The sequence below is a fragment of the Pararge aegeria genome, chromosome 16 (assembly GCF_905163445.1).
Source record: "Pararge aegeria chromosome 16, ilParAegt1.1, whole genome shotgun sequence".
NCBI lineage: Eukaryota > Metazoa > Arthropoda > Insecta > Lepidoptera > Nymphalidae > Pararge > Pararge aegeria.
In genome coordinates, this window is record NC_053195.1 from 10,070,191 (window position 1) to 10,302,187 (window position 231,997).

Sequence of the window (231,997 nt, forward strand, 5' to 3'; positions counted from 1 at the left end):
TTAGTCTACATAATGCACGTCTGACATAAAAATTGTGGTAATCTTGTGGTAGCTTTGTCAGGTTTTGGTGATACAATGCCGGGGTAAAATCTACCATAGTTCTTTTTCCAATTATTAAAACCCACCAGTGTAGGATGCGTTCAAAAATTAAATAAATAATCGTTTGTAATCACGTCCTCGATGCTATGCGTTTTACCGTAACATAATATATTATTATTAAGAAATCTAATAATAGGCTAGTGATAAATTTGACTTCATTGCTATTGGTTAAATATTAACTCACCGTCGATCAACCACGTTTTTCTATGCAGATGATAATAAAATAAAGTTAATCAGATAAAAATTAACAGGTGGGTACTTGATCGGATTAGTTTTCAAGAGTTAATCTTTTTTTAAAAAACCAATGAATACTTTATAATTAAAACTCTTCAGCAAGTAGTTATTGGAAATATTTGCGGATCACTGATACGAAGGACATCGAACCCTTTTAGATAAAAAAGGTGGAAACACTCTGAACTTGGCAAAACAAATAAAACTTAATTTAACAAAGCACGGTATCGAATATTTTTTAATTAACTATATAAACATGAAATAAGTGATTTTCTATAGATATGTTGATCTACAGAAACCCCAAACCCCTGCAGCTGCTGGACATAAATCTATTTCTTTCCAAACTCTAAAAACTTTTGCATAGCGACTATAAAGAACAAGGTCTACAGACGCTAAGTTTCCAATACGTATTGTTAAAAGCATGATTAGGTTGGTTTATTTCTCATATTTAGTAACTTATAATTCGTTGCATTTGCGCAAAAACTGGCTCATTAACAAAGAACCATGCAAGAAACCATGGAAAGAAGCATGCTAGGAGTAAAAGTCCTTAAAATAAGAGGCAATGATGAAAAAACGAACGAAAATTAAAGATGTACTTATGCTTGTAAGAGAAATTAAATGGATATACCCATCTCCTCATGCGTATGGCAGGCAACAGGTGGGCCAAGATCGCCACTTGATGGAGAGGGCCTCACTTTGGATAGCACAGAGTAGGCCGCCCCCTCAAACGCTGGACAGATGACATTATGACAGTTGCGGGTCTGGAATGGGAATGCAAAGCCACAAACAGAGAGTAACTATGGGCTAGCTTGGATGAGGCCAATACCCGAAAAGCGGGAACTCTATTATGTATGTAGTTAGAAATTTAATTTAATTTTTTTTCCTTTTTTTTCATTATAATTCTTTTTTATTAGAGTAATGAAATCTTGATTGTTATTATAATATATTAGCATAGAGCAGGAATATAACGAAACAAAAAGGCTCACGAATCCTAGATTTCATTTGATTCATATTCATCATTGTCATTCATCGTTGTTGTTGTGAGCTTCTTAGTGGAATACAGTAGCAAAGCAAGTATTCAAAATAACTTTCACTAATAAAGACATTTGATTTTAATATAATCTGCTGCAACAAGTTGAAAAAACTCCATTGACAATGCTGAGAGCTGCAATCGGGCTGCAGCGGGCCGAGTGTCGAGTGGAGAGAGCGGCGGCTGACGCGTTTAATTACCTGCTGAATATCGCGCTGTCGAGGAAATATAGCTAAACCTGCTTTATACGTCTGCCATAGAAATAGTGTGCATTAATTTCTTACATTTATGTAATTTTATAAAGTTAAGTTATTGCCGTAATATTAATACAAACGGGAATAACAATTCACACTTTCAGACTAATATTACAAATGCGAAAGTGCGTCTCTTTGTTTATTTGTTTGTTAGTTGTCTAAGTTCGGTTTACCCGCTTCACCGAACTTGATGAAATTTAGCACGAAGCACACTTTGAACCTGTCTGTTCCATCTATAACGCATCAGAATCGCATGCTACTTTTTATATTTTAGCAATTGTAGAATATTTTAGTACCTACCTATATATCGTGGTTTCAAAAATAATGGCTGGCAGGTCTTCCTGCATTAGAGGGAAAGATAAAAGTACTACTTTATAATCTTGCAACTTTCATCAAACACTCAAAATTTAAAACGTAACTATGTTTATGTAATATTATAAACATAGTTACGGATGTTACCATGCGGATGAAACGAAAATGTCTCAATAGATTCCAACATCGACATGAACAAAGTCGAAGGTAAACAACTAGCCGAGTATTATAAAGTATTTGAGGTGTCACGTCACAATGTAAGCGAACCGCGTCTAGACAGACTGCAGACGAATTTTTAAACCGAAGCGACCACCGTGGCTAGGCGTTGCGTGATACATACATATGTTTAATGTCTAGTCATCGCATATAAGGATGACTTTTTGCGTCGCAAATTTTAATATCGCAAAAACAATTGCGCTTCAACGACATGATACCGAATGTGAAATCCATACTAATATTATTAATGCGAATAGAATAAATGGATATATAAAATTTTAATTCCGCAAAAGACAGTGGAATACAAAAAAAAGTCATTTATATTACATAGCTTCGCAGCTAAGCTGATCTAGAAGAAATGTTGAATAAAGATAGCTTGAAGACATATACAAACATGGGGTACGTACTACTTGTTCAGTCAGCGAGAACAAACTGTTCTCGACAACAAAGATCGAAACAAGTTAACAAAATCGCAATTTTCCTTTCGTTTGTTTTTAATGCTCTTTAACAAAATGAAAACAATTTATAAGTCTTTAGATACCAATAAACTAACGTTTAATAATAATTGAAATTAAAAAAAAACAATAAAATAATAATCACAAAAACAGACGAAGATGTAAAGTAATTTCGTCCATCAAAAAACATCATGATCACAAAACTCTTATATGACCCAAAGATGGATTGATAACACAACCCGAATATTCAGTTTTAAATGGATTTAGTTACTCGGGATTCGTTAGGTTACACCCAGCAATGAAGCATCCCAAATGGATCATTTGCAAAAAATAACCATCCCAACTGGTTTATCCTTAACAAGTCGCGGAGGTCAGATGGCAATAAACACTTATAAAAACAGGTAGCTTGTGAAATCTGGTTTAGAATAATACCATACCCAGCAAAATTTCTCATTATGTGTAGTTACTTGTGTATAAATTTACGTAGGAACTGCCTCCAAAATCCATCAATACTAATATTTTGTGTCAAGAATTCAAGTTTTCACAGCGTAACGAGTCGTCAATAAATGTAACATTAAAGCACACATAAATAATATATACACGGCACAATAAGTTTTGTAAGATAAGTTATTGCGGTTTTTATATTTTGCATCAAATATTATTATAAATTTCGCAGTGTCTGCGAATTCTAATAATAATATACGTTTAATAAACCCGTCTCAATATACACTTTTTAAAAAACCAACTACTTAACAACATGTTGGAATAAAATATAATACAATCTAACGTAGATTAAAATGAAAGGGGTCAATAAAAAATTGACAATGATGACGCAATTACAATAATAGAGGCCCTTACGGAAAAGGGCGCTTGCGTGTGGTTCTGTACAGCCGCAACACGCAGTATGTGTGGAACCTGAATAGCATCAAGAATTAAAAATAAAAATTGATTGTTCGCAAATTACCACACGGAAACCTTCTTATTAGAATGAGGCTGATACCAAGAAGAACTCCCTTTTAAAGGGAATGTGATACACCTTGATAGTTATTTAACATAGAAAAGCATTTACAAGGAGGATTGACGCCAAACGGCCTGGTCGTAAAATGTGGATAATTCGACAAGTCTGTCTTAAAGTTTGAATAAGACACGTTTAACGTGGGATAAGGGCAACAAGAAGAAGATACATCCAATCACAAAATGAAAACTTTTGTCTTTATAATATTATATTAATTCATTCCTATACACGGTTCAACGACGACACCAAACTTGATGAATGTTCTTGCAGGCGTTAACCTTGCATCCTAAAGCCGGACATAAGATACTTGGTATTCCGAAAAAGCACCTGTGTTCCCGTGGGATTTAATCCAATGACCTTTGTGGCTAAACCAAGCTTGACGCAATCGAATTAACCGGCTACTAAATTTCACATAGAAGTTCTGGAAATGGTTATAAGATAATTTTTAGACTGGATCCGTAATTCCCGCAGGAAATTTCGAATACAATGCCACCACTATTTTCACAATAAACATACAAAAGCAAGTTTAGCTTTAAGTCATATATAGCAAAGTGGCAAACAAATTACTCAATTATTGGGATGGATTCAACTTTTAACAAGGCATTTGCTAATGGAGGTCTTAACGTTGCCTACAAAGCCATTTCAGTTGACCTTGATGCATGATTCGTGGATTATATGGTTTTAAATTACGTAAATGTCTGTCAGCTGTAATGTAATGGTGATTGGTTCGTAGCACGCCTGTAAAACGTGGCGATAATTCACTAATCTATTAATATGTATCAGTGGATCACACAAAAGCACGCGCAATTGACGTGTCGTCTGAACTTCAACCGTGCACATTTCATTAGCGTATCTCTCTAATAGCTAGTTGACTAACATATATTCTGATTCTATTATTAAATCTAAACTATCGTTATATACTAGCGATTACCTAAGGCTGGACTTTTTGTACGAAGTAAAAATTATCACCGATCTTACGGTTGCTAACTTACCAAAACTTGTTATCCCTATACCAAGGAGTTGCAATTAGTTGGATAAATTGTTGGGAAAATTCTAAATAAGGCAGCTGTTATCACCAAAAAACAAGCAACAACAATAAAATTAAATAACGACTATTACAAGCCCTAACCTTTCCCATCTTTCTTCGTTTCTTCGTGCTACAGAAAGAAAGCGAATTGAAGCGTTTAAAATTTGGTTCTGCAGGCAAATGATGGGCATGCGCATACCTACCGTGAATTGCAAAGTGCACAAATGAATCAATTATTTAACAGCTTGAAATTAAAACACGTCTTTTCCCCCCTTTGCCTTGAGCGCGTCCTAGTTATTTCGGACATATTACACAAAGCACAAACAGTTGATACTTGTTGGAAATTTAGAAGCCAAGTGGTTAGATCAAGTAAGAGAAACCGGTACCCATACTGAAGTTAGAAATTAAGCCGATTGAATTATTTAATGAAACAGTTTTAATTCAAAGCTTTTCCCTGAGATTTTAAAGAACTTTTAAAGAAATAAGTTTTACATAAACAATACGAAATGATAACCATGAATAACATCAGCTGTGTTTGAATTTAAGGTCGGAAGGGGTCACATAGTACCTAATATGGCAACAGCAAAATTAGTAATGATTTTATAGAATTCATTAAAATTTGTTAGTTTTGTAAATATTTATTTTGTAAGTCAAGAAGTAAGTAAGAGAGGACTGCGAAGTATTGTTTTTATATCCAATTAATGCTCCTAGTCCACCAATCGCACTGGGCCAGCGTGGTGGACTACGGCCTTAACCTTCTCATTATGGGAGGAGACGCCCTGTAGTGGGCCGGTAAAGGGTCGAATGATGAATCGCTCCTTTGCATTGGTTTTTTCGCAAAGACTCGATTTATCCGAAAATCCTACGATACATATATTTTTTGTCAGTATCTGCTCTTTGGCCACAAATCAAAGTCAGATTAACATTATTCATGTAATAACTACGTTTTTTTAAAAAACAAGGATAGGTACACAGAATTAAAAACATACTGAAACCGTATACACGACTAATGTTGAAGCATCAAAAACCACTCCACTTTAGTAGTGTTTCTCGAACAGGTGCTTAGTCACTCACTCCATTTAGCAGTTGACAGTAATTATTTTACCTAACATGTTCTAAACATTACCATAAAATTATAAAATTGGAAAGTTTGTGAGCTAGCAACATTCTGCGAGAGTGACACAAGTGCGTGCGCTTTTAGACACAATGCACTGCATGCAAATATGGCTGAGTGAAGGTTCTGTATGTTCTTAATTCTGTGGATAGATACTAAGAGTATATTATGCTTCAGATTTTTAAATTGTTTTTTGTATGCAAATTCTTTGTATGAAATTTCATGTTGAAAAGATGTTTTATTGTTACTACTAAAGTATATTAAAAATAAAAAAATTAACTTTATCCTGAACTCTACTTTAAATTATAATTATTATGAGATAGATATAAAGCTACAGCAAACAACAACCATATTGCTTTGGTACTTTATTTTATTTGGCAAGGATCACATCGGTTTATTAACGTCCGAATTTTTTTATTCTTTATGAATTGTTTTAAACATTTTTGATAAGCTCGATCGACTTCGAGCGGTATTCTCACATATCGCTAATTCCAACTTATTATTGTTTTAATAGTACTCCACTTGGAGTCTAACTCAGCATTTATTATTTAAAATATTTCGAAACTAGCTTGCGACTTCGTCCGCCATTATTTTGGCTTTTAAAAATATTTTAGAATGAAAAATCGTCAAAATCAGAAAAGCCGTTTCGAAGGAGTTCGAAAACCAATACTGTGACACAAGGTTTTTTTAATAGACATTGACTTAAATAATATAAAATGATGCAAAAATAAGTTTATTGACCACAACAATTCTTAAAATTATAAAAAAGGAATTAAATATAACAAAACATTAAAAAGAGTAAAAACGTACTTTCATTATTTTGGTCAATTACTCGTACCTCCTCAGTTCTATGTTGCAGTACAATGGCAGTAGGTACCTGCTAAGAAATTCTGCAATGCTGATTTTCAGTACGGAACCAGGCCTTATACAAAAGACGGGCAGCGACACGGTTTGAGGTAGTGCTGAGTGCTTGTGTACTCTTTGGTAAGCTATCGGTTCATAACATAGAATATACAAACACCACGTCCTTTTAACCTTATAATTACAAATATAATCGAATGCCCATAAGAATATAAACACGCAGCATTAAGTAAATAGGTTTACAATATTTTTGAATTATTTTTAAAAATATTTTAATAATATTTAAAAAATTAGATTATTTCTTATTTAAATGACTATTATTGAAATAGGTAATTAATTTAACTTCATACTGTTTTTTTCAAGGTAATTAGTTTTGTTTGTGGTTATTTTTCATAAATTCGCGTGCATTGAACATTTTATGGAAGAATAAAGGTATTTTAGGTTTAGATTTGGCTATAGCTTAAACTAACAATTTCACCGAATGAAATAAACGTCTCTTTAATTCTACCTTTTCACAAGACTACATTGTCTTTAACAATCTGTATATGTACGTAAACTTATTTTTTTCTTATGTGTCTTTTAATGTTAACTATTTTTTTAAATAAAACTTTTTAGTAGAAAGTGTGTTTTAAAAATACAAAAAAAAGTGTAATAGAATGAATAAAAATCACCTTTTCGTTTAGTAGCTGTGTTATTATTATTTTCTTTACCATTCAAAATAAACTTTACATTAAAAAGTAACAATAAGATTGTTTACATTATATTATATAAGATAAGTAACAAAAAAATACTTTATAGCTGTTCCAACTTTGTAAAGCAATTAGAAAACCTATTCGGCGGATTTTAATAATCCTTCATTAACTGAAAACAATAAGTTTTACACAGATCATAGATATATCTACCTTCCTACCTACTGTAAATATAAATCCACGTTAGTCACTCGTACGCAATTTGTCTGTCTAGATATACTTAATGCAGTTGTTTTTTTTTAATATAAATAATAAAGACTAGGCTACAGTAACACAAATGATGTTATTCGATTTTAGGGCATATGTGCTAAACCAATCATGATGAAATATGACGCTGGAAATAGGCATATTTAAACTACTACCTGTCAAAGCAAAATAACTCAAACCAAGTAGAAAAAGTCTAGAGTATACGCGCATGAAATGGGTATATGGGTAAATGATAATATACTGCTATCAATTATCAGGTGGATTAAAATAATGCAGCAGGTAATATATACCGGTTGCCTAAAAAGTAGGTGTCTGGTGCATTGACATGCCAACAGGGCAACCATAGTTTTGATAAAAAGTCTGATACAAATTTAAAAAAAAAACCTCATGTTGCGTCCAAAAAAGTTAGGTATCTACTTTACTTTAATTATTTTTATGTTCACGGTATTTTCGGAACGAAACAAATAAGTATTACAATTATAATTACCACAAACGTATACCTATTGTATACCTATTTTTTTTGTTTCTTTTATGTAATTAGGAATCGTCGCTGTTTAGGTAGCTTACTTCAAAGCAAATTTCTAATACTTAAATCTTATTTTATGTCATAGAATGTTATACTATCTTTTTATATCATAAGGTGAATATATAACGATTAATAATTATCGGTGTGTGTCTATATATAAGTGTAAAGTAATATATTGCCACGCCTTAAAATAAAATAGCTCATTAGTCTTTATACTTAATAACATTGAGAAAATCTATAAATAGCAATCAAAAAATATTTTAAATTTTATACGTGCAGAACTTTTGTATCGACCACAATAAGTTATTGTTTTTGCCACAATAAGCGCTTAAATTCATATTGTTAACAGCTGCGTTCAATTAGGATGATACCATAAACATTTGGAAACTAAAAATATACCCAGGTGACAGATCCCGAAGTTTGGTAACCCTACATCACCCAGATGCCAAACAGCTCGGTCCCCAACAGCATTATTGATTGACAATCGCGCAGCAACATTCGGTCAGTTGCCAGTCGTCGAAATTAGTATGACTGTACGCTACATACGAACGTCAGGTTTTATGGGCGGGGGAAAGCCCGCCTATTTGCCAGCCGCGTTTCTAGACTATGACTATGTGTCTAGACGTCTGTTCCGGGAGGTCATGAGCCAGCTTTCACGTGTATTCGGATAAAACAAATTACGACCTAAATTGTCATGACGCAATTGCATATATAACATGATGTGTTTCGCCTATTGTCTAATGATATAGATTGAAAGCAATTTTGTTTTATTCATTTGTCGAGCGAAGCGGTGATAGTCTAGTGGTTAGGACTTCGGTTTCACATTCGGGGTGCCGAGTTTGAATCTCAGCACACACCTCTAACTTCTCTAAGTGCTTTTTTGAGCAGTTATAATATAATTTGCTTCTACTGTGAAAATGCCTCAGGGTTCTCCATAATGTTTTCAAAGGCGTGTGGAGTCCACCAATCCGCATTTGGCCAGCGTAGCGGCCTAAGCCCTTCTCATTGTGGGAGGAGAACCGTGCCGTGTAATGGGTTGATATGTTAGTGACGATGAAACTACTCGGTACGTTTAAAACGACCTAAAATAATTAGGTAGGAAATGATGTAAATTTATGCACATAGATGTTTGTAGCTTCTATTGAATGATGCAATTAAGAAACCACAGGCGTTCTTAATTGGTTGACTTAGCCTCGTCATGCCCAGAATAATGTAGGGTAAAATCCGGATAGTTGCTGCAATGGGATAGATGCCCAAGTTTTGAGTATGAGATGTAATATATCTATGTTACAGATGCACCTGACGTCTGGTATTTTCTGTAATAGTTATAGCTCTCATTCCGGTCTTAGTGTCATAAAAGCCATAAATGCCATAAATTACGGTTCTCGCTTTTCTTCCCTGGGAGTAGAAATCTTCCGAGGCGATGCCTCTATAAGCGTTCAAATTATATTGGTGAGTATTATCTTTTTTGACACAATTACAGATAATGCAATATTCACGGATTTTAATTATTAACAAACCTAAAAATTAATATATACTCAATACGAATTACGACATAGCGACAGTTGAAAGACTTTCTTAATCAGCGAATGATACGCGGTACCTAATTCACGAACATTTATATGTGTGTTCACGAATTATTCAATTTTGGAATAAATCTGATTTAAAGATTTTGTTAATCACTTGTGCTGAGAAGAGGCCAATAATTATTGAAAAACTGTATTTTAATGAATAACTATTATAAATGTTTAAAATAATAGATACAAATTTGAATAATTTGCATCACAGAGTAGTTGAAAACCAAATTATTTACAAAAGATACCAAGAAAAGTAAACAACTTTAGAATAAACTGCAATTTCTTACAAGTGGACAGTATTGCTCAACTGTTAAATTTTTTTATCACTCATTGAATTATATTAATATAGAAGCGCGATTCCAAACAAAGTGTAGTGCACCGCGCGGAGGCTGAAACGCCGAAGCGAAGCACAAAGTTTGTATTGCTTGTGTTGTTAGTAGGTACAATATCTTATTAACCCTAAACGGCATATAAAATTTTTTTTACAATAGGTACACCCACACGCTACTTTGGAAACTATGTAATCCTTGCTAATATTATAAATCTGAATGTAGGGATGTTTGTCACGTTTTCACGCAAAAAGTACCTACTCAATCGAGCGTCATGAAATTTTGTACTCATATTCTTGGAAGTATTAGAAGTACCTAACATAGGATACTTTTTATGAAAAAAACGAAAAATGTTTACAAAAAAGAAAATTGACAAAAATATCACATGTTGCTATTCAGTGCCATCTAACGTTCAGTGCTGAATCTCATAATTTATCATAAACACTTGCAGAAGTCGCGGGCAACAGCTAGTAATAAATAAAAGATACATTATTAAATCATTTTGTTCCTCATTTAATTTATTTGCAATTACAATAATGAAACAACGTATAATCTAAATACTAAAGTAATATGGATCCTCCGAATCGCGAATTCTGTGTTTTTGAAGTAGCCGTTCCCGCCTTTTACCATGAACGGGAGCAATTTTATTTGAGCAATCAAACTGTTAGAACTAAGTTGCAACACAAGAGCTGCAACTGGGTTGAACAAAATAGTGGTGAGTGGCGTCTTCTCCATTAATATTACTCTGTGATATCACACAACAGAAAATAATCATTACTTGAGATAGACTAAACAAACACTTAAAATGTGATAAATGAATAAAATTAATCGAATAATGAATTGTTTGGCAAGACGAAGGTACCTGCTGACTTACAATCGAATTGAGCGACATTTGAACACAGCGTTAACATTGTAAAAAAAAAAGATTGAGAATATAAATGCCATTTCGTTTTATTATTATTTAATATACCTACCTACACGGTCAACTCACGTAACACTTTATTGTTTTTTAATGCCTAAACTTATTCGAACTTAATAAATAAGTATTCTTAAAAAAAAACGTTGTTGATAAAAAAAATTCCTTATTTTGAGGTAGACCGTACAAAGTGTTCGTAATTAGCATAATAAACAACAAAAAATATCGTCTCAAACATACATTATTTTGACGACCGACTGGCGCAGTGGGCAGCGACCCTGCTTTCTGAGTCCAAGGCCGTGGGTTCGATTCCCACAAAATGGAAAATGGAAAATGTTTGTGTGATGAACATAAATGTTTTTCAGTGTCTGGGTGTTTATCTGTATTATAAGTATTTATGTATATTATTTATAAAAAAAAAAATATTCATCAGTCATCTTAGTACCCATAACACAAGCTACGCTTACTTTGGGGCTAGGTGGCGATGTGTGTATTGTCGTAGTATATTTCTTTTTTTTTTTTTTTTGACTAAGTAATTAGATAAGACTCAACTGCATTTCGTTTGAGCAAAATAATATTAATTACATAGGAACGAGTACCTACTACATATTATTTGGTTGAGTTCCTAAAAAATGTTGCCTATAAACACAGTTTATTATAATATGTACCAACTACTAATGTTGTTTGTAATTATTAATCATTATATATTAATTGACAGGATTGAATCAAGCAATGGATATGTTACGGCACCGAGATTCGCTTTTTTCATAGTTACCTATTTGAACTTCAACTTCTTCCGCTCCAACTAAGCCACCAGTGCTCTGGCTCCTTCTAGAAGTGTTCATTGGTGAAAATTTTGAGATTGCTTAGACAGTCAACTAAAGTTTTCTCTCTATGTTTAACCGACTTCTTACAAAAAATTAGGTTATGATGTTGATGATGTTGATGTTTTTCTTTAAGGCATATAGACGGATTTGCAAATTTAATCTGGATTCAAGGATCTGATAAAGAGTTTCGGAGACAGACAGAGACAGAGAATTCTTCAAAAATGAAAGGAATTGAACCGCGATTTCTGTTATCATGTAAATACGAAGTATTAAGGAAACCCCACAACATAAATAACATCACGCATGAACATTCGTAAGTGTTCTGAAAAAAATCAAAAGGTTTTATTCGAGTAGATCTTATCACAGGTACTTATGCATTTATTTTTAGTATATAAGGTACACCTACATTTTCTAATAAAATACGCAAGTAGTAGTTGCTTTTCCGTTTCTAAACGCTATAAGCATATAGATGTTGAAGCTTTATTTTTGATGATTTTTACAACAGAATTTTTACGACAACATTTCAGAGGTCTGTTTTTGGTTACAAAAATTGTATCTTGTAGTAAATAAATAAGCTACACTCACTGTCAGCGGCTCCCCGCAACTTATTTCATGATTTCCGTCCACCTACCGACGCTGCGATTACCGGTGCGGGTCGCCATTTCAGCACCTTAGGGCCCCAATATTTATGCATTTTCCCCATCCATTGACAATTCCGCTTGACTATTTTGTTATCAATCATTAATGATAGTCTCGTTTATTCTATTACCTGCCTGAAAGTCGTATGGAATGTGATCCTGGTTTTATACTCTGAATATGAAACACAGGAAATTTTGCTGTTGCCAGGTATCACGGTTGCCTGGTTGCAGCCACTGGGTGCCTTCGGCAGGTGGCTGGTTCAACTCTTATACGTATGTAGCATTTATTTATAACCTCACCACTAGTGTTCCCAGCTCTCCCAAATTACGTGGGACGCTCCGTTTGCGATTTGTTTTCAGTGAGGGTAGATCCGCACTAGATAAAAAAATCTCACACTGTGCACTATAGCTGGATTGCGCGATACTGCACCTACTACCAATGATTCTTTATATGAAATCTCAAGGGGCTGCATTCCTGTCGGACAAACGTCGCGCAATTCTATTGCAGTGCAGTTCCGTCGTAAAAAAATCCGCCTTTAAATCTGGGGTAAAGGCACATTTAACATGAAATATTTGTCTAACCTTGACATGTCTAAAAATAGATTAAAATATAATGTAGTTCTGAAAGGAAAGTTTTAACAATCAACGTACAAGAAAACTAGGGAGACCAGGATTATTTTTGAAGGCAAATTACATATTTTTGGAAGCTACAAAATACCAAATTCGATACATTTGTTTGATTATTGCTGTTTATTCTTTCATTGTACCTTATACCTATGTCTATTTAATCCGCCTCAAATGGTTATAGTTACGGATCAGACTATATCATAGACATATCTGTTTATTATAATTTGTGTCCTGAAAGCAGTACTAGAACTGGCAACACTACTCACCACATAATATGTTGCGGTGCAGGCTTGCTTTATTTATTGCGCTACTTGTACCGGCGCGGTGTGGTCGTACAACTCTCAAAGCCGTCCAGTAACTTACGATTCCTGAATTCCACATCCTTTTTGTACGTCTGCGCAGCTCTACTACCGACGACTCGCCTAGAACTTTAATGCATCTACCGTTCGTTTATTACGTTACAAGCTAAGTCTCGACTTCGTTGGGATGCTTTTATTAAATTAAGGAGAGATAAATGATTTGGGTACCTGTTGAGATACATTTTTTGAAATTGATATTAAGGCCATTGCCAATTTTCTGCAATATAACATTATATTAATACATAAAGCAGAAAAATGTAAATGACTAGCCACGGTATCTTTGCAAGCCACTGTATACGGGGGATATAATTAACGTGTCTACATGCTATAGCACGGGAACATGAAATAGGGGAAATTAATCTCCGTTTATTATTACACATATATTATTTGGATATTATTTCCACTAGTGCGCTAATGCTCAGAGAGTTGATAAAGCTGTGGGAGAAGATACATTTTTAACCTTTTCTAGGGCAGATACTTGTCTCCTGTTCCCGTGGTTCCGCCTTCAGGCGGTTAGAAGGAACAGCGTGGGGTTTTCGTCAGTAAGAGTCTGACATAACCTCCTTGCTTCACCGTGGCGCGGAGGTATCCATGAGGATTTCCCCGCGTATTAAAAAAAAAAGAAAAGATACTTGTCTCCTACCCATGCTAGCCGTGCAGTGCTGTAGCTCGTGAACCATGATAGTTAGACACTTGTAATATTCACAGATAATAGTATATATCTGTGGTAGCTAAAACAACAAATACTAAAAAACCGAATAAAATAAATATTTAAGGGGCTCCCATACATGTGGACGTGATTTCACGGCCGAGTGGTGCAGTTGGCAGCGACCCTGCTTACTGAGTCCAAGATCGTGGGTTCGATTCCCACAGCTGGAAAATGTTTGTGTGATGAACATGAATGTTTTTCAGTGTCTGGGTGTTTATCTGTATATTGTAAGTATTTATGTGTATTATATTCATAAAAAAAAAAATATTCATCAGCTATCTTAGTACCCATAACACAAGCTACGCTTACTTTGGGGCTAGATGGCGATGTGTGTATTGTCGTAGTATATTTATTTATATTTATTTCTTCGTCGTTTTATTTATAGGGGAAGTCTAGGCATAGCGAATAGTCTAGGCATAGCCCTATTTGTATTGCAAAATGACGCGTCTGAGCACGCCTGTCGCATACCACCAGGTCCTTCCCCTGTCCCTCAGTCGTAGACTAACAGAGCTAGCGCAAGATCACGCGTTGTTCGAAAAAACTGTTACGATATTTCAAGGTATCTATTTTCATGATTATTAAAATACTTGTCATCATCATCATACCAACCGATAGACGTCCACTGCTGGACATAGGTCTTTTGTAGGGAGTTCCAAATTCCACGGTTCTGTGCCGCTTGGATCCAGCGGCTACCTGTGACGCGTTTAATGTCGTCCGTCCACCTCGTTGGGTGTCCACCAACGCTGCGCTTACCAGTTCGGGGCCGTTCCAGCACCTTGGGACCCCAACGTCCATCCTTTCTCCGAACTATGTGCCCGGCCCATTGTCACTTCAGCTTCGCCACTCGTTGAGCTATATCGGTAACTCTGGTTCTTCTACGAATCTCCACATTTCTGATTTGATCGCGTAGAGATGCTCCGAGCATAGCCCTCTCCATCGCCCGCTGAGTGACTCGGAACCTTCTTATGAGGCCCAAATACTTGTGTTAATACTTTTTTTGGTTTGGTTATGTATTTATCTCTAGATTTGACTTTAGATATGAGATAAGGTTACGTACAATAAGTAGGTACTTATGGGGCATAGTGAATACGAAGTTATGGAAAAACAAAAAAGCTAATTTTTTTAAAGCAAATACCAAAGTCTAAGACAGATACACAACAAATGTATTGTGGCTAACCAAAGAATATAAAAAAAGATGGAGACTCAAAAAATGAGGAAAATTTCATTTGCTATTTTTTTTCCGTGCCGTACAGTAGACTACTTATTTAATTAAATTTATTAATTTATTTACTTTATCTGTAATTAATACACTGTATAATTTCTTATTGTTACTATACCAGAGGTCGCCCGTTGCTCAAAAAGCGAATGACTATAGGGCGAACGAACCAAGGCTCGTCCATTACGTAGTTCTACGAACCAAAAGTAAAAAATAATAGAAAATGTTACCTAACTATTTATCTTTGTAACACATTGATTAATTTCAAAACATGCGGGTTTCACTATTTGATACGATAACCCATGCATCGAATGAGTGTCGGTGACATATCTTATTTCTTACTTACTCTACTCAGGTACTTAGTATAACTTACTTGATATAATAAGAAGGAGTTGATAATACTAATTAAAATAAAATAAATGAAAATGTATAATATTGCGGCTCAAGCAATCCAATAAGCGGCAATCGCTTGGTGACGTGTTATTGAAGACCTTGAGCTACAGTGCAGTGATATATTTTGACAGCGCATCAAACGATTCGAGTCCCCGTTTCATTTTTTTAGTAGATCGGCAATGTTAAAGTGACGACACTCTTTAATTTTTACAGAGCATTAAATGTTCAAATCTCTTGCGTACAAATCGCGGGCACTTTTCAACTAGGTACTCAAGAGTGTATGGTTGAGTCGTCACATGGACATTTAGCTATAATTGAATCGCTTAGGTTTTAGCTTATGATATTTTTTTATAATCATCATCATCATATCCTCCCATGAAAAGGGATTATGGCTGTAGTCCACCACGCTGGCTCAGTGCAGATTGGTGGACTCCACACACCTTTGAGAACATTATGGAGAACTCTCGGGCATGCAGATTTCCTCACGTTTTGGGTTCTTGAAAATCATTGATACTCCCTGAGTTACTTTAAAGTCATGTTCATTTCTATTAGAAAAAAACAGCAGAACTCGCTACACACAACTGGCAGTATAGAATAATAAGCAGCAGTGCAAATTCTTAGAAACTGGTATATGAGTTGGCAGAACTTGAGTCATTTTGTACTGCCCGTCCCGCTGTTCGTTCGTTTATCAAAGCGTTAATGCCGGCCCTGATCTAAACACGTCGCCTATACTGCTTATTGCATAAAAGTGTTAAAACGCATTTTATGTAGGGCCGACTATAGGTGTAAGCAATAATAAAAACCCTATCTACATTGATCTAACTAAAATAGGCTATTAAATTTATTGTTTTCCGTAAAAAAAATAGACAGGCGAGCGAGAACCTCCCTTTTCGTTTTGAAAAGTAAGTAGAATCTTTTTTGGTCATAGTTGATTCGAAGACCACAAATTTCCCCGAATTTTACAGTGGAAACCCGACGATCAAACCTCTAGTTTGAAGAATAGCCGAGCGATGCTTTCCATACTTATTGTATGATTCCAATAATCGGATGCTAGACATTTGCATATGCTACTCAGGAATTGAAGGTGGCACCAGAAACACCAGGTGGCCAGTGCAGTGAAAGGAGCGACCACTGGGAAGTGCAGTGGACGGTCGGGGGAGGGAGGTAATTAGGCACCACTCACATCTGAGCGAAGAGCTAAAGCGAGAAACATGCAGCCTGATCTTTTTATAAACATAAATTCAAATCTCAATTTTTTATCGCTGATAGATAAACACTTTCGAAAATAACCTAGGTACACCGTACTTACAATAATTACAATACTTATATCGTCTAAAATTTACTGATTTATGAAAAAAAAATCGATTTTCGACGATTTTCGAAATTTAAAAAAATTTGGAGTGACCTCTTAAAAATTTTTTTTTGAGCTGTCCTTTGGAGTGGGCTCTTAAAACATCAAAAACTAACATTTTTTCATCCGAGACTCAAAAAAAAAAAATAGTCGTTTTTTTTGCGCCACCCTAGTGTTTATATATATTGTGTATTTCTAGACCTAACTGTAAAAATAAGCGCTATATCTTAGGTTTCGTATTCGATGACCACTGACGAAATCCCAAGTGTAAGCGGCTAAAAACGAACCAATAAATGCTTTAACATCCCAATACAAAACGAATACTTAAACATCCCAAATAAATATTTCCAATTTAATCTTAGATGTATCTATAAAGGAGTTCTGACATTCATAAATTAATAAGCAGCTACAAAATCACGTCACGGGTATTTTGGACGTTTAAATAGTAGATTTTCGAAGATCTTGTCCTACGAAATTCCTTCTTTCTGGTATTGATTTAAAATTTAGGTACTCAAATACATTATTACTTCTTCAAATTGCTTGATGTTACGGATGGAGGTTTATTCATAGTTCATAGACTTAATATTTTCCTAATGCGTTACTAGCACAACTGAATCCTTTTTCTGAGCACATAGTTGACTATAAATTAATATTTGCTTTAAATAGTTTATTGCATCTGGTAATGTCACGCGAATAAATCCGAGGACGTCAGATGGATTCTGGTATATCAACAACCGAGAATCTTTGAGTCCAAACAGTATCAACCGGACCACCAAGCATATATACTTAACAGGTGGTCTGGTACCTACTTAACAGACATTGATGTTTTTAGAATTACCCCAACTGCAGTCCTAATGGCTGCTTAAAACATACCTAACTGAAAACCTGCTCTTATGTTACGAATATGTAACAAAAAACCCCGTCAATATCGGTCCAGTAGTTCTCCAAGTAAATGGTAAAAAAGCATACACGCATACACAGAACCTCTTGTTGAAAACACATAATATATACCAACACGGATAATATAAACGACGATGGCTACCATATAAGTACAATCCATAGGGATATTAACAAGCTGATTCTTGTACAGTCGTAGACAACTAGTTTTTGCGCTAGCTGCTGTGTAGCTTCAATCACGCAGGTGTTGTTGGTGCCTTATGCGGGGTGCGGTACGTGGTGCGGTGTCGGCGGCGCGGAGGGGGGTCGTCTAGACAGGCCGCAGACGCACGGAGGCTGCGCCGCGCCCGGCTCACTCACACACACACACGATGCATCGGCCGCCTGCATGCACACGCCGCACACAGACACAACGCAATGACCTCTAATGCCCAAGGTACGATGCATCTAGAATCGATTTAACATACCAAAGGTTTTTCTTGTAAACAATGAATTGCCAATATAAAACCATTTAGAGAGGTTATTTTTCAATGCCTTGCCGTATTAAAAAATCTATTAAAAAATCTATAAATATCCAATACTTAAACAAATATACGATATGCGAACACAGATCGACATATTTTTTGCATGAATTTAAACTTTTGGTGAAAAGAGAAAGTTTGAAAGAGGCATCTGGTAATCTAACGCGGATTATGCAGAGATTATTAGATCTTAACAACATTTTGCACGGCTAAAGCTTGCATCCTTTTTTTTAAATAGTAATCATAGACGGACCAAGCAGATACCTGATGTATAAGTGAAAACGCCAACAAACAGAGCAACACTTCACAGGGCATGCCCTTGCATGCAAATCATTGCAATGCTGCCTTACTGCAGACTGCCTAGTGGTCTTATCAATTTTTTTTATAAAGATAGTTCACGCCCTGGAGATGAGATAGACTTTCAACTCGGGATTATAAAACTAATGACAATAAACGTTTTTCCATTTATAATGTATTTTTCATTAGTAGGTACCTACTATAATGGCATTGATCAACCGCTAAGACACAATTATCAAAACAGTAGACTTTGGCCCCGAATATTTCAAGCACTGGTACACCAAAGCTCGACAAAAAAACTAAATTAGAAAAAAAAACCACAGCGGCGGAGTTGGCGATGATCGTGGTTAACACTTGCTGATTGATAACAACAATTGATTGTGCCTACCAAAATGTCACAAATTTATCTATATAATAAACTGAAAAAGTGAGTGAAAAGAGAAGTAATAGTATATTATGTACCAAGTCTCTTCTAACAAACTGTTATAATAATAATCAACATGAGAACAATAATTTGAATACAATCTGACGTCTATTGACAGGTAATCGTTTTTTTTCACTATCCTACACAATATACCCCGACCCAACGAATTAACTCGCCCGCCTGCCTTCCTTAAGCATTTGGCTAGCGAATGCAAAAAATAATTGCGCGTTCTGACAATTAAACTTTCATCGTCTAATTAACACCTTTGGTTGTAGAACTGTATCTATAAATCTTTATACTCTTATTTTACTAGTTTATTTTTCATCGGTGTAGTAGCGGTGTTCAAAAGATTACGGACTGTCATATAAACTTGCATTCCCTATTTAAATTTGGGGGTGAAAATTTAACCTTTCTCAAAAGCGGGTAATTTAATGTAAAAATGATTTTTCAAAATCGACTAGTTGTCCCATGCTTTACCTTTTCTCTTTTAATAAGAAAATGTATCAACCCATGTACTGCTAATTGCAATGAGGCACATTTCATTTGTATCCTCATTTCAGAACCTTCGGAATAAAATTTAAAACGCTTATTACGCGCGTAATGTTCAACATCTTTTACCTACTTTCCAATTAAAGTTGGCCGACTTATTTTAGCGTTCTGGTAGGATGCCATATAGGCACTGCTGCCAACTGGAAGGTACAGCAACGCCGGTCGGTCGGTCTCGTTTATTATCATTTATTATACATCTACTATTTACCATCTCGACCCATTACCGGCCCACTACAGGGCACAGGTCTCACAATGAAGTTGGGGGTAGAATTTTTATAAATCCTGAAACATGAAGTTGAGCATCTTAAATCATAACCAAAATACCAATCTTTATATATATAACTTGAAAAATAATGGACTTTTAGACAAACTTTCCTTGACAAATGACGCTTTTTAATTTATGTGATGAAATTAAAACAAACAAAACAAAACTATATTGTGCTTAATAAAGCACAATATAGTCTTCATTGGGCTATAAAATACGTAATCCTTTCGAATGCAACTGATACGAGTACTTCAGTAGTCAATCCTACAATCAAACTATTCAGTTTTATTAGTAGTGTATAGCTTAGAGGGCGCGGTAATAGCCAAGTGGTTAGGACTTGGGCTTGACTTTCAGTGGGCCGAGTTCGACTTCCCAGCTCTTCCACAACTTTTTTAAGTTATGTGCGTTTTAAGCAATTCAAATATCACTTGCCTTAACGGTAAAGGAAATATATCGTGAGGAAACCTGCATGCCTGACAGTTCTCAATAAGTGGTTTGAAGTCCACCAATCCGCACTAGACCAGCTTGGTGGACTACGGCCTCAACCCTTTTCACTGTGGGAGAAGACCCGTGCCCTGTAACCGGCCGGTAATACGTTGATATGATGATGATGATGAATATAGATGTATTCCATAAAGGTAAGCCGGAGCGTTTCGTTTATTTTAGTAGATCTCTTTTTAACTTGTTCTGAAATTCATTTAACTAAATTCACTAAACTATTTTTACTTATATTGAATGTAGTAGGTAACTTCAAAAGTTAGTGCAAATCTAAAAAAGAATTTTGAAGATGGCCGAATGCCATAACAGAGTGCAAAAGCAATCAATAATCGAGTAAATACTTAGTGTATTTCATTATTGCTAAAAAAAATTAAATCGTTGTTGTTTTTCATAATACAAATATGTATTGATTGTTTTATAATAGACCTCAAAAAAAAAATTATAATATTCTTCCAACGATGACAGCACTAACATTGACGAAAATGGCGAGATGGCATATCCCAGACATGCATCGTTATTCGGGCTTTAAATTTTTAAATTGAGAACAATGCTTATTTAGTTGAATTGTAATTTCAAAAGCTAAGCATAGCGGAAAGCGCTTGATAGCCGATAACAGCAGCCGTCAGCCGTGGCCTGGCCCGCTGTCTGCGGGTCAGGTCATCGCACGCTTAAAGATAACACCGAGTGATATAATTAATTTACACTACTATAAACACCACATGTTTATAACGTACGAGAATCAATCTGCCTTTTTAATATTGTCACAGTCAAGCAAAGACCGCTGAAAAACAACCTCTTATTCCAAGTTAAAATCTGATCTGTTGTTTACGTTTTGGCATATTTTTTACGAGCAATCGCCTGTCTGTCGTCAACCTTCCTTGGGAAATTTTTGGTTGACTGACCGCCTCCTTTCGGTTCAAAGTCTTATGGTTTCAATCCTTGTTTAATCGCAGAGTCAGTCTTGAGTATACACATGATATAGTTCCAAAGCCTTTCGGAGAGGTTTCATCAGACTTATTTTAATTAGGTCTAGGCCTTATCCACTTTGGTAATTAGTAAACAAATTAATTTTTATCTTAATTTCTTCATTCTTGGTGCTGTTCCAAAAACATTACAAGTATAAGAATTTATAGTTTCGTTATATTAAATGTCCGGCTGCCACCTTTCGTCTCAGTCTCGTTAAACAAAACGTAAAAGCGAAAAAAAACTTATATCTACTAATTGCGAGCTGCATAAGAATTAATAGTTTAGTATTTTACTAATTGCGAGCTGTATAAAAAAACTATGCTAGTACAAACTTATGTTAAGAAAGCCGATTGGCGCAGTGTTCAGGGTCCCTGCATTCTGAGTCCAAGGTCCGAAAGGTCCGAAGGTGTGGGTCCGAAACCCAAAACTGGAAAAATGTTTGTGTCATAAACATGAAGGTTTTTATAGTGTCTGGGTGTTAATCTGTATTATAAGTATTTATTCGTAAAAATATTCATCGAGGCGATAGCGATGTGTGTATTGTTGTAGTAGGTATATTTTTTTATTTGTATATTGTAGTCCATTATAGACATTGAAAATTTAACTATGTATTTAACTCAGTGACCAAAAAGTATCAAGACCTTCAACACCAGAAGAACGAAGGAACAAAAAAAGCCTTTTTCTAATATCTGTAGAAAAATGTTTCGTAAAATAATAATAACTATACTGATATCATAACTGCGAAAGTGCGTCTTTTTGTTTGTTAACTTTTATTTACGCCCTAAATAAACTACCAATCAACTTTACTTTTGGCAAGGAGTTAGTTTAAAGAACGGAGGGCAAAATAGGCTATCTTCTTCATAGGCATTAATAAATTTATCACAAGTCCTATTGTCTACGTTCATGTTTTTATCCACTCGTCCGGACGAACACTTTAGAAACAGTTAGCTTAATTGTGTAATCACAAGGGTGAAATGTGTTCACCATTTATGTTTAAAACACAACCAAGACACGTCTTTAATGGCGCAAAAATATATCTTGGAGTAATATTAATGTATTTTCTTTTGTCTGAAGTATAACTTACGAACATACCTTACGGCTTAGACTTATTATGCTACAAGCTCTTGCCCATGCGGCAGATTATGCAGTAACCTACGAATATTATTAATTTTTACATTAATCCATATATTTCTCTCATTTAAAATCTACGACCTCCCTGGCGCAGTGGTAAGCGCTGTGGTTTTAAGTGTGAGATCCCGGGTTCGATCCCCGGCAGAAGATTTGGGAATTTATTATTTCTGAATGTTCTCTGGTCTGGTCAAATGGCTATTACGGCCATGAGGCCGTAGCTAGTTACCACCCTAACGACAAAGACGTGCCGCTAAACGATTAGGGTTTATTACAACTGCCATACCCCTAACAGTCCGTTAACACCTTAGACTACATCATCACTAACCAGCAAGTGAGATTGTAGTCAATGGCTAACTTGTAGTGGAAAAAAATCTAAAAAAAAAGAAATCGGTTGGTCGGTCCTCAAAGCGGTGCAAAGCGCTCAACATAACTTTGTAACAGTGTAACTATATGCCACAAGAAAATACACTAAGTAAAACAAATAATAAAATCGCGCACAAGTGTATTCGACTTGGCATCGCTGCAGTGAATTCATAACAACCCATGTCAAATGTCCGTAGCCTTTTTCATAATCCACAAACGCTAGGCAAATTTGTAGTTTATATTCGTAGGTTACTGCATAATCTGCCGCATGGCATAAGCTTGTAGCATAATAAGTCTAAGCCGTAAGGTATGTTCGTAAGTTATACTTCAGACAAAATAAAATACATTTCATATCAGAATCGATGCATTTATTTGATATTAACTATTGCCCGCGACTTCGTCTGCGTTTTTTGATGTGGCGTTCAATTTAATTGTAGTTCTAAAAAAAATTAAAGTATTCAGTAGCACTAAGCCTTAAATGAGGGGTTCGCTGCTGTCCGCTGAGGAGTTCTGTCCTCTATCTCCAACCACATTCATCAGATCTACACAAAAAATAGGCAAAATGAAACACATACCTATTATAACCTCTATAGTACAAAAATAATAAATAGGAGTTATGGTGTAAAATCGTCAAACACTTTCATCCTCTCTCCCAAAGGAACCGAGCTTAATGTCGGGATAAAAAATATTCTATATTACTTCTAACACTTCCAAGAATATGTGTACAAAGTTTCATGAGGATCGGTTAAGTAGTTTTTGCGTTAGAGCGTAACAAACAAACTTACATTTACATTTATAATATTAGTGGGGAAGTAGGGATAGGGATTAGGGAAGTTCTACCGCCAGGCTTATATCTACCACCAATAAGTATTACTAGGTTCCGGTCTTCGCCGCTGTTCTACGCCTCGGATTGACAGACGAAAGGCGGCACTATGCAGGACGTTTCCCTTGCATAGCCTGCGAAGTATTGCTCTGTTTGTAACCATTTATCATCATGTGGGCCATCTTGTTGGTCCGTGGATTTATTATTACTATAAAAAAACAAATGAAATGGCTGTTAAGTTTGGAATTGGAATCCATTTAAAATATATAATTAAAAAAAACAACCAACAAGTAGGATTTTTTTTTTCTTTGTCTTGTTATTCATACTACTGGGTTTTGGCCCACATACTCGTAACTTACTAGAATAATATTAGAGTTTATTTAAATGTATGCATCAACATCAAAGCTTCTTCAGTTGGGCCGTAAGTTGTTGCTTTAATCAATAAACCTCTCAGTTACTATTAATAACTTTGCGATAATTATTGGAATTTCCAGAACTAGCTGGTCTTTTATCTCTGTTACTTCTATTTTTAATCAGTTTTTTCGTTTACCACCTTATCAGAACTTTGTAATTAAATATGTCATTAATTCATATGAATTCAAGCAAAAATGGTCTACGACATAAATTATATAGTTCAATGTCTCAAATATGAATAAAGTACTATTCAAAGTTGAATAATTCATTAAACCATTATTAACTCAATTAATAATTTATGAACGCCGTTATTATTATGCATTGTGTAACTCCTAACATTTTAACTCACATAAATTATGCTATTGCAAAAATTAAGCATGTTGACCATGTTATCTTTTTAGAACAAAACTGGAATAACAAAAATACTCATTTTTACAAAACGGTACAACAATAATGGAACAAAAAAATTATAAACAGTAACTATATCGGACGCAAATCGATATTTTGTAATTTAAGTGTACGTTTGTTAACTTAACTTCCAAAGTTCAAAATCGTATTAACTTGAAAAGAAAGAAAGAAAAACAAAGAAAACTTTCACCGGTACTTTCAACTTTCGGTAATCACCAAAATTAATAAATAAATAAAAAATATAACTTAAAGTCGACAGAAAAATTAAAAGTACGATGCGTTCCAAAATGGTCTTCACTCAAGTTTGCTGTGTCTGTTAAGACCCAGCGCTAATCTTCAGTGAAGCTAAACGTGTCGTGTGGACCGTAAGTCACTGACTGGGCACCGCTTAATAATGTCTACAATTTTTTTACTTCAATACTAAAATTGATTTAATAAAATCTGTTCTTTAGAACCAAAGATAAAGCTGGTCCTGATTTTCAAAAGGGCAAAGCCTGTTGTATTGTCATCTCAAGAGAAATCTATGCATCCATCATGAATAAGCGTTCTGAGTATAAGTTTGGGAATATTTAATCATTTAGGTAATATTCGATTGCTTAAAACTAAATAGTCTGGAATAAATCCAAATTCGGAGTGCGGACTTTTTTTAATGAAATTCTTTTTTTATTATAAAATTAATTAATATTAAAATATATCAAATAAGTATGGTCTATTTTATCTTACTTCTTAATATTATTGCATCAACCAAATACAAATGATTTTAGTCAAAACGCTTCATTTTGATGTCGGGATGCTGTCGCAGGCAGGACCTATAGCACTCCATTTTTAGAACGAAAAAGAAATAATCGTATTCCTTTCCGATTGGCTGACACTCTTTTATTATTGGTTGAAACACAACTTAAGTGATTTTACCAGATATCTTGCAAAAATGAAACTCTTAACTTAAGATGTGTACAGAAGTTAGAAGGTACAGAAGTTAGGTAGTTAGGTAAGAAGTTAGTTACAGTTCCCTTGGCGATTATAACAAATAGATTTTTACACATTTTCCCGATAGACGTTGTGGTTCTAAGGTAAACCGGTAAACGCAGCGTACGTCGGCCCCTGTGGTGGACAGACGATATTAAGCGAGTCGCTGGAAGCCGCTGGAAACAAGCGGCCCAGGACCGTGTTTTGTCTTACTCTTACAAAGAGACGTTAAATTGACCCTCGCGACTTCGTCCGCGTATGAGTCAATGGAGAAGCTAGAATAGCTGATGGCATCGATATTCACGTCGATTCATGGTGTAGGCCTACTGGGGATACCGCCATGTAAAATTTGATAGTGATAGTAATAGTGATAAAGACAGCGACGGCGACAGCGACGGCGACAGCGACGGCGACGGCGACAACGACAGCGACGGCGACGGCGACGGCGACGGCGACGGCGACGGCGACGGCGACGGCGACGGCGACGGCGACGGCGACGGCGACGGCGACAGCGACAGCGAACAGCATTTGCTAAGATTAGCGCGTTCAACCAATCAAAATTTAAAATCTTAATAACATTTCAATTAGGCCTATCCAAAAACCACGTCAATCTATAACTCCGTTGCTAGGATTTTGAAAGACAAATGCGGAAAATATAGCGTTGCTATCCTGTAGAAGCTGTTTGATTTTCCGGGATAAAAAGTAGCCTATGAGCTATTCCAGACTAAATTGTGCCGAATTTTAGCCAAATCGGTCCATTCGTTGTGGCGTTAAAGCGTAACAAACATTCATTCATTTATTCATCCATACATACATCCATCCATCCATACATCTATTCTCACAAACTTTCTCATTTATAATATTAGTAGGATGGTAAGCATACATTCGATCGTTGTCCCATATGTCTTGCAACTTGCTGTTATCTTTGAAGAATTATGTCCTTGATCTCCGACAATATTCATTAGATCTTCATTAAAATTAGACTTACTGTCAAATAAAAAAAAAAATTAAAATTAAAATTGGTGCAAATTCAACGGAGTTATGAAGTAAAATTGATAAAAAATTTCATCCCATTTCCCGAAGGAAACTTATTGTTTATCGGGATAAAAAGTATTCTATATGTTGACTCGGGATACCAGCTACCGCTATACTAAATTTTATTTAAATCCGTTTAGTAGTTTTCACGTGATGCCCGGACAGACAGACAGACAGACAAAAATGAAATAAAAATATGTTTTGGACTCAGTATCGAATATAAAGCATCCCCGATCTAAATTTTCAAAATATATTAAGTGTACAGAAATCTTCCAGTTACATTTTCATTATATAAAATTAATACAAAAAAAAATTATGAGTTGAAAACAAATCATTAAGACTATTGCTGCCATTGCCTTTCTCCGTATCCAGGTCTGGGTCGCCAGGATAGATGTCAGTGATTAGCCGCAGTCAAAGATTCTCGAAATCTTAGAAAAGCGCGATGTAAACGTTAACTTTTAGCCTAAGCCAGTGTCATAATAGCTAAGTGAAATGACCACAAGCGTCTCTTATTAAGAATAAAGGAAAGTTTCCAACATCAAATGCGGTCTGCACATACGAGATAACTGACAGTGAGGGCAAAAAGGTCATTGGCACATACGGTACCGTATGGACATATTGCAGACATACTCGTACATGTTTTAATTGTGCTCAGCACATTTTATGTCGGTACTCAATATTAATGCTTCAAATTACTGAAAAAACACTTTATTTTATATACAGATCGGAATGAAACATTTGAAACATAATTAAAAAACATGTCTTAGTTACACACCGCTATGACTACCTTCGCTGATAAATATAATAATCCGAAGAATTGTAGATTAATATCTATATGTTTGACGGCCGATTGGCGCAGTGGGCAGCGTCCCTGCTTTCTGAGTCCAAGGCGGTGGGTTCGATTCCCACAACTGGAAAATGTTTGTGTGATGAACATGAATGTTTTTCAGTGTATGGGTGTTTATATGTATATTATAAGTATTTATGTATACTATTCATAAAAATATTCATCAGTTATCTTAGTACCCATAACACAAGCTACGCTTACTTTGGGACTAGATGGCGCTGTGTGTATTGTCATATTATATTTATTATTATTGTTTATTACATGTACGATACGTATAATATTATTTCTCAAAGAATTAGAGAGTTCGGAACATTTCAAGATTATGAAAATCTAAAATAGTAAAATTGTACTAAAAGACAGAATATGAAAGGCCACTAATAGGCAAAAAAAGGAATGGTGTTAAAATGATCATGTCTTACTTACCCTATTAAAATTGCTACAAAATTGTTTAGCATCAACTCCCTAAAATTCTTTTTAAAAACATGACATTAAAATATGTTAAGTAATTATTATCTGTGAAACTAGCCGTATCCTGCTGTTTTACCCGTGTCAACTACGGGCTAAAGTGTAATCCTAAATAGTCACCAACCTTCGTCAGTAAATGGACTCAGGCTCATATTTTTCAATCGGACCCAGACATATAAAAAAAATTTTTGGCATACAAATATTATAATTACTGGGGGCTTACCGACCAGAACTGAGAGTGCAAAAATTAAGTACATTTATAGGTATATACATTTCAAAAAGACATTTTAACTTAGCATCCTTTTAATAATGATCATACACCCATACTACTACATACTTCGGAAACAAGACCGCCTAAACATTAAAAGATTTTTTTACAATAAATGATTACTTACTTCAATGGTTAAGAAAAGATTGTAAGGAAACCTGTATGCCCGAGAGTTCTCCAATCCCCACTGGGCCAGCGTGGTGGGCAACGGCCCCAGCCCTTCTCATTCAACATTCAAAATTGCACCACACTATCAACTTAAACTCAAGACAGTAAATATTCGGGTGATCAAGTTTGATGGTTTGAATGATATTCGTTAAAACCGTTGCGGCTGTATGATGGGTCTTTGCTCTTAATAGAGCATGTGCCCAATGTGAACGGTAATAATCAAATAGTGAAAGGAATAGTAGTCACTAAAACGGATAAGCAAATGTATACGTATAATTAAAATTATAAATGCCATAAATGTTTTCTTACTTTATACTCCAAGATTTAAATTAATTAATATGCACAAACACTGCGGTCCGCAACCTACTGCGATTTCCCCTTTTAATTAAATATAAAGAATGAATTTTATCTTATCTTGCAGTTGTCAAGCGAAGTCACTGTTTATGCATTTATTCTCAACATTTCTTAGACAGCTTTTCTTTTGTGTTAAATAAATATTCTCATTATTTGATTTAATCTAACTTTTTAAGTTATTCGTAAAATTTAGAAAAACATTTCGAAAATCTTGGCCCTAGTATAAAAGACATCAACGAGTTGTCATTTCCATTTTGAGATCAACAATACAATTCTTTTATCTTTTATTACATTAAGTTAGTTTTTTCTAGTCTCTTATGAATTTACGATGGTTTTGTAAAGCCGCTATTGTAGATATTCCACAGTAAGTAAATATAAAACATTATGTCCAGCAGATATCAAATTAAATTGCATTGCACTCTGTAAAAACAAAGTGAAGTATTTCATGTTATGTAATAAAATCTTTCCAGCTGCATTTTTTTAATACAACCGTAAGAAAAAATCGCCCTGTTATGTAAAACCAAAAATTAATGGTATATATTTTGGATACAGTAAGTGTTACAGTCGTTGATAAAGAAGTGTCGATAAAAGCGTCGTAAATAAAAAGACAATTCGTGAATTGCAAAATGTAATTGCAGGCGCTAGCGGCGAGCGGCAAGCGCAGTGCTAATGAAAATTTAAAGTAACTGGTGCGGGTACATGACTCAGTCCAAGATAGAAGAGAGAAGCTTTTTTATATCACTGTTAAACGGTGATAACCAAATGGTCCATTCAATCGCCGGCGCCTTTAACGCACCTCTGACTTTTCGGATTCGTGTGCGTGTGCGTTTTTAATATTCGAATAAAATATGTAACTGCTTTAACGGTAAAAAAAACATCAAAATTCAAAAATATTAAATTCATTTATTTCAAGTAGTTTATAAGCACTTTTGAAACTTCCAGTCAGTCTGTTTGTAGTGACTCTACCACCGGTTCGGAAGGCAGATTCCACCGAGAAGAGTCGGCAGGACATTCAGCACTTTGCTCATTTTCAAAATCATTTTACAGTTTACAATCTTTTAAATTCACTATCGTGTGAGAGATGAGAGCTGAGCTTGCTTCCAAGCAGCCTTGTCGTTGAGAAATTCATCAATCGTATAGTAACCACGATTTATTAAATACGAATTAGCACAGTGTTAGAACTTATGCATTGGCAGGTCCAAAATTACTTTATAAAAGGCAAAGGTGACTGACTGACTGACTGATCTATCAACGCACAACTCTAACCACTTGACGGATACAGCTGAAATTTTGCACACAGATAGTTATTACAACGTAGGCATTCTATAAAAAAGGATTTTTGAAAATTCCAACCCTAAGAGGGTTAAATGGCGGGTGAATGTTTGTATAAAATCTTTCATGTATCAATTTATATTTCAATTTACATACATGAAACTTGGGTTTTCGATAAAAAAATAAAGAAATACGTGTATCACAAATTTTAAATATTCCAACTTCTTAGGCATCAAATAGGGGATTAAAAATGTATATGAAAGATATTAAATTAAGAAAGACTTATTGTTTTACCTTTTTAGTTAAAATTTACCAAATCAAAAATTTAACTTAACGTGAGCGAAGCTGCGGGCAAAATCTAGTAAAAGCATATACTCAATCCCACAAATGACCACATCGTTAGGAAACCTGCATTCTCAAAGATGCATAAAGTCCAATCTACACTTGGCCAGCGTGGTGGACTATGCGTAAACCCTTCTCATTCTGAGAGGTAGCTTGCCATGCCTTGCCATAAGTGGGCCGGTAATGGATGGATAATGAAGATGATGACGATTAATTATAATTGTTGAAGTATTGAAAGTTTTTGTCGATTGTACAATGTAACTGCATGAAATCTAAAACGATTTTAATAAAAGCTTTATCTTTAAAAACGTTCTATCATTAGTTTAGTTTATTATTTAGTAAGGAACCGGTGAATATTATCCGAGATAAGGACAAGACTCCTCAGCCAACAATAGCAAATCCCGCCCTTAAGACCTAATGATCTAATTTCAATACAAGCATGTCACATCACATATTAAACTTGGCTTGGGCTTGGTTGCTTTCTTGGTTAACTTACTGCTTACTATAAGTTGTAATAGGAGCGGAAACCGAATGACAAATAGAGTTTGCCACCACTGCTCAGACGGATTGGTGATCGTCGTGGATGGCAGCAGTAGACAAAAGGGTGTTTTTTTATCTCACTACAAGTTAGCCCTTGACTGCAATCTCACAAAAGATGATGTACTCTAAGATTTAGCGGGCTAACCTGTTAGTGAGTATGGCAGCGTATATTAAACCCGTACTCCTTATCGGTTTCTACGGACATCATACAAGAACGCTAAATCGCTAAGCGGCACGTCTTTGTCGGTAGAGTGGTAACCAGCCACGGCTGAAGCCTCCAACCCGAACAAACCAGAGAAAATAAAGAAATGAAAAGTTCCCAAATTGCCACAGCGACAGGAAGGTCGCTACTGTCGCTCTCCGTTACATTCCATTTACGCAACGTACGACACTCTCGGGAAGAGAAGGGTTGATGACAACTGTAGTCTGATCCTTTTCGTTTAACTACTTTCAATTACTTAACGCAGCAGCTTATGAATTGCGTCGTTTACCGTAAAAGGGTGTACGATGTTAGGGGGCGGGTGGGGAGCAGTGGCCACATACTGCGGTGCATCGCGACCTCAGTGCGCTGACCTGCACCTATTGCAGCTTGCAGTCTATGTCACTTCAAAGCGCGCTTTCGGCATTTCCATCATATCTATATCTATGCTTACTAATAAAAAAGCTGATAAGTTTTTTTTATATACTTTTTTATTAAATCCCGTGGGAACCGTTGGTTCTTGTTGGCACAGTTTATGTCATTAAAGGTTCCATAGCACACATGAGTCGATTATAAGAAGCATCGCTATCTTTACTATGAACAACTACTTAGTTTCTTGGCTTGAGTCTGATTGATTTTTTTTTCCTGCAGACCAGTAGCGTGCACAGTGTGGTGACCAGGGTATGCATAAAGAAGGAAGGTGCCATAAAATGGAAAAATCCTTCGAAGTTAAGGGTTATAAGTTTTTTTTACCTACTAAAAGTAAGTAAGCGTAGTAGGTAAGCAATTTATGCTGATGGTAAAGTGCCGGGAGAACTCCTCAACCACTAACGGGGGCTTCGGGAAAAGCAATATTCTTTGGAAGGTTATGAGCTAACTAGCTAACATATATGTTTTTTCTTGTATTCAATTAAAAAATTACTTGAAATTTTGCAGGTTTACTTTTGCCGGCAGTCACGCGACGGTCTCCTTTTTTATTGTGAAACTCTATCTATGGTTACATAATTTGTACATTTGATTGTGGTAAACTTATCATATCAGATATTGAAATGCTACGATGTTTTAAAACATAGGATTTGGTATCAAAAATCAATATTCTTAGTTACTACTGAGATTATAGCTTTTTCTTCAGGTCCTTACTGCCATACAGAAGCATTTGATACTATCGCAGTGTTTGTTCCTGCTCATACAGATCCAAGCTGAAAAATAATAGAGCTTAGGCCGGGCACGGGTCTTCTCCTACAATGAGAAGGGGTTAAGGCCGTAGTCCACCACGCTGGCCGAGTGCGGATTGATAGACTCCACACACCTTTGAGAACATTTTGAGGACTCTCAGGAATGCAGGTTTCCTCACGATGTTTTCCTTCACCGTTGAAGCAGCATGCAGCATGTGATATTTTCATTACTTAAAACTTAAATTTCATCATCTTCATTATCAACCTATTACCATAACATAATAGGGCATGGAATCTCAGAATGATTTAGGTTTGGGCGACACGCTCACCAAGTTTCCATTTGTAGACCACTCGTCCGTTAGAACATTATGGAGAACTCTCAGGTTTCTTCATTTCATGTTTTATCGTTAAAGCTAGTGATATTTAATAGTTCAAATAAAATTATGCACATAACTTCGAAAAGTTAGAGCTGAGTGCCGGGATTCGAATTCGGTCTTCTCGAAAGGGAGGCCGAAGTCTTAACCATTAGGCTATCACCACTTAACAAAGACGCAAAAAAAACATATTATGAAGTCTAATTTGGATATCTTTATCAGGATATCAAGACCTAAACATGTATAGTTTGGTTTAGCTAAGTCTCTGTCAAGCACTTCTTGTGGGTACATGACTCCTGAACATTTGCCGTGAGGTGACGGCAGATCAGAATACAACTGTCACCCCGCGGGTGTCGTACGAGGTGAGTAAGGGTTTAATAATAATAATAATAATAATAATAATAAGCCCCCTAAACAACCACACGTCCTGATTGACCATCTAATCTCGTGGGGGGCGGACACACGATGAGTAATTACTGGCGTGGCTAACGTGGCTCTGGAAACCCATTTAACATGGAGACGCGATCAAAAAGAAAACGTATTGGACCGCTACCCGGGGGCAATCGCCGGGGCGCACCTGGGGCTGACGCTGGGTGTCTCAGCATGCGAACCGTCAGCGGTGAGGAGCTGAACAGGCGGGCTCCTACCGACAAAAATACTACAGCCGAAGTCATTGACGATGATGACAGACTGACAGACAGGACAAACACCCCTATAGAACCATACAGCCCAAGCACTATATCATACACACCATCTTCACGCACATCGTCACCATCACTACCATCGTCCCCTCCTATAGCTATTTTAAATGCAAATCCATCCATACAGACCTTGAATGTTGCGCGGGAGGCAAGTACCTTCTTACCCGCGTCCACCAAGGCTGGGAAAGCAAGAGTTCGCATGAAATGGAGCAGAGAAGTAAACATATTCATCATGCGAAACTACCTATATATAACGAAATTAGAAACAGATTTGACCACCTACAGACAACGTTTACATGAACTCTTTAAAGAACAATACCCATCGATTATCGTTTCCGAACAAAGAATTTCAGATCAAAGAAGAGCCATAGTAAGAAATAAACTCCTACCTCAAGACATAATAGACCAACTTAAGATAGAGATACGTAGACAACTAGAAGAAGAATCGAAAAGTAATACAGACACTAACACTGCTGCACTAACACAAACCAGATCCCAGAATATTCAACAAATACAACCCTTACAACCTAATACACAACAGCAAACATACAATCAACTGCAACCATACTCACAAACATCACACACAGCTACACAAACTGAAACTATAATCTTGACGATAGAAAATGACGTTGAGCACTTAGATAACACAGATAGGAATACGATTTCAGAAAAATATGTACAAGAAATACTTAACAAATTCAAAACAGCGATCACACAATATTCTGGGATGGATCCAGCAGCTAGGCCAAAACTCCCTAAGCTGAAACACAGTCCTAACCTTTTTCGATTAGTAAATATCTTCAACGAAAGTATACTTTACCAGTTTATGTCCATCGATACACAATTAATAGATATACACACCGTTATATACTGCACAGCGTTAGTCATATCTGAAGAGCTCAATTTTAAAATCACAGAATACACTGAAAATTCTAGATCAAGACACAATAATAAACCACCATGGCAACAAAGATTAGAAAAAGACATTGAAAAATTAAGAGCAGACTGCGGTAGACTTACACAATACATTAACAATAACAGATCAAACAAAGTAGTTAAAAGAGTTGAAGCGATTTTTAAAAGCAATTTTATTCACACAAGACACGAAAATAGTAATACAAAACCTGAAGAATTCTTAGATACATTCAAACAAAAACTTGCCCTCAAGGTTCATAGGCTCAGAAGATACAAAAAAGCCCAACAACGCAAAAAAGATAACGCCATATTTGCTACAAATGAAAAAATGTTTTATAGGAACCTAAATAAACCACACACCGACAGAATATCAGATGAAAAAATTGAAACACCTACTATAGAACATTTAGAAAATTTTTGGTCTGGCATATGGGAACAACAAGTGGAACATAACAATGAAGCAGCTTGGATAACAGAAGAAGATTTTAAATGGAGAGGAATAGATGAAATGGAGTTTAAGGAGTTTACGGAATCTGATATCACAATTATTACAGCTAGATTACACAATTGGAAATCACCTGGAATAGATAAAATACACAATTTTTGGTACAAAAAGTTAACCTCACTACACAAAATTATAGCAAAAGTTTTTACTGATATTGTATTAGGACGTCAAAATATACCTGAATTTATTGCAACAGGAATAACATACATGCTACCTAAAACAAAGTACACAACACAACCTTCCCAATACAGACCAATTACATGCCTACCCACTATTTACAAAATTTTAACATCAGCAATCACAACTAAAATCAACTTGCACGTCGAACGCCACAATATAATAGCAGAAGAACAGATAGGATGTAGGAGAGGCCACATGGGATGTAAGGAACAGTTAGTTATAGATTCAACTATTCATAAACATGCAACAGCAAAAAATAGAAATCTTCATTGTACCTATATAGATTACCAAAAAGCATTCGATAGTATCCCACATTCTTGGTTAATAAAAGTTTTAGAAATTTATAAAGTTAATCCAAAAATAATCATTTTTTTGCGTAGTATCATGTCACATTGGAAAACTACATTACAGCTAAGTAACCGCCTCAATACACTTGTATCTCGACAAATATATATTAGGAAGGGTATCTACCAGGGTGACTCACTGAGCCCCTTGTGGTTTTGTCTTGCTCTAAATCCCTTGTCAGACCTGCTGCATAAGTGCCGGGCTGGATATAGCTTTAAACACAACTCCAAGGAAACCATTATTTCACATCTTATATACATGGATGACATCAAATTATATGCAAAATCCGAAAACGAAATGAAAAACCTAATAAATATAACTACAGAATTTAGTCAGGATATAAATATGAAATTTGGAATAGATAAGTGTAAGGCAGTACATATTATAAAAGGTAAAATAAAATCCGGTGATTATATAATTAACGAAAATGATACAATTTCCTCTATGGAAACAACAGATTTATATAAATATTTAGGTTACAAGCAACTGAAAGGAATCGACTATACAGCAGTCAAGCAAACACTTAATACAGAATATCGAAGGAGAATAAACGCTATTTGTAAAACACAACTATCAGGTAAGCATCTGATAAAAGCACTTAATACATTTGCCATACCAATTCTTACTTACTCATTCGGAGTAATCAAATGGTCTAAAACAGACACCGAACAAATAGAAAGGATTACACGCACTACACTAACAAAACACAACAACCATCATCCTAAATCGGCAGTTGAAAGACTCACGATCAAAAGGCAGAATGGAGGGAGAGGCCTCATTGACATTTATCACCTTTGGCAGAAACAAATATCTAGACTAAGAACATTCTTTCATTCAAAATCTCTCACTAGTGACATACATAAAGCTATTACTATAATGGATCTCAATTACACACCGCTAAACTTAAACGAAAAAATAGATACCCAGAACACAAGTATCACTGACCCGCAAAAACAAAAACTAGAAAACTGGAAAAAGAAAGTTGTTCATGGAAGGCATCGCCATGACTTAGAGCAACCCCATATAAACACAGTAGCCTCAAATAAGTGGTTAAAAATAGGAAACCTGTTTCCAGAAACCGAAGGATTCATTATAGCCATACAAGATCAAATCATCAATACCAAAAACTACAGGAAATATATCATCAAGGACTCTAACATTACAAGCGATAAATGCCGAAGATGCCACATTCAATCAGAAACCATTCAACACATTACAGGAGCATGCACAACACTCACTCAGACCGACTACACTCACAGACATAACCAAGTCGCCAACATCATTCATCAAAAACTGGCATTCAAGCACATGCTTACACAAAACACTAACACACCTTACTATAAATATACCCCTCAAACAATACTAGAAAATACCACATACAAACTTTATTATGATCGCGCTATTCTTACAGATAAGACCATACACTATAATAGACCAGATATAATTCTACAGGATAAATTAAGAAAAACCACTTACCTCATAGATATTGCAGTTCCTAATACCCATAATATACAGAAAACAGTAAGTGAAAAAATTTGCAAATACACTGAACTTAAAGAAGAAATTACGAGAATCTGGAAACAAGCCAAAGTGTATGTGGTACCTATTGTTATCTCTACTACAGGGGTTATTCCCAAGAGTCTTCTACATAGCTTAAAAATAATAGGTCTGGAAGAATCTCTCTACATCGGTTTGCAAAAAGCTGCCATTTTAAATACGTGTAGAATAGTAAGAAAGTTTTTGCAGGTTGACGAAAGCATTGGTTTAACATAAAAACACACCACTGCATTTACTTGGTTAAGGCCCGTAAATGCAGTTAAAACCAGCCAAGAGCTGAGAAATACAAACACTTCCAAATAATAATAATAATAATAATAATATGCTTACGCTTGGTTGTTGGATCAAGGGTCGGATACAGAAGGCAGTAATCCTTGAAACGGCGCGTATTATGAGGAGGTTCCTCACTCTGGAGCCCTGACCGCCGGTGGCTTGGGCATTCAAAAGCCCCGCAAGCGGAGGGTGGATGTTTTTTCTTTGAAATTTTTAGTGTTTTATATTTTGTTTAAGCAATGTTAAGAATTTGAAAAAAAAAATTAAAATTAATGATGATAAATATAACAATAATAATCATTTATTCAGGCTAAATAAAAATAATGGATACAATAATTACATGAGTGCCCTAACCTTTGCGGAAGGAAAGCCTGTGGTACAGAGAGTAGGCCCAGTTGTTACAAAGGGTGCTTATTTATTTTAAGCCTCTGATTTATGAAATCTACGTCTTATAACAATTTAAAAGATAAAAAAATAAGATAGTAAAATAATAATTAAACAATAACTGTAGAATAAATTGTGTAGGTCTGTATGGGGCATTCAGGGTGCATGTGTGTGTGTGAGTGTGCGAGTGTGTGTGTGTGTGTGACCCTAAGTGCGTAACCGAATAATATGTCGGCGAGCAAGCACTACCACTACCATCTACTGCGATCCCATCTCATCTGCCCAGCGCGGTGCTTATGTTCAAACCCTAGCACTTAGTAGCACAGTACAACGCTGTTGCCCGTTCTACGATATGTTCCCATAGTCACCTTGTAAGCGCAACTAGCGTAATACTTTTTATTGTATACTTTCGGTGGTCATCCTTGGTCTTCATCATCAGTTTGACGTGACGAAGTGGTACTTTTCGAAACAAGATGCTTAAGTTACCTTAAAAAATACTTAAATAGTTATAGGTGTGCCGATAATATTTGAAGAGTTCCCTCGATTTTTCCAGGATCCTTCCAATAGATCTTCACCAAACTAAAATAGGACCACCACATAATTAAGAACATACAAAACCCTCATTCAGCCATTATTGCATGCAGTGCATTGTTTGCAAAAACAATGAAAACGGGACGCACACGTCTCCCTTCACACCCGGAATGTTGCTAAATTACAAACTTTTCGCATTTTCCTTATTTTATATTTCGAACATTAGAGGTCAAAGAATTACTGTCAACTGCTAAATGGAATGAAGTGGCTAACGGCCTGTTCGAGAAACACTAGTATGTATGTTCTTAATTCTGCGAGGACCACTTCTGAGATATAACATATCAAAACAAAGAAACATCAAAAATCGGTTTATAAATGGCGGAGTAGTCGCGTAAAAAATATACAAAAACAAACTCCTCCTTTTTTTAAGTCGGTCGAAAGCCAAAAGAACCTTCCTGTTCTAAACCTGCAATTAATCCGTTGAGATTAGATTAGCCAATAAAAAAATAAGTGTGGAAAACTACCTAGGTTGCTAAGTCTGACTTGGGATAAAAATTAAAGAAAAAGTTTATCTTGTGAGGTTAAGTGAGCCTCCTGCTCACATTATGAATAAATACTTTTCTGTAATCCATAGCTATTAAGAAGATGGGAAAAAGAAGAACGTAAACAACATGGCCGATGAGGGACCGAAAGAATAATTACGATATTAGTTCTAAAAATTGAGTCATCTTTGTCTTCCCATAGTCCAAGGTCTTTTCCAAAAAGGAATTCTCAAACGCTTTCCCATATTAAAATTCTGCCAAATACCATCTCATTTTAATTCGTGTCGAAACCATCATAATTTATGCGATTGTGCGTGAGTTTAAAGTGGGCAGTCAGTTCTTTAAAAAATACCGACACTTAAAAATCATCGAACGTGTAAGTATAGATAAATATCTCTATGCGTGCCTACGGAATCCACCGGAACTTATTACTGGCCCAAATATGGAAACCGAAGCAGATGGTGGCGCCGCGCTGGCCGGCCCTCACGCATGGAAACGTGACGCCCATATCAAACAACCTTAAATCAGCATCTTATATTCGGCCTTATAGATTCCCAGGCTTAAACCTGTATTTCGGATAAAACAGAGAAGGTCTAAGGCGCTCTTAAAAGTTTATAAATGCAGATTTTCTCAGTAATGTAAGCAAACGGCTATGGCAAACTATCTTAGGCATAGTGACGAAGAAGAACAGAGGACATAATATCACACATCCGCAAAAATTTGGGCAAAAGGCCTTAGCCCTTCTAATAATGTTCTCAAAGTATACTTTGAACACATTTTTCGAGAATGTCATGCTAGGAAGCGCTCGGAATATGACTGTGCCTCGAACCTAAAAACGATCAACCGATTCCCGGACTTTCAGGAATATTTGATCTGTTCCTTTTGGTATTTCCTAATTTCCTTTCTGGCGAACGAAAACAAAAAAAAATAGATATTTAATCCGTCGAGCCAAGTCAAGCAGATAGGCCATCTGATAGTCAGTGGAAAAACATCGGTAGTATATCCCAAAACAATTAAAACTTTTAATCTTAACGTATATAAAAACAGCTTTTCTTTTAATCGCTGCATAGTTGTAGCACTCTGCTTGACAAATGTAAAACATATTTTTTTCATAATATAACTCAACACTTCTCTTACTCTAGATTCTTTTATATATGACATGGAATTTGTTTTTTTTAGGTAAATATCCAAGAACTTAGATTCGTCTCATCTGTTGGCTGCATTTATACACGCATGTGGTTGGTTTGTTTTTAGGTAGTTTTATTTTTATTGGTTGTTGTTCTTATTTTTATGTCATGTCAAGATCGGTTTTGTGTGTTAAATAAATTTCTAAGTTATGTGCGTTTTAAGTAATTAAAATATCACTTTCTTCAACGGTGAAGGAAAACATCGTACAGAAACCTGCATGTCTGGGAGTTCTCCATAAACACGTCCAAGAAAGCGTCGCCCTGTGTCCACCTGAGGTGTAGGCTCCTCATGTGCCTGTAATAACTACGGAAGCCACGCCCTTAAGACCTAAATAAACAAATGTTTTACGAGAAATTAGCACAATAGGTTCTTATATCTTTAGATAGATTACATGTGACATGAATTTTTTTTAAATATAAAAAAAAAGACGGTGTACGTTTTCACGCAGTTTGAGATTCCATATATTAAACAAGCAATATATATTTTCCGCATTTGTCTTTCAAAATCCGAGCAACGGAGTTATAGATTGACGTGGTTTTTTGGATAGGCATAATTGAAATTTTATAAAGATTTTAAATTTTGATTGGTTGAACGCGCTAATCTCAGAAAATGCTTATCTGTTCTGTTCTGTTCTATCACAATCGCAAACGTAGTCGCTGTCGCTGTCGCTATCGCTATCACTATCACTATCATATTTTACATGGCGGGCCCTTCCAGTAGGCCTACACCATGAATCGACGTGAATATCGATGCCATCAGCTATTTTAGCTTCTCCATTGACTCTTACGCGGACGAAGTCGCGCGGGTCCGCTAGTGAATAATATATACATAGGTAATCGCACCCCGGTCTAAGGTCTATCATATATATGCATATAATTTTCTCTTATATTACATCTAGACTACCTCCCTGGCGCAGCGGTGGCCGCTGTGCGTTTACAACCTGGTTTGATTTCCGTAACGGGCAATTTGGGAATTAATAATTTCTAAAAGTTCTCTGATCTGTTCTGGTTGAAGCCTTCGGTCGTGGCTCGTTACCAACCTCCCATCTAAGACGTGCTAATCGATTTAGCGTTCCGGTACGATGTCACGTAGAAACCGATTCGAGATATGGGTTTAATATAACTGCCATACTCCTTAACAGGTTAGCCCGCTAACTTCTTAGACTGCATCATGACTTACCACCAGCAGCGATTATATCCCCGGACAAGGGGATTAACTTGCCCACCTTTCACTGGAACATGAAATAGAAGAAGTTTACCCCCGTTTATTAATACACATATTTTATTTGGATATTATTTCCACTTGTGCGCCAGTGCTCTGAGAGTTGACAAAGCTGTGGGAGAAGAGAAATTTATATCCTTTCCCCGGGGATATAATTGTCTCCTTCCCATGCTAGCCGTGCTGGTGAGATAAAAGTTAAGGGTTATATTGTAGTGGAATAAAAAAAAATCCCGCTTAAACTAAAAGAATATAATAATAATTAATTAAAATATTAATGGCGTTCACACTTCTCACAAAGATTGCGCTGATTGAACCAATTACGGTTGACCATACAGGTATGTTCAGCTTCGGTTGATATATAATGTAAACTTCTTATTGATCGCCTCTATACCTAATGCTATAGGTATTCAAAACTTGCGGCCGTGAAAAATTGTTGGTGTGTGCGACAATTTGCTGACAACTAGCTTAATGAAGATCATTGACTTCCTGTCTTCCTGCACGTGTTGAGATGTTTATCTTTCTGTAGGCACATTGATCTTGCCTAGTTAGTACATACAGGTAAAGGAATGCTCGTTTACCTACTAGCATTGGCAGTTACACAATTGTATCACTATTCACAATCTAGTGAATCTATTATATCCCAAAAAATCGTCGTACCAGTGTTATCCGAAAGCCTTGACTTTTAAAATTACTTAAATCTTTGTTATGCTAAACAGTAACATTTTATGGAGGTAGGTTTGAACACTGTAAGGCGACTGAATTCTGATCGCTGATCCGGATCCGGAATTAATTATTCTTGTTTCTTCCCAAGTATTAAACCTACCACGCTGCTTCAATGTGGGTTGGTAGGCTTTAGACATTATTATGACATGTTAATGACAAATGTTCATTAACGTGCTTTCCGAGGCACGGCTCGGTGGACACCGAAAAGTTCCTAACTCTGGTACGGAGAATTGTAATTTTAGAAATCATAAATTGATTGAATGAAGCGGTGATAGGCCAGTGGGTACGAGGGGGGTACGGTGGCACTTTCGAGGGGGGCGAGTTCGAATCCCAGTACGTACCTCTAACTTATCTAAGTTATGTGCGTTTTAAGTATCACTTGCTTCAACGTTTAAGGAAAACATCGTCTGGAACAGAATGCATGTCTGGGAGTTTTCCATAATGCCGGCGTGTTAGACAACGGCCTCATTCCTTTCTCATTGTGGGAGGAGATCCGTGCCCTGTAGTGGGCCAGTAATGGGTTGATATGATGACGATGATGATGATGATGATGAAATTGCTTTATTTGTAGAGTATGTGTGTTCGATTATGTTTAAAAATGTCTTCTTAAAATTAGGTATACTCGTGCAGACATAGGTAACATATCTCAAAATGGAATCTTATCAAATGGTAAATTTTATGTCTAATTACTGTTAGGTATATTAAATAATTGATACTTTTATTTATGTATAATGTGCGGATTTGAATATGCTGTATTAATAATTAATGATTTCTTGATATCTAATTTTATTCCTGAAGCAATAAAGAATATTATTTATACAGGTGGAAGTTCCCGACGTATGAGAGTTCAACGTAATGTCAAACACCTATCTATATCAGAAATAATTTTAAGTCTAAATATAAACCATGCATAAGAATTCACAACACAGTGCGCGAGACAGTGAGATAGTGCGAGTCTCTGTTTCCTTGCCAATTGCTGCGACATTGTATCTATTGACACGGGCCGCTCCGCGTTCGTCGACGACTATTTTAAGTGGAGGAGCGACGCACGTGTCGCTCGCTTTACAGTGTGCCGCTCACGGGTCCCTCGGCCTTCGCCAGCCTGGCACCGGACCCGACTCCCTCAATGGGAAAAGGATCTCCTACCAGGAGCACGATGACGTCCGTGGGTCGGACGTCGTCGCCGCGAGAGACCGTGGTACATATCGCATCACCGCCCGCCCGCAATTTCGCGTAAAATTGGCAGCGCGCGGCGGGCGGGCTGCGGCGGCGCGGAGCGTCGCTCCCGAAATAGTGTTCGGGCGCGGTCGTGCGCCGTCGGAAGCGGCGCCGCAGTCGCCGAGTGGCAGCGCGCGCGCACCCGCGTCGCCCTAGCCGCCGTCTGCGCCGCCGCACGCCCGACCCAGCAAGGCACGAGCGCGCTGCACGGCTCCACGGTGCGCGTATTTCGGTCGCGAGGAGGCCCCGGGCCGCGTCGGGCGAGTTGCCCGCGCGCTGGCCGCCGTGCTCTGGTGGTGGTGCGTGGCGCTGCTGCGGCTGGTCGCGCTCTGCGCGCCTCCCCCCGGCCCGACCGGCGTCGGCGCGCCGCTGCCGCCGCTGCCGCCCCCCGCCCGCGCCGCGGAAGATGCGCCCTCGGCGTCGGCGAGCGCGGCTTGCGCAGGGGCGCCTTCCAACTGCACCGCACCGCCGCCGCCGACGCCGCCAGTGCCGCCCGAGCATTCCGGTTAGTAACGTACCACTAAACAAATCTCATCAGCACCGATCGCCACCCATTGCTGTAATGTGACGGCAGATCAAAATACTGTTACGGTCATCACTCACCACCCCGCGGGTGTCGTATGAGGCCGCGAAAGGAATATAACGAAGAAAGAAGAGCAGCGTCCACGGCGCCACTACTAGCATCTACCGCGATCACCAACTCATCTACCTAGCATGGTGATGATGACGGCAAACCCTCCATTACGAGGGAACTATAGTCTAGCAGTGGACTGTTGATTAATCGATTTACTCATCGCCACCGTCGCCACCACGACTGCGACAACTTTCAAACCTTTATTAATTCCTACAGCTTAATTAGATGTTTATGTTTAATTACTACATGTAAGATTCTGCAGAGTACAAGAGTGAGTACCCAGGTAGGTACTTACCTATATAAATAAATGGACAAACCTGTGCGCAACATATAGCCCAAATAAATAGGAAGGTATTTATATTGTACGCATACCAAAAATTACTAGCCGTCTAGCCAGAGTAGACAGTGAGTTGTGCGGGTAAATATAATTGAATTATAGATAAGAACCCACTTCTTTTAACATTAATTATCTAAGTGTTAATTGATTTATTTTATTATGGTCCATCCTAAGGCCGCGTTATGACTGACTTTGGCCTACTCTGAACACGTAACAAACATCCAAATGCATTCACTCAGTTATTGTCCAGTTATATATCCTAAATCGAGTTTTCTACTCGCGCTTATAATAACACTGCATATTTGGGACCTACATCTTCTCTAGTTAATCCTACAAATATAATCCAATGAAATCAAAGGAGACGAGCACATTCACTATGTTGCCTCCGAACAGAAAATCTTAAATGAGGAAACTAAGTTCTTATTTGAATTTGTATAAGGGAATAAGGCAAATAAAGAACAATAAAGTTATACAATTCTCTTTTAAGTTCTTCTCGGGTAAGTACTTATCTAATCAGGCTGCCCCTGTATTGTTATCACCGCAAAGATACAAAAGCAAACATTAGAAATAAGAATAAATAAAGATTTTATTGATTTCCTAATACCTATACCTATAAGCAGAGTAAGAGTGCAATCACAAATAAATAAACTAAAAATAATGTGTCCATTGTTGAAAGTATACCTATTTATCGAAAACACATTATCCTTTACCATCTTTTCGTTACTTTTTAGTTTAAAGTTGATTTCAAATTGTTAAGAAAATTAAAACACACTTACATAATGAAAATCTCTTTCTATTTTATTTGTTTTTATTTGTTTTACAACACTTGTTTTCTTTAATATTTTTAAAACTTAATTCACTCTAAAAGGTAATGAAAATATTGTTTATGTTATACAACAAGTTAGATAAAATGGAAAACCCCGTAGTGTCTGTAATCTACTCCACAAACCCAATTCGGCTTTTGCAGTTTTTACAGTAGATCCGCGCCTTTTAGGTGAAAATCAATACAGACCTCAGACTCCGCCCACACACTGGTTGAATTGACTTTGTGAAGTCTCGTATAGTCTACTCTTAGGTACTTATATAATCCCTACTTAATATAATAAATGTAAAAGTATGTCTGTTTGTTTATTTGTTTTGTATGTTTGTCACATATTATCAGCTCAACTGCTGCCCAATTTTTTGGGTTTTGGTACATAGATAGCTTGCATCATAGAGACAGACAGGATACATTTATGTCATCATGGCTTAACCAAGTAAGTTAATCTTAAATTTATTCGAAACGCAGATGCTCCAGGCATCTTAGGCGCGTAGAGTACTTTTTAGCACGGAAAATGCGTGCGGTTTTCAACAAATCTTAATAGGGGCTACAGCTAGTCCTAAGAACTGACTTAACACATACAAATCTGGCATTCGTAATAGACATGCCTGCCTTTTCATGCCAAAACAGCACGGACGGATTTGCGGGCAACAGCTACAACGTAATAAAAAAAAACACAGATAACGCTATACCGACAGCTCGTAGACAAAACAACTCGAGTATGTTTCACTGATATGATAGAGGCTACACAAGTACACCTTGTTTAATAGTTTGCGGCTAGCAGATACCCGTGCCTACGTCAACCTCGATTCATACGATATAAATCTCTAGTAGTCTAATCGTTAGTTATGTCTGCCTTTCGGGGGAACCGAGTTCGTTCTCCGGCACGCACCTTTCTACCTATTCGGAGTTTTGTGTGATTTTAATTGAAGCAATAAAAAACACATTAATGGTAAAAACATCGAGCCAAAACCGGCCTGCGTGAGAGTTCTCCATAACGTTCTCAATGGCTTAGCCAGCTTGGAGTACGGCCTTTTCATTCTGAGACCCGTGCCCTGTAGTCGGATAAAAGATATTGTTTTGTTTACAGTAGCAGACATACCATACAAATTCAAACCTCAAATTCAAATTTATATATTTATTTAAAGTTTTAAGCACTTTTGAAACTTCAAGTGTGTCGGTAGCGTGGGTACCACCGGTTCGGATGGCAAATTCCATCCATAAAAAGTAAGAAACTTAGCAATTGTTTTTTCCTACATCAACATTTTACAATTGGACATGAGAGCGGAGTAGCGTACTTCGAAGCAACCTTGTTATCAAAAAACTCACCAACAGATGCTTCATTTCTGATGACGCTTAGATGCGCGTGGCTTTTTGAAATTTATCTTTTGGAATGCCTGCAAACAAATGATGACTAACGAATTATTCTTAGTAGATAGGTGGCTTTTAAAATACTGTGAGTCAGACCGCAAGGCGTGCAGATGTGGGTTATCAGAGCGAAGGTTTCGCCGCACACAGACAGCCTTCACCCTTAAAACCCCTTCCCTTCCCTTCCACAAAATTTGCGACACAACGCGATAACGAGTCCCCCCGCTCCGGGCTAATTTTTAGGGTTCCATACCTAAAAATGCTAACCTAGCCAAGAACCACGTTGTGGACTGTTTGTCCGTGACAGAGCTCTTTATCTAGGTAACAGCTTGAGATATCATCGCTTTATAATTCAGTCTCATAAACATGTTTAGAAACCGTTTTACCAATTTTCAAAGTATCACTAAATGTATGCATTCTTAAAATATCACTTAGTTGGTACAAAATATGTGCAGCAAAGGTCAAAGTAGGGCTTCGAAATTTAAGGATAACTATGATCTAGTTACCCTAAAATTTCAAAGGCCTAATTTTAGATGAAATTTCAACAAATATTCTAATCGAAGCAGCATAATATTTTCTTTATAATAAAAAGAAACATTACTCCTTATTATATAGGTTTTTCTTATGTAACTGATTACAAAAACAATTTACCGATAGCTCTACCACAAAGCAGCAAATATAAACATAGCTATGCAGTCCCAAACAAAAGAGATAATCTTAGATGTTTGTTTTTGAAGTAGTCAAATATTTTACCGAAATTAATTTTTCAAGGTACGGAACCCCAGATTCGCAAGTCTGCTTGTACTTGGCTGGCTTGGATACGTAGACTAACAATATATCTGCGTAATGTTTCTTAGTACGCCGATGCTAGTCACTTTATCGCACAGACAGGTCACAGTGACAATTATACCGCGATAACCATTCGACAGCTCTGATTATTGGGAACAATGTATAATGAACTCATATTATGTTTTCGCTTGATGTACCTACGCAAAGCATCAAATAAAGAACTCGTACAATCCAACTGATCCGGGGGTGATTAATACCAATGACATAAGAATAGCATAAGATTTTATATGTTACTAGTTTAAGGCTTATTTTATTTTATGGAGTATAATAGGAGAAACGGTGATAACCTAGTGACTCCCTTTCGGGGAGGCCAATTTCGATCGACCTCTAACCGTATCTCTTAGTTATGTATCTCTTAAACAATTAAAAATCACTTGCTTTAACGGGGAAGAAAAACATCGTGGGGAAATCTGCATGCCCGAGAGTTCTTCAATATGTTCTCAAATGTCTACCAATCTGCACTTGAAGCCTGTGCCCTATAGTGGGCCGTTAAAAGGTTGACAATTATGAAATGTTGAACTACACTAACGGCCCGTTATTCAATCTCCAAATATTATTATATTTGGTGTCTTCCTACCATCGTCGCTTAAAACAGTACTATCATAAAATTACAGTTTATTAAACATACCTTGATGTTCTTAAATAAGGGTTGTTAGCAATCCTGTTAGAAAACTTCAAATTCCAATAAGTTATAAATTTTACATTACAACAGATTGTTGTCTTTGTTCTTAGGGTCGTTTATTTTTATTTATTTTATGTATACTCTTTATTTGTACACCACTCAGAAAAACGCAAAAAATAAAAGAACAAAAACATGAAGAATGAAGCAGGATACAAAAGGCGGCATTATCGCTAAGTAGCGATCTCTGCCAGGCAACCTTAGGATTAGGAAAACTAAAAATAGAGACGAATAGGTCGTTGTGTAGAAAATCTGTCAAATTGATTCTTGAGTTATGTTATTTTTTTAAAATATCTTAAAGTAAACGTTAAAACTTAACGTTTTTACTATGGTTTATCTGGTAGATTAGCATTTTAATTGCTTCTTATGTAGCTTACACATATTAATAATGTTATATCTGTGTTCTTAAGGTAAACTTACACACAAAATTTTAAGCCCTTATGGATATGGTGATTAAGTGATCACCCATCAGAGACATTTCTCCCTCTCTTCGACCCCTAAGATTGTACCGTAAACGTGATTTTTCTTCCCACATGCAGGGCAACGACCTTTTTAAATCCCTACATACTAAACGGAATAAAAAAACCTATATGTACTGAGTAGTAAGTTTATAGATAGAGATGAAGAATATAATTGAATATTTTTATATACTAGAACAACGCATTAGAACAGCGAGGTGATTAAAGTAAAACGCCCGAATTGGGTTGAAAACCGATACTAAAGTTTCATCAATTCTTCCATTCTTTAACTTTGGTTAAGAGACACAGATCAATCCCACTGTTCAATCAAGTCTACAAATCGTTCTGGAGAGTCACATTTAATAGTCTCGCAAGTACGTTCGTAGCTTACGCCCTATAAAAAGCCAGTTTTCGAAAAGTCTGTAGTATTCTGTAATAAAAATTTAAAGTGAAATTCAAACAATATAGAAGTTTGATGTAATAGTAATACTCTACTCTGGCATACCTATTTGTATTGTAATCTTTACAAAATGGCATCTATTTAAGTTCAGTAGTAATGGAAATTTAAATAACCAATTATGCGTAATAATGCTAGGAAAGTGGGTACAATGTGTTTTTTAAGAACACTTTTTTTATGCCTTCTTTATGAATATTCGGTCAGATACATATATTATAGGTACACAAAGGTACAATATATCAACATATCATATTAGGAGCTAAGGTCCTATGCGTAATCTAGAGTTGTATCCTCTTGATTTTAATAGATAACAGACAAACAGTATTTTTCATGGAAAATGTGATCAATAAAGAAATTGGATAGTCATGTTTATTCTAGCCATTCTCGTTTTATAATACACAAATTATGTCAGCCGAGAATCTTGAATATCTTCTCAGCAATAAGAGACCATTAACTTAAATTATTTCGTATAAGCTTAAACGTGGTATATGAACCATTCCACGTCTTTCAGAAAATGACTAGTGGCACACTGACGTACGAACCGACAAAGAGGCCCTATAAGGTTTCTGTTTATCATTTACGACCCTCAAAAAGTAAGACTCTTTCATCTACTTACTAAAATGGACTATAGATACCTGTATGGCTGCATTGACTAAAACCAAACTAAAACCCATAAATTTCCTCAAACTATGGATATTGGTAGGAATACAGTTATAAATAAACATAACAAATACACTGCCGCCTATTGCATTTAAATAAGCCTCGACGAATCCTTAGAAAGCGAATACCCAGAATCAAGGATTATAATGTACAGGCTGTTGTCCGTAACTTTGTTCGCATTTGATTCCATATTGACAATCTGGCCTGGCTGACCTTTGGTTTTCGCGGACTATAAAATATCGTAAGTTTCACCAGGATGCATGCTATCTTTTGTGCAAAATTTCGTCAAGATCGGTTTAGCTGCAAGACCGTCCTTAAGTGGCAAGTTATCTCTGTGGCTGTAAATTTCTCCTTGACTAGTAGCTAAGCATAATAAATAAACAAACATTCAGTTTAAGGAAGTGTTACTTTGCGAGAGTCCGTAATATTCAATGAATAATGAATGAATTAATGAACAAATATATACTTTCATTGCGCACCGCAAAAGTACATAAAAAAAAGAAAAGTATAACAAAACAACGTGTACAATTTGGCAGCCTTATCACTTCATAGCGATTTCTTCCAGGCAACCAATAACAAGCTTAATTTTCTGTAATTTGAGACAACCAGACAAAGGTATACGTATGTTGTACATCCACACTAATCCATATCCATACTAATATTATAAGTTCGAAAGTGTATTTGTTTATGGTTACTTTACTCCCTAGCTGAGCAATCAATCGACTTGATTTTTAATATAGAGTTAAAGGACGGAGTGCAACATAGGCTTTGTTTAGCTCAGGAAAACAAACGTTTCCCGCGGGATTAGTAAGAAACCGTAATAAACGCGGACGAGAAACGCGGTTAACAGCTAGTAATTTATAATTCCTTTCATACGCAACACCACTAAGATCTACCAAAATATGCTTTCACAAGTTTCGCTTCGATAACTTAACATCCTGATTAATATGTTAAAAACGCAATATTGAAAAGAAACAGACACTCTTTCCCATTTATAATAATATGAGTGTGGATTAGGAACATTTCGGTGTCTCCGGGTGAAGGAAAACGGGGTGGTGGGGAGAGGAGAGGTTTGTTATGGCGGCAGGAAGCGGCCGGTGGCACGTGTAAGAGCGGCCTTGAGACGGCAGGTCGACGAACGCGGCGCGCCGCTGCCGGTAGACGCAGCCGCCCGACGCCTGGCCGCCTCGCCCAGGGGACGGACACCATAGCCTTTGTCCCGAAACTACAAAAATTCAAATCCAAAATTCATTTATTTCACACAATGTAATCTCTCTAAGTAGGTTTCTAGAAGACCTGGCTACTTTGTGTTGCTTTGTTGTTTTTGCACCTTATCATCATCCTGTGAAGCAAAAAACTAATTCTACAGTAAAGGAAGTATTCCGTAAACCTCATATTCAAATTAATTATTTTAAGCAAACTTAACATAAGCACTTTTGAAACCAACCGGTTCGAAGGCAGATTCTACTGAGAAGAAACCGGCAAGAAACTCAGTAGTTGCTCTTTTACAACATTTTACAATTTTACTATCATTATTACTTGCACGAGATGAAAGGAGAGCGATGTGCTTCTAATTATGTTTTAACACATTGTTTAGACTATGTATTGGTAGGTCCAGAATTACCTTTTAACTCATGTTTATAAAATACATGCTCCTACACTACGCAGCTACAATAAGCAGTTGTCAATATTTTATGACCGTTTCTTTACTTACAAACCTTGGGAAATTGATCGAGAGAAAACATATTTGTCTATTAGAGAGTTTCCGTTAAGTAAAGAAAATCCAAGTGTCCCAAATCAGAATTAAAAATTCAGAAAAAATAATTGGAATCGAATGAGTGCTATTCTGTTAGTCATATTTATATAAAAATAAATTGCCTTGCGTGTCTCTAAAAAACTCTTAAATGGCTGATCCGATTAGAATAATTGTTTTTTGTTTTGTTTGCCGCAATATAGGGGTGGCTTAAAAAATAACGAAAATTTGGAAAAACCCAAACGAATAGCCAAAATTTTTTTTTCTAGTTAGACAATAATTGTTCTAACACGTGACAGTATTAATGCCTTGAGTAATATTCATATACCTAATTTGTAATAGACGAAATCTTTCGAGAAAAGTAGTTACAAAAAGTAGGAGAAAAATATTCCGGTATAGCACATCGTTTAAATTGTCAACTTTTAACGCTGAGCTTGATAAAACTAAAATGGTAAGTTTATCGACTTAGATCAGGTTCCGATTGTATCTCATATGGTAATTTTGTGTCAGGTAAGGTCGGATTAACTTTTATGGGTCTGATGTCGAGGGACCCTGACCACCTACTTAATTAAAGATCATTTGTAAAACTAGTGACTTTCGCCATCACGTATTTTGAAGTAGCTTTTGTCACATACTTATGTTATAATACTTAATAGATGTAATTCACTGACTCATTTCCGTTTTACTATATTTAAAATCTTTAGTTTTAATAGTTTTTTACAAAACTATCCATCCCTGTGAACATCAAGATCGTCTCCAGGACACTGCCACAATTTCAGCTCTAAGAACAAAATATCATTTCAGTTAGACAATTTCTAGGTTAATATTACATTGAAAATGATGCTATAGTAATGCTAGTTTCGCGCTTCGTCGATCCCATTCAAGGCTGAAATATTCAGATTATGATATCTGATTTCACGGCTTTGCACTCTATTGAAGATCAAATGGTAATTTATCTTTCAAGTAGTCTGATTTACCCAAATTATTACATGTATTTTTTTCGTGAATAACGTCAAATGATCTACACGAGGCTAATAAACAAAACATCGGGGTCATCGCAACAATGCACCGTTCAAATTGACGTCATCGCGAACAGATTCTTTGCGATTTCTGATAGGACACTTGTGGGTATATGATTAGACAGTGTAATTTTCTGTTGCTAACATCCCAGCTCTATTTTACATATAAGTTCAACATAGTAAAGATAAATCATTGCTTTTTACGTTTCGAATTTTACTATTTATCACCAATTTTATTATGAAAAAACTAAATGAATACATATTACAAGCAGCGTCGCATGTAACCCTTATGTAAAAAAAAACAAAAAATTGTGTCAAATATATAAATGAAAAATGCCACTCACTTGCACGCTCACTTCAGTGAGTGAGCAAGTGAGTGGCATTTTTCATTCTTTTTTACTGGCAATGATTGGTTAAATAAAATATGTTTCTGTAAATTCCCTAGAACCCATTATTTTCCCGTGAAATAGTCTCTATTTGTCTACCTCCAGGTTTCATGCTAAAGTTCTGCTAATATTCGTCAAGACCAATGAAGAAATTAATTCCAACATGTAAAACGAATAAACAGACAGACTTTCCCATTTATAATAATAGTATGAATGTACAACTACGTAGACAAGGTATCGACCGTACGTCTGGGTACTTGGACGGAGACTTGTTATTATCAGGCTGATAAAGGATGAGAGAGGGCTGGGGCAGGCCTACGAGGGGGCGGGGAAAATAGGTCGCGAGGCCATCGCCCGGGAGCGGCCTCAGCAAAACCGAGTGCCGAGAGGCGAGCGCCGCCGTCTAAAACGCTTTGCTACCCCCAACGCAGCCTGCGCTAATTCCGTACCTACTACTTGAGAAATCCACAGCTTATCCTATTCCTTTCTTTGAATCAAACTGTTTATAGGTAACGATAAAAATCTTAAAACAAAATCGACTTCAAAACCCTTGAAAGTCAAAAAAAAATTGTTTGTATATTTTGTGGTGGCTTTTGTTAATATAAATTTTTTAAATTTTTAATTATTTATTTTTAGCAATAATAGCAATTATTTCAAAGAAGCCACTGATATTACCTACTATTTATTGAGGCAAGATTCGGATATAAAGCTACTTAACTAAACTATTCGAAAGCCCGGTTGTTTGGAAACTCTGCTAATTGAAAATCATACATGATACCTGAGTCGGTACGATAAAATTATTTCACAATGCAGCTAAAATAAAATAGGACTAACTAACGCGATGAATTTTTGTATAACCACATCAAGTAACAACAGTTACATATACCGGTAGTCGCTCCTTCTCTTGAATCTTCAGTATAAAGGAAACCGGCTTGTTCGTGAGGCTGAAAGACGTCTTAATTGCGAGCGTGAATCTTGGAAGCCACTTGTGGTTTTGTTCGTCAGCTAGTTGAGCCTATGAACAACCATAAATATCAAATGAAAAATTACAAAAGATGGCCGAAAACCATACCAAACGCCACGTGGTAACTTGTTACTTTAAAACAAAATTTAAGGACCTCAAATTTCCCTAGTAATTTTTAAGAAAAATTGACGTCAATGCTGTATGTTTTCCGGAGGCATATCAATATAAAACAATTACGACTGCAACAACCCAGTTGTTATTGATATATATAAGCACGTAATGCAATATAGGTTGTTTTACTGTAAATTTTACAACATCAAACGCTTAAGTATATCGTTCCTTTACTGTCGTGGGTAGCAACAGGAATAATAAAAATATGTTAGTACATACATTATACATATAACCTAAATATGATACCAATTAACATGATTATGTATTAACTGCAGCTACTTATTAGTCGTAACTCGTATCTGAACCAATTTCGATGTTTGTTTGTGTTTTCATACACCATATTGACTCAACACTGACTCAGCTTAAGTTAAAGCGTTAATATTGTTAGTTAATATGTTAGTGACAAAATGCAAACTTTTCAATATCTTTGAGTCAATAGTACACAGCTAGGGGAAGACGGACCACTCGTTGCCCACACGTCACTCCAGTTGTCGAGGCTTCGCTATAGGTACACCCCGCGCAAATAAAGAATGAATTTATAGACGAAATGTTCTTTAGTACACCCTATACGTAAGGGCTTGCGAATATTGTGTGAATGAGATAGCGCGAAATTAGTCGCCTTTTATAAATATTTTCTTTTATAGGCGCGAGTTATACGAGTTAATAAATATCTATCCTGTATTTGAAACCACATAAAAACACTCGTTTAAAAAATGTATCTATATATATAAATAGTATGTATATTTTAAAATGAGTTTGCGAGTATGAAATCGCGGACACAGATAGTGCGAAACAAGATCAACTTTCAAAAACATGAGAATTGGGTAATTGCGTCAAAAAAAGACAGGTGCACTGCCTGTCACGTGCGAACTAAAAATGGTCAACGTAGATAGTTTGATTAATCTGGTATTAAACTTTCACAAGTTTCTGCACAGATTATTTAACGAATGAAATCAAAATAAAATATTAAATGGATAAACTGAAGAACTAGTAAACCGATTTTAAGAATTCTCACTTAAATCTTTTAATGTATTAAATACCTTTCTCTATTGTTACAGTAAGTTTTTCTACAAACGCAGAATAAAACGAAAGATAAAATTTTTGAAAAGATTTTTATCTTGTTACGCCAAAGAAGTATAACGTATATCGCGTGTACATAAGTACACACATGTTATTTTTTTTGTTTTTTGTGTTCTGGTACTACCTTACATAACAGATTTCAACTTATTAGGACATAGAGAAACTCCGTAAGAATTTCAATGATAATACTCGTGAGTTAGTGATGTAACATAACAAGGGTAATACTAACTCCCATCACAACTATATAGTTACTTAGTTTTTAATGAAAAAAATTTTTTTTTGTTTTATATTTGCAATATATTAGATTTATATATTATATAAAAATAAATATCTATAACCATTTCGAATTTCAAGTAGATAGCATAACAATTACCTCTAATTAGCTAGTTTTTACCATTTTGATAACGGAACTCTAAAAAGCCCCTGCTAGTTACTAAAACTGTGCCGAGATCATCATCTTAATAAAATGAATTGAGAAGCCCAATAAAAAAAATTAAGTTAAATTAGCCCGTGTCGTGTCATCGCGAAGGGCGGGCATATTAATTTATCATTTTAGCTGTAGGTACTATGCCTTTGTCCGCCTCGCTGGTCTAGTGATTAGGTAGTTAAGTTCTACACCGGATCCGGAGTTATTGCGTTCGATTTCCAGATTAGGCCATGAATTGATCGGTATTTGGTTGACATATTAAATGTCCGGTGTTAGGAAATTGGTGATCTACGTGCGTGTAATGGGGAGCACGTTAAGCTGTCGATCCTGCGCCTGATCTTTTTCCGGTCGGGTCGATTCTTCCGACCATGAGAATGAGAGAATGCACCTGGGTTTGCGCGCACTAATTCTTCGCGCACTTTACTTCGAAGAATCTCTCCAGAGATTATAAGCTGAAATAGGTGATGCAAACTGTGTATGTTACTGGAGAAAATACTTGTTCTTTAGCTCAAGAAGAAGTTACCATAAATACACCCTCGTTATAAAAATATCAATTATGGATTTACTTTATTTGACGGCCGATTTGTGCAGCCCACAGCTGGAAAATGTTTCTGTGATGAACATGAATGTTTTTCAATGCCTCGGTGTTTATCTGTGTATATTAAGTACTTATGTATATTAGCCATAAAAAATGCCATCAGCTGTCTTAGTAAGTACCCATTAAACAAGTTACGCTTACTTTGGGGCTAGATGGCGATGTGAGATTTTTAATTTCTATTGACCGATCATAAGTGCACCGTGACCGTTTCTATACAATTATTTTCGTTGGACTGCAAAAATCATTGGACATATCCAGTATGGCTTATGTCAATAGTAGTGATGATCGAATATCAAGGTGTAGTGGTAACGTTTGTGGACAGTGGGACGTACACGAATGGCTTGCACCGCGCCGCCGCACGCGCCCAAAATAACCCGCGAAACACGACGAAAACAATTGAGACCGCGCTTGCGCCCTCACGCACGCGAAAAAATGACAGGGAAATATGCACAGACGGAGTGCTAGCTCACCATCTGACGCAGAGTGAAAGTGCCACTTAGGTTGTAATCTACAGGTTCCGAACGATCCAGTTTGACAAGTAACTCACGCTGTCATACCCGAATGATTGCAGCGGTGCATTCTTGCTGCATGCCAAGACTAACCTGACAACTTTTCTCTACCACTTCTCATTGTATCTGCATACTGCATAGTCAAATATAGAGCTTTGTGCTATAAGGTGACTTTAATATTTGTTTACAACTTCGTATTTATACTCCCAAGCGTCGCCGTGAGCTATTAATGTATCTTACAAGCTGTTGAACGCAAGGTATTTTAGTATGACTAGGTACCTACCGATAGTTTTCACTGCTGAGCAATTTCTATTCATTTAAAATTAAAGAGACAAAACACGTTACCTAAAGCAGTAATAACTTATTTATTTTGGCACTTTGACTAGTTTGGTACACTAAAAAACTGATTTCCAAAAAAAAACATTTTATCTACATATTTTGATGTTATGAATTTACTATTCGCTTACTAGCTACGCCTGTTATTACAAAAAAAACAATTAATATAAAATAGGTAAATGGGTTAGGTTATGGGTTTCTTCAATAAACTGGCTGTTTTAGTCAACTTAAGCTAGTGTAGTTTGACATTATAGGCTTTTTAAAGATGGCCACCATTCGTATTTAATAAACCAGTAGGAAATGCAAAAATAAACAGGATCTTGGCCATAAATTCCTTTAACATGCAGGAACAATCAATGTGGTAACATATAATTTTGATGGTGATTATCTCTGTTCAGGGACGTTTGAGGAGTGTATACCAACGTAAATATTGCTATGTCAAAGTCAAATATTTCTTTATTCAAATAGGCACATAGATGGCACGTTTGATGCGTTGATTATATACAAAATGTGTACATAGCAGTGAGTAGTGGTGGCGATAACTACATTCGTAAACTATGCATACGTATACATCTCTGATACGTTGTCTTAGCTATTTATTTCATCGATGTTTTGACAGCGACTAAAAGTTAAGAATACACCAAAATCGCAGATGCGACGTACATAACATAATATGTTACTTAATTACCACACTATTTCAATAAACAAAGAGGAAAGGTCAACTTGGATGAGGCGATGGAAAACGCCTAAAAGGATTACATTTATCCCAAGATTTCTTTATCACAAAAATGGTAGAAGTGCATCGAAAACCCCAACAGAATGATGTAATTCCTTTAAAAATAGATACAGTATGTATTATACTGGCGAGAATAGGTGCTTATGAGAAAAATCTGAAATACAGATCTATCATGTATTATGTATACAGCTCACAAAACACCTGCTTGTGTGACTTTACCTACTGCATATTTTCCAGACACTGAACAAAAAAATGTATTAACTCGAATGGTACTACATAAAATAACGTTTCTTTTGAAAAACTATCTTCTATAGTCAGTGGATTTTTTAAAAGTATAAGCTGTTGTTATGTAAGTAATAGATACACCCAAAAAAGTCCTTAACTGATTTTTATAATACTTTCACCTGTACAAAGTTATATTTTTGACTTTATCTGGACGTGGGTCTTATCCACTGTCACGGTGGCGCCCTTTCCTTGTTTAAAAGCCCACAATCAGTCGAAGCATCGACTTAAGCGAAGGTCCGAGTCACAGGGCCTTCCAAAAAAAAATTTATTATCTGCCTTACGGACCGGTGGAAGAGTCAGTGCAAACAGACTTCCTTGATGTTTCAAAGGTCTTATATACAGTTAATTTTATGTCAAGTCCCTGTCACAGCACGCATTTGGTATAGTTTCGAAGTCATGTCCGTCGAGAAGTCCATGTTATACAAAGAAAGTTGGGAGGTACCTATACCATTTTAGATAGATTTTGTTTCTACCGTACAAAAACAATATTAATCGTGTTGGCATAAATATATATATTCTGTTTTCGACTTCACGTTACATAGCGTAGTCTCTGAAAAATATTGAATACTTAATCGAGATAAAATATGTATCCGAAATAAGTTTCCTTATATGTACTAAAGGAGATATTCCAAAACGTATGGGCCTGAAGTTAATACATATGTACTGAAAAAAACATAGTTTTATAGTATAAATGATTTTAGACAATTTTAAATTTAAACAAATCATAGAAACATCACACTATAATTTTTGGGTGTGTAAACTAAAGTGGATGTGGGATACAAAAATACTACCTAGAAATGGATCTATACATTATGTCTTGACTTTCTCACATATTTAATTATAACTTAACGGTACCTATATCCATTTGTACTCGAAGGATACCGGAACGGTCGGCAAGCAACATATTTAATGCGGGACATGTTACCGCTGCAGAGAAACGTCTACAAGGCAATTATAATTTTATCCATATTAATTTATAGCCCTCGCGTATATCTTACATATAACAATGTTGTCGTACTTGAAGGGTATTTTGTTGAGCGCGCGTCTGATGGAAATAACCGTGGTTATTCTTAAAGAGTCGCCCCCTGTTACGACGCTTTGCTTGCTTACGAACTGCGCGACTATTTGTAAGAGAAAAAATCACTAAAAATTTAATGCAGTCACTTAGCATAGTAAATCTATAAGTCCAAATTAATCAAAGACTAGCTATATCAGTGTTGTTTTTATAAATCTGAGATGTACTGCAGATGAAATCTTGCTCAGCAATTATTAAAAAAATATCTGATAACGGGCGGGGCGGTAGGTTAGCTAGCCACTGTGGAAAGTTAAATCCATATATCCACCAAATAACTTGTTTAATCCATATATTGCATTCTGAAACCTAAGTTTCCAACTGTGTATATATAATTAATAAAAATCCAATTGGTGTAGAAAGCGTCACACTTCGGGAAATGTATCGACGCGCGTCAATCAATACACGCATTGGCATCATTTAATAAGGAGCGAGAGGTGCCATTGATCGTTGTCAAAAAATTTATTATTGTAGGTACATGGACTGTTGTGCAAATAGGGTTGTTAATTCTTTAAGATTTCTATTTAACGACTTTAATACGTGACAGTACCTTAAGCAAAACATTAAATTAGAGTTCCTTTATTCTTAACAGACATTGATGCCAATAGTTCTGTTGTACAAAAATCTCTAAACAAAATTGACTGGTCTTAACGTAGTGCTACCGTTTTCTACTGGAAACATTGTGTAAGAAACTAGTTCTAGATCCGTTAAATTTTTTTGCCAAGATTGTTTCCACGAAGGCTGGTCGAGTTGTAAGTTGAGAGTGGTTACCGAAGATTTTTGGCTAAGAGTTAGTTTGAGGGATGGAGAGTAACTTACAGTATTCCGGCCTGGGAAAACAATTAAGTTCCCGAGGGTTGTTTACAGGTTCACATGGACAGCTTAACATGGCATATTCTCGTGTATAAAATGCTCTTAATTGACATGTCATAGCGGTTAATGGAAAATCACACAGTGACAAAACATTGTTTGTACAAGCGTCATTAAATATTGAATGCATTCTGTATTCATGGACAGTGTCATTTGCTTCTGGCCAAGTTTTTCAAATTACCGAGCGAGCGAAGCCGCAGTTAAAAAATATTTAAAGCCAATGTCAAACTGGTGCACTGAGGGTTTCGAACCAAGGAAGAGAACCTAAAGTTATTTCTGTCTTGCCTAGAAGATACCTTTTCACTCTTGATTTGAAGGAACGCTTTCAGGAATGGCATTCCAGTATTTGCAGTGCGTATTAGAAACGAGATATAAACCACATAACGTTGCTTCCGATGCCTCGCGATTCTATGGTAGTAAGGTGATTTTTTTCCCTGAAAAATTTGCTGGTACTACTTAGGAGTTACTTGCAGCATTTAGAAATAAAGCATATTGATTCCTCTGAATGGCATGTCCGCTCATTTTATCTTTGTGTTTTGCTTAGAAATTGTTTGTATCCTGAAAACGGCCATAGGATACATGTTATATTGAGAAAATAAAGGATCCGAAGTTTTGAAAAACCGAAATTAATTAGAAATATAAAAAGTGCAATTATTTCGTTTCGTTATAATCTTGGTATATAAACGTAAAAAATATGTATTGCAAAAATATTTTTTATAAAAAGTATATTCTTAAATTAGGCACAGTGCGGTGCCAGGGAGATCTTCAGATTTGATTAGATCGCAACACGCTGGTTTACATAAGGGTTGTCAGTTCTTCTTTGTTATACTTTCATTGAATTATAACGATAGTATGTACAACTGGCAGCTAATAAAAGACGAGGATACCTTTATTTATTATTTGACTAAGAGTTAGCAGTCGATTGCGATCTCACCTGCAGTGGCTAGTGATGATGCAATCTAAGATGGCAGCGGACTAACCTTTAGTATGGCAGTTAAACCCATACCCCTAATCGGTTTCTACGCGTCATCGTACTTGGCGTTAAATCAAGTTGTTGTCAAGTGGCTGCTTAAGACATTATGCAAGGGGAAACAAACAGACACACTTTAGCATTTATAATATTATAATGATGAGGAGTATTGAAAAATAAAAATTGCGCATATTTGTCATGCGCAATTTATATTTTCTTCTCGTCATAATAGCTGTGCAGGGACCAGGCATGTTGACAAAATCGGTCGTTCGGTGTCGCGATCTAATACCGCGCCGTGAGCAGTGTTTCTTACGACTATAGGAATATTTATAGCACCGAGTGACGGCATACATCAACACCAAACGACGTTGACAAACAACCCTAATATTAACACAAGTTTCCACCACTGCCACGCGAGACACACCCGTCATTGATTGCTCACTTCTCTACACCTTTTGTAGGGTTCTGTAGTAAAAAACGTCAGACAGAAGCAAAACAAACCTTTCATGTCTGCCGAACGTTTTGTATTTTACGGCCATTTTATTAGATCTTATTGGAAAGGTACGGAAATTAAGTCTACTTTCTCCTAGATCTCTGTTATTTGAGTTTAGCTGAGGCTTCGATTCGTAAACCAACGTTAGCAAGAAGTGATAATCTTCATCATTATGGGCCGACTGACACGGGTCACGGGACACGGGTCGCCTTCCAGAATGAGAAAGGTTTTGGCCGTATTTCACCACGCGGGCCCAATGCTGATTAGTGGACTTGTCACGCCATTGAGAGAACATCATGGAGAGCTCAACTGGTGATGTTTTCCCTCACCGCTAAAATAACTGAAACGCACATAAATTCGAAAAGTTAGAGGTGCATGCCATTCAGATGATTTTCAAAAAAGTTACATAATACGTTAGACCAGTGTGGAACTGGTTTAACGTATTATGACAGACTGCGTTTCAAAAGTGCGTGTTTTAATGTAACTTTTCTGAAAGTTACTAACTGGTCAGAACTGAAAGTAATCTGAATACAAAAAAAGGACGAGCGTATAACCACAACTTTAAAATCATGGTATTTGTATACAAGGTCTCGGTCTTTGTATAGGTGTGGTTCTAGAAAAAACTAGAACCACGCCTATACAAAATTATTATCATTTTACTTACCTTTATTAAAAGTAACTTATAACTATAAGTTGACAACCCTAAGCAATATTAATCACTTGATAATATATTTACACATTTGTATATGTATGCGTGAGGCTGTGAACATGTGTGTGAATAACAATTATTTTAATAGATATTATCTTAGACCTTAATCTTTTCTCCGTTGCCACAGTAATCTGCGACCCCATGTGACCTTAAATGTAAACACAGCTAAAAGATAAATTTAATTTTTTTTATCTGTATAAGTTAGCATTGGTTGGAACTCTTACCTGATGCTTATGACGTCTGGATGATGACATCTTAAATATTAGCGAGCTATCTCTATTGCAACTATAGTTAACCCAACTCCTAATAGGTTTCTACACGGCATCGCACAGGAACGCTTAATTTCTTGGCCGAAGGTCTTCGACAGGAGGGTAGTAAATAGCCAACCTCACACCAGACAAAACTTCACAAAAACATAAATAATGGTTGTCACCGCGTACTTTTATAAAAGCTTACTACTACAATTCTTTATCAAGATTGTAATGATCACGAAATATTTCACTATAATGAATATGTACCTCCTGTTGTACTCGATCTGCATAGTACCTTTTTTTTTGTTTGTTTACGGGGAGAATTCAAAGTTGCCTGACCTCAGGGAAGATCAGGTTATGTGTGATTTTACCCAATAAAACCCCCTCGGTGGCCATACTCGGCACATATTTGGGTTACAGTCCTTTAAACTAGTTATGCAGAAACGACGGGCTGCTAACTTTGCAGTAGATTCGCAATACGGCATAATACCGAAATAGACTTTATTTTATCTTTAATAAATAAATTTGAATTTGAATCCTCATTTCAAGTTTAATCAATCAGTGAGCAACTGCGGTTAGGATAATATTTTTTACCAGCACTAGTCTTCCTTATAATAGAAACACGTCAATCTTCTGCGTGTAATGTACTACATTACATACATTAGTAGTTATCATATTTTCCCACATAATTTCAATTTAATATCTTTCATTTACAAGAGCAATTATTTTTACAGTTAAGTAATTAGGTACAAACATTTGAACACTATTTTCTGGTCGACCGTTCTGAAGGCTCTTTTACTCTAGAACCGCTTGAGGTTTACGTTGAAAAAAAAAGATCGACTGCGACCAAGTAGCGTTTGCAACCTGTATATATATTTTACAGTAGTAGCACAGCTTTTTGTAACAGAGCTCGTAGGGGAAGTACTACGGCCATGCTAATTTCAGCCGCCATTGCTGCATGTGTTTCGCTTTGAAGGTTTTGGTTACCGGTGTAATTACAGATACAATATAAAGCTTAACATTTACGCCTCAGATTGATGGAAACAGGACAGCACTTTGTACGATGTGTCCCTTGTATGCCCTGCAAAGTAGCGCTCTGTTTAAAGGCGATTGTTTTTTAATTACCAACAGGTGGGCCATCAGCTTGGTCCGAAATAATGACTATAGAATATATATTCTTACAATAGACTATATATTCTGTTTCTTACCAGTGAGTAATAGCCGATGAAAACAATAATTCACTGTATCCAATGTTGCAGCAAAAAGAGAAATGGTAACCCTTAGCAAAAGCAATTGTTTGACGATCTGCCGCACTGTTCAGAGTTACTTCCAAGTATTAATAGCAACGAATGATCGCGTACATCAGCACCATGCGGCTGCGACGTTAGCAAACAACAGTAAGATTTGCACTATTATATTATAGGCCTCTTCAGGTAGGTCAAGTAGTCATACTCAAGACGTCAATCTTCATTTTTCGCTGACTTTTGCACGCTTTACATGACAATCCACGAAAATAAACTACTGGAATACCACTACCGCGCCAGAATTTTTTTATATACACGCCTCGTACCTCAGGAAAGTGCAGAGAAAACCCATGTGAGTCTCCTACCGCAACTTCTACTGGCATAAGTGGCGTTAACATGGCCGTAAAGATGCAGAATACAACAGATTAAGTATTGTTATAATTCACAATTAGTAGTTAATAGTTATATAAACAAAAATGGCTTTATGCATGAAACTGGAGGAAACGCCACTGCACGTAATGCTACGATACAACAAAGTATAGCATGACAACGCTCAGCATACCTAGTGACCTTGGCGGCCTGCTAAGCGTGATCTGCTTCTGGAGTGATCTAGCGGGAAGCCGCATCAGTGACTTTAAGTTGGTACAGCGGGTGATTCCAACCAACTTAGTAAGAAAATTGGCCCAGGAACCGAAGAAGTAGAAGAACTGAATCGTGTTGTTATCTCTAACTCTCAGCAAGAGCGAAAAGCGGTCCTCCGTGTTGCAGTTTTAAGGTATACAAAAGCAAACCCAACGCAACTTTCACTCCAATATTGGATTACGCAGCGTGATCTTCTCGAAGAGTAAAAAGAGCAAATGCTCAAGTTACTTTATAAATACTGAAATCGTTATTAAAGTCCATATAATATTTGAAGAGTTCCCTCAAATTCTCCAGGATTCCTTCGACAGATCTTGACCTGATGGAAATAGGACCACATGGGAATTAAGTAAGGTTCAAATCGGTTTGTAAATGACTGAGCTAACAAGCATAAAAAATAAATTAAAAAAATACAACCGAATTGAGATCTTCCTCCTTTTTTGTAGACGTTAAAAAACCATCCAGTACTGTGATTAGAAATTCTTAATTTTAATTACTAAATCATTTTATTTACAAGTAAGCCCAGTAAGCCTAAATAAGCAGTTTTGAAACGTCAATTATGTATGTTTGTCATGACTCTACCACTGGTTTGGAAGGCAGATTCTATCGAGAAAAAGCCGACAAGAAACTCAGCAGTTGCCCTTTCCCCACATAATTTTACAAATTGACAATAATTTTTCTATCTTGTTGGATGAATAGAGATGAAAGTAGAGCGGCCTGCTTCCAAGCAACCTGGTCATTAAGAAATTCATCAATAATTGTAGAATTCAATAAAACAAGGTTCGTTTTATTGAATTTTGATATTTTTTAAACTTATGTAAAGGTTTATCAATATTACTTGAGCAGAATATTTAAGTAGCAAATATAAAAAAAAAAACTTTAAACTTTAAGAGCACCAATTAGTGTTCTGATAAGTTAATTTTTGGAATATGAACTCATTCTAGATAACCTCATATTCAACAATTGGGCTATCAAATGTAACTAAGACTTCTAAAATCGCGAGATTAGCACGTTTAAACAACACGAAATTCTTCAGATTAAATATTAATCTTTTAAAAATTTATTAAATATGTTTTGATAGAGCATGCAACTCTGGCTTTCCTTCATGACATGCGTGCTCTATGCCTAAGATCATTGCGGGTTTTTCTACACTCACAATTTACCTGTTATGCTATTAATTAGAACTTGACGCAAGGCCGCCAGTGCCTACGCTGTACCTTCCTAATTACACTGTCTAGACAGACGTCGCAGCGTCCCGCCTGGTTCTACCTCCCCTCTGACCACCCCATATCATTTGATAAACGGATTGCCGCGTGTAACGTGTAAGGGGTTGATTCCATGTTTATCTACGACACCATTAACCAACACGACCATTTCTAAGAAGTTATTTTTAAAATGATACGTTTCTTAATGACCGCATTTTATAGCGATTTATTTTTGATTCGAGTTTATTTCTAAAATTATTATTCTTAAAATTAATGACGCCAATATAAACAGGGGTACGGGCACCTATTACTGATCATAAAACCAATTACAGGTACCTTAGCGTATGTTTGTGAAAACTCAATGAATTATTTGGTTATTATTAAAACATATAAGTACAACTAAGTTTTTTCTGTTCTATACCTACCTAGTACTCATTCCTTCCAAATCAAAACAAACATAGCTTCTGAATAGCTGATATGCATTTAATTTCTATGAAATAAATTATAAAATTCATGTAGCAGTCACAACTGCTACATGAATTTACATTTTAATCTTAAATTTTATTGCAAAAGTTTTCTAAATAATTTCTTGCAAGGCCCCACAAAAGAAAATTAAATTAAATTAAATATAGAAAATGATCCATCCATACTAATATAAAAAAAAAGGAAAAAGAATTTTGTCTATTTTTATATTTATTGGTTCGTTACCTATGTTTGCCACAAAACCTAAAGGATAATAAAAGTTATAGCTTGCATTCTGGAGACGATAAAATAAACCAGCGGGATTTTTGAAAAATCTAAACAGTCGCGAACGAAACCATGGACAGGCATACAAAACATAGAATTTCTTTTGCTTAGAGGGATCCTTGAATCGGTAATGCTAGATGAGGCAGGTAAGCAGCACCGCTCGCAAGCTTGCCACGTGGCCAGGTATCGCCAGCTGGAGAAGCTATTTTGGTGATCGGTGGTAGGTCCCGGCAGACCGACACCAGACGTCGGCGCCGCCCCCGCGCCCCTCCGATCGCTAAAAATAGCCGCACTGTGCATTCTTGGGCGAACGATGTCGAATTTTTGTTGAGTACGCGCGTCCACATGCCGTTTGTTTTGGCCCAAGAGACCGGCCGCAACCTTCGACCGCGGCAGTAGCTACTGTGATCTCATTTGACATCCGGTTCACGTGGATCTTGTTTTCACTGATGTTGCAAAGTAACTAGTTTTGTTCACATAATTAGTGGTTCTAGTGTACGTCCATCGTGCAACGTCCATTCGGTACATTTACTACATACCTAACCGAACTGAAGAACTGTGCCCTGCCGTTTCACGCTCGTTATATTCATATATATAAAAGACGTATTGGCCATTATCTTTTCATCTATTCTATTTCTTTCATTATAGATAGCTTTTGGTTTAAAAAGCGATTTGTATAGAATAGATTAGAATAGAAAAACTTTATTGCAACACAAACCCAATAGGACAAATACAGGGAAACAGTAATAGTACTTAGTAGTGCTAGGGTGCAAAGGCGGCGTTATCACTAAAAGTGATCTTTTAAAGGCAGGTTGCCTTTAAAAGATCGTCTTGTCAGTCAAATTCGTTATCAACTCCAAATAAAAAATACAAGGGTCTTTAAATGGTGAATGGAAGTTCAAGTGGGCACAACAATTTATTTTCAAGCCTAGTAACTCAAAATTTGAAAAATAGGATTTTTCTTAGGTAGGTGTCCTACCATCCTAAATAGGGCAAGGAAGTTTGTTTAGGAAAAAAAAAAATTACAAAATCGATATGAAGCATACACATAGCCAAGAAATAGTTTAATATAAATCTCAAATTTATATTTTGAAAATAATTTATGAATGTACATCATTTGAAAATTTTTGCCTAAATTTATTGTTTCTCGCTTCGTCTATATAGAATTTATGTTTTTAGTGGAACTTTAGAAAGACATTTAAGTGAATATGTGGGATACTGGATATATCTAGCCTGTCTGCCGTAAATCACTTACGTTGATCAATTTCACAGTGATTTAATACACCGATAACCCAAAGTGCATTTAGACCGTTAGTTGAAAAACATAAACAAATACAACATTACTCGACACCACACGTTTTGAATTAAATCGCTATATACATTACCAAAACCCGTGAAAGGGCGCGATGCAGCCACACACCACCAGATCCAAGCGATCCAGGTCTGCGTGTTACCAATGACACGCAATAATGCCAAGCGTCAGTCATTGACAAATTGCAAGAAAGGTGTGGGTTTTTGGGGGTTTCGTGGCGTCAGGTGTTACGCAATGTGCACGTGGTGCGTCACCCAGCACAGCAGAGAGCTACTATGTTAGTATACTATAACCAGCAAAGTATCAATTCATATTGTCCAGCTGTTGATGTATCACTTCGTAAACCTAATAAAAAGAAACGGTTTCGTAGAGCCATCTATTGACGCGTTTTGAAACCCATAATTTACAAACGGCCCTTATAGATGTCGGTAGTAGTAGAATGAAGCACACTACGGTTTCCTATTTTTTCACTATCATCGCACAACAAAGACATCAGTTACATTTTTATTTCGGTTACGCTTCGCCCCAATATTTAGTTTTAGTCTGATCAATACACTTTATGGTACCAGTAATAATAAATAAATTGATAGATTTAAATACAGTATCTACTTCGGTACTGTTTCTCTAAAATAAAATCATATAACTTGAAAAAAAATTACTTAATCATTTTATGTAGAAATAACGTAGGTACATATAGTGCCTTAATTCTTGCGATTTTTACCTAAGGAAAAATAACGATTCGGGAGTTTTAAAAACTGAAATAGCCAAACAAAGTCGTTTCTTTCAAATATTCTTCTTGTTTCGTACTTGTAAACCAATTAACAAGGTTCTGTACCTACTGAGAGCTTCTATAGCTTCTCTAATAAAGGTTGTATCCAATCTGACTTGACCGCTGAAGGGATAAATTTGATATTTTGAGAGAATGTTCTTTGAGCGCCCTAGAGATTTTTTTTTTAAATTCCGCCTTAAGGATTTGGGAAAACTACAAAGGAGAAAAGTTTGTATGAAAGGCTGTCTAATTTCAAGTTATATCCATAAAACCAAAAAAAAACTGTGAGAAATATACTGACACGATATACTTACCTAATATGGCATTTTGGTAGAAAAATAAGAAAGACATGTTTCACATAACGTATAAAAGTATACACACTTGATAGACTATTATTACGTTAACTACACACAGTGGCGTGCATAGAGGGTATGCACAGGGTATGCAGATGATATAAAATGAAGAAAATCTACAGTACGAGTCATAAAGACTTAAGGGCAGGCTTTTTATATTCTTACAATGCCTATCCTTAAGTGTTTTATAATTCGTACTGGAGATTTTCTTCATTTTATATCATCTGCATACCCTGTGCATACCCTCTATGCACGCCACTGTATACACACTAACTAAAACTACTACAAAATACATATTAACAAATTATATGAACTTTTAAACATATTTTTTTACCACGGACTTATTGTATACAGTGTACTTGAATTATTATACAAATGTTTAATTTGTTTGTTTTTTACCCCATTAATATTACACCATCAAATTACTGTCGGTGTAAACTGGGCTGAGCTACGATTCCTAAAAAGCTTGACTTCTATCGGGTGCCTCACGACGACACGTCAACTTTTTTTTTACAAGATATTTTTAGTCTCCCTGTAACCTCCAATGTTCAAAATATGCAAAGTTGAATGGCTTAGACACGTGTAGTATTTTTTACCTCGAATCCCGTTCAACATGATGTACCTAGCTATGCATCTAATCTAAATAAAAATACAACTGTAGACATAAGTATACAACACGCTTCTTTAAATTATAGTGTTCGTATAACTACTGAATAAGCTACAGGTATATATTTTTGAAGTAAAACTTTTTTAGGCGCGACTAAGGAGTAACTCAGATTATTTTCTGACGGAAGTAGCGCTTATGTCAGACTTCTGTGTAGTTTCTGCTATTTATAAATAATAATTTGTATTGGTCGTAAGTATATGGCATGTACTCCACGCTTCTTGACTTATACTCCAGCTAGGGGCAAATATCATAATCAATTAGGATTATTTATTTCCAATATTTTCAAACGGATGAATTGTGAATAGAAAAGTGAATAAAAATTCAACAGTTTTAAAAAAAAATATTTTAAATTACAATGTTTTTTGAAAATCTCTAAATATACTTGTTTATTTACTACTTTTGTAATAAATAAATTATTAATACATTTTCTGACGATTGAGACATTCTATAATATTCAATGACAACTTTATATTAACATGTGCTGATCTAACCTTAAATTTTCTACTCTCAATTATTCTAGTTTATAAAATGTGAAAATGATATTACTGAATTTTAAATAGAATATAAAATGAAATAGTAAATATTAATTGAAATTGTGGAGTCCCAGGAACATTCTACTCTTACATCAATATATAATAATAAAAGTTTTACTTCAATCGCTCGTAAAGGTTACACGCACACACTTCACTTTCTTTTACATTTCAGGTGGTTTTTCCAGAGTTAATTTGGCAATCTTTTAAGACCTAAGCAGTGTATTAACTAGGCGCTAATGGTTTTTTCTGTAAATATTACTACTTCACTGGTTGTTAGAGGATGCGCCAACGATGTCCTCGGTTCGATTCTCAGTTCGGGGCAAAATTGTTAGGTAAGTAATTATTGGGTTTTTCTGTCAAGGAATATTAGGTACCAACCACTAGCGTAAAGAAAACCGTTGTCTAGTGCCTCGAAGAGCACGTTAAGGCGTCGGTTATTATCAAAAGTGTGTTAGGTAATAGTGGTGGATACTTAATAGTTGCTTTTACTGTTTTCACTAAACCTAGAAATCGCCTTAATCGGTTGCCTAGGGATTTCGTTTATTTCTAGGGAAAAAACGTTTCTCGAACTCTTATGTGATGATATTTAACGACCGTGAAGCTAAAGAGACTCATAAACTTGACAGATGTAGAAAAATATAAATTCGGTTTTTTTAATAACCTTAAATCCATACGAAAATGAAAAATATGCATAGTTTTTGCATCACAGAATAAGTTTAGATACCTGTTAATTAACTGTATCTTAATAATGGATTAAGTGAAAAAACTAACATTAGGATATAATTATGTACGTACGGGACAAGGCTCTTTCCTGGAACGGCCTAGCATAAATCATCATTAAGACATACACGTTATGGAAATATTTATTTGCATGTACAGATTTATTAATTGTTGGTAACTCCGCAGTTAGATACGAAAGAATACAAAAATAATTGATGTCTGAAATTTGATCGAACTGGAGGAGGCCTATACCTTAAGGGGTTCCCATCCAAGAAGAGTCATAATATGTTTAGTTTTAAAGAGTATATAGCGTAATTATAGGTGTAATATTATACATAAATGTAATACATAGGTGACTGAAATAAAAAGGCTACACCGCACACTGCAGCTAAATAAATTAATAGTTAAAGAATTGCCGACTTGTTGTTTCAGGGTGGTGGTGGGCAGGCGCATGCGTGGGCGGCGCCGTACTGCTGTGCGCCGCGGGCGCACTGGCCCGCCCGCACCTGCGTCGCCGCGCCGCACCGATCGCCGCTACCAACCCCGTAAGGAATCATCATTATTAACCCCAGGCTGTTGCCCGCATTCTCATTACGGTTTTTTACCGTGTCAACCATTGGTTTCCCGGGATAAAAAGTAGCCGATGTTACTCTCCGACCTTTCAATTAGCGCTATGCCAAAAAACAAGTTGAAAGGTAGGTAGGCGTGTAAGACGGTCAAAGAAAAAAACATACTTTCGCATTATAATAATAGTTAGGATAACCAGTCCTCTACGGGGCACAGGTCTCCTCTCAAAATGAATTTCAACATTCATTTATTTTAAAGACTATTTTATGAGCACTTTTAAAACGTCAAGGCTGTTTGGCTGTGTGTGTGACTCTAGCACCGGTTTTGAAGGTAGATTCTACAGTTTTCTGTAGAATCTGCCTTCAAGACGCGCAAGTAACAACAATGGATTGTTGTTACTTGCCGCGTCTTGAAGGCACTACATTTTTCTGTTCTTACGGTAGATGAAAATAAAGGTTCTCCTTTATTCTCATCCCAAGCCTCGTCCGACCCTTCTTCAATGAACGTTTTAGTAGTAGCTGAGCTTTTCGTGTCAGCGCTAACGCCATGCTTATTTCTCCCGCAAAGCAGCATTGTTGCAACGTTGTTTTCCGATCTGGAGGGCGTGGATGCCGGTGTAATAACACCTACACTTAAGGAAGATGGACACAGGGCCGTACTTTGTAGGACGGGTTTCTTACATACCCTGCGAAGTCTTGACCTGTCTATAGGCGATTTTCCAGTTACCATGTTTGTTTGTTTTATTTCACCCCTAAACATAATACGGTAAGAAAGTTTGTATAAAAGTCTGTCATTTTTCGAGTAACACCTATGAAACTAAGTATTTGGTCCGTTATTCTAATTAAAGGCTGAAATTTTGTGTAAAAAAAATAAAGCTTATTATACTGATATTGATTACTTATATTAATAAAGCTTATAATATTGATAATTACTGTTTATTGGTGCCAATTATGTCGTACATAAGTCACTAAACTAAAAATATAAGTCATGCTCTTTGTGAAAAAGGATACTATAGGACTATTTTTAACCCCCGCCGCAAAAATGACGGGGTGTTATAAGTTTTACGTGTCTGTGACTGTGGGTGTGTGTGATTTTGATTTTGTTTTTTTTTTGTCTGAAAGGTTAATTAATCGAGAGATTTCTTAACTTCTTAGCTATGTTTGATAAAAATCTGACCAAGATATCAAATTAAAGAGCTTAACCAGTAGAAATAAAATAAATAATAATAATAATTAATACTATACACTACCATTGTACCATAGTGCTATCACAATATGTACTTATACCCCCAATAGGTTTCTACGCGACATCGCACCGGAACACTAAATCGCTTAGCGGCAACAGACCAGACCAGAGAAAATTCGGATATTATAAATTTCCATATTTCCCCTGCCGGTAATCGATTGTGATATTTTTTCCGTAAAACCTTGCACGTTGTGGCTGTTAGGTTTGTTGCAGACAGTTAGGTAGCTATATGAATGCATAACTTAGTTGTTGTTCAAATACTGTAAGCAGGTTTTAATCGTTCAAAGCTTTCTTTGCTTTATGTATTTTATGTGTCTTATACATAAGAAACACTGCTTCTACAATCACAACTCTCGTGTTCGTTATGAGTGACTAGATGACTTGTGCGTTATTATGAAGTCCGTGGTAAACAACCGCATCGTAGTCGCAGTAGCGGCAAATTGTTTTGAAATATGACGAGAAAATCATTCATATATCGCACAGCTTCTCCTGAGATGTGGTGCATATTTCTTCACAATATGGTACCTTACACCGAATTTCAAATTAATAACAGTTATCTTTTATAGATAGGTATGTCAAATGGTTATCCCGGCATATGGGTCTCCCACTGTAACATAGATACTGCCATTGAATTCTATAGAAAGTCTGTTTCGGTAATGTGAATGGTCTAATGATTTTCGAGGATAGCGTAGAATATTAAGCAGATAGATATAGGTGTCAAAATCAACAGCCATCCTATTTGATTCAGAGTTGTTACAATGTTAATTTTTTTCTGTTTTGGTAGTGGTTGTTACGTACGACTCCGAGTACCTACAGCTCAATCATTGAGCAATGCCAACCGTCTCGTCTCACGAGCCGACAAAACGCGTCATCGCTTACTATTACAATTATAGGTGCGCATACATAAACGAAGCGGTGGCAGCAATCGAGTCTCATTTACATGTGTGCCCTTCTTTATGTACACATGTGGCATGTGCTACACTCACTATCGGTGGAACAACTCACACATTGTTATTTCACCATGTCTTCGTGCCTCCGAGCGAGCACACGAACGCAACTAGACAGATTGTTTGGGTGTGTGCGGGTCGACATTACACGCCGCGTAGCTGTGTGCGGCGACATCGGGGCAGCCGGTGGCACGGTGCACCGTCACCCGCCCGTTCTCCCCGCTACGCGACTGAGAACACCGCGGCGCGGAGCGGCCGCGTCCGCGTCATTGAACAACAAGACTCGCTCGATGGCAGGCGCCTTCCTGCCAATATGAAAAAAATAGTGCTAGTAAACTCTGTTACAAAATTCGCGATAGTAGAATTTACATGTTATCTTTGTTTTACAAATTATTTATTTTTATAGTGTTATTACAATGAAAAACATATTTTTATTTATTAGTGAATGATAGTTAATTATTGAAAAAGCGCTTTACGGGTGTTGTAATATCCGTGTATCGCCCAGTGATTGTTTTGTTTAAATATTTTAAGCTTCTATAAGCAATTTACAAAATGTGTGGCAGTGTTTAAAAGAGCAAGCTCGTTCTTACTACGGCAGTGTGATCGATTTGTCTACAAGTGAATACAACGGAGTGTCATCGCAAGAGAAACAAACACAGCCCTCAATTCTGTGGAAACCTACACAATTTGTGGCCAACACTGATTCAAATAGTAAGTCATACAACTCGCACAATATCACTGTTTACTTCTAATGTCATTCACGGTACTACGCTTTGTGAGATGGTAGTTCTAATAATCGATAAATGCATGTTCGACGATCACGTGCGAGTTTTGGGTGTAGCGGAGAGAATATCCTATTATATAAATTTGACAGAGGTTGAAGATAATGTTTGCACTATAATGCGAAGTGTTCGGTGAGACGCGAGTCGAGCCGAACTTCCAAGTGGCTGAGAGTTGGACAGGGCGCGGGTCGCGAGACGGCGGGAGCGTGCCAAGTGATAAGAGCCGCGCCGATAGCGACGTCACGCCCAGACGTTGTTTGTGTGAATTTAAATAAATTTTCATGACAGACAGTTCCGTAATCACCTCTCGCGATAGTCGTGACATACCAACTCGATAATATCTGCTTAAGTCTTCTGTATATTTTCCTCCAGCGTACTAGGTACCATTCCATTCACTTCGTTTTAATGTTAAAACTTATACCTTTTTTTACACTATCCATATTTTGAGATCCACAATTCTACGCTATGCCAACAAAATTCAATGTTATTCCAAGAGATTCCTAGTTTCAACGAGGCTACTATTTGAGCCCCCACTGTACCTTATTTCTATTAGTAAAGAATCCACATTCTATCAGCCGAATTATTTAGTAGAGGTTATTGTTTATTACTACACATAATGAAACAGCAACATTGTTAAATGCACGTTGATACTTAGCTTGCATTGCTTCAAATTCGAAAAGACACGAAACAAAGCTTCCCTTTTTACTTAATAAAATCTAAATTAAATACTATAAAACATAGTTATTTAGAACTACATTTTTGTTTTCGTAGTTATAGTAATCAGTCAAAAAGAACATAATATATTAATCAGCTTAAGACACAGAATGAATTGTACGTTGAAAGAATGAATTATACCATAGAAGCCATTTTTACACGTAACAATTGGTACAGTTCTGTGTTGATAATGAAAAAGGTGACTTTTTGGAATAATGCTAAAACTGAGTTTCAGGCTTGTGCAGTATCTGCAAAAAGGCAGAAACTCGGAGTCAGCAAAATGTCAAAAGTTCGCCTTTCGCATTAACATGGCAGAAGTATTTTCTTTTCCAATATTATAAATGTTTATATCTGGGTGGGTGCTGTACTTATTGATTATTTAGTTTCATCTTACGCTTGTCATATCGGAAAGTGTATTTAGTCGTACAATCAGTTTTGTACTTCTGGTACATGGCACCTGTTAAAGTATGGATAACAAGCATGACTAAGTTAAACAAGCTTGTGGGTCAATTTTGTAAAAAAATTAAAATTCTCTTGGATTTAAACGAGTTAAAATTACTGATTCACAAGTACTATTTATTCAAAATTACTGAATAACCGTATCCGAAAACACGAAAAATCGTATTTTGGAAGAGGCGAAATTTCTCTTTACAATCATTACCGTCTGCTTTAAGCTTGGCACGGGTTCTAGGAGGCACCCAACGCAAAAACACGGGTGTGCGAGATATACTTAAAGAGATGTTCGCAATGGTACGACTGTACCCTGTTGAAATTAAAAAAAACAAAACGTATCCACTGAAATCACATCACAAGACAAAATTACAACAGACATTTATTTTTATGATTTAACATAATAATAATAAACAATGACACGTGTGGATTTAGTAAATGAAATGCTAACTTTTGTTTTTCGTTCACACATAATAGATTGGTATATTAATACAGAGTCAGAGGCCCTGTAACTCTTCTCTTTAACTATTTACTTCATATTCTTACGAGATAATTTTCGAGGTTATAATTCTTTAAAATCATATGAGTTTATTCCATCTAAAACAAAAACTGCGAATAATGTTTGTCTCAAATGAGATTATTTCGAATAAACCAAAAGTTGCGCAGATGAAGCCAGGGAAGTTAGTCTCGAAGAACATTATTCCGAATAAAAAATAATATGTGATAAGCACCAAAGAAGCATAAGTAACATCTAACGTGCGTATTCAAGACGTACACACACGAGTTTTTTTGTCATTAAGAACCTGTTTTATTCAACAAATCTGTATCAACGAATAAGCCAATACCTAGCAATACCTAGTATTATAAAATCTTTACATACATCAAGAACTCCAATAGTCAAAAGACGTCATAAATTCTGTAGAATAGTTTAATAATGGGTAGCACAGTTACATTATATATTCTATTCTACAGCAGTATAACAAAAGCAGGGGAAAATAGTTTGCCATCTTAGTATCAATATTGATATGAATACGCCAACGAACTCAGAATTAGCTGTCGCATTATTTACTCCTCTTTCATAAACATTCTTACCTATTTATTATCACCTTGTTATTCTATTTCTGGACAAACCCGTAGAGGTCACTGTCATTTCTAATGTTTACAAACAAGTAGATAGATATGTTTGCACCTTTTTATGTGCGCTGGAATGATCTCTACCCCTTTTTTGTGTTCCATCTTCCTGCGCTTTATCATTTCTAAAACGCGATTTTATCTCAGTTATCATTTATTTAATTTGTTACTACTGTCAGTTATTGATAATTTTATCATTTACGTATATAAAATAACAATAATAAAGTTAAAGCACCTAAAATTTCGATGTTGTTTACCTACTTTCATAATTTTGACATGATTATTATAAGTTTAATGTTTCGTTCTATTACTATGTCACTAATTTATTTTTACCAATACAAATTAGGAGTTCAATTCACCAACTTAATTGAAGATGTAATACATTGTACACTGCATCATTGACCAAAGTGTAACGTCTAATTACGTATATTTATGCAATAAATCATATTATTATTATTATATGGATACAAATAATATTTTGGACAGCTGTTTAAAACAATACTAACTAACGCCTACCTGACTTAAAAACGCTTGTCCGTTTCTTTTATCAATTAAATATTCGTTTACACAAAACAGATGGTTACCCCTACTATGTAGGTACTTTAAATAAAGTTAAGCCTTATAATATCATTGGGCAGAAGCGATAACTTTGTTTAAACCAGCGTAAGATTTTTTGTCGAGACTTGCTTGCAGCATAATAAGTTACTTGAAGTTCTAAGTGACCACTATGCTCCACAAACCCTTACATAAAGTTTTTTTAAGGCCATAGTTTACTTCATTTTATTATTATTATTCTACGCAACATCTTCGAAAACTACTAATTTAAGAGACAACATTGCTAAAACAATTAAAATTCTTGTCGGGAATTGCTTTGCGTCTTTGACAACGTGATCATAATTTACTTTTAGTTTTGTGTGATGTGAATAGTATTTTTGAGCAGAACTAGTTCAAGAGACAACATTCTTATTAATGATCGTTATAATTCAACGTCGTTTGTAAGACATAGTTAACATGTTTTTATGGCATTCTAATCAATATCTTTAAGCATTACTAGTTGAAAGGACAACTTGGCTTAAGTAGCCGGTAATTAATGATTGAGATATTTGTCCTAACTTGATTCATGTCTCTGGCAACGTAATAAGTTTTGTGTGACAAAGTTGTCTTCGTAAGTACTATGCCAAGTTGTTTCTTCGACTAGTTCTGCTTCTGCTTCAAGATATTATATGAAAGGCTTAGAAAGTCATAAAACATGTAAACTATGTCCTACAAACAACGTTGTTTGTAAGACATAGTTAACACGTTTTTACTGAAACTTTGCTAAAATAGCCATTAATTATTTATCGTTATTGAGATCTTTGTCCCAACTTGCTATATGTCTCTGACGACGTAATAAGTTATGCGTGATAAAGTAGTCTTTGTGAATACTAAACCACACAAAACTTTGTTTGTAGGACATAGTATATATAGTGCTAACAATGAGGAGGGCCACATAAGTGAGAGCAGTGTGTTGTGATTTACAGATGCTCTCGGTACAAGTGCCGGGGTGCGCGGGCATGGAGCGGTTGGGCGCGCCGGGGGGACCGCGCCTACGGCACGACCACAGACACCACCATTCCACATTGTGAGTACTCTCTCATCTAACACTAGCTGTGACCCTAGTATAAGTTTAGAGTTACCCATAGTGACAACGGCGGGACGTTAATCTGGCAAAGTAGAAATGTCAAATGCCTGATGAAGATGCGCGCCCCGAAATAATAATCTAATTACCTCGTCTTGTCTCACATAGTAGCCTCAGTACAAGATTTGTTCGCTCGCAATTGAGGAGTCTTTTTCAAGTGTGGAAATACTTGAACATCTGAGTAAAATGGATCTCATTTGCATTTACCTCGGGCTTTTGACAGAACGTTTATAAAAAAAAAAGTGCTGAATTTGCGAGTCTAAAACTAGTGATACTAGGTCCAATTTGCTTTGACGATATAGAGTTTTGTATGCGTAAACGACAACTCAATTACGAGCGGGAAAGTCTTCTGCTAACGCTACAGTACTATAGCATGGTGAACGCAGATAAGAATAGCTACAGTTTTCACCAACTCCTGCCCTTCCCTCTAATAAGATGATATGACGGAGAACGGGCCTCTGTGCTACTACTACCATCTACTGCGATCACCAACCCGTCTGCCCAGCCTCGTGATTATGGGCGAACCCATCCGTTGAGAGAGGCCTTTAGTTCAGCAGTGGACTGTTGTAGGCTATTGTTGAACTCACTAAAATAAAACGAGAAACTGATAGCCATAATTATTTCACCACACTCATGGCTTTAATGCTACAAAGTTATAGATTCAAGTTATGCTATGCATGCTATTATAAAATTTTAAAGATTACACTCTGTCTGATACCAATAACTTTAACATATATTTCATAGTGTATTTATATAAATTATAATAATTAAACATTACGATACGACAGCCTACTATCATATCATATACGTAATCACTAAACAAAACCTTAAATATAAACCAGTTATGTTTAAGGCTGTCCGATTTCTTGAGGGATGTCCGATTTTGTTTTAATTCAAAGATTTTGATAACGATTTACACTTTTCATTTAAGTTTTACTTTCAAACACTTACCACCAATTAAATAAATAAGTTTCAATTAAACATTGAACGCGAACACTTTAGCGGTTTTATTTAAGTCTTCTTGATTTTTAACCTATGATCCAGTAGTTCAAGATAAACGCTTTGTTTTGTATTATGTACATACGTTCACAATTGTCTGCAGTGTTAAAAATATGTAGGTAGGTAGGTACATGTTAGGCAATAATAAATACTTACTTAGTATTATAATTTACAATCCTTATCTGATTCACTGTTATCACTTTGAGAATGACTGATTCGCCAGCTCAATTACGAACTTGAAGATAAATTTAAATAAATTTTTAGTGTTTACAATAAATAATTATTGTATTCAAATTTAATTCTCTGAGTCGCCTATTAAAATTACTGTTGTGCTTGTACAGTAAAGGTACCTACCGTCAACCGATTATAAAGCAAACTCGACGTGAAAAGTCAACGTTAACTTCCTTTTTTTAACTTACATCTGAGACGTCAGAGCCTTTTGATTTTTCGTCGAATGTAAATAAGGAATAATTATCTTGAGGGTTTTACGTATGTCCTTCGATTCCTTATATCCTTATTCGAGCACAAGAATTTCTAAATTTGTCTGCATTCAGTAGTGTTCGTAACAAATGTTCAGCAGCGATGTCGAATGGTTTTAAGAAACGCATGTGGAGGTCGTCAACCTAATGCAAATTTACCTTGTAAATTACGTATTTTTCGCACTTCGGCGCGAGGTTGTATAAAGATGGCGTTTTTGTGTCGAAATATATTTTTATAATAATAATTATATTATGGTAATTTTAAAACTTCTATGAAATTAAACACATTTTAATTTGTAGAATTATTTGGACAAAATAAATATAAGCTATGATTTGGTGATAAAACTACAATCCAGTTAAGCCTATGTCACATTGCTATCAATTAATGCAAAGGGCAGTAATTTCCAGAAAATTGTATGTCTTCATAAGCAGCTAATTCCACCCGTTACAGCATGGATTTAAAGGCAGCGTTAGTAGACCCCCGACGAAGTGGACGAATGATATCAAACGTGTCGCAGGGAGCCGCTAGACCCAAGCGGCACTAGACCGTAGTATTTTTACCCCCTACAAAAGACCTATGTCCAGCAGCAGACGTCAATCTGTGTATATGATGATGATGATGATGATGACGTGTATTGGTTTCAGGGAATGGGAAAAACAGCAGAGGTTGCAGGCGATGGTGGGTCGCCTGCAGGAGATGGTGGAACAGGAGACGCGCGCAAGGTCTGCCGCCGCGGCAGAACGCCTCGGCCTGCCACCCAGCATACAGCTCCCAGACGGCGAGTACGGACAGGATGCCCACCTACAGATACGAGTCCCTTATCAGGTCCGTAAGTATTTTCATTTTACTGTCTTAAAGCTCTGGGACCATTTATGAAACCAAATTTTAGATAATAATTCAATCACATTCATCATACCAGCCCATTACAGGCCCACTACAGGGCATGGGTCTCCTCCCACAATGAGAAGGGTTAAGCCATAGGCCGCCACGCTCGCCCAGTTCGTATTGGTGGACTCCACGGTTCTACGCGCCTTAGAGGACATTGAGGAGAAGTATCAGACATGTAGGTTTCCTCACGATGTTTTCACTTTTCCTTCACCATTTATAAAGTGATATTTTAGTGCAAAAACGCACATTACTTAGAAAATTAGAGCTGCGTGCCCCGAAAGTGGAGCCGATGTCCTCACCACTGGGCCCTCAACGGACTCACTATATCTATACAAATAATAATAATAATTTTATTTACTCACAAGAATGTAGGTACATACAGTTTTTAAAATGTAAAGTAATTATTATAATATTTATACAAACAAATGCGTGCCTCACAAATTATATTGGTGTGTATGTAATAAATGTATGTAATGGTGCCATTTAAAATCTACTGTCCCTGATTTAGGTAAAAACCTGTATTACAGGCGACAGTGCTCTCCTTAAATTGTTGTTTCGATGATTGAGTATATGATTGTGCGTGTGTGAGTTTGCGTCGCGTAGGTAATTGTGCTCGCGTAAATAACATCTTTTTAATCCATATTTTGGGTTAAAATGTGGCATACGAGTGAAACTAATATAGTAATTCAAAATTCAGTTCCTTAGACGCTGTTATTACAGCTAAACCACGTACAGCGCCAAAATGTCGCAAATCAATTGGAGACAAAACAAAAGAGACACATGTTTGTCCAATGGAAAAATAGAGTTCGGTGATTCGAATGAATTTTTCCCACTTATGCATTTATTTTATTTTTAACCGACGTAACTACATAGGTGCATACTTGAGTTTTAAAATGATATAGATTTAAATGTTTACAGATCGAAAGAAATACAGTTTATATAAAACGTAAGCTTACAGAAAAATCCTATTAAGTATAATGTCAAGGATTACTTAAACGATAAAAGAGTTCTTAAACTTCACAGCTTAATTTTAATTTACAGTAAGATGGTGATAACAAAAAAAATTACCCGGCTAAATTAGTTGTGGGCGCACTTAGACCAGGGCGCGTTTGGAACCCTCGTTTAGGTTTAAGTTGGCGAATTAAGTAAACATATATGTATGAACGCTTCATGAGTGCCTGTGATAGGCCTACATGAATATAGAATTTTTCGATCAATCGAAGAGTCTTTTTCGATTACTAAACTGTGTATCTTCAAAGTAAAATAGACCTAATTTCAATCCGTTTAGAGTTGCAAATAAGTTGACGTTCAAGTATTTCCATACAAAAAAAAGACTACGATTTCGAGCGATTGAATCTTGTACTACGTTTCTTTAGGGGCAATAAAGTAGCGTAGTACCGGTTGAATTAAGGCTACTCTTCAAGCGCCATCACGTAAATAAATTTGTATTGTTTTGCAGCAAGCCGAGCTGACGAGAAGCAGCTTTCAGCCGCCACCGAACAAGTGCGTGAGCGACGTGCCCGAGTGGGCGGGCGCGGCGGACGCGCGGCGCAGCCAGGGCGGCGCGGGCGGCGGCAAGAAAGACGGTCTACTGCAGAAGGCCACGCGCTGGTGGGTGCGCATGGGCGCGCGGCCGCCGCCCGCCTTCCTACCGGCCGCGCCGCCGCCCTGCGTGATGGTACCGCGCCGCGCCGCGCCCTCGCCGCCGCCCGACGCGTGACGTCGCCGCTCCTCCGCACCTCTCTATCATATCACGCTTACATTCCATTATCGGGACGATCAGACTCGCCGGAGTGCACGCGCGTCCCGGAGTATTATAGACTTGGTAATTTATTTATTTGGGACTCGCGGGCGAACGCGGACGCGCGCGCGTGCTTTGTGATATGTGCGACAGGGTCGTGTTGTGACAGTGTGGATCGTGCGGACCGTGTGGAGTGAGTCGCCTCACTCGCGAGCGTTGCTAGTCTTATACTTTAATCGGTTTAGACGTAGAGGTAATTGTTTCTATTGAAATTTTATGAAACGAGACGAGGTTTAACTGCCCGCTATTTGTGTTATAGGTGTGTATGGCGTTGCGTAGAGTGTACGTCCGTGTTCCTCGCACTGTCTTTGAGTTTTCGAAAACTAAGACTGAAATAAATAAAAAAAGATAACACTATAAAGTTTACATTGTGTATGTTGTCTTAGGTAAAATTAATTCAAATAGAAACAATTAAAATATATAATATTTAAAGAATCTTTCGATTGTAACCTTCGATGATATTGTATATTATGAAAAGGCTCAGTCAATAGTATGCTATTAATGTCTTGCGATGTACAGTTCATGTTTAAGTAACCTATTTTAAAGTTTAATTTCTATCCAGCAGCTAAATCTGTGTTTAAACAACTTTTATATTTATTTAAATATAATAATGTATAAAATAATGCATATCAGTACAGTAATCGCGAGGAATATTAATTTACAAAGCATAGTTACTATTTTATTGTAAATATTGTCTCTTATTTAATATTAGACTATTTGATGACCAAAAGCCAAAATACGATGGTCATTTGATTGAGTGTTTGCTACATTCCATATTTATGTTGAAATATTTTCAATACTTTACTGTACTCGCTTTCATTTATCTGCTGACAACCCAAGCAACTCACACATTTTACTATCTCGCTCTTTGCTTTTAGTTAAACAACAGTAATTATGTCATGCTGACAATAATTAAATAGTGAGTAATGTTATCAATGCAGATAAATCTCATTAGAGAATAGTGATTGATTATAAAATTGGTTGAAGTAGTTATAAATTAAGTATGTATTTATTACTTATCACATAAGGTTGGGTATTGATGGCCTGCTCCTTGCAGGTATAATATATTTTGAGATAACATATAGTTGTATTCCTAACGGAAATTGTTCCAACTTTCCACTGTAGTCATTAAAAAGTGATATAGCTGAAATTAGTTAATTTGCTGCAATAGGCATAATGTTTTCCAGAAATCGTAAAGGTTTATAAGCATTACTAGATAATAGAAATTTGGTGCTTAATCCAATTTAAACTTAAATAATTGTTATTAAGTATATATATATATATATGCTTTTTTTGTGAGAAAGCACATATTATTGTTTTATCTAATATTATTGACTACAGTATTTTTGAAGTATCTATATGTTATAATGCCTCATCTACATTAGTCGAAACATATTTATCACAGCTTAATGATAACATACGAATGGCTGCAAATATTATGTGTGTTGATATTACTGGCCTAAAATGTAGAGCTTATAACATTTAAACACACTTTTTCAAATTCTTTCTACGTATAAATATGTAATTACTCCGGTTTAACCCATATCAATACAAAGACTATGCACAGCAATACGTTCAGGTTAAAGCTACATTAAGCGGCGCACGAAACACTAGTAATAACCCATAATAAAGATTACTATAGTTTATGGCTACATTATGCACCATAAACAAATTCAATATCCAGCGAGATGAGACGAGACGCGAGAAATTAGGGTATTTTACAATAATGCATAAACGCTTTATAGTGTAGCCACATTTCGGTTTTTTTGCTGTTCTGTTTTTTAAATCAAGGCATAATGTAGCCTCGACCGATAAGGTGTTGTGAGCATTCAATAATTGATAATTGATCAGTACTTCAGTCCTTCAATACGCCTCGCATACAGGCAATATTGTTGAAAATGCTTGCTTTTGTGCGCTGTTCCTATTGATCAAGTACAATCATGACAAAGGGTTATCAAGATAGAATACACGACCAAATTATAATTTAAAATATGTATACAAAAATGTCGTAGTTTGTAAAACTCATAATCCTTTTAACATTACTTTACAAAAAAAAGAAGTGATAAGTATTTCTATTAACTGTAATTTGTGTCAAAAAAACATTCGGTTAAAATCAAACCAAGATTTATATTTCACAAACTTAGACATTTTTATATAAATTTCCTGCAACTATCTTGTTAAATATAATTTAGAACTCGATTCGGGGTACCACCTGATTCACAGTTCATATTGTTCAAATACAAATTGGCTAATGTAATCTATCACAGATTAGAGTACGTCTATATGTATATGTTAAAATTCAAAACCGAAGCCCCGCAGCTACTAGTTTTATCAATTCAATACTCAGATCTGGCAAGTGGCGTTTTAGATTCCGAACCATAATTCACTAGTAAACCTAGTAGAGTCGGAGCTTCGAGCATTGAATATAACTTGTTATATGCAAATGCTAAGAGTAGTAAGTGTCTATATTGACTGAATTTTATTTAATCCTGAGTAGAACGACTGTATTATTTAAACAATTACAAAACAGGTACCTAGAGCATTTTGAACAATAACATTGGTTCATATTATGTGACTTTAATGGCACATTCAGAGAAATCTTAGTAAGACACTAGAAATATTGTGTCGCGTCAACGTGTCGCCACGAACGAGACTAAACGCACTCGTTTTTAGCAAAAGATTTGTAACAGAAAGCGACTTTATTGTAATTTTTAAACTACATTGCCTCTTATGCTCTATGGCAACTAAAGTACGCCGTTGTGACAAACAGAAATATATTATGACTCCCAGCGCGTGCGGGTGCACATTGTAGTACGGCCGCTGGGAGTCGTCGTTCGGCGACAATTATTTTCTGTACTTCAAGTGCTAAAGGTCAAATTTTCTAGTGTCTTGTTATTAAGATTTCTATGAGCAGAAAAGATGATGATTGAATACACTATTTAAGTATCGATTTGGTAAAAGTCAATATGGTTCATGAGAAGATGACTAAACGTAGAGAAGGATATTGGAAATAACTGAATGCAGAGTGCTGCAAGTAGAAAACAAGATGGTTGGTTTACTGGTGCTGTCACAGTTAAGTACATACATGCTAGTTTACACTAGTGATGCCCTAATTATGGACCTTGGAATATTTTTTGAAATAAATACTAGTGACATAACTGTAGCTTTATAAATTAATTGGTTGAAATAATAATTATTACGTAGATAAGCAATTTAAATTATATTTACTTAAATGTCAATTTTGTTGGTGTATTTATATAAAAAAGCATAATTTTCATTCAAAATTGTTAAAGAACATAAAATTGTTAAAGGAGTTAAGTGTAAGAATTTGATTTTACAAAACATTTTTTTGCAACTGTAATGAAAACCTTTGATATAAGGTTTTGAATAGTTTAAATATTTCGATCGATCTCCTAGGCACAATGGTGAGCGCTGTTGTCTTAAAAGTTGGAGGTTAAGGCTTCGATGACCGGCAAGTGCAATTTGGGATTTATAATTAATGTCTGAATTTTCTCTGGTCTGGTCTCCCAGGCTTCGGACGTGGCTAGTTAGCCACACTGCCGAAAAAGACGGGGCACCAATCGTTAAACCGTTTCGAGGTATGGGTTTAATGTCACCATACCCCAACAGGTTAGCCCGCTACGATATTAAACAGAAGTCTAAGATGAATGCTGGTGATAGGTCATTACAGCTAAGGCCTAACTTGTAGTAGAATTACCATCCATCAGCTAATGACCTATGTAATGTCATGGGAGTGCGTGCTCTTGATTGGTGTTAGATTAGTTGAGCTTAGCTCCACCAATTAACACAGCACCTGTGTTAAAATTAACAATACCTTTCAGCTAATTATAAATGATCGATTGCAACGTAAAATGTAGTTGTAAAATCAAGTTCCTATATTTTAATGGATTTATATCTACCCTTAATGTGTAAAACTTCGTGTTTTTTCGCGAAGTTGATAATGATTCTAAAGGTGTGTCTCCAATTTATAAGTACCTTACTATTGTAATAGATTTAAATTTTTAAGAGGTAGTAAAGCTGTCCTTGTACAAAATGCTGATAAAAATATAAAAGTTGTTTAAAATAGTTTCACAGAATAGATATTTAATCTAGATATCAAACAATATTCCATTTGTCATATTAATAAGTAAAAGCAGAAGCAAATTTTTAATAATAAAAAAAATACATTAAATTATGACCTACCAATAATGAACATGTGATTTTGATTTTTATTAACAACCCTTACCCAGTTATTTAGCAGAAAATCGAGAAATCAAACCACTATACTAAAGAGGCGTTCCAGTTTTTAAATATGGTGCCTGGCTTACCTACTGTCCACAGATACATGTCAATCAATAGCTAAAATTAAATATTAATATGTATTATATAAGGCCAGTGTCAGTTTTCTTAGATATAAACTATGAGGGAATCAAACTCTTCAGATTTTTTTCTAGTATATATATATTATAATTGGTTTGATTCCCAAGTCAGGTCAAAAATCTAAGAATTTTTTGCCCTAACGGAATTAAACAGCAGATTGGTGCAGTAGGCACCCTGATTTCTGAGTCGAAGGCTGTGGGTTCGATTCCCACAACTGGAAAATCTGTGTGTGATCAACATTAATGGTTTTCAGTGTATGGATGCTTATCTGTATTTCATAAGAATTTATTTATATTAATCATAAATAGTTGTCATAAGTATTCATCAGTTATAAGTAACCATAAAAAAAGTTATGTTTACTTTAGGGCTATTTGTGTGTATTGCTATAGTATAAATAGATTTATTTATTATTAGGAAATTAGTGGTATCCACCTTGTGATTTGGAGAGCATGTTAAGCTCTGCTCTTGGTTAGTATCACTAACATTTATTATTTATCTTGAATGCCACAAAACCCACATAAGAGCTGTATTATGGGATGTTAACAGGCTGTGTCTGCTGACTTCAGCTCAAATTATCATACAGACCTGTTTAGTTGACCTGTGAGTCTGGTCTACCAATTACCCTTCCAAACAACTTAGTAGAATGAATCAGAATGTGTTTTTTTATGACATGGAGTATTCAATAGCTATGGTACGAAGCTATCTTTGATGAAATACTGATTTGAGGGTTATTTGCTGTTTTTAAATGTATAGGCATCTGATTATACATCCACTGAAACTTAAATACATTGCAATAAAGTAAGGATAATAGTGGGATAACCTACCATCAAACAACAGTTTTTTTTTTGTAGACTAGCGCTTAACTGCAATTACACCTGATGCAGCCTATTCACTCTTGATTTGAAAGTACCCAGTCTATCAGGAAAGATAGAAGGGTTTGTGTCATATTGGGGGTTATTCATTTAGTCTTCAAATAATGGACCAGGTTTTTTTTAATTTGTCACAATCTGGGGTAGAAACATACACCTTTATCATAATTAATCTGTTAAGTAAAATAATTAATCACATGATTTGGTCATAAAGACTTTATAAGGGTTTGCAGGCCATAAATAGTTCTAGCTCCCCACCTTGGTAGCAATCAATCTACTAAATACCTACTATCCAAACCCGCTTTGTGATTGGTCGTAAATTTGCATGCCATTGTGGACTTAGCAGAGTTAAGACCAATCACCAAGATGGGTCAACGCACAGAAGACGACTGGATTGGTAGCAATTAACACGCAAATTTGCACTCTACCGCGGACGCAGTACTGACACCTAGTTTGGCCCAAAAGAGATAAAATAAGTAAGGTTTCGGTTCGGCTGTCGGTATCGCTTTAGCACTAGTTACCTATCTAGTGCTATCTAGTTACCTACCATTAATTTAACTATTCTGTTACCAACACCTGTTTTTTTGTAGGTTAAACCGTTGTGTAATTTTATCTGTGCTGTCACTTGTTTGTCGTCAACTCTTGTCTATCAGTTAATCGTCACTTATTTTTTTAGATCAAAGCTCCAAAAACTGAAATTTCAACTTAATGTATACTTACGATTGAGTTGGATCTGGAACACTGATAACATGCAAATCTACGTTGATTGGTAAGTTTGATTAAAAATTACCTCCATTAAAGTGAATTAATTGAAAGAAATCATTCAAACAAACAAGTCAAAACCTTTTTTTGTTTCTCTGTTGTTGCCACTTTAAGTTCAATCTATGTTTTTTTTTAATTAACGAATTTTCTAATCATAGTTACAAAAAAATCAAAGAGTATACCAACCAAGTAACATATTTCACTGACTTCTTTTATTAAAAAAAACAACTAGTCGATAAGGCTTCGGTATTCCTTTTGTGGAGACCGAGTTCGATCCCCGGCACGCACCACTGACTTGTCGGAGTTATATGCGTTTTTAATTTAAGCAACGAAAATATCACTTGCATTAACGGTGAAGGAAAAACATCACGAGGAAACCTGCATGCCTGAGAGTTCTCCATAATGTTCTCAACGGTGTATGAAGTCGAACAATCCGCACGTGGCCAGCATGGTAGACTACTTCTCATTCTAATAGGAAACCCGTGCCTTATAGGGCCGGTAATAAGTTGATGAACTTATTAATCGAAGTCTGGTTGCTTTGATAGAGCAACCAATCTTATTGAGGAAGGGCAAACTAACACACTATAACATCTCTCTACAATTCCCTTAAAAACACTATAAATCCTTTGTGAACCATTTATTCATTATAAAGTAGCTTTATTGGTAAGCAAAGCATAGACAATTAAAATAGTCTACTTTATTTTTTACGACTCTGAATTCCTTGGAATACCCGTTCAGTCCTTTGTGTTCATTGTTCATGCCAAATGTCAATGTCAGTGGCATATCAGAGGAAAAGAGGAAATTGTAGGAAAGTGTACGATACCGTCGTGGGTTTGTGATAAAAACATTTTTGTTTTTATTTGAATAAATAATGAATTGTGATTTTTATATTGGAACCATAATAAATTACGATTGATGGTTCAATTGTATGGTTTTGCTCATACCGGCAAGTATCACAGAATAAAATATCCCAGAATTATTGAGTCAAAGTAAGTGTCTATTAATATTTTAATAATAATGTAATATTTTCTCACTTTTAATTAAAAATATTATATTTGTTATAGTAAATGCCTGTCTTTAGATGTTTATGAAGTAAATTTATCTTTCAGACGTCAGGTATTTAGTTCATAGCGAGATAACGACATGGGTCCACCTAAAAAATTTAGAAAATATGATTCAAAAGCTGGAGGCGACAGGTCGGGTGAGTATTTAAAACTATGCAGTTTTAGTTCTCTTTATAGGCTTCACTCTACATTATACCTATTTAAGTTTAGCATATTATTTCATATAAATAATATTGGGCACAGTGTTGCTGCAGGGCAGTTTTATCCGTCACAGTTTAACCTTTAATGTTAATGTTGCTATAAAGATATTACACTGTTATGGTTAAGACCTAATATTCCATTTTTTTCATCAATCCGTTTTTTGTTAAGAGTTAAAATTCTTTTAAGTTACTACAGGCATGAGCCTGGCAGTAGACAACTAATATAGTATATATTGGTAGTAAATAACATTATAAAAGGGTTAAACAAGCAATTTAGTTATTTCCTTTTATATATTATAGAGCATTATCATAAATAATCAACATTTTGATTAGCTCTTGTCAAACTCAGACAAGTTGCAAGGACACAGGCACTACTTGACGATTTGGAAATCTCTATAATAATAATCTGTTAATGGGTTGAAATATACTATGTAAACACAAATTAGATTTTCTTTGTGCCTTTAAGTTATGCAATATTAAAAAAATATTACATTTATAGGGAAGAAAAAAAAAGTAGACGAAGATGTTACAATAGATCTGGTAGAAGATGATAATGGTGAGAATACTGGTGTACCAGGTGCAGCTATGCAAGATGCAGAAAAGAATGACCAGGTCCCAGAAGATGAGTTTGGTGCTAAAGATTACAGGTAATATTAGGTTACATCTTACTTTACTATATTATAGCTAATGCTAAGGTTTCCTATAAATTTTCCTTCCTCATTTATACTACATAGAACTGGCTGAAAGAAATAAAAATAACAAAATTTACAATAACAATTGCTGTTCAGATATTTCTATGCTTAAGTGTATTTCTATTTCAGTTTTTAATAGTGAAGCTACCAAATTGGTGTAGTGGTTAAGCAGAACTTAGGTAACATACAAACAATACTATACAAACTTTATCATATTAGTAATGATTATTATTAAAACACATTCTAAGAATATTCTGTATGTGAATTAGCTAAGTGACACTTAAAGAAAAACTCATTGGCGGGTCTACACACCCACTTGCCATAAGAACTTTTACCTTCCCACTATTATACAAAATTTGTAATTTAGTACATTTTAGAGAATAGGATGCACAAACTCATTTACTTTTAGAACACAAGGAACCAATGTGTATACAACGTGTAACATAATTACGAAATAATATTGAAGGATGCATAAGTACATTTCATAAGGAATCAACCTGTAAAATATTAAATCAAAAGAAGCATCTTTATTTTTCCAAACAAACAAATTCAAAACATTTTGTTTGCTTATCACAACCCGATTGTAGATAAAAGACCGACACATGCAAAAATCTTCAATTCAAATGTAGTGAAAAGAATAACTCTTGTTTATTACCTATTGGTTTTGTAACTACCAAATTAGCAAGTGGAAATGATTAAAGGGATTAGAAACCTATACCATTAAACCTAATAATACTATCATTAATGTATTTTTCACAGATCCCAAATGGAACTAAAACAAGATAGTTCTAGTCGTCCTCTCTGGGTTGCACCAAATGGGCATATATTCCTTGAGGCATTTTCGCCAGTTTACAAACATGCCCATGACTTCCTAATTGCTATTGCTGAACCTGTTTCTAGGTATAGTATTACGTTACATTACAGTAGTTTATTTATGTTCTCAAGTATCCTTTAGAATGAATGACTTTATTATTACCAGAGGTCATTGTCCAATAAACTATAATTTTAATTACTAATATAACTGTAATATTAGGTCCCGAGACAATTGTATGTGACATATGGCGCAAATCGGAACAAATTTTAAGCTGACATTTGTATAGAGACTAAATATAAATTAAAAGTAAAGTTGGCATAGTCATCATCATGCAAGTTGTGGTCTTTGGTACATCTCTAGTAAAACCTAAAGGATGCTGAAATGAGCAACCTTCTTGGCGGAGTGAAAGATACAAAAGATTGGAAAAAAAGTTAATGAAATAGAAATAATTGTTAAGTGAATAAAATACTATCATCATCATCAATTTAACCAATTGACGTCCAGCTGTTACATAATCCACGGTACTGGGCTGGTTGCCTCCAGCAACTCGCCTGATGTTTTATGTCCACCTCTTTGGGAGTCGACCTACACTGCGTTTAGCGGTGCGGGTCACCAGTCCGACACCTTAAGACCGCAATATCCATTGGTTCTCTGAGGAAAAAATATATCATTTTTCAATATTTTTGAATGTGATCAGTTTTAAGATATCAAGATATCAAGGGATACAAGTGTAGAAAATAAGTTAAAATGATAAATTTGTTTTTTAGGCCTCAACACATACATGAGTATAAACTTACAGCATACAGTTTATATGCAGCGGTATCTGTTGGTTTGCAGACAAATGATATTGTGGAATACCTACAAAGGCTTAGCAAATGTGCTGTGCCTGCTGGCATTATTGAGTTTATCCAGCTCTGCACATTGTCTTATGGGAAAGTGAAGCTTGTTCTTAAACATAACAGGTAAGGGATTTTTGCTGTCTATACTAGTAATAAAGCTTTTCATATAAGTTCTAAAGATTTTTTGAGACAGCATCTTCTACAGCAAAGACAATTTTTAATACCAATTAAAGTTATTGTAGTTAAATAGATGTAGGACAATTTGAAATTGATACGAAGTTCGACACTAGGTAACTCAGTTACTTACATAAGTATTGGATTATCCATTGTATGCCGGCCGACTGGCGCAGTGGGCAGTGACAGTCATCTCAGTACCCATAACACAAGCTATGCTTAATTTGGGGCTAGATGGCGATCTGTGTATTGTCGTAGTATATTTATTTATTTACGCAAAGAATAGTGTCACAGTGTCTATATAGTACATAGCTGAAACTCTTATTTATAGTGGACATCCAATAATTAAAGGAGCAAGCTAACGGCCCACCACATCGTAGGTTGGAAACCATCACCTATATACACAGCAACATTATGCAGGGCATGCAAGGAACACATCCTACGAACTGCAGCCCTTTGTCAATCTGCCTGAGACAGAGGTGTTAAGGCTCATCAGTGGCGTGCACTTCATAAATGCACAAAAGCACAGCATACCCTAAAATTTTCATAAAACTGGCAACGGAGGAGGATTTTGCCATTTTACTTCTTTAAGCTTACCCTGGTCCAAATTCCTATGCACGCCACTGAGCCTCATGAGCCTGTAATCACACCTACAACTACACTCTTAAGAACAAAGCACAACACTCATACACAAACTCGGACGAGCTCTGTCACAAAAAGCCTACTAAGAACTGGTTGTGTTATTGGATTGAAGCAGGTGATATGTTGCAGTAGTCACAGTATGAAGATGAACGCAAATTATATAGGAAATAACAGAATAGAAAGATGACATAAATGACTGACACCTAATTTAAATTAGCTTTTTTTTTATTGCTTTGTATTTGGTGTACTACACTACAATCGATTAATCTTTTCAAAAATTCAAAAAATTCAAAATTCAAAATTTGATCGACTAGATTGTACAGTATATGAGCTTAATGATTTTTAAACAGGTACTTGGTTGAGAGCAAACACGTGGAAGTGCTACAGAAGCTTTTAAAGGATCCGGTGATCCAACAGTGTCGATTGCGACGCGATGGGGACGATGAGTTACTTTCGTCTGCACTGCCTAACAAACCTGCTTCTGCTACAGCGATTGCCGCTAGACCTGGTAAACTTGTGTCTTCTTATTAGACTGGGTTGCATATACCATTCGTGTTTCATTTTTTTTTAATTCGCTACAAGTTAGTTTAAAGATAGTAACGGGCTGTTAGCTTCCTAATGGGTTTGCCTGTTATTGTTCTTATATAAAATACGCGGTCTAAATCGCTTAGCGACACGTCTTTTTATGTTGGCACTACCAAAATCTCCCACCAGAGAAAATTATGAAATTATGAATTTAAAAATTCCCCCTGCCGTTGGTCGCAACCTTGATCTCCCAAATAAAACCGATGGTCGCCAGAATTCGAAGGGTTTAAGACTACCACGTCCACGTCACTAGACAAGGGCGGATTGAAAGAGTTCACTCGCCTTTGAGAACATTATTAAATTTTCTTTGCCTTTGAGAATATTTGTTAAAGCAAGCTATACCAAAAAATTAGAAGTGCGTGTCGGGTTCGAACGCGGTCCCCCCAAATGAAGGCAGAAGCTCTAACCTAGTAGACTATATATCAATAACATTTGCTGTACTGTATCCCGAATTCCCGAGCTAGTTTGCTTGAATGCAATTTCAGGAGATACAGCAGGCAGTTTACTCGTCGTGACGGATATGTGTGTGTAGAATTGAATAGCGGATAACAAAGTCTTCATCATGAGTCCACTGCTGGACTACGGCCTCTTCATTCGCGCGCCATCTTGCTCTATTGAACTGCATCCATTGCTGTCGCCTTGACGATATCCCGCCATCGAGCTGGTGGTCGGCAGATGCTTCTGTTTCCAGTGCGCAGTTGCCAATTAGAATCGCTCCACTCCACCGCCCAAATTCCCCTCCCCCCCAACCACATAATGATGGGTATGGCCACATTAATGGGTAAAAAAAACTTTAAACCCCTTTAATACTTAATAGAAATTTTACACAGATAAAGACAGAAATCGACTAAATTTATTATTATTAAATTTAGAATAAATAATAAATGCTTATATTGAGAAAGTGGTCTCCTAGTTGTGATAGCGCAAAAGTGGGGTTTGCTGGCTAAGCACCGAGCTGATAACTTTAGCTTTAACCATTCTTCCGTGCTTTGAGAGCAAGTTAAGCCCAGTCAATATTTGTGAACTTCTTAGGAACCATCAGCCCGTATATTGTCATATTACGCCGTCATATTAGCCAGAATAAATTGCAAATTAAGGCAAAACAGTTTAATATACTTATTTTTGCTGTGCAATATATAGAATGGGCCCAAGAGAATTATTAAAGGATAAATTTAAAGAGGTTAAAATAATGACGGTTCATACGGTCAGTACATATTTTAAAATTAAATTTTGTGTTCGAAAATATAACAAAACTCAAAAAGAAAATGGACTGTAACAATAGAATGTTTGAAGAAAAATTAAACTTGTTGTGCAGTTTAATAGGCTATATACAATTGCTTAATCATTCAAGGGCAATTGTATGGTATTTTAAATAAATTACAGAATGAAATCTTTGAGATGTCTCTCAATAAGTTAAAAGTTTATATAAAACGTAAGCTTACAGAAATATCCTATTATAATGTTAAAGATTACCTGAACGATAAAAAAGGGTGTGAATTGCTCTAACTTCATAGCTTAATATTAATTTACTGTTAGATGGTGATATCAAAAAATATACCCGGCTAAGTTTGTAGTGGGCTTTTCTTAGACCAGGGTGCGTTTGGAACCCCTTACAATTATGTAAACATATATGTATGAACGCTTCATAAGTGCCTGTGATAGGCCTACATGAATAAAGAATTTTTCGAATTTGAATTTGAATTTATAATCCGCAGGCGAAGACAAACAACCTGCGAACGGGGCGGTCCCCGAGGACATAAGTCAGTTTTATCAGCAACTGGACAAAGATGATGAGGAAGACGAAAACACTGACATTACAGCTAAAAACTCTGCTGTTGCCTTCGAAGTAGATCCTGATAAAATTGAGGTATTTACCTAACTTATCCTAAACTTCGTATTCAACACTTGCGAGTTTGCGACTATTACAAATTAAGTTTCACTATTTCCTGATGAACGGCAACACTTTAAAAAAAAAAATTATTTTAAAAAATGTTTTATTAATTTTTATAAATTTAAAATGAATATGTAACTTTTTGGAACCGACAGGATTTGAACCTGCGGCTCTCTGGCATTCGCGGCCTGACCGCTTTAAGCAATTAAGCTACGGCTCTCCAATCGCCGGTGCCGTAATCAGTATATGCCTTTTTATATGAGGCTATGAAGCGTCTGTACATAGTGTACATGTCACAGGTCTACATGAATAAAACATTTTTGAATTTGTATTAAAGTGGTAAATATATGAAGCGTTAATACGTATTATATGTTTTCACTATTGCGAGGTGAAGGTAGAATTCGTTAACTTACAACTAAAGCTAGGAGGGTTCCCAACGCGCCCAGGTATGAGAAGAGCCCACAACAAACTTAGCCGTGTTTTGTTCTGTTATCACCATCTGAAAGTCTATTTAAAATTAAGCTGTGAAGTTAGAGAAATTCATACTCCTATAGCATAATCTTAATATATATAAATCTCTTGTCACGATGTTTGTCCGCGATGGACTCCTAAACTACTTAACCGATTTTAAATTATAATGGCACACCGTGAGCAGTCTGTTCCAACTTAAGAGATAGGATAGTTTAGATTTTTAATTATAGTCGCAATTTTATTTTATTGCAAATTATTTTTCTATAATTAATTGACAGTCACATGTTATATATATATAATACTACTATACTAATTTAAGGCTTAGCGATACTGAATGCTTTAAAAACAAAATCAAACGCAGACGAAGTCGCGGGCAACAGCTAGTATTATAATAGGATTTTTCTACAAAGGTTATACAAAAACGGTGCATTGAATTGGAATATCCGTTGCTGGCGGAGTACGATTTCCGCAACGATACCATTAATCCAGATATAAACATCGACTTAAAACCTACAGCGGTGTTGCGTCCCTATCAAGAAAAGAGTTTACGCAAAATGTTCGGAAATGGACGAGCGAGGTTAGTTACATGCATGTTTTAAACGTTTTTGTTGCACCTAAATTCAAACATTAATAGGTATTTGCGTCCTTTAATGTTTATAAACCGTTTTATTTCATTATCGTTACACCTTAGCCCGTTTTCACTAAACCTAGGAATCGCCTTAATCGGATAACCAGTTATTTAGGTGATTCCTAGAGAAAAATAAGGTTTCAACTCTCTAACAACGTTAGGCGCCGTCTAAAGTTACGACACCGATTCGGCAATTCGTAATGTTTAGGACACACATGAAGAAATATAAATTCGACTTTTAAAAAAAACTTAAAATCCATACCAAAAATTAAAAATATGATAATACAAACACAAAATACCACACCTTGTGGCAAGAACCATAGAAAAGTTAAGTTATAGGTCACTTAGTAAAGTTAGAGGTACGTGCTGGGATACGAACTCGATCCCCAGAAAGTGAAGTCGAGCTCCTACCAAATGCGCTATCACGGCTTCTGTAGGCATATAGTACACATTGTTATGAATTATAAATTTTACTGTACAGATTTGCCTACTTGTTGCATTGTTATAGTGTAATTTAAGCATTGCACCTACTCGTATATCATGAACTTCACCAAAGCTTTTATAGACTATCAGAAATAATGTCGCAAGATACTAGGTAACGTCGGTTTTTCAAATATCGAACATTTACATGTTCAAATGAACAATGTCAGTGATTCGAATTACATAACCGTCAAATAATGCAGCTTCCGCTTTCATTGGTACAGAGATCTGTGTGTGATTACCCATCTGTGACTCAAAATTCGAAATTCACTTATTTGAAGTAGGCCTAATTTAAGCACTTTTGAAACGTCAAGTCTGTCTGTGTGTAGTGGCTCTACCACCGGTTCGAAAGCCAGAGTCTACCGAGAAGAAGCCGGCGTGAAACTCGGCAGTTGCTCTTTTCCAATATCAACAATTAACATTTTACATTTTAAAATAAATTTTTCTATCTTGTGAGAGTTGAAAGCGGAGCTGGAATCTTCCAAGCAACCTTGTCATTACTCTGTGTGTGTACCCTCAGGTCGGGGGTAATCGTGTTGCCTTGTGGCGCGGGCAAGTCGCTTGTGGGGGTGACAGCGGTGTGCACTGTTCGCAAGCGCGCCCTCGTGCTATGCAACTCGGGCGTGTCTGTAGAGCAGTGGAAGCAGCAGTTCAAGTGCTGGTCTACCGCTGACGATAGCATGATATGCCGGTAAGCTTGTTAAACCTTAAGACAGCGGCTATGCAGAGCTCGATGTACCACGTACCCAATACAACGTTGACCGTTGCTAGATTTATATGTGATCATTACAACCGCAGCCTGTTAACATCCCACTGCTGGCCACAGGCCTCGTTTTAACAGGAGAGATAGTTTTAGAGCATAGATCCACCACGCTGCTCCAACGCGGGTTGGTGGACTTGTCACAATCTATACGTTTTTTTTTATTGTTACACTACAAGTTAGACCTTGACAGCAATCTCGCCTGGTGTTACGAGTACGTGTCAATGGTACCAGCCGAACCTGTTAGGGTTATGGAAGTTTTATGCACTTTTTAAGCTATAAATGTTGTATAGGTGGTACATAAGTTAAACAAGTTCTTCACTTAAACAATTGACACAGTTCATGACAATGGTACTACAAAGTTTAAACTCACAACTTGCTATGTTTTCGCTAATATTTTTATCAGTCACGCATTTGTTACGTCACGAGTTAGTCTTAAACTCTAGGAGTCGATAAACAATGGAGCAAATTCTTTCACCACTAATCTCTAAACTAAAGTAAAGTTTAGAAGAATTGCATATTTGGGCTTTTTCTTCTTACTACTGTATAGTCCTTTTTTGTCGTAATAATTGACGAAACGAGCAGAAGGTCGAACGGAACATGCAAGGAACACGTCCTAGAACGTGCCGCCCTGTGGGCGTTGGTGTTAAGTCTCATGTGCCGGTAATTACACCGGCATCCACACAACATACGAGTACATCGACGGCCGATTGGCGCAGTGGGCAGAGACCATGGTTTCTGAGTCCTATCTACAAAGGTTACCTGTAAGAGATTGCTTGCAGCAATAAGGCCGCCTTTGCATGTCTACATTGTGTACTGTATACTCCTTACTGTTTCTTTTCCTGTATGTTATACGTGCAATAAAGTGTTTCTTCTTCTTCTTCTTCTTCTTCTTTCTGAGTCCAAGGCCGTGGGTTCGATTCCCACAACTGGACAATATTAGTGTGATGAACACGAATGTTCTTCAGTGTCTGGGTGTTTATCTATATATTATGAGTATTTATGTATATTATTCATAAAAAAATATTCATCAGTTATCTTAGTACCCATAACACCAGCTACGCTTACTTTGGGGCTAGATGGCGATGTGTGTATTGTCGTAGTATATTTATTTAATTATTATACATTGCTGCTTAGCGGCAGAAACAAGCGTGGCGGTATAACTAACTTGGTCACGAAATGCTCTACTACTTACTGCCTTTGGACTTAGTTTAATTTTGAGATTGGTGTGTAACAGAATTATAGGCACTATTTAGACATTTTTTAGCAGAATGCTGAGCTAGAACTTTCTTCTAGGTTGTCCCACACATAACATGGTTCTTTCTTTCTTCTTTAGGTTAGGTTTAAAGACTTTATCCTTCAAAGAAAATGCTGTTCACTTACTAGAGAACTTAACACTAATTCTTTTAAGTTTTTGATTATAATAATTTGTGAAAAGAACCTAAAGACCAATATAATTCATTATTCTTTCTTTTTTCTTTCTTTCTTTCTTTTGGCTGAGCGGTAAGTGCCGTAGAAGTAACTAATGTGTGTGACGAAATTTTTATACAATTCAGATTTACATCGGAAGCGAAAGACAAACCGATGGGCGCGGGTATCCTTATCACTACGTACTCTATGATCACACACGGTCAACGCCGCTCGTGGGAGGCTGAGCAAACTATGAAGTGGCTCCAAGCCCAAGAGTGGGGCGTCGTGGTACTCGACGAAGTGCACACCATCCCCGCCAAGATGTTCCGACGCGTGCTTACTATTGTGCACTCACACGCAAAACTAGGTACGACATTTTAATATTTTTTTTTGTTCCACTCATGTTATTTCATCACTGCAATGTCTAATAAAAAAAAATTAAAAATGCTTTATTCAACATAAAAGAAAAACTAGAAAGAGTAAAAAAACAGTCAAAATCAATCGGATCAATTATGATAATTCTTCTACTTCCGCCCTACCTATAACCAATGCTGCCCTGCTTAAACATAACATATAAATTTCACCAAATTTGATTATATTTTTGCGCAGATACAAAGTGCATCTGTTTTCCGAATTACATATTTGGAACTGTGACTCAGAAAACTACTCGCTGACTATTAAACTATGTAGTTTAATAGTAAAGTTGATTCACCACGAAAAATCTTTAATTTAATAATCAAATTAAGTACTTGTAATTGTGGTTGTTTTTTGCGTAAATATGTTTATGTGTGTGTGTGTGTGTGTGTGTGTGTGTGTGTGTGTGTGTGTGTGTGTGTGTGTATGGCGTACGTGTAGTTCAGATAAATTAGTAAACAGGTTTTTCAAGTATAATGATTGTGTGATTTTTTAATCTAAGATGGTAGCGAGCTGACGTATTAGGGGTATGGCATTTATGAATACTAATCGTAAACCTAATCGGTTTCCACGCGGCAACGTGACGTAACGCTAAATTTCTTATTGACAAGTTTTCGTTCGTTTAGCGTCTGATAAAATTAAACATAATCTTCTCAACATAATCTTCTCCCAAATAAAAAGGAAGCTAAATTTATGGGATTTCAAGTAGAAGACTGTAAACAAAACAGGATATTTAAGTAATTCCAACAGGATATAAATGATTATATGTTATGTAATCTACTTAACAAAATGTGACCAAATTTAGTTATTTAATTAGACAAACGTTTTTATTTATTTTATTTTACGACGAAACGTTTAAATTATAAATATTAGTTCCATTTTTGGTTTGGTTTCATGCCCAAAGGTTAAAACGGGACCCTATTACTAAGACTTGGCTGTCCGTCCGTCTGTCCATCTGTCCGTATCCCATGAACTATGACAGTTAGACAGTTAATTTTTTTCACAAACGATGTATTTCAGTTGTCGCTATAACAACAAATACTAAAAAAACAGAATAAATTAAATATTTAAGGGATCTCCCATACAACAGACATAAGTTTATGCCTTTTTTATAGATATAGGTACGGAATCCTTCGTGCTTGAGTCCGACTCGCACTTGGCCGGTATTTTTCTTGTTAACAATTCAATGTCATTTGTAGGTCTAACCGCAACTCTGCTACGTGAAGACGATAAGATAGCAGATCTAAACTTTTTAATCGGACCTAAACTTTACGAGGCGAACTGGCTGGAGCTACAAGCGAACGGATATATCGCGAGGGTACAGTGCGCTGAGGTTTGGTGTCCCATGATGCCGGAGTTCTACCGCGAGTACCTTGTACAAAAGTAAGTATCCATAGTGTTTTTTAACATTACTTTATACCGGAGAAACAGGGAAACAGGAATTAGGCGCGTATGAAGTCGCGGATAGAGTTGCTAGTCCTAAAACTTGGAATGTTCTTAGTAGCTTTTTACAGCAACTCAATTGATTTAATTACTCTGCCAACAAATCTTTATAGACACACAATATTTTTACTATGGGCTTATCTAAAACTTGATGGAACATCAAGTCTCCAGGATTACCTTTGGTAATGATCGAAATTTGGGTCTTACTTCAATGCGCGTGAAGTCCGTTACTTATTCAAAATTCAAAATTGTTTTATTCATGTCGACCTTATCACTGGCACTTTGCCTGTCTAATGTTAGGTTCTGGTGATTACTATATTAGTTAACTTAAAACTAAAGCTAGGAGGTCTCCAAACGCGCCCTGGTCTAAGAATAGCCCACGACCAACTTAGCCAGGTTATAATTTTTGTTCCGCAGAATAAATAAGAAAATGTTGCTATACGTAATGAACCCATCGAAATTTCGTGCGTGCCAGTTTCTGGTGCGTTACCACGAGCGACGCGGCGACAAAACTATCGTTTTCTCCGACAACGTTTTCGCATTGCGTCATTACGCCGTCAAGATGAACAAGCCATACATCTACGGCCCCACGTCACAGAACGAGAGGATACAAATTTTGCAGAACTTCAAGTTCAATCCGAAGGTGAACACGATATTCGTGAGCAAGGTCGCCGATACCAGCTTCGATTTGCCCGAGGCTAATGTGCTGATTCAGATCTCATCGCATGGTGGTTCGAGGAGACAAGAAGCGCAGCGGTTAGGTAAGTTAGCCTGCCATCAAGACAATCTTCAACTCATGTATTCTTTCATAGTCTTGCAGAATATGGTATTCGCGAAAATAGATATGAAATTAAATTAATTAATGAATAACAAAATACGTAACGAGCTGTCTAAAACTATGAAAGGCTTTAAAGGAAACTCTTCGTCTCTTTCCAACTAGACTTTGTATGGATAATGTGCTATAATAGTACTCAATAATCTATCTATATATATAGAAGAGAAAGTGTGTGGGTATGTTCTGTATAGGCTCCAAAACGGCTGGACCGATTTCAATGAAACTTTCAGGGAATCTCCGGATTGACCTGGCGAGTAATCCTGTAAAGTTTGGTGACGATCGGAGCACTCCCATTTTTGAACTGTCAAACTGTAAAATACAGCTTTTATTTACTATGACAATAGAATATAATATTCTATTGTTGGGTGTACATGGATGGGTGTAGATATTGATCTTCACCCGCTCGAGAAGAGAATAGAAGAGAATGAATACGGAGAGAAATAAATGATTTAATAATATATTATGAGACTTAAAGTAAAAATTTTATGATGGAAGTTTATTGTTTAAATAAAATAAAGCAAAATCTAGCGAAGCGGGCTGGGTACACTAGTTCAAAATATATTTATTCCAAGTAGGTCTTCTACAACGTGTAACGGAATAACGAAATACTGTAGAAGGGTGCATATGTAAGTTTCACAAGGAATAACCCTGTAAAAATATTAAAACAAGGAGCATATTTTTTTTTCCATCCAAGTGTTTACTTATGACAACCCTATTGAAGATAAATGACCGACACGTGCATAGTACGTGCATAGTTCTACGCGACGCGTACCTATTAAAGTAACAGAAGTTGCTTGATTTCACTTTTTGCTTTTGTGATGCCTTATCTGATTTCATTTAGTTAAAACTATGGCAATGGTTTACTAAAAAACTATTAGCTATTCGGATTGACCGATAAGTCTCTGAAGTATTCTTTCGGTTTTTACGCGTTGTATAAACACTTTCGAAACGACAAGTATGTCTGTATATAGTGGCTGTACCACCGTTTCAGTCATTTCAGCTTCAAGAGGTACATCAAAATAGTTTTCCTTTAACTTTATAAACCAATTAATTTCAGGTCGAATTTTGAGAGCCAAGAAAGGTGCACTAGCAGAGGAATACAATGCCTTCTTCTACACTCTCGTATCTCAGGACACATTAGAAATGGCGTACAGTCGCAAAAGGCAGCGGTTTCTTGTTAACCAAGGTTATAGCTACAAGGTTAATATTTATTAAGATTAATTGTCTGCAACTTGAAAAATCTATTCTTTAGTTATATAATCTTTGTACTTGTGTATTTATAGGTGATCACTGAATTGAAGGGAATGGATCAAGAGCCAGACATGTTTTATGGCACCAGAGAGGAGCAAGGAATGTTATTGCAACAGGTAAGTTTTGCTTAAGTCTAGTTTTTTCTTTTCCAAACATTTGCCATATTTTTAAAGTGTCTGAACTTTAAATAAGCTTGTCAGCATTTTTTAATTATTGTTAAAAAATAGACTAACGGAGCAGAGCCCACCACTCACTCCGCGTTAAAGCGGCATGGTGGGACTATGCTCTAAAAACGTCTCTCATATGAGGAAGGTGGCCTATGCCCAGCTGTGGGACGTTAATAGGCCGAGATTTTGATGAGATTTTTTTTCCTGCTATCATGCTCACAGTCAGGGTTAAAATAATTATTCTTTATAGATAGTTGGTTTATGATATGTAATCACATACCAAATAAAGCTAGGAGGTGCTGAGTGTTGCTTAATGAGGTTGAAAGAAATTAATTGAACTTTTGATAATGTATTTAGTTCATCACAGCGGAAAAAAAAATGTTTGTCTTGACCATATATATATAATTAAATAGCTGGCCGCTATACACAATTCAGTGACCTTTTCTCGAATTTACTCGATTGAATTAATGTCCAAGTTACCTTTAACGAGAATTTGAAAAAGTTTTACTTAATTGTTCATTAAAATTATTATGGCTGCTGATAGCAGATGTTAGTAACACAGAGACGCTGCTTGCCCGGTCTCCGTAAAATTCCATTATTAGACTCGGACGACTCGGAGGAGAAGGGCTGGCTGGGTTCGAATCCCAGCACGCACCTTTAACTTTAAGTTTTGTGCGTTCAAGTAATAAAAATATCACTTCATTCAACGCCGAAGGAAAACATCGTGAAAAAACCTGCATGTCTGAGAGTTCTGCATAACGGCGAATTCACAAAAACGTGTGCAGTCGACCAGTCCGCACTGGAACAGCGTGGTGAACTGCGGCCTAAACCCTTCTCAATGTGGGAGGGAGGGAATTGAGAGAACGATGATGGAAGAGTAATGTACAAGTGTCTGTATGTATCAGGTGCTAGCGGCGTCAGAGACAGACTGCGAGGAGGAACGCGAGGGTGCCGTGGGAGGGCCGGGAGGCACGGCGCGGCGAGCGGGTGGTAGCCTCGCCTCCCTCGCCGGCGCCGACGATGCGCTCTACCTTGAGCACCGTCGCTCGTACAACAAACACCCGCTCTTCAAGAAGTTCCGATATTGAACTCGCACGGTGAGACGCGTAGCTTCTATACCCACCATTTCTTATTATAAATCTGCCTTCCGAACTGGTGGTTAGACCGTTAGAGTAACTCAAAATAGACTGACTTCTTGACGTTTCAAAATTGCTTATAAACTAGGCCTTGAATAAATGTTTTTATATAATTTACAAATACCGATCAATTGTTCACGTTTTTATTGTTGTTGTCAGAACGTAACAGATCTGAGGTATTCCTAGGCTAATCGATATCTAGGATCGTGAGATAGTTTACAGAACAGTGTGCGGTCAAAATGTAATAGAAAAATAAGTAGAATAATGTTAATGCAAGTATATAGGTACGTGTTTAAGGCTACTTACGCCAGTCTTCATGTACCATTTAAAAGCATTACAACTCGAAATCTGAGATCACACACCGCGCAGGTTATCTGTATGGCATTAGCCACTCAAACCCCGAGCTCTTTGAAGAAATACGTCAGTTTAAAACCCAACATTATATCCTAATTTTCAAAGTTTCAAGTAGTATGTATATAAGAATGAATTATTTTATTTGCACCGTAAAATATCATTTATTTGTTTTTATTTTTCAGGAAGAAGTTAATAGATGCTGCCAAACCACGAAAAATAATACCACCATTCTTTTTACCAAAATCTATTATTTTTGTTTTATTTAACTCCCCTGAAATCCCCAATCCGATATAAACTTTATTGTTTACAAAAATCCTCGTTGATTCCAGCAAAACGGAAACGGAGGCAGGAGTTCCAGAATGGGCAATCATTGAGCTCCAAGGTCTTATACAAATGAAAAAGGAAAACCAAAATGAGGCCACTTTGGTCGGAGACCTGCATTACTTTAATAGGAACCGTCACCCGGTGCTAATTCTGGGCCACCACGTGCTCAATGGCAAAGAGGTCAAACTGGAACAGCCGATGGCTGTCATAGAAAAAACCAATGACGGCGACAAAAACTCCTACAAATTGAAGGCTATCGTTAAAAAGAAACTTTTGTTCAAATCAAGACCTAAACCTATTATCTCTAATATCAGTGAAAAAGTTTAAATGTTAATAAATTGTCTTTTCTAACTTGTAATGATTTTTTATTTTATTTTAATTGAACTAGAACTTTTCATGGAAGAAGTTCTGTAGACGTGGTACAGTCAGTCTTACATTATACATAGTTCGTTTTCTAATCCACTATACAGAGTAGTTTTATTTTTCATTTCATTGGTTAGCAATTTATGTGAAAAAAATTACCTAAAAACGACCTTTTTTTAATTTTTTCAGTGTTGGCTTATGTTAAAGGCTGATTGTGACCGTGATAATAGTTTAAATTACTTCATATTTCAGACTGTGTGATTAACATTCTACGATAATAAAAACTTTAAATCCAGATTTTAAAATGCAAAATTATAACCGTTTCTGATGAATTTTTACACGTAGCAAGTAATTATCCAATGTATTTACGCCAAAATGGCCATCAATTGGGGAATAAAACAGAGTTAAAACTACCACCCTGATATAAATAAAAAGACGTCAGAGCTCGAACCGCACTTGACGGAATTGTACGACATATTTCGTAAGTAGATCTACTTCTCTGCTCAATATAGGTAGTTCTCTTTAGTGGTTCTTTACTGACCTAAAAATGGTATTATTAAATAAAAAAATTAAAATAATGAATACTATGAAAGGCACTTTATTTTCCTCAAGAAATAAGTTATTTCTATACTTACATGTATATAAAGGTTTGTGAATTTAATTCTAAATAAGTCTTATTCCAATCGGAAAAGTAATAACAAATTAGTATTTTAATTTTGTACACAAAAGGAATGAATTGCAACTACTGAAACCAAGTTACTATTATATTAAAATAAGAACGCTCCTTTAAAATCTTGAATATTTCAATGTGAACTTTGGCTGCAAATATAATTAATATAATCTAAATGATATGATAACCATATTACGTCTAAAACAAAAAAAAAATAAACAATTTAACTACAATATAACTTTACTAAGTCTATAAATCTAAAATAATATCTAACAAACCTTTGTTTTTGTAACATCAGTATCCAAAAATTTCATGGTTTACATTCAAATAAAAAATAAAGCAGTCTTTCCAAAATAAAGAAACCAATTGATTATGTAAAACCAAAAAGAAAAGCGAAAATATCGTAGTTTGATACCTACAGCTACTTTTTTTACACTTAGTAACAAGTGTGTATCTTTATTCTACAACAATTATGAATTATTAACTGATTTTCTTTGCACATATAACAAAATTATATTAAGACAAAATATCGAAAATTGATATTATTATTGCTTTGGTACGGGAGAAAGATTGATTTAATAAAGAGGAGAAATTATCGAAAATAGAAGTCAGTTTAAATCCTAACATAGACATGGCAAAGTTTGAAAGAATGGTATGGTATAAAAAATATATTATTGGTCATAATTCGTTCAGACTGCGATAGTCATAATATGTTGTAGTAAGATTATTTGTATCGCGATAGTAAACAGCTTACTACGATATTCTTAATTTCATAATAATTTTATTTCTAGACATTAAAACAAGAAAAGACGACATAATTATGTGTAATATAAACACCCCTAAATGCACCTTATGGCTAAGTGTAACAAAAAGTGAATATGAAATTTTTGCATACACACTTTTTAATTAAATCTAACCAACAACTATAACCCTAAATTAACTACGGCAACAAACGAACAGACTGGTTCTTAGCTTCAGATAACGCAATATATCAAACCGTAAGGTTACACACGCTCAGAAAATCATTTATCAGTCTGGAAACTGCTTCACACAGTCCTTAAAGTCAAAAAATAAATCGCCAATAACTACCGTAGCTTAGTCCACTTATACTGTAAAACTTAACCTCATTTCACAATTCATTAATCAATACGTAACATTCAATAACGCAATCTGTAATATAATTTTATTATTTACACGACATAGGTAATCTAAAGACAAATAAGATTAAATACACACCGTGCAAATATCTCCCAACAGTAGTCTTAAGGAAATATTGATAGTAAAGAAAATATTTTTATAGAATATACCTAGTATTTCGATTGAACCCGAATTTTGCGCGCACGAACCGATTAATATAATCGGCTGAGATGTTAAACAATAAATTTAATAGATAATATACACATGAGGCCTTCTGAAAATAAAAACGCCGACTTCGTTCATATAACATAGATTCCATTTAAAGTTTTGACAGTTAATCACAAATCAGTAACATGCGCGCTTAGATTTAGGCTGGCCTCAAGCAGCCGAAATTTCTCCCTTAATTCATAATCTGTATTCAAACCGACCCCCAACGAGGTGGACAGACGACATTAAGCGCGTCGCAGGTAGCCGTTGGATCCAAGCGGCTCAGAATCGTGGAACTTGGAACTCCCTACAAAAGACCTATGTCCAGCAGTGGACGTCTATCGGTTGATGTGATGATGATGATGATTCAAATTATTAATGCAGAAAACCCGGAATTAACTTCTTAACATTATGAATTTATCAAGTCAATCTGTAAGAATCATATTCTAATTTCCGGATCGGAATATTTCAGATTATGATTTCATAACGTATTCCCATACATTTGAATAGAGCTGAGCAGATTTGAATAGTAAAGACGTTTGTCAGTCACGAGACTCATCGATCTGAAGTTTGAGGTAGAGTCTGACATTTAAGATTATGAGTTCAGAGAGACATTCCAGTTGTATGAGCTCAGCTTAAAGTTAAGTTTTTCAAACATATGCGATGATGCCTAAGCTAGGCGGAATCTAAGGTAGCTCGAAGCAACTCTTGCCCTTCGACCGACGTCCAGTACTCGACCAGAAGATCGCGCTCTGCCTCCAGGCACGAAAGGAATGTGACCTCCGCCTCGCTGTTACTCTTCAAATTCAGCAGTTTTTTCTTTAATATTATGGTCTATAACAAAGAAATAAGACTTTTTTTTTAATAATTCTGCATTCATTATGAATTATAATTTGGCATTTAAATAATATTCGACCCCCGTGTTATTCCAATAATAATTGGACGTAGTTAAAAGAAAAGAATCCAACCAAAGGTTGGAGTCAAACAATCTTACGTGGTAAGTGATGATGCAGTCTAAGATTGCGGGAGCATGCTTCGGCATATGCAGTTATATATAACCCATACCCCTTTTACTTTTCTACACGACATCGTACCGGAACGCTAAATCGCTTAGTTGTAATTAGCTTAAATGACTTTGTCGGTAGGGTGGTAGCCACGGCCGAAGCCTCCGACCATATCAGAACAGAGAAAATTCAGAAATCAAAAATTTCTAAATTTCCCCTCCTTCAAAACAGGACCTCCAACTTGTAACCACTGAAAACCGCTCACCGCTGCGCTCCTTTAAATTAAAATATTGGGTCTTGCTTATAAATGTGTAAATTTTATAAATTTAAAACGCGTATAAAAATTTTTGGAACTGACAGGTTTTGAACCTGCGACTCTCGGGCAATCGCGGCCTGAGACCGAAAATTTTTATAAGCATTTTAAATTTATAAAATTGATAATTCCTCCAAGTGTAGGTAAAAACACTAATAAAAAATTATAAAAATATAAAAAAAACTATGTGTAAAGCATTAAATGTGGGATGGATATATTTCATTTAACTACATTTATTACAGACAGGACTCAAGTCACAAGATTAAAAAAATTACATCGTTAAAATGGCTACACTGTATCTACTAATACCTAAGCAAGGACATTCGTTTAGCAAAAAGATTTAAGTTTAAATAAATAAGAAAACTTTATAAGTGGGTATCAAACCAAATTTTACCAGTATTTTCCAATTTTACTCAACCCTATTAGCAACAGTTCCTTCGAGTGGGCGTATGTTCTTTTAAACTACATCCAATTAATAACGATATTGTTACGTTATACTTTTCAATGGTGCCCATTTACCAGTTATTTTCAAAATAAAATTGAGCGGTGATGATTACGATGATATATTACTGTTAGAATTATGTCGACTTACAAATTCAATAAGCAGCAATTTATAGTTTATCTTATCGATGTAGGTTATGACCTCAAAATAACAACGAAATGTTAGTTGACATTTAATGAAATTATGGGTACATTGAAGTTTTTGTTCCTGCTCATTTTGATTCGTAATATACAAACGAACGAGGAAAGCGACGAGCCGATTCTGTATTACTACGGTCTCGTAAGTATTTTCATAGATCCTATAAGAAAGTGTACACATAAATGTTGCATACATGAATAAACCTTGTTTTTCTTGCAGTTGTAGATCTAAAGCTAGATGTGCCATCGCTGAAATTCAAAATACCAAAGAAGTTAATCGTGATTTACCATCAATTTTTTTTATCAGCATGCTAAAGATTATTTACTAGTCGAATTTTTATTTAATGTTAATCTAGTTTGAAGAAATTAGATTAAAAATTAAATATAAATTAGAATAGAATAGAATAGAATTTGTTTATTTACCAGAACAACACAAACAGACTTACATACGGAGTAACTTAAAAATTTTGTACTTAATTATAAATAGCTTAAGTCTATGATGTGTCGTGCCAATAAAAAGGTTCTGACTCAGCTTAATGCTCCGGATACTAATGTACCCACAACGCTGGTATTCTGTCAGTACCTATTTAGTTGAGGGAAGTCCAATTATGAAATCACATATAAAAACAATAAAAAAAAAAATATATATATATATATATATATATTTAGTAGGATACCCTTACAATGAACTATGGTAAAACCAGTGTGAGATTTTCTACACATCTCTAGCTATTTGATAGCGTGAAAGTAAACTACGATTTGTAAGTAATTGAATAAGCGCGATCTAGTGACAATACTGATCTAACCTAATCTATTCATCATTCTATTCATCATTATCATCATATCGACACATTACAGGCCCACTACAGGGCACGGGTGGGAGGAGTCCCATAATGAGAAGAGGTTAAGGCCGTAGTCCACCACGCTGGCGCAGTGCGGATTGGTAGACTCCACATACTTTTGAGAACATTATGTAGAACTCTCAGTCATGCCGGTCTCCTCACGATGTTTTCCTTCACCGTCGAAGCAAGTGATATTTTTAATTACTTAAAACGCACATAACTTAGAAAAGTTAGAGGTGACTGCTAGGATTCTAACTGAAGTGAAGGTGTGAACTGAACACACCCGAAAGTGAATTCGATATCCTACCCACCGCGCTAACACTGCATCGACATAATCTATTACATTATTGTAACTAGATGGATCTCTTCGATTTGTATCGGAGAGTCGATTAGGTAGAAAATCTCACACTATGCTCTGTCTAATTTAGGACGATAATTTTGGTAGAGGCACGCCCGTCAAGTTTCCTATTTATTCCGGTTAAATATAATTATATTTAACCGGATATAAACAGATATATTAACAGATAATGTCATCCTTCATTGGTGGGTGATTGGGTTCCATATTAGTGCATGCCACGCATAACGAACAACCACAGACTATCGAAAATCGTCTTTTTAAGTAAATCAAATAAATCGGACATTCTAACACAATTATCTAACAATATTAAGATACATATTTTATAAATATAGAAGTATTTAAAAAAACTGTAACTTATAGAACAAATTATTTTTGTTTTAAAATAATTAGAAATCATTACACATGAATATTGAGTTGTGTTGTATGTAAAATTCATAGATTCATAGATAAAATGAAATATCAAATGTACCATAAATTATAATCTGACCGTACCATGCAACTATCGATTCCAAGTTCTATAAAAAGTATAATCGATGATCGAATAGGTTCATTTACTGTCATACAAAACCTCACAACTGTGGGCTGGGAAAATTATCATCCTAAATTAGACACAGCATAGGCACTTGGCTCACAACATTGAGCTGGGGTAACAATAAAGCTGTTGATTTATTAGGAAGAGAGCGAACGTAGTTTGCCAACATGTTCGGCTCAACAAGCGTGTTCCGCGCTTGTGCAACGCTACTGGCGCCGCTCTGCGCTTGTCCGGCTGTGTCGCTGCGGCCAAAAACTACGCTGCGACGAGCTCGCGCCACCGGAACGTCGCATAGAACTTAACAACCGCGATCATCTACAGGTATATACAACGTGTAACGGAATTACTAAACACTATTGAAGGGCGCATAAGTACATTTCATAAGGAATCACCATGTAAAAATATTAAATAAAAAGAAGCATATTTATTTTTCCATACAAACGAATTCAAGTTTACTTATGACGACCCTATTAATGATCAAAGACCGACAATTTCATAGTACCTACCTACGCCACGCGACGCGTACCTAATAGTTACAGGAGTCACTTGGTTTTACTTTTAATACCGACTGAGCAAGCCCGCAAAGCGGTGATAGCCCGGACTACAGCTTCACTTTTGGGGGGCCGTGTTGGAATTCCAGCACGCACCTCTAACTAGTCTTAGTTTTGTGCGTTTTAAGTAATTAAAATATCACTTGACTTGACTAAACGGTGAATTAAAACTTCTTGAGGAACCTGATTGCTTGAAAGTTCTCTATAATATCTCACCTTCAACCACTAAGTGGTGTACTACGGCCTAGGTCCTTCCGTGGGAGGAGACCCATGCCCTGTAGTGGGCCGGCAAAGGGTTGATGTTATGAGGCTCAACACCTGCTCCTCAGTGGACACAGGGTGGCAATTCGTGGGACATGTTCTTTGTATTTCTATTGTTTTCTTAGTTTAGTACAAACGTTTAATTAATTAGATAATCCATTGTCTGTTTCCAGTTTTGTCAGCCGGTAACACAATGGCGAGAGTGTTCGGTTAACGAGATCCCTCTAGCAGTTGAAACGGCATACGACCGAATGAATCCAGACGAATTGGAAGAGCTACACCACGAGAACATACAACTAACACCGCCAAGAATTACCCTCGAATGCCGATGCCGCAGCCCGAATTACTGGAGACTTAACAGGGACAGCACTGGCAATGATGACGTCACAACGTATCAATGCACCTCTCTCCCGCTGTGCAAAAGTGGTGACTTTTGCGGGAATGTAAACGACAACCACCTTTCTCTATATCAATCCTGTTTGTGCCCTAGGAACCATATTTGCGTGCACAACGGAGGTATTTCGCACATACAAATATCGGAGTTGTTGTATCGGGGAAAGGGTTGGAGAGCTTATTGCCAACCCGTCAGTGACGATTACCTAGACGATGATTATTGATTTTTTGTGAAACATTTGCATGTAAACCAATGTAACTAGGCTTACCTTAAAGTTTAATGTGAGAAAATGTTTTTTTTTACACAATAAGTTAAAAAAATTAAGTTTATATATTTTGGTTAATTAAAGTACTAGTAGTCTTATAAAAATAAGTGGCTTTGTCCGCGTATACTATTTTTGTATGCCTATATTTTACCGGCCCAATACAGAGCCTCCTCTCACAGTGAGAAGGGGTTAAGGCACGGTCACGGTCACACGTTATGCCTCGTATTTCTGTAATCAGAGTAGAACACAGCAATGCTGTTTGGCGGCAGAAATAAGCAAGGCTCTGACGAGCTCTGAAAATTAGAGTTAGAATTCAGTTTTACCTGCAACGGTTGTGCGGCGATGTCTTTCGCTATATTTTGGACCTGTTCATCGAATCTGTCGGGCCACAAAACACGGCTCACGAGTCCACCCTGTAACGCCTCCGATGCTGATAGTCGACGTCCAAATATAACCAGATCGTTAACCTGGAATTAAACAAACATTTATTTGGATTTAGTTTCAATGACTCAAAAGTAAATTGCTGTGAGTGTGTGTGCAACACTACACGGCATCGTACTGGAAAGATTAATCGCTTTTATACGTCTTTGTGGGTAGGGTGGTAACTAGCAACGACCGATGCCTCCCATCATCACCATCATCATATCAACCGATAGACCTCCACTGTGGGACATAAGTCTTTTGTAGGGAGTTCCAAATTCCACGGTTCTGTGCCGCTTGGATCCAGCGGCTACCTGCGACGCGCTTAATGTCGTTTGTCCACCACGTTGGGGGTCGACCAACGCTGCGCTTACGAGTTCGGGGCTGCCATTCCAGCACCTTGGGACCCCAACGTCCATTCTTTATTTTTGATGCCTCCCACTAGACCTGAATTTGGAAATTTTAACTTACGAAATTGCCCTTACCGAGTAAAGGTGAGGACTGAGACGAGCATCGGAATATTTTTTTTAGACGGCTTGGAAACTAATCGCCTGCAACACTTCTCAGGGTATACGAGGGGAACGCCCTGCAAAATGCCGCCCGTTGTGTATCAATCAGAGGCGTGGATGTTAATTTCCTGTAATTACATAGGCTTATGAAGATTATACACACCAGAGCCTGCGGTAGTGCCCGGCAACGGGCCGTCAGTGCCGCGGCACCGGGCAAGATTGGTGCGGCGGCGGCGGCAAGCCAAAATGACGCGCCCTCCGACGCAAGCGCCACGTCACTCAACGCCACCAGCGCCAGCGCCACTCCAGCGCATGCGCCCCACACGCCGCAGCACAACAGCTTGCTGTGCCGCGCCACGGAGCTCAGCAGCGATCTGAACATTGAATTTTATGTCCTAGCTACCAGATTTGTCACACAAATGTTTATTTTAAATTTTAGCAGGAATTTCAGTCAGTCAGTTAGTCGGTCTGCCATGTGTGATTATTATGGATAAACCCTCTTGTTGTTAGAGGCGTTTAGTCCATCAGTAGACTGTTATTATTATCAGGCTATTGACGATATTAAAAAATTAAAAATAAATATTAAATTTTATATACCGCATACAAGAGAATATTTTAATGATGGTAATATTTACAATGACGAGTTTCATATTGAACCTACGTATAGAACCAAAGTAGTGCAAGTCAAAGGTTTCTCTTTCTCTCCTTATGCGATCAGGCATACCTACTAAGCAGACTAAAATCGATGCTTTGTGGATGACCTCCATGCCTTATCTGACATCTACTATTTGCGTCTTGTCTTTTTAAACGTAAAATCAACTGCGTTGTTAGTTGAATCTGATTGTATTTAGCCTTGCTTTACAACTACAGCTATTGGTTTTTATTCCTCTTAGTATAGCACAATATTTTTATGCGGGGATACCTTAAATACTAAATGCATTGGAAGATCTGATTTTCTAATTCAGTTCAATAAAATTCGATTCATGTTTTATAGGTCTTTTTTATTGTATTTCTTACGAGATATCGTGTGGCTTTACTGCGCGTTTACTTTAGGGTATTGTATCTGTACCATCCTACGAATATCAGAAATTCGAAGGTTGCAAGAAATAAGGGGAACCCAGTTTTCATTCGCTTTATAACAGACTAGTGGGATAGCGATTTGTCCGCGTGAGTGACAATTTTTTAAAAAAATAACCATACGTAGTCACTGACTCTTTTACAGAATTTGGTACCAAACAGATCTTCGGCAATGTTGCACACATTTCGCTCCGACACCGGGGCATCCTTACAGGATGTTCCCTTTACAATGAATAATTGTTAACGTTGTTTGGTGTGGAGTATAAAGATTGAAAAATTATAAATAACTCCATACAGATACTTCTGCTTTTAATTTACCATGGCATTCCGCAAAGTAACGCCTACTTCCATCCAATATGTATCATTATTTGGTACAAAAATAATATACGGTCCCTCACGAGTTCCGACCCGATATTAGCCAATATAGACTATTACGTAAGACACTACATATTTGAAAATTTAATTTATGTACATAAAAATATGACAAAATTTAAAAAGAAAACGGACTTGTAACAATATTAATATTAGACGAAAAATAATCTTGTAGTGCAGTTCACTAGGCTGCATAAAATTAGTAATTAATTTAAGGGTAATTGTATATAATTTTATAACAAATTACCAGATGAAATCCTTGAGATGTCCGTCAATAAGTTCAAAGTTTATATAAAACGTAAGCTTATAGAAAACTCCTATTATAATATTAAGGATTACATGTATGATAAAAAAGCTTGGGTATGAATTGCTCTATCTTTATAGCTCAACATTAACAAGACTGAGAGATGGTGATAACAAAAAAACCTGACTAAGTTTGTTGTGGGCTCTTCTTAGACCAGGGCGCTTTTGGAACCCTCCTAGCTTTTGTTTTAAGTTAACGAACGCATTTATCACCATCAGTAACATTAGTGTAACATGTTAAATGTATAAACGCTTCATAAGTGCCTGTGATAAAGTCTACATGAATAAGACATGTTTGAATTTGAATTTAAGCCAACATACACTACCACCATACCTATCTCGTATTATCTAACCATTCGTCCAAATTATATGCAGTAAAAGGAAAAGTCAAAAAAAAGTTACGTGTACTTATTTTGATAAGCATTTGATTTGATTTACTTTTAATAATTTTTTTAATATAAACAAACCACTTTGTGTTACTTAAATATAAAAGTTATACATATGCTGTCACGGACTTTTTTGTAGGCATTATCAAGCTATACAACTTTTCTATAGAACTCAATCATATATTACTTATCGTTAAGGCAGCGTTTGTAATAAACAATTTCGTCCGACCGTTTTTCTCCGACTACTTTGCAAAACCGACTACCACGAAAAGTTCGTTTTAGTTTCAGGTTAGTATATAGCTTGTGGCACTCACAAATAATATAGCTTGATATTGGTGCAAGAGTTTTCATGATCGGTTTTAGATCCAGAGATTAACCCTCCCAGTGAGAGAGCCCCAACAGTGTCACAAACTCACAAACTCAAAAACTTTACCTCTTTATAATATTAGAATAGATAAAGATAATTTTAACAGGGGGATTACTACCATCGCTTAAAAGCAATATAATTATTATGATAATAATATTATGATATTGTTGATGTTTCGTTTAAGAATAATTATAATATTTATTTTTAAACTTCAAATTATTCAAATTATTTTTATTAACATGTATAATAGCTCTGTCTTTTGGGACCGTGGAGTATACTTTGTATTATTCCAAAACCATAAAATACAGGTTAAGATAATAATAACACTCTAACATGAAGTGGTTATGTCGAAACCATTCTGTATCCCTTCATTTTTCCATGATAAAAGAAACCTATGACACTTTCATCAAATCAAAGAATTCTGACTTTAGACCTAAAATTATAGTCCCCCTCAAACCCTACTGTGTAGGGTTTTATTGGAAAGGTTGTATTATCAGTTTAGTTTATACCACCACCTTTTTCGTTTAAGAACTGACCAATGCTGTAGGTAAAGGTAGTAATGATGACGTCATTTGTTTCTTATATAAATAATTCTGCTTGATTTTAACAGCGACACAGATGGACTGCTAGTCACAAATAGAAACTAGTGCTGCATGCTAGTAGACTTAATTCATTAAAGGGTAATTTCATACTTGTTTATATGTATTACAAAATTACATATCTGGAATCTCTCAAAAATCAAGGCGATAACAAAACCAGGGTGCATTTGGCACATACTACCTTAGTAGAATAAATAATAAATATATTTAATATAATAATATTAATAATACACACTGCCATCTAGTTCCAAAGAACCTACTAAGATAACCGATGAATATTTGTGAATAATACATAAACACTTATAAATGCTTATAATATACAGATAAACACCCAGCCACTGAAAAACATTCATGTTCAGCAAACTAACATTTTCTAGTTGTGGGAATCAAATCCACGGTCACAGACTCACAATTCACAAAGCAGGGTCATTGCCCACTGTGCCAAGCATCATTGAAAATAATTGTTAAATATCAAAAGTGACTGCTAAGCTACTTTAAATAAATAAAGTTTTATTTTCATATGATATATTATATATATATATATATTATATATTTTCATCTTGGAATACTCCTGTACGAAATCATATTTAGAACTAGCTTCTGCCTGAGACTTTATCTGCATCCACTTCAGAATTATTTCAAAAAATTCATTAAAAAAATGTAATCCTACCACGGGAACTAATTGAGAGATTGGTATATGCATACCAAATGTCATAACTGTCTGCCCACGGCTTAGCTTGTAAACAATTTTAAATTTTCCCTCTGTAACTACTTAAGGAATCAGTATCAAAGGTAGCCTATGTTCTTTTCCATATCAAAGGCTACATGCATGCCAAATTTCATCCAAATCCATTGAATTGAGTAACAAACATCCACACTTTCAAATTCATAATATTAGTAGTATTAGTAGGTTAAAAAATAGAGTAATTCATGTGTTTTAGTTACCTCACTGATTCTGCAAGTTCATAAGCATGATTAGCTCTTATTTCCTTGTTTTCATCCAATAGCAGACTTAAGTCCAAACTAGAACATAGTGTACCACATTGTGATTCTAACAGAGTAATTGATATGTCATTTCTATTGTCAATATAATTCAGGGCATCTTCCAATTCTTTCAAAATCTATAATTTCAAAAATTATATAGTTAGTAACATGACTTGCAAAAATATACTACTTTAATAGGTAAACAATAGTTTCCTTACCTCAACACAAATTTTTAAACCAGTCTTTTTAATACACACTAAAGCTAGTCTTTGATCAAAAGTGACTGATATAAATTGAAATTTACTGAGCCTTTCATCTCTTAGAGGAGTCATATTTTCCTCTGATTTTACTATTTTTTTTTGCTTTGCAGGCTTCTCACTTTTAGAATTCTCTCTTTTTCTTTTATTTAGTGCAAGAGATAATTTTGAATTTAATTTTTCTTTTATGGATAAGCAATCATTCCTATTAATCATCTCACCACTTAATAATTTAGGTATCTCAGACTTAAAGAGACTTTCCTCTTTGACATTTTTTATTTCACTTCTTGGATTGATTTCAGCATCTGACATAGGTTGTTGGGATATTCGAGTGACACTCTGTGACTGGGTATTTCCAGTCTCAACGTCGCTGAGCCGCCTAGGACTCATACAACTGCTAGAATATGAACTTGAAGAGTGACGTCTATAAATAATAGAATCATCTGCGCTATGGGTCTCAAAATCCTCACTTACACAAGGAGATTTTGCAGAGCTACTTAAGGATGGTCTATGTTTTCCACCAACAATCGTTTTTGCTTCACCATCTTCATACTTTGATTCCTTTTTCCTTTCTCTAAACTTCATTTCCTTACCATCTGGAGTAGAACTCTGAATTTTTTTTATGAATTCTGCTTTAGTTCTCACATTTTTCTTGCCTTTGGGAGCCTCAGGGGTGAGTTGGTATATCATATTCACTGCACCCTCATCCATTAATAACCTATCAACTTCTGTTAACCTTTTATGTTGTTTACTATTTTTAGTAGATGGTTTTTTCCACTGCAATTTCAGTGGTGATTTTGATTTAGATCTTTGTATTATTTGATCTGACTTTCCTTTTTTTGATGTTGTTTGCTCTTTTGTGACTAGTGTTTCTTTAGCTTTATTACTTTTACCCTTGGTGAATGTATCTGGATTATCAGGGTCAAATATTACTTTCTTTTTTATTACTCTACTTAACCTACGTGTGGGACCATCATCATCAGCTTTGGTTAACTTTATTTGAGATTCAGCACTCGGTGAATCAATAGCATCCACACTCTCAATTGTATCATTTTTGGAAATTCTACTTTCCTTCTTTTTCTTGAGTTCTTCTAAATCTTTTATTAGGGCTTCTCCCTCTTCAAAAACTGAATTGGCCTCATTATTCTCAGTAGGCTCATCTTCCCAATCCATGACAAGTGTTTTAACAATGTTATCTGAATATGTTTCCAGTGGGCCTGTCTCTGCTTGTTGTTGTTTATTATTACTGAGCTCTTGTTCCGTAGGAACTAGTTGGGTTCCCTGTTCTTGTTCATCAAGTTGGGATTGTTGCACATTGTTGTCTTGATGATCCGGTGACTGTGTATTATCTAACCCTGTTTCCTTCTTTTTATCATCTACTAATTGTTTTTCTTTTTCTAAATTCTTAGCTTTTAATGCATCTTTTAATGGACTCTTACTTTTCTCTCCTCTTTTAATTTTAGGCACCTTCAAGTCAAATTTTCTTTTTGAGAGTCTAGAAAATTGCTGCATTGCAATCTCAGCATCTGAAATTTTAATTGGTGTATTTGGAGAAGTCTCAGTGGTTTTATTGGCAGACAGTTCCAAATTATCATTGCCTTCCAGGATGTCAAGTAACTCCTCTTTATTAAAAATCTCTTGCTTCACAGTGCTATTATTGTTCTCAACATTTTCACTAACGTCAGATGACCGCAGTACTTCACTCAATTCAATATTTGATCCTAATTCATTCAACATATTATTGGTTTGGCCACTTTCCTGGTTTTCAACTAACATTTCAGAAACATTGTCATCAGTTTCCTCCACTAGTATTTCTGTTTCAAAATGTACTGTTGGTATTGAAGATTCCATTTCAATCATAGTAACAATTCCTTCTTCAATGCATATTTCCTTTTCTGTCTCTATTACAGTTTCAGTGATAACTTCATCATGAGGTATCTCATCTATATGAGCTATCTCTGTGTCGTGTACAACTTCTATTTCTGGCTTAGAATCTGGTTTATCCGTTACTGTACCTTCCTGCTCTAATGGGATCTCAAGCTCAGTTTCGGGCACAGTACTTACATCGCACTTGTCAGAGATAGTCACATTTTCCTGCTTTTCATTTTCAACTTCCAATAAGCTAGGCTCCGGCGGTACTTCATTCGCCTCTGAATGCTCACCTTCGGCCTGCACGTCGCAATCGACACCATTAGATTTGTGACACACATTTGATAATTCGGCACTCGCTTCTTCAGTTGTATTTGGCTTAACAACATCAATTGCTGTATTAAGAACTGGATGTTCTTCCACAGTTTCCATTTTATTTTATACTCAGTTAAGCCTGACTTTCAAACACTTTACTTAAGTATAACCTAATGTGTTGATAAATAAAACACATAAACGAAATAACACTCAAACTAAAACTCAACCAGTTTTTCGTTTACATGATCACTTTACCATCTGTACCTGTAATTTCCAGATAATAACTACCTAAATACTATAAGACGACGACAGTAATTCAATTTTCTAATTTTTATTTATCAAAGCGTCAGTCCATTTTATTTCCAAGCGAGCAAAAAGGGTTGCCATAAACAAGTGGAGCTGATGTAAAACACAGATTATTAATACAGAGAAGCTAGGTTATATTGCCTGGAATAATTATTATGAAACTTATTAAAAAAACAATTTGAAAAATAATTAAATGTAATATATTTTTTAATATTTTTAGTGTGCTGCTTAGCCAAATATCGATAATCGATAATACTGTCGCTAGTTTTACTCTAGGTGCAATGGCTAGAATAGCTACGAACGAAATGATTAAATATTAGAAGAAACCTTTGGCCTAATTACAAAGTAGGAAAAATTATATAAAACTAGCTTTCGCCCGCGGTTTTACTCACGTTAAGTTCAGTTTTGATTAGGTAAATTTCAACTACAAAGGATTAAAAAAATGCTCGCTGCTAATAGAAAAATATGAACGTATATTACTTAAAAAACAGAAACTTTCATATAATTTTCATCCCCAAATCTAAAGGCATCATATGCCTTTAGATTTCGAATTTTTAAAATATGTGAATCACATATTTCTTTATTTTTAATCGATCACGGAATGAAACTGAAAAATGAATTGATGAATGAAGGATTTTAAAGAAACTTTTAAGTGTTGGATTTTATAAAAATCTTTTCATGATGCCTTAATTGTAATAACTGTGTGAAAAATTTCATCCCGATCCGTCAAGTGGTTCGAGCTTTACGTAGATAGATCAGTTAGTCAGTCAGTCAGTCAGTCGCCTTTGCCTTATATATATATATATAACTTGGAGTTAACAGCTATCGATATATATTAAATATGATATTAAACTATGCATGACAAAAATCAACGACACAACCGCTACTTGAGATAATATATTTTCGGTAGTTTTTGAACAAATACAATTGATAAGAATTATTGTATTAAAGCAAGTATTCCTTTTCTCTAACAATCGCAAAGAATTTCGAAGCCCTATTATATATATACTTAAATTATAAACTTTATTTTAAAACTAGGTTTAAGGGTCTGTAATTGGTGATGTGGTACTTTTTCAAACACTACACTTGACCCGCTATCAAAACAGAAAAAATAAACGAAATAAACTAAAATAAACTTCGAGATCTTAAGATTTTATATTTTAAGATTTTAGTTCAATTTTGACCACATACATCTCAATAGCTAAAAGCAAAATGAATATCTCAGTAGCACAGACTTTAATTAACACTGGAAAGGCTATTGTAACTTTGTTTTTGTAAAATTGTTTGATGTCATTTTGACGTTGTGATTTGTCAAACGGGGACAATGTAATAGCTGTTATTTGTGTAATAACAGTCAGTCCAGTAGTAGTCAGTTTTTATTAGGAATGCGGGTAGAATACAAAAGGATCGAGATTTCAATTTGTTAAAGATTTCGATTACTGAATTTTTGATGCTATCGGAAATATATATTATTTATTTAAAGACTTAATTTTTTATCGATATATTAAACGATCCATATCGATATTTTTATCGAACCTAATGCCTGTCAGGCTGTTAGAGTCAGACCATCAGACCGCAGACGACAACAGTTAACCACAAACCACAATAAAAAAATAAAACATTTTTCTTTTTACTTATTACAAAGCGTGCACTAAATAGGAAAAGCTTTTAACAAATAACTTCAGCAAATTTAATTTCGAACATAGTATAAGTTGAGATGAATATACTCCCTAAAAAAAGGTAACATACTATTATTACAAGGTAACATACATTATATTATTGATTTGCGCAACAATAAAGTCGATTCGGCAATATATCTCTTTATAAGGCAGTCTATTACCATGACCAGTTAATCGTTGTGCAGCAACATTCCTGGTTCCTGGCTGCCGGCTTGGCTCAACAATAAGCTTACTTCCTGCGCACAAATTGCCGAAAGACCCTTTCATAGGCCCACCTCGGTATAACAGTAATGTGGTCAAATTAAAGTGGAAGTCAGTAATTTGATATAGTTTTAAAATAATAAATAAAATATTTCTAATGCTTGTGTTATGTTTTTTTTTATTTTTACATGTTATGTTCAGGTGGCATGTGAGAACAAGAGAGAATATAGCACGGGTGAGAAAGGATGAAGCAGAAGCTGCTGAGAAAGAACAACAGGAGAAATTGCGAATTGAAAGGGCAGAACGTGAAGCTCGTCTGAACACACTCAAGGATAAAAGTAAACAAAAGTTGATAAATCTAGAACTACAACCACAAACAACAGAAAAGGTAACTGAGACACCAGAACACATAAACTTTTTCTTAGACCTAGAACATGCAATTCAGACCACCAACCAGGACCATGATAAAGAAGTTAAAGACAAGAAAGAAGAGTATGAGAAAAAAATTGGCTATTTAACATATTTAGGACAAGACACTAATGAGGCTCTCGGTAAAAAAAACTGGTATGAGGTTCCTCCTGATTTGACCCGCTTTTCACGACCTGGAGATATTAAAGATACTTACGAGAAGCTTGTCCTAAGAGATCAAGATGGTAAGCCAAAAGTAAAGGTATCAGATGAAAAAGATGGTGAATTTGCTTGGAAGGCAAAGCAACGCTTAGATCCATTAAACACATTCAAGCAATATTGTAGTAAGTCTAAAATAGAAAAGGTTAATAAATCAAAGCAAAAGGATAATGTTAAAATTACAGCAGATATAAAAAATAAATCAAAACATAAAAATAGGGATGAATCTAAAAACAATCTTCAAAAACTAAGGGAAGCAAGACTGAAACGGGAACAACAAGAAAAATATAAAACTGACATGTTCTTGTCTAAGCTCAATGGTGTCACACATGAAAATACTAAACAAGACACCCCCAAAAAAATTCAACCAAAATACAATTCTCAATTCAATCCTGAACTTGCTAGACAAAATTATATATAAAGAAAAATAGTAACAATACATGTAATGGTAAAATTTCAAATTATAATATTATTGTTCAGCAAAGTGTGATCTCAGAATTGAAAGTATTGCACCTTTTCTTTGTTAAAGCTCTTTAACTTGATTCACAAATATTTTGTTAATCTTTATTTTAAAACTAAACTAAATTTATTGAAATAAGTTGTTAATTCTCTAATAGTGGTTAATGCAATGAGCACACCCCTCTAATCTATCTAAGAATAATTAAATAAAACAACTTTGATTTAGATAAAAAATGTATATACTTATGTAATAATTAAATTATTTACAATACAGTATAAGCTTAATTTATTTAATATTATATTTATTTACCCATTACATTGTTTTATTTTTGAGGGACTTGAGTTAACAAAACCAATGGTAGTTTATCTTCTATTTTACAAAAAGAATAACTGAATGTTTCACAGAACAGCTGTAAAACTCTTATTATAAATGTGCCTTCATTAGTTGATTCTACAGACTTTAACCTGAAAATAATTACAATTTTGTATATTCTTATATTACCTTTCATACAGTTGTTTACATTAAAACTAACAAGTTTTGTTCTACAACTTTTTTGTAGCTCAATACTTTGTGAAATATTGATTATTCAATATTTTACATAGATACTCTATTTGTTACTACCACTCAGTAATGTAAAATCGGCAACAGGCAACCGCGCGCGAACCACGACTCTATCGTGCGGTCACTTGCCCGACTACGCGAAGGTGTCGAATCACATGTATTTAGTTCCACAGAGTAATGTCACATTACAGAAATAACGTGATTTAATATTTTTGAGTATGAAATTAATTAATACTGAATTTTGAAAAGTCGTAGAACATAAGTTATTAGTTTAAATTATAGGAGCTACAATGCAGAGAGCTTTCTGGTTTTTTTTAACCCTATATAATTAATACTAGTTTATGCCCGCACCTTTGCTTAAATTAAGTTAAATCAATAAATTTGGGTTTTCCTCATCTAAAAGTTATTTTTCCTTCCCTTGGGAACAGAAAGTTTTCCTGGATAGTTCTGTTTCTTTAGCCCTGTGTCTAGCAAAATTTGATGGTGGGTTCAGTTTGTAAGGTGTGTAAATGTTACAAAGTCAACTCAGTTGTATTTGTTATATTAATAAGGATATTCGGAAATGTAACTGACAAAGTTTGTATGTTTGTTACTCAATTATACCAAAATAACTGAACCAACTTGGATGAAATCAAAAGGGGATTGCTTTCACCACCATTGGTTTCCCTTAGAATGAGAAGAATTTAGGCTGTATTGACTTCACCCAAATTTCGTGAACATTATAGAGTTGTGTACCTCCAGGTAAGCAACTCTAGCATTAGTGTATCGAACTCGTTAACCCTATTGCTATGAATAATCAAAATATCTCGCAGGGATAAACGCATTCAAAGTGGATGAACTGCTTCTATATTTGACGTCCGATTGGCGCAGTGGGCAGCGACCCTGCTTTCTGGGTCTAAGGCCGTGGATTCGATTCCCACAACTGGAAAAATGTTTGTGTTATGAACATGAATGTTTTCAGTGTCTGGATGTTTATATATTATATTATAAGTATTTATGTATATTATTCATTAAAATATTGATCAGTCATCTTAGTACCCATAACACAAGCTAAGCTTACTTTGGGGCTAGAGGGCGATGTGTGTATTGTCGTAGTATATTCGTCTATTTCTTTATATTGAAACTGTTAAGTGTCTCGGGACATGGACCTCGGTGCGTTTTAAAAAATTGAAAAAATGACAATTCATTTATTTCGCCTAAGCAGTTTTGAAAGTTGGTTAACTATGTCTGTTTGTAGTGTTTATACGACCGCTACGGTTCTGCTGAAAAGAAGCTGGCAAGAAACTCAGAAGTTGCTGTTTTTCAACAGTTTTTGTGTGAAGTCCAGTATAGCAGTAGCGAGTATAGCAACGAGGTGAAGCCTTAATTTGATTATCCTGCGAGAACTTCTTTAATAACTACATACATCTAAAAATGTATACTTACTTATTCATAGTTACTGTTTTAGCATATTTACAAAGAAAGCTAATGAAGGTATCAATACTTTCAGTCTTTGACTGGCGTAGTAAAGTATAAATACCGATCAAAAGGGGATATCCATCAATATTTTCTCCTGGTTTCTTGGTTATTAAATCTCCTGTAATTGAAAATCATTACTTATATCTTTTTCGGGTAGTTTGTATAAAGGTATAACATAAACCAAGTGTATTTTATTAAGCACCTACTATTTTCAGTATTTGGTACCAGTCGCCATTGCGATAAGTCCGCCAAATTGTATACGCTGTTTTATTATGCTTTCCGGTTCTATGTACTTACTTATTGCGGTGTACAAAGTATATTCATTTATTTATAAATTAAAAGAGATTTTCCTAATGAACCTATGACTAAATTTTAAGCAGTGCCCTGCAATTTCAACCGCTTATAGCGAAACCGCTACAGCATACAGCGAAAACGCGAAGATTTTTCAAATCGTACTGGTGGTTCTAAATTTAAAACATACAAACAAACTGGTTATTTTATTATATAAAGTATACACAGTACTCTCGCCATAGTAGGACATACATCACTGGGTGTATTCAGTATCGTTAAACCTTAGGTAGGTAGGTAAGGTAGGTAGGTTTGTTGCTGGCTGCTGAGGATTTATGTCCTTCATCTTGAATAATATTCATCAGATCTACATGAAATTAAGTCGTAAGCTCGATCGATATACGTGGCATACTTAACAAGCGATTTTCCCCGCCTCCAAGAAACGAGAGTTATAAAATCAGGTCTCTAATGGCAAGAGAGCAAGCCCCTTGCCAAACAAATGGCACCAATAGGTTTTAATATAGTTGGTACGTGAACGATACCAAGGGTTCTTCAATAATGACATCGTTGAAGGTGCAAGAGATTCCATGGTGAAAGCACGTGTCGTCGCAGTGGCATCGATGATGCTAGATTATTGCGTCGCCAGAAAGAAAAGCTGGTGGTCAAACACTACAAATTTTTAGACCTTGATACCGTATTGGCAGGGACCTGTGTCCAAGCCGGATGAATGTATCATCGTCATCAACCCATTACCGGTCCACGACAGCCACGGGTCTCCTCTCAGAAGGGATGTGTTTATTTAGGCCGTGGTCTTAATTATTTTTTTGAATTTAAAGCATACTTTAAACTAAAAGTAACGAAAATATTGTTAACATTAAAAGACAAGTAAGAATCTGCATTGCGACGCGTCAGGGCGAATCACTTCTTTTGAATATTTAGCAAGGTGTTAAGATCTCGCGCACGCACGCAAGAATCCAGTGAAATTGTGTAGCTTCCTGAAAAGCAGTGCAAAACTTAGTAGTGTTCCGGAGGCTCCAAAGCTTTACTGCGGAATCGAGCTACCGTTAAACAACTATCTAAATAGCTTTTCGCATGCTATGGCCCGTAACACGGCCTCTACAGTATATACATACCAGTGGTAAGGCATATTTGTAATCTAGGTAGCTGAGCAATTAAAACAATTGCCATCAGGCGTCCCATATCTGAGTTAACAAATTCATTAGTATTTTTGACATATATTTTTTCAAAGGGCTCATTAATTCCACAGCGAACCAAATATTCCTCCAGGCCGCGTAGTACTTCTAATGGAACTAATTTGGTTTCCATTTTAATACTTTTCTTTATTTCATTTAGTAGAGACCTGAAATATGGAGAATTTAAAGTGTAAACCGGCCGTCGGTATAAAACATAATATAGGATGACATAAATATTAAAATCTTACTCATTCATGGTACGCAAAGAAGCTTCTAAATGTGCAGAGTCAAATTTACAGCTTGTATTCAGCTGATAAGCGATGTGCTTGCGCAGAATTTGTAGACTGCCTATAACAACTATCACATCCGACAACTGCTGATACGTCTTGTGCCCTCTCGTAATCACCTGCTCCAAATCTTTCACATCAATGTTGCCAATCGATATTTTATCGGGACAAGTTCTGAATATATTCTGAATATGTTGCAACTGATTCTTTACCATATAGCCATAAAGAGTATCTAAGCCGTGTAGACCGAGAACTCCGATCGCGTCATTTAATTTTGTGAAGGTTTTCGTGTTAATTACCTCGGTGTGGTTTTTAGCGTCAAACCAGGCTGCCGATATATTAATGTAAATGCACATTCTGAAAGGCAATTAAAATACTTCATTTTTAAAGCAGGACAAAATTAAATGTAACAAAAATTCGTACATATGGCAGCTTTGTTTCTAAAGCTGATCGCATTAAGCAGCAATTTAGGATACAGTAATTATTATGGCAGGAACACTCTCAATGCGACTCGGCGACACTTCAGACAAAACAATCGTGCCATTTAAGGCTAGCAATGAAGCATGGATAATGACGTGGGTAAGTATTGATTATTTAAGTAAAATTAGCGGTTTCCCGCGTTATTCGTCCGCATTTATTAAGGTTTTTTACAAATCCTGCGGGAACCGTTTTATTGGGATGAAACATAACCGCCGTCCTATAAACGAACTCTATACCAAAAAAGACGATTCGTTGCTAGTTAGGGCGTGAAGGTAGGCCAAACGATCACACTTTCGCATTTACAATATTATTTAGAGTACTCAAATTAAACTGAATTCAACAATCGTAGCTTGTTGAGTTAAGTTTAATTTAGAGTTTAAGTGTTCAATGTACTTAACAATCGTAGCGTGGAGTGGAAAGTGTTGTCAATGTATTACTACCAATATTAATTTAGTATTTTGATAATAAAAATTAACCTCTATAGTAGGTTCAACCTTTATAGTAGGTTCTAAGTCTCATGTGCCTGTATTTAGATCATGTCCTTCAGAACATAACACATCAGTGCTGCTAAGCGACAGATATGAGCATGGAGGTAGTACTTTACCGTATGAGCCCTGCCACAAAAATCTCTACTACTACTTATAAGATATTCTTGTAACATAATAATTGAAAATTGTATCTACCGTGCATCCGTTATTTGGACGATCTGACGAGCAAGACTTCCCATGAAACTCGCAGATGGTCCGTACACACTCACACCCTTTCGAATACTGATTTCCTTTGCAACACTTTGATTAATGATTGCAGACACCTGTTTAATAGTTTTCTTTTCATAAATTTATACATTAATATGCATCTAAAAATTTTCGGAACCGACAGGATTTGACCCTGCGACTCTCTGGCAATCGAGGCCTGATCTTATTTTATGTACATGCATTTTAAATTTATAAAAAAAAATGATAAATCCTTTAAGTGTAGGTAAAAACACTAATAAAAATTATAAAATTACTATTAGATTGGTTTATATCAAAGATGCATGTTTTTTAAAAATTTTATTTAAGGTCTTACCTGTTTTTGCCAAATTCTTAGGCCATGAATATTTATGTAGTCTTGAATATATTCCAAGGATCTTTTATATCCTTCCATGCTTTCCGCTAATTTTTGCAATCGTGGCAACAAATTGTTTGCTTTCTTCACTTGTGGTTCAATAAATTCAAAGAACTTCTTGCTTATATGTCCATCTAATTCTCTTAGTAAACCTTCTTCCAACAACTCTGCTGGATCTACTCTTATAACTCCAACTAATGTTGATCTCATATCCAAAATTCCTGTAAAATATTTAGATCAATCAAATAAGTGACCTATAGAAGTTACGACGCAAATTGTGGGACAAATCAATTTCAATCACCACTCTGAATATCTCCATTTATGAAAGCGAATGTGTGTCAGTTTGTTACCTACGCTCAGCTCAATCACAGCATCGTTATTTATGAACGGCCCTGTTTTGAGTCTTGCGTGATGACTGTTATGCCGTAAACAGCGAAACTGGTGTTGACGAAACTATAGGACACTGTTTAACTCAAGAAAACAGTATTTGCTTTCCTGAGTTAACGGGATACGGGACTCCAGAGTGTTAAAAAATACAAAAACAAACGCGGAAGAAGTCGTGGACATCAACAAGTTGTTGCTACGTTGTTTAAACGCTTATCTGTTACAGAACAATAATCAGAATCTAGCGAAATCTCAAGCGAAATTCTGCAGTCAACCTACTTGCATATATACAAGTTAAAAAAGGGTTCGCAAAGGACAAAAATCGACTTAGTATATTCTTTCTTGCCTGTTGTGAATGTTGAAGCTGAGTGAGTAAGCTTAGCAACTTCCATCCTATGATCCATCTGGGCATATTCTCTTAATTTCTCTTTCTCTATTCTCGTTGGTACTTCTTTGATTGTCCAAGTTTGAAGGTCTATTATCTTTTCGACGATATTAAAAACCATTTCTGGTATAATTTGCAAAACCTTTTGAATATATTTGATCAGTTCACTGCTATAATATTGTGAAACCGAAACCAGATCATCACTTTGGGCTTGGTTTATTCTTAGTAACGGTATTTCCATAGCACTTGCTAACTTCAGAAAAAGTGCTCGAAGTCTACTTGTGACAGCTGGGTTTTCCTTAATACTGTCTTGCATGTATGTTGTATATAAGTCTATTGTGCACCAAGCGTAACTAAAATCTGCTACCGTTTCCAAGGTAACTAGAGAATCTTCTTTCAAAGAGGCAGCTCTCAGAACATTTTTCAAGGCATCCTTACTGTCGCAAAGAAACTGGACTACAGTGGAAGTACTTTTTATGCTGTGAAATTCTTCAACATTATCCAACACTTGTAGAAGTTGTGTAATTTTTTTTACAGTTTTTGCAGTAATAGGTTCATTGAGAGATGAAAGCTGTTTTGCAATGTTACCAAACCAAAGCTTCAATTGCTCATTTTCTACTACTTTTGTGTAAGGATTTGATCCCGAAAATAATTCCGACAAGTTATTTATTGCCTCCAGAGCAAGCTCCTTATTTTTTTTCCAAGTCTCACTTCTAGAATCAAGCAATCTCCTTAAAAACTCTCTCACTTTCAACTCTAACTCTGCTGTACTAATCAGGAGCTCAAGAAGTTTAAGCGGATCATAATTGGATTCTTTCATAACTAAATCTTTGAGTTGTTTACTCTTTTTATTATTATCAAAAAATATTACATCACTGTTGTGCAACAATAACCAGCGTAAAACGTGATTTGAATTTAAAATCACATTTAATATTTTGCTTATATTGTCTAAGACAAACTCATCAGTAAGTGTGCCTTCCTTTAACAATAGCTGAGTTTTATTAATAAGCAATTGTACAGAATTGCCGCGTTTTGCATAAATTTCCTTGACCATTTTTGCATTACATGTATTGTTCAGTGAATTTTTTGCTGCTTTAAAGTTTTCCCAGTAATCAACCAAATTCATGGTAACACCCATATAAATTGGTATAATCCAGTTACATGGAAAAAACTTATCTACAATCTCTCTCATTTTTGTGGTATCACTATGCAAATAGTGGGGCGTAAAAAATAAACATACTACTAGCATACTGGCTTGTGAGGCAAGTGCAGATGCCTGGTGTTCAGGTATAGTGTAAACAGATAGCTGATTGTATATATCTTCTGATCTTAACTTTCCTACAACCTTCTCCATGAAATCTGGATGGATTGGAACACGACTGAAAATAAAAACAGTATTCATTTTCTTCTACCCTTTCAACCAAGAATATTATTTTATCAAATAAATATACATACCTAAAATATTCTACTGGATAATCGGAAGGTTTTTTTCCCTGTTGCTGATTATAATTTGTGTCCCTTAGAAGCTTGCAAACATCATCAACATTTGATTGAGATTGACTTGTGCTGTAGCGATAGAACGCAACTAACAACCTTTCCCTAACACATCCAGGCACATACAGATCACAAAGTATAAGCATAGCACCATATAAATAAAGGGATTCACACTGTAACAATGAAACATTCATGTAATAAACAATTAAATTTTTTTTTATTTTTTATTAGTTAACAAAATTATTTCTGAACACATATTTTGAATTTGGGCTGACATATTAAGACAAGTAAATGTAGGAAGAGCTAATAATTTAATTTTATTTCAAAATACTAAATATATGTTTTTAATTATTTCATAAAAATATTAGCCAAGTACAATACCAAAAGTTGTTTGCCCTCAATATCTTTCATGACTGTTTCAATTGTTTGTTGTATGAAAGCTCCTTCATGTAATTGCTCTACAAATGCATTGAGATCTACAATATATTGATAAATATTTTCAAAAAGTAAGTAAAACCGAGTTATCAATTCAAGATATTTTTCTTTTAAATCATCATCCAGATCTTGAAGTTTCTGAAATGAAAGTTATTCATAAAATTAGCATTTAATTTTAATATTAATATATTAAAAAAATCTAGTCTGACATTATTCATGCTTATCTTCTTTTCTTGAACTTCTGATATTTTAAAATAACTGAAGTCCATAATGACATCTTGATAATTTTGTTGTACTTCTTTACTATCTAATCTGTAAAAAAAATGAATTTTATAATTGAGTGCTTTAGTTTAAAGTTTTTGACAAGAATTATATAAAAAGTATAGAACAGGCAAGGCAGATAATCTAATAAAATTGTTATGCAAATCTGCCTCAAATACTTGTTATTTATTTGGTGGCATAACTAAGATTGTTTATTAATGATTACAGCTTATTGCCAAAAATACAAATAAATTTAGTATATGTAATGCTTTGTAAACATCAGATAACTATTTGTTTTTAGGATAGAGTCTAATTTTAAGATGGCAGATAATGTGGGAGTCACCTACAAAGTTGTGGACTTTTAGTATATTCCAGAAAATTAAAAATTTCGCTGCCTAGAGATTTGAAAAACCATTGATCGCTTTTATTATTTGGTGTTATAAAAAATATTAACAAAACTTTTGAGAAAAACGGTGGTTACACACGGAAAGCCATAGCAGGCCCATTCTATTTATCAGGTAACTTTTGGTACTAATTCAATAGTACAGAACAAATGTGTACGGAACCCTAAAGCAGCAATTCATAAACTTACAAAAACACTTTGGGCATATGATCCTTCAGCCTTAATATTTCAGCCAATATAGCATTTCCATGAGAAACAAGTTTGAGTAGATTTTGAGCACAAAGATTATCTTCAGCTAGAAATACACGCATCTTCAAAATATTTTATCCACTATTATTTAAGGAGCATTAAAAAAATCACAGCGCAAAATAAAAAAGATTTGTCTAAAGATTGTAATTTGTAGGATTTAGGTTTCGACAAAATTTCGAAAAATCAAAACAAAAACAATAGAAAAAAAAACCACGGATACGAACACGGATCAGTGGATACTACAGGCACAGACTACAGGTAAGGACATTCAGATCACATACTGCTCATGGTACTTTGTTGCTGGTATACTCATTGAGTGGCACCTTTAGTGGTGTTTGTATCATCCTTGGTCTGATGTGTTTCCGGCTAAGAAAGCGACCACCACCGCCGTCAAGGTGTGTGTTTTATATGTGGTATTGAAACTGAAAAACGTTTTTTTTTATTCTTTTGGTTATTTAAATTGACGTTTGTTCGTTTGTCCGCCCAAAAAGTTTGCAGCATTGGTTTCCATGTTTCTATAGTTAGCTCATTTGTTTGCAGTTAACCGCAAAGCTATTTTAGGAACTACGTGAGAATTCATTTTATATAACTTCAATCAATCAAACAGAAATCAATTAAAATTATGAAATGTTATGTATTTTACAAATCAGTATAAAAAGTACACGAAACTCCAATAAAAACGAGATCAAAAGTAGTTCTTCGAGGTCAGTGTTATGATTACGTTTTATATCATTTTGCTTTGCTTAATCTCTTGAATAAACATTATCTTGAAAATTACTAAATCGGTTGTCTTGAAACTTAAATTGTTCATGAATTGAATTAAATGTATGCGTTTTGCAAAAATTCATGGATAAAGATGCATACATCCATATGTACACACTCCAACTAACGGGATAGTTACTTAGAAGCTCTAAGATCTGGCAATTTCATTCATACACTTAAGTGCAGATTGATAACCTGTCTTTTTTTTAAAGTCGTTTAGGACTTTAGGTAGTAATATACTGTTACTGCGGCAAGGACTTCGCGTACCTGTATATGTTGAGGGTAGAATTTTTTTAATTTATCAGTAATACTTATATCCTTATCTTTGCATCTTTTTTTTTTTATGTTGTGTACAGTGGTGGACAATAAAAGTGTATTAATTCAAATATCGATGTCAATATCGAAAAAATCGATACTTCGTTTATTTCCTAGGCAAGTCCTATTACCTAGTCCTAATCCTGAACCACAGACCAGTGAAGAAATAGTCTAAACTTGAGTGTGGCAAGAGTTGGACGTGATTATCGATTTAATTTTATCTCATATTAAAAATAAAAAATTAGGAAAATTATGAAAATAATTCAAGAAATAAATTTGTTATAAGATATGTTGAAGGCGATTATGAATTCAACATTTATTTGAGCAGGTTTTCATTTATTTGTCCTCAAAGCTACTATGGCTTCGTCATTATTAAGTTATGAGACCCTAGTTCATGCATTGGCAGGTGCTACGGTAAGTAGTTTGAAAATAAATGAATAAATTGCGCTTAATTTTATTCCGTATGAATTTTGCAATTTTTTTTGGTTTTAAGGGAAGTGTTGTTGGAATGACTGCATTTTATCCATTAGACACATTACGGTCCAGGATACAAGGTAAATTTGCCTTTAAGGTAAATATAATATAATTAATGAACAAAGAATTAGGATTCTCATAATAACTATTACAATCTTTACAGTTGAAGACTCCATTAAACTGCATGGAACACCGCTAGAAATACTGATAAAACTTGCAAATGAAGAAGGCTTTGAATCCTTGTATCGTGGATTATGTCCTGTTTTACAATCTCTCTCTGTGTCAAACTTCGTTTACTTTTACACTTTCCATGCATTACGAAGAGCTGCTTCCAGTGGCAGTTCAGCTATAAGGGACCTAATGTTTGGTATGCTAGCTGGTACTGTGAATGTATTACTTACATCACCTCTTTGGGTAGTTAACACTAGAATAAAGATGAAGAAAAATTCATATTCAAACTTATTTGATGGACTCTTTGATGTGTTCCAAAAGGAGGGTGTGAAAGGTTTATGGTCTGGTACTGTGCCATCACTACTGTTGGTATCAAATCCTGCTATCCAGTTTATGGTTTATGAAGCATTGAAGAGAAAATTGACATCTATAGGACAGTTTGATACTTACACTGCATTTTTTGTAGGAGCTATAGCTAAAGCAATTGCAACCACATTAACATACCCATTACAGTTGGTTCAATCCAGACTTAGAGCTGGTACTAGCTTAAAACCAATTTTCATTGCTTTGAAGTCAAGACCTTTAACACTTTTCCGTGGTTTAGAAGCAAAGTTGCTGCAAACTGTTCTGACTGCAGCATTGATGTTTTTAATCTATGAAAAAGTTGTCCGCTTGGTTTTGACTATAATGAGAATAAAGTTAACAAAGCATTCATAAATGTATATTCCAGAAGTTACTTTGTAATCCGTTTAAGAAAAGTTTTATTTACTATGACTACTTTGTTAAAATCATTTTAATTATAATATTTTAGAACTCTTGAAGGTGATTGTTATAGAATTAATTGATAAATATCCTCATATCTAAGTTCAAAAGATAAAAATATGATGAATGGGCCAGTGGTACATAATATAAGAATTATTACACATTAATATAACATTCTGTATTTTCATCCAATTATTCAAAGAGTTAAGTTAATAAGTATTTAAACTGTAAAGTTGATGATCTTTTTATTTTACAGTAATGGAAATTCAAATCATGTTATCTCTATTTATTTATTGTCTACCTGTGATAAAAGCCAAATAAATGACAAATTCAATATTTTATGTTACATGTTAAGTTATTTATAAATTACAATATTGTTGTTAAAAGTTCCATGTAGTGTAACTAACATTGTTAAATACACCCTATGCATACGCTTTTCAAATAAGTATATTTGAAAATATTCCCAGTAGTTTCACAAAATAACTTGTGTTAAGTCATTTCAAACAGTTCTGGGTCATTTTTAGATTGTCAGTTACATGGATAGGATGATCAACAAAAATAAAATGGGATGTGGTGGGGTAAGGAAATGGTGACAGTGGTGTTGTATAATAACAAAGTAGTGATCTGCAGTTGTTAAAGAAAATTACTTTAATTAAATAAACAAAAGTTTATTAGCTAATCTTATTTATATATGTGTTTTTATTTGTGCCAACTTCATATCTTCTGATGTGCGTATTACGATTTTCATGTATTCATCCACTAAGGTCTTAAGGTCATTATATACCTGAAACAATAAAAGAAAGGGTTAGTATACTTATATCTGTCAACCTATAAAGTTCATTATTAATATTTAAAAAAATTGGGTAAGTTTGAGTAGTTAAAAAAAATAAAGTAACAATTTTACATCAACCCTTTTTCCATAGCTTAGCCGTTGGATCCAAGCGGCTCAGAATCGTGGAACTTGGAACTCCCTACAAAAGACCTATGTCCAGCAGTGGACGTCTATCGGTTGATGTGATGATGATGTGATGATGATAGGTTTTAGTTATTAGCATAGGTAGGTAACTAGGTCATAAATATGAATAATTTTTTACAATCCTTAAATTATCCAATTTTTTAAATAAATAAAATAAAAATTATAACGTTCATAATTCATCAATTCCACAGACATTTCGTATGTATTAAAACTCATATTTAAGTATTTATGGTAAGTTAAAATATGTATTAGTTTATTTATTTTTTATATTTATCAATAGTATTGTTGTATTTGTGTAGTCTGGCTTATGTATGTACTAAATCGTGTACCCCACCTATTCGTTTTTCTTTTCCTAATATTGCCTGGCAGAGATCGCTACCTAGCTATAAGGCCGCCTTTTGTATCCTTCTTCATTCTTCTTGTTTGTTTTTCTTTTCTTTATTTTTCTGAGTGGTGTTCAAATAAAGAGTATAAATAAAATAAATAAATAAAATGTTGCACCTCGAATGTTGTACAAACATTAAATCTGTAATTTGTCTAGGGAAAGCCAGCCCAGGGTTTTTAAAATGGAACTTTGCCTGATCCGGCCATAAATATGTCTATACTCGGGTTACCTGTTTGACGTGCGGATGGTGGGTGTGGTGAGGAAGCTCGCTGAGTAGCAGGTCGGCCAGGGCGAGCGGCGCGGCGCGGGGTGAGGGCGCGGGCGGGCATAGTGCCAGCGCAGCACGTCGTAACGCCTCGCAACATAGCTCGCCCGCTTCTAACGCACGCCCACCGCTTAGTAATGCGCGTATGCACAGACTGCCCTCCACCTCCTAAAATAAGTACCGTTATTATAATCTCATGGCACAAGAAACCTTGATTTCAAAGTTGAAAGTACTTTTAAAACACTGATATTTCCCAGTGATATTTTATCATCGTTAAAATTCTTTTATAAAATTTTAGAACCACAACTTACAGCATTCATCAAATATCTCCTTCATCGGCGAAATCGTTGCAACCTACCATTTACCATATTTTCATAAGCATTTGAATAGGTGTTGAATGTATAGTATGTAGGAGTATATAGATGAAGGAGTTATTAGGAAACTTTAAACATTCAGAAACAACATTCATTACTATTGGTTCTGCAGCAAAGTTTTGCAAATTCTAAAGTGAGTTTGACTTTCTTCTTCTTTGACTTTGACAAAGAGCAATTCTGGTCATCACGACGATCCTCGCTGAAGAGATTATTTTTTTATGAGACCATATTTTGTTATCCAGAATTTCCTCTATTTTACAGAAAGTACCCACCAAAAGAATAATAAGACCTGTAGGAGGGGTACCAACAAACTGTCAGACAGAAATTCAGCCAACAGAAAGTTTTCGCTAGCTCTAGCAATGAATTAATGTTACCATTAAAATAAAAGTTCGTTACCATAAATCTCTGGAGGAACCATTTGGGTAAAAACTGGCTGGTACTTATAGCTCTCTTAGTCACTGCCAATAAGGTTTCCGCATCTGCCTCGTTCAATTTTGGATATAAATTTTCAAAGTCTATGTTTTCTGTTTCTGTAAAGATAAAATTGTTAGTTGGTTCACTGTATGAAGATTCGAATAATAATTAAAATTATAATCTTATTTAGTCCAGCAGTTCTATGATATAAATAATAATTCCAAACAAATTCTTAAAATAGACCATTGTTTATGCTTTAAACTATTTTTGACTTACTAAGCAAGGCTTGTTGTACAGCGTCTAAGGCTTCCGGTACTTCTTGGCGCAACTCCGCGGCCAATTCGTCCGGACCAATGACCTATTTGTGACATAACAATTTAAATTAAAAGATGGATAAGTGTGAGCACGGAGTCTGTTTTTTATTTGAAACAGTAATAATTGACTAACCAAGCAGACTGCCCACTGCCCACCTGATGGTAAGTGGGAAAAATTTCGCCTATAAACCGAGCAATACCTTGAAGGGCATGTTAGGAACACATCCTGCAACGTGCCGCCCTGTACATCAACATAAAGCGTAATGTGTTAAGCCTCCTATGTCGGCAAATACGTAAAAGTATAGTGTAAAAGTATAGATATAAAATACTGCAAACATACATATATTTTACCCAAAAGTGCTAATTTCCCTTCCCTTGGGAACTTAGGAATAAGAATTATAATCTATTGCAACTTTTAAAGTTATTGTAAAATGTATATAGTATATATACTATTTACATTTTACCATATACCATACGGAATGTATATAGTATGTATGTGGTTTTAATACAAATAAAAAATACTAGTTCAGAGTAATAGAAACAAAAAAACACAACACATTTTCACGAATCCATAATTCTCACTAACCCCTATACCAATTACTCAGTATTGGCAATACAATGGTGAATAATTGTTTCAACAAAATTCGTTTTTTTAACTGTACCGTAAAACGGGGTGAATTGACACAATTTTGAACTTAGACTTAATTTTTATGTATATCTTCAATAGTCGAGAGAACATTATATTGTGCTTATATCATGTCTCCTTGCTATTTGAATATTTTTCAATCATCTAAATTGGGATTTATTCCTTAATTACAGCACAAAATGCAAAAATATGTTACGTTTCTATTGACCCGCACATGGGTTCAATAGACACGAGATAAGGGGTGAATAGAAAAAAATGCTAGGGTTGGCAATTTCCAAAGCTTAAGTAGACACCTAAGTAGTTAACGTAAGTGTAAAAAATAGGTACTTAGGTAGTTAAGGAGTAAATATTACCTAATAGTAGAAATAAAACGATACGTAAAAATTATGAAACTTTTTAATCATTAATTCTTATCTAAGAGATCAATTATTTATTCTTTCATTTGAGATCAACCAGTTGCATTGTTTATTGATTACACAAAAACATCTTATAATTCTAAGGAATAGTCTCATTATTATTTAGGTAGTTAGGTTAGGTTATACCTAGTAGTTAAACATTTTGAATGATTAACTTTTCAACAATCAACATTTAAAATTGGGTAGGTACCTAGGTACTAAAATACCAATCAGTTCACTTTTTAACAATAGCACAGATATAGTCACTACCTACCTATATATCGTCACTCATTAAATCTTTCAGAATATCATCATCGTTTTTGTAATAACATGATGGTTGCCGAGTTTGGATACTTTGTAAACTGCTTGGACCAGGACGATCAATATTATCAGTTGTATCGTCCAAAATCTTAAGATGCGAATTTTTATTTATTTTTTTGCATTTGTTCAAAGTAACTGTTTTCATTGTAGTAATATCTGACATATTTTTATTAGATAAAATTTTCAGTTTTCGTTCACTATTTTCCGTTGCATTTTCTTGTTTATACGTCATTTCTACTCCGGTATCATTTTGCATCTCGTTTATTTGTATGTCATGTATAACAATTTCATTTTCACATAAAAACATGTCTTCCATAATTATGGGCATTGATTCTATGAAATTGTTTGCTATAAAATCTAAGTCATTTATTGTGTCAAGTTGTATTTTTTCAGTGTCTTGTCCGTTTTCTTGTTTATTTTCTTTTTCAGCAATATTCTGATCTTGACTTTTAGTTTTTTTCGCTACACCTTTTCCCGTATATTTATTTCTTTCTTTGCCATCGTAAGTTTTAGTTGTAGTATTTTCTTTGTTGTTTTGTATGATTTTGGATGTTAGTCTTCTCTTTTTTGTTTTTTGTTGGCTTTCCTCTTCTATGTAATCTTCGTTTTCATTACTAACACTTCGTCCAGGTATTACTTCCAACTTTTTTTTCCTTTTTGGTTCGGTTATGTCCATGGTTCCATATCTCATCTCCTTTAGCAGATCTAGAACGGATTTTTCTATTTCAGTTTTATTTTCATTGTTTTGCACTTTAGGTAATCTGCTTAAAACCTCGTCTTCATTAATCGGGTATATTCCTGTTTTCCGGAATCCTGCTATTATATTAGCTTTACTGTTGTTACGAAGCTCTTCCATTAATTTATTTAAAAGTCGCGGGAAACATCCCTTTGGAATCGTTGCTTGTGCTTTTCCGTCGGTTTTTTTCCACTTTAATACTACGTTTCGCCATGCTATCTTCATAGGCCTGAAGAATGCCACATCAAGAGGTTGTGTGAGATGTGTACTATTCGCCGGTAAAAAAATGAACGATATATTTTGCTCGTAGCACAGTTTTATTGTCTCCATCGATAAATGCGACGATAGATTATCACCTATTAGGCACTTTTTCCCAACTTTATCTTTGAAATAAGGTATAATGATCGATTTAATCCAATCTTCAAAAATTGTTGCATCAAACCAACCAGATTGCGTGCGATTATACCTTGCTCCTAGCGGTCCGTTTTCAGTCCATGTGTTGTACAAGTTTTGAGCCTTGTATACCACATACGGTGGCAGTAAACTGCCGTCGGCTGTAGCGGCTATCATCAATGAAACTGACGACTTTGAGCTATTCATTACCCTTTCTGGGTACTTCGTTCCTCGTTTAGTAATAATTTTTTTGCGTCCTGGGTCATCGGTCAAATTTGTTTCATCGTAGTTAATTACATTGCTAGGATTAATACCTGCCAACGACACTTCTAACTCTTTGAAGTATTCTTTAATCGTATCTGGTGAAACTTCTGCTCTTTTTTTTTTAATGTTTTGGCTATATCTTTGGGAAATCTGGTTTTTGTGACGTTTAAGGAAACTCGCGACAAAGTCGGGTCCCGGTAAATTGTGTTTAAATTTGAGCACTGTCCGGCCTACTTGGTCAAGATAAGCCTTAACAATGTACCTCAAATCTAATGCATCTAGAGGGCATCCCCATTCCGCACATATATTGATATACTTTATCATGCACTCTTCAGTCTCTTCTGTTAAAATAGTTTGCCCTCCTTGTTTCTTCATAGTTTTGACACTGTGTCTATAAAGTACAGATTTATCGATATCATATTTCTCAGCTATGGCCTTTAAAGAGAAATTGCTATTCGCATATGCCGCAACAGCTTCATTTATAATATTTTCATCGTACTTTTTATGCCTTTTTCCCCTAGGATCAGGTTTATACACACGCGGCATAATTATATGTACCTATAACAGAAGAAATTAATTATGTTGGCGATTAAATTATTATCTACCTACATAATTAGTAGTGATTTGGTAGTTTGTAATTTAATAATACCTACGAGCTCCCTCGAGCATTGACCTAGATACACATTACGGGTATCTAGACCTAAATCTTAAAACAGTACAGAATAGATCATCAATATCTCCTCCGAATCATACATCTCCCAAGAGTTCTAAATGTTTCTAACAAAAAAAAAATTCAATAGGTAGCAGCCCTAACACATATTTTTCTAATCACCTCTTACTCGTTTCTATTAAACCCTTTCACGTGTCTATTGAACCTATACTACGTATCTATTGACCCCATACTACGTATCTATTCGACCCTTCCCCGTATCTATAAACCTCAATCACAAATTAAAAACTTCTTGGTTTACAATTTTACAAATATTTCGAAATTTATATCACAAACGCACTTACCTTTTTATTAATCTGAGTGACAAGCAACCAACGAATATATTAACCAGTTGTGATGCCACCAAAATACTTCGTTTCACAATGAAAAAAATTAATTTTACTAGAACTCGTTGAACCTGCATAAAGGGGATTCACTTCAAAATCTTTTTTTAGTATGTTGGCTAAATCTCACATCAATCCAGTGTTGCTATTTAAAAAAAATATATACTGCAGTTTTAAAAAAATATAAATTTCGGAACTTTTTTCTTTCAAATTTTTTTGCTATAGTCTGTAAAAAAACATTTTTAGTTTTGTACCTATTCACCCCTGCGATTTTATTCACCCCGTTTTACGGTAGTTATTCTTAAATCCAATTTTGTATCCTTTCCCCGGGGAGATAATTGTCTCCTGCTCATGCTAGCCGTGCAGGAGCGATTACCTAACGTGCTCGGAGAAGCACCGCCAGTTCCCAGACTCTGATAGTAATAATTTCTTTATAGATAATTACATACATAATAAATCCGAATACATTGACCCACTCCGGGGATCGAATTCTCGGAGAGGTGATTCTCGTGATCTGCAATTAACACGCTATCTAGTGCGCCTAGATCAACAAGGCAGTTTTCTTGCATAAACTGACATCCACGTGATCATAAAGTTAAATGTTGGATTTTACAAGCTTTATGGAAAGTTTCAATGTACCTGCAGCGCTCTGGGTGCGTTGGCAGGTGCGGAGGGCTTCGCGAGGAAGGCGTGGTCGGGTGCGGCGAGTCGCAGGCACGTGACCGCGGCCGCTAGCCAGCGGCGTCGCCACTTCGCGCCGCCGCGTTCTGACGCGCACCGTGCGGCACGCTCGTACATCACTGCCGCCGCTGTATAAAAGGTTATTGTGTATTTTTCAAATGGCATTTTTAAAAATGGAATTTTCAAAATGGCTTGCGCAGATTTAACACAGGATCAAGGTTTTGGATAGAAGCAGGCGTTACTTTGAGGAAATCCATGATGTATTATGAAAATTAAGCTATACCCCGCGAAAAGCATCCGAAGATCTGCTTGGTGGACTATAAGGATTGAAGAAATTATAAATTACACCATACAGATTCTCCTGCTTATCGCTGAGTATAGCAAAATAAGCTTAATTTTCATAATATAGGATCAAGTTAGTAGTTTTCTAAATTTGTTTAAATGTGTAGGATAACAAACTTTTAGAAGTTATGTTTGCGTTGTAACTACCGACAAAAGTGTGTTATAAGCCTCTGTGTATGTGTGGATCTGTCTGTGCGTCTGTCTGTCGGTCTGCTGTGTATGTGGCATCGTAGAACCCGAACGGATGAACAGATTTTTATTGTTTTTTTTTTTGTTTGAAAGGTTCGGGAGTGTTTTTATGTTTGATGAGAATCGATCCAAAATTGCCGCCGCTCCGAAATGCCGGATTATATATTTTTCACAACTTCTTTAACACGTTGGCTGCTGAAAACACAACGTTTGTGTTTGAAAACTACGTAACGCGTGTGCGGCTCGAACACGCTAGGCGTGTTAAAATAAATGTACCTACAAGGATGCGGCCGAACACGCTGGGCGTGTTTTTCCGGCGTTCTGCGAGTGCGGCAAACACAAACGCTGTGTTGTTTAAATATACTGTTAGAGCGGCCTTTACCGCAACAAGTGTGTTATACGTTACCGCAAGTACGTTTTATTAAATATTAGTTAAACGTTAACGCAATTACGTTTTATTATATATTAGACAGTATACCTACTTAAAATTCGTTGTTTTGTGAGTTATCTAATCATACATGAGTGTTTTTCTTAATAATTCCCATGCCATCGAGAGAATCGACCATCACACGTATAACTAACAAGTTCATATAAAAAACATGTTTTCGACCAAATATTTGCAACAATAGTATAATACCATCGATCACTAAATAATACCCACCTAGATAATTGCATTGTTTTAAAATATTTTATAGGGACGCGAAATAGATATTGATATCGATATAGGATCGTCGTCCTATATTTTAGCATACTCTACAATGTTTTTCTGCAATAAAGGTATCCGCAACATAAGTTTGACGTCTATTTGTATATTTTTTAATATTTGTACGCCTGAGTTCGCCTGCACTATTTTCATTGGTATCGGTATCGTCAATAATTTATTTTATAAATATCGGTTTGCATTCCATTATACCGACAGAATTTCAAAACGATGCATCCGCATCCTTATTTTTTCTTATCGTCTTAAATAAACGTTATCGGTGCGGCCAGCGGTACCATAAACTACTCAGGAATGAGTTACTATTGTTTCGAATTTAAAAGTAAATTTAACAATGGTTCTGTATATTTACTGGAAGGATTATTATATTTAAAATGCATATTATTTTAAAATTTGCTTCTTTGTCGGCAATCCGCATTCGTATGTAAGTAGGTATTTAATACTGTTTTTTACTTATTTATTTATCATGATTCGTAAATGACATTCACAAGTTACACACAGGTTGACGTTGCCGCGATTTTGAATATAGTAAAATAGTGTACCTACCAGATGTAAAGCCACTATATTTAAAGCTCTTTAGAAAATGATTATTTTTGAAAAAAAGAAAATCTGTGTTGACTACATTAAAGTTTTATTCTATTTTATCCAACAAAAAAATACAAATTGCTATTCAAATGCGACAAGTGTTGGGTTTTCATGTTGTTCAATAAATAAATGAGAAAATACGAGTGATGTAATAACACACCTGTTGCGTAAAGGCCGCATAGCTGTCGCGATAAGTTTAAACACGCCAGGCGTGTGGGGCCGCATGCTCGTAGCGCCTGTTTCGAATACGCTTCACCAGTGCTGAAAACACGCCTAGCGTGTAATCCTGCCGCACTCGTGTACCGTATTTGTTAATGTTAGGCAGCAGTCAACGTGTTAAATATAGGTATCAAAAAGTGAGTGTCTGATTATTCATGTAGTGACGAGTGCCCAAGCAATCGGACGTTAATAGGTTAAACGGTGGAGACTCACCTTTCCGGTAATGTTGTCGTGAGATATATAGCGCGTAAAGGAAGTCGTAGTACGGGTTGTGTGGATGCGGGTCGTGAAGCTTTGCACGCGCGGCCGCCGCTCGCTCCGCCTCAGCCGCCAGCGCGCCGCAAGACACCAACGCACCCAGCTGTTTACGCTCCGCTACAGACAATAGACAATTTGTTTGTTTGAATACTTCATTGCACACACACATTTAACACATAGTAAAGAGACACAAACACAAAATAAACTTAATCTAATATTTAATTTTTGCAGTCATTTACGGTTTTGTTTATATAAATTGCTAATTATATAAACAAAACCTTGAAAAAAATAATACCATACCAAGAAAAAACCATAAAAAAAAAACACGAAAATGCTCGTCGGCTGTCATGGTCGCACTCGTGACGTCATAGATAATGTATTTTTTATTTTTGGCATTTATAACCACAAAGTAAACAAAATCTCCGAATGTATTTTTTGGAAATTGGGAATTTACTATTTCTTTGGTCTCGTCTGATCTGTCGGGAGGCTTCAGTTACCACCCTACCGACAAAGAAGTGTCACCAAGCAATGTAGCGTTCCAGTACGATTTTGAGTAGAAATGGGGTATAATGGAACTGCCATACCCCTCGGTCTCCACGAAAGGAAATCCGAGCCATACGCACAAGGCTATTACCGCTTCTGTTTACTTATACGCCGTGTGTGAATTGTACATATTTTTTTATAGAGCAAAACATTGTGGTTTATATTAATATAATAGAAACGGCGATCGCCCAGTAGGAGCTCGACTTCACTTTCGGGGGCCGAGTTCGAATCCCAGCATGCACCTATAACTTTGTAACTCTTACTAAAGTTATGTGCTTTTTAAGGAATTAAAATATCACTGGCTTCAACTGTGAAGGAAAATATCGTAAGGAGACCTGCATGCCTGAGAGTTCTGCGTAATGATCTAAAAGGTGTGAGGAGTCCACCTAACTGCACTTGGCTAGCGTGGTAGACAACGGCCCTCTTCTCCATGTGGGAGGACACCCGTGCCCTGTAGTGGGCCGGCAATGGGTCGATATGATGAAACATCGTATGAAGATAATAGTAGTTACCGAGCGTAGTCAGAAGTGTAGCGGCAGCGGCCGCGCGAGCGTGTGGTGCGGGATTGGCGGCCGCTGCGCTCAGAGCACGCGACACGCGCCCGCCCGACAAGTGCCACTTGAATACTACCCATTGGAACATCGCCTGCCAAAAAAACATACCATAGTATTACATAAATGACGGCCGATTGGCGCAGTTTGCAGCGACCCTGCTTTCTGAGAACAAGGCCGTGGGTTCGAATCGAAAATGTTACGTACGTATATTAATACGTAGTTATTGCAGAAATTTAATTATATCGTGCATTTATTGTATTTGTTAAATGTTTTCCACTTATTAAGGAATCAAATCTCAAAGATCACCGCGTCACACGGAATTCAACTTGTGTCGTTGAATGATGTACCAGTCTCGAAACCAATTTTGAATAGTGTTTCCCTTTAAAATGTCGCTATGTTAAATCGTTTCGGTGTTTACTAGTGTTTCATTGTTTTTATTATTCGTTATCTAATTTAAAGAAAAATCTTTAATCCATTTTGCTTTATTTATTATAGCACATATTATAATTCCAAAACTTGGACTTATATCAGAGGTTGACCTTTTCTTGCAATGATGATTCTGTAGGCCAAACTATCGAGGTCGCAAAAACAAAACGCAATTGAAGGATATATTTTTAGTCTCTTTTTCGCGTTAACTTGATTGGTCTTAGTAGCCACAACTCAGTCCACAGTCAGATCAACTGAGAGAAACTGGTGCCCGTACCTTCTATAACGCAATACAAATGGCCAAAGACAGGACCCGATGGAGAGAGATCTTATATGACAAGATTACTCGCCATACCAGTGATCACGATCCTCAGTCATGAGGGAGCGACTAAAGAGAGAGAGTAGCCACAAATATAACCAATATAAAAATAAATAGATAGTGGCAAGTCTTAATATATAGAGTAAACTAGATGACCCGTGCAACTTTGTCAGCACCAAATCGGTTTTTACCGGAAAATACGAATAAAAGGACATTTTTTAAAAATGAAGATAGATTTATCGCCCCCGAAACCACCTGTATACTAAATTTCATGAAAATCGTTGGAGCCGATTCCGAGATTCCAATTATATATATATATATATATATACAAGAATTGCTCGTTTAAAGATATAAGATAAGATACTGCAAGAGGTCAAGATCCGGTGCTTGTACAATTATAGGGGTCAACCATTCTACTTACATAAGTTGAAATAATAAAAAAAATGTTACCAAATTTGGATCATCTTTATCCGCTATACTGATTGCCGTCTCCGCCAGTCTTACGACGCATGCACCAGCGTCATGTATCTCGAACAATTTTATCACCTGTTGAATGATATATTACAATATATTTTAATTTGTCTGTATTTATTAAATTGAAGCGACGTCCTACCCAGCACGCAACTCTAAAATCTAACTTTTCTAAGATATGTGCGTTTTAAGCAATGAAAATATCTGCATGCCTGTGAGTACTCCATGAAGTTCTCAAAGGTGTGTGAAGTCCACCAATCCGCACTGGGCCAGCGTGTATGGCCTTAAACTCTTCTCATTGTGGCAGAATACCCTTGCCCTGTAGTGGGCCGATAATGGGTTGACATGACGATGATGATGATGATGAATTAAATTGCGTTAGAGAACTTATCTATTACTATTGATAATTGATAATATAGATTATATATATGAATATAGATTATAATTGATAAACTCCAGTTTGTTCATTTCTTTATAGCTAAGCATTGAAAAAACTTACCTTCATGTAGTAAAGAACGAGTGCCTGATGCTGAGTAAGCCTAGCATCGGGCGTAGCGACCAAGTTGCGCAGGAAGGGCTCTGTGCTTACACCCTTTGCGGCGCGACAGAAAGCCGTGTACGCACCCTCCGCGTCGTCCAACTCAAGCAGAGCCAGTCCCAGGATAAACTGACCTGCATAAATATGCCTGCTTTTAATATATGACAACAAATTGAACAGCACGATTTATCATTAAAACATAACCTTAGGGTTGGCCAGAACGATTTTAATTGGAGCCCACAAAAAACTTATCTCAGACCAATTATTACTAATTCTTCACTTTCGTATAAATTGTGTGACTGGTGGTGAGAGGTGGTTAAATGAAATCTTCCCGAATTTGGTCAGGTACAACATCCTAGACTGCGAAAATGATTAGATTTTATTAACCAATGCAAACTTCATTAATATTGCATATAAAACCATTCGAAATCAAACCTTTAGTAATGTAGCAATTTTCGTTCGATGATTGATGTAGACAACTTCCGTATTTTTTTCGACGTATTCTTTGAAAGAGAAACAGATTGTGTTTCTATCTGAAAGAATAAGCCTTTAGACGTATGGCAACAACTTCGGAGTCGGACGTGTGTTCAAACAAATTGTCTATTGACACACACACTTCATTGTTCACGCAACTATGTTTTCAATGTTGGTGTTATAATTTCGTTGTACAGTAAAGCGTATTTGCATTGAACCTCTTATTAAGATCGACTACGGTATATCTTTTAACGGGGATCGCTGCGGGCTACCCGTGCCCCATCGATTAAAATATATCCTGTTATGGGGCCAAATTCAAATTCAAAAATGTTTTATTCATGTAGATCTTATTTCAGGCACTTATGAAGCGTTCATACATTTAACTTGGTACACTAATGTTAGTGATGGTGATAACTGTATTCGTTAACTTAAAACTAAAGCTAGGAGGATTCCAAAAGCGCCCTGGTCTAAAAAGAGCCCACAACAAACTTAGCCAGGTTAAGTAAGAGCAGTGTCGTGCATAGAGGGTATGAACAGGCCATGCAGATGATATAGAATGAATCATATTCTTCCAGTACAAGTTATAAAAACTTAAGGCTTAAGGCTTTTCATAACTCTGACAATGCTTAAGTTTTTTATACCTCGTACTTGAGATTTTTATCATTTTATATAATCTGTGCATACCCTCTATGCACGCCACTGAGTAGGCGTACAACGGAACATTAATACTAATAATCAAACAAATAAAAATAATTACGCGAGCAAGCGTTCCACTCGCACCATGGTTCCAAAAGCGCCACGTAATTCTGCACAAGGCGCGGCTGGTTTATGGAAGCTACCCACCAACCAAACTCGAATCCACCGCTTACAGCCCAACTGAACTTAATTTAAGGAGCTTTATTTCGATATTTTGTGACGCATATACAACTTGTAAATGTAAACCGAAAATACTTTACAGGCTTTAGAGGTACATTATGTACTGTCTCTGAGACTGATCTGTGAAACCAAAAACCTAATAGTAACCCACTGCCATAGTTTCAACAATAAAAGAAATCAGATACAGCAATAACATCACATGCAAAGTTAAAATCATGTGACTCCTGTCACTTTATAAGGTACGCGTCGCATAGCGTAGGTTATATGCGCGTGTCGGTCTTTTATCTTCAATAGGGTTGCCAAAAGTAAACACTTGAAATATTTTGAATTCTTTTGTATGCAAAAATAAATATGCTTCTTCGATTTAATGTTTTTACAGTGTGATTCCTTATAAAATAAACTTAAGCATCCTTCAATATTATTTCATAACTCTGTTACACGTTGTATACCATTTGAAATTTTATTCTTATTTTATACTTATTTTATTGTTTTCGAATCAGCGCAATCAATTAAGACTAATAATATTTATCAGATGTTAATGTAACAAGTTGCATTCTTTCTTTATTATGACAGTAACCTAACTTGGTCGTAAATAATAATGCATATCTTAGAAGGTAGAAGGCTATCCTGTTCCTACCCGTAACAGGTATTCATATTAAAACCGATACCTCTAATCAGTTACTACGCGGCATCGGATCAGAAATAGGAAAACTGTTTTAAGATGTAACTACGATAACTTATTACCTACTATTTATAGGCATGGCCAAACCGTTGCGTTCAACTTACTTCGTTGGCGATGTTTAAGATTACGTTCAGCAAAGCTCTATGAAAAACAAAAACAAATCTATCCCTTTAATTTTTTCGGGACAAAAATTTTAATAATAATAATAGTTTATTTCAATTAACAGTTACTAGGCGAACATAAGGTAATGTATATCATGAAACCCAAATTCGATAATACTGCTATAGTGCAAGACTGAGTCGCAGTTATTATCGCCCATCTCTGGAGCGAGAACCATACACTTAAATTAAATCTAGTGAGATGAATATAAAAAGAAACCTAAAACCTTTTTGAATTAAATTCAATTGAAAGCATTAATAAACTCTATTTTTTTTTACATTCGATCCCTGTGCTAAATTGAAGCCAGATCTTCTTAAGTCAGCTGTGATTGAGTAACAAACAATCATCGGAACTTTCGCATTTATATACGTATAATAAAGGTACGAAAAACATTCGTGGTAAAGGATACAGTTGATGCGCGAGGTGGTACGCCATTAGCGGCAGCGCCTGATGCCAGTGAGTAGGCGCGCGTGCGGCCGCGAGGTGCGTTCTGGCACGTCGCCCCCCGGCAGCTGCCGCGTACGCAGCCGCCGCCCCCCCCACAGTCTCCGCAGTGCTCGAGCTCTCCGCACTCTCTCCACCCAACGCCGTTAATTTAAGACGGAATGCTTCCGACGATCCTGCCGCACTGATGAATAAAACAACTTCAAAGGCCGCATTAATAAACGTAGAAAAAGGCGGAATAGTAACGGTGACAACACCTTTCGACGTTATGGCACGTTTATTGATAATTTATATAAAAGTCAAATCGTGTCGTGAACGTGTCGTGTACAATTGTTCTTCGATTAGTTTGTTAGTTTAGATAAGATTAGTGTTAGTCTGAGTTTCAATTGTAATGTAAACTAACGCCACACACATTAGCGTAAATCAGTCGTTTTATAAACAGGAACAAAATTGAATCCATTCGAATTTTACAGATTTCATGTTATGTTTTTTACATGTTAGTCTATGCTCAGTATTGATTTATGACTGTAAGGGTCCGTTCACACAGACCGGCTCGGAGAGCATCGGCCTGCTTTTTTCTTTTCACACAGACCGGGTCGTATACGCTTGGAATTGGCCGGAGCGGAGCCGCCAACTATTTCACATCGACCGGCTGGAAGAGATCTGAAAGCGGGTGCGGCTGCGCGAGCGAGAAAGAGCACGCAAGCGGAGCCGGTCGGCTCCTTTTATTACTTCATCGAAGCGCGTTCAGGCATTTTTAATGACAAAAAAGGTGCAAATGCAAAAATAAACTTTACTACAATCACTCAAAACACTGTTTCCAACGTGATAAAAATCTGCTCTCCTCTCCGAGCCGGTCTGTGTGAACGGACCCTAAGGTGCACCAAAAAAAAATTTGTTTGATTAACTCTACGTGAAAGCATCAAACACTTTTTTCCCGGCAAAGGTACATATATGTTGAATCTGAATCACTGAATTACACTATAATTGCGCGCCGCCATTTTCAATGAGTAAACAAAAAGTTAACTAACTAACAATTGAATCCAAGCAATACTTCTTAAACACGTTTAAGAAGTATTGCTTGGATTTCAAAAGTATTATATTAATACAACATAATAGTAATACTCACGGACGCTGCAGCGTAGCTGCTCTTAGCCACAAAAGAGCGCGATACGCTTGCCAGTGTACGGCGCAATGTCCTGCACCTGGCACTCCACCTGCGCCTCTCGCCACACCCATCGCTGCCATAGCCCCGCGGACGACGCGTGACCTGAACATTACGGAACTTGGATTTATTGGATCACCGTAAGACTTTTTGCTTGCCAATAAATCAGAACTAATCTTGGTCAACATAGTCCTATGTATCGAATGCAATTTGTTGCAAATTGCTTTCGTGATAGTACAGATATCTTCAGCGATAACATACATTGTGTTAAGCTTCAGTTAATAAATAGTTAATTGCTTAAGTAATTTTATTTCCACAATATTTATTTTTAGTTTTTCTTTTTTTAGTATTTTACATTTTTTTTATTATTTTCAATGTTTTTTTTTAAGCTGTTTACAGCAATCTTATGTAACAACAGGTGCAATTTAAATTATAGAAAGGAATTGCAAACGCACTCTTGAACCCTAGTCTTCAGAGTTTCACACTAACTGTGGCCGAGAATATAGCTCATTCTATATAAGTCCCCTTCAAATCCCCTATCCAACTCTGCAAATCGAAATCGCGCATTAACTTTTTAGTACAGGAAAGTATTCGAACATGACTTACCTCATTTCAGCCATTTGACGTATCGCTTCAGTAACTATAGCCACACCTAGATCACTAGCAAAGAGGTTCTCGTACTCGCTCGTTTCTTCATTATCGCCTGCAATGGAAACAATACGATTATGATACGAAATGGTCGCAAAGTCTATGATAAGCTCTATTTAATTTTTATTAATATGTTTACAGAAGGAGATCGTTTGATTTATATTAATCACAAGTTGGCCCGGTATGATGTTCTGAAGATGCAGCAACACCAAAATATCATCCAAATAAGTTCATCCGTTTAGGAAGGTAGGTGACAAACGCACTCACCGAAGAATTATATACATCAGATTTAAGCTTGTCTTGCTATAATTTGCGACAACCTGATAACTGTCTCGTAAGCTTTAGCTTAATTCATGTTAAACACTGACAAAGTGCAAGTTAAACTAGCTTTATGCCAAAAATCAAATTGATTAGCTTAGTTGGGGCGTGAAGGACCACTTACTTGTACATGTATCAATTTCGGGAACATCCAATCTTAACGCATCGTTCAGTTCGAGTACTGCATTTTGTAAATCCCTGATAGGCTCCAAAATTGATGTGATTTCATCAATCTGCTCTGGTGACAAAGTCTATAATAGAAGCACGAGAATTTTAATTTAACCCCTATTTTTTATAGCTTACTTGTTTTTTGTTATTGTCATCTGTCTGAGGACTTCTAGTGCAAGTGACATCCAGGGCTGGGAAGTTGAACTAATCTTTCCAACAAAAGATATTACAATAAAACTAGCGAATCCGCCAGACGTTGTACTGCCCGGTAAGCAACGCCACGTACCGGGTCCACTTGTGTTTTTAAACCAACTCCATTGAAATATACAAGTTGTTTAGTAAGTTATGTGACCGAACACACGCAGAATTATATATATTACCGTCTGTTTTTCGTATTTTTCTCAAACTTTAAACCCTTTCTATTCTAGACTTCCACGAATATGTTAAGACCATAATTAGACAAATCGGTCCAGCCGTTCTAAAGTCTTGTGAGTATGACTAGCGAGCAGGAATTTATTTTTATATTTATAGTAAAATGTATTTATGCTCTCCCAAAAAGTAGTGTTAAGACGAATGCCTTTTTTAAGTATTTTATATTGGAAGTGTCATCTTTAGAGAGTCATTGAAAGATAGAAGAAAATAATGACACTCTATAGCCAATACATATTTGAAAATTTAATGTATGTTCACAAAAATATATCAAAATTTAAAAGAAAATGTGACTGCAATAATTTGAACGTTAGAAGCAAAAATAAACTTGCAGTGCAGTACACTAGACTACACAAAATAAGCAATTCATTTAAAGGAAATTGTATACAATTTTACAATAAATTACCGGTTGATATCTTGGGGATGTCACTAAAGAAGTTCAAAGTTTGTATTAAGCGAAAGCTTATAGAAAAGTCCTATTATAGTATAAAGGATTACGTAAACGATAAAAAAGCTTGGGTGTAAACAATTGCTCTAACCAGGTTGCTTCTTAAATTTTTGCTAATGACAATGTGAGATGGTGATAACAAAAAGAACACCCGGCTAAGTTTTTTGTGGGCTTCTTCTTAGACCAGGGCGCGATTGGAACCCTCGTAGCTTTAGTTTTAAGTTTACGATTGTAGTTATCGCCATCACTACTCACTGCTATGTACACATTTTGTATACAATAACGCATCAAAAGTGCCATCTATGTGCCTATTTGAATAAAGGAATATTTGACTTTGACTTTGACTTTAATAGACATTATAATAGAATTATATATAGGGTGTCCCAAGAAGTATGTGAATCCCAGGCGGACGATTTCTTTTTGTAAGTTGGTTATTATAATATATATTTTATATATTTAAAAAAATATTTATTTATTATTCTTTATAATAATTGTTTTATAAATATAACCTAAAATAAACTATTTAAAACTAAATAAAATCTAAAACTTCCTCGAAACCACCGCAGCGATGCACAGTTCCTAAGATGCTGGCAGCATTGCCCCTATGGATGGCCAAACTAATTCGTTGGCCAAGGTAACTGCCCGCTCTAGGATCACCGGTAGACTCGATAACCCTTTTCGATAATTCTTTGAATAGGGCTCTTGCCTCCGGACCTCACGGTCCTAGTCTCTACTCCAAAAGGCACATGATAATTATAATTGAATGAAAGTTACTGGTGCGGGGTGATCCTGCGGCGTAGCGGCGTGTAGCAGATATATCAGGCGAGGCAGTAAGCGGTCCAGCGGCGCCGCGCACGCAAACAGCCTCCGCTCGAGGTCGGCCGCGCCCGGCGTGGTGGCGGCCCGCTCCCAGCGAGCGCCGGCAACCACGACTCTGACCGCGTCCGCGGACAACTCCCCTGTGTCACCACCTACAACCCGAGTTTCCGTTGCTATACAACACTTATATGTATGTGTATTTTATTTTTACTAAAATTTATATTTATGAGTATAATAATAGTTCTTTAGGTGCTGCGTCTAAGCCTTTCCCAGAAGGAAGTCGTCCTTATTATTATCAAAATTAAGCTTAATTTTCTATACTCCGCGAAAAGCAGGAGAATCTGTGTGGTGTAATTTATAATTTCTTCAATCCTTATACCCCCACACCAAACAGATCTTCGGCAATATACCCTCTACGCACGTTTCGCTCCGAAACCGGAGCATCATCAGGAGATGTTGACTTTACAATGAATAATAGTTAAGTGAAAAATTCGCCAAATGTGTCGCTTTTTATACCTTTCTGACCCCCACCTAATCTATCTAAGCCCCTCCCACCTCATTAGTGCCTCTGAATATGTTCAATAGAGGTGAAGTTGATAAATTTATTTGTTCGTTTAGTAATTCGAACCTCCCATTCCTATGTTTAATAATTTCTAATTGTTCCCTCAAATCAAGTCTCAACCCTTTGTAGCAAGCATGTAATATTTCGTATGAATGATTACTGGTTACGTTATGTCCACTGTCTAAAAGATGTTTTGCAAAATGAGATTTTTCAGGATGGTTATGATTGAAGGCTGCCATATGCTCTTTGTAACGTGTTTCAAATTTACGTCCGGTCTGACCCACATATGTGGCGTGGCATTCAGAACATTGGAGTTTATATACCCCTGATCTGTGCTTATTGTCCAATCTGTCCTTACCGTTACAAATAGCTCTCAGTTGGTTATTTGTTCTAAAAGCCACATGAACTCCATGTGATCTAAGTATCCTTGCTACACGCTCTGATATAGATCCGAAGTAAGTCAGACTGGTCTTATACCTATTCAGTTTGTCCATTGGTACGGCGTATAACTCCTTAGCAATCAGCCTCTGTTGTTCAAATCCAAGAAATTTAATGAATTGTTTTGTTCCATCTCTGATTTGAATTTAATTTTTGGATGAATTTTATTAAGCTTTTCCACAAAAACATCTAGCTGTCTATCTGTCCCCGTCCAGCATATAATTATATCATCTACGTATCTATAGTAATACAAAATATTATTATGAGTTACTATGTTCTTATTTTCAAAATAATCCATAAATATTTCAGCCATTAAGGGACTTAGTGGAGATCCCATAGCTAATCCCTCTCTTTGATGATAGAACATATCATTAAATCTAAAATAATTTTGCTGCATACATATCTGTGTTAATTCTATTAATTCTGATACTTCTCCTGGATGTAGACGTTTAATTTCTAATAATTCAGTCCCATTATATAATCCAGACATCGGAGTATTAAGATCTTTAAAGAACACCATTGCAGATAATGATCTTATAATTTCAAAAGCAGATAAGGGGAATGCAGTTGTGATTATGGACCGCAACGAGTATGTAAACAAAGTTAAAGATGTAATCACAGGGGATGAATTCTCGCAACTATCTTCTGATCCAACTAAACATTTTGCAGCAAAAGTTAGATTAGCTATAAATAAATCAGAATACATATTCCCTAAAACAATCATTAAAGCAGAAAGTCATTGAAATGAATCCTCGGGCCCCAGCATTGTATGGCTTACCAAAGATACATAAAGGAAATATTCCTATACGTCCAGTGGTTTCATACATTGGAGCCCCAGCATATAATTTAGCCAAATATTTAAATTATATTTTAAAATTGAAGACTTCTTTTCAGCCAGAATTTGCAATCAAAAATAGTATTGAATTAGTAAACAAAATCAAAGATATAAATCTACCTATCCGTTGCAAATTGCTGTCATTGGATGTGGACAGTCTGTTTAGTAATGTTCCAGTTAATGAAACTTTACATATTTTGACTGTGGACATAACGTAACCAGTAATCATTCATACGAAATATTACATGCTTGCTACAAAGGGTTGAGACTTGATTTGAGGGAACAATTAGAAATTATTAAACATAGGAATGGGAGGTTCGAATTACTAAACGAACAAATAAATTTATCAACTTCACCTCTATTGAACATATTCAGAGGCACTAATGAGGTGGGAGGGGCTTAGATAGATTAGGTGGGGGTCAGAAAGGTATAAAAGGCGACACATTTGGCGAATTTTTCACTTAACAATTATTCATTGTAAAGTCAACATCTCCTGATGATGCTCCGGTTTCGGAGCGAAACGTGCGTAGAGGGTATATTGCCGAAGATCTGTTTGGTGTGGGGGTATAAGGATTGAAGAAATTATAAATTACACCACACAGATTCTCCTGCTTTTCGCGGAGTATAGCAAATTAAGCTTAATTTTGATAATATATCATGGATTTCCGCAAAGGAACGCCTGCTTCTATCCAATAAGAAGTGGTCCTTGTTCAGAACAAGGACGGCGGTATGAGAGATTACGTATGTCTATATATTTTCGAAAAAATATGTATTATATATACATCATCATTCCATTATCCCACTCTGTTGCAGCTTTAAAAAATTGCTTGCAGCAATAAGGCCGCCTTTGCATGCCTACAATTATTGTATTTTTAATTTTGTTTACTACTTTATTTTATGCACATTTTAAAGTTTGTGTGCAATGATAGTGTATCATTTCTTCTTCTTCTCTTTTTGCGTTTACGTCCATAACAGTAATATAGGTCAGTCTTCACTGCCTTATATTATCACACTGCAAGGCATGGGCAGGAGATATCCTAAACAGCCTAATTAAATATTTTTTTTTTATAATTTTTATTAGTTTTTTTTTTATCTACACTGGGAGGAATTATCAATTTTATAAATTTAAAATGCATGTACAAAACTTCGGAACCGACAGGATTTGAGATGACGTACAATCGCGATGTAATCGCTATAAGACTGATGTGAAAGGCATATACTAATTTCGGCATCGACGGTAGGAGAGCCTTGAAGCCTTATTTAAATAACCCATTACCTAATATAGCTTTGCAAATTTATAAAAAAGACATTGGCTTTCAGATAGAATGCGTTTGTGTAAAGCGCTATATGCGCTCTAGTTGACGCACACGTTACATTTTCATAAGATGCACAACCGCACTCCACCCATATCGCTCCACATGGCTATCTGAATGCACCGACTGTATTCTTTGTCGTAACACTCTTATCATGGAGTGACGGTAGGTATTTCTAGCAGATGTTATTTGCTTCACCAGCTTTCGCCAAATCTCACTACTCGCACACAGCCTGGTACATTCATGCGGGTTTGATTTGGCGCCAATGGGCGGTTCATCGCACCTCTCTGGAGCCTTCCACCTTATCTTATACAAGTAGGCGCTCTATAGAGTCGTTATAGTGTTATAATATAACATACCCATAACTGCACGGGCGTCAGGTAACGTGTCCTCCGGTGATGGCGATAGCATGATGCGTTCGAGCGGCTCTAGCTGACGCACCAGCGAGACGCCTGAGCGACGCACCACCGCACACCACCAACCGCTATCCGCCTCGCCGCTCTAAACGCACAGACCATCGCCATCATCATCAGACCAATAAGTGATTATTTAATTATATTTTAAACACGCAATATTTACGTTAAATAAGTTTGACTCACATGTTTCGACACCATAAGACCGAGTGGTTTCTGCAAGCCTTCCATGTATTGCATGCACCAGCTGTATAAATCTGACCAGCATCTTAAAACAAAAATAATAAAATATCTCAAAGCACGTATGCCAAGTCCATTTTCTCTAACTGAATAAAAATACAAGGTTTTTTTCGTAAATCAACGCGTGTAATCAACGACTAACGCACTTTGCTTTAAACGTTTTGACTGCCGAGCTAAGCTTCGTAACCCTGCGAAGCGTGCCCGGCCAAGTATTCGTATATTAGTAGTATCGTTCATCTGTTCAAATCATTCGTAGCATACAAACACGTTACTTTGAAAACTATGTGAGAATAAAGCATTTAATACGTATACAACGTGTACATGAATGTTAGAATAAAGCATTTAATACGTATACAACGTGTACATGAAAACCGAAATAATACTTCAGAGGCTTTAGAGGAACATTATTTACTGTCTCTGAGACTTACCTGTGACGCCGAAACGCTAATAGTTTTTAGGTAAACCATTGCCATAAGTTTGTATTGAAAGAAATTAGATACAGCCATCACATAAATAAGAGTAAAATAAAGTGACTCCTGTCACATATACGCGTACCTATCGCGTCACGCAGTGTAGGTACAATGCACGTGCCGGTCTTTTATCTTCAATAGGGTTGTCATAAGTAAACTATTAATTGTTGTTGTTAAATTAGTTGTATGGAAAAATAAATATGCTTCTTTTGATTTATTTATTTAAACATCTTTATTGCGTAATAAAGGAGAAATTACAAATATAGTTAAACAAAAAATTAAAAGCAAAAGGCGACCTTATTTATTATTTTTACATTATTATTATTATTAACTATTTTTTTTTGATTTATTATTTTTACAGGGTGATTCATTTTTACAAGTGAAATATACTTATTCACCCTTCAACAGTATTTCATAATTCCGTTACACGTTGTATATTACAATCATGTAACAATAGAAAATCAAAAAACTAAGTATTAGTACATAGAAGGTGTGCAGTACGTGCTGATACTTCGAAGTAGCCAACGCCCGCCTTTAGGCATGAGTCTGCTTTTAAAGTGCGCAAATTAATTTGGTGATAAAAGTCATTATAGAGTGAGCTGTTCACTACAGTCTGTGTGTTTGGTGTAGTAACTTACTTATGCATCAGCTGTGAATGGTCAAGAGTTGTGGATCGCGCGGTAAGATTGCGCATGCGCGCTTGCACAGCGCTCATGCATGATTCCTTCAGGTCTGCATCCATTCCGGTTTCAGCACCTCCCCAAGTTCGGCGGTATATCTATTAATATTTCACGAAATAGCTAATAAATTGTCGTTATAAATACAACAATCGATACTCTTCTGGTTTTTTACTATATTTTTATAACTGAGGTGATTCACTAATCTACGATCTAGAACTATCCTGAAATTATTAGACTTGTCAAATCAAAACTTTATTTATTTAAATGTAATCATATAAAAGGCACTTTTGATACGTCACAATATAATTTTTTACATTATAGTAAGACGGCGGTGAAATATATTCTTAAACATAAAACCAAAGCTAGGGGGAGTCGAAATTGTTACACTGTATACAAAATTAAAGCTAAAAAATACGCATCCAATTAAGAACCTGCTCCTTTTTTGTCGCCGGTTAAAAAGTCAAGGATTAACAAAAGTGCATGTATGCGGAAGTACCATGTTTAAGAGATGTGTGGGTCTAAATTAAAACAGAGAAGAGATTTTCTGAACTCAAAGATTTCGTCACGATCCAGCAAATAATAAAACTATACGACATAAATAAGTAACATGCATACCACAAGGGCCTTTTTAACAAGGGCTTGAGGAAACAGGCCTGGAGTCAGAAGCCGATCGCGATATTGCTGGTTTGAAGCCAGCTGCGGTAAAGCGGACAGAGGCTCGCGCGCCGCAACCGCACGCCAGCTTACTTCCGCACCGATCGCACTACCTATGATAAATACACTACTATCAGCCTTTCACTATACTAGTGTATTTATTACTAGAATTATAAATATAAATAAATAAATAAAATACGACAATACACCTCCATCTAGCCCCAAAGTAAGCATAGCTTGTGTTATGGGTACTAAGAGAGCTGATGGATATCTTTATGAACATAATACACGTAAATACTTATAATATACTGATAAACACCCAGACACTGAAAAACATTCATGTTCATCACACAAACATTTTGAAGTTGTGGGAATCGAACCCACGGCCTTGGACTCAGAAAGCAGGGTCGCTGCCCACTGCGCCAGTCGGCCGTCAATGCGATTACTTTCCTATTGTTACGAGCTAGGATCTCAGGATTTGGACTAGAATTTTAAATTCTTTCATATCAAGTACGCCTACTTTATAAGCACTTTGGAAAAGTCAAGTAAGTCTGTTTGTAGCGTACCTACCACAGGTTTGGGGAGAAAATTCTACCGAGAAGACGCCAGCAAGAAACTCAGCAGTTGCTGTTTTCCAACATAATTTACAATCATTTTTTATCATGGGGAGATGACAGTGGAGCTGTCTGCATTGAAACGCAGGATAATCGTAGTCCAGAATGGAAGCCTAATGCATTAGGTATCTCACTTGATATCTTGTTTCATTTGGAAGTTGCCGCGTTTCGCTCTTACAGCAGATTGTCTCAGTCGACACGTACGTAAGTTTATATGCGGTGGGTATTTGAGGTCTAGTGCCTTCACTATTTCACTACTACTTTGTCTTAAGTAAGTATGTAAGACTCAAAAAATTCAAAAAAAAATTCAAAATTCATTTATTTCAAGTAGGCCTAATATAAGCACTTTTGAAACGTCAAGTCTGTCTGTGTGTAGTGACTCTACCACCGGTTCGGAAGGCAGATTCTACCGAGAAGAAGCCGGCAAGAAACTCAGCAGTTGCTCTTTTCCAACATTAACAATTTACATTTCAAAATTCATTTTTCTATCTTGTGAGAGATGAAAGCGGAGCCGGATGCTTCCAAGCAACCTTGTCATTAAGAAATTCATCAATTGTATAATAATCTCGCTGTAATAAATGTGTTTTAACACATTCTTTAAACTTATGCATTGGTAGGTCCAAAATTACCTTAGGAATCATATTAGACTGCCTAATTAACCTCACAAACACATTACCAAAATGAGTTGAGTTTATTTCGAGTAAAAAGGATTTTACGATGGAACCTAATAAGAAAAATTGCAGCTTAGCAAAATCCCTCACAAGGCTGCTTCTCTCACTTAACAAGCGATAATGTTTCGTGACATCGATATAATTACCCATAATCATCGTGATGAAGATCGATTTAACAAAACTTGTATTTTAATAAACGGTAATTTATTATGAACTTAATATTGTTACAACTTTATTGACCTATACACAACGCTAATCAAACTGTCTAACTGTCTATGGTATATTAAAATACTCACGATATTAAAAACGTTAATCTTTGATATATACTTTTAGTGAAATAAATACATAAAGTTGTCATAAAAATACGCGGTGAAAACCATAATTTATAGTTTATCGCGTTTTGAAGGTCAAATTGGGCACAGACACAATGGCAACAAAATATAGATCAACTATTATTTAATCTAATAATTCACACATTAATATGTTAACGGATCCACAATAATTATAATAATGTGATGTCAAGTCATTATAATTTGTTAGGGTTGAATTTTTGTTGAATGTATTATGCTACTTGAAGTTATATTTGTTTCTTTAAATCGATTATTAGTGATACATTTTACGGGTTCTGGCCTAGAATTAACTTTTCAAATAACTATATTTAATTTCTCACTTGTCACTACAGCATCCCCGTCTGGTTGTGTCCATAACGCCCATATAACGTGGCTGCCCTCGCCATAACCAATTGAATAATCAAGGAGGTCCAGCTAAAACAAAATACAGATATCAGTTTGTGCAATTCAATATTATGATCCCTGTGGGAATGTTATGCAGGTACATAGTTGTATGTCGTGTGAACGCCAGTGATGCAACAGACCTCTGAATCTGCTTTTTAATTGCGGATGATCCGCACGCTTTTACAAACAAAATTCTGCTTCTGTTTTTTAATTGCGGATGATCCGCACGCTTTTACAAATAAAATTCTGCTTCTGCTTTTGCAACTTTTACAACGGAATTTCAAACGACCATTTGTTATCTGTGTTACCAGTAGTAATTCGGGTTATTATTTTTGGGCATGGTTCTCTATTCAAATAAATAAATAAACTACGAAAATGCACACATCGCCACCTAGCCCCAAAGTAAGCGTAGCTTGTGTTATGGGTACTAAGATGCCTGATGAATATTTTTATGAATAATATACATAAATACTTTGAAAATACATATAAACACCCAGACACTGAAAAACATTCATGCTCATCACACAAACACTTTTCAGTAGTGGGAATCGAACCCACGGCCTTGGGCTCAGAAAGCAGGGTCGCTGCAAACTGCGCCAATCGGCCGTCTTAGGATAGCAAATGGCTCTCTTCTTTTTTTAGGTCTTGAAACAAGTTTGGTTCGTATTTCTTTTAGAATAATAGTTCAAATTCAACTATGCAAGAAAATAAAATGCATAGTCAAAAAGAATTGCAAAAAGAACGCACAACTATCGCTATTAATATTGAATAGAAGCAGGCGTTACTGCGAAATTCCATTATATATTATGAAAATTAAGCTTAATATGTAAGTATAGTGCATTTTATAATTTCTTCTATCTTTATACTCAACACCAAACGGATCCTCGGCAATGTACCCTCTACGCATATTACGCTCCGAAACCGGAGCATCAACAATGAATAATTTCCAAGATTACTTAAGCAATTATGAATTGCAATACGCAGAATCCCATTTTTTGCAGAGTAAAACAAATTAAGCTTTATTTTCGTAATATTTCGCTATTATAGAAAATAATACTAATATAAAATTCTCAAATTCTATTTTTTTCTTGGTACTTGTTATTTACTATGTTATTTTATTTCTGAATTCGTTTTCGATTCCATTGCACACTTCCATTGCATCACTAGTAAAAATATTAGCATTATTTATGTTACCTGAGGTCCAAATATGTGGCATATCTGTGAGAATTTGACGGCGCCAGCACCTCCATCGTGCATTTTCATCACCATAAACTCACATTCATTGGGAAAGGAGATATAGGCCACTAATAAGATACTTCCATCCAATGCAGTTGTATATTGTAACATGTGACCATGTGCTGTAATAAAATGTGTAGTCAATAGGAAATCATACAAAATTTTAAGTCACTTTTAGTTATGAAATAAATCCTTTAATACTGAATCTAAATTTTATAAATTTATTACTTTGATACGCCATTTTTATGATAATTTTCTCCTCTAGTGCCAAAAACTAAAATTAATGTTATCTTTATAAAATTACAAAATATTGAAATTTCATCAACATCTTAAACTAAATTTATTATCTAAAACTAGGTGACTCATGCAAATTCGTTTGAGTCGAAAGAAAATCTTTTTTTTATATAGGTATAGAATATCTGATATTGCATATGCATATGTATAAGGCTTAAAGTTCAGTTTAGAACTTTGTATAGAGGCGCAAAGTCAAGGTCACTTTAAAATCCAATATAACATCAGTTCTTAAGAAAATAGATAATTTTTCTTATTTAATTTTACATTTTTTTATATATTTGAATAAACTTACAAAATATCAAGTTTAAAGTTGTGTCATATTGAAACATGTCAAACGGCAACAACAACTATTCAAATACTTACGAGGAGGTTTAGGTCTCTCTAATGTTTGTGATAAAGGTGCGGAGACAGCGGTGGGTGCTCCCCCATCATCCAACAGCCAAGCACGAAGGCAAGTATCACCGCAAATTGCAACGGCCAACCCATTAACAAGCACTACTCCATAAGTATCAACACCATCACTCTTCCCTCTAAAACATGATTTTTCGTTCAGTAGTTAAAAAAAAAAACACTTAGTGCCTGAAGACCAAAGTCTTCGAACAATGCGTGTTGCCAGTGATGACCTATGGCTCCGAAAAATGGTCGCTAACTATGTGCCTCATAACAAGGCTCAGAGTCACTCAGCGGGCAATGGAGATAGCTATGCTCGGAGTATCTCTACGTGATCAAATCAGAAATTTGGCGATCCGTAGAAGAACCAGTTACCGACATAGCTCAACAAGTAGCGAAGCTGTAGTGGCAATGGGCGGGGTACATAGTTCGGAGAAGGGATGGACGTTGGTCCCAAGGTGCTGGAATGGCAGCCCCGAACTGGTAAGCGCGGCGCGGGTAGCCGCTGGATTCAAGCGGCACAAAACCGTGGAATTTCGAATTCCCTACAAAATACCTATATACAGCAGTGGACGTCTATCGGTTGATGACTTAAAAAATATATTACATTGTGCATGTATGCATTATGGAAATTTTATGCATTAATTTGTAGGCATCAAAGAGGTCAATATGTTATGTTAAAAGTTCGCTTTTCACTTCAATGCACTTTGAATCTGTGTTAGTACACATTTAATAAGCAACAACTGAACTTTCTTGGCGTTAACTAACTGCAGCTAGACCTGACCTTAGAAATCCATTACCGAGGTCCAAGTCGGGAGGGTTATCAAAGTGGGAACCTTCATTTTGCAAGAAGGTAATGCTAACTGCTTTGTCCTCAGTGGCCATTACTTAAAGCTACTTATTGTAAGCAGAGAAGTAAATAGTAGATGTTCAACAAGGAGGTAAAGCAACGTCTTACGTTACGGGCGCAGGAACAAACCACAAGCGCCGTTTTTGGCGCCCTAAAACAAAGGGCGCTCAAAACGAAGGCAGCTTTTTTTCTCTTTCTCCTTTCTTATATATCTGCAACTTGAGACATTTGGCCGTTCGTCTGTGGTTTACTATTTCGAAGCTTTAACGCTAAGTTGTATATACTACTTTTCACAAATCGCGAGGCAGTAAGATCAACTTTTTTACAATTAATATTGTCTATGGTTTGCACTTCACAGGCTCTAACGAGTGATAGCAACGCCATAATACGTAAGAGCGAGATAGCAATATTAGAAAGAACAGATTTTATTCAGATAAGACATGTGCGATGTTGCTTATTCAAATCAAAAGCACCTAAGGATTCCAGTACAACATTACTTACTTTCTAAGCCTAAAGGATGCATTGACATACTTGACCTAGGCTAGGCTATGTAATAAGGTACTGTCGATCGAGTGGTGTGTAAATAGTATTTAACATTACCTTAATGCTCCAGTAATTCCATGTAAGAATCTAGGTACTGTAGATTCCCGTTTAAGTGATAAAGTGACTGCAGAACCGGTGACTGGTAGCTTGACTAACAAAAGCCCTCCTTCAACACCATAACCAAATGCTAAGGCGAATACTGCCTCACCATTGTCTCGCAATAAGGAGGCACAGGAGTGTGCCACTCCCGTATCTAAAATTATGTACATTTTTAATTGTTATGTTAAATATGACTTAGATAATCTTAGATAATAAATGATAAGTATGCAAATTAAATAAGCAACTTTAAAATCTGACTAATAATAAAACATTTCAATTTTCAATTTGTTTGGCAAGCACATGATTTGTACAAATGACTAGACCCTAAAATACATAAGCACTAAATAAAAAATTCTAAGACATATGCCTGTGATTTACACTTACTTGTGTTAGAATATTGATTGAGAATATAATAATTGTTTGGATTATTTATTGCACTGGTATCAATAAATATTGATGGAGTCATATTACCACTTGATCCAAATGTTGACTGAAAATTTAAAGTAATAACAATAAATAACTTAATAGTGTCCCTGGTGCAGTAGTGAGTGGTGGAGTTTTAAGTTGAAGGTACTAGGTTTGATTCTTTTTTCTCTGGTCTGGTCTGCTGGAAGGCTTTAGCTATGGCTATTTACCACCCTACTAACAAAGATGTGCCGATAATCCATTTTACATTTCAGTACAAAATCACATAGAAACCAATCAGGGATATGGGTTTAATACTACCATACTCCCTAAGAGGTTAGCCTGCTACCATCTTAAACTGCATCATCAATTACCAGTATAAAATAGCAACAAGGAGTCATCATCATCATCATCATATCAACCGATAGACGTCCACTGCTGCAAACAGTAGTCTGCTTTAAAAGCAATTCCCTGAACATAGGTAGGCACAAACAGACACACCTTGAATTTATAATTAACACTATTAAAAATTATTATAAAATTAGCATATAAAATTAATTTTAAATGTACTTACCTTTCTATCTAATCTAAAATGCAAAACGTCAGGATGAGGGAACACCAGTCTATGTACTGATGAAACTGTAGCAGCAAGTATAACAATTTGCTGAGAAGATGTTCTTTCGTAGAATGCTAAATTGTTTAAAGGTGGTGTCCCTGGCGCTACCTTACATCTTAAGTTGCATCCAGCCAAATTTACATCTAGCGAAGCTTCTGATAGTTCTATAGAATCAGATGTTGTTTGCCTAGAAATGTATTATCAATATACCTATTTATTGATGGTTATAGTACCATAAATAAATAAAACTTAGGCTACTCATTTGTAAGCCCAAATGGGGTTACTTATTAACTAACCATAAATAAATATACACACAATTAATGACACAAATTAGGCAATGTTGGCACTCAAAATAATTTTGAAGTAAAAAGAACTAAAAAACAAGAACCTATGAATTGGTGTATGATTATGCTATGTATAAAATAATAAATTGATTAATAATATAATCATTTCTCCACAATAAAACAAAAATTCTAAATTGTAATGCAAGCTTTTGTGAATACTGTAAAATAAAAAACAAATGTATTGATTTGGAGATCATAAATATAGGCTATAGTATAAACTATATCAGCAGAATCTTTATTTTAGGTGTGAATATTTATGATTTGTACCCACACTAACATAAATAAAAATATATATTAAGAATATTCTAAAAAGATATTCAGCACTAAACATACTGAAAAGGCTAAACCGATTTGAATAAAATTTGGCACTCAATTATATTTGTAGATTAGAACTCTGATACTGTACAATAAAAAGAATGAGTTATTGTGACAGTAAATAAATTTCAAGTATGAAAAGCTGCTGCAGACACTTTTAACAATTATATTACCAATATATAAATCGATTCCTTGTATTAGCCTTTTTGGAGTCTCTGTACCAATAACCACCTGCTTTTTGAGGAAGTTTAATATCTTGGAGTGTACTATGTGTTCCACCTGAAAAAGAATAAGATTTGTGATGAAAACTGAACTAGATGAAGCAAACAATAAATATAGCTTAACAATAATTCAAAAACCAACCTGTATTTAATACAACTTCCTTCCATTTTTCTGGAATATTATGGTTTGGGGTGATTTCTTTAAAAGTAACCGGTATGGCTTCAATGAATTCCATGCTTTGGAAGTCAATTTACGATTGCAAAAGCCTACGATAAATATTATTTTACTCAGATATTATAGATAGCACACCAAAAACTTTTAAATAAATATTCGGACAAACTGAAAACCTAACAACTCAAACATAAATTTCAAGTTTCATAAAATGACAAGTGACATGAAACCGGCGGCGCGCACATTGACGTCTCGTTTTTTTTTTTAACTCAACTCATACGCCATAGAGTTGTACAGTTGCATGGATTCCTCATTCGCCGTCTAACGACGTAAGTATTATCAGACTGAACTGTCTGTTTTTATCTGAGATTTCTTGTTAAATTCTTGTCCTCTTTCGCCGGGTACAAATTTAGAACTTTTTTTAAAATTAAATTAAATCTATGGATGTTTCCTATTTGAAAACTTATGCGTCAAGTTCTATTTGTCTGTGGCGAAAAGTCTGAAAGTATTTAAAAAAAATTGTCTGTGTTATTTAATGACAGCGTCATTTAACGTTTTCATTAGCTTTGGTTTTTGATTTAGTTTTTCGGTTTGTGTGAATTTTACTTCGTATTGTGTTATCTTATGAATTCATGAATAACAATAAATTGTTCAAGAGGTTCTAATAGTTCATAAATATGATAAATTTAAACCGAAGTTCATATTTATAGGTTTGTACATAGTCATCGATTTTTATTTTTCTTGCAAGCAAAGTATGTTTTTATTACTTAAACTGAAATGATTTCCTTTAAATACGTATAAATAAATGTAGATATTTAAATTATCTTTAAATTATAAATCGTAATTGTTGTATTAAATGTCAAACCTTTTACGTAAGTGTTTATTATGAATTTAATTTAATTTCTTTGTCTTGCAAGAAAAATAAATTCCTGCAATTTAAATGGTAATTAAAATTGTCAATTTGGTTGAAACTTTGACCATTTTCAGATTTTTACTTATGTTCTGTTTGTTTTTGTGACCTACATGACCTGTTACAGTATATTCTTAAATGTTTTTACCATCAAGCAGACAGAAACTGCTAGGTTGGTGCATTTAGTTCCTTTCACAGTATTATTTCATTTATTTAATATATATTTTGTATTTCATATCAGCAAGATAACACATCTTGCTGAATTCAAATACTACATGACTGCTGCAGAGGAAGGATTTTTTTTGCAATAATTATGAGGCCATCAATGTCAGACTTAAGTTGCCTTAATGACAATGTTTAAAATATATATGTATAAAGATAAAACATCAACATATTAGAAAGAGAACACAAATTAGATTTTCTTCTGTAATAAATATTATCTATGGACGTTTTTAAGAGTGCAAATAACAAAAACAATCACGAATAACAGAAATGATGGAACAGACTTCACACACTAAATAACTTGTTACTTAGCAACAACTAGAACTAATAAAAATAACTAGTTACCGACTATAGCTATGTATTCCCTTCTATATTTTAATATTAGCAAAACAAACTGAGAAATACAAATAATTGTGTCCTTATTTAAATCAAAGTTTGAACTTTAGAAACACTAATAAAATAAAATATTCTATGGAAATTGGAAAAGTTTGTATTCATATATACTTAGTAATAAAAATTTGCTCAATTAAGAGACTCCATATAATTTTAAGGTTCATTGAAAATAACTTGCTATTACAAATTCATTTTCTATAATTGTTTAAGTATGTGTTTTAATAAACTTTAAAAATTCGAAAAAAAATAATAAAAGGGGTTTGAAAATTTTTTAATGAAGTCTGCTAACAAGTTAAACTAATGCCCTCTTTTAATCAAGTCTATATTATTTTTCAAAAATATAAGATTTTTGAGGTAAGTTTTCGACTTTCCTTTCATGGAGACCAAGTTCAATCCCAGAGGCACCACTGACTTTTTGGAGTGAAGTGTTTTTAATTCGAGCAATTCAAATATCACCTGCTAGATTGGTGAAGGAAAACATTGCATCAAAACCAGTACGCCCAAGAGTTCTCCATAATGTTTTCAAAGTTGTGTGAAGTCCACCAATCTGCACTTGACCAGCGTGTTAAGCACAGCCTAAACCTGTGACCTGTATTAGGCCAGTGATGTGTTCATGATGATGATGATAAAGGTTGACCTAGACTTCAAAAATGAAAAATACTTTAAGAGCTTGTTTCAATATAGCTGCCAGTATTTTGATATCTGCTATATCAATTAATTTGGAAATCTGACTGTCTTAAGCAATTTATTCTTACTTAAAAAAATTGGTTGACCAGTAGGTAAGTCAGGAATGAAAACTGAGCTCAGGTTTCCAAATTAAATGATATAGCAGATATAAAAATGTTACTAGCGGCTGTATTGACTCAACCTCTTAAAGTATTATTCTTTTTTCAAATCAAGATGAACATTTATCATCATCAACCCATGGCGTACTACTAAAAAAATCATACCATTTTATTTTTTAAATTTTATTCCAACAGCGCGGTGGCGGGTTGTGAGCAGGGCGCAGGCGGGGCGAGCTCGGGCGGCGGGCGGCCCGCTGACACCATTCGCCGTGTCAAGGTGAAGATGTCATCCGTGTCCGCGCAGGGCGTCGTGGAGCGTGCCTCAGCCGAGCTGTCACGCCGCATCACGGGGCTGGGCCTGCGCGGTCGCAAGCGCTCGCCCGGCGTGGTGGAACGCGTCGCCAATGCGCTCTGCGGGCCCGCCGCCGCTGCCACTGCACCGCGAATACCGCGCCGGCGCCGGCCCTCCCCCCGGCCGCTCGTGTGGAGCCAGTTCATACTAGAAGACAGATTCCTCGAAAAGTTTTTTCTATATTTCAATGCAAATGAAAGGAAATCGCTGGCACAAGTATGTACAAAATGGCGTGACATCCTCTACTCCACGCCCCGGTGGTGGTCCGGTTTAGTCGCTGTACTGGATTGCCGTGACATGCGAACAGAGTCTGGCTGCTGTATGCAGAGGTTTTACAATTCTGTAGTGAGAAGAGGAATACGCGGCATCATATTAATATCGGCCACCGATGATGATATAAATGAGTTTATAAAACAGTTTCCTGTTTCGGCACATCACTTACACGCTATTGGTTTAAAAGGGTGCACAATTACAGACCGAGGATTAGAGGCTATATTGGATCACTTGCAGGTTGATATAATTATTATTGTTTACGATTACTCATTATCAGAACTATTTTCACTGTTGAGAACAACATTAAACTATACATTCTTTTTAGGTTCTATTTGAGCTAGAACTAACTGGCTGCAATGAAATAACGGAAGCTGGTTTGTGGGCATGTCTAACTCCTCGTATTGTCTCACTTACGCTTACTGACTGCATTAACATTGCTGATGAGGCTGTAAGTTATTTTTTTATATATATAGTAAAATTGGTCGTATTTAAAGGAAAAGGATCTAACGAATATTGTAGTCAGTCAATATTGAGTCATTTATGGCCTATGGATCGTTTACGTACGTAGATTTAGGGCCTTACAAATAAACGACACACACTGCGTAACTAGTCCAATGTTTAGCTAAACATTGGACTAGTTACGCAGTCTTTTTTACGCTCTAAAATTTAAAAGGTGCTGTCAGCTAATGAGAGATAAAACACTGCATATCTATTGCGACGTTATGCCACATTTGTTAAGCCTTTATTATCTTAAAACGTTAATTATGAGGACTTTTTCATTTACTTTTTTTGTTGATGGTTTTCTACGGCAAATATTGGTTCATCCAACTTGTTTACTTGGTTTAATATATTATTTTAAAAAATCCTAAGTAATTGTTTCTTTTGTGTATTTTGTTTTCGACATTTTCGAAAATAAAATACACAAATGTACACAAATAACGTTTGTATTCCTGAGTGTGCATATTTATTGTCTTGGCACAGTATGTAAAAAGAAATCGGCAATTTTTAATATTATCTTTATAAAGAATTAGTAATATATAAGCACAAAACAATACTAATAAATTTGAATCTTAATTATTTATTTTTATCGTCTTTTATGATATTCAGTAACCGTAAACTAAAAAGTTGATATAATTAAGAAAATAACTCATCATGTTGGTTGGACCACTTCGTTTAAATGCGTCCAATTGATTTTAATTTGGTAACATGAAGCTGTTTATTATGTTTGCGATGTAAAATTAATAGCTTTATCAAAACTGCAGGTGGGAGCGGTGGCGCAACTATTGCCATCATTATACGAGTTCTCGTTGCAAGCGTACCATGTGACGGATGCGGCACTTGGCTATTTTTCACCAAAACAAAGTGCATCACTTAGTATATTGAGGCTACATAGTTGCTGGGAATTAACTAACCATGGTGTTGTCAATATCGGTAAAGACTAATCTCATACATTATCACTTGCATGCTTAAACATTCATAGATCATAGTTTTCAATACTTGAGTACATTAAAAAAGTGCCTAGTGGGTAAGGCGGCTTTTAGTCTGACTTCAATCCCCGTCACGCACCGCTAACTTTTCGGAGTTATGTAAGAACGCACGTAACTCCGAAAAGTTTGCTTTAAGAGAAATTAAATATCACTTTCTTTAACGGTGAAAGAAGACATCGTAAGAGGACTCTATAATGTTATTTATGGGCTTGTGAAGTCTATCAATCCCACGTTGTGAACTACGGCCTAAACCCTTCTCATTCTGAGACCCGTATCGCCGGTTTGGGTTGATTATGATGGACGTTATTCTTCAAATTCTATCTTGAACAAAAATCCATCTAGTTATTTAAAAAAAAACAGAGAAGGCTTTTTATCTATCCATCTCTCTCTTACTAATTGGAATTCCGCATGCACTTGGTGCATTTCACCGTGACTATAATACTTGCCAAAGGTTTTATATCAGCATCATTTTTGGACGCCAACGCTCAAAGCTAATTGATCAAAGTATATTTGGTATTACTACAAGTTAGCTCTTGACTGAAATTTCATATGGTGGTAAGTTATGACGCAGTCTAAGGTAGTAGCGGGCTGACCTTTGAAGGATGTAACAGTTATATTAAACCCCTTGTACGGGAGCTCGGGTGATACGCCCGACGTTAACAATAAGAAGATCTTCTTACCTCTGAGCTGTTGCTGTGTGCTCGGGGTTCGAAGACCAACCGTTCATCTTTGGAAGTTATATATATATGCCTCATTTGTTGAAAGTTCTATAGCGCGATGCAGGATCTTGTGGCGCCATCTAGTTCAGTTACGTGGAGGCCGCAACTCCCCCAGTCTTTGTCCCCTAGACTAAATGCCACGCTCATTGCTATTTTAGCTTTTCAACTTATAGGATTCTTGCGTTCTATATTATTTTATTTTCAAATCGTAAGTTAACTGTTGTTTTCCTGGGATGAAAATGAGCCTATGTTACTATTCGTGTTTTCAACTAAAATAATTATATGCCAAAAATAAATTCGATTGGTTGGTTGGTACACAAACACACACACTTTCGCATTTATAATATTACTAAGGAAGAATAAATGGATATCAGTGTTAATAATTGAAGTATAATGTATTGCAGTACACTCGCTGCCGAACTTGACAGTGCTGTCGCTCAGCGGGTGCAGCAAGGTCACGGATGAGGGCGTGGAGCTGTTGGCTGAGAACTTGCCTCGCCTTCGCAGCCTCGACTTGAGCTGGTGTCCTCGCGTCACAGACAACGCGCTAGAATATATTGCCTGCGACCTCAACCAACTTGAGGAGCTCACGCTTGATCGGTCAGTACCATAGAGTAAAATAATAATCATTTATTCAGGCTTGACAATTTTTGGTTACGGAGATTTAAATGCCCTACCCTCTGCGTTAGGAAAACCTGTGTTGCAGAGGGTAGTTAACCAAAGATTAACTCAGCGCTTAAAAAAATGTTTACAAACAAAGAGCTTTTAAAATAAAAAATTAAAAATGTATGTAAAGAATTTTTATTCCACTACACGTTAGCTTTTGTCTGCAATGTCACCTGGTGGTGAGTGATGATGCGGTCTAACGTGGTAGCTTGCTAACCTATTAGAGAGATGGCAGTTATATTTAACCCATACCTCTAATTGGTTTCTAAGCGACATCGTACCGGGACGCTGAATCCGTTAAGGTCAAAGTCACAGTCAAATATTGCTTTATTCAATAGGCACATAGATGGCACTTTTGATGCGTGCATTACACAGAAAATGTGTAACTACGTAGTAGTAACACATCCCCCCCTTTTTTTCTTTAGTTAATTGTAATAGCTTTACAATTTGTGCAAGCGGAACTAAATTTTTTTCAAAAATCATCTAGATGACATTCCAAATCCAATGACACCTCGATCATAATTTTCGGAGACTGCTGAAAAAAGTTGGTCCAAAAAGCACTTGTTGACTAGACTATATAGTATATAACTGTTTCCAAAAGCTTAAGAACAAACATATTTATCAAAATACCGCCATTAGTTTGAAGCTTAATCGTTATCAATCGGCATATCTTTGACGGCCGAGTGGCGCAGTGGGCAGCGAACCTGCTTTCTGAGTCCGAGGTCGTGGGTTCGACTCCCACAACTGGAAAATGTTTGTGTAATGAACATGAATGTTTTTCAGTGTCTGGGTGTTTATGTCTATTATAAGTACTTATGTGTATTATATTCATAAAAAAATAGCTTCATATCATCAGCTATCTTAGTACCCATAACACAAGCTACGATTTCTTTGGGCTAGATGACGATGTGTGGATTGTGGTAGTATATTTATTTATTATTATAACAGTCCACTGCTGGACTAAGAGTCACTACCAACGTAAGGGTCCATAATCACCAAACTGGGTAGTAGACTGTAGTTGTAGCACAGAGTAGGCTACTGCCCGTTCCTCGTTATATGCCCGTACCTCGTACGACAACTGTATATTTATCTGCTGTCATCATAAGTCATTATTTACAGGTGTGTACACATAACCGACATAGGCGTGGGCTACATCAGCACAATGCAGTCTCTGGTGGCCTTATTCCTACGCTGGTGCTCGCAGGTCCGCGACTTTGGCGTTCAGCATCTGTGCGGAATGAGGTCGTTGCAGCTACTGTCTTTAGCAGGTAAATTGTTAAGAATGCTAACTATGCGCAAAAGATTATGAACTACCGTAGTTCAAAGGTGGCCAGATTCGGTTTGATATTAAGACGGGGCGAAATCCCTTTTATTTCAGTACCCAACTATCGATCTGAAAATCCTCGTATAACTTTTCTTTTAGAAATTAAACTCAGTTATTATTCTCCACAAACATTCATAATGAATAAATATTTTGTATTTTCTTTATTTTAAATAAATAAATATACCACGACAATACACATATCGCCATCTAGCAACAAAGTAAGTGTAGCTTGCGGTATGACGTAAAAATATTTTTATGCATAATATACGTTATTAATCTGTATATTAACAGATTAACTACACCCAGATACTAAAAACCTTTCTGTTCAACACACATTTTCTCACAGAGCAGGCTCTCTGCAAGCCCACAGCGCCAATCGGCCGTCAAACAGTGTAAGCGTGTGAATAATAATTTAAAAAAAACTTTCATAAGATTCGTGATGTGTAATCTATGCTCATAATAAAACTGCAGTGTTTTTGTTGTTTTGAACCCGATAATCTCTGAACCTTTGTTTCTATTTTGATGTGATTACCCGATTCTTGAAGAAGATTATAGGCTTTTAAAATCACGCTCTTCACTCATAAGATCCGAGCAAAAAAAGTAATAGCGCAGGCGAGTCATATGTTTCGGTTAATCAGGGTATACTGAATAGATATCGTGTGAACATTTGTAACTATAGGTAATTAATAAAAATTTGTAAACGAGTGAAGCGCTAGTATTTTTCAAAAAGGGTATAGCCCTTCTGATCGACTCTTTGCTTTTATTTTATTTATTATCCTTAAGTAACGATTTGTCGTTGATGTTTGAAGCTGATTCTGCTTTTATATTCTGCTCTGATCAATGTTCTTACAACGGAATTGGCTTCATTGTATTTTTATTTTAGTAATGTTTGACCGACTAAGCAGATAGCGTACCTGATTGTATCTGGAAAACCGTCGCCTAGAAACTAAGCAACATTTCGCAGGGCATGCAAGGAAACACGCCTTTCAGACCGGAACACGACACTGTTGCTTGGGGTCAGAGCATCCCTGGATGAGCTCTGTCTCAAAAAGCACAACTACTCATGTCACGCTCCTAATTAAGATGATTATTTAAGGTTGTCCATTGTTGACGTCCGGAGGGCTGTCGAGTCTCATCCAACTACGGCAGCTTCGGGAGCTGGAACTCACGAACTGCCCTGGCGCCTCCCCGGAGCTCTTCGATTATCTGCACGAGCACTTACCGCGTTGCCTCATCATAGAATAAGGTACTGCGTACACCGGTACACCACACCTATACATATTGAACATGGCAGGTGAATATTTGAAAATATCACGTTGCAACGAGCTGCACTTCAAAGTCAAAACATTATTTATTCGAATAGACCTAAAAGACACACAGAAACTACATAGAAAGGGCAAAATTCAAAATTCATTTGTTTCTAGTAAGCTTAGTTTATAAGCACATATGACAAACGTTAAGCCAGTCTCTACCATCGGTTCGGAAGGCAGATTGTACAGAGAAGAAACTCAGGTTTCTCTTATTCAATGTAATTTTACAGTTTAAATATCTATAGAATTTTTCTATCTCGTCTTTATGAGAGCGGAGCTGCCTTCAAGCTGTCTTGTTGTTAAGAAATTCATCAATTGTATGTGTGTGTGCTTTTGATGATTACATAAAAAAATATATGCAATCAACTTTCGATCAACATTGATCGTCCAATTTGTATGGATGATCAAATATCCATGTTATAATAACCGATATTTTCTTGATAATAATGGAATAATAATATTTTGTACTACATACTATAGATGTCAGCCCACTGCTTCGAGTGGCAAGTGTACAAGAGAGTTAGTTGATATTAAATAGAGTGGCTTCGCGCCATTTGACTTGTGGAAAGTTAAGAGTACCTTATCAAAAGTAGGCTTGAATGTCTAGGTTCATAAAGTCACAAATTGTGCATCAACGTACTTGTCTGCCATATTCTGTGTGTATATGTGTGAAAAGTCCATAATATGATAGGGTCTCCAAAATTACTTCTTCATTATTTATCTTACAAAATATCTATTATATATAACAAAACGTGCAATTATATAAAGTGTATAAGTACTGTCATGTAAATAGTACAGTCACGGGCTGCCTTCTAATATTTGTGATAAAAATAAAATATTCAAGTGAATCTGTCTTCAATATTAGTTTATATATTATATACAATGTTTTATATTTATTTCCTTAAAAGTGGATTTCTAATCGGCAGGTAATCGGCAAGATGTTAAATATGATAGATTTCATATGCATCAACTGTCAAAACCTCAAAGGTATTCCGTATCCATTATTTGGCGGACGAAAAATCAGCTGTGATAGAAATATTCAATAAATATAAAGATTTGTATAAATTAACCTCCTGGGGATTTACTATATATAAACTTTAACGCTTTAGAAAATAATGAAAGAAATTAATAACGTTAAGCGTTACCGATTAATACAGATCGTCAACTTGCTAGAGCCCCTGATTGTACAATTTGTCACGAAGAGGGTACGGTGATGCCCCATGAAATTACTGTCATTAATCGTCATTATCACAAGGAGATATTTGGAGACGCCTATTTTAAATTACAAACCAAAACGTACAATTTGTATAAATATTAAAATACAATAGAGCAGTTTGTAAATACATAGTATATGTTGAGCAGAGTCAATTTATATAATGTTTGCGCATTTCCCAGCTGCAATATTATTACAATATTATATTATACTCTTTACCGAAGCCTGAAAAGTTGCATTTCAATAAAACCTACCTATAAATTTAGGCATATATACAGTACCTTATAGATAAATCAAATCCAATATTAGCATTTAACTGTCATAATTATAATTTTCTTCTAACCCCACGTAGATGTTATTTATTATATAAATGTGATTATTATGTAAAACAAGTTTTAAATAATGAGTGTTGCTGTACAATTAGAATTAGTTTACAATTAGAACTTTCCACTATAGTAGAATATGTCTTATGGTTGTGTCCTATTTATTTATTTCTTTAGATTCCATATTTTACAAGCTTTTTTTAAATATTTGTGAATGTGTTATACTTTTAATGTTCCAACACCGTTTAGAAGTTGTTGTAGTGAATCTCACATTTGAGTTATCATTCTTTAATAATAATTGCTCAAATTTTTATGTGAAATTTTATTGAATAATGAATGTAAATAATATTTCCTTACACAGATATCTAGCAATTCAAAATAATGTACTCTCCTCATCTAATTTAGAATGGTTTAAAAGATTTGAAAGGAAACAAATCGTTCATGTTGATGATTTCAAAGATATATATTAATAATCAATGAAGTCATAATAGTATATTAAATTATACCTATTTATTAAATTATTTTCTATGTTATGTTAATAATAGTTGTGTGTTTTGGGACCTTAATAACAATTAAAAATACCATAGTCACTTTATAGTATTATCGTAAGGAGGTAAGATATAAACTTCATGTTACTGGCTCCAATTCCTGATTTTTAATGCATTTCCCGCTATTATTTTATATTTTATTAATTTACTGCTATATTTTATTCACTAAAACTCTTACAGTTTAGTTTTTACAAATGGTGTTTCTAAGAATGTGTGCTTGGATTGTTTTATCTTAATTCAGTGCAAAAATCTAAATAAGCTAACTAGTCAAATCTGAGTATCGATCAATTTGCGTAAAACTTAAGCTTGTACACAATTTAATATAGAAGCTGCATAATTAATGAAAATGTAATCCTATTGAACTGGCTTTAATATACTATACTACATAAAAGTTTACATAGATAGACAATTTGCTTTATACTATATTTTACAGCTATTGTATGATATAATTTATCAAGAATTATTCTAGTCAATGTTTCGATACATTTTTTATTGTCAATTTCGGTTTTTTTTAGTACCGTTTCATATTAACTTAATTGAAGGTAGATTCGTAATAATAATTATTCTATGAAAAAAATATATTAAAATTCATTCGTAGTTAATTAAAATTGTCTGCAGTAAGGCTGGCCGTACGATGACTATTATCATCTGAGATAGCTAGACCATTCTTACCGAGAGCAGAACTTTCGTTTGTGAGCATTGGTTGTGCTAGCCTTTGAAACTCAAGCCCATTTGATCAGACAGCACTATTTTGAGTCCGCAAAATCGAATTTCTATAGTTGTGTTCGAGAACCAATGTTGAAGAATTCTTGCAACTCGTTAGTTTGCGAAACGTATGCTTACGGTGAGTGCCATCCTTAAGACCAATATGTGAAATGGCAGGCTTAGAGCTAAATCTATAGTAATCAATATTCAGTCAACCTTAGATGAAGCTTCATCTTTAGTTTTATTTAGTAGCATCATTATTAAAATTCATATGCAAATCGCTTCAATGCGACCTATCTATATATTAGAACAACTAGAGTTATTATAAATATGGTTTATTTTGGCCATTTTCCTTGGTACTAACTTCAATTTACTTTTATATCTATAATCGTCACGTACAGCAAATAAATGTTTTCTCTAAAATAATTTAATAAGTTACATTTATTATTACTATATACCGTCCGTAAATTGTCTGGATGCGTGTGAGTGTGATTGAATTAATGTATAGATATTCAAATATTGGTGTAACCAAGTTCCATTATCTTTATGTATACTCACTCATCAAAAGAAATATTACTTTTGGACCTAGGCTGATCTGACCCTTACCTACCCTTGTGAAGGTAAATGTGTTACCGCAACGAAAACAATTTTTGGTTCATTAATTGTTATTTTTCAGCATTTCAACTAGAATTTCTAGGGCACACAGTTTCTCTAATCATAATGGACTCCACAGATTATAGGACTCAACTATTCGGTTACCTGCTGTATTTCTCTTAATCAATCCCTGCTGCATCAGTAAAGTTATAAGTGCAAAGTTCACCAGGTGGGCTTCATGGTGAGAGACAGATAAGGGGATTTATTATTTCGAAATGGCTTCGGCGGGACAACTCAGCTAGTTACCTACCACTGGCGAGGTAGTACCTCTGAGCGATTATGAATTCCGATACCTTGTCGTGTAGAAACCGATTGCCATGGCAGGGGTATGGTTCAAGATAATAGGCACATAAATTACTTGATCAATGATCTGCTAGATGCATCTGATGATGCAGTCCCATACAAAACGTAGCAGAAACGGATATTATTTTCTACTGATGTAAACAAAAGTTTTTTTTTTAAATATAGTTATATATATTTAAAATTATAGCAGTTATTTAATAGATTTTAGATGTTAATGTAAATGAAATATAGATTTCAACTATTCACCTAGTCCCTTACATGATATGAAAGCACATCATTATTATCATTATGGAACTAATTAATGCCCTGATAATAATGGGCACAGCCCTGTTCCAGGAAAAAGCTATTTAGATCTTAGCCCACCACGTCGTCGCCATGCGAGTTGGCGGGCTATATTAAAGAACATATGAACAGCAATAATGAAGTTTTGTAACTTCTATCATTATACTATGTGATTTATAAACCAAGAGACTTAGACAGCAATTTATCTTAAATTATAGATGTGCCTATGGAAGTACCTAAACAAAGGGCTACAAACTGAAACAATTAATGTAAACAAACTTTCACATTATTGGATAAGAATCTTCCATTTATCTCGCAGTCAGATAAAGTCGGTTTGTTCACATTAATAATGTGTTTCTATTTGCCAGTTTAGAATCCTATCTCAAATAGATACTCTAAATATAAGCGTCTTACTCGAAATAATTATTCTAAAAGTTGTTCTGCGTTTAGATTCTTTAAAAGTATTACTTTCTTAATGGAGATTTCTTAGTAAACTGATATAGTCGCTTAACACCTGTATAGAAACGTACAGTATGGTCATCGTATTTTAACCGACTAATTAGTTGGTTAAAATAGGACACAAGGTAATCACAAGGCGCTGCACTTTAAGATAATACTGTTTTAAGCGATGGTAGAAAGCCCCATGCACTTTTTATAATATCTTTATACAACTTTGTATCGGCGATAATACTAATTATGTAGTACAGACTACAGCAGAGCTAGCACAGGCAGGAGACAAAAATGTTATCCCCGAAATTTTATCCACCTGCTAAAGCAAAGGAACATGGAATAGGAGAAGGTTATCCCCTATATTACACATATATAAATAATCTTTGCCTGTTATTTAAAACTTTTGGTTGAAGAGGGCACTACTGTTTTCCGCATTATCTATGTATAATTTGCCCCAATTTATTGACCTCTCGCTCGCACATCTCCCATTTCACCTGGCAGCTCAGCGGTTTGAACCGCGTAAACGTCCATTATTGGAGTCTTGTTTTCTGCGACGCACAGTCGAGTCGTGCTTGAAGGAGTACCTACGTACTTGCTATATACCTTCTTATATTTTATTGTAACTTTGTACTTTCGACTCTTTACAAAACACGACGTCCACTTGTGCGCCAATGCTCTGAGAATTCAAAAAGCTGTGGGAGAAGTTCTATCCTTTTCCCGCGGAGATAATTGTCTCGTGCTGGGGGCTTCCATCGTTTATAATAATCGTATTTTAAAAACAGACATTTTCATGACATACTTTGACGTGCCCAAAATAAAGTCTATAATTTTAAAACAAGAGCGTCATCAATATTAAAATAGTATAACTTTGATGGAAGTAGTCCCCAAACAGTCGTGTTTAAGTTGCAGAATATTGCAGTAGGTATATTAATACATAAAGTGCTGCAGAAAATGTAAATTAGTGTATTATTGTAATAATAGATATAACGTTGTTGAAAAGATGTGACTTATCCATACTTTAATCTGAATGGTTGTAATGAAAATAATAAAGCAATATAAAATTTTACAGGTTATTTTAATTATAATTTCGTGATTATCGAATTATGATTTGCATACAATGTTTTATTAATTATCAATTAATTGACCGCATAAGCCTTTCATAAAGGTAGGTATCTCACCGCATTGGTGTGCGTTTTAGATACTCGTAATTATATTTTTATAAATATACAAGGATAATATAAAATGTATATAATTGATTACGCTTCTATTAACTTTTATCTCAACTTTGTAAAAAATAATGTTCCTTTTTAAAATATGTGTACCGTACCTATTATTTCAATTTTGTAAATTAAGATGCACTTTTTAGATTAATGTTGTTGTGTGAATTTTGTGTTATATTTACTTTTTTATGTCAAATTTCATAGACACCTTATTTGTACAATACCAAGTGAGAAGTTATAGTGCAATATAGATGTACTGTTTTACGACGAGTTTTATTTTCACTGCATCACTGTTTATATATATATATATACAGGGTCAAATAAATTAACCAGAAAGCTCTCGGCCTTGCAGTCCTATCATTTTTGTTCTACGACTTTTCAAAATTCAGTATTAAATTATGTCATTTAAAAAAAAATAATAAATTATTTTATATCTGTAGTGTTATCATTATACTTTGAAACCAAATAAATATGATTCGAGAAAGTCGCGTAGTCGGATGAGTGACGGCAGGATAGTCGTGGTTCTCGCGCTGTTGCCGATGTTATAAGTAGAGTATCTATGTAAAATATTAAATATTCACAAACTACAGTTATAAAAAGTCTTCGAACAAAATTTGGTACTTTTAATGTGAATTATAGGCCAAGAGCATTTTGGTTTTTTGTATTTAACCCTGTATAAAGAGCCAAATATATATATAATCTAGCAGCTAGGTTTCATAACCAAACTCTCCACACTGTTTTATTTAGCCTATGTATTTTCTGAGCTGCACTTTGGTCCTATTGCCTGAGGTCTGCCCAGTAGTTAAATAGCACCGCACACCCTCCGAATTTTGAGATGCTTTTCTTATAATATGCGCAAAATGTTACCAAGAACGAAAAGGTGCGGAAATTTAGCCTTAGCTTTAGAAACAGGTAACATACAAATATACACACTTTCACATTTTTTATATTTTGCCATGAGCAAAATATACAAATATCAGGTTCTGGATACTTACTTCCAAACTATTTGCAGTAGTTCGAAAAAATAAAGAAAATCATTTACAGGTACTTTTGTACGATTTATTGCAATAAAACAGTCTTACAAACAAACCATGACAACAAAAGAGACACTATTATAAACGGTAACTTCAATTATAATTCATACATCACAATTTTAACTTTTCTATTTTAATGAGACACTATTACATAAAAGATAAATCATGGAAACAGTAATATAATATATATAATTGTTTTATAGAATTAAAATATTTAGATTGCTCTTGCTTGCTATTTAGAATGCTCTATTCAATTTTATGATAGCTTCAACAATATGCATAATATTTTATCATGCATTCTTCGGAAAAAAAAGTTTGAAATGCACTGAGCACCGCAGACTTAATATAAATTAATATATTTTTACACATTTACACAATAAGCCTTTTTGGTATGGCGTTTTTATATGTAAATCAAAAAGGCAACAATGTCTCCTAGGTTGAAAATTGTAATATGTGAAACATTTACTTTATATTCAACATATTTTTAAACAGCAAAAATAATAAAACCATCAACAATTATCATAAACAAGAATTTTATACAACTACACCAAAGAAATATATGCTATTTTATTTTACGTACCCTTATAAGAAAATGCTATTAATATTATTTATCCCTACAGTGGGAACAGAGATGTCTTGAGAAGATACCTTATATATATATAACTATGTAATGTATGATTTGTTAAGTTAAAAAAAATACATGAATTAGCACATAAAACTTGTGTAATGATTTACATGTATGTGTTAAGAAAACAAGTAAAGGCGCTTCAATACAAGTTATATATAAGATTGAAATAAATCGGTCTTCGTTGAATTTCAGTCTTTCGTTTTTTGGTCCTGCAATAAAAGGAAAAGTAAAATTAATTTCAAACAACATGTTTTCTTTCACACCACTCTCTCGACAATGCCTTATGACATAGACTGATATGAAAGGTTGAGTACGTCATCATGTTACAGGCTTGGCGTGTTTTGTGAATTCATTACTCTCTTGGGGGTTTTGTGATTTAAATAAGGAAAATCTCGATTCTGAATAAAATCTGTACATTCTATTATTGCTATCTCCCTTCAATGGCGCTTTATACTTCCGTTCAGTGGCGTTCCTAGGGTTTTGAATTTGAGCAAGCCCAGTTACCTAAAGGACAAATTTAACTCGTCATGATCTCTAAGTAACCATTCTTGTTGTGCTAAATGACAAACCATATCAACAAATCTTTGAAAAACACTACGGTTAGGGTCAGCACGCGAATTATGATAAAGAAGTTCTATGCAATGTTTGCCAAAATTAAAAAGTAATCATAGTAATCCCAAGTGTTTCTTTGAGTTCGACTCTCTTTAATTCTTATGATGACTAGTAATTTATGTCGTAACTAGCCGCGTTCCAACCATTATTTTCATTAGAAAAAAAATATGCAAAAATTTACCTGTTCGCCAATTATTTTTTTGATTTCGCCACAGAAACAATTTGCACACAAATTGAGCTCATATTTAACAATATTTACTATAATTTTTAAGAAAACAAACCAGTAAAATGCACTATTCAACTCAAAAAAACAATAATAAACTCCTAACTAAGTAGTTACTAATCAATAATAATGAATCTGTCAAGTGTCAACTAGTTGTAACGCAAACAATAACACGCGTGAAGTTGCTGTTCGCTCGCTGGTCATCTTCAACTTCAACTCGCAATCTGGCATTTGATCTCCATACTAAATTATTAAATAATCTAGATTGTCTCTGCTAAATACATTGAAATTTCTATGAGAGAGAGCAGTTAAATAAAAGCCCCATATAAGCAAATGAGTGTGAGCGAGACAAAGCGGAGCCTCCGATCGCGTACGAAGACACGCGAAGAGCGCGATAGTGACAGTTCGGCGCGGCGCCGCGCCTTTCGACTGGTTGGTACCACAGAGTCTACCTGCCAGAGTAGTGCTTGCAGTAAAGTAGTCAAAGAGTATATACATTATTAAGCAAAAGTTAAACCATTGTATTTATATCCTCATTGCTATCAAGTTTTAATTATTTTGTTAATTTCATTTCGGAATAGTCGAGATATATTTAAAAGAGATATTTATTGTAACGCAAGCCCGGCTTTTCGGCTTGTATGGTAGTACCGCCACTGCTTCCGTTTGTGTTTATAACACAGGGAGAGTTGTTTTTATATTATTGGGATATGCTTGCGTTTGAGAACTATCATGCCGAATGGATGATAGTCCTCAAACTGCAGGGTCAGCTTGTGCAGTTCGTGATTTGGGCAGAACCACCAAAATCTGTAGTACAGGATTCGCGTATCTAAAACCAGTCGCATTAGGTCCATTTTTCTACGACTGTATTACGTTTCGGTAAGTAAAAGCGAATTTACGTTTGCTAGAGTGCAAAACTTATACTAGTACAGGTGACCCACTAGCTCATATTTCCGCAATTTATATATCTATATATAGAAAACGATGATAGTGGTTAGGGCTTTCCTATTGAAGAGACCGATTTTGATTCCCGGCACGCACTTACCTTTCGGAGTAAGGTATGTTTTTATTTAAGCATTTAAAATATTACTTGCTTGAACGGTAGCGTTCAACATCGTGAGGAAACCTGCACGCCTGAGAGTTCTCCATTACGTTCTCCAGGTGTGCGAAGTCTAGCAAATCCCTCCTCATTCTGAGACCAGTGCAGTGCCCTGTAATTGGCTGATAATGATGATGAATGATGATATATAAAAAACTTATTCTTACCCGGTGGTATCAGTGGTAGGCTTGCAGGTACGCGGTAGCGGAGGCGAGGTCCCGACGCAGCCAGGCCGCGTTGAGGCGCACGGTCTCCAGGGCCTGTTGTACGGAACGCTCGGCGCCTGGTGAGTGATGCGTGCGGAAGAACTCTTCAATGTCTTGAGCGCACGCTTCCGACGCGAAGTTCTCCGTCGTGGACTTCACGAGGCGAGCGAGCAGAAATCCACCCTGTTAATCATAATTAAAAAAATATTTAAAGTACTTTTCTCAAATGTGATTGTAAATTGAGGCTTCATTTTGACCTTCTTCGAGATCAATCGAAACTGTTGTACTGGCCAAATACTTGCGAGCAGCGCTCGACAAAAGTTGTATGAAGATCCATTCGTGGTTTAGATGGCAAATACATACATACATAGTAAACTTATACACGCCATGCAATGCAAAAAATTGAACGATCGTTTCCTCCCAAACATGGCCACAAAGGAGATAACTTATCAAAGATTTTATTTAAATTTCAAAGTGGCTTGCAAATAGTCAACGGTTTATTAAAAAAAATAAAAACAAACGGACACTTTTTAAACCGGGAAAATTTGTTGCCCACTATTGATTTCCACCTCTTTTATGCCGGCCACTGCAGTAATGTATTATATTTATTCAATAATTTACATCCTTTTTAATCTAGGCAAAAACTAAGCGATATTCGATTATTTAATATTCGGAGTATGACTTTACTGATATACGATATTACTGATCAATATATTCTGCAGATGTTATTACGGCGTCAAATAATATTATGCAAGAGAAAAGTTGACACCAAATTATACTTTGAAAATTAAGATGAATTTGCTACAATCCGTGAAGAGCAGACGAATCTGTATCGTGCAATTTTTAATTCCTTCAATCTTTATATTTCGCACCAAACCGATCTTCCGCAATGTACTCTCTCCGACACCTCCTTTCGCTCCGACACCGGAGCATCCTCAAGAGATGTTAACGATGATGTGTTTTTTACAATGAATGATTTTTTGTGAAAAATTTCACCAAATGTGTCTCGTTTTAAGCATTTTTTGCCCCCACCTTATCTATCTTAACCCTTCTCACCACCGTACCTCTGAATATATAATATATATATATATTATAATTAAACGAAAGAATTGGAGGTTTGAATTGCTAAACAAACAGATAAATTTATTTATTAACAGCTTCTTTTTCACCACCAACTACTGTTAACTAATACTTTGTTATTAAGTTAGAGCAATTCATACCCAAGCTTCTTTATCGTTTATGTTATCCTTTCTATTATAATCGGCCATTTTTAAAGGCTTACATTTTATATTAACTTTAAACAAGACATTATTTTGTTCTTACAGTTTGAAGTTTTCTTTAACGGCGCCCCTACTTAATGCACGTGTTTTCTAATAAGCTTTAGTACTGTAACTTTAGTTTCAACGTCGATATACCTGGTAACGGTCCATAAACTCCTGCCAGTGATCCTTGAAGAACTGCCACGCTAGGTCGCGCCCGTTTCGGCTCACTGCCACGGAAACCACGACGAAGACAGTATCTTGCGATCTAACTTCATCCTAAAATGAGCGAGAAAACGTCAGAGGTGTACCTGATCGAGTGGTCTATATCGTTTTAGGGAATTAATATATGTCCTACACCGGCAGTGGCGTGCATAAAGGGTATGCACAGGGTATGCAGATGATATGAAACGAAGAAAATCCACAGTAAGAGCTAACTTAAGGATAGGCATCGTAAAAGTTATAGAAATCCTACCTTTGAGTATTTATAACTCGTACTGGCGATTTTCTTTATTCTATATCATCTGCATACCCTGTGCATACCTTCTAGGCACGCCACAAGGTGATGAGGATTTAAAGAGAATCTCGATTGCCGAAAGCTCGGCAGGAGTTTTTATTTTCCTCAAAAACTAGCCCTCATAATAGAATTTAGCAGCGACAGATTGAAATAAATAAATCTATCATCATTATTCCAATAAGAAAATAAACTTTACACGAAAATGTAACAAAAATATTGTCTATATTTTAAGACAAGAAAAAATTAACTGCAAATGGTAGATGACTTTCACGCGATCGAATACGTAAACGGGGTAGAAAATCTCACTCTCAGGAATGGACTCACCGAGATGGCGAACTCGAGCACTCGTTTGAGTAGCGCGGGGTCCTTGACGGCGCCGAGCGCGCGGCTTATACGGTCCTTCTCTTCGTGCAAGTCAGCGGCGCGGTACAGCTGCAGGAATCGCTGGAACACCGCTTCGTCGGCCTCCGCAAGCACGGCGCGGTAGCAAGCTGAGCGCAGGTCCGCAGGCAGCGTGCATGTCTCGGAAATATGCTTCTCGAAACTAAACAACGTAGAAATATACTATAATCCAGTGAAACGTTAATGTTGTATTTTGTTCGCAAACAACACAGCAAACACAGCTCGATAGCGCGATTTTATTGCGCAAAAACCCACCATTCACGTTTTTAATATATAATGAAAAAAAAACGTCTATTGATATAAAGAAATTTGACAATAAATATAGTGTGTCCGATGGTACCCTAGCAACCTGTATCTTGGGCGCATATTCAAGTTGTGTTTATGATGCGGTTACCCTACGGTTTTCGGTCGCACATTTCGGTTTCTGACAAGGGGAAACCAATGTATAAAATAAAGCAACAGTTCGCAGAGTATGATAGGAACACGTACCGCCTTACCGCCACCCTATGCCCATAAACCTAAGGGCTAGTTGACCCTCACGAGCCTGTTATTATTATTACAGCACACAAGCTACTTCTTGAGGTCGGAAACCAGCAAGGACGCTTGGTGGCACAATAAGAAATGGTGGTAGGGCTAGAAAAGTAACAATGGACGAGGTAAAAAAGGTAGCTAACATAAAAATTTATATAATTTGCTGCAAATCAAAAATCCCTCTTAATTAACGTGATACGTTATACTAAACAAAATGCACACAATAAATAATTATTGTTAACTGTAACTATTTGTTGCTCTCTCAAACCTTATCAACGAACATTATTGCAATAAGTGTATAAGTACCTATTTTTGAATGCAATATCATTTTAATCAGATTATCATCAGCATGTTACCAACAAATAAAACAAGAAACACTGATCGATAGCAAAAATACTTATAAAATTTTTTAGTTACTTAATCAAAATTATGTTTTAAAAAATGTAGCTTGTTATCTATACTAATATTATAAAGAGTAAAGATTTAATTCATCATCATACTATAATAGTACACTGCGTAAAGGAATCTCCCAGCGGTAGAATCTCCGAAAAATCATGCGGTTTTTTTTAGTGCAGTGGCGGTACTACCATACAAGCCGAAAAGCCGGGCTTGCGGAACAATAAATATCCCTTTTAAATTTTTCTCGACTATTCCGAAATTAAATTGACAAAATAATTAAAACTTGATAGCAATGAGGATATAAATACAATGTTTTAACTTTTGATCAATAATGTAAATACTCTTTACGTTACTGCAAGCACTACGTTACTCTGGCAGGTAGACTCTGTGCAACCGGCCGAACGGCGCGGCGCGGCGTCGCGCCGAACTATCACTATCGCGCTCTTCGCGTGTCTTCGTACGCGATCGGAGGTCACGCTTTGTCTCGCTCACACTCATTTGCTTATATGGGGCTTTTATTTTACTGCTCTCTCTCATAGAAATTTCAATGTATTTAGCAGAGACAATATAGATTATTTAACAATTTAGTATGGAGATCAAATGCCAGATTGCGAGTTGAAGTTAGTGAAGATGACCAGCGAGCGAATCGAAACAACTTTACGCGTGTTATTATTTGTGTTACAACTAGTTGACACTTGACAGATTCATGATTATTGATTAGTAACTAGTTAGGAGTTTATTATTGTTTTTTTAAATTGAATAGTGCATTTTACTGGTTTGTTTTCTTATAAATTAAAGTAAATATTGTTAAATATGAGCTCAAATTGTGTGCAAATTGTTTCTGTGGCGAAATCAAAAAATAATTGGTGAACAACAGGTAAATTTTTTTAATTTCTTAAAAAAAAATACAGCTCTTTTCTTTACCGAAACCTACGCCAGATTTGTGTATTTCTCATACTAAGACCATAAAAGACATCCTAATGGATCTGTTGAACTCTGTTTGATGCTCCTATTCTAATGAATTATTTGTTGGTATTGCATATTTATTTTCTAATGAAAAAATAATGTTTGGAACGCGGCTGGTTATGACATAAATTACCAGGCATCATAAAAATTAAAGAGAGCAGAACTCACAAAAACACTTGGAGTTCTATGATTAGGTACTTTTTTAATTTTTGCAAACAGCGCATAGAAATTTCTTTATCCACTTATTTATCAATCGAAATTTCCAATCATAATTCGCGTCCTGACCGTACCTGACTTAACCGTAGTGCTATTCAAAGATTTGTTGATATCGTTTGTCATTTAGCACAATAAGAATGGTGACTTAGAGATAGTTGTTTACCTTTAGGTAACTGGGCTTGCTCAACTTCAAAACCCTAGGAACGCCACTGAGTTAGTGAGGTAGGCAGGTACCGTGGAACATATATTACGAATTTTATTACAACCAATTAGTGCTGGTGAAACCGTGAGGTACAGCAAGTTTATTATAATGAAAACAAAGTTCAACAGAGTTCGTCATTACAATAATGGAATTTAAAAATGATAAGATAATAACATGCATTGTTTTGTAAAATGTACAATCTATAATAGGTATTATAAAAAGTTGAAGAGTTTAAACGCACTGTCGGAACATTCGGATTGAATAATTGCTTTTTGGTTACAACCAGTATGGAATATGTATAGTAGCGATTAAAATCGGCACGTAGCACATATATACACACATTGCTTTACCGTAATCGGTCAAATGACTCGCGCATGATACCACCACTTTTCGCAAAAATCTCGTAATAACTTTTGTATGTTGCATTTTTTAGTTGGCAATGGATCAAAACGTTCGAAAGTTTATAGGGGCTATTGCACTGTAATGTATGAAAAGTGGAATTACGGGAGAAGCGGCTAAATAAAGTGTATACAACTTCAACCTTCTATAAATTGAATAAAGACGTTATTAGTTTTCTATATTTATCCAACATTACGCAAGAAAATTAAAATAAAAGAGTTTATCACAAAACTGACCTTGTAAATTATGTAGAGGTAGTATTTTTAAATGTCGAAAAATAGTGGATACCCTTACCGGTTCTTGGCTTCCTTCAATGTCTCTGGATCTTCAAAACTGATCATTTTATTCAAAACCAAACTCCTGAGAAGCGTATCAAGGTGACTTTCTTTTTCTTCTGCGTCCCATCCCAGTTTTTTGGTAATGTTAGAAAACAGTTTCCTTCCATAGTTCTTGAGCGGCTTATCAAGAGCGGTGTGCGATAACAGCGCGCTCAGTTTGGAGAGGCAGTTCGATATCGAGGACCAAACTGTGAAGTTTGTCTCGTTGCTAAACGCCTCTATCAATTTCAGTGACTGTAAATGATAGAAAAACGTAACATGTATTTTTTTTTCTCGTTAGACACACCATCGATACCCTGTATTATCATTATAAATTTTATATTGTAAGTTCTAGTCCGAGTACAGTTATCACTTTCAGGTATTATATTGAAGGTGGTTCGGTTCGATAAATTAAAATAAAAGCAAGAATAGTAAAAATAAAAACATGAATATTAAATGAGTAAACGTTTTAAAATAATTGGGCAGGTACTTTGGCGTAAATTTTATCCCTTGTCAGGGGATATAATCAGGGATTCTATCTTTTATCACTTGCAGGGCTAGCAAAGGCAGGAAACAAAATTTATCACTTGCAGGGCTAGCAAAGGCAGGAAACAAAATTTATATCCCCTGAAAAGGGGTATAATTAACGTGTCCACCTGCTAAAGCACGGAAAAATGGAATAGGAAAAGTTTACCCCCGTGTGTAATAAACACATATATTATTCGGATATTATTTCCACTTGTGCGCCAGTGCTTTGAGAGTTGATAAAGCTGTGGGAGAACATACATTTTTATCCCTTTCACGGGGATATAATTGTCTCCCGCCTATGCTAGCCGCACTGCCTATGTTAGCCGTGCTGAGAGTATTCAAATCATGAAAACTACGTGGTTTTACCTCAGCTGTATGAGTGTGCCCGGCCTGCACGAGAGCAAAGCAATCGTCCAGCAAGCCAAGACGGTCGAGCGGAGGCAGCGATCCATCTCGTACGGCGCGCACCAGTTGTTCCAACATGGCCGCTGGGTACCTCGTGCGATAGTATCCCACCTGCGTATAATTTTTTTTTAATAATTTAGTAATATATATATAATAATGTTTATAATATTCCCTTCAACGGGTAATTTAAATAAACACGAAATTACTTTTCTGTGATAATACACTTTTCTGTGATAATACACGTTTCTGTGATAATACAAGGAACAACATGAATGTAAAAAACACTGGTGACTTAAAGGTTCGATATACGAAATCGAGAAAAGTGTTCTTTACATATACTTAATTGTACTTAATTTAACAAGACAGAGAACCGACCGTAGGCCGTAACATTCATTTCTCGGTTCTCAGAACTATGTGCTTACAATCCGTTCGTTTGTTGAAGTATGTATGATATTGTATCAAGATCTTCTGATAATTGTGATACTTACAGTGCCTGGATTGAGCTTAACCCATGAATCTTCAGCAACATTTTCCAGCACTACCTCCTGTGATCGTTTCTCCAATACCGTAGAAAGCGCCACCTAAAAGCGTAAGATAATTAAACTAACGTATGTAAAAAGCTATGCCGCCAGTCCCCTCGCCGACTGATATCTATTTGCTCGATAAACAAGCGTAGTTTAATATATACACAGATTAAAGGATATATCTATTTGAAATTAAACCTATATATTTTTAAATACATAAATCAAATATTGGATAGAAGCAGGCGTTGCTTTGCGGAAATCCATGATATATTATGAAAATTAAGCTTAATTTGCTATACTCCACGAAAAGCAGGAGAATGTGTATGGTGTAATTTAGAATAGCACCAAAAATATCTTCGGCAAAGTACCCTCTAGTATATTGTCAATAGTGTGGAGTATAAGGATTGAAGAAGTTATAAATTCCACCATACAGATTCTCCTGCTTTTCGCGTAATTTTAATTAGTGCCTGATGTTTTTCTTAAAATATGAATGAGACAAAAACGAATGGGTGTGATATAAAGAAAGGCAGATAGCAGATTGTTTACATTCTTTATCTTGTTCACTGGCCTTGCTTCAAATAATACAGCGATATTAGATAATTATACAAAGTTATGTTAAATGTACATTAAGATATGTAATGATAACATTAAGATTATGGACTACATAAAGCATACATTTTTACATTGTGTCTTTGGAATTCTTTTCTACTTCAACGACAAACATGGATGCTGACTGATTCCTTGGTTTTACTACTTCGTATTAACAGTCATCAGGATATTTTGGATCATCACACTCCATTTGTTAAAACTGTTTCATTCATTGTAAAATATAGTTTTTTTAAGCTTTAGTATTATTTTATTTTTGCATATTATAAGAGAATGTTTTTTGTGTGTCCTAAAAACTTCAGTAACTTCTCTTGCGCTTTATTATCTAAGCGACTAAAATTGCTGGACTTATCAGGAAGATAGAACATTATGCCCAGCAAAGTCGCCATACTTTATACTTTTTCATTGCCTATGGTGGCAGATGAGCGTCAGAAAAATGTTTATGGTATATAAATAGCGGCAATTCTTTGCCTTCCTTTAGTTTATGAAGGTTGCATATTAATGCAGTTTCTCAGTGACCTGAACCGAAATAGCCCCATTTCAATACCAAAGCATGATAAACTTTGACAATTAATTATGTATAAAACAAAGTACCAGTAATAACAGCTCAATGTTAACGGAAAAATATTTGTCAACTATTATGTTTGCCCATTGCTCATCTTTGATTGACTATTTATTGTAACATTGTATTCCAAGATTAGATCATAATCCATTAAGCTTTTGTACTATTGATCATTGTCACCAGTGACAAAGTCAAGTAGGAAATAAAACGGTAAATTAGGTCAATGTTATATAAGCGTTATCATTTATTTAATAAAATAAAGAATAGAAAGATATATTACAGAATTACTTATATTGTTATTGCATATTTAGAGAATGCAGTCAAAAAGAAGATTAGGTAATCTTGTTTGTGTAAACAACAATAGAGTTATACTATCCATCTGTGCATATCATAGCTATTTAGTTTTAAAAAGTATTGAAGCTATAAAAATTTTAGGGTGGGTTGAGAACTTAAAAAGTGAGTCAAAACGCTTTGTTTATTTTTTTATTATTATTTTTTATATTTCACTAAAAGTTAGCCCTTGTCTGCAATATCACTGATAGTAAGTGATAATGCAGTCCAAGATGGTAACGGGCTAACCTGTTAGGGGTATGTCAGCTATATTAAACCCATATTCCTAATAGATTTCTTCGCGGCTTTGTTCTACCTACCATCGTGCATCTACATCGTACTGGAACGATTAATCACTAAGCGGCACGTCTTTGTCGGTAGGGTGGTAACTAGCCACGGCTGAAACCCACCAGACATGAATAACTTCAGAAATTATTAATTCCCAAATTGCCCATGCCAGTGGTCGAACTAGCAAAATCATTTTGATGCGGGCACTAGAACCAAGTAGGAATAATAGTGCACTTTAGTGTAGGCTCTTATGGTGCAATTTGGATAAGACACATACAACCTATAGCTCTGGGATACCAATAAAATGCAGACTGAAATATTTGCCTAGAATTTCAATTACTGAAAATTACCTTTGAAGGTTGCTCCTGTGTAGATATTGTTATCGGGACCATCCACAATGTGTCATCACCTTGACTACCATCAGCACAGAATTTTTGCTGAGTCAGTTTTAATAGACGATTATTGCCTTTCTGTTCAGAGCTGACCTAGAGAAAAAAATATTTTTAATGGTAATGCCAAGCTAAGTTAGGTGAATCTAGGTCAGAATAAAAGACTATATTTTGCATCACAAATTTCGAAATATGGACCTGTTATTTTTATGTTAAGTGTATAATCTTATTGTGATAGATAGATAGAAGATCTGAAGGTGCATTTGCTAATGATCACTTAAAAATAATAAAGGAAGATTGCTAACCTTGCATAAATATGACTAGCTAATCTTATTATCAGAAATTGTTCTTTCATTATTTAGTTTTTAAAGGTGAAAACTCATTCAATAATGTAATTTTCTAATACCATACCATATACAGTAATGCTGTATAACTACAGCTCTTCCGGCATACAACAACTATGGCCTAGTAATATCAATCAATTGCTAAAAGAAGCTGTTATCAACAAAATATTGTTTTAACAATAAATATTGTTTGTTTGTCCTTACTTGAAAAGACAGAGAGTAATATAGGCTACTTTTTATCCCAGGAAAACAAACGGTTCCCATGAGATTGGTAAAACCATTATCAAAGCGGACAAAAAAAGAAGAAAAAGTCTTTATTGAACATACAAATAGAAAGCCAGGTTAACAAAAAATATTATAATATAGGTACATATGCACAATGGCGGCCTTATCGCTTGAAGCGATCTCCTCCAGACAATCTTTGGTTGAAGAAACATATTACAAAAACGGGATAGTGCAATACCAAATTGTGGTAATTATGAAATAAATGTAGGCAAGAGTCAGTATTTTATAAATGGGGAACTAAGTGAGTTTTATTTGAGTACCTCAACCATTGGGAATCCCATTTGTTTAGTCCAGGTAGACATCACAGCTCCAACTGGCTTGTTTGAAGCCTCCTCTAAAGCAGCCCATAAATCCTCAGTAAAAGTATTTTTATACTAAAACAAAAATAAAAAATGTTGTATTATATAAGCGAGTTTTATGTATTGATTATAAATTAATATTTATTATGTTTTATTTCAAATAATATCTTGTTGAAATAAAGAATACCTGATGTCTTGTTAGGTAAATGTGCATGCCTTTACGGAAATCATCATCACCAATGTATCTATGCAACATGCGTATAACTGATGCACCTTTATTGTATGATATGTCATCAAAAATTTCATCAATCTCAGATGGATGTCCCACTGGTACCTCAATGGGATGCGAATTTTTTAAACAATCTAACTCAAGAGCTCTGAAAACATTAAAAACTAATATATTATTCTACCCGTAAAGTAATATCAATAAATTAGCAATCGTCAATCAATGTTCAAGCTCAGTTACTATTTAAATTGTTAATACTTTGGGAAAGTTAAAGTATCTAGAATCATCACACTTTCTGAAAACTCATCATTTGAATGGAAATTTTATAAAATCTGATCACATAAAATAAATTAGATAATTACAAAGTAAGTTGGATTGTGTATAACATTCAACCTTAGTCATGATACTTCTTGGTACACAAATTGTATGAACTGAACACTTGCCAATATTCTATCAGGTCAGTGACTTGTTAAGGTGACAAGTAATATTTGGCTGCATTCTGTTTTTGTGTTAAATGCATGATTTTGCAAAATAAACACAGATTGTTTGTTTTTGAGTGCTGATGTACTTGAATGTAGATATATCATAGTGTTTCTATATGCAATGCAATTTGTTCAACAGTAACAGAACCACTTTATTTTGAATGAATATTATACACTTGAAAACAATTTCTTAATTGTGAAAGATAAATATTTCTTATTTTATTGTGCAATCAATTATTTATATTACACTTGTTCAAACTCAAGATGCCAGCATCCTTATGATAGTATATTATGTACATTAATGCAATATGAAAGATAACATAAATAATTAAATGGTATCAAAAATACCTCAATAATACTACCGTTGCTCAAAGCAGTGTTATTTTAAAATAACAGTTTATTTGATATAACCTAATTTCCTTGAATTAAGGATTATACTTCTGAAACACAATATCAATACTATTAAAATAAAACTATTTTAAGCGGTGGTTTTAAGGGGGAAGAATCATTAAAAAACAATTCTTACCTTATGTAAGTTTCTGTTACAAACTGTGTCCAAATATCATACTCTGGGAAGAGATGGTTCACGCAAAGGAATTCAACAAATGATGCATAGCCCTCATTTAACCAAAGATGTGTCCACCACTCCATTGTGACCAGGTTACCAAACCACTGGTGTGCAAGTTCATGCCCAACCACCAGTGCAATCCATTGTCTTCTTACAGCTGATGTATGTTCCTCATCAACAAGAAGGCAGGTTTCTCTATATGTCACAAGTCCCCAATTTTCCATAGCTCCTGCAGAGAAATCTGCTATAGCTATCAAGTCAATTTTTGGTAGTGGATATGCTATTTCAAAGTATTCCTTGTAGTATGGCAGTACTTTTGCTGCAACTTCCAAAGCAAATAAACCCTGTTTACTTCTTCCTACAGGTGTGTAAACCCTTACTAGAACTCCATCTCGGGATGTCTTTTCAACATAGTCATATTCTCCAACCACAACTGCTACAAGATAAGTGGACATAATTGGAGTTGTGTCAAATTGTAGGGTTTTCTTGTCGCCATCAATCTTTTCCTCCTTCACAGGCATGTTAGATAGGGCAACTCTATCAGCTGGCACTTCTAGGGTTATATCAAACGTAGCTTTAATAGCAGGTTCATCCCAGCAAGGGAAACATCGGCGGGCATCAGTGGCCTCAAATTGAGTGACGGCAGCGTATCGCTCCTCTCCCCCAGGAGTCAAGTATTTGCTACGATATAAACCCTTCATTTTATCATTAATTTCACCAATAAATTCACAGTGAAGAGTCGCCGTGCCTTCAGGAAGCGCCTTGTCGAATGTTATAACCGCGGTTTCGTCAGTTGGCACCAATCGTACTTCTACCGGATTGAGTGTTGTAACTGAACCACCATCCTCATATTCCAGTTTGACACCTGTTAGGTCCAAATCTAAGCTGTTTAGCACAATTTCTTTGGTAGAACTAGAAATCTGAAAATGTGTACGTCGTTTAATAACGTCACATGGAGACGAAATGTTTAAATAGGTAACTATACACTTATGATGAAATTTCCACTTACCGATACTTTCACCCTGGTTTTTCCAGTAAATGTAAATTTTTCAAGATTCGGAGCCAATTGCAGTTCGTAATGTTCAGGCACGACATTTTTCGGAAGACGCTGGAACGGTTTGTTTTCTGGCATTGTCACTTTTTCTTTCAAGATCGCGAATGTGGGACGTAACACAGAAAAATACCGTAATGACCGACTGACAGAGTAAACTCGCGCTCCTACCGCACCCGCACAGTTGAAATTGATATGAACCCCCCTCGCACGTCCGATCCCCCACTCCGAGTAACGGTATTCGCTACGTAATATCTTGTAATGGCGACTTAGATTACGATGACTACTATAATTTTGAAAACGAAATGCAAATGAATTATGCACACCGCGTAGCAGTAGCAGCGTCATGAGCCGTGAATAAATGACGTTATCAGTGAAAGTTACGACATGAATAATTATATGTCAGACCTTTTTCTAAAGTCTAACCAAGCTCCAAGCTAGGCTTTCAGAGAAAATATCGATGTGCCTATCGATATTTCGTTAATTTATTAAACCGTAAACGTTTATATCTGGGTGTCACGAGATATGGATATATAATATTTCGAAAACGTATCAAAGTACAACTAGGTATGTGAATGAAAAATATTAAAACACAATTTCACCGATGTGTCAATGTATTGCGATATTAATATTTATATTTATAATATCGATAGTCGAAAAAACAATATTTTTAGAATTTCCTGCATCGTACGCCAAGTGCATGAGTTTTTATCTTTGCAAGTTAAAGGTTATATTTTGAGTATTTTAGTAAACAAAGCGAAAATATTTCAAATGTATGTATGTAAACTATGGTATATACAAAAGAAATATCTTTTAAAACCAAATTAAAAAATCTTGTATTCATTTTCATTTTTAAAATAAAGCTAACACTTTAAAGACATGAGGTTTCAATAACTTCGACAGTCCGACAAAATATACTTTATGTTTTCAAAATATTGTATTACCTAAAGAGGATACAAAGATTAAAACCTTTGTGCTTGTATGTAGTGCATGTATCCTGCTAGGCCTTGGATCTGCGTATGGAGGGTAGAGGTAAGGAGAGTCATCTTATATGGGAGAAAAGTTGAAAAAGTGTCCAGTTGTATGCGCTAAATAACAGTTCAAAAATCCTCCACAATGGCGCTGGTGGATGCACAGAGTATGGTATGAATGTAGCAATCGTAGATGAATTGAAGTATGCCGAGTTAAAAAATGTAATGTCATTATCGACTAAAGTAGTTAATTATTGAGAATTTCAACAACTTACGTTGTACAAAATATTGTGGTAAATATAACCTTACTTCCTTGTTTATTTTTTAAGCCTACTCTAACAATATTTGGTTTGGCGCTTCTTTTAAGAGTTACCTTGATGCAAATGTGGCGCCATCCTAATTTAATACATTTTGACGACACTTTTTCATATACACAGATGATCCTCCTTACCTCTACCCTCCATAGATCTGCGTATCCTGCACAAGATAATTAACTGGTGTTTGTTATATTATGCTCGGAAAGGAATTGTTAAAATCAAAGATAATGTAATAAAATCAAACATAATCTCTCATTCACTATTACTTCCGGTACTGAAGGCGCCACATAAAACCCTAGTCCCTATGCCCATACCCTTACCCCTAACATAGGTAACTCAAGAAATAACGGGGCAGAGGATACCCAATTCGTCAGGGAGAGACACCATGTCGCGTTTTCTTCATGCTCTTCATTGCATCTCTTGATTGCTGCACTTTGCAGTTTTATTTTACCTCATATATATTCGTTCACTTCTAGAGGAGGCAGGAAAGTTGACAGTGCGAGTATGTAAACTGCTGCTACTTGTGTTACACAATGCTTCCCAAGTATATAGTTTTTTGTGATGATGTTCATTGAAAGACGGGCATGGCGAGTAGCAATGTGTCTTCACATATATTCCCAAGATAAGCTAGATATATGTGAAGAATAATTCGTTATTGAGATGTATAATATAGTAGATAGCATAGTCTAGCGAAATAGCCCAGTGGGTAGGACTTCCACTCCCCTTTCAAGGGGCTGAGTACGAATCCAAGCACGCGCCTTTAACTTCTCTAAGTTATGTGCGTTTTAAGCTATTAAAATATCGCTGGCTTCAATGCTGAAGGAAAACATTACGAGGAAACATGCCTGAGAGTTTTCCACAATGTTCACAAAGGTGTGTGGAGTCTACTAGTTTGAAGACAGGTAACACTTACTTAAATATATTATGTGCAAATGAAGAACTTATCACTAACTTTGATATCTTCCGGGCTACCTAAGTTGAAAAAGGCAATGAGAGGCGATGACAAGATTTACACACTAAAAATACATAGGAAATTAAATAAGATAATAAATATGCATACAGTATTTTTATTTTTATAGTGAAAATTATTGCCTCCAGACACGATTTTTAAAAATCACCATGAACATAATATATGATAATTTGTTTATTAAATGTTTGTTGTCGATAAACATTATCGACATAAACTACCTGTTGTTACGGACGACGCTATGACACTCCTTAAGCACACTGCACAATGGAGGAGTCAGTTCAAACTTCAAAACGCGGGCACTATTCGTTAGCTCCTAGAGTTAAGACATATATAGAATAATGTATATTCTGTGCTTGTAAGAACCCAGAGCCGTAAAGTATTCAGCAAGTTTAAAAAAAGTCAAAAATATTAATTATTTTATGATTGGTTGGATTAGCAGAGCTTCTAAAATAAATTAAATTTGATATTGTAAAACAGTTGAGTGGAATTATAGGCCATACAAAAATAAAAACAATGAATGTAATCTTAGGACCCCTTTTTATGTTTCTATTAGGTAAGTAATTATTTTTTTAACTGTTTTTGTATCTCGAACTCCAAGCTCAATACCCAATTATCAGTTCTTACTTTTTACACTATATAATGGGACTATGTATTATTTTAAAGGATTAGGTAAAAGCACTGAAAAACATGGGTATTTTTAATTGCTCTAACTAGGTTGCGCTTTTTAAAAAAAATCACCCGGCTAATATTTAAGCTTTCTCTTAGACTAGAGTTCGTTTGGCATCCTCGTAGCTTTAAAATTTCGTATGAGCATCAAGGAGGCTCAGTCGCTCGGCGTTGCTTTGAGTACGCGATCAAATAAGGGATGAGGAGAACCGTATGAAAACATAAGTTAACAACATAGCTTAAGATGATGATGATGAGGCACCAAAAGCGTGTATGACCTTATTAAAACGCCAATTGTAATAATTGCAAGCTTAGGTTATATTTTTGAATTCTTTTTTATTTTAGGTCTACATACAGTAACATCCTCTAGAGTTTTGGAGTTAAGTGACAAATTTATTGATATCAGCACTGAAGGTGTTTGGTTTGTAAAATTTTATGCACCATGGTGTGCTCACTGTCGCAGAATAGAGCCAGTTTGGGCGCATGTGGCCCAGGCTTTATACAACAGTCCCATCAAGGTGGCTAAAGTAGACTGTACAAGGTTTCCGGCTGTAGCCACTCACTTCAAAGTAAGGGCTTATCCTACAATAATGTTGTAAGTACCTGTGCATTATATAATTTTCTGTCAAAATGAAAAACGGTAGAGGATAAAAAAGTCTAGAAAAGGCCAGAACGTAGGGGAACAAGGGAGTGGGTGGGACTGTAACACTCAATTCAAAATTACTGTCTATATTTATTGCTAACATTAATTTTTACAATAAATAAATAAATAAATATACTACGACAATACACACATCACCATCCAGCCCCAAAGTAAGCGTAGCTTGTGTTATGGGTACTAAGATAGCTGTTGAATATCTTTATGAATATAATACATATAAATACTTATAATATACAGATAAACACCCAGACACTGAAAAACAATCATGTTCATCACACAAACATTTTCCAGTTGTGGGAATCGAACCCACAGCCTTGGACTCAGAAAGCAGTGACAAACAATGAATAAAGTTTCTAAAATATATGAAACATGACTATTAATTTACAGTTTAAAAGGTTCATTCTGGCATCAGTATACAGGAGAGAGATTAAAGGATGACATGGTTAACTATGCAATGAGAATGGTTCAACCAGCAGTACAAAAAGTTTCTCATGCTGATAGCTTAGGCTACCTGAAAGAGAATCACAATATATTCTTTGGTTATGTGGGTAAGCAGCAGGGGCTATTATGGGTAAGATTTTAAATAGAATTTTACATTTTTTTATCAATGCATAATAGTTGTATTATAAAGTATAAAAAGCTGTGATATGGAAATCCATAGATGATAATCACATGTAGGTGAAGAGAAGCTTATTGTTGACATTATTGCACAGATGATGGAAAAATGAGCAATAGAGAGAATAGTAGAGATTTTTGTAACAGATTATTTCGGCTGCTAACTATCTGTTGAGTGGGGCAGTGGTGTGCATAGAGGGTATGCACAGGGTATGCAGATGATATAAAATGAAGAAAATCTCAAATAGGAGTTAGTCCGTCAATTATTACTTAAAAAAAGGCAGGAAAACATTCTGCACAACTAGCATGGACAGGGGACATATTTCTCCACGGGGAAAGGACACATTATGGGCCTGAATTCATTTATAAATTACGTCATAATCAGTACTTCCTTTGCCTTTCACACCCATTCCAGGCAAGCCACTTTCCGTAAGGGTTTGCTCCCCTTAGTTGTGGGACACCCTATGTATGCCGAGACTTTGTTGTCAACTTAAGGAACATTCAACTCTGCACATCTATTGGTCCAACAATAAATGTAACCAGTTTACTACCACTTTTTTGTGCTTGTCTTTAGAGCTATGTTGGTTACTTTGGTTCTTTGATAAATTACTTAATTCCAGAACCTGTCTCTTATAGATATTCCAAGCATAGTTCTTTACTAACACTGCAAGTTCTAGTCTATATAATAGCCTGGCTGTCAGTGTCCACATTTTGGCACTGTTATTCATGACTGTCATGACACAGACATAATTGAAATATCAAGCATGTTAATTTATTTCAGGAAATATTATCGTAGTATGTACCTGTTGAACTATTGCAAGCCTCATAAGCAGCGCGTTAGGTGATGCTCTACTCTCGACATGTCAAAAAACCCAGTCTTTCAAAACTTCAATGATGTTTTTTTATTAGTATAACACTTTCGCGCATGCGCTATGTAAATTTCGTCTCATAAAATCGCGTGAAACATGATGATCACTTCTGTACTGTGTGTTCACTTCTGTACTGTGTGTTATTTAATCCTAAGACTCCTTCTTATCTTAAGAAGAAGTTTAAATTTCTTGGAGTGCAGTCGGAACTTAGATCGAGTCGTGCGCTGACTTTGAGCATGCCGTTCCACAAAACGAAGTTTTATAAGCATTCGTTCACTGTCAAAGCTACTGAATTGTGGAATGCACTCCCATTGATCATAAGACAGTCGAAGTCATTGGGCATATTTAAAAATGCTGTTAAGGCTCATTATCTCGCTCAGTAAAGACGACTATTATTATTTATTATTATTTATTTATCTACTCAAACTCATATTGAAGTATTTATGGTATATTAGGATATGTATTAGTATATTTATTTTTTTATATTTATCAATAGTATTTTTAATTTTTTTTTATTTGTGTAGTCTGGTTTATGTATTAGTATGTAGATATTTGTATGTATGTACTAAACAGTGTACCCCACCTATTTGTTTTCTTTTTAGTTTTCCTAATCCTAAGGTTGCCTGGCAGAGATCGCTACTTAGCGATAAGGCCGCCTTTTGTATCCTGCTTCATTCTTCATGTGTTTGTTCTTTTTTTGTCTTGTTTCTTTGCTTGAGTGGTGTACAAATAAAGAGTATAAAAATAAATAAAAAATGATATTGATTTTATTTGTACTTCATTTGAAAAAACTTGAGTTTTGGTTTTAGGATTTTTTTTTAAATGCGAATTACCGTTTTGAGCCGTTCACTTTTGCATTTTCCAAATTTTTTAAGAAATGTTGATGAACCACGAAAGTCTCACTTTAAAATCTTTAATTTCAGGAAATGTATTCAACCCATGCAGAGAAATATCAGGCATATAGCTGGTTTTATGCTTTGTCCCATGAAATTGCACATGACTTGAAACCTCCAAATGATTCTTCCATTTTTGTGTATAAAGAAGAAGAAACTTTTTATTTTAAGAGTATGTATAAAAAATATTAATTTACTTATAAATGGTGATAGGGTAAATAGGCATATTTTTTAAAAAAAAAAGAAGATGATGCTTAAATTCTCATAAATCCTTATTAATGTTATAAATGCGAAAGTATGTTTGTTTATTTGTGTGTTTGTTTGTCTTTCCTTTATGCCTTAACCAAGTAACCAATCAAGTTAACTTTTGGTATAGAATTAGTTCAAAGGAAGGAAGGTTTTATCCCAGAAAATCAAAATGTTCCCACGGAATTAAAAAACCGTAATAAGTTAGTTCTAGTTCTATCAATTTTAAGTTCTCTTATGACAAAAAGAAAGCCTGAATAATAGATTTTTTGAAAGATAATTAATTTAAGTGCTGATTGTTCTCTTCATTTACAGTTTTGTTTCACTCTGTATCATAACAAATAACGTGATTTTTTTATTACATAATAGCAAAACCAGAAATTCTGGGAGACAAGGATACATTAAATACAACACTAAATAAATGGGTTAACTCAGAGAGATTTGGATTTTTCCCGAAAATTACAACATCAAACATAAATGAATTACTAGGTACTGAAAAGTATATAGTCATAGCTGTTGTATTCGAGAATAAACTCAATGAAATAACACAGACAGAACGTGATTTTAAGGACATGATTGAAAGCATTATAAGGTATGGCTTCGTAATCGCAAACAACACGTAATCGCAAACATTCAAATACTGTTTGTGTCAGATATTAAGGCGAAACCATGTTCTACGCGGTTTTGAATAGCAGTTAGGGACACACACACCGGTTTTCGCAAACTTCGATATGCGAGCGTTGGTCACGCAAGCACATTCTTCCGCATGCTCAATTTAAGGCTTTTTTTTAACGTATGCACTAAACTGTTTTGTTTGCGTAAAAAAACAAAACCACAGAGTTTTGCGACAGCCCTTATTTCTGCCGCCAAGCAACATTGCTGTGTTCGGTTATGAAGGGCGTGGTTGCCGGTGTTATCGCAGGTACATGTGGCTTATCACCAACGTCTCAGGTTAATGACCACTGGGAGGCAGCTTGTAGGACGTGTCCCTTGCATGCCCTGCGAAGTGTTGCTCTCTTTAAAGGCGATGGTATCCCACTTGCCGTCACGTGAGCTATCTGCGTGATCTGTCAATTATGTGTAACATGGTGTACCTATGTATGTGTATGTCCCCCTGTTTTGAAGATTAGTCAAAACAGAGCAGAGAACAGAGCCAGTCAAAACATAGCAGAGAGCAGAGCCCACCGACTCATACAAATTATAAAAATAAAAAAGAAACCTTTAAGGGCCCTATATACATTCATAAGCATCGAGAAAAAGCTCTTATTACAAACAGACGCTTCAAGTTAATTTACTTGTGTAAATTCCTTTCAATGTATACAACGTGTAAATGAAAACCGAAATAATACTTAACAGTCTTTAGAGGAACAGTATGTACTATCTCTGAGACTTATCTGTGAAACCGAAAACCTAATAGTTTTTGAGTATACCACTGCCATAGTTTTTATTGAAAGAAATCAGATGCAGCCCTAACATAACAGGCAAAATTTAAATCCTGTGTCACTTTAAAGTACGCGTCTCGTAGCGTAGTTACTATGCGCGTGTCGATCTTTTATCTTTGATAGGGTTGCCATAAGTAAACACTTATAATGTTTAAATTCGTTTGTATGGAAAAATAAATATGCTTCTTTTGATTTAATATTTTCGCAAGGTGATTCCTCATGTATCCTTCAATATTATTTCGTAATTCTGTTACACGTTGTATACTAAGTAGTGATATAAATATTAACTTTATGTTTTTGGCCTTTCAGAAGTAACAAACAGGAATTGCACCGTCACTTTCAATTTGGCTGGATGGGTAACCCTGAACTGGCCAACACAATAGCCATGTCAGAGTTGACAGTGCCACATCTGATAGTTCTTAATTCAACCACCAATCACCATCATATACCTGACGATGATCCTGTGCTCATGACACCGGAAGCTGTTTCATTATTCCTCGATCAAATACATAAACAAACAGCACCTGTGAGTAGAAATTACTTCACTTTGGATATAGTTATAAAAAAAGACAATTAATAAACGTGATTGATTGATAAAAACATTTTTGAAACTTAAATAATAGCGTTATAACATCTTATCTCCCGCCTTCTGTCTTTCTCATCTTCCAAAAATCCAGCCATTGCTAAAACTTGTTTTTTTATAGACTTTGGTATATAAAATAAGCGAAATGTATAATAGGGTCGCTCTTTTCATGCCTTCTTTGGTTTTCGCTTAATGCTACCTGAAATTAAATAAGATGTTTTGTAGTTCAGGGACTATCAGAAACCTCATATGGTCAACAAATACATTAACTATATAGTTTGTTATCAATATAAAGTGTTCCAATGTTCAAAACCACACAGGTTTAAAATTCCGTATCGACTTTTCTTAACCTCAATCACTAGTTATTCTAGCCACGTTAAATTCACATTCAAATTCAATTTTTTTTTATTCATGTAGGCCTCTCACAGGCACTTATGAAGCGTTCATACATATATGTTTACATAATTGTAAGGGAATCGTGATAACTTTGTTTGCCAACTTAAACCTAAAGCTACGAGGGTTCCAAACGCGCCTTGGTCCTGGTCTAAGAACAACAAACTTAGCCGGGTAATTTTTTTTTGTTATCACCATCTCACAGTAAATTAATATTAAGCTATGAAATTAGAGCCATTCACAACCAAGCTTTTTTTATCGTTTAAGTAATCCTTAACATTATAATAGAACTTTTCTAAGGGTCATACCTAAATTTTAATAACCGCGTACTCATTGACGTTAACTCACTACGTGTGGGTTCGATAGTGTTGTATACCATTGATATTAGCTGGCACAATAACAGCACTATTTATCGACAATACTATCGACATACCTAGTTTGATCGATAGTAGCGTGGACATGATTTTGGAGTCCACGTGACTTGTAGATAGGTAGTCTATGATTTTCGCAAGAACTGGTCCAAAGTAATAAAGTTTGAAACTTTTATCTTATTTAGGCATATGGAGGTAACAACTGGATAGTTCATATTTATCGAGGATTCTTTGAAACACGGACAACTTTGATCAATATGTGGCGCGGCAACCCTGTGCTTACTACGCTAGTTTTTGGATTACCACTGGGCTTCCTCTCCCTAATCTGCTATTCTATATGTTGTGCCGACATACTAGACGCCGATGAAGATGAAGAAATCACAGGTATTTTTATTATTATTATTATTTTTTTTTTTTTATCTTCAAGTTTGCCTTTGACTCTCTAACCTAGTTGTAATTGATGCAGTCTAAGATGTTAGCGGGCTAACCTGTTAAAAAAAAAGGTTAAAAAAAAAAAACTTTCAATCGGTCGGCATGTCTTTTAACACAAAGGCGAAAGCCTCGTACACAACCAGAACAGAAAAAAATCTGATATTTTAAATTCCTAAATTGATTTGATTTGGCATCGATCCTTGGACCTCCCACTTATAAGTCCATAACGCTCACCACTGCACCAGGGAGGTTGTCAATCACTCTTCGGCCAGTAATACTAGAGTGAAACTACTTTCATATGAGAGTGATATAACCTTTTGACCAATATCAGTACTTCAGTGCTGGTTATTATAGTATCTCCACTGGTAAAGGACGAAATTTTTATCTTCCGCCACAGTTTTATCCACTCTCCGGGTTTGGATGCACGGGCGGAAATAATCTCGAAATAATAGTGTGATATCAAACTTGTGATACGTGATTGGCAGGTGGACAAGTTTCGTTGCAAATTGTCTCTCTTTCCAGTGGATATAAATGGGACCGTAGCCTTAATGGGAGTGAACATTATAAATTTCCTATCGCCATAGAAACCTATCTAATAACTTTTGGTTCACCCTGGGAATCGACCCCGGAACACGGTCATTCGAATTTGTACAAACGCAGTCTTATTTTTAGGGAGTTATCCTCATTAATTTAACAAAATATAAACTGGAAATATTTTAAACTAGCACTTTAAAGCTTCACATTTTTAAGGTTTTTCATAAATCTCGCTAGAACCAGTATTTTCCGGGATTAAAAGAGGCCTATGTGGTCATTCAGTTTATAATCTCCCACCGTTCTAAATTTCACTCAAATCAGTTCAGTAGTTACTGTGTAAAAGAATAACAAATATCCATACAAAATTTTGCATTTGTTATATTAGTAGGATCAATACCCGCAAAACTTTCTTTTGAGTAAATTTCTATTATTTTTTCTTGAGGAAATCCCAATTCGACGGCCGATTGTCGTAGTGGGCAGCGACGCTGTTTTCTGAGTCCAAGGCCGTGGGTTCGATTCCCACAACTGGAAAATTTTCGTGTGATGAACATGAAAGTTTTCAGTGTCTGGGTGTTTATATGTATATTATAAGTATTTATGTATATTAATCATCAAAATATTCATCAGTCATCTTTAGTACCCATAACACAAGCTACGCTTACTTTGGGGCTAGTTGGCGATGTGTGTATTGTCGTTGTATATTTATTTATTTTTATTTAATTAATCACGATTTTAATTTTTCAGAAACGCATGAGAAGAAGGATTAAGAAAAGATGGATATAATAAAATGTAGTTTCTCGCTAGGTTCTTCCGAATTAATACTAATAGATACTATGTTCCTTGTGTACAGTTATTGTTTTTATATTGTAGAGAATAATTACGACCTAATTATTTTGATATTTGTTTGGTACTTATATCGTTTAATTTAAACGGTTGTTTATTGAGATCTTATTTATATACACTAGGATTAAGTTTAAATTATATTAAAACGTTGTTGTTACCAAATATCCGTTACTGTGGTTAAAACAATTATATACAATGTCATTTGGAAAAGCGACGTTAGGTACTAAAAGTCACTACCTACCTTTAAAAAGTATCATGCATTTCATTTCCCTAACAAATTATAATTACTTGACGAAAGATCTACACGTGTGTGTGTGTGCATGTGAGTGTGTGTTTTAATATTAACTAGGACCTTAATCGTGTCTGTTGCCATAGTAATCTATGACATTTGACCAGAAATGTAAACAATTTATGTTATGTTTGTCACAACATGTTATATATTGGTCTAGTTTTGGAAAATTCCGTAAGATAGATTTTTTCACTACTGTGAATAATTGAATACCCAATCGACAAAGTATCAGGCTCTCTTCCAAGTAGCCATTCTTAGCCTTTCTTTTGTATGTTTAAAAACTGGCTATAATTTAATGAATTAAGCTTAATCTGCTATAGTCCGCTAGGAGCAAGAGAATCTGTATGGTGTAATTTATAATCAATCCTCTATTATTCATTGTAAAGTCAACATCTCCTGCTTTTCGCGGACTGTAGCAAATTAAGCTTTATTTTCATAATATATCATGGATTTCCGTAAAGTAACGCCTGCTTCTATCCAATGGTTATAATTTTGTTAAATCTGATTTCTGAAATAAAAAGTTTATGTGTCAGCCTGCTGATGTCCGCAGGCTACACAAACTCCAAGTATAATTCTAAAGAAAGTGTAATATAAGTTAAAGTAAGAGGAAGTTCGTATGTGTGAAGCTAAGAATACAGAACAATGTGAAGATATAATATAATAGATTTTGATATGTATCTCAGTGAAATAAGGTGGCCTAGGTTTCTAGAAAACAAGTATTATACGGTAATCCAATAGCCTAACGTATGCATGTACTTAATGTATGAATATAGTGAAAGGGGAATGCATATTATTGCCCTAAACTGCCAAATATGCCAAAAATTAAAACAAAATAATTATTAAAATGACTTAATTTACCAAAAAAGAAAACAAAGATCTCTCTTTTCTGTCAGAGCTGGGTTTTTGTTCCAGAGCGTTCTCCTTTCATCTGCATTATATACCAACTTGGTCATTACATGAAAGTCTATAGATAAAATTTTAATGAAATAATAATATCTAAATGCGCTTATATGATGATGAAAAGATTACTGTTACAAATTTTTGTATAATAAATAATGTTCTTGTTGTATTTATATTATTCAGTCATTTACATTTGTATTTACTTTGGTGTGTTATATTTTGTGTAATCTAGTCTCAAATAAATATCTTTCACTTAATCTTTTTTATCACAATACAGTGCGAATTTTGGAAACGGACTATGATATAATAAAACTTTCCTAAGATGCTCATATGATGGTAGCTACTTTAACCGCTAGGCAGCCCACCAAGAGGCAATTTTTTATTGTCAATATGAATATTGACAATAATATTGACGTGTATGCGGACAGCCTTACAGAGAGGATATTCAATTTTTCTTTCGCGGGAATCGAACCTGTGACACGCTGCCTTAACGCAACATTTATTGCTTGGAAAAATTATCTTGAATTGACCCGTCCTATATTCAGTTTTTTGGAGTTGTTTTTTTATAGTAATAATTGTCGGACTTAGCAGACGGCAAATCTGATGGTAAATGGAAAATTATTGCCTTTAACAGAACAACACTGCGCAGGGCACGCAAGGGATGCGTCCTATAAAGTGCCGCCCTGTGTCCATCAATCTGAGGCGAAGTGTGTTAAGCCTTAGGTGCCTGTTATTGCACCTAACTTAACCAACAACGCCCCTCGAACCGTAACTCATTAATGCTACGGTTTGCCCAAATAAGCGTGGCGGTCAGTGGCGTGCATAGAGGGTATGCAGATGATATAGAATGAAGAAAATCTCCAGTACTTGTTATAAAAAACCTTAAGGATAGAATAGAATAGAATAGAATACTTTATTGGGCACAAAGAAACAAGTACAATTATAATGGTATACAAAAAGACACATTAGTTATTAGTTAAATGATCCAAGCAATTGTTACAGCAATCTGTGGTTGGATATAAAATTATCGATATGAAAAAATTGGAAAACTTCTGCCCCTATACTAGGATTTAACCTGTATTATAGGAGGCAGTGCTCTTCAAGTATAGGCATTGTATGAGTTATAAAAAGCCTACCCTTAAGTATTCATAACTCGTACTGGAGATTTTCTTCATTCTATATCATCTGCATACCCTTGGCTTACCCTCTACGCGAGCCACTGATGGCGGTAATACTTCCCTGGACAAGCTGAAACTGTCACAAAACGAGCTCTTAAGATCATAAAACAAATAAATCCAGTCGAAACAATATATGTACCTAATACCTATACATTACGTTCATTGTAACCGGATAGTAAAATAATGGGTATTAGGTACTTTCTTTTGCCTGCGACTTCGTCAAATTTTGACGACCTCCCTGGCACAACGGTGAGCGCTGTGAATTTAAGCAGGCGGTCCCGTGTTCGATTCCCGGCAATTCAGAAATTGTAAATTCCCAATTTGGGAATTTATAATTTCTGAATTTTGTCTGGTCACCTTACCGACAATGACGTGCCGCTAAGCGATTGAGTAATCCGGTGCGATGTCGCGTATAAACCGTTTAGGGGTATGACTACCATACTCCGCAATAGTTTAGCCCGCTATCATCTTGAACTGCATCATCACTTACCAAAAGGTAAAATTTCGTTTTTGAAGAATCGTGTATGAGAAGTTTATTTACCCAGGGTTAAATTTTGCAATGCCTATCACCAGGATATGTCTATGTAAAATTTTCTAAAGATCAGTTGCCGCTAAGTCCTTTAAAAATAACACTTTTCTTAACCATCCTGAAACTGTACCAATGTGCATTTTCGGGATACAAAGTATCCTATGTCTTTATCCTATCTTCGAACTTAATTCCATCATGGTCGCCGGATGTTGAGCCAAACATACATAATAAACAAACAGACTTACAAACTTTCGCAATCAACATTACCTACCCCAGCTTCATCTCCTGTTATGTCACAATTTACTGTAAACCTTGAGAGATGTGTGACTTATAAGCAACATTATTTTTTTTTTCGACTAAGCTGGTTAAGTAACATTAACTGAATTCAGTAAATGGATGGGTGACCAATTTTGGAGGTGTGAAAGAGAATTTAGTATTCGAATTTTCATTTTATTTTAGGGACCACACAAGCAACATAGAACTAAGCCAATAAATGGATGGTTGCCCGTCTTTAGAATATTAAAAGATAAATTGGTATCCATCAATCTCAACTCCTATAACTTACAAAGAATAGTAATTGTTAAACGAAGAATCGAAATCACATTTGTAGGTTAATTCCAATGCTAAATCTGGAAAGGGTAACCACGAAATTTCTAATATTCTTTATTGAGCCCTAGCACTGAAGTCTATAAATGGGGCAACACTTCATGTATTCAGTATTGTTAAGCCTTAATTGAGGGGTTTACTGCTGTCCGCTGAGTTCTGTCCTCTACCTCTAATCAAATTCATCAAACCTACACGAAATTGAAGCAAAACTAAACTGATAGTATAACCTATTCAGTACAAAAAGAATTACTAAAATCAGTCAATTAATTTGAGTTATGGTGTCAAATCGTCAAACACTTTCATTATCTCCCCCTAAGGAACAAAGCTAAATTTTGGGATAAAAAGTATCATATGTCCAACCTCGTAGTACGCATTCAGTAATTTCAGCGTGATGCGCGGCCATGACAGACTGACACAAATAAAAAAAAAATTGGGATCATAGGTTATAGTGACCTCCAAAAATGTTTTTTTAATATCTTTTATGCACAGAATTTGACCTGTTATTGAAGTATAGGTTGATTTGCCCATTATGTTATATTTGCCCTTAAAAATAAAATTGTGCTGTTGCAGAGATCATTGTTAAACTCCAAAAACATGGCTCCAAAAGATCTTAAATCTGTAGGGTTGGGTTGCAGTTTGATCAAAATGTACCTGTTACATACACTACAGACCTTCACCTCTTAACAGGATGGGAATGAGAAAATGCAGGAATAATGAAAGAAAAAACATAAAAATTAACAACTTGAAAGCTTTGCTTTATTCTTAAATTATTTAAACCATTAACATTACAGAATAAATTATAACTTACTGAGTTCATCAATATAGATTGCTAATTCAATTTGCTTCACTCTTATTTTAAGTTCTTTGTACCAATCATTATAAGAGTTGCTGATGCATGCAGCTTGATGTTCTCTAGTAGGATGAACTTCACTATTTGTTTTATCGGTAGATGAGTCTGTAGAGTTATGTGGGCAACCAGATGATCTTTTTAATTGTGAATATCCTACTTTAAACTGCTGTGCATTTCCTACTCTTTGATGTGTATTTCCTACTTTAGGTTGAGATTTGTATTTTGAATTTAATTTGTTATGTCCACTCGTAAAATCTTCACTTGAACTAATAGATGAATTTAGTTTTCTATTGGCATAATTGTCTGGCCTGAAATGAAAATCTTCATTTGAACTACTAGATGTACTTTGTTGTATATTTGTATGAGTGTCTGGTCTCATCTGAAAATCTCTATTAGAATTACTAGATGAAGATGGTTTTCTGTTATAATGAGGCTCTGCAAAGCTGTTTTCTACACTGTTTGAATTGATGTTGTGATTATAAATTGAATGGTTATCATTTTCTGCTTTCTTACAACTATTAGTATGATTATTGTTTTCAGCACAACTAAGTCCACAAAACTTTTTCTCATATCTGTTATCATGGTTAGGTAATTTATGAGCAGAACTATCTTTATCTGGAACAGTATTTTTTAATTTTTTAGTTATGCCTGTAAGACATTGAGTTGTTGATAAGTCAGGCCATTTAATACATTTATATTGAAGCTCCTCATTTTCTGGCAAATTGTTATTTTGAAATGAAACATATAAATCTGAAAATGATTCAATTTCATTTCTAGTACTTTTGGTATTATGGAATGATTTATTAAGTTCTTCAAAATCTTTAATGACTTCCTTTTCAGGGGAGTCTTCAGTATTACATATAATTTTCCATAGTTCTGAATAGCTACTATCATTAGAGCCATTCATTTGTAATTGGTCCTGAGGAACTAATGTTTTTGATCCATTACTATTATTACTTTCAGTATCAGTCCAAAATGAAGTTACATTAAATGAAAAGTTTACTGAAGAAAGTAAATTCATAAACTTCTTCTGTTCAACACCCTCACTAAGTATAGTAATAGCCATACCATAAGATCCAAACCGCCCAGCTCTTCCTATTCTATGCAAATATGTTTGCCATTCAAATGGGGGCTCAAAATTTATAACAAGGTCTACATATGATGCATCAATCCCACGAGCTGCTAAATCTGTTGATATCAGAATCCTACATTTATATTCTTGCAATGTTTTAAGTGAATCCAAGCGATCAACTTGATCTTGTGCACCATATAACTGCTCAGCAGGCCATTTTTCTTTAATTAACATTTTATACACTTCCCTCACTCTCGCCCGATAATTACAGAAAATCAGACATTGCTTAAATTGTTTTGTTGATATGATTTTTAACATCTCTTTGAATTTATTTTTTGTTTGTGTAATAGAGTTACTGTTGAATTTGACATAAGTTACTTTTTGGGCAACTCCAAGCAGAACACAGTCACTATTTGGACAGATGTGCTGTGCATCATGAACAAACTCTTTGATAAATTCTTTACAAGTTTCTGAATAGGTTGCGCTACTCATAATTACTTGTTTTTCTTTTGGCAGAGCTAAATGTATGTACTTAACGTCGGGCAGAAAACTTTTTTCCATTAATTTATCTGCTTCGTCGAAAACTACAAGCCTAACAGCACTTAAATCCATGTGGTTGTCACTTATCAGATGTTTTAGTCTACCTGGACTACCTACCACAATATGCACTTTATTTTTTCTTAATTTATCAATATCTTCTTGAACAGGTAAGCCTCCCATTACCACTTCAACACATAAGCCTAAAAAATACAAAGAGTGTTAAAAATTTATAAAATAATATTAAAAATAAGTGCAAAATGATCGATGTAAACATACCTTTAAATTGGCAACCTATTTGTCTAAACACATCACAAATTTGTGATGCTATTTCCCGAGTAGGTGCTAAAATAACTGCTTGCAAACCTTTATCAAGATCTATTTTTTCCAGGGCTATGACGGTAAAAACAGCAGTTTTTCCAGTTCCTGATTTTGCCTCCAACAATAAATCTACAAAAATTATAATCGATTTATTAAATGTGTGATAAAAATAAAGATTATAAGGTATTGTATGTACTTACCAAATCCACACTTTCCTAAAGGAATTCCATGTAATTGAATTGGTGAAGGCCTAACGAAGCCGGATTTTTTCAATCCTTCTAAAGTATTCAATGAAAAAAGCATTGTTTCAAACGTTACATTTTGGGAGATCTGAATGTCTGTTGTCTTTTGGTTTTCCAGTAAATCATGGGCTAGAACCATTATGGTAGGAATAATTAAAATTTATATGATTACACGGCCACAATAATCGGCGTTTTAAAATCACATTTCAAATTTTTCCACAGAATACAGATTAGACCATAAACAGCATGATAAACAGATTAGGTCAGCATTAGATATTATTTGTGTAGTCTGTGGAGTGTGGATACATGCTTTGGACTACGTTTAGAAATTGAATTTAAACTCACATGAAATAATTTTCAAAAATTTAAAGATATAAATTAACTGTCAAATCACTCCAGTGTCATGTGTATAAAAAAGGACATAAAAAAGGTATCATTATACTCAATTAAATTTATAAAAGAAAGTGGTATTTACAGTCTATGTTAAGTTTTTCCGAACTGTAACTTCAGAATTCAGATATGGCGAATTTGTAGATATATCTATTTTGCGTTCGATAATATCAATTTTGTAACTAAAATAATGCATTATTAACAATCTTCTTGTAATATTTTTAATATATCCATTGTAAGAAATAAGTGCTGCTGTATTGACATCAATGAAACAAGCTCATCATATAAAAATTCAGTGTTGGGGTTCCATGAAAAATTTTGAATCCATACATTTATCCACGTAAGTATATTTAATTGATTTACAGTCCTTTATTTTTCTATTATTTGTTTTCAGGGCGTTTTAATATTCCCAAGCTATCATCATTCATCTACAAGCATGTTTAGTTAGAATTACCATGTAGGTCAACATTATTTCAGACTACCTATTGGTATATTTATACTACTGAAACACTCAAAACTTGTTTGTTTTAGTTATTATTAACTTGTTATTAATTATTTTTAGTGTATAGAGTGTACTGTATATTGAATTTTATAGGTGATATTGGAAAGTAAGTAATTTATTTATTTTTTATCAGATAACCAAACATAATGAATAATTGTGGAAGTGGAGTAGGAGGTGGAGTTCCCATCACAGTTGGAGCTTATGACACTAAAATAGCGGGTTTATATGACTTGCTTGACACTCTTGGCTCTGGACATTTTGCTGTTGTAAAATTGGCACGGCATGTCTTTACAGGAGAAAAAGTTGCAGTAAAAGTAATTGATAAAAGTAAATTAGACGATGTTTCAAAATCGCATTTATTTCAAGAGGTAAGCTAGTAATTATTTATGATTATCTTTATTAATAATTGTCATTCTTGTAATGGTAATAGTTTAATGATTTGTTATTACTTTTAACTATTCAATATTTCAGGTTCGCTGCATGAAATTAGTTCAGCATCCAAATGTAGTAAGACTTTATGAAGTAATTGACACACAGACTAAGTTGTATTTAATACTCGAACTGGGAGATGGAGGTGATTTATATGATTACATTATGAGACATGAATCTGGTCTCTCAGAATCTCTCGCTCGTGATTACTTCAGACAAATAGTCCGTGCAATCTCATACTGTCACAGGTAATAGATACAAAAATCTGTGACATTTTGTTGACATAAAATTTTACATAAAATTTGTGACTTTTAATTGTTTTACTTTGTTTTAGGTTACATGTTGTACACAGAGACTTGAAACCTGAAAATGTAGTATTTTTTGAAAAATTAGGAGTAGTAAAATTGACTGACTTTGGTTTTAGTAATAAGTTCTGTCCAGGACAGAAACTAGAAACATCATGTGGATCTTTGGCTTATTCAGCTCCAGAAATATTGTTAGGTGATTCCTATGATGCTCCAGCCGTTGATGTGTGGTCTCTTGGAGTAATACTATATATGTTAGTGTGTGGACAAGCACCTTTTCAAGAAGCTAATGATAGTGAAACATTAACCATGATTATGGATTGTAAATACACTATGCCATCTCATGTCTCAAATTCATGTAAAAGGTAATTTAATTAAATCTTTTATTGTTTATTTATAATTTATGGTATAGAAGTCTGATAAATGAAAAATAATAATTTTTTTTCTTAGGCTTATAGGAAGAATGCTTGTAAGGGAACCTGAAAAGCGTGCCACATTAGCAGAAATTGCAACTGATCCTTGGATTACTGCTGGTGAAGTTGTCACTATAGAAGACTTTGATACACCTCTAGTTGCAAAACAGGACCTCACTGAAGAAGATCGGGCTGCAATCCTGCAAAGAATGGTTAATGGTGCTATTGCTACAAAGGAGCATATATTAGAAGAATTGGAGAAAAATGAATATAACCACATTACAGCTACTTATTATTTATTAGCAGAGAGAAAGCTTAGATCTAAAAGGTACCTACCTGCCTTTTCTTGTATTGAGTTCTTGAAGTGTATGGAATTCTTTAAAAATATCACAAATAAATGTATATTGTTACAGACAAGAAGCTAGACAAAGTGCTAGGCGGCCAGAAGTATTGTCTGTGTCTCGGACATCAAAGGGGCTACTTGCACCTCCACAATTGTCTGCTGCACCAAGGACACCACAAGATGTTCCTCCGGTAAGAAAATTAATGGATAATATTTTTAAGTAATTTTAGAACACGATGTTAAGCCATCTGTGCCATAATTTTAAGAGCAGTATCTCTATTTTGTACCATTTTCAAATTGTTGACTAGACTATTTGTAGCACAGGTTCTACAGAGGGTAGAGTATTCAATATTTGGGCTAAATTGAATATTTAAAAGTATTTAAATATTTATGTATGTATATATTAGTTTTTTTTATATTTATTAATTATATTATGTTTGATGTATTTGTGTAAACTAGTTGATGTATTATTATGTATTTAAAAAATTTGTACCACCAGCAGCCTATTCTCCTCTTCTTTTTTCCTAATTTCAAAGGTTGCCTGGCGGAGATTGGTATTAAGCTATAAGGCCACCTCTTGTATTCTACTTCTTTCTTCATGTTTCTGTTTTTGTTTTATGTTGGTATATGTTAATGTATCTTATATATAAAATCTTCTTAGTACACATACAGAAAAGGCCGCTAAATATATCGACTTGGCAACATAGATTAAGAGACAATGGTCAAGTAACCAGAGTTAACAGTATGGCCAATAGTTATCTCTATCACATGTCACATTCCAAAAACATTGCAAACCAATCTTGACATGCTAAAAATGTCAAATTTCACTTGCACTCTTATTCAGAAGGCAGTTATCCTTAAAACATGTTGTATAACCTGAATTTTTTTACCATCACCACTATCCTGCCCCTAAGCCCCTGCGCTTGCTTACGACCTGCGTATCAGTTTATGTACCCCTTTTTTAAAGGGAGATTTAATTAGGATATATAATTAAAAATAATTATAATACATAGCCCCTTATAAAAATGACTAGAAATGTTGTTACGCTTGGTTACGACCCGCATATCAGTTTATGTACTCCTTTTTAAAGGGATTTTTTAATTATTTTTAATTATATATTCTAATTAAATCAATTAGGATATATTTTATTATTGACAGCCGATCGGCGCAGTTTGCAGCAACCCTGCTTTCTGAGCCCAGGGCAGTGGGTTCGATTCCCACAACTGGAAAATGTTTGTGTGGTGAGCATGAATGTTTGTCAGTGTCTGGGTGTTTATATGTATATTTTAAGTATTTATGTGTATTATTCATAAAAATATTCATCAGTCGCCTTAGTACCCATAACACAAGCTACGCTTACTTTGGGGCTAGATGGCGGTGTGTGTATTGTCGTAGTATATTTATTTATTTATTATTATAATTAAATATAATTATAATAAATATTGTATCCATTATTTTTAAACCTGAATGAATTACTCACTTTTATTTACGGAACTTGAATACTTAGCGATCGCGCAAGTGCAGCATCGTTCGCGAGGAGGAGGACGATGAAGAAGGTGCGGTGGCGACGCCGTCTGCACGCTCGTCAGACGCGCGCCGAGGCTCGCGCTCCGAAGGGCGTCTGCACCTCGCGAGACCCGCGCAACTTGCCGACAACCTCACGAAGGTTAGTCCTTATATCGCTCTTAGAGATCATCGAAGTGTACGACTGTACCTGCTTGCCAATTATAATTGTCTCATCTCAACAGTACATCCATGCTAGATATAGGTCTTTTGTAGTGATTTCAAGTCGCTACGGTTTTGTGCTTTATTATAGGTTGGGGTCTACCAACATTTCGCTTACAGTGCGGGATCGCCTCTACAGCACCTTGGGAACCATTGGGTTCCCAACGTTACTGAGACAGAGAAACGATGGACTCCATCGTTTCTCTGAGCTATGTGGCTGCCCATTGCCATAATTAGTTACATCAATTTTAGTTGAAATTACTTTTTATTATTACTATTTTCTTTCCACCCCTTGGTATTTTTGTATATTTAAGACGGGAACAGGCCTATGCCGAGTAGCATAAAACAAGCAAGTTTGTTTCTATGTATGGGGGAATTTATTTATGTGGAAGGTTGTGTTTATGTAGAAGATTGTGTTTGGCATTATTGTGTCTACTTATTACTTCATTTTTCGGTGCGGGGTCGCCATTCCAGTATCTGTGGACACCAACGTCCATCGGTTCTCAGGGCAATGTGCTGCGCCCATGACCATTAATTTTAGTTCATATTATTATTAAGAGTCATCGTCCTCAACTCATTCCTTTTCCACTGCAGGGCACGGGTCTCCTTTCAGAATGAGAAAGACTTAGGGTGTAGTTCACCACACTGGCCAAGTGCCGATTGGTAGATTAAACGCGCCTTTGAGAAAATTGTGGGGAACTATCTTGCATGCCGGTTTCCACGCGATGTTTTCCTTGATCATTAAAGCAAGTGATTTACCTTCGAGATTATTAAGATTACACATGAAAAATTGTACAAAAATGTTGCACACAGGTGAATCTCGACGAAGGTGCGAGCACTGTAACCAACGCAGCAACGCAGGTAGCCGAGAGTGCACGCCGTGCGCCGCCGGCCCCGGCACCAGCCCGGAGGCAACGTCTTGAATGCCGGCGGAGGCGTGCTCGGGCGGGTTCATGCTCGTCTTCAGACTTATCAGACGATGATTCGGAAAAGAAGGTACCGAACTGCGCATACATGGTCTATACTTTTTCAGTCCAGTGGGTGCTGAGTGCGAGATTTTTTATCTATTCGATCGCGTAAAAGATAACTATGATTTGTATGGCGTCGAAAGAGCGCCTCTAGGGACCAGAGATCGATCGAATGCCTCAATCGACCCTCCTAACGTTATTCGGCCGGCGGGCCGGCCGATTCCGGTTGAGCGCTGGTGAGCTCTAAGACGACTTGCATAACTTGCTTACCCTGTACGCATAACCTGATTACCTAATTAACCTGATGTTAACACACTGGCAATAAATTTATATGATACGGACGCTGATGGTCATCGCGCTATAATTAAAATTGATATGTTATATGCTGCAAACGAAAAATACATGGATTATTTAGAAAAAAAAGTCTTCTAACAAATTGTCATTCGAAATGGGTACCAATCAGTCTATATTGATGAATGAATTGAATTGCAAAATGTTGATTTATTGATTTGTATGTCATGCAGCACGAATCCAGCGGTGATTGGCCGGCAGTTAAACGGTCAGCATTGAGGAAAGCGTAATAAATGCACGCGGGGCACACTCCATAAGTCACTCCCACCGAGTATATGTTTTCGTTGGGCTATTTTTGATAGTAGTAGTAGTTATCCTTTTTTTTTGATGGCTTTTTATAGTCCAGCGGAGTGCTATGAAAATATAAGGGAGTTGCGCTCACTGTGGATATTAGACAGTACGTTGACAAATATTTCCAGCAATAGACGACTCCAGAGTGCGCGTGCTGCGTGGATAAAAATCGAGGCATTTAAAAAAAACCATCTAATTAATCAGCATGTTTTGTCGCCCAGTGACTTTTAACAATGGGCGACAGTAGGTGTCAATAAGCGGCGGCCCTTAAAGCGTTATATGTATTGAAGAAACGTGCCGGAGAGCAGACGCCGGCGCCGAGTGAACGCGCGCGCCGCGACTCCCACGACGACTCCAGTGACAGCCAAGAGCGTGGCGCTGCGAGGCGACCCGCGCCTAGGCCACCGCCCCCTGCGCCTGCGCCGGCGCCCACACACGGTACTATAGCTATACAAACAATCCACTATGGTATAGACATAAGTGAGACAGCTAAGACTGTCTCGGTCTTAGCTGTTCACTTATGTGTAGTCATTGCTTTATGTATCATCATCATTAATATCCTTACTTACCAACCCATTACTTGTTTTTCATCATCATCACTTATAAATAATAAATAAATATACTATGACAATACAAACATCGCCATCTAGCATCAATGTAAGCGTAGCTTGTGTTATGGGTACTAAGATGATTGATGAATATTTTTTGTAAATAATATACATAAATACATATAAACACCCAGACACTGAAAAACATTCATGTTCATCACCCAAACATTTTCCAGTGGTGGGAATCGAATCACGACATTAGACTCAGAAAGCAGGGTCGCTGCAAACTGCGCAAATCGGCCGTCAAAATCCCAGGACTCGTTCTATTTCGTCTGTCCACTTTTTTGCATGTGCGGGGTCGCCATTCGAGCACCTTGAGGGCCCAACGTCCATAGGTTCTTCCAGCTATTCGCCCCGCCCATTGCCATTTCTGCTGCACCTGTTTTAGGTTTTACCCATTGTTGTATCTTAAAAAATGTACAATTATTTAGAAATTAATTTTTTTCCCCAACTTTCATGGTCCGTATTTCTAAAAAGTCGAAGGTCATGTCGTTATCTAGGACCGCTGTGTTGTTCCATACAGTTGCTTGTAAACTTGCAATATTCAGTCTTTTAAAGTAGCTTATAAAGACTCGACGATTTTCTTTACGGCACATCATTACCTCCTACAGCAAGTGTCTCGCACTGGATTAACTACGAATTTTGAAAAATGAAGATATGTCTTAGTTTTAACTAGTAGAAATAATTTGGGCACGAAAATGAACTGTACTATTTGGTCTAGGAGGGGGTTCATCAAGCGGTAGCGGGGGAGGGGGGGCTGCGGGAGACGCACGGGGCGGGGGTGCGGGGAGCACGGGGGGACGTCGACGACGCGCCGCAAGGAAGGAGAGTCGTCTGCGGGAGTCGCGTTCACTTAACCGCATCGCTGAGGTAATTATCTTAACTGATAAAACTTTGAATAGATTCGGAGTAGGTTTGGAGAAGGACTTACCTGGAAACTTTAAACAGATTTGGGGAAGTTATAACATCATCCTCTTCATATTATGAAAATGAAGCTTAATTTGCTATACTCCGCGAAAAGCAGGAGAATCTGTGTGGAGTAATTTATAATTTCTTCAATCCTTATTCTACGCACGTTTCGCTCCGAAACCGGAGCATCCTCAGGAGATGTTGACTTTACAATGAAAATATTGTAAAGTAATAGTCATAATATATCATGGACTTTCCCAAAGTAACGCCTGCTTCTATCCAATATCATCCTCTCCATACAGAAGCGGCTATAACAGGATTAATAGCCCTGTATCACGACAACCTCCTTCGAATCTGTTGTGACCAGTGGCGTGTATAGAGGGTATGCACAGGGTATGCAGATGAAGTAAAATGAGGAAAATCTCCAGTACGTGTTTTAGGAATCCTAAGGATAGGTATTTTTAGAGGTATTAAAAGCCTACCCTTGAGTATTTATTACTCTTTCTGGACATTTTCTTCATTTTATATCATACGCATACCCTGTGCATACCTGTGTTGTCGTGATACAGGGCTTTTAATCCTTTTATAGCCGCTTCTGTATGGACAGGATGATATTGGATAGAAGCAGGCGCTACTTTGGGAAGATCCATGATATAATGCTCTATGCCCGCAACTGGTTGTGATCTGTGTTATTAATGAGTGCTACGGAAGCCTTCAAAAACCATGTCTCAAACTCCGTGCGAATTTGCTAGTAGCGTTAAATGTGCTGGTTAGGTGGAGGAGGCGAGCGCAGCGCGGTGGGCGGGCGGCGGTCTGGTTGCGCTGTGCGGGCGGCCATTGCTCCGCCTGTTGGCAGCCGCACGCCCCGCGCCCTCCGCGCGTCGTGTGCACGGCCTGTGCTGACTGCGCACGCCGGCGCCGGCGCCCCCCCGCCTCTCCGCCGCAACCTTGCCGCAGGCGGCAGTTTAGTGCACCGCGCCCAGCTGAACCAACCTTACAGTGACCACGTCACGCCTACCTTATTTTTTTTTCTCGTGGGTAAATCCTCATGGATACCACCGCGCCACGGGGAGGCACGGTGATTATGTCGGACTAGTACCGACTAAAATCCCACGGATTTTTCCACCGGTCGCCTTGTGGCTGGGCATCCGCGAAACCTCACATCTACGTAACGCAACCCGCGAACACGTCAATATTGTTGACAATAATCAAATTTTTTTTTCCTAAAAAATGAAAATGCATATTTAACTTTCGGATACGACATCCTGCAACTCTCGCAATTGCGGCTTGAGATCTGTACCAAGCTACGGTTGTTATAGAACTGGTGCCGAAATCCATATATGCCACAGTATCAGTCTTGCGACTACTCGACTTCTGCGCCATCTAGTAGGAAAAATTGCAGTTTTGATCTACTTTTCAGAGGTGCATACTGCAATTAGTCGCTTTTTGAACACTCTGTAGTGTAGGTAAAAACACTTTAGTAAAAATTAAAAAAATATATATATCTGAATATTGTCGATAATATTGCTTGTGTGCATTTTATGACAATGACTGAAATTTCCATTTGAACATTTTTTTGAACATCCATTACCGCCGACATATCGTAACCGACAAAACATACATTAAAGTAAGTAGATTAAAGAAGTTTAATTTTAATGTTTTTGTAGACAAATATGCTGTTATATATTATAATTTAACACTACATTTATCCACGAAAATATTTAAAAAAAGAACTCAACGTAACGTAACGTAGTTTTTTTATCGGTTTCGCTGAATCGACGGTAATAGCTCGATTTGATGTTCGTATTGAAATGTTAGTCTAGGTATTAAAACCCTAAAAACTATTAGCGCATCCACGAGATCTCGTGACTACAATTAATCTCGCTTACTGTACCTACTTCTCTAGCCTTGTTTTTAGTTGAACATATAAATACTATGACTCGATTTGAGATACTATTCAGGATGACTGGCGTGTTATAAGTAATTATAAATCGGTGTCTGAATATGCGCCCCGTGTCAACCTCGAATGATCCCCTGAGGAATTAGGGCCGGTACATAGTATTTCTTATTTATTGGCTAACCCAACGTCCTACAACAATCACGTAACATCCCACCTGCACCCGACGCACCTCTCAATAACCATACCCGCTACAACATGCCGATCAGTGGCGTGCACAGAGAGTATGCACAGGGTATGCAGATGATATAAAATGAAGAAAATCTCCAGTACGAGTTATGAAAGACTTAAGGATAGGCGTTGTAAAATCTATAAAAAAACCTTCCCTTAAGTATATATTACTCGTACTGGAGACTTTCTTCATTTTATATTATCTGCATACCCTGTGCATACCCTCTATGCACGCCACTGATGCCGATATAGCTACAGCTAGAAACATTTTGCCTCTGCAATATACACAATCAATATGAAATTTACCAGAGCTTTATTAATGACGTGAAATTTAAAATTCTTAACACTTATACAAAAGAACATAAGTTTTAAGGTATTTTAAATCTATATCTTTTTTCTGAAATCAAAATCTTCGGTTGACGATCATTAGTAGTATAACCATTCCGACGTAATGCTACATTTATTAATAAGAACATGTCAGTAAACATGGCGTAACATCAGAACAGACAGGGTTTAATAACGCTCTGACATTTGAAAGGTGCTGATAGTTGAAGTGTGACAAAATATTGCATAACTGTTTAGTTAAAAGGCGGTCACTGTTCTTATATTGGTTTGCTGCATTAATGATCGTCAACCGAAGATTTTGATTTCAGAAAAAAGATAAAGATTTAAAATACCTTAAAACATATACTCTTTTGTAAAAGTGTTAAGAATTATAAATTTCACGTCTAAACTGTTCATCCACCTTAAATGTCGTCCTCTTAACTGTTCGTGCGCTTTGCTCTGGCTTAATAACATAACTTGGAGCTTAGGACTTCAAGAGTTTAATGAAGTTTAATAATTATTAAAATCGTTATTTACAAAATTAGAGTAAATGGCAATGTTACATCTATTAATCAGAATACTGATTCAGACATCAGTGTCAGGGTTTTCTGAGACCGTAAAACCCGTGATGTGAAAACCGGTAAAAGGCTGTGTTATCCAAATATGGCTACATATTTGGATAACACAGCCTTTTACCGGTTTATATCAAAAATCGGATAGCCTTACAGAGCGTCAGTCATAGATGTAAAAGCCAATGTGTTCGGTCCTTAACGTCCTAAAAAGCAATAAAAGTGACAGATTTTTTAATTTAAAGTAAGAACATACATATTATAAGTAATTCTACTTACTATTGATTAAAAATGCCAATGTTTGAATGGATGTTTCATACCTAATCACGCAAGAACTACTGTACAGAACTGGATGAAAATTGGCACAGAGTTAGACTAAAGTCTGTAACAGTGCATAGGCTTCTTTTTTATCCCGGAAATAATCCTTTATGGAATAGATGCTTTCGTTTTTCACAAGTAAAAGATCGTCATATTATTTTGCATAGTTAAGGGGTCAGAGAATAAACTAAATGTTCACACCAACGAATTTCACGCCAGTATAGTTTCATCGGTAAAAACAAAAACTGGTAACTTTTTTGGTAGATTCTGTAAGAGACTTCATATCTAGTACGTTATTGATCATAGAGCGTCTCATAAAGTACACATGTCGGCACAAAAAGTTCCAACGAGTTTATGCAAATTTTATGCGAGCCTTTTTTTACAAACCTAACAAACGAATAGCGATGGTTCTGCTTGCCAAGCAAAACTGATGCTTAACATAATTTATATTAAGACTAATAATAATAATTTATAACTATTTCTAACACTACTTACCCTTAAAACCTGGATACTTGGTATCTAACCCTCGAAATGATCATTTCTCGATCATTTTTCCGCATGTAACTAAGACCCAAAGTCTACTATTACAATAACTGTTTGTCAGTGGTCGATTCATGACAAAGAGTACTAACGTAAGAAAAAATAAATTATAAAAACGTTTATCAATTTGAATCCATTGTACTCTAAATACCCATACTAGTAAGCCGCATCGTGGGTTCATATTCAAGTTTTGTTTGCTTACCTCTCGACTACCGTAAGTTTTTTCACTTTTAATTTTTTACGGGAAAAGCATGCACTGTTGATCCAATAGATGTTGCAAACAAATTTCTTCAAGTTTTAACAATAATAGACGTTTTTTCATTCGTACATTTTGTCATTGATCAAGCATTGAGACATAATTACGGTAGCAGATTTGGACTCCAGGTCTATATATATAATTATCAAAACCATTTCTTTTATAAGAACACATTTCCGTTACTAAGGATGTCTTTGGTAAAACACGCACACTTAAACATGAACAAAATTCCTTTATTTTGAACATTGTATACATGTAGTCACCATGAATAAGAAATAGATGATAAATGAATAATATGGTTAAGGAGGACATTTAAACAAAAGCTTAATCTAATAAACATAAATACTAGAATTTTTTATACGTTTATCTGCTGAAATGTGTTGGTATTGCAAACAATATCCACGATACTAACGCCAAAACAAGACAGTGAGTTGCTATTACTTCTAGAGTTCGCAGCGAAAACGGTTGGGTTGATTCGGTGCGGTGGTTTAAAGAAATCTTAAGAATTATAAAGGGATAGCAATCTTCGACTGACTAACTTTTACAGTGAAGGCGTATTTTCAAGAATCGATAACTCTGTCGATAGTTGCCGAACTCAATACATGCGTGGTCCTTAAAATTCACCAGTAAATATTATTGGGATGTGTTTTGAAAGCTCTCGCAGTCTTTCCTGTACTCTTGAACTGATGAAAATACGCCCTAGTGTAACATACTATCTAAAAGATATTTATTTATCTTTTGGTTTTGACGTATCTCTTGGTGGTAATAATTAGGTAGGTCCGATTTTCTAATAGTATAATTTATTATTATTAAAACTCTTTATTTGTATACCACAACATTAACATATTTAAAATATAACAAAAACCGAAACATCGAAAGAAGTAGTAATACAAAAGGCGGCCTTATCGCTTAATTTATTCCTCTGGAGGTAATAATATCTCACTGATGGTTTGTTGTTATGCATTTTTCCTTGATGCGTAATTGTTAAGTGTCACGTAAATGCCCCTTGTATCGCCAAATAAATGTACTGGTTTTAGAACTATTTTACTGATGCCACTGATATATATTATTATATATCCAATAATCTAGCACCTACGAGTTTTTCAGAAACTTCCCATTAAAACGAGACAAAAATTATAAACTAAATGCGTGGGGCCACTTTACCTTAAATATTCTCTTCACAAACACTAAAATTAAAACGAATTTTTAATGTTCGCGTATGAATAAAAAATAGGTCGACAGGGTTTCTAGGATCCGGTTTATGGTTTCCTTAATTTTTATGATGTACAAAAACTTAGAGTACGAAAACATGTTGACAAGTAAGAACTCGTCCATGATTATCTATAATATTCTAAAAGTACACACTCTTAACAAATACTTGGTGAAGTGAAAACTGTGAGTGCTAAAGTGAAAAATGCCAAAACTTATGTGCACATTTTGTGTGCAGCAAGATTAAAAACCCTAAAAAAGAACAGCCGTGGGGAGATTGCGCGAAATAGTTGTGTTGTGTAATGTTTTAATTGCTATGCTTTTCGATTGGTAACGATAAACAATCAAAGCTGCAGTTTATTATATAATTGCAAGGTGATTAACACACGTTTGGTGCTAGACCTGCGGAATTTTATATCATTTAAAAATCGAATACTAAAAAAATATACAAAAGCAGTTCCAAATTCCATATATTACCTACATAAAACTGTGTCTAGAAATATATCTTGAGACAAAAATAATCGAATAAAGCTAGTTATTGTTAGCATAGTTTTTGGATGCCTAGTTAATATTTCTCTTGAATTCGTCAAGCGGTAGCTGTGTTTGATAGATAAACTGTATTTCGGGTACAAGAGATATTGGTTACTAATGTATACTTAGAGGTTAAAAAATTCCCTGTGTTTGACTACTGTAAATCAATAGGGTTCTATCAAACGGACTGTCTGTTGACGTGTTCAGTTACTGCAGTTGCTGAGTATAGGAACAAAATACAGAGCATTCAAGACTTGTTTAAATGCCAAGAAATAATACCTTACTTGATAAATGCAGCTGTTCAATTCTAAATTGACAATGCCTAACAGAAGAATACGGCTCTACTTTCATACTAATGTATACTTTTGCAACCATTATAACCGAACGTAACTGCGTGTAGATAAAGTTATCGACATCATGCGTGCAGTACATTGTTAATAATGGCTGCAAGCGTGCAGTCCTGAAGGAGCTCTGACACAACGTACCTTCCTATTACAGAGCGTAGTGTTGTACTTGTGTGCAAATAATGTAGTCGAGCTTTTTCCGGTTATTTCTAATAAATAATAATCAACGTTAACTAATTATTTTCACTAAACGGTTTTACAATGTAGCTTCCACCGCTTACCAGCTTTAGGTTTGAAATAATTATACAGCGTACAAAGTTTCATTTATATGAGGCAAATTCTAAGTTTTATCTACGTTCTTGGCATATAACGTCACGAAAAGATTTTTGTATAACCAGCCATGTTTAAGACCTTTCCTACAAAAATGCTTTGTTAATGTGTTATTCGGTTGTAGGAATTCACAAACTAATTATTCGGCAGATCTGGCGGACGGGTAGCTAATAAATAAACTTTGTTGTATTTCGAAGTCTGTCTAGAGATGGCTTCACAGTTTGGTATTATTTTTAGCCCGCCCTTTATTGATGAAATAAAATCATTGTAAATCACCCAAATAGTCGCGGAGTTAAAAGCCAGTACTTGATGTTGTAACTGCAACACAGATCTGTTTTCCTCTTATTTGATTAGTGATGATATAATTATTGTGAGCTTCTTTATCAGTGGTCATAAAGTGTGCAGTGCCTTAATATTTCCTTCAATGCTTTGTCAATTAAATCTGTTCTTGTTTTCGTAACATAACATGGTAACAACGTATATTATTTTGGTTTCTTTGCTAATAAATGTATAATTTTATCGCCATACTAAACATAGCCCAAGAAGAACTTGGGTTCATGTTCCTAAATTTTAAAGTTATTGGATATTTTTGGTTAAAGACTAATGAGTATTGAACTTTTCGGTTATTATTTCATTGAATTTTAAGATGTATTCATTATTGTTTAAATTTTATATTCCATTCAGTTTTAATACAAATTGTTACTTCTGTCTATTCTAGGATTAGCTTTTTTCGGAAAACTGATAAGACGTGGGCTTGGACTTAATGAAAAGAAGCCCGTCGACCAGGGAGTGGTAGTATATAAAAGGGTATACAACAAATGGCCTGAACCGCGGCACAGGCCGATGTGGCAGGCAGCTTCATGTCGGGGGCATGTCCAAGTGTTTTTGCAGACATGTATACGCTGATTCATAAGCGCGAACCGTGTCGGCGAATCATACAGCGACAGATATAGCACCCAATGACACAGGGTTAATAATTCTGCTAATTCAGTTTTACACAAATCTCCTAACTAAACGAAGTTTATCATGTTTAAAAGTAGTGCTATCCTTTTCCAGGAGATATTGCGTTAAATGGACAGAGCACTACTTTATCTCAATTTAATTTTAGATAAGAGGTTTGGTACCCAAACTAAGCAATTTTTGTTAAGTCAGTGTTAAAATTACTAAATAGTTCTTGTAATTCATCAGATATCTAAACTTAAACAATAACATTCTTTCTTGACAGCTTTAATACTTTTTCGCCCCTTTCTGTCCCATACGAGATAACTCAAGTTATGTATTGCAGTTGAATTTTGCGTTTTAAATATGTACTTTGTCCTGCATTATACTGTTTATATAACTGTTGTGCTGTTTGGTGCTATAACATCATCTACTCTGTAGTTTTCGTGTTCTTGAATGTGTGAAATAACTGACAGTGTGTTTAATAATTATTTATGTTATATTATGTGCTCTTTGCCTGAATATGTTTGCATTGTAGCTAGTCAAAACCTGTAAGTTTCCCGAGAAATGTATTGATCGAATGAAAGTATTGTATGAATAATGATATAATTGTTGTACCTCTAGAAGATAAATAGTTGAATAAAAAGTTGTTTGTGCTTTTTCAACTTTCAAACGTTCGTATCTAGGTGATATATTACTTTTAACGCCTTAGGCAATAGATATATCGGAAAATGTAAACACCGGTTTTTGTGTTTTCTGTTTTGCAGTAGTGGTACGCAGTTATTATAAATTTATTGTTGAACAAGTTAAATGTTGTATATTAAAATATTTATGTACATACCTATTTAAATTGTTGTAAATAAAAAGTCTATTTTAAATTTTATATTAACTCATAAGTTGACTTTAAAGTTTGAGTTGTGTATGTGTGTTTCTTGATACGTAACATCTTTGGATCTATACTGGATTTGTGATCTAATTTTGCGGTAGAATATCTAGACCAAAGATTAGTAACAGTTTTAGTTGTGCACCTTATATGACGCCTTGTGCCAACATCCAACATAATTAATTAGGTAGTAATAATTATATGTAAAACAGGACCGTTACTTGACAGGAGCCAGGGTGGTTATATTAAATTGTAAAAGTTTTATGTTTCTAGCCACCTACAGTATATAACAAGTTTCGTCAGCTCATTAGGATGAGATCTGTAGAGCGTAACTTAAACTTTCATAAGTTAAAATAAAACGAGATGTTCATGTGGGAAACCTCACTTGGTCTCGTTTTAACTTAAAAAGTCTTAAGCCTGAAGTACATCTAAGTGTCTTGATATCAGACTAATGCCCGTTTTCAATAACAACGAACAAAGCAATGCCTAATTAAGTAACCCATAATCAAAGAATATTCCTAGGCATACATTACACCAATAGATTTTCACTAGGCAAAAAGCCTTAGTTGTCTATGATTATTGCCACTAAGTGTGGTATTGTGTGTTTGTATTGTCAATCGATTGTTAGGTGTAAGTTTACGAGTTCCCTAAACATTTAGCACCGCCGAATCGGTGTCGTAACTTTAGATGGCGCCTAACATCTATAGTCATCATCGAAGCGATGGTGAAACTTTTTTCTGTACGTTCAAATCATTAGGCATCCTATTTAGGCGTTTCCTAGGTTAAGTGAAAACGGGCATTAGTATCCCTTAGCTGGAAACATACTTCTCATAGGAGAGGGATCTAGACCTTTAGACACGCTGCTACGATTGAGAGACTTATTGATTTCATCACTAACTGTGATTAAAACCAGGACCGACGGCTTAACGTGCTTTCCGATAAAAAAAAGGGTTATGAATATTTTAGCATGGGGCTTACCCAGCTTATTTTTTTTTTTCCAAAGAAGCAGTAAGTTTAAATGCAGTAACAGGAAATTCTATATAATTTATATGAAGTTAAATTATTCTTGAATAGCCGAATAAGTTTGCGACGCAAGTATTTCAATTCAATCAAATATGCAGCACTAAGACCTAATGCAACTGTATTATGTTCTTTGTTTATAAGGACGACTTGTTTTAAATTCTAGGTTTGTCAATTTAGTTTTTTTTTATGTACTTGAGTATAATTATCTAACTTATGTTATAAGTCGGTAAATAGAAAATCTGTAAAGTAATTATCGTTATCATACTATTGCTAATACCGGAATGTAGCAGTGTTTTGTTTTTATATATATTACCTTTTACAAATTATACAGTGTTAGCATGTTTTCAAACATGAACACCTATCAATGTAAATGATATGTGAATTTAAAAATCCACGAAGAAATTGTATGTAAAAGCAATATTATTATGAACTTTTTTATATTTACCTCGTTTTTATATTTAGGAACCAATATATTATGAAAAATAAATTATTATTCTTTGCTAGACGCTGAGAAGTTACAATTTAGATATGTGATAATAAATAATAGATATATTAAATTTTTGTATGATTGCTTTTTAGGTAATAGTGTTCAAGTTAAAACAGTTATGTGATTTTTATCTGGATCAGTACGAAGGAAAATAAGATGGAAAAGCTTTAACTTTTATCTTTTGCGTTCCATGTAGTAATTTTTTTTTTTTTTCTTGGTTTTCTGTGTAAGAGTAGTTTTTCAAATTTATTAATAATTCTCTCATAGAAAGAAAAGATAGGGGTAGCTGGCAGTAAAATTTGAATATAGTATAATGAGTCTAAGCGATGAAAATAAGTTCATGGCTTCTACTATAAGCAGTTAGCTTGCTGAGCCGAAATCTACTTCGTTTTGCTATACAAAGCTCTACAGAGCCGTATAATTTAGACGTACATGAGGCTGTTTCTGGCAGGTTTTTTTTCTTTAAATAAATCTTTTTCATTTAAATGCCATACAGGTTAGCCCGTTACGATCTTAGATTGTAGCGCCAAAAACTAACTTGAAGTGGTATGAAAAAAAAGGTATAGAGGTACTCTTATCAGTCCTCATTACTTATCATTTGCTCATATGAATGATTTTCACTAGTTTGTTAAACAGAGTACTGTTTATTATAAAGACAACAATATTCAAATTCTGGAATATCATGGTTGTATGCCCGGAAATATATGTATCTAATTATGAATATAATTTGTGGATAGCATTTTAAATAAGAAAATTATCTTAACACCGCGTTTATCTACCCTATTAGCAGTGGCGTGCACTGGGTTTCTTACCAGGGTATGCATATAGCAGGAAAATTGTATAAAATGGAAAAAATCCTCCTCTAATACGGGCTATATTTCAATTTTAGGGTATGCAATGCTTTTGTGCATGTATGAAGTGCACGCCACTGCCTATTAGCTAGTTCTATAACCTTTTACCCCCAAATATAATTTGAGAGTATCATATATATACAGGCTACAGCAAACCGATTAGCGCTAGCCAGCTCCTAAGCCAATAGTCGTACCGTGGTACTCTAGTCTGATCGAATGAAAAAAAAATCGCCCAGTCTTGTGGATGCTAATAAATTGCAATACAAATGTTGTTGAATTTTCCAGTCTGAAAAAAGAATTCTAATCTGTAATTAATTGAGTAATCGAGAGATCAAGGCAAAGAGAGGGCGAGAACGCGCTAATAAAAAAAATTGTGATTTCTTGACAGATCTTTCGAGTGTACATTGCTCGGACTCAAAAACCGATAAAATTAGACAAAGTTACGTCCGACTTAAATCTGTCTCTTTTTTAACAGTAATAAAAGCCTGAGCGGAGATCTTTACCTTAGTGTCTAACAAAGGATTAATAATTTGAAATTTTTATACAAATAAGTAGGTATAGATTTGTCTTTGTAACCAATGGCGC

At 35.5% G+C, this 231,997-nt stretch overlaps 16 protein-coding genes across 22 annotated transcripts; 10 read left to right on the forward strand and 6 right to left on the reverse strand.

Annotated features, from left to right (window-relative positions):
* The first annotated feature begins 33,094 nt into the window (after positions 1 to 33,094).
* Positions 33,095 to 43,038, forward strand: LOC120630638. The gene is made up of 2 exons (XM_039899902.1): positions 33,095 to 35,439; positions 42,594 to 43,038. Exons 1-2 carry the CDS (start codon positions 33,113 to 33,115, stop codon positions 43,036 to 43,038), a joined length of 2,772 nt encoding a protein of 923 aa, XP_039755836.1. The 5' UTR covers positions 33,095 to 33,112.
* Positions 43,039 to 43,363: 325 nt separating this feature from the next.
* On the forward strand, positions 43,364 to 84,830 carry LOC120630277. 5 transcript variants are annotated; one of them, XM_039899452.1, is made up of 5 exons: positions 43,364 to 43,387; positions 70,395 to 70,507; positions 77,319 to 77,419; positions 79,600 to 79,780; positions 81,303 to 81,649. In XM_039899452.1, the coding sequence occupies exons 3-5, from the start codon at positions 77,319 to 77,321 to the stop codon at positions 81,561 to 81,563; spliced, it is 543 nt and encodes a 180-aa protein (XP_039755386.1). In that variant the 5' UTR covers positions 43,364 to 43,387; positions 70,395 to 70,507; the 3' UTR covers positions 81,564 to 81,649. The 5 variants fall into 5 exon arrangements, with proteins under 5 accessions (XP_039755386.1, XP_039755382.1, XP_039755383.1 ...); XM_039899448.1 differs by lacking the exons at positions 43,364 to 43,387; positions 70,395 to 70,507 and adding an exon at positions 72,945 to 73,432 and having other exon boundaries at positions 77,302 to 77,419; positions 79,600 to 79,784; positions 81,303 to 84,830; XM_039899449.1 differs by lacking the exons at positions 43,364 to 43,387; positions 70,395 to 70,507 and adding an exon at positions 72,945 to 73,432 and having other exon boundaries at positions 79,600 to 79,784; positions 81,303 to 84,830.
* Positions 84,831 to 87,575: 2,745 nt separating this feature from the next.
* On the forward strand, positions 87,576 to 104,587 carry LOC120630733 (chromosome transmission fidelity protein 8 homolog). The gene is made up of 2 exons (XM_039900025.1): positions 87,576 to 87,662; positions 104,235 to 104,587. Exons 1-2 carry the CDS (start codon positions 87,643 to 87,645, stop codon positions 104,554 to 104,556), a joined length of 342 nt encoding a protein of 113 aa, XP_039755959.1. The 5' UTR covers positions 87,576 to 87,642; the 3' UTR covers positions 104,557 to 104,587.
* LOC120630731 (general transcription and DNA repair factor IIH helicase subunit XPB) lies at positions 88,429 to 104,372 on the forward strand. Of its 2 annotated transcripts, none has more exons than XM_039900022.1 (16): positions 88,429 to 88,644; positions 88,765 to 88,856; positions 89,419 to 89,566; positions 90,371 to 90,511; positions 91,193 to 91,387; positions 92,431 to 92,588; positions 94,381 to 94,532; positions 95,438 to 95,604; positions 96,656 to 96,826; positions 98,452 to 98,672; positions 99,919 to 100,102; positions 100,580 to 100,923; positions 102,055 to 102,197; positions 102,281 to 102,364; positions 103,321 to 103,512; positions 104,235 to 104,372. In XM_039900022.1, exons 2-15 carry the CDS (start codon positions 88,799 to 88,801, stop codon positions 103,501 to 103,503), a joined length of 2,349 nt encoding a protein of 782 aa, XP_039755956.1. In that variant the 5' UTR covers positions 88,429 to 88,644; positions 88,765 to 88,798; the 3' UTR covers positions 103,504 to 103,512; positions 104,235 to 104,372. The 2 variants fall into 2 exon arrangements, with proteins under 2 accessions (XP_039755956.1, XP_039755957.1); XM_039900023.1 differs by lacking the exon at positions 104,235 to 104,372 and adding an exon at positions 104,088 to 104,228.
* Positions 104,588 to 105,167: 580 nt separating the features above from the next.
* On the reverse strand, positions 105,168 to 119,601 carry LOC120630730 (chromodomain Y-like protein). Its single transcript, XM_039900021.1, has 5 exons — positions 117,001 to 119,601; positions 116,744 to 116,919; positions 112,858 to 113,068; positions 112,089 to 112,232; positions 105,168 to 107,440 (listed from the first exon to the last, which is right to left on the reverse strand). Exons 1-5 carry the CDS (start codon positions 119,338 to 119,340, stop codon positions 107,282 to 107,284), a joined length of 3,030 nt encoding a protein of 1,009 aa, XP_039755955.1. The 5' UTR covers positions 119,341 to 119,601; the 3' UTR covers positions 105,168 to 107,281.
* LOC120630732 lies at positions 108,609 to 111,780 on the forward strand. The gene is made up of 3 exons (XM_039900024.1): positions 108,609 to 108,704; positions 110,436 to 110,615; positions 111,280 to 111,780. Exons 1-3 carry the CDS (start codon positions 108,609 to 108,611, stop codon positions 111,721 to 111,723), a joined length of 720 nt encoding a protein of 239 aa, XP_039755958.1. The 3' UTR covers positions 111,724 to 111,780.
* A 1,269-nt stretch (positions 119,602 to 120,870) lies between the features above and the next one.
* LOC120630700 (leukocyte receptor cluster member 1 homolog) lies at positions 120,871 to 122,724 on the forward strand. The gene is made up of 2 exons (XM_039899983.1): positions 120,871 to 121,269; positions 121,611 to 122,724. The coding sequence occupies exons 1-2, from the start codon at positions 121,247 to 121,249 to the stop codon at positions 122,455 to 122,457; spliced, it is 870 nt and encodes a 289-aa protein (XP_039755917.1). The 5' UTR covers positions 120,871 to 121,246; the 3' UTR covers positions 122,458 to 122,724.
* Positions 122,725 to 122,777: 53 nt separating this feature from the next.
* On the reverse strand, positions 122,778 to 131,706 carry LOC120630604 (WASH complex subunit 5). The gene is made up of 11 exons (XM_039899869.1): positions 131,422 to 131,706; positions 130,778 to 130,880; positions 130,515 to 130,706; positions 130,095 to 130,306; positions 128,601 to 130,018; positions 127,832 to 128,091; positions 127,447 to 127,574; positions 126,245 to 126,640; positions 125,937 to 126,163; positions 124,483 to 124,633; positions 122,778 to 122,960 (listed from the first exon to the last, which is right to left on the reverse strand). Exons 1-11 carry the CDS (start codon positions 131,541 to 131,543, stop codon positions 122,819 to 122,821), a joined length of 3,351 nt encoding a protein of 1,116 aa, XP_039755803.1. The 5' UTR covers positions 131,544 to 131,706; the 3' UTR covers positions 122,778 to 122,818.
* A 915-nt stretch (positions 131,707 to 132,621) lies between these two features.
* Positions 132,622 to 134,653, forward strand: LOC120630606 (peroxisomal membrane protein PMP34). The gene is made up of 3 exons (XM_039899871.1): positions 132,622 to 132,972; positions 133,052 to 133,112; positions 133,196 to 134,653. The coding sequence occupies exons 1-3, from the start codon at positions 132,916 to 132,918 to the stop codon at positions 133,918 to 133,920; spliced, it is 843 nt and encodes a 280-aa protein (XP_039755805.1). The 5' UTR covers positions 132,622 to 132,915; the 3' UTR covers positions 133,921 to 134,653.
* Positions 134,564 to 166,311, reverse strand: LOC120630603 (nuclear pore complex protein Nup160 homolog). The gene is made up of 27 exons (XM_039899868.1): positions 166,054 to 166,311; positions 165,864 to 165,969; positions 164,990 to 165,218; positions 164,395 to 164,500; positions 163,969 to 164,164; positions 162,492 to 162,658; positions 161,793 to 161,956; positions 160,535 to 160,628; positions 158,541 to 158,692; positions 157,884 to 158,023; positions 156,722 to 156,803; positions 156,482 to 156,623; positions 152,930 to 153,126; positions 151,235 to 151,361; positions 150,751 to 150,847; positions 150,109 to 150,249; positions 148,945 to 149,163; positions 147,576 to 147,694; positions 146,306 to 146,478; positions 145,786 to 145,881; positions 144,549 to 144,681; positions 143,449 to 143,610; positions 141,141 to 141,310; positions 136,656 to 136,737; positions 136,362 to 136,495; positions 135,556 to 135,759; positions 134,564 to 134,749 (listed from the first exon to the last, which is right to left on the reverse strand). Exons 1-27 carry the CDS (start codon positions 166,145 to 166,147, stop codon positions 134,651 to 134,653), a joined length of 3,825 nt encoding a protein of 1,274 aa, XP_039755802.1. The 5' UTR covers positions 166,148 to 166,311; the 3' UTR covers positions 134,564 to 134,650.
* Positions 137,413 to 140,789, reverse strand: LOC120630605. The gene is made up of 2 exons (XM_039899870.1): positions 140,463 to 140,789; positions 137,413 to 140,006 (listed from the first exon to the last, which is right to left on the reverse strand). The coding sequence occupies exon 2, from the start codon at positions 139,992 to 139,994 to the stop codon at positions 138,009 to 138,011; it is 1,986 nt and encodes a 661-aa protein (XP_039755804.1). The 5' UTR covers positions 139,995 to 140,006; positions 140,463 to 140,789; the 3' UTR covers positions 137,413 to 138,008.
* A 349-nt stretch (positions 166,312 to 166,660) lies between the features above and the next one.
* On the forward strand, positions 166,661 to 180,068 carry LOC120630332 (F-box/LRR-repeat protein 16). Of its 2 annotated transcripts, XM_039899530.1 has the most exons (8): positions 166,661 to 166,793; positions 168,589 to 169,255; positions 169,344 to 169,466; positions 170,281 to 170,449; positions 171,629 to 171,824; positions 173,010 to 173,158; positions 174,311 to 174,460; positions 175,451 to 180,068. In XM_039899530.1, the coding sequence occupies exons 2-7, from the start codon at positions 168,677 to 168,679 to the stop codon at positions 174,457 to 174,459; spliced, it is 1,365 nt and encodes a 454-aa protein (XP_039755464.1). In that variant the 5' UTR covers positions 166,661 to 166,793; positions 168,589 to 168,676; the 3' UTR covers position 174,460; positions 175,451 to 180,068. The 2 variants fall into 2 exon arrangements, with proteins under 2 accessions (XP_039755464.1, XP_039755463.1); XM_039899529.1 differs by having other exon boundaries at positions 174,311 to 180,068.
* A 1,188-nt stretch (positions 180,069 to 181,256) lies between these two features.
* On the reverse strand, positions 181,257 to 196,708 carry LOC120630267 (puromycin-sensitive aminopeptidase). The gene is made up of 12 exons (XM_039899425.1): positions 196,075 to 196,708; positions 195,024 to 195,985; positions 193,977 to 194,166; positions 193,751 to 193,864; positions 192,823 to 192,957; positions 190,651 to 190,743; positions 190,124 to 190,273; positions 189,207 to 189,484; positions 186,122 to 186,341; positions 185,437 to 185,559; positions 183,983 to 184,204; positions 181,257 to 182,093 (listed from the first exon to the last, which is right to left on the reverse strand). Exons 1-11 carry the CDS (start codon positions 196,462 to 196,464, stop codon positions 183,992 to 183,994), a joined length of 2,868 nt encoding a protein of 955 aa, XP_039755359.1. The 5' UTR covers positions 196,465 to 196,708; the 3' UTR covers positions 181,257 to 182,093; positions 183,983 to 183,991.
* Positions 196,709 to 198,681: 1,973 nt separating this feature from the next.
* Positions 198,682 to 207,574, forward strand: LOC120630565 (protein disulfide-isomerase TMX3). The gene is made up of 8 exons (XM_039899823.1): positions 198,682 to 198,927; positions 199,386 to 199,635; positions 200,089 to 200,272; positions 202,109 to 202,250; positions 202,694 to 202,916; positions 204,076 to 204,292; positions 205,299 to 205,497; positions 206,824 to 207,574. The coding sequence occupies exons 1-8, from the start codon at positions 198,888 to 198,890 to the stop codon at positions 206,844 to 206,846; spliced, it is 1,278 nt and encodes a 425-aa protein (XP_039755757.1). The 5' UTR covers positions 198,682 to 198,887; the 3' UTR covers positions 206,847 to 207,574.
* Positions 207,575 to 211,166: 3,592 nt separating this feature from the next.
* Positions 211,167 to 213,688, reverse strand: LOC120630513 (ATP-dependent RNA helicase DHH1-like). Its single transcript, XM_039899762.1, has 3 exons — positions 213,405 to 213,688; positions 213,163 to 213,333; positions 211,167 to 213,086 (listed from the first exon to the last, which is right to left on the reverse strand). Exons 1-3 carry the CDS (start codon positions 213,583 to 213,585, stop codon positions 211,222 to 211,224), a joined length of 2,217 nt encoding a protein of 738 aa, XP_039755696.1. The 5' UTR covers positions 213,586 to 213,688; the 3' UTR covers positions 211,167 to 211,221.
* Positions 213,689 to 213,975: 287 nt separating this feature from the next.
* LOC120630734 (SNF-related serine/threonine-protein kinase-like) lies at positions 213,976 to 222,176 on the forward strand. The gene is made up of 11 exons (XM_039900026.1): positions 213,976 to 214,176; positions 214,472 to 214,706; positions 214,810 to 215,015; positions 215,102 to 215,437; positions 215,523 to 215,813; positions 215,899 to 216,019; positions 217,336 to 217,494; positions 218,367 to 218,549; positions 219,454 to 219,601; positions 220,493 to 220,641; positions 221,455 to 222,176. The coding sequence occupies exons 2-11, from the start codon at positions 214,485 to 214,487 to the stop codon at positions 221,581 to 221,583; spliced, it is 1,944 nt and encodes a 647-aa protein (XP_039755960.1). The 5' UTR covers positions 213,976 to 214,176; positions 214,472 to 214,484; the 3' UTR covers positions 221,584 to 222,176.
* Positions 222,177 to 231,997: the final 9,821 nt, after the last annotated feature.

Bases quoted from the DNA above. Each gene is read 5' to 3' on its own strand.
- LOC120630638 (XM_039899902.1), top strand. From the start codon at position 33,113: ATGGAGACGCGATCAAAAAGAAAACGTATTGGACCGCTACCCGGGGGC. The intron at 35,440-42,593 runs GTGCCGGGCTGG...TTCACAACACAG, and splicing joins TTGTCAGACCTGCTGCATAA to TGCGCGAGACAGTGAGATAG.
- LOC120630277 (XM_039899448.1), top strand. The intron at 77,420-79,599 runs GTGAGTACTCTC...TATTGGTTTCAG, and splicing joins AGACACCACCATTCCACATT to GGAATGGGAAAAACAGCAGA. The intron at 79,785-81,302 runs GTAAGTATTTTC...ATTGTTTTGCAG, and splicing joins ACGAGTCCCTTATCAGGTCC to CAAGCCGAGCTGACGAGAAG.
- LOC120630733 (XM_039900025.1), top strand. From the start codon at position 87,643: ATGCAAATCTACGTTGATTG. The intron at 87,663-104,234 runs GTAAGTTTGATT...CGTTGATTCCAG, and splicing joins ATGCAAATCTACGTTGATTG to CAAAACGGAAACGGAGGCAG.
- LOC120630731 (XM_039900022.1), top strand. From the start codon at position 88,799: ATGGGTCCACCTAAAAAATTTAGAAAATATGATTCAAAAGCTGGAGGC. The intron at 88,857-89,418 runs GTGAGTATTTAA...TTACATTTATAG, and splicing joins AGCTGGAGGCGACAGGTCGG to GGAAGAAAAAAAAAGTAGAC. The intron at 91,388-92,430 runs GTAAGGGATTTT...ATTTTTAAACAG, and splicing joins CTTGTTCTTAAACATAACAG to GTACTTGGTTGAGAGCAAAC.
- LOC120630732 (XM_039900024.1), top strand. From the start codon at position 108,609: ATGGGTACATTGAAGTTTTTGTTCCTGCTCATTTTGATTCGTAATATA. The intron at 108,705-110,435 runs GTAAGTATTTTC...TTGATTTATTAG, and splicing joins TTCTGTATTACTACGGTCTC to GAAGAGAGCGAACGTAGTTT. The intron at 110,616-111,279 runs GTATATACAACG...GTCTGTTTCCAG, and splicing joins ACAACCGCGATCATCTACAG to TTTTGTCAGCCGGTAACACA.
- LOC120630730 (XM_039900021.1), bottom strand. From the start codon at position 119,340: ATGGAAACTGTGGAAGAACATCCAGTTCTTAATACAGCAATTGATGTT. The intron at 116,920-117,000 runs GTAAGGAAACTA...TTGAAATTATAG, and splicing joins GTTTAAAAATTTGTGTTGAG to ATTTTGAAAGAATTGGAAGA. The intron at 112,233-112,857 runs GTGTGTATAATC...GTTTAATTCCAG, and splicing joins GGGCACTACCGCAGGCTCTG to GTTAACGATCTGGTTATATT.
- LOC120630700 (XM_039899983.1), top strand. From the start codon at position 121,247: ATGAATATACTCCCTAAAAAAAG. The intron at 121,270-121,610 runs GTAACATACTAT...TGTTATGTTCAG, and splicing joins AATATACTCCCTAAAAAAAG to GTGGCATGTGAGAACAAGAG.
- LOC120630604 (XM_039899869.1), bottom strand. From the start codon at position 131,543: ATGCGTGTATTTCTAGCTGAAGATAATCTTTGTGCTCAAAATCTACTC. The intron at 130,881-131,421 runs GTAAGTTTATGA...TTTTTTTTACAG, and splicing joins CATATGCCCAAAGTGTTTTT to ATTAGATAGTAAAGAAGTAC. The intron at 130,307-130,514 runs GTATTGTACTTG...TCATTGTTACAG, and splicing joins TTGAGGGCAAACAACTTTTG to TGTGAATCCCTTTATTTATA.
- LOC120630606 (XM_039899871.1), top strand. From the start codon at position 132,916: ATGGCTTCGTCATTATTAAGTTATGAGACCCTAGTTCATGCATTGGCA. The intron at 132,973-133,051 runs GTAAGTAGTTTG...TTTGGTTTTAAG, and splicing joins ATGCATTGGCAGGTGCTACG to GGAAGTGTTGTTGGAATGAC. The intron at 133,113-133,195 runs GTAAATTTGCCT...CAATCTTTACAG, and splicing joins ATTACGGTCCAGGATACAAG to TTGAAGACTCCATTAAACTG.
- LOC120630605 (XM_039899870.1), bottom strand. From the start codon at position 139,994: ATGCCGCGTGTGTATAAACCTGATCCTAGGGGAAAAAGGCATAAAAAG.
- LOC120630603 (XM_039899868.1), bottom strand. From the start codon at position 166,147: ATGGAATTCATTGAAGCCATACCGGTTACTTTTAAAGAAATCACCCCA. The intron at 158,024-158,540 runs GTATGCATGTTA...AAATATTAATAG, and splicing joins TTGTTAAAAAGGCCCTTGTG to ATATACCGCCGAACTTGGGG. The intron at 156,804-157,883 runs GTAAGTTACTAC...TTTTGTTTTAAG, and splicing joins CATTCACAGCTGATGCATAA to ATGCTGGTCAGATTTATACA.
- LOC120630332 (XM_039899529.1), top strand. From the start codon at position 168,677: ATGTCATCCGTGTCCGCGCAGGGCGTCGTGGAGCGTGCCTCAGCCGAG. The intron at 169,256-169,343 runs GTTGATATAATT...CATTCTTTTTAG, and splicing joins CTATATTGGATCACTTGCAG to GTTCTATTTGAGCTAGAACT. The intron at 170,450-171,628 runs GTAAAGACTAAT...AATGTATTGCAG, and splicing joins CCATGGTGTTGTCAATATCG to TACACTCGCTGCCGAACTTG.
- LOC120630267 (XM_039899425.1), bottom strand. From the start codon at position 196,464: ATGACGCTGCTACTGCTACGCGGTGTGCATAATTCATTTGCATTTCGT. The intron at 192,958-193,750 runs GTACTCAAATAA...TTTTTTCTCTAG, and splicing joins TGGGATTCCCAATGGTTGAG to GTCAGCTCTGAACAGAAAGG. The intron at 186,342-189,206 runs GTAAGGGTATCC...TACGTTGTTTAG, and splicing joins TTGAAGGAAGCCAAGAACCG to TTTCGAGAAGCATATTTCCG.
- LOC120630565 (XM_039899823.1), top strand. From the start codon at position 198,888: ATGAATGTAATCTTAGGACCCCTTTTTATGTTTCTATTAG. The intron at 198,928-199,385 runs GTAAGTAATTAT...TTTTTATTTTAG, and splicing joins CCTTTTTATGTTTCTATTAG to GTCTACATACAGTAACATCC. The intron at 205,498-206,823 runs GTATTTTTATTA...TTAATTTTTCAG, and splicing joins TGAAGATGAAGAAATCACAG to AAACGCATGAGAAGAAGGAT.
- LOC120630513 (XM_039899762.1), bottom strand. From the start codon at position 213,585: ATGGTTCTAGCCCATGATTTACTGGAAAACCAAAAGACAACAGACATT. The intron at 213,334-213,404 runs GTAAGTACATAC...TAATTTTTGTAG, and splicing joins TTTAGGAAAGTGTGGATTTG to ATTTATTGTTGGAGGCAAAA. The intron at 213,087-213,162 runs GTATGTTTACAT...TGTATTTTTTAG, and splicing joins AATAGGTTGCCAATTTAAAG to GCTTATGTGTTGAAGTGGTA.
- LOC120630734 (XM_039900026.1), top strand. From the start codon at position 214,485: ATGAATAATTGTGGAAGTGGAGTAGGAGGTGGAGTTCCCATCACAGTT. The intron at 215,438-215,522 runs GTAATTTAATTA...TTTTTTTCTTAG, and splicing joins GTCTCAAATTCATGTAAAAG to GCTTATAGGAAGAATGCTTG. The intron at 217,495-218,366 runs GTTAGTCCTTAT...TGTTGCACACAG, and splicing joins TTGCCGACAACCTCACGAAG to GTGAATCTCGACGAAGGTGC.